This window comes from Haemorhous mexicanus, chromosome 17 (assembly GCF_027477595.1).
Source record: "Haemorhous mexicanus isolate bHaeMex1 chromosome 17, bHaeMex1.pri, whole genome shotgun sequence".
NCBI classification, from domain to species: domain Eukaryota; kingdom Metazoa; phylum Chordata; class Aves; order Passeriformes; family Fringillidae; genus Haemorhous; species Haemorhous mexicanus.
Window position 1 is genome coordinate 11,191,212 of NC_082357.1, and position 204,159 is coordinate 11,395,370.

The window sequence follows — 204,159 nt, forward strand, 5'->3', positions numbered from 1 at the left end:
CCCCCGAGGGGGTCCCCCACCTTCAGGACATCCCGTACCGTCGGGTGTCCCCGGCACGCAGGGGTGCCTCTCCTGGTTTAACTCCTGCCCGCGGAGGGGATGCTGTCGCCGGTGGGACCGAGGGTCTTCACCTGTGCCCAGTGGCGGCTGGCAGCAACCCCTGCTCTCACTGGCCAGGGCCTTACCCCTTAAGCACCTTGGCAGGTTCGTGAGGAGCACGTTTGAGATGCCCTTCTAACACCAGCAGCTTTTGGGGGTACTTGTGAAGGTCTCATCAGTAGCCCCACACACTCCGAAACACTTCCCCTTCCTGCTGTCCTTGCACACCACCTCCTTCCACGCCTGTGTCTTGGCAGGACTGTCCTCCAATGTCTTCCCACGTTTTTCACACCTCCATGGTGTCAAGGGAGTATTAGGGGGGAAAACACCCCTGTGCCACCATGGCTGTCCATCTCATGCCATCCATGGGGCAAGACTCCTTGTTCTGCCAGTCAAAGACTAAAGTGTCACTCAGGGGCAGGATGTGGGCAGCTTTTGGCCAAGGAAGGGCTCAGAGCTGTGTCTCCTTAACTAACCCCTGCTGAAACCTTCTTCTCACATATGGGTCACCTGTGGTGCTGCAATGTTTGTGGTTCACAAGTCTCTGCTTACAAAAACAATCTTGGTTTTGCAAAGCAAGTCCCTATTTAAATCATCCAGCTCTGTTTCCTCCAACAAAGCAGAGCCCTCCTGCAAGCTCAGCCCATGCCACTCATGCTGCCCATGAGATTCAGGGTGTGCATGAGCAGGAGGAGGCTGCCAGTAGCTCCTGGAAGACTTCCACAACCAAACCCCCATGTTGATCCTGCAAACAGGAGGATGTGAGCAGGTTCCTGAGAACACTTTGTGGGAGAAAATAGCCCCTTAAATACAGACAGAGTCATGGCCTGGTAGATTTACAATGCTCCCTTTGCCTGGAATACATTTTTCTAAATGACCTTTGCATTTGTGCTGCCAGACAGGTGACTGCATCCAGGTTTATTTCTATTTTAAACTGATGCTGGACTGTTCCTTGCTGACTCGACCCAGTGTCACACATCGTGCTGGGCTTGCTGGATTTACACACACAGCTGGATAATGTCTGGAAACTCACTCCCATCCTAACCAAAGGCATAATCCTCCTCCCAGACTTTTTGTGGGGAAACTGAGCTGCTGCATCCAGACCCTCACCTTCTTCAGCCTCTGAGTCTCTAACACTTACCTGGAGCACTGAGTTCTAACAGCCTCATAGTGAAACCAGCTCAGCAGAATACCTTAACCCTCCACACCTGTGCTGTGTTCAAGCTTGACAGTGTAAATGCAACAGGATCAGAGCTTTACCTAAGCCCCAGTCAGGCCAGGTTTTCATGTGCACTTTGGCTTTTTCTGAAGAAGCATTTGCTGAATGTTTCATGCAATAGCCAGGATGCTGCACATCATCATGGACTTACTGTGGGCCAGGGCTGGGACTGGGGGGGAGGGTTGGTTTGAAAGTCTCTGTTTAGTTTTCCATTAAGACTTATTGATTCTCTTAATTTTTTTGTTCCCCTGGTTGCTAGGCAATTCCTGTCTCTCCTCCGTGTGCTGGAAGCCAGGGCTGCAGACAGAAATTTATATCTTGTAATAAAATCAAATAAAACAGAGCCTGTTGTCAATGATGAGAGGGGAGAGTTTCATAAAGGACAGGCAGAGCAGGGGAGCAGGGCCAGCAAGGGTCGATCAGCAGCATCCTCAGCATTTAAATCTCATCACAATTACTCCAGACTCCACATGGAGGAACAAACAGCCCATGTGGGTGGAGGGAATGTGGAGAAAAGTTGGAACTAAATGAGCCAGAAATTAAGATAAAGTTTTGTTGAATGGAGATCAAAGCCTCGAACCGACCTCGCATGTACAAAAGTGCCTCTGTAAATTTACCCCTGGTTTATCCAAGGTTGAGAGGTTGGGTGTTCCCCCAGATTGGTTGGCACAGTGTTGATCCCAGGCAGGCACTGAGGTTCTCCTGATGGACACTGATTCCTGAGGAGTGATTCCTGGATAGAGCAGGGACTGCCTCTGAGTTTATATCTCACATGGGGTAAAGAGCAAAGGTTGCCCCTGCAGGGCTGGTGGAGGCTGATGGGCATCTCTGCTCAGACCTGTCCATGTCAGACTCTTCCCTCCTCTGAGCTTTGCCCCACACTCTTCCTGTGGGTAGCACCTCTCAGGGAATGCCTAAATGAACTTGCTCCTTATTGTAAAAGCAGGGTAACTTTGACAATGGGGAGAAATGATGCATTTGACTCTATTGATATTAGAAGGCTAATTAATTATTATACAATAGTACTCTATATTATATTACATTTAAATTGAAATTGTACAAGTACTCAATTTAACTGTACAGAATTTTGTGACTGTCTGCTGACAGTCCTGACACACACAGATGGATTTAATTGGTTTAATGAATCAAAACACACTAGAATTTAATTACTAATTTTTTTTAGGTAAATAATATATACAATGTATTCTACTTGTTCTAAAACACAGGAGCAGTAAATGAGGTAAGAATGGTTTTTTCTTTCTCTGTGGTTCAGAGAATGTGAATCTCAGAAATATTTTTGGGAAGTTGTGCTTTGCTTTACTCTTCACAGAGAAATGTGGCCACAGCTCCTATTTCTTGCAAAATCTCTGACCAAACCCTCTGGAGAAGGGTTGTTGCTGTCAATACATCTCCCTCATTCAGATGCTTCCTGTCTCTCCACTGCTAAGTGACTTGGAGGTCTGGCAGAAATTCATATCCATATGTATGTAAGTACTTACATATTTATGTGTAAGATGTGTTTGTTTGTAAACACGCACACTTTTAACTCAGTCTTTTCTAAGTCACAAGGTTGTTGCCTTAGAAACGGACATTATTAATGCCATCTCCCGAGGTGCTAAGCACAGTGGCAGCAAGGGCAGCCTCTGGAAATGCCAGATACTGAGGTCAGGCCAAAGAACACCCAGAAATTCCTAGAAACCTTTCCATCATCTCTGTGGCGACGCCCTGAAAATGCACAGACGTAACTACACCTTCTCCTTGCCCTTCCACATCAGCTCCTTTCACCCCGAGGCTGCCTTTTGTTAGCGAGGAGCTGTTTACTCTGGGGGTTAGTTAATTTCCCAGCCCCAGCCCTGAAATGGATAAATCAATGTCACAACCATGCCAGTGAAAGGGTGTTAAACACAAGCCTTGCTGTGACCCAGGAGCACATTCCCAGCACAGCGTGGGGAAGCATTACAGATTCCTGCGTGAACAGCAAACCTGAACAGAAATATCAATAATTCATGCCACAGCAACTGCATTCAAGCAAAACTCTGGAGGAGCAGATACCAGGCAGGATTCCATAGGCTTCCTCAGCAGCACAGGGAGGCAGCTCTGGCAGCTGGAGGTCTGTGTGAGCGAGCTGCAGCGCTGGCACCCGCACCTACGGTAAACGAGCACCAGCTCATTTCCGTTCCAGTACTGGTTTCCTGTTCAAAAGAAAAAGGAAAGAGGAAGAAACCAATCCTAGAGGTTTTTCTTTAAAAAAAAAAAGAGTTTTCTGGGTTATCCAGTTAAATCAGGAGTGGGTATGGCTGGGAGGGAGGAATATGAGAGAGCAGAAAGCTCAGAGCAGGGCAGTTTAAAAACTCTTGAACCAAAAATCCAATACTGACGCCAACCTTCTCTTATTTGAGCAAATTGCTGTATGGAGCCTGTGAGATTTTTGTGTGTGTGTGTGTGGGGAACAGGGAAAAGCACACTCACAGCATCTGTGTGGTTAGGATGTGTGGATTGAGATGAAGAGGATAATGCAGGAGAAAATGATGTGAGAAAAAGAGCTGTGATGTCCTGTGTCTGCAGAGCTGCTCTGCACCTGCAGCAGCCCTCAAAGAAGACAAAGTGTTGTGACACTCTAAAAGTGTCTCACTGCAGTGATCTGCAGATCAGGGTTTCCTTCCATTTGCATAGTAGTTAATTCTATTGAAGCCCAATGTCACCAGTGTGAAAAAAGGGGAATCCTTTGCTCCCAAGACTGAACAGTCACACAGTTACCAGCATGCAAACCAGACCACAGAAATCCTTTGTAGGGAAGCAGATCTGGGGAGAATGAGGACAAGGGGGGAGGTTCAGACCAAAATCTCTTTTTTCAGATTTCTGCAACACCCCAGAGCTGATCACTGCTCTCTCACAGCCATGCTGCCACAAAACTTCTCCAACCACCAGCCTGTCATGTGCTCAGGACACCCTTTCAGTTTCTTTTCTGCCTGCCTCTGGCCAGCAATGGGCTGGTTTGGGGGTCACTATGTGGCTGCAGGGGCTGCTTAGTTGCTCAGACAGCATGGCTGGGAGCCAGAATACATCTGGGGAGGGGGGGGTAATTGATGGCTTGAAGATGTTGGATATTTGTATGTCTGCTCCACAGCACCTGGGGAAATCTCAGTGTAAGAGAAACAGCTCTGCAACAGTCCTGTTGTTGCACCAAACCCATTTCCTATGATGTAAAATATGGCATGGAGGGGGCAGCTGAGGGAATTGGCTCCATGGCAGCTGCAGTGAACCAGCTGGAGATATGCTGATTTCTGCTGCCCAATGACAGGCTCTTTTCTGGGCACAGAGGAGATGAAATTAATCCAAGGAAGTCAAGAGTTCACCTACGTCTGTGGCAGAGCACTGCTTTTAGCATTACTCCTGATTTACCCTCATTGAGAGACTGAGGCCTGTGGAATCTCTGTCTGGGGAAAGCCAACCTGTGAGTGATGACACTCATACATCAGGGGCTCAGCTCCTCCAAAAAAAGTCAAAGTGATTATTCAGAGTGGGACGTCATCAGTTCAGGCTGAGTCAGAGGCACAGCAGGACAGGCTCGCTGTGCAAACAGCAGGGCAGCACTCATTGTGCAGATTGCTTTTGCAATCTCTTCCTGGCTCAAATGGCTCATCCTTCCAGGAACAGCTTGGAGACATCCAAGCAGAGACTGAGCTGTGTGATGTCACCTTCCAGGGTGGATGCTGAAGTGACCCACCCACCTGCTGCCAGCTCTGGGCGCTGGAACCAGGGGCTGCTCCAGCCAGGACACAGAGCAGAGAGGGTGATGGTGCACAGGCAGGACCACAGGACAGGGGGCAAGCCCAGCACTTCACTTCTGGTCTGAAGTCTCTGCAGCAGAGCCTGAGTTCCTCAGAAGAAAAAAGAAAACCCATTTTAAAAGGCCATAGAAGAAGTGAGAAAGATGCAGTTATTTGCCCCAATGGTCAGTCTTGTGTCACAGGCTGCTGATCCAGCTCAGGCAGCTGAGAGCACATCCCCTTCTGTAGCACTGCTCAGCTGTGATTTGAATAAAGCAGTAGATGGAAACAAAACTGTGGTTTTTCTCTAGAAAGAGATTAAAAATGATGGCCTAAGAGAGCTGCCAAACAGCTGGAGATGGTAATTTAGCCTCCCCTCAATTAACTTTGTCCACAGAAAGTTGAGGGCCATGTCCTACCCTTCCTCTGGCTGCTGATGGGATTGTTTAGATGTCACTGTATGCCTCCTAAAAGCTCCCACAACGTCGAGATACAGAGCATGCTGCTCACTTATCTGTTTATTTCAGTGTGCTTTGCCAAAGAAAAATCAGCAAAGAATTAATTAACAGCAATTATTTCTAGCAACAACAGAGCAGCCCTGTTCCAGAAGCCATGAAAACAACATCATGAGACCCCTGTGGCCTAAAAGCCTTTCTAAACAGGTGCAAAAATAAACAGTTTTATAGCAGGGTATAAAAAGAGCCCAAGCCAGGCTGGGGAATGGCAGGAGAGCAGCCATTCAATGGCTGAGTTGGAGCAGTCACACAGGTGACTTTTGTGAAGGAGCTTTAATAAACAAACCAGAGCAGAAGCACCAACCTGAGTGAAAGAACCAGCAGGACCAGGTTATAGCTGCCACAGAGGGTTTACTACACCCATCACCCAGTGTTATTAGTGCTGCTGAAGTGATTTACTGTCCCAGGCAGTCCAGCCGATTAGAGCTGTGATCTAAAGCACAGCCAGCTCCAGTTTCAGTGATAAACATCACCCCCCTGCCTATTACTTGCTAAAATAAGCTGAAATAAAGCCATCAATCCAGACATCTCTGTGCTCAAATGAGTCCTTCTAGCTGGCACCACCACACCTGCAAGTCTCCTGCCATGCCTGCTAAAAGGATGGAGGTAGATGTTCCAGAGACGTTCTCATTTTTCACCTACCTGGTTCTTTTTCAGCAGGCAGTGAACTCAGCATCTCTGTTCGACCAGAACTTGCACCTCCTGTCAGCACAGCCCTGCAGTGACCCAGTTCCTGTAACATCTCTGTGCTGCCCATGCACAGCCTGAGCATCTCTCCTCACACAAGGGGAGAGATGTTCCCCTCCATGCTGCATCCTGGTTGTTGCAGTGGACAGTCTCTCTTTTCCACCAGACTCTGCAGCACAGTTTGGGGTTGGGGGAAACAAAACTAAACCCCACACCCAGCCACCTGCACCACGGCCAGGGATGTCTGTGCACACAGACTCATCACTCCTGACCCGTGGCACTGCCCCTGCCCCACACAGATCCTGCTCTGGGATTAGACATGGGCACAGTACACCTCCACCTCTGGATCAGACAGAAATTGGAAAGCACAGAGAAGATCTGTGCTGCCTTAGCAACCACTCTGAGCATGCACATGGACATGGGAGATATGCCAAACAGGCACAGCCCAGAGCCTGTGCTCTGTAAGGGCTGGGTGAGGACAAGGCTAAACACAACCTGCTTAATCCAGGGGCTGAACTCAGCACAACTTAACTCCCACCCCCACACTAAAGAGCAAAAGCCAAGGGAGGCAACTTCAGCCCCCAGCAAGGAGCCAGCCTCATTACACCCCTGGGACTTCCTGCTTGGTCCTTGCTCATGGGACCATGAAGACTCATTTATCAGTGGGTGTTTGTTCCTGCCTGGTCCAGCATCCTGAGTTACCAGCAATTTTCTCAGCATTGATCTCATCTGCAGATTCTCTGCAATCCTGAGTAGCAGAGGGAATATTTTTCCCCATCTGGGTCTGCCTGCCCAAAACCTGACTTCCTCAGTGTGGTGAAATGCCTTTCCATCCAGCCAGCCCTGCTACCTGGGGCTGTCAGTGCAGCCCAGAGGAGAAGAGCCCTGGCTAGATTGGCAGCAGATGGCTGCAGCACACAGCATCACATCAAACCCTCAGGGCCATCCTGGCGTCCCAGATTCAGTAGTGCCATCATTCTCCTGCCTTGCCCACTAAGGAGAGATGCTTCCAAACTCAGCTGAAAAGCAGAGCCTGGTTTAATAACAGAGAAATGTAAATTGAGAGACACGACGGGGCCTGACTCCCTCGCAGAGCACTCCCTCCCAGGCTGCTGCCCTCCCACGGGCTCCCCTTGCTCAGCAGCTCTGCAAGCAGGATCAGAACTGGGTGTGTGAGCAGGTTCTTGCTGAGCAGGGCTTGCTAGCAGCAACAAAACTAGAAATCCTCCAGAAATCAGAGCTGTCATCTCCCCTAAGGTTACTGAAATAGGCAAAGGACTCAGCTGCCCAAAGGGGCTGCAAAAGCACCCCCACCACCTGCTTTTTAAACCCATTAAGGTGATGGGAAAAGCCTGGGTCATTCTGTCTCCTTGCTTTCTTCACCCCCCTGCTCTTTCTTTGCCAGGCTGCCTTCCACCACTTCTATCCAATTTTACCATAATTCACAAGGGCCTGGACAGAAAAGCATCCACAATACAAGGTGGTTTCTGGTGTTGCTCATTGCAGGACACGTGGCCAGATGGACCCAACACCCCTCCCACAGCAGTGGGAACCTACCTCACCCTGTGTGGGAAGGGCTGCTTGTGCAGGCATCCCACTGCAGGTGGGGAAATGTGGGACACCAGGGGCTGGATTGAGCCCAGCAGATCTGATCAGCTGAACTGTTTTACCTCACAAGAACCGTGGCCTTTGTTGGGCTCTCTGGTGAGTGCCAGCCTGTCATTCAGCCAAGCCCAGCAGGAGTCAGCAAGCATAAGATTGATGCACCTGCTAATGCAAATCCCAAAATCTCCTGGATAATGGGAGAGAGCACAAGCATCAGAACCTCTAGGGAGAGCCATAAAAACCTGTCCCTGTATCATCATCATCATCAGTTCCAGGGAACAAAAAATGGATCAAGGTCTATCAAGTCCCCTGCACACACTCATTGGACTTCTAGGTGACTTTCTATGAAGCTCCTATTTTGAGCAGTGATCAATTATGCATTTCAAGCCATATGGCACCTTCATTCCAGAAGGAAGGCATTTTGTCTTGAAATCTGTAAGCTAGAAAATCTGCTGCATCCTGACAAAAATGCAACATTGCCAGTTACTCACAGAAGCAGATTATTAAGAAAAAGAAAAAACAGGATAAATTTAATCAGATGTCCAGTTTTCATTGAAATGCCCTTGAAAAGGAAATATACCCTTGTATGTGCACTTCCAGTCTTTTTTAAAATTCATCTGAGTCAGAGCTTTGGTTTTTGTGGGAAACTTGATATAATATACAACATTCCCAATTTAGCAGAAGGATCTCTTCCAGCATGGATCTCCTCCAGGCACAAAAGCACTGAAGTCCTCTGGATAGATATGCTACCAGACATGACAGCAGTCCTGCACACTAGCAGAAGTATCATTCCCGTCCCAGGAATTATGGATGAGAAATGTAGAAAAATACTGCTCTCCAGTGGAGCCAGAACATCCAAGGCACTTCTCAGAGCAGCAACAAGTGATGCTCCAGACATTTTTTATATGGCAGCAGGCTGTTCCTTCTCCATAGCCTCCTACAACCCAGGTTTCATTCCAGAGGATCAGTAAAATGGTGTTGCCTCTCAATTCTCTGCTTGGAGTGAGACAACAACGAGGTGAAATTCAAGACGTGTTTTAACTCCTGGTCCCTCACCTGGTTCAGCCAGAACCAAAGGCAACATTAAGTAAAAGCTGTTTTGATTGCTGCTCCAAGGCCAAATAATCACCAGCAACAATGTGTTGTCCCAAGGAAACCAAGCTGGTGAGCACTGACCACAAGGGTAACACCCAGCCACAAGGAGCTCCTTGGGCTTGAAGCCAGCAGGACCGACTGGGAGAATGCTCCGGGGAGGGACCAAGCGTGAAGGTCAGCAGCCACACCCAGTGCTCTGACTGCTCACAGCCCCAAACATTCACCCCTCAGGTGCTGACAGCTGTGACCCTCCTGCTATGCCAGGTATGTCCTTGCAGGTGGCAGATGCAGCAACAATCCCTCCTCAGCACTGAGGCACAGCCTCACTGTGCTCCCACAAAGGACTTTGGACCGTGGCCCATTTCCAGAGCAAGCACAGGAGGCTCTCTTTGTGTAGGCTTTTCAGTGAAAGCACACCCAGGGCTCTGGCAATGTTTATTAAACCCTTTCTTCCTGGTTCTGCAGGTCACTGTGGTTGTTTGGAGAGATACACCTAGAGCTCAAGGTTTCCCAGGAAGACGTAAGGATGGTTAACTTGCAGCAATGTTCTCTCTGCAAATAACTGCTGGGATCAAGGTTAAACTCTTTGTGCTTGAGTGGATTTTAATCTGAGCAAAGAATGTGTGGGCAAAGCTCTGCTGATGCAGAGCCCTCCAGGGACTCCCTGGGACGGATCCCAAATAGCTGGGTGCCTCATTAGGGTGTGAATGAGGCTTTGCTGCAGAAAAGCTACAGAAAAGACAATTGCACCTCCCTGGCTTATTGATTTCTGTTGCGATGGTAACAGCTCACATGGATCTTCACTCCAACACAGTCACCACTTCCTCCCTCGGGCTATCCCTTGCACACCTGTGCAATTACACCCAGGCTGGCAAGCTGTACATCAATCCCAGCTGATTCCCAATGCTTTGCCTGTCTCCAGGTCGCAGATCTGTCAGCAGGTGGAGCTTCACGGCAGCGCTGGCACGGGCAGCACCTGGCAGGCTCCTCACAGGAAGACTGATGCACTCCCACAGCACAGCAGCTCATCAGCTCCAAACAGCTCCACCTAGAAATCAGTGCCGCTGACAAACTGCCTCCCCGGAGCACACACACCTCAGCCCAGCGTTTACAGAACACAGATTTTACAGAGTTCAGATTTTTCCCAGGGTGGTGACAGGCTCCTGGAGAGGTTCCTCCTTGGTCTGGGCACAAGAAAGTTGGCTATGAACCTACTGCTTTCATTTGGCTTACAGTCCACTGTCAGTTTAAAGGAGTACAAACCTGGATACCACCAGCAATACTATAATGAAGAGGTTTCAAGTGGAAAGATTTAATTAATGCTTTGTATGTTGGCAGGAATCAACTGAAGAACTTTCTGGGAACACTCCCAGAGGACTCCAGTGCTGCAGGGACTTGTCCCCTTCAGCAGGTTGGGAAAACTGTTTGACCCCAGGTCTGGCACTAATAGCTTTTTTTCCCACCACTTCTCAGCTGCATCAGATCTCAAATTCTGATGTCCCCCAGCAGCTCTGAGCTTCCCTTAAAGCTCCACTGAACATATCCTTTTCTGCAACCAATGCTTACTGCCAGGACAGATTCCCATTCCCTGAATTTTCAGCTATCCACTCCCAGCTCTCCTTGTCCTGGCATGAGGGGACAGCAGCTGACTCACTGCTGGGAAGCAGGGTGAGACGTGCCCATGGATCTGGACAGGATGAGATGAGATCTTCGGGCTGGTGAAAGGTGCAAACCTCTCACCCCCACAGTCTTGTGAGGGTGGCAATCACTCAGCACATCAAAAACTTTGTAACAACCCAGAGGACAGGGAAGGCATCAACGTCTCAGGGCAAGACAGATGGAACTGGTGAAGGAACTGCTGGGCCAAAACAGCAGTGCAGAGTAACAGCCAAAAAAAAATGAAATTACCACTGCTTAACAGCCCAGATTACTCCCCCAACACTGGTGGCTTCTTTCAGACCTACCAGGAATTCACTCCACCTTATAATATTCAGGGAGCACAGAAGCATGAAATTTGATTTCTTTCTTCTGAAGATGCTGGAGATTATTTTAATTCTAACTTGGTATCACTACAAGAAAGCTCTTATTCAGTGGTTTAATATAATGTCTTCTAGTATCTGTTGCAGCAATACAATCTCTGCTTTCTTTCCTATAAATGTACTAATCTCACCAAAAGATATAATTTAAACAGTAGAATGAAGTGGGATAAAATATGCAGCAGCAGGCAAATGTCCTTTTCAAACAGGAACCTGCTCTGAGCTATGTGCACTCTGTTCCATCAGATTAGACAGAGCAACAATTCAAATCTCAGCCCCAGTGATCAGTATGGAGAGCAGAAAATGTTCTTTCACCCTTCCCTGGAATTTGGTATGAGCAGATGCACAGTGGAGAGAGGCAGAAGCAAAAGCAGCCAGCAGGGGAGGTGAGATCTATCAGACAGGGGACACCAGGTAAAGGGGGAAGCATTAGGGAACTGCCTTGGCAGAGAGAGCCAGATACACAGAGAAATGATTCACTGGGTTAAAAACAAAAACAAAAGCAGCAGGGATAACAGGGCAGAACAGAGAGAGGGAAACACATCCAGAAGATTTACAAATTTATTGCCTGCTTGAAACACATTTCTAGGGGCCAGCAGGCCAAATTATTTCTGCTTGAACTCAACATTAATTAAGAAAGACTTCAACTGCATTAGAACATGCAAGAGAAATACCACTGCTCCCAGTTAAATGATGAAAAAATTAGCTGAACACTGCTGGCATGGTAAATAAAAGCAGAATCACTCCCTGACTGGTGTCTGGAACTAGAAACACTCTCCCAACAATGATGGAAGATGAAATGACTGAAAAAAACACTGCCTCAAGTACCCCCACAGGACCCCAATGTGTTCCATAGCAGGGTGAGACCACCCCAGGGATGGAGACTAATGCCAGTATTTAATAAAAATCAGTTTTAAAGTACAACAGCTTTATTTCCATCTGGCAAGTAGCTACTGTGAGCATATCAGTACTGCCCACAGAAGATTAATCAGTAGCTGAAGACCTACACAATAAAGGATTGTTTGGTTTGGGTTTTTGTCCCCTTAAAATAAGACTTCACTGTTCTTACAGAGACAGGGAGAACACTTTGGGCTGTAACTGTTTTGCCTCTAGAGAAATTAAAATAAAGAAGTTAAGAAATACTTGAGCAAAGCAGACAAAGGCAGTACTTTTGTTCATTGAAAGAAAAATTCTTATTTTAGGACAATTAAACTTTGGAAAAAAAGGTTCTTTCAGGAAACACTTCCTATTGCAATATGAACAAAATGTACAATATGTACTACATTCAGAGTCATGCTTTCCCTTCATGAGGAGCAAAGTTGTCTGTCTTCATCACGACTTCTCAGGTTTTTCTCCTGATTTCTCATTTATCAGGTCTTTAAATCCCAATTTTTCCAGTGGTTCATTAGCCATCAGTTGCCTAAGTAAAAAAGAAGAAAACAACAAAAAACACTTTAGAGAACACAGCCTATAACCAAGAAAACAGCAGCATTTTCTATTTCATTACTATTATTTACCCTAAACAGATCCAAGACATCTATACAGAGTGTCTGCTGTTTGACAAGACCTCAGAAAATGCAGTTTAAGGAAAGCAACACTCAGCAATTATTTTTCCCCCTTTACAGTGGTTTTCCAATAAAATGTGTTGTTTCCCTGTTTTAGGAACTGAGTAAGAGTTTCCAAGAAAAAGACCTGACTCCTGGTTATTTTTAATTAACACATTGCATAAAAGCTTCCTAAAATTCTACCAATGCCATTTACACTTTCAAATGAATCTGGTTTAGAACAGCCTTTGTGGTGCCACTAGACTTTGCTGTAGTGATTTTCACACAAGTTTTTGATCTGCAATGTACTTTCCCTAGCTACAAGGAAATTTGTGCATTTTTTCAAAGCTCCCTGACTCACCCTTGTACAGGAAGCATTGTAAAGCACTGCAGGAATGGAAACATCCCTGGAAAACCCATCACCAACACTTTCCTCACTTGAACTGACATACAGAAACTTTTAACTTGTCTGCTTCAAACATATTTCTAAGGGGCTAACAGGCCCAATTATTTCCACTTGAACTCAGCATTAATTAAGACTCAATTGCATTAATGTATGCAAGAAAACATACCAGTGGCTCTGAAAATTCATTGTTAAGTTACACACAACCCTTGCAAGCATTTTGAACACAGTCAGCTCTACTGAGAAGGCCATGCAGAAAGTGAGCAAAGCATGGGCTGCAAGTTAAAAGTTTAACTTGTAACCACAGCTGAAAACAAAAAAAAAGTTTCACACTGGCCACTGTGCAGGGTGGAAGCTGCCTCCAACCTGAATTGGGGTGTTGGCTCAGCAAGGAAGTAAATGCCTCCTCTGCTGATATCAGTGATTTGTTGACAGACAAAGAAGCAGTCAGACATGCCACTTTACAAAACAGAGCTGCCACTGACCTTCTTTTACTAGCACAAGGGCATGGCTGTGAAGATTTTGAAGGATTATGTTGAATGAACTTATCTGATCATTCTGTTTCTATTCATAAACAGCTACAAAACCAAAGGGATTTAGCTAACCAAATTACAACAGATCTTGGCTAGACAGCTTGTTTGATGGCTGGAGTTTTGCACCTTGGCTAAAAGAACTCTGTAAAATAGGCTTGATTATCTCAATAGTAATAATTGTAGTTTTGTAATAATAACTGTAATTTGTAGTTTTTGTAATAATTGTAATTGGAGAAGGTGATGTGACCTTCTCCAGATGAGCACGCAGGAGTTACTGTGGTGTTAAAGGCAGGCTCATTGCCCAGGAGGCACTGATGAGTCCCCTGAGCTGTGCCCACAAACTCTGCTCACCTGAAGGGGGTTCTGCCTAGGGCTGGTAGAAAGGCAAAGATGTGAGCTGGGAGCAATGTTTTACCTCAGTGCTGCGTGGGATCCTCACCTGTGAGCCTGTGGCTGCAGGCTGTGTACTGTATACTTCAGTGTGTGCAAAAAATTATGAGTAAGAGAGTGTCTTAATCTTAAAATAATCTTGGTTGCTCGCCGTTATCCCTCTGCACGGCCTGGACAACACGGAAACCACAAGGCAGGTAACCTGCAGATGCCACACGGAGCATCTGTGCCCTTCAGGGATAAAACATCCTGCCTGACAGCGGGCTGCCTTCCCCTCCCGGCCCCGCCGAGCGCTCCCCGCTGTCCCCGCAGCCGTGCCGGGCCACTCGCCTGTCCATGCGGCACTCCAGGTAGGCCATGGCGCTCTGCCGGCACGCCGCGCTCTCGTAGCCGCTCTGCCGGAGACACTCCATGAAGCGCTCCTTGAAGGCGCTGCACTCCCCTGTAACACACAGCGAGGGCCGCGCTACCGCCGCGCCCGGGGCCGGCCCGGGGCCCGCGGGGCGCGGGGGCGCGGGGCAGGCCCGGCGCTAGGCCGCGCTACCGCACCGAAGTGATCCAGCGGGAACGCGCCCTTGTCCGGCGGCCGCGGCGTGAAGCTCTTGCTGCTGAAGTTCATGGCGGTGGACATGTGGCTGCCGGGGGTGGGGAGGCGGCGGGCCCGGTCCCTGCGGTCACTCTGCGGTCACTCCCGGTCAGCCCCGCTCCCTCCGCTCTCTCTGCTCGTTCCCGCCGCCGGGGGGAGCCGCGCGCCGAGTGCATCGAGCGGGACCACGTGACCGCCGCCGCCCGGAGCGGGCGGGGCCGCGCCGCCATGGAAACGGCGTGGGCGTTGCTATGGCAACCGGAGCGCTGCGCGCGTCGCCATGGAGACGGCGCCGGCCGCCATATTGGGCCGGGCCCGGAGCGGGAGGGCAGCTCCCGTCCTTGCGGCCCGGGCTCCCACAGCCTCTGCGAAATGAACCGATTGCCACGGAACCCCGCGCTCATTCCCCTCTGAACGCTCCCAGTGCAACTCCGCTCTGAACGCAACCCAGTTCTGGGTTGTCCTGTGCAGGGTTTTGGGGTCCCTGTGGGTCCCTCCCGGGCCAGGATGCTCTGGGATTCCGTGAGTCTGTCATTCGTTCCTGTGAATGAATGGCTGCTGTGATGGTCGGGGGCTGCCGGTCTGTGGAGGGGCCCGGAAAAGCCGTCTGTCCTTGGCATTTGTGCATTGGGAAATGGAGGAGGAAAGAGCCAAACTTGGAGTCTGCTGTCTGCAATAAAGGATCCAGCCTTGTCCAATCTTTCCCTTTTCTGTGCAAGGCTGAGGCCAGGCTCCTCCTTCCCTTCTGCCCGAAGAATAAATTCCTCACCTGTCACTGCCGAGCTCTGGGTCCTGAGCTAAAAGCCCATTTTCTGGACCCAGCTGAGGCTGGTGTGTGATCCCAGAGCCCTGGGGACGACTCTGGCAGGAAGGCAGGATGAACTTCCATAAAAACCCAGCAGGGTTTTGGATGGGCTGTCCCCATTCTACTCAACCATCAGCCGCCCGAGCTGGCCACCCTGTGGTTCCTCATCTCTCATCAATCCTCGTGTTTTAGGCTGTGCACAAAGCCTAGGGACGGCACTGAGTTATTTTGTACCTCCCAGCATGTGGGTTCCCATCGTGTGGCATAAATGGTGGGGGACACAAGTGAAACCAAGGGGGTGCTGGCAGAAGCTGGAGAAATGGTGAACTTACAGATCCTCAAGATGTTCAGCAAAGAAAAACACCCCTTTTGCCTGCAGGTTTACAAACTCTGCAGATTCACAATCTCCTTCTGAAAGGAGGATGAGAAATAGCTTTAATTTAACTCACCAAGTGTTAACCGTGGATTACACTGACACTTTTTCTTCTTTGCCCATAGCTGCAATTGGTTTAAGACAGTATTTTATCTTTCTTAAGTTGATTTTCTTTTAATTAAATGACCGAGCTAAGCAGGAAGAATTCAAAGCTGGGGAAAAAAAAGAAATGAAATAGCTTCAATTTTTAAGGACAGCCATTATGGAAATATTAACTGCAGCTCCATTTAAAGTGTCTTTTGTTTATGCTTTGATTGCTTTCTTATTACGGTATTGAAATTGTAAATGGAAAATTACACCATGTTCTATTACATAAGCAACTGTTTTGCACAGCTTGAAATATAAGGTTTTATTATTAGGTTTTCAGGGCTATGAACAATAGATGGGTTTTATTATACAGTAAATAGCACTTTTCCACTTGACTTCGTTATAACACTTAATGGTAAAAGGGAGATACTCCTCTTTCATAAATAAATGCAGCAAACTGTCTCCCAGATTTCAGACAACTGAGCAGCAGGGAAGTAAGTTTGGTTTATCTGAACACATTTAACTGACGTGTCAAGGCACCTGATTTTAGCAAACTGCCCAAATCACATTCCTTCCTTTCTGTCACAGTGGCCAACTTGCTGATTTCACAAGCAATGAAGGAAGAAGTCAAAGGAAAAAGATGTGCAGAGACCCCACAGTGGAATTATTCCCAGGCAGACAGCACCAACCCTTTCCAGCTCTGTTTAACACCTTTACCAAGGATCTGGGTGATGGGATGGGGGGCACCCTTAGTAAGGCTGTGGATGACACCCAGCTGGATATCAGTGTGGATATTAGGAAAATTCACTTCCCCAAGCATTGCCACAGGCTGCCCAGGGCAGGGGTGGAGCCCCCATCCCTGGAGGTATTTAAAAGCCATGTAGATGTGGCACTTGGGGACATGATTTCCGTGGCAGCACTGGGGGAACAGTTGGCCTCAATGATCTTAAAGGTCTTTTCCAACCTAAATCATTCTAAGATTCTCTGAAAAGGTTACATCAACTTGGTATATTTTATTATATCTTTTTTTTTTTTCCCTATTCGTTAACTCAGGGTTTTTCTTTGGAGTCTTAAATGTTGTAGTTACTCAAATTCAGGTCAGGTATAGTAGCAGGTGTTTGGTTATGATTACTTAATGTTTTTATTGCAAATGCCAGTTGTATCTTCTAGAATTTCCTTTAAAGGTACAGGTTCTCATACAATATGTGTGCTTCAGCAACTCAGGATAAATTTTTCCCAAGGAGATCAAATAAAACCCCCATTAGATAATCCTTGTGAAGGAAAAAAACCTCATTTGTGGATTAAACCAACCAGTTCCAAAAGGACTCAACAAAAACAGAGCCACAAAGAGCAGTGCCACAAACAGAATTAAATGCTTTTCACATATTATCTTTCAAAGGAGCAAGAGACTGACTGCATCAGGGAAATCTGAAATAGCTGCTTCAGCAAAAGGGTGCCCATTGTATAAGAGAGTTTAAATAACTCCTGGTGTTTCACAGTATCTCTAGCATGGAGTCCTGAGCCCTTGCAAAAAATTAAAATCCTCTAACTAGATTTCCCAAACCAGGGAAAGTCTTGGCTCTTCCCCTTTCAAGTTACTCAGCTTGATAGACTAAAAAAGAAATAAAAATCCTTTGCTTGAATTAGTCCTTTTCATCATTAATTATGGACTGAAGTAACATTTAAAACTGTTCTTTTCCAATGTTGTTAGGTAGTGCTGAAAATGTACTCCACTAGTGGTGTTTATCCATCAGCTGGACAAACATCTCCTCAGAAGGAGTTATTACACACTCACCATTACTTTGTGGAAGCACCAAATTGAGTAATACTTCAGAGAAGAACCTTTATTCATTTTATGGGCGGGGAAAAGTCCATGACTTCCATTATTTTCTCTCTCTCACCACGCTGCCTCTTCTAAGAGCCTGCAGACTCAAATTATCAGGTACTTAATTGGAAAATAATTTATTGACAAGCCATGAAAGGCTCGGAGTAAAGCACTAGGGGATTTCGTAGCTTGACTTGGGATAGCTGTAGGAAATTAATGAGCTGAACAAGACCAAGCACATTCAGATGCTGGAATTTGTGCCCTTGAGACTGCTGTTCCCAGCCCAGGCAGAGAACACACCTCAGAGAAACATCCTTCCAGGATCACTCATTGCTGCGCCTCACCTCCGCGAGCCGAGCACGCCGCCAGCCCTTACATAAGGCCTCTTGCTCCATCACTGCCACGGGCTGTTGTAAACCATTTTTCTCCCTTTTAATTCAGGTTCCTAGACAAGCAAAAATGCAGAATATTGCCAGAACAGTCTGGGGAATGGGGATTTCTGTTGTGGATGATAAATGAAATATTATTGTTTTGCACTTACAGGGAAATCGTAGTTTCATGCCAATAAGGTCAGGGCCTTAATATGCAATGTGCTCCATGAAGATATACAGAGTGATAACTCATTTTCTGTTATTACTGAGCCAAAGCCTCATCAGTTTAGAGAGGAACGTTGGAGAAATAGCAACGCTGCACTGAGAGCTGAAACAAACCTTCCTCTTAAATTGCTCCTTGCAATTCTGGTCCATCTTAATCCACATCTCCACCTGCACCAAGAGAGGGGCCCAAAAGGAAGATGCTGGGACCCTCCTTCTGTAGATACCAACTAATCACCCTTCATGATATGCCTCAAATTTCTCTTGGATTAACACAATTTCTGCAATATGTTGTTGAGAGAGACAGAACAAAAATCCTTGGAGCTGTGTTGAGACATTTGATTTATCAGCTGTATTTTGAAAATTATCTCTTCATAACCCAACCTACTCAATACTCACCTCCCAGGTCAGGCTGCCTCAACTTGTTGGTGTAAATGTAGATCTGGAAGATCATGGTTCTAGCTACAAATCTAGAGATTTTACTGCAAATATTTTTGTAGATATGCATGTTAAAAAGTACATTACCAGCACCAAAGCCAAGGAGCTCTCATGTGTTTTCTCACTGAGTGAGACTCATGAAGGAATGGCATCTATTCAGTCCAAGAAGGAGGCTTTTAAAAGCAACAAAGTTCCCAGGAATGGTAAATGCTAAACACAAGTGGGAAATACTCTCACCTTAGGCTCTACACAGGGACAATGCACTAATTGCATGCACAGACTTTTTTTTCTTCTCCCAATGACCAGACTCATCACATAAAATCTTTCAACTCAGAACATGGAAAAAAACAAAACAAAACAAAAACAAACAACCCAGGAATCTCTTAAAAAAAAATTGCCATTAAATAAAGATTTTGAAAAATATTTTTTCAGGAGTCTTTCTTCCCAGAGTATATTTGCAACCCACACTGATTTGGCAGATGAATGAAAAGAAATTAAGGAATCATTTGTATAGAAATGAGTGAAGTGAACAGTTAAGGTACTGATCACTACCCTGTAGTGATCCTGTAGAAATACAGATTTGCAGGGTGGGAAAGGAGTGGGTGTAATCCAATAAAACAATGCAATAATGATGAAAAATTGAAAGAGGTCAGAGTCGGAAAGCTTTTGATTTCTTTTTGCACTGGCATTTGTCAAGGCAAGCAAAATCCATTAGTGAGGAGCAGCCTGAGTTTTAACACATCTGGCTCTTTAAAAATGTTAATGTTTGATAGGGTGTGCTCAGGCTTGATATGTCCCTGATAACAATGCATGGGCTGATAGGCATCTCCAGGGGCTGTAAAGCAGTGGCAGAGCCTTGCAAGGCACACAAGCACTTGGTGCTCACTCTCCTGGTTTATGATGTTATCAGCAGTCATTGACTGAATTATGGCCTTATAACAACCCTTTCCCTGCATTATCCTGCAGTTACTGTAGCTCTGTTAACCTGTGTGCCATAAGGAGGTGATGTGACCTTCTCCAGATGAGCACACAGGAGTTACTGTGGTGTTAAGGGCAGGCTCATTGCTCAGGAGGCACTGATGAGTCCCCTGAGCTGTGCCCACAAACTCTGCTCACCTGAAGGGGGTTCTGCCTTGGGCTGGTAGAAAGGCAAAGATGTGAGCTGGGAGCAATGTTTTACCTCAGTGCTGTGTGGGATCCTCACCTGTGAGCCTGTGGCTGCAGGCTGTGTCCAGGATTGCACCCTGGAAGCTGAGGGATGTGAGGAAGGAGTGGGGGTGAGGGCATCACATTGGCTCTATTTTAAAACTGCAAAGATTCCCTCCCTCTGGAGAGCTCATCCCTCACTTCTCACAGGGCTTCAGTCCAGCAGGCTGCAAGTCCATGGGCTCACTGCTTGAGAAAGGGTCTCACCCCATGTATTGTCACCACAGACTGAAGGCCTAGGGAAGGTGATTTTTCTTGTTCTGGCAGCAGCCAGCTCTACTCCAACAGAGCTCTATGTAAACAGCAACAGATTTCCTCCTTTGGTACCCAACTGGCCCCATGCAGGCTTTTTTCCTCCCTCTTAGTGCATATTATAAATTCTCAGGAGTCCCAGTAGTCACACCATTAGCTCAGAGAAGAATCTGGCAGAACAGGATATTCTTGGAAATGTCTGGGAGAGGAGGGTGCAGGCCAAGACCTCTCAGCTGTGCAGCAAATCTTGAGATGGATGTGACCATCCATTGCCCTCCTTTCTTTGCCCACCCTGCCTGCACAGGAAAGTTCCCCCTTGTGAAAAACTCCACTCCTCATAACAAGCCTTGGAGAGCAGGCAGCTTTTTCATGTCAATCTAGTTAGAGTTTATTGATTCCCCTTGCCTTTGGCTAATGTACTTTTATTATTATTAATAAATAATCATCATTTTCCCATCAGTGTAGCCTGCACCCGGGAGCCTTGGAGAATTCTAGCAAAAGAATTATTAAACTAAAGATTTCTAAAGGGTTGAACAGCAGCACAGCCCAGTAATCTGCCAGAATCTGCAACTGGGGAGTAAAATATTCCCACTGGAGAATATGGGATAGAGCATCAAATCAGCCCCTTCCCCCAGAGCCACCATTTCTACAAGTGGCTTCCTGTTCTTGGTCACTTCTGCTTTGTTGCCATCCCCCGAGGATGCAGAGGGTGGGGGTGGCTCTTGGAGCTGTCACCTGGGCACGTGGGCTCTTGCTTGGGCTTGGGACATGACTCAGTACCTGCAGGGCCAGAACTGCTGCCATGTGCTCCTCCTGCCTGGCACCTCCATCCTCTGCCTGGCCAGCTGCAGTCTGATCCTGGCTCCTCCCAGCTTACAAGGATTCAGGATCTCTTTCCCAATCTAGGCAGGATTGCCTGCAGGGGACAGTTTCTCCTAGAGGATGGCATGCAGCTGTTCATAAACAGAGAGATTCATCACCAATTGCTGAGGCAGGCTTGGCCATCCAGGCACACAGTTCTCTGGGCACTAAACTGCCAAATAGTGACTGCCATGGTGGCAGGGGCATTTTGGGATTGCTGGTAGGGGATTTTTGGGACAAAGACAATAACAATGCTAGCAATACAAAACACTGATTTGCTCAAGGAGGTGGCTTTACTGGGGTGACAGGAAAGCAAAAAGAATCAAAGCTGTCACCTGTAAATAGATCTGCTCCTGTCATCAATCCTGAATTTATACATCTTCATCCCAGCTTGTCCATGGTCAGTCTTGTTCTCCCCATGGGCTGGCTTGCCAGGTGCACCCTGGGCTGTGCACTGTTGTGGTCTTTCCCTCCTGTGTCCTCCATTGCATCACCAGGGGTCCAGCTGAGTCCTGTGGCCTGGCACAGTGACAGCAGTCCAGCATGTCTCCTGTCCTTGAGTTCTGACCCTGAAATCACATAGAGAACAACATGTCCATAACACAGATATTCACTGGAAAACAAACAGCTCGTCCCAGTGTTGTAGGTGAAATAAGAGCTCCAGATTATGATAATCCATGGTTCAGAATAAAAGAGGGTGTTTCATCTGGCAGGAAAATGGAGTACATCTGATCTGAGGGATGTAAACAAGTCTGCAGAGCCCTTTTCTCTGTGTAAAGCCACTTCCCCAGAAGGTGTGTTCAGGCAATGACAGAAGGGCTATAAAGGGACCCCAAGATGCTCATACCCTCAGCTGCCTTTGGACATGGCTGTGCAGAGCTTCCTGCAGTACCTGGGCTCCAGCTCGCTGCTCTGTTTGGTAGCAGGGCTCTTTGCTCTCCTTTACTTTCTCTCCAGCTCCAAGAAGTCAGTTTGCAATTTGCCCCCTGGGCCACGACCTCTTCCTGTGATCGGGAACCTGAACGTGGTGGACCTGAAAAAGCCGTTCCAGTCGCTGACAGAGGTAGGGGCTGAGCGAGCAGGCAGGGGGCAAACGTGCAATTCCTGCAATGAGAAATGCAGCTGGGGAAATAGAGATGTGGCTGTGCTTGCTTTGTGTGGAGGGCAGCAATGAGATATGTGGCACACAGGCAGAACAACTTTACCTTCAGAGGTGCACACGCACACACACACACACACACACACTTGGATTTATGTATGTGAATATAAACCACAAACTCCTTTCTCTATACACACTCAAGTGTAGACCTCTCACCCCTCACAATCTACTCCAAACTGTTGGTGTTTCAAGCCCTTCAAAGGCTAAAGGTAAAAGACTTGAGTTGGGCCAGGCTGCTGCCATTAAGAGATGTCTCACTGCCACCAGACCTCTAGGAAGGATGGGTGGATGGAAGGGATGAAGCAAGAAAAGGTATCATCCCCACAGCAGAGGGAAAGGGGATGTCCTATGAATACTTTTTTCCAAAATGAACTATATCTCTGCAATGCAAAGCCTAACTCAGCCTCCCCAGCCCTCCCCATGCACACACTGCCCAGGATGGTTGAGGACTTGATGCATGGATTTTATATGTCTAGCTGAACAAATTCCTTTTTATTACACAGCTCCATGGATACTTATGTTTCTAAAAGAGAGAGAGGGAAAAAAAAAACAACTTAAATATTAAAAAGCCAGGGGCAATGTTTGTTTGAGAAAGTGTCTGCTGTGTTCCTGCAGGGACCTGGGGATAATTCAGTGGGAATTCAGATTTCATCTGGTTGCTGGAGAGACAGCTGAGGTGCTGTGAGGGACCTGTCACAAGCCCTGTGTGTGTGCTGCTTACTGGACACTCTGGGGGGGGGAAGCTGGTCCCCAGAGAACTCCTTCAGCCACTTGAACATCTGCAGTGGGAGGGCAGTGCAGACACTGCAATCCTCCTGTTAGCTGTGGAAGAAAGGGAATCCTGTGTTGCCAAAGCACAGAATTCCTACAGCAGGCACACAGTGCTCACCTGCCCTGATTTATAGGGCAGAGGATTGTTTAGAGATCCATTCTGATGGGCTTCTGGTTCTGAGCTCCTGGGAATGTTTGAGGATGTCAGTATGAAACTATTTATGAACTATTTTTGGCAGTACTGGGGGATTTTATGATACAAACATCACGTGACAGCACCAGACTAATTTCCCATAATCTACCAAGAAGCTTTATTTGGGCTTTCAGGCCTGCCACATCCAATACTTGTGCTGCTGAGTAAAACCAGAGGGGTTGCCAAGAAGCACTAATGCAAGGAGATGGCCAAAGGAAGGCTCAGAGGCAGCTGTGATTCCCTGCCCCTGGCTCTGCCACTCGCTCTGTGAGCTGCCAGGGATGGAAGAACCAGTGCTAATGTTATCTCCCAAGCCGTCAAACCACTGCTTGATGAAAACAAATTCAATTTGTCTGGTGTAATAACAGGAGCTGCTTCTAATCTGAAATTCAATTTGTGGAATCTATCTAATGCATAGAAAATGGTAATCCAGGCACATCAGAAACAAGAAGACATTTGGAGGGGATGGCTTGCAGTGTGTTCAAATGAAGCCTAAAATACCAAGTGAATGATTAGCTTGTCAAAGCCACCTTTCAGGGTAACAGATGATTCATTTTTAATTTGCTATAAATGCCTAACACTCCTGTGACATTATCTACCAGAATATGCTTCCTAGTCAGATTCAAGTTTCTGGTGGCCAGCAAGTAATTCCATAATGATTGCAACACTACCCACCTTGCCATAATTAGAGACAAGTGCTGTCCTGAAAGAAAGAGTTATTGTCTGGCTTTGTTTTTGCAGTGTTTGTGGCTTCAGCCTCAAAGGTGTGTGCACGCCTGCTTGCCTCAGGTCACCAGCACTACAATAAACAGGCCTGCCTGCTACAGCATTCTTTAGCCAGCCTCACAAGGTGGTATTGCTGGCTTGCTACTGCAGAACTCCACAGGAATGCAGTGGCACTTTATTGACTCCCCTGATAGGAGCAGTGATAGCAGACACCTTGTTGAGCAAACAGGGTGCAAGCAGAGATGCTGGCAATTGATAGCTGCTGCTCACTACTTGAATTACAGCAGCACCTGGAGACATCAGGCAGGGCCGGGAGGCTCCTTTTGGTCTAGAAACCACCTAGAGTGGCCAGAACTAGTGTTTGAGTCCAGATCTGGCTTTGAAAGAACATGTTTATTCACCTTGACAGCTCTCCAAGATATATGGCAACGTCTTCACGGTGCATTTTGGACCCAGGAAGGTCGTGGTACTGGCTGGATATGAAACCATCAAGGATGCCCTTTTAAATCATGCTGAGGAGTTTGGAGAGAGGGCAGAAATACCCATATTTAGGAAAATGACACAAGGAAATGGTAACTGACCTTCTGCTTGGATAAGTTTTGTCTCTGTTCATTACATCCTCACAGCAGAGAGTACTGTCCTCTTACAGATCACTTTTTGTGATCTTAGGAGGCACCAGTGTGTAAGAAAGTTTATGAACCACAGGTGCCATTAGGATGTTACACCTTTATTTTAGGCATAGCATTCAGCCATGGAGAGCTATGGAGAACTATGAGAAGATTTACCTTGTCCACACTGAGAGACTTTGGAATGGGAAAGAGAACTCTTGAGATCCGAATCCTGGAGGAAGTAAATTCCCTTATCAAATATTTTGAATCCTATCATGGTGAGTGTCAAGTCTTTCATCCAGAGACAGAGAACAGGTCTAGCAGAACAATAAAGATTAATGAAAGTTTAACTCTGAGCAAATGGTGTCTCTTGGTTAAAGTTCAGCATAAAGTGCAGTAGGCTGTTGAGCCAAGGCCTTAAAACACTGAAACAAAATTCCCTGCTATGAATTCTGGGTGGGGAATGAGTTTTCTTTGGGAGCTCAGGACTACATTTCCATAGGAAACCAGACTGAAATGAGCATAGTCATTTTGTCATTTGTTTTCATTGCTTGAAATACAGGGAAACCATTTGATACAAAAATGATACTCAACAATGCTGTATCCAATGTCATCTGCTCTATATTGTTTGGAGAGAGGTTTGAATATGATGATCCAGTATTTCTAACTTTGCTGAAGCTGATAAATCAAAATACTAAGCTGTTGGGCTCCCCTATGGTGCAGGTAAGAGCTTAATTTTATGGGTTTTGGGGAATATCCAGTTTCAGCATTTGTTCTTCTGGCCTCCCACATGTTTCTTTTTGAGAATAAGAACATTATCAGCCAGTCAGCCTGTACAGAACACATCTGTTGTTCTGTATCTACAATGCACAGATTCACAGACTCCTGCACTTACTCTGTCAAACTTATTAGTAAAAGAAAAAAAAATCCAAAGTCTTCACAAAAGGAGTAACTTTACCCTCTTTGAAGAGCAGAAACACAGTCCCAAACCTGCCTCCTTGAATTGCAGAAGGAATATTCAATTTCTGCAGGAATCCAGAGCTCCTTAGACTGTAGAAGGGGGGGAATTACAGCCTCAAATGTCAGGGCATAGGACAAGGGACCAGCAGTGTGATTTGAGATACCAGTATGTGTTCAAAAATGCCAATTAACAGTAAAACCTGTCTTGCAGTTATATAACTTCTACCCATCCCTTGGATTTCTGTCTGGAGCTTCCAAGACTGTGCTACAAAATATCCTTGAATTGAATGCTTTTCTCCAGAAGCTCTTCCAGGAACACAAAGAGGAGCTTAATGAAAATGACTTAACAGGCTTTGTCGATGCCTTTCTGGTGAAGCAAAAACAGGTACTCTAGAGCTGAGTCCCAGTGCCTTTCTGCTCCCTTCCCTTAGCTCTGACTTAGCTAGCCCTTAGGACTGGCCATCTGTCAGGGACTGGCAGTGAGTGGAAACAGAAGTGCAGTGAGCAGAATATATCAAAGCTCACACACTGAGCTGTGCTGGATTCACTCATGGCCCCACTGGAACGGCTGGTTAAAGGGATTTAGTTGTCAAGACATCCCACGGGGGGGAAATAAGTTCCCACTCAGCACACATAAGGAGGAGATCATCCCAAACCTTCCTGCAAGAATGGTACTGTGATAAACTGTGTTGCAGTAAATAAATTCCAATTCATTGGAATTTTTCTAATATCTAGACTTGGGGATTACACATATGCTTGGGGCCAGACAAATTCCACACAGCATAGGCCCTAATGCTAAAAGACTAACTATTCAGTTTTCCAGCACATATGAAGTCACAGAAGGCTAAAATGCAGATAAAAATGGTGGCAACACAGTCACATATGGGAATCACTTGCTGTATTACCCCCATGTTTTGAAGGAGTCAAAGAAACCACACACTGCATTCAGCAATGGAAACCTGATGTTTTCAACCCTGGACCTCTTTGCTGCTGGGACTGAGACTACATCCACAACTGTGCGCTGGGGGCTGCTGCTGATGATGAAATACCCAGAAATTCAGAGTAAGGAGGACACATCTCTTGTACAATTTATTGTTGTATGCTTAAGGCTTTGGCTGTGGAAGGGAGTGGAACTCATTCAGTGTTGCCTAGAGTAATTATTCTCAGTGCTCTGAGAGAGATGGCAAGCGTTGACTTTACAAAGGAATTTTATTCAGCTGGATTGCAATAAACCAGCCCAGCCAAGTGGGAGAGGCTGAGGGGCAGCCTACAGACACAGTAAAGCTCCCTCCTGGTAATTCACCTGCAGGATATAGGCTTACGTCACCAAAGGTCCCCTCAGGAGCTGATTCTGATCTGGTTTCTGTTGGAGGTTATGGCGTAACAAAGGTGTGTAATGAGAGTCAGGCATGAGATTGGACTGTAGTGACTCCATTCAAGCTGCCTTAGCCCAACAACAAACCTAAAAGAACCCCACCATGCCCTGACTTACCCGCTTCTGCCCTTCCCAGATATTTACAGTTTTCCCTTTTCTTCATCTCTGCCTCACTGGTAGCCATTTCAGCTGCAAGATGAGATTGTTATCAGCTTCTTAATCCTTTCCTCCCTCCAAGGAAAGATTCAGGAAGAAATGAACCATGTCATTGAACCAGGAGAGCTGCCTAAATTGGAGGACAGGAAAAAAATGCCCTACACAGAAGCAGTAATACACGAAATACAAAGGTTTGCCAATATTGTCCCCATGGGCGTATCCCGATCGACTCCCAGCGATGTCAATTTCCGAGGCTACGTGATTCCCAAGGTGAGCTCTGAGGATGGCAGCTTGTGCTGCACAGATTCCTCACACCTTTCTTTAAAGCAGATGAAGAAACACATAAATAACTAAAGACATGGTGATGCATGGTTTAATCTGTGCTGTGACCCTTTGTCTTAGATCCAGGATAATTACTGTAAACATACAATGGATTGTGGTCTGGTACAGTTGTTTCAATCATGATTAACCAGAGATTTAATTAAATCACACTGGTTTGAATCTTTTATGTCAAATGTGGGACCTCTACCTTTGTTGAAAGATCTGACTCTGTAAGAAAGGAATGTTTTGTGGTCCAAAAAAATAAAACAGCAGTTACTGAAGACAGACAGAGCCATGATGGGACAGAGAAACATTCACCAGTTCTACCTGTCATGTCTTATTTGCCTCTTCACATTAGGAAAAAAACACAGTCTGGCTTAAGTAAGGGAGTGCTCTCCTCTTCCATGAGTTTCTTTGATCCCTTTCAGGGTACTGAGATTATTCCACTGCTGACCTCTGCTCTGAATGATGAGTCACACTGGAAAACCCCGCATCAGTTCAACCCTTCCCATTTCCTTGATGCCAATGGGAACTTCATTAGGAGAGAAGCATTTATTCCATTCTCCATAGGTAAGAGGGGTGTGGGTGCAAGGCTAATGGCAGTTCCCCCTGATTTCAGGAAAGTATGAAAGTCAGGGACACAGAACAGAGGGTAAAGGATTTCTGGTAATTTCTCCTATCCACCAATGCTGTAGGTAACCACCTCTTCTTTGGGAGAGATGGAAGACATGGATTTACTCACAGCCACTGAACAATTTCATATATCTACAGACTTCTGTGTAGTTTGAGACCAAATCAGTAGCACATCTATTATACAGAGAGAAGGAAGGGAAAATGTCCTACCTCAGCAGCCTGCTCTTCCAGACTGTACCTCCTGTTTAGAAGGTCTCAGACATCAACACCAACAGTTACAGTGCTGACCATGAACTTCTCCCCTGGCTGTTTTCAGGGCGAAGGGCTTGCCTTGGTGAAGGACTGGCCAGAATGGAGCTGTTCCTCTTCTTTTCAGGCTTGCTCCGCAAATTTGTTTTCCAGCCTCCTCCAGGAGTGGAGAAGTCAGACCTGGATCTCACGGCTGATGTTGGATTTACCTTGACTCCCATGCCTCACCTGGTTTGTGCTGTGCCTTGTGAATGATCAAAAACACAGCATTAGAGTAGTGAACACTTCGAGCTTTAAAGCAAATCTAGCTACAGTGGGGAAAAGCTGTCCCTGAGCTTTAGGGGGAGGAAGACACCAGGCACTGTTATTTTATTTTCTCTCATTCGTGACATCCTCTCCAACAGCTCCTGCAATGTCTAATTTGTGTAATGCAAACCCTTCAGACAGCTCTGAGTTCTGCTCTCAGAAACTGTGGTTCATTCCTGGAACAGCACATCAGAGATGCTGTTTTCAGGACAGTTTGAAAGAGTGAAATGCCTTCAGACCTCCTCTGTAGATGAAACCCATCAGAGCTCTGCCCTGGCAGCCTCTATGGGGAATTCTCAGCCCAAAGTCCAAGCCCTATAGCAGAGCTGATTATAAGTGGCCCAGCTGGAGACAAGAGACACTCAAAGGATCTGGAAATCTCCACAGGATGGTAGTTCAGCTGAGCCTCAGACTGAGCTTCCATTGTGCCATACAACCTGCCTTATCTTTATTACAGAGTCCCAGACACAAGGGTGTGACACGGGCTGATGCCAAGACCCAGGCACGGGACAGTTATCAGAAAACATCTAAGTGCTTTGGGAAATGGGTTCTTTCCACCTCACACCAGGCACTTCATGCTGAACAGCCCATTTATGATGGGGCCAATTGAGCAGCTTTCTGCTTCTGCAGAAATGCCTAAGAAAGGCATTTCTACCACTCCCTCACCTCTCCTGGCTTCATGCTGGCTCTGGCACTTGTCCAATCCCTTATTGGGCCATCTCAGATCCCTAAGCTGGCAGAAAACGAGCAGCCATGGCAAGGGAAGAGTTTCTGAATCAGCGTGGCTGAAGCGATATCAGCCTGCGGCAGTGTGAGGGCAGCGGAGCTGGGGCTGGGCAGGGACTGCCACGCTCCAGCAGAGAGCTGGGAGAGGCTCAGCCCCTGCTCCCTGCTCCACCTGCACCTCAGGGGCTGTACTTGCTCTGTAGATCTTCTCTACCCTGCACAGAGAGAAAGGATCCTTCAGGGGATGAATCAGCTGCCATAAGGTTGTCATTTCTCACTCTCTGCACTGGCTGCAGGGTGAACTATCAACCACAGACTTTCCAAATTTACTAGGTGTGTTGTGATGAATAGGGACAGTATTGTCCATTCAACTGAAAATGGGGCATAAAACTAAAGTTACTGTTGTCTAAAGCTGAGCTGTGTGCAAATGGAAGGAAAGACAGGAGAAAGAATATGAAGGGATGACAAAGTACGGCAGCCTCTGGCCAAGACACTGACTCTCCTCACTAGCTCTAGTTCACACAACTAAAGGCAGCACTCTCACAGTGATTCTGCACCTTCTACTTGTGCTGGTCTTGCACTTGGTCAAGCACAGGCCGAGCTCCAGCTCCTGGGCTCAGCTCAGGGAGTGCTCTGTGACAAGGAAGCCTCTGCTGCTGCGCTTGCGTGCATTTGTTGTGCTGTTGCTCTATTTGCAGTCTAGCTACTGAAAGCCTGACCTTATCACCTACTTAATCATTAAATATTTTGTTCTGTTGCTGTTGATCTATCTGGTGTGACAGTATGCAGTTGATTTCAGGTCAAACTGATAAAGCTGGGCTGCACCACCTTCAATACCCCCACACGAGAGAGGTGAGCACAAAGATCCGTGGGCAGCCTGCAGCCAGGACATGTTCAGCAGCACAAAGTGACAATACTGACAGCCACAAACACCTCAAAGGAAATAGCTGGATTTCTAACTCCAGAAAATCCCAACTGCTGTGTGAGGCAGGACGTGGTTCTGCAAGGCTCTCTGATGTGGCCCCTTTCAGTGGTTCCTGTGTCCTTGCCCTTGCTTACAAGGAATCCCTCTCAGTAAAAGCCAGCAGGAATTATCCGAGGCTGCAGTCTGGGGTGCACTGCTGGCCAAGAATGGGACTGGCAGGGGAGGTGCAGAGATTTTGGGGCATTCAAGTTAAAGGATGCAGGGCTGGTGTTTTAGTGGCCCAGGCTGGCTGGCTGGCAGTGGTGTGGTTGCCTTTAGGTGGCCAATACCCAGCCTTCCACGTCCTCACCAGTACTACCAGTCTGAAGCGGTGGCAGAATGCCACAAGTGCACAAGGGATGGAGGACAACTGCACCACGAGCACCTTGAGGGGCCTGGCTGCCCCAGGAATGCACCCAGAGCAGTGTCAGTGCCTGGCAGGTGTTTTGTGCTCGGCTCTGTGTGCTCAGGCAGGGCAGCACGTAGCAGCTCGGCTCTGGAGTGAAACACAAAACACGTACCAGACACATCAGTGAGACAGGAATTTCTTGTCATCGCAAGACTTTTACTTACCTTTGTCATTTTAATGCATTGCACTCAGAGCCTGGCTTGGAAAAAAACCACAATACACTCCCCCTGGCTTTTCAGAGATAATTTAAGTCTCTTTCTAAAAGGCCTTTTTATGAGTTCACAGGCTCCCAGGGCAAGGTGAAATACCAGGAGAGCAGCAGCAACACGTAACTTTTGCCCTGCAGGGTGCTGCTGGTCCAAGAAAACCCTGCAGGAACAAACACTTTGCCCAGGCACAGAGCATGTGCCATTGCAAGTCCTCATGGCAGTGCCCACGTTCTGCATCCTGTGCCAGCCATGTTCCTTCCTGCCTGCCTTTACAGCCCCTCTGCCTCTTAGCTCATGGAGTAGGCAGGGCTGAGTCATCTAGGCATGCTCTGGGGGAAACCATCGCCTCCAGCCCATTTCTTGGAAACTAATAAAAAAATAAATCTCAGAAATGTTGCGACACACTTGCTACTCCTGCTTCTGGGTGGCTGTTGTGCTGCAACATCTCCTCACCACACAGGCAGCTCTGGTGAGTGCCCAGCAGCTGCTGGCTCTGCGACCCAGCTGACCATGCCCCACTCTGGATCAGATCCACCTCCTTCCTTGCCTTCTTTGCATTTACAAGGCCAAGGACCCATATTTGCTGAATAATGGCCTTATATGATCTAACCTTTGGACAAATGTACCTTTAGCCTTGTGCTTCCTCATCATGTAAGACAGCCCTTTCTTCCCTGAATGATCGTATTCCTTTGGCTGGTTATGCCAAACTTCCTCCTGAAAACCACTATTCAACCAGGTAACCTCAACTATTTTCTAAGCAATGTTTAAGCCTTGATAAGGGATGCCAGCTTCAGGTGTTTAGTATATTTGACTTAAAAATCATTCAATTTTCCTGTCTTGTTTCCCTTCTGGAGCCTGCCAGGTCAGCTGGTTTCATTAACCTCGTTAACTTCTTCCCTCTATCCCTTAGAAGCTGCTCTCACAAAATGAAGTCCTCACAGAAGTTTCAAATTTAATTTTGTCTTTCCATTGCACTCATGAATCCACTCATGATCACTTGATCCAAGCTAATTTTCTGTGGCTAGCTATTACATGTCTTCTACCTCAGACACAAAGTCTGAAATCACATCCCTCCCGGGCAGTTCAGTGCTGACTTTATGAAGAAGTTTATGGGCTACAACCCCCCAGGGATGGTTGGGCTTTACCATTATTAACAACCTTTGATCTCCACTTGACATCAAGAAAGCCAAAGTCTCCTGTAAAACTGCTGATATTTTTCTCTAGTAACATGGAGATCTCAAATCCTACCTAAGCCTGAATCTGGAGGTTCTAATAGGATTCCAAGAGCCTTTTTATTTCCCTGTGTCAGCAGAGTGCTTGGAGGGTCATAGTACTGCTAATGAAGGACCTTGAGGTCTCAGGGAGGAGGAGGTTATAGAGGAATGCCAAGCACCTTTTCCCATGTATATGTTCTTGCACACACATGCATGGGTTTGTAATTTGAAACTCTCTTTACTTCTGGACAGGCTTTGCAAACTGCTTAGACCACATTCTCTGAGGTGTTTAAAGAGGGTGGAGTATGCAGTATTTATTTAGGTACTCTACAAACCTTAATAAGAATTGAGTGCTTGTAGCAATTGCAGAGAGCAAACAGAGAGCCAGCTGGCAGAAACTGAACAGTGCCACTGCATTTTTATTGCTTCTAACCCCAAAAACCAGATTATTACTAAAAAAAAAAATGTCTTTTTTAATTTCATTTCTCTCTGATCCTGCATTAGTTTGTCTGCTGTGTGCAGCAGTATTATTAGCTGTAGCCTATTTTTCAACTGGCTATAAAAATTCAGCTTTTAAATTACCTCCTGGTCCAACTCCTCTTCCGATCATTGGTAACCTGCACTTGGTGGATCTTAGAAGGCAAGATAAATCACTAATGAAGGTAGGACAAAAAAAACCCTAACCCAGACCCTCATAGATTTTAAAGTTGCCTGGGATGTATCAGTGAGAACTTTTTGTCTTTTTTAATTCAAACTAAATTGTAAAGGTGTGAAAATTGCTTTATGATATCTTTCTGGGCTTCTTCTAGTCAATGTCTGTGTTGATGCAATGTAATTTAGGAGCAATCAACCATTAAAAAAAGACCTCTGGGTAATATGGGATTTCTTCATGTAATTGTGGTGATGTACATGAAGTCTATAATGCTTGTGGGATTTGAAGTATTAATTTGACAGCTTGGACACCCAGAAATCTTTTAAAGCATTAGGATATAACTAACATAAATTAAATTGCTTCCCTCCCCTATGCCCCAGAGATCTGGCAAGAGGAATTCTACAATGCAGTGACCCTGGATTTGGAGAGGGCCAAATCCAGACTCTCCACTGCAAAATCCCTTCCCCTCTTGATGAGTGGGATATGCATTGAAGTCTAGATGGCAGTGCAAGGGAGAGATGGGAAAGCTGTGCTAAGGAACAGAGTGAATAACCTGTGAGCTCTTCCAATAACCTGTAATTAACAAAACTTACCCCACTGTGTGCAGGATGAGGCTGCTCCTGGGACTGCCGGGCATTCCCACCTGGCTTTTGGGGCTGGCTCCCTTGGGGCTGGCTCCCTGGGGATGGCTCCCTTGGGGATGGCTCCCTGGGGATGGCTCCCTTGGGGATGGCTCCCTTGGGGCTGGCTCCCTGGGGATGGCTCCCTGGGGATGGCTCCCTCGGGGCTGGTTCCCTCGGGGATGGCTCCCTCGGGGATGGCTCCCTCGGGGATGGCTCCCTCGGGGATGGCTCCCTCGGGGATGGCTCCCTCGGGGATGGTTCTCTCAGGGATGGCTCCCTGGGGATGGTTCCCCTGGGGATGGCTCTTGCAGGGATGGCTCTCTCAGGGATGGCTCCCCTGGGGATGGTTCTCGCAGGGGTGGCTCCCTCGGCTTCTTTGGGGCTGACCCATGCTGGGGTCACAGAGAGAGTGAGCAAACAGGCAGAGGGTTCACAGCCAGGTGTCCACGGCTCCTGTGACACCCGTGCTCAGCAAACACGGGCTGTGCTGCCATGGGGCGAGGCCCCAGCACCTGGAGCTGTTATGGGCAATGTCAGGGTTGGGGTCAGTTTACCCAGCAGGGCTGGGCAGACGCTGCTGCAGCCTCTGAACAGCGCTTTGGAATTACCTCCACGTGCTTTTGTCCCTTGCTAGGCTGTGCTTGGTATTGCCAATGTTTGCCTTGGCTTTGGGATTTCTCCAGAGGGGTTATCCCTCCATCTCACCCCACGGAGAGCAAAAAATGGTGTTTGCACAAAGCAGCTGGCACCAACTGGGGTTTGTTGGGTGGGCAATGAAGGGTGCCCCCTTTGTCCTGTGAAAAGAGACACTGCTCCTCTCGTAGCAGGATGCAGGAGTGCTTTAGTACATCAGGAGCATCAGACCAAAGCTTTCCTCTGTGACAGCATCATTATTTGCACTGAACTATCTTCTCTTTCTCCTGTTTGCCAACTTTAGCTGCCATTTGAGGTCCAGTCTTTAGATGGTTTTTTCTTTTTGCTTTCCGTTTATTTTCTCCTTAACAGCAAAACCAGATTAATGAAGCACTGATGGGGCTGGGGGCTCCTTCATGGCAAGAAGCCTGAACTCCATACAGATACCAGCGAGGCATCTGTACAAAATGCCTCATGTTTGACCACGATGAGCTCTGGCTCCCAGGTGCCCTTCTGCAGGTAGTGGCTCTGCAGCCATTCCCTGCAGGATGCCAGGATGAAAAATGTCCTTTCAGCCAGCACAAGGTGCTGTTTCATGCACTCTCCCTCCCTTCCTGACCATCACAGCTCGCCTCTTTTTTTCAGCTTGCAGAAAAATACGGCCCCATCTTCACCCTGCACTTTGGGTTCCAGAAAGTTGTGGTCCTGACCGGGTACGAAGTTGTGCGAGAGGCGCTTGTGAACTACACAGAGGAGTTTGTAGACAGACCATCCATCCCAATATTTGACCAAATTCAGAACAGAAACGGTACTAGAGCAATGAGTGGGGGGATGGGAGGGACAACGCTGCCGCTTAGTGCCTGTGATGATGATGATGATGATGATGATGATGATGATGATGATGAGGCACAGCCCAACTGTGCATCCCTGGAGCCCAACTTTTAAACATCCCCTTGGGCCCTTCTGCAGCCAAGTGACAGCAAACATTTGGCTTACCTTGCACACAATGGCTCCTGGCTTTCCATCATTTCTGCTGATGCACTTGCAGCCCATCCATATCCAAAGAGTTGAGGGGTGGGAGGAGTGGGATTTTTGAAGGCACTGTGGAAACTCTGGGGTTAATCTCTGTGCAATGTTGGTGTGAGCAGCTCTCTGTCACCACTGGTTTATGAAGCCTCCTCACATTTCCAGGAGACTTTGGACTACCTGGCTTGGCTGCTGGGAGCTGTCGGGGTTTTCTCTTTCTCCCACTGCCTTTGTCATGTCAGTTCCCACACCTTTGCCTCCCCACAAAATTCCTCAGGTTGACCAGCCTGAAACAGCTTCAGAAGCAAGAGGCTGAGGCTGGAAATTCAGCCCTACAAACAATCCCATAGTTTTTCCACCCCTGACTATTTCAGAGGACTTTTTGCTTTGTCCGTCCTCTGCTTCATGTAAGGCTTTAGCTGGGAGAACAAAAGGCAGCTTTATATGTTGGTCACAGGCTGAAGTTTGGATTAGAATTAGAAATTAAATTACCCAGCCATAATATCAATAGATGAATTTATCACTACAGAAATAAAAGGAATCGATGAGGAAAAAGGTATTTTTTAGAGCTAATTTACATATAAAACATCCCTGTGGGAGAATATCAGCATTGCATCAAAAGTCCTTTCACATTTACCTTCTCAGCCCAAGTCTGAGGAACTTAGAGGTGACCCAAAGATGGAAGCTCTCAGGAGCTGTTAAGCAACAATGGTCACAAATTTTCCCATGAAACATTTTTTCTTCAGAAAATGCCAATTTGTTGACTGTGAAGATGCTCTCAGAAAAGGAATGATCCAGATTAAATTGCATAAATTAAAGAAAAACTAAAAATTAAAGATTAGAAATTTGCTCTGACATTTTTAGAGCAATTTTGCTATCCAAATTCAAATTACACTGCTTTAAATCAGAAAAGCAAACGTATTTAAAAGCCTCACAGCCATGATGAAGATGTGAAATAATGGCATCCAGCTTTTCAACTGACCACAGTCTGAGATAGTTTTTGGATTATTGGCCCAGCTTTTTCTTTACAGCACTCTGAGAGGATGAAATACCCATCCCTCCTTGGAGGTGCTAGAGATCATCGTGGCATGAGCTCAGAAACCTCCACAAAAATGTCAGTATTTTCATCTCTGCTGAAAATACAGCACTGCTGGGAATCTCCATAAAACACTTTAGCATTTAGGAGACTGAATTATCCCATCCCACACAGATAAATTACCTTTATGACTAGAATAGGATGAAGGGAGAAGCTGCAGACACACAAGGTGCTTGAGGCCCTAGACTTGCAACCAGCAGGGTCACAAATGTCCTGTGACAAACTCAAACCAACATCTCCCCCCAGCTCTACAGCCAACCCATACTGGTCTGAAAGCCACACCTGCCCATCTGCCACTCAGGAGAGGACTGGGGTAACTGGGCTGGGAGGGAGCTTGCTTTTCCCAAGCTACAGCTCAGTGAGGATGGAGCTGAGAGGATACAGGGATGAGGTACACAGCAAGGGGAGACTTTTAGTCCCTAAATCCATGTGAAAACAGGCAGCAGAAACACCTGGGGAGCTCCCTGCTCACCCAGTGCCCTGTTTGGTTTGGTGTGGGGGCTCCTCTGTGCCTGAGCCCAGCACATTTCTCACGGGCTGCCCAGGTCTGTTCTTCTCCATCGGGGAGCTGTGGAGGACAACGCGCAGGTTCACCGTGTCCAGCATGCGCAACCTCGGCATGGGCAAACAAATGATAGAAGGCAGAATCTTCGAGGAGCTCCACTTCCTCATCGAGATGATCAAATCCTTCAAAGGTGAGCTGGGGACCATCCTGGGGCTCTCCAGCCTCGTGTGTGTCACAGCTGCTCCACGTCTCACAGCTTTCCCACCCTGCTCCCGCTGCAGGGGAACCTTTCAGCCTGCCCTCCTTCAACTGCGCTCCCATCAACGTCACCTTCATCATGCTCTTTGGGGACAGGTTTGACTACAAGGACCCAACATTCCTCACTCTCTTAAGACTCATAGATGAAATTATGATTCTTCTGGGATCCCCAAATTTAAATGTAAGTAAACTGTCCCACAGATAATTTTTTTACGTGAGCCACACCAACCACAGGGTTTACTTAAGCAGTTTTCAGATGTTCAGAACCAGTCATTACACCTAAAACATGACAGTTCTCCATGTGCCACTTGGATCACCAAAATCTGCTGCCAGATTCCCCTTACCTACTTTCCTTTGGACCCATCCTGTACATCTGTGTGGAGCTAAAATGAGATCTGAACTATGGTTACTTTAGCTTATGAAAATCTGCATGGGAAGTCCCTGGGATGCTGAGATATTGTGACTAAAGACAAAACTCAACTGATTCATTGGCTCTTAGGAAAAAGCTGTTTCAACATGTGCCAAGGGGATTCTGTGTGATTCTGTGTGGTATTTCTGCAGGCCTAATGCTTCTCTTTTTAAATTTCTCATTAGTATTTCAATTTCTACCCGTTCCTTGGATTTCTTTTCAAAACCCACAAGATTATGCTCAAGAAAATCGAAGATGTGCGTGCCATTTTAAGGCAATACATGAAGGCCAGCAGGGAGGATATCAATGAGAACAGTGTGAGGAGCTACATCGATGCACTGATATTCAAGCAACAAGAGGTATTGGACTGCTTAGCTCTGTTGGCTGTTTGCAATGTCTCCTTTGGATTTTCTAGCTAAAAGAGTTGCTGAGTTTTGATTTCAGTCATGTTGTGTAAATCTATTGAAATCCATGCTGTTACTCCAGTGGTACTTAAATCAGATGCGAGACTCTTACCATCGGTATATTTTTCTATCAAAATAAAGACACAAAAGCTACTCTCAGTCCACTCCTGAAATAGTAGCACTAATAATGTGAGATCAACTACTCGCTCCTAGTAGAAAATGCATGAATTCACATGAAAGCTGACTCTGCCTTTCTTTTTATGAAAACAAATCAATTAATCATTGATACTGTTGCTCCATCAAGATGAATGATCCCCTTAAAGAACTGGAATGATAAATCATCAGTACAAGTTCTAACCCTGCCCTGCATCTTACTTAGCAGAGGCTCAGCAGTTTCACACATCTGTTGGTTTCATTCAACACAAAATATTTGGGCTCTGAGATTTTTCTTCTTTCCAGCTGGATCCAGGCTGACCTTAGGCATTAATTATTCTACTCAGCTATTTGGAGGAGGAGTTATCACCGTTCTAAAGCCCAGACACAAATGTCCTGAAAGGTGATTTTGAGCATTGTTGGGAATTCAAACCTGGCCTTGGGCAGGAGGAGTCCCTCGGAGATAGGACTAGCTGAATCTGCTCCTGTTCAGGGCAGAGACCAGGCTCTTTCCAAACCTGCAAGGTTGAGTCTGTGAGCAGCAGCTGGCTCTGGATTTCAGCCTGCTTCCAGGGGAGATGGATGTTGAACCAAAACTCCCCTCCAAACCTTCCACCTGTGGTGCTCCATCTCTGGTGGGTAGTGTGCATTCAAGATCAGGTCTATTTTATCACCCAGTTCACAAACACAGGACCACAGTCAGCTGTGCTATAGGTTATGCAGCATTTCCTGTGCTTGCTGAATACTCAGACTGATGGTTTTATAACTTTTCTTACCTCTTGTGTTTTTCAAGGAGAAGAACAAGAAAGACAGCCTCTTCCATGATGACAACTTAATGGCATCCATATTGGACCTGGTCATGGCTGGAACAGAGACCATTGCCACCACGCTCCAGTGGTCCATCCTGCTCATGATGAAATACCCAGAGATTCAAAGTGAGCAGCTTTTACCTACCCCATCCATGGCAAGGCTGAAATGGGGAAGGAAGAGGCCTGGCCTCAGATCCACAGCAGCTCTTTTGCCTGAAGAGCTGACTACTAGCTCTCCTCTGTGATACACTGCTAATGTAACTAGGTGCTGATCAAAGTCACAATAAAATAGCCCTTTTGATTTGCTAGGAGAGAGGATGAGTGGAGATCAGAGTATGATGCTGCAGAAACAACCCACCCACATGCCTGAATTAAACACAGATCAGGGAAACCCACACTGCTGCTTTAAGAATCCTCTCTCTCTTCCAACTCTGGAAAAACATTATTTTTTTCCCCTAAACCAAATCCAAGGAGGGAGTTGGCTTCCTTGCTAGGACACATTCCTTTTATTTGTTCTTTCCAGAAAAGGTCCAGGAGGAGATTGGGAGAACAGTCAAAGCTGGGAGCTGGGCCACGTACGAGGACAGGAGGAAGATGCCCTACACCAACGCGGTGCTGCACGAGGTGCAGAGGTTCATCACCCTCCTGCCACACGTGCCCCGCTGCACTGCTGTTGACACCCACTTCAGGGGCTACTTCCTTCCCAAGGTAGGTATCTGCTGCCTCCCAGGAACACAAAACCCTCCCCAGATTCACCAGTGCCACTGGAGAATGGTTCCTTAGAGGGAATTACACAACAGAGTCCAAAACCATCCCCAGAAGGGTTTCTATACCAAGCCCAGGGTTGTCATAGGACTCAATCCAGTCCCTCTCATGCTCAGGACTTCCTCACTCCATGAGCAGCCCAGGTTTACCTCCTTGCTGCCATCTGCACAGTGAAGTATCTGCCAGAGAATTGCAGGATCTTACCTTCCACTTGAGGTTTTCACAGCACCCTGTGGGGTTTGGCTTCAGTCCTTGGCACTAATGGGAAAATGTCACTGATGTCTCTCTGCTGGATGATGGGATAAAACCCTCATGGTCTCCACCTACCCCAGGTGGAGCAAATCTAGGACACCAAAGTCTGTGTGAGAAAATGAAGCAAAATAGCACTTGGCAATCTTTTGTGCCTCTGTGTACTTTTCTTCCAGGGTATAATTGTAATCCCATCCCTTACCTCAGTGCTGCTGGATAAGACACAATGGGAGACACCACATCAGTTCAACCCCAACCACTTTCTCGATGCTGAAGGGAATTTTGTAAAGAAAGGAGCTTTCCTGCCTTTCTCCACAGGTAACTAAAGGGCTGACCTGCACAGAGCTGGGGCTGTGGCAGGGCCACTTCATTACAATACACACCAATGAGTCTTCATGTCTAAACACTGCCCTTAACTCAGTCAATAAGCAACCAGAAAACTGAATGGAATCAATTGTTCTGCATGTGGGCAAATGGCTGCTCTCAGAACACAGCTCTCCCACTGCTAAATATAGCACAAAGAAGGGTAGTAAAAAGAAGCACACTTTTATCCTAAAGTAGTATTTGTGGATAAATTAATGAGAAAAGTGAGTTTCAAACTATTCCACTTTGGAAGGAGGTGGCTTTCGTCTATCAGGCTGCTTTCCAAAAGAAAGGGTTAAAGATGCTGAGAGGTTTGGAAGAGCTAAGGAGAGGAGAGGGCACACCAAAAATGTGCATTAACCCTGCAAGATGGCTGTAGCCTGTGACAAAAGAGAACAGGCAGGATCCTTCAGCAACACAGGCCCCTCTACTCCAAAATGCTTTAGTGCATTTCAAGGTTTCCCTCCTGCTCCCATTGCAACATCTCAGATGCTAACCTGTCCATGGCAAACATTCCAGTTGGATTCTCCCATGAGGTGAACACTCTGCTTTCACCCGCAGGGCGACGGAACTGCATCGGGGAAAGCCTGGCCAAGATGGAGCTGTTTGTCTTCTTTGTAGGGCTCCTCCAAACATTCACTTTCCGACCCCAGCCAGGAGTTTCAGAGTCTGACTTGGACCTCACCGTCCCCCAAACGACTTTCACATTGAGGCCTCAGCCTCAGGCAACCTGTGCTGTCCTGCGGGAATAACCACGGCTTTGTCCCAGGGCTTTGGGGTCCAAGACCCCAACTTTGCTCTAACTCGCCATTCACCCACCCTGCCACACCTCATCCCCTTCCCACTGCCTCCATCCACCCCCTCCACTGCTCCATCCCCCCCAAGGGCTGCTCTTTGCTCCTGTGCCCTGGGGGAAATGCAAACACAAGCCATGGTGCTGGCCATCACATCCTGCCTCTCAAGATGTGCACGGAGCTGGTGAAGGGACCAAGCTGCTGCTCTGGTGGAGGGGATGCAGCCCATGAGCAGCAGGGGAACACCCTGGCTCCCAAGGTTCACCATGTCACAGAAATCTGCCTGAAATCCTGAGGAAGAACAACCCACAGTTTGCTGGAAGCCACAGAGAGACACCATGGGTCACAGGCTTGAGCCATCCACAGACACCCCCTGAACTTTTCCACAGCTCACAGCAAAATCCCTCCAGGATTTCACCCACCAGGCAGCCAAGCCAAACACCAAGAGTGAAAAATGTGCTGGGTCCATGAGATTTGAGGACTAAGTCATTTCTGCCTGGGAACAGTGTCCTGGAAGATGCCCCAGAGGCTGCAAACCTGTTCAGAGAAGCAAGTGCTGCAATCAAGCTCAACACTGCTCCCCAGTCGGAACAAAACAGGAGCTGCATTCCTAAGTTTGCAATTTGAATCATGAGGCCACATGAGCTTTGCACCAGCATCCGGTCATAAAGGGCTAATGAAACAAAAATAAACTACACCCACTGCTAGTTTTACACATCTCTGTCCTTCCTGACCTTGTTAAACAGCAGCAAAGAGCATCCCCTCTCTTCAGATATCCTGGTTAATGTTACCCTACACCAGCAGTCATTCTGTGTTGGGGATGGTCTGGCCTTTGGAACCAGCCATGCAATTCCCCTGCAAAAGCAGTCCCATTTCCCAGTGCTTGTTTTGCACACACACATGCACAGAGAATGGGGATCAGGGATTAAAGGAGAGCTGGTTTTGGTTGGCTTCCTTTCCTCTGCAGCTCAGCCTGGCTGTTGTCTCTATCTCACTCTTACATGCCATTGTATTCCACAACCTTATTCCAGCTGAGGCAATTTTCCCTCCATTTACCTGCTGTGACTTCCCACTCCTCCACATGCCTTTTCTTATCACGTGCTTTATCATATTGTTTGTTTCCCCTTCATGGGAACCCAATAAAGGTTTAATCCCATGTCCTCATTACATTTCCTATGCCTGGCACTTTGCAGCACACAGAAATGCAAACACCATGAAAGGTTGGTCCTGAGCCCAGAGTGACAACCGATAAAATGTTAAATGTATCCCATATGCTCATCCTAGTAAACATCAGCTCAACAGCAGACCCTCCACACCTGCAGGGTGGTTTCACCAGGGCAAATTCCTCAGCTGTGGGCTGTGAGTCAGCCCTGGGGACAGCCTCAGTTCTTCACTTCAGTGCCTCTTGCTTGCAGAGGCTCAATTAAAGGCTGCCTCCACAGCCTCCCTGCTGCTGGTGCTGGCCCTCTGCTCAGTGCTTTGGATGGGAAGGCAAGGAGAGACAGGTAAAGCAACTGGGGAGCAAACCACATATCATCTCTGTGCAGGAAGTCTTGGTCTTGCTGAAATAAAATAACACTTTTGCCTTTGGCTTCAGAAAGGCCAGGACTGTTCCTGTTTTAACCCCTCCAAACTAACATGAACTGAAAAGATAGATAAAGCAGCAGTGGAGTGCTCTAAGAAACAACACTGAGCTGGGCTCAGCTCTGCACAAATTCACTGGTGGAACCCCAGACCTGCCCCCTTGCCATGGGCTCTGGGGTTCTTGGCTTTGAAGCAGAGAGACGGATCCCTCACTTCACAGCACAGCAGAGCTGCAAACATCCAAGGAAAACAGGTTCCTTGGATTCCTTTGAAAAATGCTTCCCACTTGTGCCTGTGTCAGCAGATGGATAGGAGCAATCCCTCCCCAGCACACTGAATTACACAGCTGAATATATCTCCACAAAATAAAGTGCCTGTCTCCCGTTTATTTGCTCAGCCAAGCGATGGCAGAACATTGATTATGACTCAGCTATCTATTTATCTAGCAGAAAACATTGGCTCTCAGAGCTGGAAATACCATTTCCACATTCCTCAGTGGCCCTGAGGGTCTCCCCTGTATCTGCAAAACATGTTTGTGCCTTGCAGCTCTCACCTGGGTTGAAGGCAAACACCTTGGGGCAGGACAGGTGCCTTGATGTCAGATCTGAACAACACCAACTCACTTTGTGGCTCACGGCACTGGCAGCTGTCCCATGGCCCAGCCTGCCACCCCCAGGGCTGTGTGATGCTGGCACCAGGGGCTCCTGCCCTGAGAGGGGCATGGATCAGGGGCAGGGATTGCAGCAACTCCACCTGCCCCCTTCTGCGCTGGCCAGAGCAATGAGCATTGCACACAATCCGATTTCTACTTGATTTTTGCCACGAGATGGCACCACGATCCCTCTGAGCCACAGCCAGCCCGGCCCTGTGGTCCTTACTGGGCTAGAACGCCCTGCCAGCACAAACCCGGGCTGGGGAAGGAGTCAGGACTAAGTCTGTAGGGTTTATGCCCCCCTCAGTCCAACTGCACTCACCTGCTGCAAGGCTGGGTGCAAAGACACCCATTTCCCATTAACCTGGCAGAATCAGGTGTGTGCAGGGAATGGCTGGGGCTAAATTCATCTGGCATCTCCATTTTCCCTGTTTTATCTGGCAGCACAGGGGTGAGCAGGGGGACCCCTGCCCTTCCCCACAGCACTGCCATGCTCTGCTGCAGCACATGTGGATGTTGCAAGCTCGTGGCCTGCCCACTCAGCATTCCTCCCTTTGGGCTGTGTCTGGCAGCCAACTTCTTCCTCTGAAGAGCCAATTCCTGGGCTTGCACCTGCCAGTAAGGCCCTTCATTAGTGCAGATACCCAGTTCACTGGAATCCCTGACTAATCTGTGACCTGGCCCTAACCCAGCAGGGTGGGGGAAGCCCAGAGGTGCCATGGAGGGTTCCAAAACCACATGGATACAGCACATGAGGACATGGCTTAGTGGTGCTGGGTTGATGGTTAGACTTCATTATCTTGAAGGTCTCTTCCAACCTAAACAATCCTGGAATTAAGCTACAGCAGTTGTTGGCTGCTCCCCAGTGATGGAGCAGAGGACAGACATGGGCCAGGCTCTGCTGCCCAGCTGCTCTCCACTTGCCCCCAGCAGGGCAGAGGCAATGTCCTGGTGGCCCAGAGGCAGCACTGCTCTGCAGGGAGGGAAGGGAACAAGGAGCAGACTCCAGGTTATGAGCAGAGCTGTGGGAAAAGGGAAGTGTGCCCAACCCTGAAGTCACACTGGCACTGGACTGGACTCAGAGATGAGGGAGCAGGGAACTGGCTCTTCCCCTCCAAAAGCCCTGTGCTTGAGGCTTGCTCACTCCTGGTGCTTTTTGCCCTGGTGAGCTGCACCCCTTCACCTGGAAGGTAACAAGTGCCCTGGGGGTGCAGCAGCCTCAAAGGGGGTGTCAGCTGAGGTGCACCAGGAGCTCATGGCAGGAGAAGGATGGATCTCCACACCTCATGGATCACTGCATTGGGAAATGCCATCTCAAAGGCAGGGAAGCAGCCAGGGCCAAGAACTCAGTCTCTGTGTCACCCTTTTCTGCAGGGCAAAGGAAAGGCACAGTGGTAAAACACCTGTGAATCCCAGCTCCTGCTGAATGTTGGTTGGAATACCCCAGGACAGGAGGAGTGCAGCCCCTGGGGCAGAGAACAACCCCTCAGATGCTTTGGTCTGGAATGGCAGCATTCAGTGCTGAGATGGAGGTGGACAGCACCCAGATTTTGGATGCTCTAGCACACATGAGAGCCTATGAAGCTTTTAGAGGTGAGCATCACTTACAAACAAAGTCACTGAAGGATAGTTCAGCACACTGTGCAAGCAAAGCAAAACCTTACTTTGAGTCTGGGGGTCCTTCAGCAGCAGCAGCAGCAGCAGGAGGCCCCACTGCAATGCTGTGGATGCTGTTTGAGTGCCAGCCATGAGCAGGGTGAGTGCAGGAGCATCATGATCTGCAGAAAGAAAACATGTACTGCTTTTATTAGGGATATATGAAGAAAAAAAGCACTTCTAGCATAAAAAGAAAGAACTAGGACAGGAAACCCAGGTTCCAGTGGGATGCAGGAGAGTGACAAGTTGCATCATATTGACATTTCAGTACAGAATTTCTTCAGTTTTCAGAAGAAATACTTGCACACTTGAGATTTTGCTGCCCCAAAATGAACCAAATGCACAAATTCATCCATTTTTCAACAGCACATGGCATTTATCTGCTGTAGGCAGTGGTTGTGTCACCAGCTCAGGACTTCCAACCACTACCTGTAGATCCTGAGAATGCAGACATTGATGAGAGGTGCAGAACAATACCTAAGTGGAGGAGCTGGAATTTGTCTGTGTGTGTGTGCCAGGCTCTTCTAGGAGGCACAGGAGAGCAATGAAGACTCAGGACACCCCTGACCCATCAGCTCCACTGTCCTGCCTCCTGCTGCTGGTGGGAAACACTTTCCCCAGTCACTGCCCGGCCCAAGAATGCGGATGCAAACACTTGGAGGAAAAGGGCAAACACAGGCTGGTCCAGACTCCCACACAAGTGTTCCTGTTGTGAAATCCACCACGTGGGAGCTGGTGAGGGGTTTGCACAAATGCCATAGGAATTTCCCATCTCTGTAACTCTGCTCCCTCTTGCCAAGCCCGTAGGGAGGGATGTGCCTGCCTGGGGAGAGCAGGCAGTGAGTGATAGAAGTGATATTGCCTCTCTCCACTCTCCAGCAAGGAATGGACTGTAGCTGACAGCTGATGACAAAACTTGTCTTGCTTTTCCTTCAGTATGAAATATTGAAGGTACTAAAGTAGGAGGATGATTACCCAAAATTTAAATATTTCCATACAAACTGTCACAGAGCGTGTTCATTAGACAATAATCTCATCAGCATCTCTGAATAAAGCATCAGGAATCACCATATGGTTAAAATACCTCTTGTTTGAATACCAAAGCATCAGTGTAGCTCATCAGGTTGTTCTCATTAATACTCCCTTTCCTTTCCTCGAGGCATTTATGTTCACACCCACCTCTTCTACCTTTTTCAGTATCATCTTGGCAGGTTTGAGGAGAAATCCAAGGAATGGGTAGAAATTAAACAACTAAAAGGAAAATAGGAAAAAAAAAATCATAAAAAATTAAACTCACCCATTACCTTGTAATACTCCAGTGTCTCAACGGAGGAATCATTTAGGTGAGCAGCCACATGATGTGGTTGGAGTCCCTTTTTTGGTAACAAAAAAATTTTAATGTATCAAAGGGCCTCCTATTAGTTAAAATCCTCTACAGAAATGAATGGGGCCAATCAGACTTGTCTAGATAGAGCCTATAAACATGAATTAAAAAATACAATTACAAGAAAGTAATAGTAAACTCATGAAAGAATGAAATTACATTTTTAAAGAGGTAATAAAGCAAAAAGATAAAGCATTTCACAAAGAAAACTCCAAATGTTTAGTAAGCTAAACACTTCTGTTTTGAATTTAGATCATTGATTTTATCTTTCACATGAATTATAAATCAATTACACTCAGCATTGTTAAATTTCACAGCACAATAAGCAGCTGCATTTTATGTGCAGGGAAGTTACATCATTTCTCAATGTTATGGATAAACTGGCTGCAGAATAAGATTCACAAATCTTACTCACAAATCTCTTGCTCTTGCTAACTGGCTAGAATTTTTGCTGGTTTCTGCTAAACCTAAACCTAGAAACCCTCAAATACATGTGCAATTTTCCCTAAGACAAGAGGTTAATTCTGGACATTCACACAGCATTCAGCAGAAAATGACTGGAATGAGCTTTTCTTTCTACATCCACAAATCAAGTCAGTTTTTCAGTAGTTTTATCACCTGTCTGTTTTTAAAGAAAGGGACTCTGGATATGAAAAGACCTGATTCCTCCTCTCTTCCACCTTAGCCTTGCTTGGACTGAAAATCCTAGGAAATAGAGCATGCTGGTACTTTGTGGTTTATTCTGGCAAAAAATACTGACAAAATTAAAGAAACAAACAAACAAATTTCCCCCCGAAATCCCACACATGCAGAATCTTTCTGGGCAGGAGGCATTACTTCAGGCAGTTGTGTGCTGCTCACACCAAAGCTCTGGGTTTGGCTTGTTTATGGCTGTGGCCCTGCAGCCTGACACAGTGAGAAGCTCAATGCATGGGATTTGTCTCAGGCTGACTTGTTTTTCCTTAGAAAAATGACCCAGCTGTTCCAGAGAGAGCAGATGACACTGCTCCATCCCTGTTGTGAACAGGACAAGGGATTTCACTGAACAACTTGTGATTTAGAGGATAAACTTCAGGGGGGCAGGAGGGGTGGCAGGGAGGCACCTCTGCTGACAGCTGGGGAACTCCCTCCCCCAGCTGGCTGAACCTGCAGCCAAAAAAATGCTCAGTCAGGAGGGCACGGAGGGTTTGGGTAGAGTGCAGAAACCTCCCTCCCCAGGAGGGCTGAGCACAGCCAGGATCTTTACCCAGTCACTGGGAAGGAGCAGAGACCCTTCCTCACACTGGGCCTCCCTCTTAGCAACAAGATGAACCCCCTGACACACATGTTGTATGCATTATATACATATTAGGTCATCAAATCTTTCTCATTCAGCCTTGGATGATTCCCTTCATTGTTTTCCAGTGTCTGGGCTCGGGCAATGTGTTCGTTTTTAACATGAGATTCAGAAACATGACAAAAATCTGTTTACAGAACTAATTGTTTGAGGTACAAACAGCCTGTGCTACTGCACTCCTGCCAGTTCTTGCAGCCTTTATCATGAGTCATCATGATCCATGCTCTGTCTGAACTCCCAGTAACTGCACAGGGGATTGCGTAAGGACCTCAGCCTTTGTGTTGTCAAAAATAATTTTCTTCCCTCTACACTGCAAAAAAACCCCAAAAACCTCACCTTGAAATGTGACCCAAGAGCCACTAAAAGCAAAAAACTGACAAGAGAAACAAGAAGACACCCAGACATATTTACCTTATGAAAAAGAAGTCCCCCAAGCCCTACAAGAGTAGCCCTGACAATAAGGACAGAGCTCAAGGTTCATCTCAAGCCTCTCACAGACCCTTGCAATTGTAACAACACATCAGAGAAGCAGCACAGCCAACACACCCTTCTCTGTTCTACCTGTCCCATGTCCATGCTGGATGTGACAGAACATGGAGACAGCTGCTCTGTGTGCCCTTCCTGCCAGCCAGCACCACCTCTGGAAACCCCAAAAGGACAGGGAACACCAGGCTGTGCCTCTCTGCAGCCTAGAGGGGAGAAAAATCAGAGCATGGAGGTCACCAGGGGGACTGACAAGTCCTGCTGGGTGGGTAAGAATGGCCTTCTGGCAGCACCTGGCAGTGGAACACACAGCACTTTAGGAAAATTACCCTGATCTCACAATGCCCCCTAAACAGGAAAAAAGCATTTTGACTTCTTTTTGTTTGAGTCCTTTCAGATCCCAAGGAAAGGGAATGCTGTGCTCTGAGATGGTATCAGCCTTTAGGGTGCTTTGGGATTGTTCCAAGGAGCAGGAAGGGTCACACCTGCACTGACACAGCACCCCACTCAAAGCTGTTCTCTCTCCCCATCTCAGGAGGGACCTGGGCTGACTGGAAAGGACATGAACTCAGCTTGCTGCAGCCCTCTGCACCACCCAGGAACACCCCAAACCCACGTGTGTCACAAACAACAGCATCTGTGGTGAGAGCAGGAGCCTGGGAGTCTGGACATGCACATCCACGTCCCTGCCTGGACAAGGACTTGCCTGTGTGGCTTTGAGGAGACAGGGCTGTGGCCCCAGTCAGCCCCAGGCTGGTGTGAATGAGCCCTTGTGCCTGGAGCCCCACTCTGGGGCTGCCTCAGCTCCTACCCTTCCCCATCAGCTTTTCTGGGAGAAATGCAGGGAAGAGGTAAAGCAGGGCACACTGCAGCAATGGCATTGTCACACAACGTGGGAATTACCAAAAGCAAGGGGCAGAGAGATGTCACTCTGACACTAAAAATGTGTTTATGATTCCCAAAGAGACTGGAGAAGGAAGCAGTGAGACCACCTCTGCCAGCCCTCAGGAGGACAGGTTACTCATTACCTGCTGGGTGAAGCAAATGAAAGAGGCAAAGGTGGGCAAAGATAACAGCTTCTTACATGGCCTACAAAAGTATTGTCACCTCAGAGACACAGGTTAAAAATTAAAATGAAAATTAATGTTTATCAAGGAGTAAATGATCTCTCAAAAAGAAATCAAAACTTCCCCTGTCAGGGCAGGGTCATGTCACAAGTCACAAGAGAAATCACAGAAAGGGAAGCCCAGAAGAAAAGACAGAGAGCTCTGGGACTGAACCACCCCCAGGGTTGCAGCTGGGAAAGAAAGTTATTCCTTGGGCTGTGTAGAATTATTTGGAGGCTGAGCCCATCCAATCAAATGCTCTTGGACAAAGAGGATCAGAGAGCAGAAACTGAGGTCTCCCTCCCTTTACCTTGGAGCCATCCAAGAGCCTGAGACTGGCAGTTCTTCCACAGGAAACCCAAAATCAGGAGCAGGCAGAGCCTCCCACCTGCACAGCCCCGTGCGCTGCCCCCCAAACTGGCCAAGAGGACGAGGCAGGTCCAGCTGGGGTTTGACAGGTTACATCCTAGGAAGTGGCCTTTCCCTCCCCACTGCTGTCCCTCTAAGCAAGCCCAGGGGTGCTGGGGCTGTGCCCTGGGACACTGCTGGGAGCCTGGGGGCTGCTGGACAGGTCACTGGGAAGGAGCCACAGCTCCAGCGTGGGTGGCCTCTGCAGCACTCTCTGCTCATGGCCACAGCTTGCAGGCGGCCACAGGAAAAAACTGAGCCCTCCTTCATTTATTTTTCTTGCTAGCTGTGTTTTAGATGTTCCCCTGAAGGGCCCTTTGAAGCAGCACAAGCTGCCCTGGACCCTTCTCCTCAGCTAATTAACACGTGCCGACAGCCGGGACCGCCTGGCGCAGCTGAGCACGGACAGCCCTGACCAAGCTCTGGCCCAAATCCACCCCCCAAACCCAGCCTCCAACTCCTTTGAGCCTTCCACATCCAAAATGCTGCTGACCCTGAACCCAGCAGGCTCCTTTAAGCCATTAATCCGTGTGCAAGCTTTGCCTTCCAGGCTGGAGCTGCCTATTGTGAACTCAGGTCTCAGAACGGAGCTTGGGGGAGCCAGTTCCTACTGGGTTTGGGAGGTTTTGGGTTTTCTGTCCACAGCTGCAGGTCAGGCACTTGTCAAAGGAAAGTTAAAGTGTTTAAATGGTGTTAAGTATGATACCAGCTTCTACAGCCCTATGTAGATTGCCTTTGAAAAGCCCCATCCTCTTTCTCACTGCATGGGGTCTGTGACACATTTCAGCAGCAGCACTGCACCCTTCACTTGAATGTGAAGTGCACTCCAGCTAAAGAAGTGCCATTATCCCTGGCTTAGAGAAGAAAAATCCAAATGGAAAAGAGAAAAGATTGGTTCAAAGGCCACATGAGACAGTGACAGAAACATGATCAGAACCAGTCACCACTAACAGGTGCATCAAAAGGGGCAACACAATAAATGTGCCCCCAGCAGATAATGAAGTATCAAAATCTATCAAAATTCAGGTATTTTATCACCCATGAAGCACTTGAAACATGACTTGCAGTTATAAAATCCAGCCTGTAGTTTTTTACCTGTGGTCTCAGCAGTGGTAATACTGAGAAATGAGCTCATCTCCACCTAAGAGCTGCTTTAAACAAACCCTGACTGCCCTGGAAGCGTTTCAGGGATCTCCAAATTGTGAGGTTCAGAAATGCTAATGGATCATGCACACCATCACCAGCCAAAGGGGCACAGTGCTCTTTTGGAGGCTATGGATTAATATTTAATCCAATCACTAATTTTAAGTTAAAATGTATCAGTATTATCTGCCCTGGTTAACAGCATGGGCAGGCATCAGCCTGCAGGGAGTGAAGGAGGCACTTGCCCATTTCAAAGCAGGAGCACAGCACCAGGCAGCTGCATTTCCCTCTTGACTGACTCTTCAGGAACCAGACACAAAACCCTCAGAGGTTTGCTCCATAAACCATTAACCAGTAAAAGTCTAATTAGGTCAGAGACATATGGCCTGAACCAGTAAAAAATTCAGCATTGGTGAATACAGTGTTATTAACCTCACAAAATGTGGATGTATTTCAGAGGCTCCTGGGCTAAACATTGAAAACTGCATCACATTCAGTCTTCAGCAGTGAGACTTTTCTCTCCTAAGCCAGCAGAAATGGCAGAAGGCAACAGTTTTGCTTATGAAAACTGCTTTTTTCTTGCTACGATTTCAACAGTGAGCATAAGGATGACACAGAAGATCTTTTCTAAAGAGGCTTTTCCCAGACACTAAAATATTCAAGGTTGAGCCCTCCTGTACAGGTGAGCTGAACCCTTACTCCAGGCCTGTGAGCCTCAAGGAGACACTCCCACCTCCCCACCATGTCCCCACTCTCTGGGCAGATGAGCAACCCTTGGTCCCACAACTCCTCAGATCCAGGAGCTTTCTAACTCCAGAGAGAGGGGATGTCCTCAGCTTGCCATCTTGATTTATGTTTCATCTCATCTTACTTATTTTGGGTTCCTGTGGAGTGCAAAGGGATTCAGAGGCTCCTGAGCTCTGGGATGAGATGCCTCAGGGAAGATGCATCAACTCCAGCAAGGCCAACTCTCATCCCTTTGGCTTCAGCTGAGTTTCCCAATGTTTATTTTAAGCTTGCCAGTAACAACAGCAGGAATTCAGGACTTGATGCAGCAGGGTCAGTACCTAATAGGCTCCAAAAACACTCACTTTCCCTTTCAGGTGTCCCAGTGATGATGTGCCCCCATTCCCTCTGGATTCCCAGTTCCTCTGGACACAGCAGGGAACCCAAGCTGCTGTCACTGTGGGATCTGAACGAGTGCAGCCACATCTCAAACCCTGCTCACACAAAGACATGCACATGAGGGAGACAGGCAGAATTTAGCCCTAATTTGCATGTTCTGTCCCTGTAATAAGCTCTGGGAAGTATCTTTAAAAGGAGACTCTTTCTAATTGCTTCTTTTAAAAGCCTTTAACGTGGACTCTTTGGCATGACTCAGGGGTGCATTTCTAAATCCAGTTTCTCCCATGAAGTTTACTCTGGCTGTTTGGTTGGGTTGCATCCATATGCTATTTTTATTTTTTTTGATCACCAAGCCTGTTTACAGCATGGAGGAACAAATATAGGAACAGAAATAAAAGCTGGGCCAAGCCCAAAGGAATGAGCCCAGTAATGGCACTGCCAGCATCTCTGTTGTGAAGAGCAGGAGGCCCTGCAGCTGTGCCATTCCTCAGTGAGACCCCCTTCACTCTTCCCTTCTGGTTGTGCATTTCAAACCTCAGTTGTGTTTGATTTACCCATCATCTGCAGACTTAATAGCAAACAGTTAAAATGCCTGCAGGTCCTTCTGCTGCCAGCTTTGGATCTGTGGTGCATCACAAGAGAGAATAGTTTCTAGAATACAAAGGCTGAGGGACTGGCTGTCACAACAGTATCACTTTTGGCTTCCTTAAATACAGTAATCAAAGTATTTTGAACAGCAGCCTACAGCTACTGAATACTTTCCTGCCTCAGAATAGACACAAGTCTCCTCCCACCTTCTGCCATGAGCTCTTTGGTCACTCTGAGGTTTTGGTGGTCCAGTCCAGTTCCCTTTGCAGCATCCAGTGAGCTCAGCCCAGACAGCTCCTGGTTCTTTGATCCAAATGCTACCAGGTTATTCTGTGAAACAGAGCCAAAAGGACACAAAATGTTCACAGGAAAGGTTTGAAAAAGGAAAGATTGTCTATGTTTGCATTTACATTTTTAATATAGTGTTGTCTAGAGGCCAGATTTGGGGAATGGAAACCAGGAGCCTGGTTTCTATTTTCAGCACAGCCACTGATTGCTCTGTGTTCCTGGCAAATCTTTTAATCTCTTTTCCTCTGTTTTACCCATCTGTAATAAAGGGATGATCAGACCTCCCCAGCTCTGCCTGGTGTGGCAGCATCTTCTGATGAAACACTGCAAGGACAAAACATTAATAATCATTCCATATAGAAGAGCCAAGAGGTCACAGGTATTTAAGTATAGTTTAGCTATTCAGTGCCCCTTTATGCATGCAGCAAGCCTTGATGTTAATAGAAGTTATATATTAAAATGGAATGGCAAAGTAGGCCCTTCAGGGCACAAAAATAACCATATCCAGAGCACCACTAAATAAATACCATATAAAGATGAAAATCAGTTCAAATACTGAACAAATTGAAAGGCAAGGAGACATTTAAGAGGAAAAACAAAGTCATGCAGCACTGCTCCCAGCTGACCTCTAACTGCCCTCAGCACAAAAACAGGCATGAAAAGGAGGGTCAGACAGCAAGAGGGTCCCATAAGTGGTCCCATAAGTGGTTCAGTGTTCCCAGTCCCCCATTTCTTTACCTCTCTGCAACCTTCCCGAGGAGATCTCAAGGAGATGAGTAAAGGACTGAGCTCCTTAAATGCTCATGTTTAATTGATTCTGTAGATTATCCCATCAGTCCATGCCTGCATCCTCCACATCTCTCCTTTCCTCCCACAGAACTACCCTGGGGCTCCTGGCACGCTGCCATCCTGCACTGCCAGGCACCAAACCCCCTCCCTGTGCTGCTCCACAAAGCCACTGCCTTTTGGATCCCTGCAAAGGGGTCACAGCTTTGGCCACCCAGGACCTGCCAGATCTTCTCAGCTGCCTGCCTGCTTAATGCCAGCTGCTGCACCTCTGGCCAGATGTTTCACATTCCCTGTCCCCATCACTTGTGTGAACATGAACAACCTCTGACACCATTCTCAGACCAGGGATGAGCCATTCCTATCTTGAGCAACCTCTGCTCATTTCATTCACGTGAGCAGCTGCACTGGCAGATTTTGGGGAGGGTTTGAGGGATCTTGGTGATGAGCAAAGATTTCTCCAGTGCAGCACTGCAGCCAGAGCAGGGTGTGTCCTTAAAACCTCCAGCATCCTCTTGTCTACTCCTTCAGTCCAGGTAATGAAATAATTTCAAACCAATCAGTGTTGCACAAAGCTGTTCAGCAGGCAAGCTGCTTACTCCTTGCCCAGCCTCTTGGCTCATCTGGAAATAATGTGCATATGCTTGTGGGGCAGAGACCAGCCTTTATTTGGAGAGATGCTTTAGGATCAGGACAGTCACTGCCAGCTCATCACATTTACTATTCAGGATTATTGGACCACAAGCGACCTTTCAGGTTCTTAAGACTTGGATTATCAAGGGCTTTATACACTAAGCCTAATGACTTGAATTACAGCCTTAGCATCCTGACAATCAGAAAGGGACTACAAGCATTTTACTTTCTTCTATCCACAAAACAGCTTGGGCCAGATTTTGAACCCATTTCAAGGTTATGTCAAGCTGGTGCCCATCAGAATGATCCAGCTGAGTTGCAAAAAAGGCAGGATGACCTAGGTAAAGGTCATGTCTGAGAGAAATGGCAGGATTTTCTAGATAAGCCAGCTGAGACATCTGTCTGTTTTCCTCTGAGACAATTATTTTATCATTTCCACATATTAAAAAATGACTCTGAAAAGCTGCAGCACGTTTTAATCCATGGGGCTCTGGCATCAGTGTGTGGTATTTTGACATTTTCAAATCTCAGTGACAAAAAGTTTTATGGGATCGATAATTACCCTCCTGTAACTGGCTGAACTGGAAATACCTCTCAGTCCTACCAAAAAAAAAAAAAAAAAAAAAAAAAAAAAAAAAAAAATTACAAGCATCAGCAACTTCTGTGGCACGTGTGCTGTTGTTGCCAGTTTCAGTCAGCACACAGTTTTACATTAGAGTGGAATTGGTTTTCTGTCTAAACATGAGTTTTAGACAGTTTCTGTCTAAAACATGAGTTTTCTGTTCCCCATTACCTGCACTCAGGTGCCCTTTTCCAGGACCAGTGAGGAGCCCACCCAGCACTCTCTGGAGTGCTCCTCTGGACAATCCAAACCACCAGTGCCTTCACTGTAGAGAGAGTCAAAAGTTTAATTTGACCATTAAAGCACCTTTATGCAGGAGACAGGACCCACAGCAATGATGCAAATAAAGATCGATTGATCCACTCTGCTGGCTACAATCCCATTCCATTAGCAAGGAGGGGGACAATGTCACAAGCAGAGCAGAAAAGTGAGGACATGCTGTCTGCAGAAAGACAGCATTGGTCACATTCCCCTCAATCTCTTGGAGCAGTAACCACCTGCAGTGTGGGGAACAGCACAAACCCAGGCTCACCTGTCACCCTTTCAGCTTCTGCTGGGACCCCTCAAAACAAAAGCCAAACAAAAATGAACTGAGATGCTCTGTCTGCTCTGTGTTAGCAGGGTGATTCAACAACAGTCACTGTTTTCTCATTAAACAATGTCAAAGATGTACTCCTGAGCTCTCTGCGGTCACTTTTTTCCCCTCCCTTTGTCCAAAGACAGCTGCAATAATAAAAAAAGGATTTAGAAAACAACGGGGGAACCCCTGGTTTTTTTTTAGTGAGCCAATGAATATTTTCTAGGACTGAACCAATCTCTGGAAATAATTGTCAAGTTCGCTACAGTTTTCCTTCCACATGTCTGGGCTCTGTAGCTGGCAGACCTGGCTGTTCAAAAGAGGAGTAACACAATAAGGTGCAGAGAGCTGTTTCATGCCATATTGCTGCACAGGTGGTGATTTCTGTATGAGTTTTATCAGACCTAGAATCCAGACAGCAATACCTGGCCTATTTTTACTTATGCATTTCCTAACTTTGATGAGCAGTCTTTCTCCACATCTTCTTTGCTAATTCAGCCAGCTGAACTTTTTCATCTATCAGTTAAATTAAGTTGTAATCTACTCAGGAGCTTGCACAGGAAGGCAAGAAAGATGCTGGTGCAATATTCATAATGCAACCATCTGCCCACTGCAGAATGTCCATCTCTGAGATTAAACTCCATGTTAAAAGCACTGGAAATTCAAATTATATAAAGTGTTTTCTTCTTTTTGATCATAAAAATATCTGGCAGTGGTATGGGTTCTGAGGTGTGTGCCCTCTACAAGGAATTAATCATTTCTAAGAGCATCACCTCCCTGCCACTGTTCCTTCACCACGTTCACCCTTCCCACCGCTGAGGGGCTCATGACCAGCCCTGTAATTTGGCCAGTGAGTGTTTGTTTCCATGAAGGGACAGCCTAGAGAGTGACCCTCCATGATCCTGCCTGGAACCTGCACCCAGGAGCCAGAGGAGGCACACACAGGCTGGGTGCTGGAAAGCACCAACACGTGTCACTGCCCAAACAAGAGGCAGAGCCTCCCAGCCTTACCAGGGCACTGACAACCTTCTGTTTGAAGGCTCCTTTTCACTCATCTCAGGCACTTCTACAAGTGCTTAAATAACTTCTACCACCTCTCTCAATTTTCACAAGACACTCAGTCTGGGACAAGGTTCAGACTGGCCTCGTCTCTTCCAAACAAAAGCACATCCAGGTGCAAGGTCTGCATTTGTTTGGTGGGACATGTCCCCAGGGAGCAGCTGGGGGGATAGAAATCCAGAGCCATCCTGAAGAATGTGGGGGAAATTTTAAGGATAGTTCCATTCTTGTAACTACAATATCAAGATCTTTCAATCCTCAAAGCTCCCTGCTATCCTAGCTGAAGTGCCAAGCACCTGAAGGCACATTTTCACACAAAGACAGAAAGTGGAAGCACAGTTGGGTGTACTGAGGTGGTGTGGGTACAGCTGGGGATCTAAAAGGGAAGTGTGAGGACCATCTGCTGACAAATGCTCCTGGTCACAGCAGGCACTGAAAGCTGCCAAGAATCTTTGGTAAGGGTTACAAGCAACAGCTGTACTGACCTGAGGGATCACAGCCAAGGAGAGGATGGTGCAGGCAGAGTTAGCAGTCAAACTGGAAATCAGAGTTCCCTTTGACAATCCTGCAAGCTGCCATTGGAACAGGAAATTGTGGCTTGGACACAGGCTGCAGGTTCATCACAGACAGACTCTCCTGGGATGCAAAGGGAAACCTGAGCATTACCACCACTCCAGGTTCATTCTTTAACTGAAACCAAAGCAGGCACTTCCTCCGTGGGGCTGGGAGTGACCTGCAGGCAGGTGAGGTCGATGGCACTGCTGGGGTGAGTTTGAAGACCATCCACAGTAACTTCCACAGCTGTTCCATTATCCATTTCCTGCAAGAACCCAGAAGTGGTTCATGGACTGCAGCCCTCCAGAGGCTGCTCTGGCCACACAAATCCTCTGTATTTATATTGTAGTAATACCATCATCACAAAACAGGACCCAAAGTTTTTCCTGGCACTGAAGGAAGGGCCACCAGTGCAGTAACTGGGCTGAGGCTGCTGCTGAGCACGCTTAGACACTGGAATTTCACCCAGATTTTGCCTGTCTAATGCCAGCAGCTTGTACACAGTGTCCTGCTTGCAATCAGCCCTGGTATTTTCAGCTGGCCTGGCCCTAAGCACTAACCACAAGACTTCAGAGAAGCTCCATATTTATTCTTTCCGGCATATCACAGCACCCCATTAAACAGGGACAAAAGATTTTCTTATGTAATAGGGATGCTATTTGTTATTTTTAACCTTATGGCAGCCAGGGTTTGTGCCAGGTGGCATTCTGCCTTAACCAGGGAACTTCAGGAGGTTACATTCCTCGCTGTCATCCCTGCCCTCTGGCACAGCTGATGCCCATACATGGTTTCCTGGCTGCCTGTCCTTGTGCCTATCTGTGAGCATTTATTTGTGACAGCTCACGGAAATACCAGTCCTGTTTAACAAGGTAAATCAGGATGCTGATCACTCCTTTCCAGGATCCTGCAAGACCTTCTGCTTCTAATAAAGGGTCCTGTCCATGTGAAATCCATGAAGTCTGTTTACACGTATCTACGCTACCAGAGAAACACCATCACTGTAGCTCAAGTTTTCAATTTCTCAAGATAGCTTTAAAACAGTTTGTTTAGTCCAATTAAGCCCATGGAAAGCAGACAAATAAAATGGTGGCAACTGCCAGCAGCTCAGGAGTGAGAGCAGGAAGCAAGGAGGGCACTAAGCCATGGGCTGAGCATCCCAAGCAGCTGGGACCCCACAGCCTCCCGGCGCTGCACGGGCTCACGTCACTGCTCGCCTGGCAAATTCCATCAGCAGCATCCCCGGGCCAGATTTGGGCAATTTCATGGAGCTTAAGCAAGCCTGGCTGGTACAAAAGATGCTGCCAAAGCCTGTTGTACCTCCAGACCAACACAGGGAAATACAGTGCCAAACATCCTTTGGGTCCAAAGAAGCTCAACAGCAAATGATGATTTTCACAGTGCCATGGCCGGTCTGGCTGTTTGTAAGCAAGTAAGAGTGACAGATTCTGTGTCCCATGGCTCACAATTTTATAAAATACACATGGGACCTTGAGAAGAATAGATGTAAGTTGTCACAGATGTGATATTTCAATTAGCAGAAAATATTCATTAAAAAATCTGAATAACTAAAGCTAATTGGGAATATAACTCCACCTTCCTATGAACAGAAGGGTATCTGGCAATTTTAACTATGTGCTCACATAATTTGGAGGTTTTTGCTTGTTTGCCTCTAACACAATCCCCCTTCATTCAGTCTCCAGGCTGGAGGCACAGAGAGGTAGAATTTTAATTCTTCTGGCCATTTATATACATGTGGCATTTCTTGACCTTTAAGGATTTGATTTTGAAACCTATTTAACTTTTTGACGTAGGTGTTTTTGTGGGTTTTGTTGGGGAATGCAAAAAATTTTCTGCATGTGAGGAAAAAAAAATCAGTAAGAGCAACTGTATGAGTGTTCTTCTGTTTGTACCCAGAGGGCCCTCCCTCTATGTCTGCAACACCAGTTTCTTAGTAGCACAAGCTTCTTATTCAGCTTTGTTTTGACAAAGAAAGATAAACCCCTGTTTTGCTTTGCCCTTCCCCCACCATTTACTAATTAGTTTTATTTAGTTTGCTATTCCATTCTCCTTGAAGGGGAAAAAACCCCTTATTTTAAAATAATAATTATTTTAAACCGCTTTAAGTTGTTGACTGTGTAGATTCTTATGAAGAATTTAAAATAGAACATAATTATAAATCACTGTGAAAATGAGCTCGTCCTACACAGGCAAGGACTTTTAATTGTGTCCTTGTATGACTGGAATCACTGTAAACAACTAATATTCCTATTTGCAGGGACAGAAATAACAAGCTCATTCAGCTGTACAGAAAGGAAGACATAAAAGGAAACCAAAGGTTAAACCAGAATAAGCCACTGGAAAGTTTTATGTCAACAAAACTGGATTTAAATTAAGTAACATCAATTCGGTATTTTGACTGTAAATGAATCAGAACATTAAAACATGTTTTAAAGGGAACATTTGTGATGAAACATCTATGACTAGTTCCTACACCAAAGGAATAGGAAAGTTCCTACTTATTTCTGTGCAGGATCAAAGCCCAACTGCAAAGTTATTTCTCTGGCTTTTGGACTGCTTTGTAGACTTACCTTTTAAAAATGAGAAGAGCAGCAGAGCTGCAAGGAAAACACTGAATAAATAACTTACCAGTTGCACACAAAGGAAAACACAGCCCTGATGACATAATTAAGAAGTTCCATCCTACCACATATGCATGAAGGAGTAAAATTTAAATTACACAGACAATTTCCATTCTTATGTTTTCTAATTTCTGAGTGCTTGATTTTGCAATTTAAATCTCTTTTACGATTGCTGTTTGTTACACTGATTGGCAGAAATGGGTGTAGATTTTAATGTTTTTTACTTTTTCCTGACTCAATGGCAAAATTCAGAAAAACCCACAAAACAAAACCAAAACCCCCAAGCTCAAACCCAAGACGTGCATTTCTAAGCTACTTGAAATAATGGGAGATGAGTCAATAATCACCTTGCTTTAAAATGAAGAGAAACACAGCAGAGCAATTTTCCAGTGACAGGAAATAGGGAAACAAACTACAGATTCAACAAGTCCAAGATGCCCTTTTCAAATACAAACACAATTCATTTACACAGTAATTTTACAATGGTGATAACAAATTAAAATTGTGGGCAGACAGTGGAGAACCAAATAGATACACAACCCATAGCCAGGATCAGCCAAATGAAAGGGAAATTCTTCCACTGTCAAATTTTGAGCAATTAGTACTTCCATTAGAGGCACAGTTCCAGCTTTAAGCAATTCTAAGTAATTAGTGTTCCTTTATTTTGCCTGCAAGTCCTGACTTCAGCATTCTCTTAGGACATGCATTCTGCTAGCCAGAGCCACACAATGCAGATTAACTCGACTAGAAGGCAATTAGTGTAGGCAGATGAAGATAAAATTTGTCATTCTGTACACACTGCTACTTCTAGCCTGGGATGCCATTTTTATTAACACAGCAGACTGATTCAAACAGAGGCAAAGACACAAATTTGTCCTATCTGTGCCCATGTGATTGCCTAAGATACAAGCAACGCTGAGATTTGAAAACTGTACATGACCAAGTGACAAAAAGGGAATAAAGTGCCAGATGACATCTTCCCACACAGCTCCAGCCAGCTACAGGAATTCAGTAACTGACTGCACACTTAATAATTTAAGATAAATAATTTAAAATGCACGATAGAGGAGATTCTTCTAGACTTACTCATCACATAATGTAAATCCAGGGATGAAAATGCCAGGCTGAGCAGGAAGCAGAGGCTGGTGTGGTGGACAGCACATGGACAAGGCAAGATTTGCTTGCCAGAGCCACTACAGCAGAGGCAGTTTGTGGGATAAGCTCTCTGGGTCCTCACAATCTTGTCATTTAAACAGGTCTAGCAATACAGATCTCCCAAAAATCTGTGTTCTTGCATTTCCTGGCTGTTATGAAGATGACTTGTTTGCCAAAACAAATGGCTGAAGATTCTTGAAGAAAAGGTGCAAAGTAAAAAATGAAATGCAATTAAAGTGTCCTTTTCTATTTGCACTAGTATTAGACAACTCTTAGAATATTTCATATTGAGCTCTGATATGCCAAGCAGCAGTTTTACAAATCTTTTACCCAATTTCAAGACCCCTCTGACCATTGGACAGCACCTACAGCAAAAGGCACATAGCAGGTGCACCATGCTTTGCTTTGCCAAACACAACCACAGCAACAATTACCTTCAACTGCAGCTTCTGAATTTTCTATAACTGCAAGAAGCAGAGCCCCAGGACCATGACCTTCCCCCAGCAATCAGTGGGACTGGAGGGAAAGCTGGAACTGCAGCTGAGGAAGAGGAGAGCAGAGCAGGATCTACTCCCAGGGGTCTGGGAGTAGGTGAGAGGCTCCAACTGTGAGAGCCTTTGTGCTGGTGAGAGGCTCCAACATTTTTTTTGCAAATAGTACTGTTCACATGGCCTCCAGATTGACAGGCCTTGTGTGTTTTTAATATTAATTGATATAAAATGAAACATGACATTCTTGATCCACAAAGTTTCTCTTCTTACGGATTTGTCAGCATTTACACAAGGTCAGAACTCAAGTCCAAGAAAGGCAAATCTTGCCAAATATGTCAAAATCATAAAATGCTCCCATATTTTTGCCCAGATCTTACCTTCACCATCTTTTTAACAATTCTTTTCCAAAGTGCAGTTGCAATGTGCTCATGCTTTTAAGCTAGGAGGTATATTGAGTGCACAGTGAGGATTCACATTTTTGTGTGACAGAGAAATCAAAAGTGGCAATGTTCAAATGTCTTGAGGGAGAACAAAAATTCTTCTATGACACCTAACATGTAATGATAAACTCACAAAAAGATACTTTTAAAACTTCATTCCTGAGAAATTCCTATTTTCTCTCATGGAAAGAAACAAATATCAGCTTCTGCTTGGAGTGACAGCAGCTTTTCCCAGCTGCATATTCTCACATGTAAAATATAGGACCCAATGATCTTTATGAGTTCACTAAATGTCAGGATCACTTCTTTTTATTACAGATCCTTTTCAGCAGGTTCCTCACTGGAACCTCAGTGCTATACATCTCAGAAAGGCTTTGGCTCTGTCTCCTCTGCAGCCCTCATCCTGCTGTGCCCAGAGGCACCATCAGCAGCTCAATGAGGAACCCGGACACTGCTGCTCAATTCTGCCCATTCTTGTGCCAAACTCCAGCCCAGTTATTCTTTTAGAGGAGGGCATGCTGGTTTCTAGTCTTTTTTGGCTGAAAACATCCTCCTCAGTAAGTCAGAAAGCACAAGTTATTTGCTATTACTAATACATTTCATTCTTTCAAAGATTTGTACTAAGCCATGACGATGAAGGCTGTCAAATCCTCTCAAATGCTTCTTATTGGAAAATCAGGCCTGCATATCCATAGATCCTCTCCTCCTTCACCCACCCAAATTAAAGCTGTAATTCCCAAAGACAGCCACTCTTCTACACCACCACACATTTCATATAGTTGTTATTAATAAAGTATGAACAATGTTTGCAGAAACATTAAAGAATCAGGTCAAGAACTCTGAATAGCAGTGTTATTAAATAACTCAATCATCCAACTTTGAGTAATTAATGTCCTTGGTTTTCACTTGAAAGCCTCACTTTCAGCATGCTCATAAGAGACAAATGTCCCATGCCAAAAGGAATGAACATGAATTAACTCTTTTGGATGCCAGTTGCAAGAGGAAGAGGAAGATGCAATATTGGCAGGCTGGATACAGCACAGCACTTCTGATTGTAGGCTAATTTTAGCTACAATGGGATGATTTCACCACATATTGTCAAGGATTTGATCTGTTCCCATCTGTGCATTATCTGAGTATCTAAACAATTGCCCTAATGCATTTGAAAACTTTAAAGTACAAAAACAAAACCAACAAAGCTGATAGTATCTCCAGATCACCGTGTGAAGTACTAATAAGCAATTCTGCTATACAACCTGTGTTCAACAGACTGAAAATGATTTTTCCCAAATCCAAGTGACATCCTTCTGAAGCTGAAAGTGAGAGATTACAGCTGGCTGAGCATGCATTCTACTGTACACTCATTTTAAAAGCTGCCGTTGCAAAAGACCCTCCAGGCTTTATGTTGGTTCCTCTGCTCTTCTTATTAAGAGCTGCAATGTTCCTCAAATTTAACAGTAATTAGAGGGGGAGATGGAGAAAAACTAATGAGAGGGAGAGAGGTTTATTCTTCTAAAGAGGTGCAATAAGATTAATAGCAAGGCTATGGGCTATATATGTTATTTTTATTTCATCTCCTCAAAACACGATAAATATTCTCAATCAGAAAAAAATTACGAGTATAAAATTTAGTATTATCTTTACAAATCCTTTACAGCCTCAGTGTGTGACATCCTCTCCTGCCCTCCACCACACAACAATTATGACACAGAAATACTCTCAGGACAGCAGTTGTAGAACTTGTCTGATGCGCTCGCACTTCCCCAGCAGGTTTGGGTCTTCTCCATCAGAACCATCAAATTCCTTCATAAAAGCTTCAGCTTTCTGCACAGTTTTGTCTCGTGCATTGCCCTGAAGCCCTTGCAGATAATCCAGTAAAATGGTGAAATACTTGTCTGGAACCTTGGAAGAAAAAACAAAAGGAAGGAAAGACAGGTTTATTATCTCCCCTCTCAATATGTAATCACAATCACGTCACAGCATCACCTGAAAGACAATTAGGAGAATGACACGGGCTTTGGTGCTTGCCAAGGTCCAGCTTCAAGTGGAAATCCAAGTGGAAATGTTTCCTGCCAAGGTTCAAGCTGCCAGGAGGGATGGATGGACCCTGGTGAGAGGACTGTCATGTGCTCAGATGGGCAAAGCATCTGAGAGGAAATGCTCAGCAGATGTGGAAACGCTGATCAGCAAATGCAAACACTGCCTGACAGGGAGCCCCAGGCTCTGAGGGTTGGTGGAAGAAAAAAACAAAACTCATTAGCCAAACCCTCCTTTTGGAAACACACATGTAAATCTTTCTAAATTCAGTGAGAATTGCATGCATATGTCTGAGGGAAGAATTTTGGTGGAATTCCCCTCACCCTTACCCAAAAAAATTGTTTGCTAGGATGAGATACCACCCACCATTGCACACTTGGACAGAATGCTTATACAAAAGACTAGAATTTAATTTGAAAAACAAACTCAAATTCAGACATATGGAAATAATTTTTAAATCATGCTGACTAAAACTGATAGGCTCTACCAACATGTCTAACATTAAAAGCACTTTAGTCATCTACAGTTCCATTATTTACATTTCACTCCCTTTCTAATTAACTAGTCAGAGATTAAGTTTTAGCTTATCTGGTACAACATACAATTTAAATGATCATTATATTAATCTTGACAATAATTTAGCAAGGACTTTGGAATGATTTATTCAGTACTTCATACTGAAGTACTTTCAAAAGGAATATGTGAACAGACCTACGCTGATCTTAACTTCATGTTGTGTATCTGTGGAGCAGGTTTCAGCCAATAACAGGATATTTTTTGCTGTGAATCATGAGATGTTAAAATGATCTCACCCTGCAAATATGTTTCTCCATGTTTAACTTTACACATATAACTTGACACGAGTTAAGTCAAACACATACGTAAGTATTTAAAGGATTCAAGAGTAATTAATCGAGGGCGGTTTCGATTCTGCAAAGTATCAACATTTCAGAGAAGACAGAGCTTCAACAGACACTTAATTTACAACTTATTTCTCCATGGACATTTGGCAGCTGAACTTTGATCACTAAGACTTCTATCACTCCAAAAGAAGAGGAAGAAAGAATATTCCAACACTGCCTTCATCAATCAGGGGTATTACAAAGTAATAAATCAAAACTTAAGTCTGCGTTCAGCCTCGTAACTTGTACACTATGGAAAACCTTCTAATTCTTCACACAAACACTCTTGCATTAAAGAAACAACGCAGTTACTAAAGAAATATTAATTTTTCAATGACTAACACTGAAATGGATGATATATGAAGCGCTGCTATACTATACAAATCAAACACAATGAAAAATTTCTATATTTTTGAAAGTTTTCACTCACAGTAAGCTGGCAGTAGTAACAGACGAAGTCATTTAGACACAAAGTGACAGTGTTCCTTTAATGTAGATATTCAGTACTGAGCTTTTAAAGTCAGCAACATTTCCACATTTCAAACCTTGGCCAAATTATCTCTGTAATTTACAACTCTTGTTCTCAGAGCTCATGGCATAGACATACCTGTGGAAGTACAGCTATTATTATATCATTTATGTGCATTGCTTGAGGGGGCAATTGAAAGTCTGCTCTAAATTTAGAAATCCTAAGTGTGCAGACTTAACATGAGGCTGCCTGAAGCCTAGAAAACATTTAGCATTTGGCCCTAAGGGTGTCCTAGTGTTCAAAAAGTCTGATTTTTTTCCCTTAACATAACACAGCTCTGAGGTTTATTTCATCAGCAGCTCACAACACAGCACCCCGTGGGCAAGGTAAGATCATATTTCCTCCTGACTTACACAGACAGCAGAGCCATAGCAAGGACTGGAACACACAAAGAAAGCTAATGAAATCCAAATTTTAATTCTTCAAATACAGTAGTACAAAAGCAGTAATTTCAGGGGTCTTGCTGAGGTTTTCCAAGGAGGAACACAATCCTTCTTCCAAGGTCAGTTCAAGGCTGGTTTGAAATTGGAGATGAAGATCTCCCAGCATGGCTCTGGAAGTCAAAGCCAGGCTTATGGGATTTTGTTATTATTCTTTTGTTAAACTGTTTTGACCTTTTTCTTGTTTCTTTTTCTCTCTCACACACCAATCTTGCCTCTGTCCTAACTTCCTAATATACACTGGAACTGATTAACATGGAAATAATCCCAAGTGAAATAATTCCTGTCTTTGGGAAAAGGAGGGAAACACTAGGAAAGAGTAGCAGGAAAAGAACAGTTCTCACATTTAATTTATCCTCTGCAACTCTGTATTTTCAGACTTGGAGACCTGCAGACACCCATGTATTTTTCAAAGCAAACACAGACACGAGCAGAGAGAAGCTCAGCTCATTGCTGCCAGGCTGCCTTTTGGGTCACCTTCCAAAGAAGCTTCAGCCACCCCACCACGCCCTGAAGTCCAGAAGCTGAAGACTGATCTAGCAACTTCCTAAAAATGCTGTGCCAGATGATAAAGACCAACAAATAAGCTAGTGTTTATTTTATCCTGGGTGCTGGAGAAGTATGCACACCATAGGTACATAGGCCTGGCTTGGAAGCTGTCAGCCAGCCACCAGATGGATTTTAAAGGAGCTTAAAACACCATTTATCTAGCAAATTTTGAAACCTCAACTTATTTCTTACAGAAAGAGGCATATCAGTACAGGAAACTCAATTCAGGCCTTTGCATGGCTCTTCAGTAGGCATCCAAGTGACACCATGAGATCAAAGATGTGGCTTAGGAAGGAAAGAAACTTCTGTCTCCTTTTGTACTTTAGTCATGCTGGGATTACCAACAGATTTCATTCTGTAATGGACAGGAAGTTGAATTTGGGTATAAAAAAATATTCAAAAGAAGCTGGGTGTGCCCTCCCTATGGTCCTGATGAAGAAAGAGACTTCATCATATGCTTAATTATAAGCACTTGAGCAGTTCTACTAACTTCACTGAATCTGGATGCAGATGTTAATCATTCTCTGAAGCTCATATTCAATGCTCCTCTGCTTATTAAACTACAAAATATGTGAATTCAGATAAATCAGAGCACTTCCATCAGAATTGTAAGAAAAGGGAAGTTTTGTTTCAGTGTTGAGAAATAAGGAGTTAAACGGTGTTTTGATACATAAACCAAATGCTACTTACAGTTCATTGTGTCCCAGCATATTTCAACACAAAACCAAAGTAAACAGGTAAAGAAAATAAAAACATCTTTCTGCCTGCCAAACAATTCCTAGGTAGCTTTGAAGAGCATACACTGATTTTGAAAGGTTGATAAAGGCTTTAAAGAGAGACATTTAAAAAACAGAAGACAGAGCAAACAACACAGAACCCAAAATCAAATTTGTATTCCGCAATCTTTTTAAAGTATTTTCACAGTGTGAACTTTTTTGCCTTCATGAAACTCTGCTGTTAATTATCTGGCTGCCTAAAAAGGTAACACCCAATGTCAGGTGATTGGCTTTGGAGCTGCTGACTAATTTGGGTCAGGACAATTGGTATGAGTAAATGTTCAAGTGCACACAAAAAAATCAGCAAAACTTAACTGAATGTCAACAAAATGAACCAATAAGTGAGGCACTGTGCAAATGGGCAGAGGTTTGTTCTATTGCACAACAAAATGAATGACCTGACACCCTCATTCGATACCACAATGGTCAGATACTTATTGGAAATTCAATTAATGTTGCTTTTTAAGTTATGAAATGAACAGATTTCAGTATGGATTCAAGCCTGGCTTCTGGTTATACTTTATGCTTTTCACAATCAACATCAGGTTTCACTTATATTTAAATGAGAGAGCTATTTTAACATCTTGGCAATATGGTTGTACATCTTCCATGGAGCCCAGAGATATCTGAAACAATATGAGAACTGTGGTTTGCAGTATTGGGTTCCACACTAGGAAATGCAAACTAAGCATATGACTCAAATTCTCAGCAAACTCCAGATTTAAATAAATCATGAATCTGCTTCTTTATGCTATACATCAAGTCCATCTCTCTTGCTATACATCAGGTATAAAAATCTATGCACAGGACAATGATCACCAACAAAATAAAAAGATCAATGACAAGCAATTAAAATGCTTCATCATCTTGGTTAAAAACAAAGTAATTTTTAAGTTATTAAAAATTATGAGACAAGTGCTTGGCTAGTACTAGGAAGTTTTGGTTAATAAAGAATAGCTATAGCTAATGTTTAAGACTGTAACATATTTGTTCTGAAAAAAAGCAGCATGAATACAAACCTTCTCTTTATCATACATGTGCAGGAGAAGCCACGTCTGCCTGGTCTTCTGAAACTTCCATTCTTCTGGGTTTTTAGACCAGCTGTAGAAAATTAGGGGAAAAAAATTGCTTAAATGGAATACTGTGATATCAAAACATTCTTTATTTAGAAAATATTCCCTACAAGGCTTCCAAGTGACTTTGTATGCACGACACGGAATGTCATGGCACTGTGGGACACAGATACTGGCACACATTTTGTACAGGGCCACCTGGCTTTTCTGCAAAAAAGTATAAGATATAGTATAGCCAAGCAGGTTAGAAATTTTCTTTAGAAAGCACTGATTCCTTGAAGTTAAATATCCCATCCCACTCCTCAGCTTTGGCCAGTCCTTTATGACAGGTCATTGCCCTCATTTGACCCAGACAACCAAGCACCCCAAATCCTTACCCTTGCTGCAGGGCTGAGAATTTGGGGAGGGGCAGGGGACAAGAATCAATCTTGGGTTTCAGAAAGTTGCTGTTTCATAATTAACTGAAATTTATATGAAATTAAGCAGCCTCTGAAGGACTGGAAGGAGAGACTTGTGCTACAATGGTCACCTCAGCAATGGCTGCAGCCCATCCCAGATGGCTGCTCTAAACAGACAAAATTCATCCTGCAGGAGCAAACATTTTAAGGCTTGGGCTTGTCTAAATGCATGACTTAAATATTTATATTTATAGGCTAAAAAAATGGGGTTTTTATGTCTCTCTCTCTCTCATGAAGAATACTGAATACTGTTAAAAGTGAGAGGCTGAACAAATGACTAACATCTGGGTTAAAATAGAACATTCATGTGCATCTTGAACATGTTTTTAAAGCTGGTATATTTTGGTTTAGATAAAGGCATTTATTTCTATTAAAAATGAGCAAACCAGTAAATCTATCTATAAAATGAAGACTACTTTTTAAAATAATGTGCTTGAAAATTAGTATTGTGGCATGTACAAAATCTGACAGTAAAGTATCATTTGGAAAAAAAGAAAAGAAATTTAATGAGAAAACCCAGAAACTTTCACATTTATTTGATTTTCTCTAAAGAAAAGTAGGCCTCCAGAGGGTAGCATGCAAGATGCCATTAATGTTCCAGCTTGTTTTACACAGCAATAGAGAGCACAGAAATCAGTTGAAAAGCCAGCTGGGTATGAGAATTAGTATTGTTTAAACACTGTCAAGTCTAATAAAGCAAGAGAGTCCTCATCTTTGCTGAATGCTGCACCAGCAAATACATTGTTCAGTCAATTCAATGAAAGAGAAAAAAAATGAGACCACAAATTTGTATAGAAAGGTTTCATGGAAGCCTCTGAAGAAAACCTAAAGAAAGAAACTATTGTCTTGATGTTCAAATTCAGAATAAAGGAAAAGAATCACAGCTCATTAGGGTTATCATCAGCTAAATATATTAAAACAGCTTATAACCAAAATATAAGGTAAAAATCAGACAACAGTAAATCAGGAAGGACAGACAAAACCAATAACCACAATATATTATTCTTTACGTGCTCGAGCTAAATTCTACAGATGAGCTGATTTAGAGGCTTCTTTTGGAATAATAATTTAGTAGCCAAATAAGTAGGCAGAAGTTTGCAAAACAGATATTGTACAAAAGCAGAAGGCCAAAAAGCCAACAGATACAAGTTATAGAATTAAATAAAAAACTGTTATTATGGTGAAACCATCCCTTCTCCCATCACCCCCAGCCTAGAACCCAAAGTCCTTGTAAATCAAAAACTCAGAGCCCTTGGTGTCTTTGCAGCAAGGTGCCCAGCTGGACAACAAATGACACCACATGAAGTGGTGGTGAGGAGACAACAGAGAATGAAGTAGAAATGGCTTTTCTTGTGGGTGCAGTTTGTGGGGCCAACAGCAACCTGCTCATCTGTACCCACTGATTCTGTTAGCCAGGCAAACACAGCAGCTCCTAACAGAGAACTGGGACTTCTGCAGGAAGGCTTTCCAAACAAACAAAATAAAGCAATGACAGTGCTTTTTTAGCTTGTTCTTTTTTGAGGCTCATCCTCAAGAAGAAGAAGGTAAGTTTAGAACTCTTTTCTAGGTAAATAAAGCCTGGAAACAGTTCACATTACAGTCTTTGCAAGGTGACAAGAATAAGCTGAGTGACAGATCTGTGACTGCATCCCAGGAAAACAGTTCCTCTGCTAATGAAAACCTTCAACATATGTTTGTATTTCTCTAAACTATTCTATGTATTTCAACATTTGTGATGATACCCATTGGTTGGGCACACCACAGAGTACTCTGAATCTTCTACTCTGCTAATTTTATGTTTCTATCACAGTATCACCTGAGTACTGTTGGCATTGAAACTTAAACAATACAGCCTGATTTCACTTAATCTCCTATAAAACTATAGGATGTTAAAATATCTTTATTACCTAGTTTATAAACAACTGAGACCAACAATTGAGTGCACTATAAGGTTAATTGCTCTTATTAACCTATTACCAAAACCATATGCTCTCTTCTACAAGTGAAGGAGAGTTGTTGTACTCCTGCATCCAAGACTCCATATGGACTTTAACTCCTGTGAATACTCTTGCAGGAACAAACAAAAGTTTAGGCTTCTCTTCCTGAAAGTTTCTGCTCTATATACACCACAGTAATTCATATAAACAACAAATACTTTAACATAATCAACTGCAGAAAGTACATTTGTGTCCATTATAGCCCCAGAGCCTCACAAGCCATTTCTTTTGTTGTGTGATCTGTCCTATTAGAATTAAACACTACATTATTACAACTAGAAAAAAATGTGTTTTCCTTGATAGCTATGGGTGTACTCCCATTTTCAGAAAATACTCCCAAGTTTTTAACCATTCATGGTTGAATCAACAATGCCTGTTTCTTCCCCTTCAGGAAAATGGTCCTACTCTTGACCCGAATTCCTGATAATGGGTGCACAATCTCTACTGCAGATAACATGACAGCTGTTCCCCCAACAGTTATTAAAATAAAACTTCTCCACTGATTGCTATGATTATGGCAGCTTTTTCCTACTCCTGTGACAGCACTAAAATCTATGGAAAAAATCACTCCATGACGAAGTGAGAGGAGTGCCTCCTGGTATCAGGATGACATCATTAGAACATTTTTAGAAATGCTCAACTTCTAAAGTAGAAAACTCCAACCCTTACAACATAAGAGAGATTTCATTTTGCTGTTTACATGCAGATAAGCTTCCTTGACATACTACAGCAGGAAAAAAGGCTTTTCCTTCGAGTGATCAAATATACAGAGCAAAACCAACCACATTACAGTTAAACCCCCTCTTTTTATAGACAATTGCAACCTCTTTCATAGTTTGAATATATTTGGTAGCTTCTGGAATGATCTGTGTCAGGATCTAGTACAAACTATGGAATTGGTTGAAAAATACACATGTGTAAAACATGTATTTTTCCAGTGTGCCTCGGGCTAATTTTCAATATATTGTACAAACACTAATTGCCTTCTTTACACAGCTAATGTTTGAAAAAACACATTGGTTGACTTTAGTTAAAGAGAACTTAAATGTTTGTGCAAATGATCCCCCTAAATGGCTTTGAAATTGAATAGACAGAGGAAATGAATCAAATAAATCAAGCAGCTTAGGAAATTTTACATTTGGGCTTTTGTTTCGTAGCAGGAGAGTCTCATGTAGAAAAGCTGCCCAAGATTCTCACTGGTCTATCTCATAAATGATTTTTAGTGTGTCTACAGTCGTCTCCCATAAATCTACTCCCAAAACATGGGAATCAGGCAGTGGAAGGAGGCAAACAGAAGGCGACTGGAGCGTGCAGGGCAGAGCTCTCGCTGGGGTGTCCCGGGAGAAGGAGATGGGGAAGGGAAAGCAGGCAAATTGGTTCCAGAAACACAGTATGAGAAAAACATTATTGTTACAAATTGGATTCAGGAAGTCAACACAATGCATCTGCTGAGACTACTGGCCAGGACAAAACTCTACAGAGCTGTCACAACCAGCAAATAATCACTGAGTGCAGAAAAGCTCAGGGCTGAGAATCAACCATTTTACTGATTCCACTTGAAAAAATTATTGAGTGGGAGACAAGTCTCCAGAAACCAGAAAGACAGACAGGGATGTGACTGCTGACATCTTCCAGAGCACACAAGAGCACTGCTGTGTGCCAGATACAAGGACACCTCACCTACATCCACTGCTCCTGATGAGTGCCCCTGGCAGTGCAGCCCACCCTGGATACACCTTTCAGCCTCAGTATCTATCCCAGAAAAAGCAGATTGCCACCAAATTTGGATTTCTCCAGCATACACCCCAGGTTTAGCAGCAAGGAACTAACTTGAAAGTTTTCTCCAGCCCTGAGGAGCAGCTCAGAGCACAGGGTCCTGCAGCTCTTCTGTGATTTATCCCATGTCTGACATTCCCAAGCTTCCCTCAAAGGAGGGACAGAGTCACAGGTCTGGCCCATTGCACCAACGTCAGGGCTCCCCTGAAAAGATCCATGGAAAACATTAAAAGCATCTACAACACTACACAGAAATGGTCACATTCTTCCTCTGGGTACTTTTCTGTTTTGATACCCAGTTATTCACCACTCTGCAACCTGTCCTTAAGGATCACCCGTGTCCTTCCACCCCAAGGGAGGCTGAACAGGAGTTAAGGCACATGATTAAGACTTGCAGGAATCAAGTGAGACCCTTTATTCCCCAAACTCTCTGCAAACAGCATCATTCCTGAGCTCACCACCCTACCCATAAAATGTGGATAACAGGTGTTTCCTCAATAAAGAACAACCACTCAAAAAAAATTCCCCTTAAAGATATTTAAAGCCTTGCTGAAACCCTTGGCACTCAAGGGATGGGCTGGAATATTTCACAGTGCAATGCATACAACTGCAGCCTCTTTAAAACCCCATGCACTGGGGTTTAAGACAACTCACTGCCCTTATAAGGCCCGAATTTGGAAACTTTGAATGCTGTTATCAGGGCAGTCCAGAGGTGAGCCCAGTGCACATATGGCCAACAGGTGAGCAGGGAATGCTGCACCTCAAAGAGGCTCCCTGGAACCCCTGGAAGCAGCATAGAGGGGGCAAAAATTTGGCATAAGCTCACTCTTGTGGGAGAAGAGCCATTTTATGGATGGAGGTTTTATATGGATATATAAAAAATATATGGATGTGGAGGGAAGTTTAACATATGCCCTTATAGAGCATATAGTGAAGTAGGAATAATAATTTTTTCTCCAGTTACAACACGTCCAATTATTTAAAGGGAAATGTAAAAGCGTTTATTTTTATTGGGGGTATTCAGAGTTTCTTCTATTTCTCTCAGGGGTATTTCAAATGGATTTACTTTTACAAAGATGTTTTTTGAATGTCTGCTGTCCCACACAAAACTGCATGCCCAGAAAGCTGCCTCGTGGTGAACTTCATTGCTCAATCCAATGTAAGAAGAAATCTCAGTTCAAGAGTGTGTGATGCTGATTGTCCTCATTTGGAAAGAACAGCCAAAATTAAATTTAAATTCTTGATAGATTTTCTGAGACTGGACTGGAACGGCTGTAGTTAAAATCCTGGAAGCACAGACCTGTGGTAAGACCCAATATCAGGCATAAGAGACAACCACAGCCTTTAACTGTGTTTGTCTCACGTTATGGATGAATCTGTTTATGTCCCAACTCCAATCCCTGGAGAAAGTTAATATATTTATGCTGATATTCTCAAATCCAGTTTGGAATCTAACTAAATTATGACTCAGATAAAGGTTTTTCTTATTTTCCTGGAAGAAAGAAAAGACACTAATAGAGCTCATTTGCCAAAAGAAAACTTTCTAAAATTGTCAACAGATTTTAGAATCAGTGCCACATTTTTGGTTGAAAATCCTGGCACCATTTTTCAATCTGTGGTTTAAAAACATTTTTTAATATATTCTTCCATCTGGTTTAGACACAGTATAAGGACTATAGACTTGTGAAAAGGCAAGGGGAGGAAGCTTTTTTAAATTTAGGTATCACACATGCAGGAAAAAATAAATGTGCTTTCAAGTGTCCCATTTTTGTCCTGTCCAGTATTAGGACAGATTGCATCTGATTATATCTGTGCAGCAAACAGGTCACAGGATTTTCTTAGAAAGTATTTATAAAGTGAAAGGAAGGGGCCTTTGTGCCATATAAAGCCAAGTTTGATTAGATCTACATAAAATATTTATCACAGCTTATCTTTTATTGCATGTACTTTTATCACTTGCCATCATTTGTAAGGTTTTATATTATGTTTGCATCCTGCAGCTTCAGCCACGCTAGAAATCCTCTTCCTCCCCCACCACAGGCTCTGTTCAAACGCAACATGAGACGTTCCCTTGAAGAGCTTCAAGTATAAACAGATGAGACAGATGATTGGTGAGAAGAAAAGTTGACCCAGAAAATTGTAACAATGCCTCAAAACCATGCAGCAGGTCGTGAGGAGAGCTCCTGTCTCTTACATCTGGTACAATATACCTGGGGAGCCTCCCTGTGATTCAACTTCTCACAGGCACCAACCCATCTGCAAATGCCAACAGCATTCAACCTTTGCAATTTCTTTAAAAATTATTTTCCTGATCTAGTTATTTAGTTGCTGGTATCCACATTAGCCTACCTGCAGCAAAACTGCATTTTGATTGGAAAAAAAATATATATAGCAGTAATAACATGCTGAGAACTTGCTGTTGTTTTCAGTAATAACAAAAAGGTCAGGCTTGAAAGCCCACAGCTACTATTACTGTATTTCTAAGCTAAATGTGCTTTTTATTTTACATACATTCATAAAAAGAACACAAACAGGAGTTGAATTATCACAGAAGAAGAATAAAAAATAGAATTTGAGCCCTTCACAGCCAATCTGTTCTGCTCCTGCAAGGAATATACAATCAAGTGCTATCCCAAAGTCCCATCTCCTCTCCAGATGTCCATCTTTTCTTGCACTTAATTCTGGTCACACTGATTCCTGCACCAGAAATAAGGGAAAGGGAAAATGAAAACAACTGTTATGGCTCCCTCCCATGAAGAACATCCTGGGGGGTACGAGGAGATAAAGAGGGCCCCACACTCTGTATGAAAATCATGTAAGGAGCCAGCTGCACGTAAAATCCTTTCCAAAAGTTGGCACAAGTCCACTTATATAAATGCTTTCTGAAGATCAGATGAGCGATATGCTACCAGACCCAGAAAAAACAAATATGGTCAATTCTCTTCTTCCTTACACCAAAAAATGTCTAATTGTGGTACAGAACACTCCTGCAAAGGCACAGATTCAAGCTGAGGAGCTCATTTTCACTGCTTTTTAAATTTTAAATCAGCTTCTAAAACTTTAAATGTCCAAACAACAAAACAAAACAAAAAAAGTACACCATCACAAAAAAATCCCCACCAAAACCCACAACAACAAAACCCACAAAAAATCACCCAAACTTTTGTGTATTATTATTAAAACACAAGAAATGTATGAAAGTGTCATGGTTCTCCATATAGCAATGATAAAAATAATGCTGGAAGAGAAAAAACTTGATGTGAAACTTTATCTGTGAAGGCTTTTAAGGAGGGATGAAGAAATGGCCACTTGGAAGAGGATTTGGATTCTGAAGTTGGCTGATTGGTTTTGCTCTGAACCAGCCAGGACACCCAAGAACCAATTTAGTGCTCATTACACTGAGCTCAAGGTTTGTGTTCCCCAGTTCTGCACAAGCTGTTTCAGGAAGCCCTGAGGCTGCAAAGTGATGCTGGCACCCTGGGAAGGTGCCTAATCCAGCTGGGCCACTGAGCAGCAGCACTGCTGAAAATGGGCTGCCCTTCTGTACCCAGATGTCTTCAATTTGTCAGGTTGGGTGTTTCTGTGTGGTTTTCCTCTTTGCAAAAGCCTAAGGGATTTCTGCAGTTCCAAAGTCCAGAGCAGCATTTCACTGTAACAAGGAAAAGCAATGCTCTGGTTCTGTTAAGGAGATGCCAAATGCTGCCCTGCACCACATCCCAGAACCAGGCACATCTTTCCTTTCTGCCTCAGCATCCAGCAGATCTAGTCCCAGCTACAGGGAGCCCAGCTGGCCTCTCCTCCCCACAAGATTCAAATCCTCTTCCTGCACCTTTCCCAGTGGGGTTTCCCCAGGTTTTTGAGGAACAGGAGCTGCTTAGAGGGTGGACCATGGTCTAAGAGAACCTGAGGGGTGAAACCCAGCTCAGCAGTCTGGAGGATGGCCAGGCAGGATGGGTGCCAGCAGCATCTGAGAACAGATACCACCAGTGCCCTCTCCTTGCCTGACAAACTGGGCAAAGAGCTGGCCTCAAATCAATCCCATCCCTTGTGGTATCCAGGGACTCCCTCATGCACCCTCCAGGAAAGGGCAAATTCCCTCCTCAGATGGAAGTTGAACCTTGAGCCTGTGCTGCAGGACTGGCCCTGTAACTCTTCTACAGAGCTGGCTTGTTCTGATGGCAATGTCCTGTAGGTATAGAACTGTCAAACTTTCAAATTTTGGATTGTCTAATTCCTACTGAGCCCCTTTACTGAAGTGAGTTCTGCTAGGATAGTATTGAAGAACTGCTACTTATTAATTTGGATACCAGCCCTTGATGCGCTGTTGCAGCAATTTCATTTGCAGGATTTTTTTTTAATTCTAAATGAAATCCAAGTATTTTTATTGCTGGCTAGTTAGGCAAAGTTCATTTTTGCTACAGAAAAATGCAGCCCTCTTCAAATAACCCATCCTACAAGTGGCTCTTACAGTGCATCTGAGAAGTACCACATTTGGAGTTATTCTGGACCAACAAGAATATATATAGAAACCTTAAAAAATATCCCAAAACAAAAAGACACGTCAGCCATCCTTGTCATTTTTGACATGTCAGCCTGGACATCCCACAGCTGCATTCATCAGAAGTATGGCAGAGGTGGATGGAGTGCTGCAGGCCCCATGGCATCTGAATCTCCCAGGCTGTAACCTTACAGAATGAGGTTACTTACTCTTCTTTTTGCAGAAGAGCTCTACAAAGGGACAATATCAATATCCAGATCAACCTAGAAGAGTTCAGCAGTTCACAGCCCAATCACATTTTTTTGATTTAGCTGAGATATTCAGCTATCTCTCACTGCATAATAAAATCTGCTGTCACACCAAGGTGTTTAGGGCAGTGTAAGATTCCCACCTTCTAACACCCTGCACTACTAAGATTTCAAGTCATGTATGCTTAAAGAAATTGATCTGCCAATTACTGCTTCCTGCAGATGGCTCTCATTCCAATTCAATTTCATTCATATAAAAGTAATTACTGATACCTTTTTAGGCATCATCTGATTAATAAATGTGTGAAGGAGGAGACAAGTTTTATTAAGGAACTAGTTTTATTATTTCAAAAACACTTCTTGTTATTCTAACTCTGGTTAGGAAGCCTTGACAGCTCCCTGGAGCTAATTGATTAATAATCATTGCCAACTGCATTTTAAATTTTAATTCTGGCTTTGGCTGACTAGTCTAAATGATTCCCTAGAGCTACGAAACTCTTCACCACTACTATGAGTATTTGGGCACTGGATGAATAGTCTGAATGTGTTTGAGGAAGTGAGTAGCGGTGTTAATTCTCCCAGATCTGAATTTTATGACACAGAGAAAACATAAAAACTCCCTTTTGTGCTTCTGCCATGTCAAGAAGCTAGTCTGAATGGAGGAAGATGGGTGAGCACAAAATGCCTTTTCTCAAAGCCAGAAGGAGGGTTAAAGATGGGATGCCTGGGCTTGGAGCCAGGAGTGAGGCAGGGAGTTTGGAGAGCCAGGGGAGAGCAGACTCCAGAAGCTGGGAGAAAAAGCTGTGCCTCACACTCCTTCAATGCAACCTCCCTGCAAATGAAACATTCCCAAAATAAAGTAAATAACCCCTGCCATCTGCTTTGAGTTAAAAAATATCAAGAGGTAGTTTGCTGTAATACTTGTATGTGAAATGGATTATTTTAATTATTCTGGTTTTATTTGACCTGAACACTGCCAAATTCTCTCCAAAGACGAATGGAAAAGATCAAAGTGCTTGTGTGAGGTTTTGAGCACTTCAGTGAGGAGTGATGATGTCTCCTTACTGTCAGGATAAAGTCCTGAAGCAGATTGGTCTGTTATTAAAGACTTCTGAATCTCCCTTATATATCTCACAAGGTTTCAGAAACTAATACCAGATGAAATAATATATTAAAGCTGCTTAATTATTCAATTAGATGCAATCTCTTTTGTACAATACTATGGAAAGATGAAAGCTGCATGTCAGTGATAAATATCTAATGGCTACATTTAATAAACTGCTAAGAAAATTCATTTATACTAAATTTTATTTTACTGGAAATCAGTTATTAAAAAAGGAGACATTATTTTTTGCCTAACCAGGTTTGGAAATCAAGATGCTATTTTACAAGAAAGAGAATCAGACAAAGAACCTTAACTATTTTTATCCAAGTATTCATGGATTTAATACATGTAATCTAGTTTTCCCCATCTAAGGAAGCACTTTACAGTCCAGCAGTTAAGTACTGCTAATACAACTTATAATTGTGACAACATATATATGAAAAATTGCAGAAGTTTTAACCATCCTATTGATAAAGTTATCAGTAAATAAAAGCAAAGATGAGATGCCACTGCAGAACAAAATCCATGCAACCTTCACTTTCAAAAGAAGGAACTGAGAAAAACCCTGCAGGTCTGTTGGGAGCAGACATTGGTACAGGGCCAAAGAAAACAGAGCCTGTGCTCAGATGAGAAGAAAGTTAAGTCTTCTTTCCCTCATCTCACTTCTCTGAAAGGAGACCTTTGGACAGTACAGGGACTTTGGTGAGTCACCAACTTCATCACTGTTTAATTTATCACCTGAAAAATGGGGTAACATAACACTTTCTCAAAAGCTGTCATAATGAGAGTGAATAAATCAGTGTCAAAATACTTCTCATTTATTTATCAAAACACAGTTGTGATATGCTATCAGGAAAGCTATGATGGAAAAGCAAATTATCATTACTATGGTGGGGAGAAGATACAGACAGAATGTTTAAAAAAACATATAAAAATCTCTTTAAAGATAGGGCTGAGCAGTCAGGTATTTTTCAGTTGATGCAGTAAATGACAGATGTCAGATGAAAGGATTTGTGAATTCATGTTAATGATGTTATTAAATACACTATTTCCATATGAGAATGTTTGAACAAAATGCCCAAGTAAATATTTTGACAGCTTTGTTTCACACTGAAAAAATTGTAGAAGTGCAAAGAGACAGAAGGTTCCAAAGTAAATCACTCTGCAGCTTTTACTGAAATATGCTTTGAGAGGTGTACTTGTGACCTTCCATAAAATTAATTCAAATATTTAGAAATACAAATAATCTGAGCCATAAAGAGCCATAAAGCAGGATTAGAATTCCCAATTCCATTTTTCTTCTTTTGTTAAATTTAGTGACCATTTATGGTTATGGAAATTAGTAAAGAAATCTCTTTCTTCTGTATAAACTAAAGAGGACAATGAGCAGATTCTGAAAGATGGAAGAGCTACTGACTCCTACTGAGGAAAATTTACCATGGACCTGAGCTTTCCTTTCCTTCTCCACCCAAGCCATATATTAGTGCTTATCAAAGGGGTAAGAAAGCTACTCCAAACCCATTCCCTAAAAGAAATACTTTATCCAGGATAATATTAACAGCTAAGCCATAAAAGGTTTGGTTCAGGGAAGGTTGTGTTAGTCCAGCTGCTCTTCCAAAGCTCAGCTGAATGAGTTGCATCATAAGCATTTAGTAATTTGGCTGGAAAATCATGCAATCATTGATGTTTCTAAAACTTCCTTCTGAATGAGTTGAAAATACCAGAGAAATACTTGCAACATCTCAGAACTTCCAGGTAAAACTAAGGATAAAAGTCTTAGAACCTGACATTTCAGAACCTCCCAAACACCTATTTTGTCTCTAGAAACCAGAGCTGCTTATCCAACAAGCTGGGTATGGCAAAATATAAGTCTGAAAATATTTATAAGTACCTAGGATCTTCATAATTCACTCCACAACTGTGGAGAGGACTTGCTAGAGATTATTAGAATGAAATTATTTTACACAGGAATTCTGGCCATCTGGAGCATTTCCAGGATAGTATTCCAGATACCCAGAATATATTGCTAAGGTCTGTTTTCTTCCCAGAAATTCTTGGTAAAAATAGCTAAGATTGGCTCTGAGCCACTTAAAAGGGGTTTGTTGTTGTTCTTTCTTTTGGTTGCTGTTTTTAGACTCTTCAGTAAATGATATTATTTGTCAGCATTACCTTGAACTGACAAGTTTATCTTCAGCAGCAGCTGAAGAAGCCTTGGTGCCCATTCTGGCTTAGAAGTGTTGTCACTTATAAATCAGCAACATGCAGTCAGTGCCTCTCATCTGCAGAGAGCCACAGCTTCCTAGTTCAGGCTCATCTGAGTGTTAACCTGGTTATTCAGTTTCCAGAGAAAAGTATTCCTGCACAAGCACTGTCTTCTGTTCAGTGCCAGTGCAGGCATCTCTTCACCATCTGCATTGCAAAACTGGATTTGAATGGAAGACCTTTCTTTTGGTGAGCACTCTTCACACAGAGTCTGGCTCACTCACTCTGGAGAGCTGTATTATTTATAAGTGGAAAAAGACCAGAGAGATAGATATGGAACAGTAATCTGCATGATCTCACTAAATTAAGAGTAAAATGTTCATGTGCTTCTTGCAAAGCAGTGAAATTGTTGTATTAGAACCATAAAAAGCAGCTAACCCAGCAAGAAGTTAATAACAGTTTAAAAGCAATTTCTGCACAATCTGACATCCTGTGGATGTCATGTGGGGGTTAGAAAAACACTGGCAAGTCTCCAACACATATCTACATATCACTTGCCATCAAGATACAGAAAAGTGAATCCAGAAGTCAAAGACTCTATCACAGGGAATGAAAATCATCGACTCAGGCTGCCACCAGACATCTTGATTAAACAGGCAGAAGCTGAGTAGTGCTGTTACTGAGAGTGTAATGTGACAGTCACAGAATCCTAAATGCACAGTTTGAATAACCAGAGGATAATGAGAACACTGATACCTGGAAATGGGTATCATAAAGCCAACTCTGAAACAGGAGTGTATCTGACTGGCTGCAGCAAGGCTGAAGAAGGATGAGAAACCCTGAAAAATGTGTTACAGCTACAGCGATATATTCTAAATGCCAGCACTGTCATTTACACAAAACTCAGTAATAGTTTGAAGGGAGAAAAAAAATATCTTTTATTGTTCAGAAAATTCAATGTAAATTCTCTACATTCTATGGCTCAAAGATGAATCCAATGCTGTTGCCCACAAAGCCAGCATGTGAGAGTGAGCAGGGAGGAATCACAGACCCCCAGTCCCTTCTGCTGGAAGGCAGCTCCAGTAAAACCACATTTGCTTGCAGGTGTCACATTCCAGAAGGATCACAGGCACAGGAGTTCAAAGAAGAGCAACAGAGCACATCAGGGACTGGAAGGAGCAGTAGGAGAGGAAGGATCATGGATGTGCTGCTTCACTGGAGGGGCAGTGAGACAGAGAAACCCACTCAGCCACCAGCAGGATGTAAACCAGGATGGGAGAAAATATTTATGAACCGTGGGGCAACACTATGATTTAAAAAAACTTGCTTAATAACAGGTCTAAGACAGCAGAACAATTTTTCTGCTTCAAATACCTTACCAGCAAGCTTTGTCTTCTGCAGAAGACATTGTGCTTGAGCATGATAACAGGATAGCTCTAAGCAGCACAAAATCTGTGGAGTGAATACACCCCCTCCACCTACCCCCACCAGAATAACTGCTGGCATACCCACACCCTAAAAATAGGAAAGGTGTGGGCATTGCAACAGAGAGCTTTGTAGAGCTTGTGAGTAATGTCAGGGCTGCTAGGGAACTGCAAACAAACTGAGGTGGCTTCATCAGATGAAGTTACACAAGGGAGTGCAGGATAATGACAAGGTAACTCACTCTGAGCAAGCTGAGACTCCTGTGCCACCAACAGAGACAGTGGCTGCCTTTAAAATGAGGAAGATCTCATTTTCTTAACATCAAATGGAAAACTTACAGCTTTAGAGACATGCTGCTTTAGGTCAAAGAGGAATCCCACTTAGAGGCAGGTCAGGCCCTGGTAAAAATAAGAAGTCAAGCAATATAGAAACTTGGAGAAGTGCTAAAACAAATTCACTGATCTCTAGAGTATTAGGAAAAGTTCAAGTATTTGAAATCAGATAGCAGCAAGTGCCTGCCCAAGTTCATATAAAACAGAACAACCCCAAATGCAAATTTATCCTGTATCTGACTCTGGATTCATGAGGCTTCTTACAGAACTAATGAATATGACAAAATGACTAAAAGCATGTAGGAATAGATTAATTACATCCATAGTTAATGCTTGCCCCAGAACCTTTAAAAAATAACCCTGGGATTATTAAAGCAAAACTATTCCCCTTCACTATGCCCCTAATCTTTGAGGAATTGCTGCTCTTTCAAGACACCTTAAAGCCCCAATTGTTGAAGGGAATTCAGGAATACTGCTGTGTCTAATTACAACACTTGCTCTTAAGTTCACACACTATTTTTGTTACCAGCTAATTGAGATTCATTACTTGAGCAGTTCTCCAATATTTTATGAAATTCAAGATAACTGATGAGCTTAGATAAATGCTGCACCTTGCAATCAGGAAGGAAACTCAATCTCAGTTTTGGAGAGCAGGAGAAGGAGAAATGCCATTAAATGCTAAAGTTAGTTGCTATCCAACCCAAGGAGTCAGTCTCTGAGAGGAAAAAAAAAAAAAAAAACTGTGTATGTTTAGATTTCTAGTTTATCAGTTATTCTTCATATCTAAAAGCTTAAGCTGTTGCTGGTGAAACATCAACATCAGTGCCAAGTTTGAAATTAATACCGATATAGGCCAGCACCAAAGAAAATTATTTAAATTCAGAATCAAGTAGCAAAAGCCACCACTGACCCTGGCTAAAACAGCAACCTGTGAGAAATAAAACAACTTTGAAACACTATGAATCAACAAAGGAAACTAAACGTGACACAAGCCCACTCGAGGTGCTTTAAAATTAGAAAATTGTTTTCAACATTAATGAACAAGGTTGTGTTTGTGCAGGAGCTCCTCCAATGGAGTCACCCGCCCCAGGAGGGGTTGGATGAATGGGTCTGTGATTTCCTGAATGGCCACCATCATCTGAGCTGTTTGGCCACAAATCTCAGATGTTGCTGCCCACTTCACAGCCCAGCACCAGCCTCTCCTGGTTCCTTCAAAAATCAGAAACTTCAGAGTGAACACTACTCCACCTCCTGATTCCCTTCTCCAGATAGCCTCTACTCCAGAAGGAGTAAAAACTTGATATGCTTTCTATATGTCATTTCTATTTCTACATCTATATAATATATGACATGCATTAAAAAATAGCAAACTATAAAAAAAAAAATGCTTCTAGCAAAAGCCCTCAAATTCCTGTATTCTTTGAAAGGAAGAACAACATTTCAGCTTTAAAATCTCCCAGGCTTGGCACTGTTTGTAATAAAGTTTGACTGAGGACCAGATCTGTTTCCACTGTGCAAACCCAGCAGATAAACAACTGCCCTGGGTTGTCCAGGGCTGTCAGCAGTGCTGCCACCACACTCAGCAAAAACCACCTTGGGATCTGCAGAGTCAGATGATTTCCTCACGCCATGGGAAATTCTGCCTGTCTCTCACTTTTCTGTTTCTGTAATATGCCCTTGGTTTGTACTATTCTAGAAGCATCTTTTTACTTTAAAGAAAACTCTGACATCCTTTGAATCTTGCCTGAATTTTAATTAGGCAATGAGAAAAATAAGATCTATATAAAGAAAAGTGACATATACTAATAGTATGGCATAAATAATTTCAAAAATAATTGTACTTCAGCACCTTATTTTTCAAATTTTAGTACATGATAAATAGTATTGCAAGGCTTAGGTAATTCACAGCACACATCCAGATAATATTATCTGTTATTTCTACTTCAGATTATATGAATCTTGTAATTTCACATTCCTTTAGTGAGGTCTTTTCAGATCTCTCTCTATTCCTTTGATGGGTGATGGAGAAATCCATATGTGCAGATCCATAAGGCAATGAACTTTCCAAGCCAAACACAAGAACAGCAGCTTCTAGGAGAGGGTGGCTTGCCAAGACAAACAAGTTCTGCCAACATTTTAGCACCACAGAAGGTCAGTTAGGTTATAATTAAACCTAATTACCATTCTCTAGAATTGCAACATCTTTTCACTTGAAGTCGCCTAATGCTCAGAAAGGATGAATTTTTATTCTAGATTTTGCCAGAATCAGACAATGGAGTATTCCCTTTAAATCTGAATCATCACTTACCATCATAAAGGAACAAGGCCTGTCATCATTAAAAGGAAGAGATCTGAGTACTTTATTTAGCCACTAATACTTCATCACTCCTGCTTTCCCCTACTCCTCTGAAGTAATTCCCCATTCCTCTGAAGTAATTGGTTTTTTTTTTCCTTCTGTTCAGTACCACTCTGGGGTTTTTCCATTATTTCACTCCCCCCCCCCCCCCCTCAGAGTTTTATAACCTTTCTGCTTCAGCTCCTTACTTTTAATCCTCTCTCTATCTTCAGATCTTCCTGTGTGCTCCCTGGGCAAGCTGGGGATCTGACAGCAGTAACTTCTCTCTGCCAACTGCTGCCTTGGAAGAGAACTGTGCTGGGAACCACCTGAACTGAACTCATCTCACCAAGGAAAAGATGAGATAAAAATTGGTAAAGCACAGACTTTTTTTCTCTCCCTCTTTCTTTTTCACACAGGCCAAGAGAAAGTGAGAGGGGGGGAAAAAATAGGAGTCATTTGGCTGCTTTTCCTCCATCAGGAGTGTAAACCTGGTCATACTCAGCCTGGTTTCATTCATATGAGCAAGGAGCTGATCTGGGCTATCAAAGTCACCCAGCTCACAGGGGAGACCCTTCAGCCCCTCAGGTGCAATAGCTGGGGGCAGCAGTTTGAGCTGGAATCAGCTGCTGTTGCATGTGGCCATGTCATCTGCATGGTGAAAAAAGCCTCTCCCAGCTAGGATGGCCTTCCAATAAAATGATAATTTGATCCCTCTGGAGACTGGAAAGCATCAAGGACCATTTGTTTTTAGAATCAAATAACAAAGCTGGAAAACTGGAAGACCTGCTCAGCCTGTGGCACGCTGTGCCAGCAGTGGGGACCCCAGCAGAGGGGGCACAGGTTGGCAAGGGGAGCCAGGGCCTTGGTGCAGCCCTTGGAATCCTGTTGCAGGGCTGCTCTACAAGCAGCAGGAAGAGCAGGATGCAGCGAGCAGCCCTGCCCTGCACACTGTGTGCCTGACTGCTGCCATCAATGCTCTCTTCATTAACTCCCCTGGACTGACAGCACGAGGCACAGCTTTGTACAGCTGGGCTCTCCTGCTGCAAACAGTCCCTCAATAAATAAAAATGACAGTTCCAGTCATCATATGGTACACTGAGTTCCACCTGTCCTACAGGAGATGCCGTCAGGCAGTTCAGATGCCACTTCACTTACTCACACTTCTGTCATGGAAGGCTTTTATTGTGGGTGGGGCAAAACACAAATCCACAGCACTCTTTTGTTTACTTCCAATTATATTCATTTCTTGTGTCTATAAGATTTACTTATCCTCCCACAGATTATTCATTCCTGTAGCCCTTCAAAAGCATGTAGACTGAAATCCTTCACCCACTCAATATGCTGGGAGCTTGCAATGGGTTTCCAGAGCCTGGATTTTTGTCTCCCTTCCCCAGCTAGTCTATTACTTCTTGGATTCATTTAAATCCAGTTATTTCTTTTGCAGTCTTACTGGGTTGAAAAAAAGGTCTGAGGTGTAAGAGGACTAAGCTGTTTTTCTGTAACTAAAAATGGTTCAAGATGGTCCAGGCACATTTGGGGCTAGAATGGTGACTATGGCTATGTTTGCCTGGCAGTTCAGCATCTTATGACTACTCCTGTTAAGTCTACAAAATTCAAATTGTCTGTTGCTGAAATAATCCCTCACAACCTATTGCTGCACATACAACCCATAGACTCTGTGTGACAAGACCAAATGACAGAGCTGGTTTTCTATTTCAGAGTAATTTGGTACAGGTTAAGTGAAACTCCAGAATCAAATTTGTTCAAATATTAGTTCAAATATAATTTCATATTCTCCCATGTAACAAGGCAAAAATCCACACAGATAACAGTGGAATAACAAGCTTTATGTTCCTTTACTTTCCAAACCTGAATACATTATCTGGAGATCCACCATTTACCAGAGCACACATACCAGAGAGCAGGCTGAGGTTCAAAGCTAACTGTCAATCCATTTGCAGTTCAAAACAGTGGTGAACTGCTCCAGCTGTTTTCCAGATCAAAAATATTATTGTCATTTTGCTATCTCTGCATGCTGAGGGTTATGTAACAAAAATGCACATGTCCCTCTGCCTGGAATGCAATTAATTTCCTCCCTCCCCACTGCGAGTGGTAAGTAACAATTCAGACAGTCTGGATGCTTCAGTTTTGAGCACAGGCAGGGATGCAACCCTGGATTAATTCCACGTGGTAACCCACTATTTGTAACATGCCAGTCTTCTGGAGGTCTTACAGCCAGGGTATATTTTGCAGTTTGGAAAAAAATAAACATTATCTTCCTGTTTGTACATGACCTCTTTACTGTCTGTGGGGTACCCTGAGCACTTTGCTTCGCTGCAGTTCTTTAGTTTAAGCACAGACTTTGCTTTATGCTGGAATTTTAAGTCTTCTAGTAAGTGTGCTAACTGGGTGAGGGAATTGCTAACAATCTGAAATCAGCCACTATACTTGCTATACACTTTGGTATGCAAAAATCAGTCATTGTACACTATTAACTTCAAAATAGTGGCATAATCCCATCTTAATCTACAAATATCCAAACATGCTGCAGGTGGTTGAATTCAGACTCTGTAATGCTTAAGCACTCCATGGAATTTGCTTATATAAAGAGAGCAACTGGAAGTCCTTTGCCTAGAACAGCACACAAGAAAGAAAACTCATTTTCTCAACTCAATCTTTTTTGGAATGTGCCTCTCATCTCTGTAAATGCAGCTAAGCCCATGATATTTATATAACAACCATAAGATCTTCAGGACAGGAGCTGCCTTTCTATAAAATGTTTGCACCATACTTAACTTCTCTCTGCTGTTGCTGTAACAGAAACACAATGGGGTCATCAACTGTCCTCCAGGGTGTCAACTGAGTTGAAACATTAACTTAGTACTTAACTGCAGCAATTTCCTTTAATGTGTTATTGCTTGGTACAGCTTGCTCTGGGTTACTGGTTTACAGCTCACTTCTGTAGGCAGCACCTGCAGAGGTTTTACTGTTCTTACCTGGTTAAATAAGCCAGAGCCCGCTCACATCCCGATGGCTTTTTGGGCTCCACCTTTTTTATGGGGATTCCAGCTTCCCTCATCAGCTGCTTCTCCTTCTTCTTGCGCTCTTTTTTTAATTTTCTTTCCAGTTTCCTCTTTTCCTCTGGAGTAAGTTCTTCCTCTTCCTCTGCAATAAGCTCTTCCTCTTCTTTTGTAGCCTGAAATATTTAACATTTAAATGAAGTGTTTTATCTTTCTATAGGAAAGTGAACAAAGCATGCATAAATGTAATTAAAGGGCACAGGTAATATTTAAAACCAGAAGGTTCTGGTTGCATATTTTTACTGTTCACTGTACTTCCATCACCTCTCTGCTATGCCCAACCCCCAGAACTGCAAATGCTGCACTCAGGGAGATCTGCCAAACTGCCCTCTATAGATGCTGATACTGCTCTGAGAACTACAGGAACCTTCCACCTATGTATTAAACACCATTTCTAACACTTCCTGTGCTGTTTGCTCTCCCACACTCAATCCTGAGGAGGGCATGTGATCAGCAGAGGCTGTTTCACAGTGGATGGAGGGTTTGGATGTTTTTTCAGCACACAAACATTTCAGTGGGAGCAGTAAGGTTTCCTGAAGCTCCTCAGTTTGTGTTTCCTGTGTAACCACACACTTCCCTGGATTGAGGAAACCTCTGTCTGCCATGCAGAGGCGTCACCTCAATTATGCCAAGGGCAAAGATGTGACAACTCCCTCCTTCATCCAAGACCTCCTGAAGATCCTTTAGCAATCTTGAGGAAACATATGCACAATCTCCAATAAATATACACAGATACATAGCTCACAAAGGTTGACATTTCTTTAGGTTTGCAGACAGAACAGTAAATTATTCACATCTAAAACCATATTACCATAAATATGTGCATCAGTATATCCCAAATGAAAATAAATATTTCACATACAGATGAAGAGCTGTAAATAGTTTATCTGACTATAAACACTGTTTATCCTGGAAAATCCAGTGTGAGATTATGTTGTGTAGAAATAAAATGCTGTTCCATAGCAAGATGAGATTCATTCCAGGCATTCCCAGATATCTAAGGGAGGTACTCGCCAGGTGTGGTCCTCTGCTAGAGCCTGGGACACCCATGGAGGCCAACTGGGTGAGAAAGAAATGCTTTTCCTTCTCTCCCTGCTGCCCCCTCACCTGCCCAAGGAATCAGTAACTGGAACCTGAATGCATGAGAAAATCAACTGCTTTATGGCAAGATTGGTTAAAACCACTTTGTAAGTTCACAAATCCTCGGTGTTACATTAATTTGTGTCAGTCAAGGGCTTTGAAACACAAATCCAGACACAGAGCTAAATAATGTTATTCTTGCTGACATTCAACCAAAGAATGTAAAACAAGGCAATACCTGAACACAGTCTTATTTGCCAAAGACACCTGTTGGGGTTTAAACATTCGTTCAGTGTCAATTCACCTATCATCTAGGCTCTGACTCATCTTTTCAACTTGGTGTTTTCATAGACCAGAGAAAGATTAAGAAAGCAGAAATCAGAACTAATGGAAGTAGAACACAAAAGTGGAGTTGCTTTTTCTTGTTTAAAATACTTTTAAAGTACTTTTATGGAAAGGCCAGCATTCATTGCAAACACATGCAAAAAAGCAACATATGTTGCATTAGTATAGAAGACATTTTATAGTTCATGCTGAGAACAAAATAATATTTAGGGCGAAGGTAGAACTGAATTGTTACACAGGAAACAACGTTTTCATTTGAAAAGCCACCCTGGTACTTACTAAAATAACAATCCAGCCACACAAAGCCCTAGAAAACACTGAGGGTGGTCATTTATAAAGTGTTTGTAAAAGATTACTACAGCAGCTGTCCAACAGACGACACACTACAGTTAATCTTCTTTTAAAAATAATGTAATGAATTTGTTTACTTTTCTGTGAGCCATGAAGCTTTCAAATAAAGTGACTGTGGCACATCATTAGAGCCAGTCTGATAAAGAAGCCTCTGCTTCTTCATACTTACAGTAAATGCATATCTTGGTAACTCCCCTTCCCCCCCTCCCCACATTCCTCGCATTATCAAAAAGCTTTTTATCCTTCTCCCTGACGGCTCCATTAAAAGCAAAACAAGTTGCTCCCTCTCTTTAGGTACCAACGTAAATACCAAGCCCTAACAACGTTTGTTTCCAGCATGGATGGGCCGTGGGCTGTCTGACACAAGAGCATTGTTCTCCTGCAGGGCTGTCCTGGCAGGAAAGGGTTGGGATTTACAGCTGGAGGCACCTTCTGCTGCCCCACAACATCATCCAGGGAAAACTGGATCAATCAGCTTTTGCCTGGGACTACCAACACAGGTACTGACAGAGTCCTCACAACAGCTCAAACAACTTGTCCAGTTCCAAATATACTTTTATCCATCCATGTCAACTTGGTTAATTTAATGGGATGTGCCACAGTCTGCCCTAGACTGGTTTTTAATTTGAAAATTAAAATACCTACGTTTGGTGGTGTAGTCCCTGCTGAAGCTGAGGGTGATCTTATCAGTGAGGGTGATTTAATAGCAATTAATAAAAAAAAAAAACCTTCTCCCAAACCTGGGGACTTGAAAGAAAACAAAACCAAACCTTCCACTGGAATCTAAATCCTAGCTATATTTATTATTTATTAATCTATTGATGCACCTCTCCTTTCCTTAAATCAACAGCCTGGGATTTTGTTTTTCCCAAACCATTAGTGTGACTGTTCATCTGGAAGATGTTTGTGACCCATTCTGATTAAGAGTTTTAGTGTTATGTCATTATTTAAACTAAAAAAACCCAACCAACAGGACTTCATTGTTTTGAGGTCATAAATATTCCAGGTTGTCTCCTTCTATATTTATAAAGTGACATCACAATTTGTAGTGCTACAATTTAGCCTTAACTACAACATTGTAAAGTCCCTATTTGAGCATGTGAGACACTTGTTTATTGACATGATAAATTTAAACCACATGCACACAGAAAAACAGCACTTGCTTATTTGCAAAGCCTGCTGAGAGCTACCACACCACCTTGGGTTGTGGGCTCATTAGATCTCAACCTAAACAAGGTCAGGCCAGGTCAGCACACTTGAATGAAGGACATTCAGAGGAGAGCCAGTGTTTTCTTGTGATTAAGGAGGTGGGAGTCTTCCACTTGTAAACTTTCCAGAAGGCCTGAAAAGGTGCTAAAAGGGATATTGCCACTGGATGCCATTTTTTGAGTGAAAGGCAGGCCCCCAAATCTTTCACACTTATGCTCATAAAAGCCCATGTCAGCTTTGCACAGGCACAGAGATATGAGCAAGCAAATTCCCCAAGTTTGTATCACACCATGTCCATCTGCTGGCAAAGTGCTGTGGGTGCCAATACACTGTCTTTCATCAATGCCAGTCTCCAGCTTTCTAAACTGGGTGTAAATATAGCAATATGCTCTAAATAGTCCAAGACATCTGACTCAAAATAGCTGCAGGCTTCAGCTGTACCACTTTTAGATACCAGTTAAAGTTTTCCATCATTCTTTGTAATCTGGAAATATTGCACAAATTTGAAACATTTTATAAATGATCCTTAGAAGTGAGCTTACAATCATGAATGGAGAGCCAGCTCACACAGACAGGAAGTGTTTAATACTATAAAGCAGCCCTGCTAAGCAATACAGAACAGAGAAATACAACTGGAACTGCAAGAGAAAGCAGCAAAAAGATGTACAGGTTCTCTTGAAGATACCTGACCCCTTTTTTTTTTCCTGCAATGAAAATGAGAGCGGCAGAACCAAACAGGTGTTGTTTTTGAGGGCAGTTTTTGTATCTGCATAAAAGCTTCTACTCCCAGGGGACTATGAACTGCAATAGCTGAGCAAGCAGCACCAAGGAGGGAATAACAGCACTAATAACAGCAAACTAATTGTGTTGTGCTTCCACAGAGCACTAAGTGCATTTTTAAATTTGCTTCCAGTCCTTGATGGCCTCACACTTAAGTAGAACTGGAGAGATCTCCTAAAGATTTCTATTCCTCCTCCTCACTCCTTCAAAATTCCTACATTTGCACCCCTGGCTGTCCATAGCCAGCACAGAATAATGTTGGCAGAGTCAGAAACTCTGAGGAATTGCCACAGTGAAAAGAATACTCATCTATGACATTCTGCCTTTGGGATTCGTCTCTGTAGGTCTGAACTTCCTGCCTGATCAGGATTTTGGCTTTGCTGCCAAACCTACAGAAGGAACCACAAACCAAGCCACAACACCAAATTCACTATTTATTAGAACCAGTGAATCCAGCTCGTCCAAAACCAATATCCTTTTATCCTTTTCTCAAAGTGCAGCACAAGAAGTCTGTACAACAGCAAAGCAAGCGACAGCAGAAATTCAAAGAATTAAATAACAGTGACAGACATATAAAAAAGGGTGTCAAATTTATGAACTCTGGAGAGCTCAATATGGAGAGGGAATGGATTATATGGCTTATTTCATAGTAGGAGCATTGTATCACCTTGTTTGTTCATGAAGCTCATATTATTTCATAACTTCTAACATAGAGAAATGTCAAAAGGGGCTTTGTTCACTGACCAAGAGCTACTGACACGTCATGTAATGGCTTCTGCTTAGGAGCAGCCTTTTGCCCCCCAGATGCCCCGTGGATGATATCAGCATGCAAAACGTCCTGTTTCTGCCTCACACAATGCACATGAACCCAGATAAATAACTGGCCATCTGCCAGCCTAAAAACAAAAAGCAGAATCTATAAACACAGATCAAAACCCACAGAGAAGAAAGGCTGGCAGACCCTTAGACAAAAGGTTCAAAAAAGAAAGATTGACAAATTATTTACAATCCAAGGCTGGTCAAAGAGTTGGGCTACAACTACAGCTAGAGAATTTGCGTAAAAGAGTTCAAGGCCATTCTGAATTTAAATAATTATTTTCTACCATTTAGCATTCCATGAAAAGAAGAAGTATGACCAGAGAGGGCATTTGAAATTTCATTATCATGCAGAAAGCAAATTTTAAATGAAAAGCAACATGTAGAAGTACTCTTTATACAGCATCTGTAGTGCTTACAGAGGAAGACCTTTTACAAATTATATGCTGCTCAAAGAAAAATACAACATTTTTTGTAAAAGCCAGGTGTTTGTAGAATCTCAACTCCTCACAACAAAAACACTGGCAGTAATTTATATTAAGTTGATTAGGAAAGCTTTCAGTAGATTCAACCCAGGCAAAGAAGCCTCAAACAAGTTCTGCAGGAGACGAGATTGAAGTAAGAATAGTCTTTTTATCTTTCTGTTCCAGGAAAGGATTCTTTTTGTGGTCATGTAAATGTTGGGATTTTGTTTGTTTTTATTTTTTTCAAAAGCCTCCATGTGTATGCAGATACAGTATCTCAGGAACACAAGTGATCAGGTAGCACCCCAAATTTGCAGCTGTAATTTAGAATAGATGCACCTTGATGAGCTTGAAACCTGGTTTAATTTACAACTGTGTGATCTTTGCATGTCTCAGATTTACAGCCAACTGTGAAGAGCACATAAAGTGTTATCATTAGCAACTGCTGAATAAGAAGAAATTGAACAATTTACTAAATTACATGAAAGCATTTACAGGCACACAGAATACACAACTTAAAGAATGCAGCTCGTTGAATTCCACTTTATAGACTGTTACTCCTATAAAGTACATACTCCTGCGCTCTGGCAGATTAAGTTCTCAGGCATAAATTAGGATCGTATTGTATTTCTCATTTTTCTCAACCAGTATCACAGCCCTGAGTACAACAGAAATACTTGAGACACCACCACAACTGCAGACTCGGGGAATGCAGTTTTGCTTCATTTACAACTACAGTGCGGCCAGGAATTCTCACATATTTGCTGAAGGATTTTGCTTACTCCCCTAGTCTTAATTAAACCGTGTTAAACAATCAGGAGAACATGGAACTGGGAAAAAAAAAAAAAAAAAAGGACACCCCCCCCCCCCCTCGGAAATCATTTGTATCCACATCCCTGTGGCTCACACACAGCCCTTTTAACCCCTCCCCAGAAACGCAGAGGAATTTTAATAGAAGGAGCACGAGACTGTCGCAGCACTCGGCGCTTTCAGTGCCACCAAAGTCGCCCCCTTTAGTGGTGCTGACAATTTCTTCTGAGGCTTAAAAAGGCTTAGGGCTGTGAGAGGAGGTAGAAGCAGAGCAGAGGCTGTTTTGAAATCCTTGCTGGAGAATTAGAAAAAAAATAAATAAACCAACCCCAAACCACGAGCTCGATCTCCTCCAATGAAAGAGGTACCACAGGGTGTAGGCAGGTTGCCAGGCGAGCTCGGCAGCGTGACCGCACTGCATTGAGTTTCTTTAATGAAAGCCAGGAAAGAACACATTACACAGTGTTTCTTCTGAGAGCCAGCGAGCCTCCAGTGATTGAAATCAATAAAAACAGTCGGCAAGGGGCCCAGTGGGGGAAGAGAGAAATCTCCACTACAGCATTCAGTTTGCTTTCCACTTTCTCCCTCCCCCTCTAAAGTTAAACTCCGAAGATCACCATGACAAGCTACTTCGCTTCCAGCGCTGGGAAGACGCTGGTGGGGATTTAAAGGAAGCGAGCGCTTTCCTTCGCCTCCCTGCCTTCGCTCTCCCCCCAGCGCGAAGGAAATGAAAGGCTTGTTTGGAATTTGAATCCCGCCTGGAAAAACTTCATTGGACAAGTGCATCGTTCTGCATTTCAGGAAAGGGATGGATTTTACGGTCAGAGAATGCTAAAAGGTGAGAGCGGGAAGAAAAGCAGGAATCTGATCCTGCCGCAGCCCACGAACAGGGTAGGATGTCCAAGCCGGCGGAGGGGACCTCTGGAGCTGCGGGTCGAACTGCGAGCAAGTGCCTGAGATCACCCACATCCTGAGGCACCTGGAGCGCTGGGAACACGTGACGGACACACCAACCCAGGTAAGCAGAACCCGCTTTTGACAATTCCCTGTCCCGCGTCCGAGAGCCCAGAGACCCTTCTGCTCCAGCCTGCAGAGTCTGCCCCGCGTCCGCCCTCGTTAACCTCGGGCGACTTAACGCTAAGCTTGTCCCGTCTGAGAACCGTGTCAGGCCACTAATCCTCACTGAACTATAAACCGTGCACAAAAGCCCTTTGTTTACCCGTTTTGTGTTGAATTTGTGAGCTGACAAGGTAGGACAGGGCCCTTGCGTAAGTGCAGCCCCCCCAGGAGCTGCTGCTCCACGCGGGCCCGCTCGGAGCAAGGGGAACACGGCTGACACCGCACGCTGGAGCTGCCTGTGACCTGAGAGAGCGCCAGTAATGGATTTCTAATATGGTCCATATTTATCTATTTTATTTATGTATTTTAATCACCATAGCAGCCACATACAGAACATACTTGCACCGAGTTCCATGTGCTGATCTGCACCGCGACTCGCAGCAGCGTGCAAGCACGGGGGGCTAGGCTGATTGTTTTGTCAAAAAGAACTTGGCAATTAGTTGTTAACACAGCCAAGGGGGGTTTCTGGCACGTTGTTTAGGAACGACCGACACAGGTTTATGCACCACATGCGTATTTGCCTTCACCCTAATGCAAACAGGCTTTATCCCCAATAAAAATGGGGAAGGCACAGATAACAGCTGTAGATTACAACATTCTTCTCAAGTTTTTGGCCAACTTCAGATGATTTACATAGACCTCAGTGAGACACAGAGTGAAATCAAAGCCTGCCTTCTGCAAGGCAAGCAAAAATAATGATAGCTCCATCTCTTCTCCAGCAGAGGCAGGAATTCACTGGGACAGATAATAAATAGGTGCCTGTGGAGCAAGAGCAACAGTGCTTGTCCCCCTCACGCTGGTCATCGTGAGATGTTGACAGCAACACACATGCTCACTGCTGGAGAGGGACTGGATGCCTCCACTCCCACTTAAATGTTTCAGAACCTCTTTATCCACACCCTTAGGGCACCAAATCTGAAAGCAGAGAGAAGAGACTTCCCAGCATCTCCAGCTCAGTACCAGCAGACAGAATGCATGAATTTATACAGCAAGTGCAGATGTGCATCTGCAGGTGCAGTGTTGCTCTTTCCTTGGAAAACACACACTTTTAAAGGGTCATTTTGTTATTTGCATGTCACACAGAAATGGATGACTCACCCACTTAAAGAATGACCCAGAGAACACCCCCATGACCAAAAGTAAACTCCATAAGTTGAAGCATGAACTGTTCTAATAAAGCTACAAAAATAGCTGAGGCAGTATTTAAATAGTAAGAAGTTTCTAGACCAATTTATTAACCCAGTTTTGAACTTTTCACACAAAAGGATTGCAAAATTATAGCTGAAGGTGTAATTAAAGAACAATCATTTACCAAAAAAAAGCAACGTTATGATTCATAAAAGAATAGGATCCTACATGAAGTTCTGGGCATACCCACAGACCCACAATTCATTTTGCAGAGTCAGTTCTCTGTTTTGCCTCCCCTGCAGAGATCCTTTGCAGAAATGACAGCACCTTCATAGCTCAGGAATCACAGCAATCATTCCCACACCAATCAACAAGTCTGCTTTGCACTGCTCTTGGAGCTAAATTTATCCTTATGCAGAGGAACTCATTAAAGTCTTTATTTAACATTTCAGACAAGGAAAGCTTAGGTGGGACTTACACAACACATACTGCTTGTACTGACATTCTCAAGCTCAAGTGATATTCCTCCCCATTACTCCCTCAGCAAAAATAGAATGATTACCTTTAAGTGTGGGATTTTTTTGTTCATAGTGATGCATTTTTCAGAAGCCAAGTGGCAGGAGTGACCACTGTTAATGGAATATCTTCTTTTCAAACACACAACATAGAAAGAAATGTATTTTCTCTATCAGAAGTTTTGATCAAATACAGATATTCTAGCAGTCATACCAGGGTTTTTGAGGCATGGCAGTGTTATTAAAGCTGATTCTGTGCACAGTGACCTATCCTTCAGGGTCTTCCTCTGGAAGAATCCCATGTTGCTTTGCTGAGTTGGGTACAAAAGAAAAGAACTATTGGGAACCAATTTCTGTGTTTCTATGGAGGTCCATATCACTGGGAGTACTTTGTCCTCAACAATGAAACACATCTTCATCATAATCCAGAGTTCCTAATAGCTCATGCCAGTTGTCCTTACAGCAATGCTTGTATGTAAAAGAGCTGTTTGAAAACAGTCCAAAAGGTTTTGAAAAAGTCAGAAAACTAGATGGAAGTATTTTAAAAGTGGAAGGACTGACACTTAGTTTTAATATCCCCCATTTAAGTCTTTATGAAGGAAAAGATCTGGGATTATAAAAAACAAGTTGAATGGCCATTTTAAAAATGCTGAAATTCAGCATTAAAGGTGCAAACACAAGAGACTGTTGAACACCTGGATAGCCTGTGTTCAGTGAAACAGTATTCATGCCTGAACTGGGGGGAAAAGAGAATTGCCATCCCTTGCAAATGAACATGATCTGACACTTCTTGGATATGGTAAAACTCCAAGGTGTCTCCTTTCCTATTTATACCAGTGGTTCATGTTCACAGTGCTGGATTCACTCAGCTGAGTATGTTTAGTTTGCTCAGTCTCAAATTGACAGCTTCTCTGTAATGTACCCATTCTGACTTAAAAATGGAACATAATTAACATACAGCAGGAGAAGGTACATTTTTGCCATTTATGGGAAAGATTAGTGAAGCTGAAGATTAAATATTAAGTAGAAAATAAATGGGTTTTGGTCCATAGGAAAAGTGGTTTTCCCTACAATTCAAACGGAAATCCTTGTATTTGACTTAGGAAGACATTTTTTTGTTAAAACGAGGTCAACAAAACCCATAAAAAACTTCCATACCTCCTTACCAACAAGTTGTCACTGTCTTCAGCTGCAGAGTTAACAGGAAGTATAGCTACAGGGAATGAATGTCCTGGGACATATACACTACTCTCAAACCCTCCATATTCTCCCAGACCTAGCAGAACTTTTCTTCTTGAATTTCTTAATAAAAACCAGCACCAGTTTTAGTCAGTTGTACCAAGATCTTCTTCAAAACCTAGCTAAATATTCCAGAATGTGTTTCAGCCATACCTGCATTTATATACACTCAGCTACACAGGCACACGTAGGCGGGAACATTCAACTTTCAATTTGTGAGAACAAGACCCAAGAGAAGAAACTCAGGAAAATGGAGTGGGCAGGATTCATTTCTGTAGCAGAATGTGATCATTTCATGATTCAGTCACCCTAAAATAGACACCCACAGCAGCACTTGGAACACGAGCAGCCTCTCAACTGTCCTGCACCTTCATCCTGAGCATAAGGGTATCAACAACCTCAGCACAGGTCTTGCCTCTTGGTTTGCTTTAAAGTCAGCTAAATGGTTTGGGAGACAGAGAACTGGATCCTCAGTTTGGCTGAGAAAAGAGAGACACCTTTAAACAAAATAAGGAAGAAATGTGATGGGCATTACTGATTTTTGCATTTGACTTCCTGCCTAGTGATAACCAGAGACGGATGATTGAGATTGTGACACGTAATTGTGTGAAATGATCCTTTTTCTAAATATATATCATTTCCACTAAGAGACCTTTGAACACCTGCATGCAGAATTTGAAAATGTTTAAAGAAACAAGTACTATAAAACTGTATCTCAGGCACAGTTCAGTTGCCACTGAACATTCTGTTTTAAGAAGTTCTTTCTCAAGGAGGAATGTTTTTAAGAGCTGGCATGAATTACACAATCAAACTTTCCTTCAGGTCTGCGTGCTGCTCTTCAAATCCCCATGAGCAAGTGCAAGTGGTACTTAACATGACTGGTAGGGAGAAAGAATTTGAATTTTTTTGTGAGTTTAAAATGGTCCCCTGAAAGTTCCTTAAGAAAATTCCATCCATAATTTTGAAAGTCTTTGAAAATAAAGTGCAACCCATTCCAAAATCCTATTTATTTAGCAATGCTCTACATGCTTTCTGTTCTTGTGAGCTCTCTGGTAACTATACATCTGTGATAACAACTTTTAAGCTCTCCAAATTTATCACACAGCTGAAAATACTGAAATGACATCTGGTTTTTATAGCATCAGGTGTGCCTTCATTATGCGTTTGTGAGGCAGAGCAGAAAATTGAAAAACAATTATGATTTAAGAAGCTAAATTAAAACCTGTTGACTGTTTAGTAAAAATGCTCCATAAAACCTGATGGTATTCCAGCAGACCACACTGAAAAGCATCATTGTAAAGCAGCACAAAACAAGGGGTTGGTAACGTTTGCTTATTTTGGAATTAAGGCATCTAGAAAAGTATCCTAAAATAAAATTGTATTAATTTGCATTTCAATAATAAGTAGCTTAAGTATATTTATAAAATAAGTACTAGAATTTACACAGACAGAATTTACAACTCATGATAGTTTTAAAGCCAGGCTTTACCTGCTGAGTTTATATTTTACATCTTTGATAAACCAAGTATAAATACAACAGGAAGCGACAGCTGCCCACGTAATTTTAAAGTTAAATACAAAACAGAGTGGAAAACTACAGATGAAATAAGATGTGAAATACAAGAAAGCCTGGACACTGCAATGGGAGGATTAAATTTATCACGTACCTGTTCTGTTATCATGTAATTTTGCAGGGATCAAAAGAAAGTTTTAAGATAGGAACAACAAGGAACTTCTTCATGGCAGCACAGGACTGGAGGTGGTCATTAGAGAACGCAGATGGTCAAAGGTAAATGTTTGAGTTGTTGCTGAACCAAGAGTCAACATTTCCATAGTGCATAGGGATAATGGCTACAGTGGGATTAGACTGCAGAGCTTTGGAAGTGAAGTAGTTTGTGCCTGGCGGAAAAAAGGAGAGCAAAGGAAGAGAGAGAGTAACTGCAAATGGAGGGTCCATCTCAAGGGAAATGCTGGTCTTCAAAACAAAATTTAAAAAAATTAAGTAGTCTGGAAAAAAGCCAAGATGTCATAATTCATTGTTGAATGGCAACAGAAAAGCTTTGTATTTCTTTTTATAATTGCAAATAAAATATACTTTGAAACAGAAAAATTGAACTAAAATCAAAATGAAAATATTCTGCCTTAATGAGAAACATTCCATTATTGTGAATGTGAAATGAGCAAGCAGATATGATACTTCTCTATTGAAGACTGAAGTAAAAGTCAATATGTTTCCTTAAACATGTTAAGTAAAACTGCAGTCTCCAAAGGAGAAAAAAAAATCAAGTTTCACAAAGAAATTTCCTTATCTTTTCTTTTTTTAAACTATCTTTAAAAAATAATACTTTCCCTTGCAATACTGGGAGCTAAAATTGTGCTGGAAGGTCATAAGGTGGAAAATGGAGATAAGATCTCCTGCCAGGGATGCAGGAAGCATGGTTACTGAAATGTGAAGTCAAGGACAACAGGGATCTCTGGAAAAGTTAGGGAAGCCAGGAAAATCAGAACCTGTTTTTCTATTAAGATAGCAAAGACAAAACACTGTACTTCCTGCACAGATTCTTCCAGATTCACTGAGTGAACTCTTCAGTTATTTAAGGCTTTCCTAAAATCTGTCATTGAACCTTAAAAACTTTTGACTCCAAAAATTCCAAAGCAGTTTTGAAGCACTGGCTTATCTTCCACTGTACATGACCAACCAAGCATCCAGGAACAATAATTGGTGAAAATTCATTATAGATTCCAACTTTCAAGCTACAGAAAGTTGTCACAGCCACATTTATATAATTTAAGTCCTTGATGACTTAAGTCTGCCATACCTTATGAATGATAGGAGTAGAAAATCTGAAATAAATACACGAAATGCATGAAACAGGGTCAGCAGCACGGCCAGGAGAGATTGAGGTTGTACAGAATGATGATAGACCTGGGCCCTACAGCTTCCACATGATGGAAAACTGAGCTTAGCCACCAAAGGAATTCTGCAGGACAGAAACAGTGAGCAAAGCTCCAAGTAGTAGGTAATAAAAGTTTGCATAACAGTTTTCAACTAGCTTGTAGTTATTTTAGGGCACCTGAGAGTTTAGAAAGGTACCACACCGTGGTTTAACTATTGTAATTAACATAATTAACAGTTCTGGTCTATGCTTTCTAATGTTTAGGTGCATGATTCAATTCTAGCTGCAGTCAGGGTTTCTAAATTTCAAGTGTTTTTAAGCATCAGCAGAACATTCTATTACTGCATTGCTGGGCTAGGTTTGGCCAAGGGTGAGATGTTGTGGTTAGCAGTATCTGATCTGAGATGCAATTTCATAATTACTTCAAGGATTCCTGCTGCTCTAAAGAAGGCAGTGGGAATTATTTGAACAACCAGAAAAAGAACAACAGTGATATATACTTAGAATTCAAACAGCACCCAAAATGGAGAGAAATGCATAAACTCTGCATACTGCATACAGGAGGCCCTCACTGGCAAAATATATAGAATGTTCTTAAGTTGACAGTTTTATAACTCTAAATGGTTTCGCAAATGAAATCCAAACAAAAGAGCAGAGATGTACTCTAAATCACTCAGCAATTGCTAGTTAGAAAAACCAGCAACCACTAACTCTTGCAAACAAAAACAGTTGCCTTAGGAAAGCTTAATGAATGGGAAAGATGTCAGAGTTTTTGTTGTTGTTCTTCTTTCAGCTTTATTTTTCTGTATTCCTGAATCTGTACACATAATGATTCAGTTCACCCTGACAAATATTGTATAACCAACTATCAATCACAGCAACTTTTTATATGTTGAGAGCAGTCAGATACCAAGTGATAAAGCGAGTTCAGGCAGAGGGCATATGTTAAGCAGCTGTGAGTCCTTTACTCTGTCTGTAACCTAAAAGCTTAATGTCATTACACAGAGCTCTGATTTCTTCCTTGCCTGCCTTACACTAGGATACCCACATTATATGGAATAGAGATTATTGACTTAATGGAAGAGATACAGCCACACAGTGACTGCAGTGGAACAAACAATGTGCTTATAAATTAGATGGAGCATATTCTGCTTACAGTGAAAGATTACACAACCAAGTGCTGCTGTTTAGGCTCTAAAGAAAGCTTTACACTTATGAATATAAATCTCAGGTAATAGTTTCAGGAACAATTTAAACCTGCATAAGTCAGTATTGCTGCTGAAAGACACACTCCCCACCTCCCACCTCTTCCTTGGCACAAATGTTTGCAGAGTTTTGCAAACCCATTTGGGTGAAAATTACCTCTCTGTCCCCTCACAGAGGTTACTTTATTACCAAATCAGTTTGTTAATTTGATTCACTGTGAACATTCCTGCCAGCGAAAGGAGGAGGTGACAGAAAGGTGGAAGCAAGTGGAGGTGCAGCTTGTGGGATCCCATTTTTTCACCCTCTGGCTGAAGACACCATTCCTTAAAATAAATGTGAAAGTGTAAAATACGTAATGTTGCTAAGTGTATCTTACCTTTTACATACTGGGGTGATGAACTGCAGCTTGTCAACTCTCAAATTACCTCAGATCATTTGGTATTTGTTTCTCTTTAGTAGCATCATGCATTGCTGTTCTGGGCTTTCAGTTATTTCCCTCTAATTTAAAAATTACAGTAGAGGTCTAGTAAAGGCAGAAAGCATCATTTTTGCTTCCAAGGGCCTGAACTCAGGTGTTTCATATTATTAAAAAAAAAATGTTTGATTTCTTGCAGACTCAAGCAAGTAAATTAAAAAAATTACAACAGACAACCAGTATAGCAATTAATAAATGTCTTACAGTGTACAGGACTCACATTTCCACAATGCTGAGAGTATTTGTGTAAAAGGGAAGTTCCTCCCTGTTCTTAATCCTCTCAGGTGAGCTGCTGCTTCAGTTCATTTCTCCTCTGGCTGCTGGAGCTGTGACTCCCTGACCTGCAGTGTTTCAGTGTCCAGCAGAGATGCTGGTTACCTGCCCATCAGAGACTCTGAGGCACAGCCAGGGAACAAACAGGCAGCTCCCACTGGAGCTGTCAAGGTTTTCCAGCCATTTCAAGGTACAACTCCAGTGAGAAGATGCTGGTTTGCTTCCTGCAGTGTCAAATGAGCAGGAAAATCCCCTTCACTCGATGCCTACACACCAGTGCTCAATAAACACATCAGAACCAAGTTTTATGTGGCAAAAATTCATGGGTTTCCTTGCTCATTCTGGAGTGGGTAATGGTAGCAGTCAATTATTGAACTGCTCCAGCAGTTTAACAGATGATGACTGAGTCCAAAATGAAATTTCACTTGTATCATTTAGCTAATTAAACAAATAAATGCTGTCATCTAATAATAACTCATACCCATAACTTCATTAAGTTACCTAATACAATAAAGAAAACAGGTTATCTTCATATACTGTACAAATGAAAACATATTGCAAGATGTGGTCAAGGCATCTCAAGAACAGCAGGTGTTGCCATCCCCTGTCCTTCTCTTTGCTTTTTCTTTTGGACTTGCATCACAACATTCAGTTCAGCAGTGACTCAAAGCAAGGGGCCTGTTAGGAATTAAGCTCTAGCAACCTTTAAAAAAGCCTCACAGTTCTGTAAACAGAACATCCAATAATCACCCAAGTCTGTAAGCTCACAGTGGGCACACTGTGATAGGAGACACTACCAGCAGAACAGAACAGAGCAGTTGTAAGAATCAACTGAGATTTTGAAATCTTACCGCCAAAATGTTAATTTTTTTCTTCGCTATCAGTAACATGCAAAAATATCTTTGACATGCCTATGTGTCTCAGAGCCCACTCTTGTTATTAGCTAATTAGTAGAAAATCTTACCCTAACAGTGTGAAAAAGGAGTTCACAGCTTCTACTTCCAGAGCAGAAAGAAGAATGGTATCTAATACCAGTGATTCAAACACTGCCAGGATCTTAAAGCAGAGCCATTGAGTCAGAAGTTAATTGACATGTTAATTGAAAATTTCCACCTGGGAACTGTGTTTATTTAGTGTCAGGACAGACAGTTCTGCTTTCTGAACCCACACACATAGAAACATCTTTATCTCAAATTCAAACTAATGTTTATCCCAAATTCAAACTAATATTCAACTATCAAGTTATGTTTCTGCCAAATAGACATATATACATACATATATGTACTTCAGCCAATCAATGTATCTACAGAAGAAGTAAGGACTTAAATCTGACACACTGGTGTGACTTTCTCTCAAGTAAAAGCATAAAATAAAAAGAGTGTGAACTTTCACAGTTTAGTTGTTTCATGAAGAACTTAAAAAAAAAAAAAACATGTGTCTGACTTATTTTCATGGAAAGGGTCTTTTATTTTGACCACAGTTAGTAGGGTCATCAGTGCAAAAGTAATGACACAGAATTGTTCAGGTACAAGATGTCTAATCCTTCAAACATTTGGTTAATTTGTTTTCTAAACCTAAAGCAATATTTGATCAGTTGAACAAATACTTGAAATGCATTTGGCTAGTTATCTATTTAGAAAGAGAACAAATTTATTTAAAAGGGTTTCTTTTACCCTTTGGTCACCATAGAACAAAAGTTAGATTGAGCTCACAGCATTTTAGGAATTTTTAAGGGGTTTTTTTTAATCTGGTCTCAGATTAGACCTCCTCAGATATTATTGCTGTCAGGACACCAGTGATAATGGGAAATGTTTTAGGAATAGGAGTGCTTTAACAGGAAAAGACATACATGCTGTAAGAACTGATATGGCAAAACACTCTTCCTTTAAAACTTAAGTAAGCAGAGCTGGTTGAGGATGTCATTTAGGTAAAAGGAACACACATTTGACAGAAGGAGCACACATATGAAAATCTATACAAAAGTTCTGACTAGCTACAAAAGACACAGTCTAAAGAAGTGAAAAGTACAGCCATATCAAGGTTTGTTTTCAGTTTAAAACTGGCACATGATCAAAAGACTTGAGACACAGTTGTTGCTTGAAAATGGATAATTAGCCTGAAACACCTCCTAAACTGTTCAGCCAATAAATTTACTAGAAATAAAAGGAGAAAAATATCTAATACAGCTTCTCTTACAAGCAACTGTCAAGAGTTTTTTAGGCATTTTTATCTATTCAGAGAGTAGATCTACTGCCAAACTGCCTGTATATCTTTCCTTTTTAAATAAAAAACTACTTTAGATCCACATTGGGAAGTGTCAGAAACATAACCCATATAACAGAGCATACAGTCCTCTAAAGGCTTCTGAAATCCTTCATCCCTAGTGAAAGCCTTCTATCTTTCATTACTTTCCTTTTAGCTTCTTAGATTAAGGTTTGTATTTGGATTTCAGTCAAATTAGGCTTAATGTTCTTGGTACTGTCACAATTTCAAATATTTATAATTTTCCTTTTTCTGGCCCAAAACTTTTAGAATGTCTGTCTTCCTTGCAATGTTACAGGGCTGCAGTAGGACACCAACTGCAGGTTCTCTGAAATTCTTCTGAAGTTACACTGAGGGAGATGCCATTTGTGAATTCTGCTTTAGCATATGTTCAGTATATAAAGTTATTTAAGTGCTGTACAATAAATAACACAGCAACATAAGCTTTCAACACATTTTGAAGTAAAGTCATAAAAACAGTCTTGTTTTGGCCAAAGTGCAAAAATTTATTCGCAACAAATGTTGCAAATAGGAAGCCACAAAATCCACTACAAAGACAGACAATTCCATAGCATTTTTGTGGCTCTTTCTCCACAATGATAATCAGAATTTTAAAAACTAGGCCATATAATACCTGACCTGCTGGGTTATCTGTCTTTTGTAGCCATGTCCCCATGGCACATGCTGAGCTGTAGAGGACAGCCAGCAGCATGAGGGATGAGCACTTCTGGGCCTTCATTAACACAGAACCCAGGGTACAAAGGGCTCCACAGCAAGTGGAGAGGAAAATGGATTTATGGTATCAGTACAGGCAATACATTTTAAAGAGCTGGAGTCACTCCACAGTAATTAAGAACTTCTTGGGATAATCATTCACAGAGTTTATCTGGCTTGTGGTGACTCCCAGGCAGGGATCTTGCAGAAGTGAATAATTAGAACCTATTACAATAAGATTAGGATGTCTTTGCCTGAACAAGCATTGGATATAGCATCATCCTTCAGGAAGAATGATGGGTGAAGGTGTTAGCTGCACTCCTACCAGTTCTTCTGGAAACTCTTAGGTGGAGACACGTCTGACAAAGCTGCAAAATTCTTTCAGTGCTCATGGGGACACTCTGGGTTACACACGTGTGTTCACTGGCTTCTGCAGCTGGTTGGTTATTTAAGGACCACTGAGCAGGGCAGGTACCACTTTGGGTGGGAAGATCTCCAGGGTTAGTGACAGGAACACTGCTCCTGGCACATGATGAGCACTTTGCTTGCCTGTGTCTGTCACTACAAGCAGTACTTGTTAGTTTTGGAGCACTGGGTGTCACCAACTCCTGGTTTGATGCCAGAATTTTCTATGATGCCTGGATCATTTGAGGAGCTTCTAGTGTAAGGTGCCAGCCTAGCCAGTGATCTAGGCTTTGCATTTTGGTCTACTGAAGAAAGTGACCTTCAGTCACATTCCCTTCTCCTCAGCTTTTGAGTGAGGTGAATTGAGGAGGGGGAAGAACTAAATATACATGGAAAGCTCATAATGCTAATTCAGTTTTGAATGCTCATAGAGCTCACATGGCTGACACGAAATCCCTCACAATTGTGAGTCATTAAGAACTGCAGCTCAACAAATAAGAAGTGTTTGTAGGCAAAACCACAACTGAATCCTCCCTTGCAGCAAAACTGTCTGGTAAGGTCTGGACTTCCATATTTTCTCATGTTATTTTCTGAAGGCATCTCAGTTCAAATGGTTTCCTGATCAAAGATAACATATGGCACCAGAAAGAAATGAGTCTCTCCAGAGCTGCCGACTCACTGCACCTTCAGCACTGAATCACAACAGAACCTTTAAACTGGAATGTTTCTGAAATGCTGAGTCTAATGCAGATACCAACACTAAACTTACTGTGCTGTTCCCAAAACCTGCAAGAAATCAAACAAAAGAATTCATAAGCTCTACAAAGAAGATCTGTGAAGGGTATTTTACCCTGGGAACAGTATTATCAAATTCAGTTCCAGTCTGGAAGTTCAGAAAAGAAAGAAAACATTAGCATTTTTCTACTTTAAGAAACAAGAGGGAAACAAAAATCTTTGTCTGCAACTCTCTTTCTCAGCATCAGGTTCATTATACCAAGTAATCACAAGCCTGTTTATTTCTGGTTACTGAAAGACTTGTGGGCTAACACAGGGGGAGAAAATCACTAAAGAAGTCAGATTTCATCCATACTGTTCTTACAATGTGGATGACACAATGTAATAATTTGAATTTCTTCATTTGGAATGGTTTCTCTCATATAGTTTGTTATTTCTGCTCTGATTCACCCCCATATAAAACCCCCCAAATTATAGAAATACATTAATATTTCAGCCTTTTTGGATTTGCTGTATTTTTTGTTACTTTATCAGGCCTTAAATCCTAGGAATGCCTTTCTCTGCCTGAAAGAAGAAAATACCCTCTTATGTACCCATGCAAAAAGAACATTTAGCATTCAGTCCTTTTAGCTGCAAAATCAAATGCCCCCAATGGAACACAAAAAGAAATCAACATCAGACATACATTTCAAACACATTATACAAGTGATTAAAGAAAAAAGGGAAGAAATCTAAAATAAACCTACTTGCATAACAGCCTGTGCACAACCCCTTGAGATTTTAGAGTGGGATAAATCTGTTTCAGACTGTACCACTAATGTGACATTTTAATGGTGTGAGAATGATAAACAAAACTTCTTAGAGATAGATAATAAATGATAGAAGTCTGCTATACAATTCAAAGGCCTAAATAAACAAATCTGCATTGATCTTTTTCTGCCAAGAGTGGACATCTCACCAAACCTGGTGATGGATGCAAGAGAGTCGAAAATGTTGTCACTTTTTCAGGACAATGAAGCAAAACCACAGAAACCAGCAGGAGAAGCAGCCAAGTTTAGCCACCACATTTGGCTACATATATTTATATCCTATAAAAACACAGGCAGCATCTAAACAAGGATACAATTGTCATTCCCTTTGTAAGAAAATGATTAGTTGTACCATGCTAATAACATGCTCTGAAGCAGCGAGGAATCAGAATCAATTTTCATGAAGTAATACCAGAATGTGATTCCACACTTCAGCAATAATATTTTCTACTGTAAATGTGCAACTAAGATGTGTGCAGCCAAAGGATGGTCAATACAGATCCAGGGAACTATGCAGCATCTGGTCCAGGCCAGTTAGCAGTGAGGGCAGGGGAGGAGGACACAGGAGGACAAGTTTTGAGCTACGATGGCTTATGCTGATAAGGGAACTGGCTGGAAGTACTCCTTGGATGAGCTCATTTCATACTGTGAGCACGATGCTATCACAGAAGTGCTTAAAATGAAAGCCAGCACAGAGATTCCCGTTATTTTGCTTGACTCAGAAAAAAAGAAAAATCATTTACACTGAAAGCTTTGTCTTAATTCTTATCATGAAGTGTGAGTTACACAATATGTCATCACAGGAATTGCATGTCCCAAGAAAAAACTCTTGATTTCATTTAATTTAAAATGAGACAGAACTGGGTCAATTTGATATACCATCATGACTGCTTTGTTTATCAACAAAGACCATGTACTATTGCCCATAACTCAGTTTTAAGAGTATATTATCTAGCAGTTTTATAATCAAGATTGTTTTCACTACTGGAAATTATATAAGCTTGGACAAGGATAACATTCAACATTATCAACTGGAAGGCACCAGAGTTATGATTTCTAGGCACAAGTCGTAATTGGATTGGAAGGCAAAGTTCAAGAAAACAGTAATACTCTTGTGTATTAACAGAAGGCCTGTTCTGCTCTGTAGTGCTCTACCCAAGGCCATTTCCTTCCTTAATATTAAAATTCTAATCAGCCTTCATTTCATCTGCAAAAATTTATGACCTAGTCCATTTTCTGTGTATAGATTTAGAAACAAACAGACCTGGAATATGAGACCCAGCATGTTATAAATCCTCAATTCAACTATAAAAATCAGTACAAGCACAGGGGGAGAATGTTTAAAACACACTGAGTTCCCCACTGTGCCACACAGTGAATTATTGCTATGAACCCTGCCAATGTCTTAGTCTCTAAATACAGCTGTATTAATTCCAGATTTGATATTAAGATCCTAGATATCAAACCCCGAGGAAACCAGACCCACTGTAGAAGATATGAAAATGGAGAACTATAACCACAAGAAGAAATTCCTCACAAATTTCCCTTCAGCAGTGCTTTCCAAATGACAGGGCACTCACTGCAAGCAATGTGCCTGTTTAATCTGAGTGGCTTGTAAGAGCTGCCAGAAAACCTGAGCATGTTCTCCTAAGCATTGCTGCCATTTAAGTTGGTGCCTTTGGCAGGATCTGTGTTTGAGGATTTCCAGAATACTAGAAAGTAAGCTGCTGCTTCTAAACAGAGAAAATAGTTAGCTCATTCAAACCCTTAGCTGTTGGATTTTTTTTTTTTTTTTTTGCTCCCAAGGAGACACCTCTGACTTGAGTATCATATCTCAAAATTAAGCCAACAGCAAAGACAAGGAAAAGGAAGTCTGGGAAATGGAACAAAAGAATGTTTACTCTGCAAGGTAAATCAGGGAAATGGCTAGAAGGGCAGAATTACAAATCTAAATGCTTGAGTCTCCAAACAAAACATTAAAACATCAAGCTCATTCTTCAAAGAACAGCAACAAACCCCAGAGATCACAAGTGTAAGGGTACGTGTTGTCTTCATGCCTCGACATAGCTCCAGAGTAGGTATTTATGTCAAAACAAATGGGTGGGCCACTGAGAACTCTGATGTGGCAAATCAACCACACCACTTCCTCCTTGTTGCAAAATCCCATTCTTCTTTTCTGTCTCAACAACATGTTCAGCCCATCTCCAGCTTCTCCCTGCTCGAGCACTACACCACTCACAATCCTCTCTCTGGTGGAAGGTGCACACCTTCCAGTCAGTAACCTCTGCTACTGACAGCAGGCTGGAAGGCAGCTCTGTGTCTCAGCAGCAGGTTAGCTGAGAGATAACCCCGTGCCATCAGGCAGGTACCAGCACTAGAGGCAGTGCAGGCATCCCAGTGACTGGAGGTGGTCACATTCACACAGCTGCTGGCAGGAAAGTGCCCACGTTCAACTCACCAAGAGAGCCACGGGCAAACACATCCCCTCCTGGGAGCTGGCTGGTCACACATAGTGCCATTGAGCTGTCAGCAGGTCACAGAAAGTGTTCTTTAGCCATCAGCTCTGCAGCTCTGACAGGTATATGTGTGAAATGTCAGCTGTGTGTGTGAATGTAAATAAAGTCAGGTCAGCCTGCAAGGCTGGGACATTGCACAGTCTAATATGGGATGGGTGCATAAATAATTTTCAGTGACCATGTCAAAAAAAAAGAAGGGATGGTGAAGTGCAAGAAACTGCTCCTGCTGGTCATGGAACCACTGCTAAGGAATTCAGCCAAGTCCCCAGACCACAGCACTGCCTCCAGACACCAACCCCAGCTCCCGGAATGGCTCCACTGCCTTACACTAAAGTCAGAACCAGTTTGTTGCAATACCCTGGGAGGGAGAGGAAACAGGAGGAGGAAAAGAAACCTCTCTCAGTCCACGCAGGTTGGCAGGAATTGGAATTGCCCGAAATCCATCAAGTAAAATTGCATGCTAATTGTAAGGTAATTCTCAGTATTTGAATACAACTTCCTCTGCACTTTTCCACTCCACAAGACACACCTGACAATTAGAAGCAGCTCTGCGGGTGCCCTCACACTGATCCACCTGCACGTTACCAACACACAGGTGTTATTTGTCAAACTTAGCATCCTGCAGATGCTGTTCCAGCAGGTGCTGCTGGGGCCACTTCTATTTCAGACTGCACAAGCAGTTCACTGACTGGCCAACAGCTCTAAACTAGATTTGGGAAAGCATCCCAGCTCTCAAACTTTGTTTAGTCTCTCTGAGCATCTAGGAATAATTAAATAAGAAAATTTACAAAGTATCACTACAAACAAGCAGTTGTAGAAGTGGAAGTAAAGAGCATAATTAGATTATGACATTTATAAACTTACTCATAAAAAAAGAATTCTAAAAATTAGAGCCTGTAAATGAATCTTCATTTATGTAATAAGTAATAAGAAAAATCTCATAGGACATATTCACACTGTATGTGTGAACCTAGAACTGAAAAGTTTAGTCTCATATTAAAATGGACTAAATTAAGATTTCTCTAACACACTAAGTTACAAAGAAAGACACTAAACTCTGACATTAATATTTACTGTTGTGGAGAGCAGACATACAGTAGTGAAGGCAGCATCTGCAACTTGGAAACCAGCTGAGTGGCTTCAAACCTGGCACTTGGGCAAATCTCTGTGTACTGTAACCTAACAAAAAATATTAATTGAGAAACATATAAAGTTAGGCTTGTCAGCTTTAATATTTTTTAGTGATTTGAATGGGGCTAGAGAAAAAGATAAGTATCTTTACAAATCCAGTTGGCATTACTTCAAGTGCAAAAGTTTCTAAGCTGCACAAAAACAGGAGCCCTGTAAAATCAAATTTTGGATGCAAAGCCAACCCAGTACTGCTCATCATCTTGTACTCTGAATCCTGTCAGCAGCAACAGTTTTTGGTGAGCTCACTGTACTTCCCTGAAATACTGTACAACATACAATAATTTTTGTAAGAATTTGGGTTCTTTTTTTTTTTTATCAGAGCTACATTCATCTCAGGGACAATCCCTAATTACTGTATTTAAAACAAGTTTTGATATGTAAGTCTACACTAATGAAATATTTTCATTGGCACTGGTAAGTTAAAGATTACTGGAGCTTTCTTTGCAGCTTTTATGGAGTTTTTTAATCAAGCTGGTCAGTATTCCCTATTTACCAGTGCAGATCAGCTTAATTCATTTAGCAGCTAAAACTTGGAGTGAACAACGAGTATTTTCAAAACAAATACATCAAGTTAAATTAAGCAGGGGCAGTTGTGGTTCATCTGAATCATATGGCTCCAGATTTCAAATCTAAGCTAAGGAAATAGAGGTTATGACATCCTGCAGCTGCGACAAGTCGTGTTCATAAAGCAACATTAAATCAAGACCACTTGGCCAGTTCAGGCAGTTGCTTGTGTGGAAGTGAAAGATCCCGTGGGAGCATTAAAAAAAAGAAAGGTTCTGGTGTCCCAGCCAAACCCCCCTTCCTTCACTTAATGCTACCAGGGACTAAGTTTCTTCAGAGCAAATGACTGTGGAAGGTTGTTGCCAAATAATTGCTACTGATTTATTTACATCCAATAACAGGGAACAGGAATCAAACACTTGGCAGAATACACAGGCAAGTAAATTACAAATGGTCCTCTCATGCTACTCAAATGCCAAGTGCCTGAGGCTGCCCTTGAGTACTCTGGTTTTCAGAAAGATCCTCTGGGTGATTTGATTCACCATAAGGCCACCAATGCCCACATCAGCACAGGGACACATCACTGGTAGGGAGAAGCAGCTGGAGCTTCCTCGAGGCAGTGGTGTGGGTGCTGCAAGTCAGGGGCACAGCACTACACAGATAATCAAGTTTTCATTCAGCAGGGAGTCTCAGGAAGGAAGAAAGGATTGGGTCTGGAAATGTTATTTTCCAGTCTCCCGTTTTGTAGCATTCATCCCTGGAAGTAAGGCCAGGTGTGATGGAGCTCTGAGCAACCTGGTCTGGTGTGTCCACAGCAGTGGGGCTGAAGTGAATGATCTTTAAGGTCTCTTAAAACCCAGGCAGCTCTGGGAGTTTATGATTTTAAGATCTATTTATTGATACAATAAGTGCTGATAAAATATCTGAGAGTTGGCATTTTCAATCAGAGCGGATGGAAAGTCTTTTCCAAAATTTTGTGAGCAAGTACTGATGGCTAAAACATTCACTGCTCCCCTGAGCACCAGGGAAAAAAAGTGCCTGTAGCTTTTCCCTTTTTTCTACTCTTTTTTTCCCCTTTATTTTTTCTAAGCAGAGAGGAAGCATGAAACAGTAGTACTGATTGGGACCTTCATGACACTATCTGGATGCCAGTGTCATGTTGTGTAAACATGTGGATCCATTAGACAATTGTTGGAAGCAGTGAATTCCAAATTTGATCTAGTGATAGGACTCCTGCTGTTTGGAAAAAAAATGGGGTTGCGAAACCACACAAGGAAAATGCTTCAGGCTTCTTAAGGGAAAAAAAAGCAGCAAAGGACAGCCTGAACAAGGATGTCCTGGATGGCCTGCAGATCCTGACACACAGAAAAAAAACACCTGAGCTCTTGGCTTTATAACTTTGTAAAACTTTGTCCAGCCTGAAAGGATAAAAACATTTGCATAGAGAAAAATTCACATCCACGTGCAGAATACGAAATATTTTCTTTGCTAAAGGACAGTCTGCACCAGTGATTTGTATCTCCTTGCACATTTCTTGTGCAAGCTCCTGCTGGAACTACAGCTGGAGCTCTCCAGAATTCCCAGCGATGCTGGCTGGGGAAGGGAGTGGTACTTAACTGCCTTCCTTTGGTTTGTGCTGGCAAAGCAGCACTTCTTGCTTTGTAGTACTTAATGGCCTAAAACACACGTTGAAATTAACTCCCTCATTAGCTACATGCTACTCCTTATCACTTTCATTTCTCTTAATTATAGCACTGCAAAATTTAATGTTCTGATTCAGAATTCTGCATAATTAATACAATACATGAATTATATTTCTTAGAATATAAAACACAGGCCTCATGAATAAAAGTATAATTACACATGACCTTTGAAATCATACTCCATTATTTAAGTTATCTAGAAATAACTGTGCTCATTCTGCTCGTGCAACAATTTCATTTCAAACTGATTAACCAGCATTTTATTCCACTCAAGTTGACTACATTAAAACAAAAACCAGTTGAGTTCAGCTCCCAGCAAAACTGCAAACCCACTTTAAGGCTGTCCCTACAGAACTTGTTATTCATGTCCAGAGACTTATAGATGTGAAGAGCCCTGTGTACAGCTCGGCATTTCCATTATGATTCATGTTGTGATTTAATCAATCCTGAAACATTATTTACTACTTAAAAGAAATTGTTCTTCAACAGCAAGGATCAGAAAGCAAAAGAATCAGTGCAGGAGGGCTACTGAGTAAGGAAGGGGGACAGCAGTGAGTCAGTCACACGTTATCCTTGGGAAGCTGCAGCAGCTCAGCAGTAGCAAAGCTGCTCTTTGGAGGCTGCTGGGTGACCACAGAACCTTTCTCCAAGCCAGCCCTAAGAGCTCCATGGGCACACAGCACTGGTCCTTGCAATGCAGATCTCAGCACTGCCATTGCTATGCATATAAAGGAACTTGTGCAACTGTGCCAGCTGAATTCAGCAATTCCCATGTCTAATTCTAGTGATTCCCATACCCACATGGAGATGAGGCCACAGGACACAACAAAAGCACTGGAGGACTGCATTACTCAGGGGGAGCCATCTCCTGCAGCCTGTCCTTACACAGCTGGAGCTCCCAGAGCTCCAGATGTGTCCCAGCTGTGTCCAGGTGGGACTTCAGCAGTGACAGGCACCAGGAGAAGCTCTCCACAATCAGTTTCTGCTCTAAAGCACAGGACAGCTGTCCCACTACTTCCCTGAATGTGACTTAAATTTGCATGGCAGTATGAACAGAACAGCTGCTCCTTCTTTGCATGGGTTTGTGGCTGACTTATTTTTGTTCTTGAGAAGTGAGGCCAGGCAGAGACTGTGATGAGCCAGCCACTACTGCAGGGTGTTACAGCCACCAGAGTTGGTGTTGGGCATTTCCACCTGTGTGGCACATCACAAATAATGTTAGCCATGGAAATCCCTTTCTCTTAGGATCAAGACCACATAAAAATAGTAACAGTTTGTCCTTCTCTTTACTATTCTCCATCAAATTATGAAACTAAAATTGCAAGCAAAATACTGGTTGCACTGTTTGTTTTTCTTGGGCCCTTAAATGCCAACCACAAGATGTCAAACAGAGGGCAGAGAGAGGCCAAGGAGAGCAGGGGAGCTGGGGAGCCCTGACTGGAAAATGTGGTAGTAACAACCATAACTGGTGCTAATAGAAGACAAAAAGTCATTTGATCAGAATGAGATCAAATCTTTTACAGACCAGCACTGCAGCTCTCAATAAAACTTTAATACAAAAAAGAATGAAGTGGCACAGACAACTATCTTAAAACATTTTTCCAAGATTAAGTATTCTACTTACCTCAAAATTCGGTCATAATTAAGTACCCTTGAACAAGTTAATCTTTCTTTCTGGGGAGAACTCATCTACTCTTATTAAAGTTTGCCTTTCTCTACAAATATTTCTGTTCAATCATTAATCTCAGCTCAAAACTCTTTAATTGCTTACATATGCCCGTTTATATTCTTTTTTCCTACTGCAATACATATGGAAATTAGTGCTTTACTTATTTTTTCTTCTCCTTTAGATAAGTTGCATCTTGTCTAAAGATACACTGAAATAGTGGTTATAATTTTTGAGCAGACAGATGTATTGTAATTCTCTGTATAATTCTCTCTACTTCCCCATAGCTTGCAAAGGAGCAAACACATACTCAGTGAAGTCAATTAATGTGACACTGTGTGCCAAACCCACCACTTTTAGCAGTTACAAACCAAAGTGACATTTATCATGGTTTCACATTACAGAACAAATATTTCATACCAGGACTGTTACATGTCAGTTTTAACCCACCAAGCATGACTTTTTTAATGAGGAGAAGGAAGTTATGGTTCTATTTTTAGATCAATCTACAACTTTTATTTAGAATCTTCAATTCACCTCTCAAGTGTAAATAAAACCATCAGCCCCACTGTGAGGCATTACAGCATCAAACACCATGAACAATTATGTTCCAGATTTTCTAATCTCTGGATGAAAACACTGGGTATTGTAAATGCTACACAGAGATGGTATAGGGAGGTGCAAGACAAACAGATGGAAGTGATCTATATTTACCTGATTTGATTAAATTTTGTTTTCATTTCTTTCAGTCACCTAGAAGTAACTGTTTCACCTTTTCTTTTTTTTTTTTCTCCTTTTCTCCTCCCAGTGGCTCCATCTCAGACACTGACATTCTCCTGGGCTGCACCTCGTGTAAGTAGAGCTGTAGCAATACAGTGTGATTATTACTGTGCATGCTTGTTTCATCAATGTAAAGCTGTGACAATATTTACCACAACTGGGATTTATAGACCTGATATTTACTTCTGTAAAAAGGTACTGGATTAGCAAGTCCTGACTGAAGACATAGCTAAGATAAATGGTATTAACACTCAGATTGTCCTTCTCAAAGATCACAAAGCTGCCACCTAAACAGTCTCATAAAGTTACATTCAATTTACTACATCTAAGTTTGTGAAATCTGGACTGTGTGGAAGTGTCCCATCATCTTTGATGCACTCCAGGGCTCTTTGGCAGGCAGGGAAACCTCTGGAGAAACAGAGTGGAGGCACATCAGAAGGTTTGATTTGCATTACCAAGGCATGTGAAGCAGGAATGGAGGCTGCAGTGCCTTCCTTGGAGAGCATCCTGACACTTCAACTTGCCTTGGAAGCCCACAGCCCATGGGAATGAGGTCATTAACAAGGGCTGAGCAGGGAGAGGGGGAAAGGCAAAGGCAAAGCCAAGCCCCTGTTGGCTCAGCAGGGAAGATTCACCTTTAGGAAAGACTTCTAATCTAAACTCAATCTGTTTAGATTTAAAGGACAGACAGAAAACTTCATCATGTCTTCTTCAAGAGGCCAGTTAATTCCGTTCATGTGAGCACTTATGGTGCAAACACCAATACTGTGGGGGGGTATTTGCACACAACAAAAGAACATTCTTGGGTAAAAGAGTGGCACCTGCTCAGCCTGGACAGGAACATGGGACTTGTACAGCCCAGTTTAATGAGCAAAGGATGAGAAGCCAGGAATTATTTAATGTTAATTCCAGCTCTGCCAGTACCAGCTGCTGTTATGTTACTCTCAGCAGGTCACCTCATCTTTTTCATATTCTCCTATGTACAAGAAACATTCTGGTGCCCAGTGTCCAACTCCCAATTTAGCATTCTAGTTAAATGCACTGCCTCCCTTTACTTTGATAAAGTACAGTCAGCATCAATAGTAATACTTCTTAAAAATATCTTTTTAACTATTGTGAAACAGGAGCTGATTGTTTATGGAGTACTTATTTTTTATGTCAGTTTACCATAGGGCCTCTTCAGCCACAGGCTTACAGCTGGAGGCCCCAAGGCATTTTTTGGGAGTGGAAACTTTTTGAGTTCAGCTCTTAACAAATTTCCAGCCTGCAGTATGTTTTTCATTAGTCTACATGGTGTTATAATAAATGATGCACTTCCTCTTTCATTTTATGATTTTTTTTTCTTTAAACATGCAACAATTTTTCTGTGTCTGTTTTTTATTATTTTCAATATACTCAACCAGACAACTCTTAGAGACTGTGAATAAAACCAGAAAGGATATATTGAATAAGATATCAGCTGCAGAAAGACAAGCTTTTAAGTTTAAATTCTTCACTGAAGGCCAGTCATAAACCCATTACATGCATGCAGTTCTATGGGCAACCACTACTTTAGAAGCTATTGCTGAAAAAAAAAATCTGTTACCCTAAAACCTAGAGTTGGGGTAGGAGAGGCTCCTCCAACCTACTCACCTGCAAGATACTCAGCTACAAAAGTTTGATCCCACTGGCAATTCTCCACTACAGATCCCACTGTAGGTGTTTGTTTGCCTGCTTTAAATGTATTTTTTATGTAGTTGATACACACACATTTTTAAGACAGCCTTCCTTCTATATTTTTCCCTCTCTCAGTAATTTTTAATAAGAATGCATTTCCGGGGGCTCACAGCACCAGGAAATCCAGGCTTTGCCAACAAGAAGAGATTCCAGTCCAACATCATCATGTCTGGCAAACTGTGTTTCATTTACAAATCTTTGATTTCTAAATGAATGGCAGTTCAAAGTACACATGAAACACAGATACTTTCTGCTTATGTACATAGAGATTGTTAGAGATTAAACCACTTTTAATTAAAGACTTAAGCAGGTGTCAGTTCATGGTACTCTCTGAATTTGGTTTAAGAAGATGTATGTTCCAAAGTTACCCAGCAGCACATTAAACACAAGCAGAATCAAAGAGACTTTCCTAAACAAAGCCAAGAAAAGCTACTTTGTAAGAGGGTTTGAAGTTTGCTGCTACTGATCTGTCATTTATGGAAAGTCACATACTTACTTGGGAAGCATTTTAGAACACTTAAAAAATAAACAAACCCCCAGCAAACAGCCCCCTGAGACAGAGAGAGCCCCAGGCCACACAAGATGTGTTCATTTCAGTGGGGTTTTGCTGTGCCTCTGTTTATGAATCTAACTACCCAAGTTAATTTGCAGTATCAAGGCCTAAACCAGATAATTTAAGAGCATTCTGGACTCAAATAACAAGAGTTTAAACATGGAAATGGAACTACTTCCAAGTAGTTTTTCTTTATGACATGCTTCAGAGTGAGAGCAATATGAGTGGCACCCTGTTTCTCCATTACTCAAAAGATTAATTTCTTTTTTTAAAAGAAAATCCAAAGATTAATTTAAAGCCATCTGATGAAAATACCTTAATATTTACCTTCATATTTTGTTGTAATATATAGTGAATTCAAGCGATTTCAAAAGTTATCCTGGATGCTTCTCATTTCAGGATGTTAAATATTGGCTCTCAGAAATTTCCATTACACATTGTCTGACAATATTTGCTGCTCTGGAGTACATGAACTGACTTTTAATTCTTACAGAGGTAATGATAATAAAGTTTGTAGAAGTTGGGCACAGTTGACATTTTAGAATTTCGTATTTATTGCAAGTCCCTCCTTTCCAGGTCTCTAAAGTAAGTGTAAAAAATGGTTAGAAGTGCCAAAAGCATAAATTCTCTCAATCCTTTCATCAGTTATAGCTATTCTCAGGCTGGTCTCCTAATCACCCTTTAAAAATGAGGGCACCAGGACATCTTGGCAGCAGTGTTACAGCTGACACCTGAGGACAGTAAAGGAGCACACCTGGAATCCTGGGATTTCATAACTAGTAAATCACAAGCTGAAGTCCCAAACCCAAGAGCAGGCCATTACAGAGCTGTGGGAGCAAACAGCGAGGGAGGCAGAGCCAGGATCCACCAGCTGACAGTCTGGGGGATGCAGAACAAGCAGGGCACAAAGACCAGAACAAAGGCTGCTGACCAGCCAGGGCTGTCATCTGCAGCAGTGAAATACCAGCCTAAATCCCAAACGCTGCTTTAGGGCAGCCACAGCACAGCTGCAAAGGCAGAGTTTAAAGGTGGCACAGGATGGTTAACATGAAAGCACAAATTTTGGAGCTTCAACTAATCCCAAAGGGAAGACTGAGCACTTTTGTATAAACCAGTTACCTTCCCCTACTCCTTTACTTTATTACAATATTGCTTAGAGAGAAATCTGAAAAATAAAAAATGGTAGAAAACAAGATTTGTTTGACTGCTTCAGCAATAAGGTACAAATCTGGAGTAACCATGAAGGCTCAGATTACAAAATATCCACCAGTGCAACCAAGAGTTACACATGGCTCCTGAATTTTATCAAGCTAACTGCAGACAGTGTAAGGAATCTTCCACGGCCAGGAAGGAAAAATGCTTAATTCAGGTGAGATTCTTTTGAGCAGCTATGGCAGGCACAGGTTACAAAGTGGGGCTTTGTATGGCTGCTCCACCTCCAGCTTTATTTGCTGGGAGCTGGTTATGTAACTAACACAAAAGAAAATAACCATTTCTGGGTTGTTTTCCTTTGCAAGCCCTGGAGGAACTGAGAGAATTCAAAAGCAGCTTCCCTTCTGTTGCTCTTTTGGGTGTTTCTCTTTGAAGTGGCACCCTGAGTGGCTGCTCATTCACCAGTTTTGTAGGTAGCCTTTAAAGAAATACTTTCCACCCTTCAAGCTTAAGTACAGAAACATACAATTAATTAAACCAAGTTAGTAGTGTTATTATTTCAGCCTTTTATTTCTACTTGGTGTCAGACTCTTAAGACGAAAGGAGTCTTTGTAGTAGGATTTCAGACACTCTGGGGAAAATTGTGAACTTTAAGACTGATCTGATCTGGTTCGTGCAACACACAAACAATCTAAGGAAACCATTTAGCTACTGCTCAAAGGAAAATTCATTCTAAAATCCAGAAACAGAGTCAAACTTTGCAGTGTTACTGTGCTGTATTTAACTGACGATTTAACCCTTTGTTTTGATGTGCTGTTTTTTAATCACTTTTTCCCCATCAAAAGAAGACTCAGTATAAAATATGGAATTTATGCAAAGTAGATTTCCTGGCTAGGAAATCTTTGGTAACAGATAAATGAACCACTAACTTGCCAAATGCTCTAATGCAACAAAAACAGCATCTATTGCTGCTTCTAATTGTAGTGGCCAAACACCACATTACTGGTTTCCAAATATTTTCCTGGTGTGAAATGTTTGTAAACCAATCTCTTTCACCAGTGCCAGACTCCAGGAACATTCTTCAGGATGGTTTTAGTCCCTAAATTAAAAAAAAAAAAAAAAATTCCCATATTATGAAGAATTACTATGCAGAAAAGATCTCAGTGAATCCGTCTTACCATAATGGCTCACTCTCATTTCCACACACTGTGTGTGTTGTTTATTTTCATTCTTTGAGCATGGGATTTTATAGCCATAATTATCTCATTTTCTCATAGTACAAACAGTCCAATTTTCATTCATTAAGGTCAACATTTTCATTGTATTCTTCCTCTGTTTTTTTCTTCCCTTTAAAATTTGCTATGAACAATAAATACAATAGATTTATGCCATCAAAATATCTCTTGGGGTAGAGATTTATTCATAAATTGTTTTTTCACATGAGCATAGATCAAAAGTGGCAACAGTAAAATGAACAGCTAGAGGAAATGATGTTTTAACTCCTCAATCTTCAAAGACTTTTGTGCAACAATTTTCTCCAAAATCTGGAAGGCTTCAAGAAGTAATGTGCAGTCAAGCAGATTTTAGAAGCTGGTAGCACTTCATGGTCAGCTGACTGTGAAATCCTACTCACTACCACAGTCTGGAGCTTGCAAATTTGGTGCTTTAAAACTTTTTTAAAGGGTTGAAGGGTGGAGAGACTGCAGCCAAGAATTTATTAAGGAGGACAGTAATACCCTGGACTTTTTCCTTTGCTTGTGCTTTCTCCTGCTTCTCCTGTGCTGCAAAGTGAGCAGCAGTGGCTTCAGCCTGCCCTGTAAGCTTCACAAAACACACCCAGAGGGTTAAAGCCCTTCCTCCCTCCCCACCACCTGAGGTCTGCAAAGGAAAGAGCTGCTGCAAGCCTGGTAACAGGAAAAGGTCAGGATCTGTGTATTATATCCTGTATGTTTGGATTAGCCCACAATAGCTAAATAAACTGATCTGATGGCTAATGACATTTTCAAACAGTAGCTAATAAAATCAGCCAAAGTATGCAGAGACAAAAGATGCACACAGACACACCAAAGAACATCTCTAATACATCCACACAAGCAGTGACCTAATGGAATTGCAGCAGTTTGGCCACACCAATCAGGGTCAGATATAAAAGAACTCAAGTTAAAAAACCTGCTGACTAGAAAAGACAGATACTCCTGCCTTGCCCATTATTACCACTCCTACTGATATGCAACTATCAGGTTTTTGGCACAGAACCAAGTTTTTGAAACAGAATCATGGTCTTTTCTAAATAAAGTAAAAGGCATACTACTGACATGAACCACAAGCTTGGAATACTTTAGGAGAGCTTCTATGAATTAGCAGGGTTAGCAGGTCTGAGGGATTTTCACTAAAAATCACATGAGGATCCTGGGTCACATCAGCAGGGGAAGGAGCTGTGAAGGAGGAGGTTCCCACTCCTGTAATGATGGAGCTGGCACAAGGAGGGTACCCCTGAGCTGCCTCAGCTGCTCAGTGCACTGCAGTGCCCCTCGGAATGAGCTCCTCTCTTGTCCCACTGGACACCAAAAGGTGCCACTCACTTTCTGGTGGCCCTCAGCAGAAAAGAGACTGTGCCAGGGTTCTGACACATCCAGCTTCTACAGCCAGTTTCACCAGAGCTCATCTGGAACAGCCCTCAGGGAGAGCTGGGTGAATTCCTCAAACCAGAGATGCTGGTTCTGAGGAATGAATGTATGATTAATGGGGTTGCTGCACTGGTGCAGTTGTGGTCGCCTTTTTAAAGCTTTCCATCAAAGTTCTTGAAACCTGAAATACTGTAGCAGATGAAAAATGAAAGGGACTCAAAGCTGTACCCATATAAAAGGCAATGCTAAAGCAACTAATCTAAAATGTGCAAATAAGTCTTGCTTACCTCAGCTGATTTGCACATTCACTTTCATTTTTTATGTAATTACCAAAGCATTTTCAGACTTGTTATGACCAAATATGAACTTGCTGAATATTCACACTAAGATGAAACAGAAATAAACAGTCTTGAATGAATCCCATTAATACTACACCTTGCTTTACACTTGAAACAGTAATACTGAAAATAAGAAGGAATGTTAGTGGGGATTGGCTTCATTCTGTGCAATGAACCAGGAGATCCTTGCTCAGAGTCTCTCTATCATGAACCACCAACTGCTTGCATTCCTTTGAAGGTACCAGCTTAAGATAAAAGTATACTGAGGAATATCTGTGATAATTCTTTAGATGAATAACCACTTTTTATAGACACTGTGCACATGGGTATGAAGGGCTGAAACACACACACTAATTCACTAATATTATAGTGATGCTTCAATGAAACCACTTCAGCTCATAAAAATAATGCTCTGGCAACCACAGTCCTGAAGAACTACTTTCACTTTAACCTTGTGATTTGTTTAATCCACCTGAATCATTGACTCTGCCTAAGTTACTGCACAGAGCACTCCTGGAAGGTGAACTTTGAAAAGTCATTATAATGTCAAACAAAATTGAACAGAACTTTGTTTTAGTCTTATTTAGCTTCTGTAAGTAAAAACTACTACTAGAATTGTCTATCAGCTGTAGCAGCATGTTAGGGACATCAGCACCTTAAACATATAATGACTTAAACATCTGAATCACTACAGATTATTCTGTAAACAAAAACCTGCACTGTTCATATCCCATCTTCACATGACCAAAGTTACCTGTAATTATAAACTTCAGGGATGTGCATTAACTTCATAGAACCATCAGCCATGAGAGACATAATTGGGGTAAGATGGACAGGGAACTGCCATATTTAATTCAGTGTATGAATCAAGCCAAAAGCACTGAACAATACACTGCATCTGAAAATTAATCTTGTGAGGAGACCTCCAAGGCTTCTGTGATCCCTGCTGCTTAGTGTGACCAAAAAATACTGCATTATGTTCTCTCTGTGTGTTTCATGCTTACACCAGACACCTGTCCAGCTGAACCTCTACCATATGCAGAGCAAAATTATCTGGCTTGTGCTTAAAGGTGTTTTAGGTCTGGGCTAATTTTCCTGGCAGGTCACAGAAGAGGCTCCACCTTCACTGAGTTTTGTGCTTGCTGACTTTGCAGCGAGGCAGACTTAAAAAATAAGTCACTAAAGTAAACCTCAACATTTCCTTCAGTCCCCTTGCAGCTGTGTGGCCAGGACCAAGTCTCAGCACAAAACTCCATCCATAGATCTGTCCATGGATTCTTCATTCATTTTAGGGTTAATCTCCTTTATGGCTGATAAGTAGACATGCATCTTAAACTTCACTGTCTGGGGAGGCCAGAAAACACAAGAAATATCTAGAAAAGTTCTCTAAGTATGGATAATGTTGAAATGTGCTTTATGCTCAAAGCACAGCAATTTCCTCTGCCCCACAATTTCCCCAAGTAACTCCAGGTGATCAACTACCACTTGTTACTACAAGCTGTAGTTACACAGCATCATTATGTCAGGGATTCTGTATCTCTACACTCAGACAAACCTTGTAGAAAGTCTGCTGGACAAACCCAGCCAGGAAAATGGAAAAAGTATTTGGTTGTGGGCATGGCAGCCTGAAAGAAGTGATGGACTGGCAGGGCCTATGAGAGCAAGCAGTTGTCTCTATAAAACCAGGAGAGCAGCAGACTCGAAGGAGCCACATTATTACCTCCTGCTCTCCCTGGAGACCAAAGGAGTGCTATTCCATCTCCCAATCTCTGCATTTTTGTCCTGCAAAAAGCTGATAGGCTAAAGTTTATGAGGGCTGAATTTCAAAAGGAAAGCACACTTCCCCTTCAATTCCATGCACTGGTATTATCAAATATAAATCAACAACACAGCTTGGGTTTTCTTCTCTGTGTTTCAAAATACAAACCACACATAATGGCTTAACCAAATGAGTGATAAGTATGAAATATTACAAGCATAAAAAAAGGAAAAGTCACAATCCTGGGCTGCCCCACACTGTCTCCTCAAAGAAATATTACTTCAGAGATTAAAGAAGTGCTTGTTTATTTAACAATTTGACCAATCTCTAACAATGGAAAATCTAATGGAAAATACTTACAAGGGACCTACAAGCAGAGCTGCTGTGTGATAGACATTGTAAATAGGGACTTGGGGGGGTTTAACTTTAATATAAACAATAGAAGCTTAGCCAAAGGGAACAAAAAATAACTGAACTAAGCAAATACTTAGATCATAAATACCAACACTCAGAAAGTTCTCAGGTGTTAACCTTAGAGCCTATCTTGGAGTCCTATGAAGTTTTAGCTTCTAAGAAGCTGCAAAATTAAAAATAAGCAACTAATGGTATAGAAGAACAAAACACATTTATATTACATATACTAAAGAAGATTCACATGCTAACATGAAAGACAAGTTCTTCATTCATTTTATGGGTCAACTCTTTTATGGTTAGTAAGTAAAATCATGTATTCAACTTTATTACTTTGGGGAGGAAGGAAAACACATAAATTCTTTCTTCATCACAGTTTAAAAAGGCAAATTATTTAAGGACTATTTGTATTCAAGCTAAATAGATGGAATCATGATGTTACAGGCTTTTTATTCAAATGCAAAGAATTTACATTTACCTACCACCTCATTAAAGTCAGATGATAGAGCAGCACCATTTTCCTTACATGACTCTTTTTCCCCCCAATTAAAATGTTTCTTCTGAACGCATAAAAGAATTCTGAGGTTCACAGTATTTTTTAAAGCTCACATTGGCTCTTTTTCAGGTCTAATGTTGGTTACTGTCTAAATCTCCAGAGGCCAAGTGGATGTTGCAGGGTTTTGGTAAACAGCATTGTGTTTCTGAGGTGGGGGGGATATGACTCCTGGCACACACAGCTGCGATGAGCAGCGCTGAAGAAAATCACATCACACTAACATAATATTTTTGTCAGCTTGGCTCATTCTGGCCATGACTCTGTTAACGTGCAGAGTAGCTGCTCTGATGGCCAAATTCTTTTCCTGTACCAAAGCTCTCTGGGTTTGATGCAGCCGCTGTTTGTCTCCTGTTACGTAACAACACCAAAGGCTGAACTGTTCCCCGAACCGCAGCGTGTCCTTTCCCTCTGTCCTTTCCAAAACCCTTTCACAACCAGGGGCAGGGTACACAGCACTGTGCCTAGGGCAGGATCAGGCCCTGGTTTTGCCAGAGCTCCAATGAGAGCGTGTGGCTGCAGCTTAGGGGATTATGAGCACGTATGTGCAGGGCAGTCACATGTGCCCACAGCGTCCAGTGCCACGCCGAGGGCACTGCGGCCACAGCAGCTCCCAGGGTTTACTCTGCCCCAGAAATGAGACACTGCACTCTCTGCTGAGCTCGCTCACTCCAGCCAGAAGGGTCTGGCTTGATGGGCAAAATGTTTCTGCCAGCCATCAAGGGACAGCAAGGCAGTGCCTCCCAGGTGAGATTTTAAGCAGTTCTCCTTTTAGATTGCTTTCGGTTTTTAAGAGCCTAGAAGGAATTTACATAAATGCATCTAAGCCTTGCATCAGGAGAAATGAATAGTGCCGTCATTAGAAAACAATGTTTGGGGTTTAGATAACAGTTCTTTAGGGAAAACATCACTGTTTGAATTTGTCACACTCCCACTTTTATCTGGTTGGCCAAAACAAAGTTATAGTTGCTTTTCTTGTGCATATCAATTTTCATGCACATTAGGCTAGATTTCTCACTGTTTCTTTAGGCAATAACTATGTGCTTTAATTTTTTTTATTTATTGCTCTGAATATACAAGATCTTTATGTTTCTGTATATTAAATCTAGAAGTATTAGAGAAGTATAGGAGAGGAATTGACCAAAAGTTAATCCAATTAGTCTTTCAGAGAGGGAAAAAAAGTGAAAGTGTGATCCTTATGAATCTTTTATTCATAGGATAGTAATGAACATGCAGCAAACCATACTGTGAAATATTACTGCAAAGCAGATAGACACAGCGATAACTAATTAACTAATTAATCACAATTAAGTTGCATTTTCATTTATATTATAAGAGAAGGTAAGCCAAAGGCAAACTTCAAAGCACCAAAAATTTCCTAACTGCTTCCAGCAGAAGCTTTGAATAAGCAGAATGACTGCTGTCCTTTTAGCCTCCATAAGCATTTTTAATTACACTAATCACTGTGATTTTTGCAAATCTGTTTTCTACTGTATGTAGCAGAACACCTACTTTCCCTTAGGGTTCTGTCAGCTGAACTTAACTTTGTTCTGACAGAAATGCTAAAGCAGCATAAAAGGCAGCACCCTATTTGTCATGCCAGCATCACATCTGGCACGGGTTTGATTGGCTCCATCATTTAAGTCTGAGCAGAATTCCACGGATTTCTACACAAGTCAGACTGATTCTGAAGTGATGAAACAAAGTTAATCAAATGTCTGGTCAAAGTGATTCATGTAAACATCAATGTTTGTGATTAGCACATCAGACTGATTAGTCTGAACTCCTGCATGGATCTGAACATCAGATAAGAGGTTATCAGAATATTCTGCATATTTTCCGCAACAGCCACAACAAGTAGAGCTCATTTAGGTGAAGACAGACCAGCAGGCTCCAGTGGCCTCCCTCCAAACTGTTCTCAGCACCCAGTGCCTGTGTGGGCTCTGTCAAAACAACCATTTATCAATCATTAGTAAGAAACTGGCTCTCTGACAAACTAATTACTCCTCAGGCTTCCACCCATTAGCACAGGAGGAAGCAGATTATACATTTATTTTTGTGGTGGGCTGACCTCAGCTGAGCACCAGGTACCCAGCAGAGCCACTCTCTCACTCCCTTCCACGGCTGGACAGAGAAATAGAACTCAAGGCTTATGGGCTGAGAGAAGGAGAGGGAGAGATCACTCACCCATTACCATCCTGAACAAAACAGACTCAACTTAATTAATTCATTAACCATCAAATTAGAGTAGGGTAATGAGAAATAAAACTGAACACCTTCCCAAAAGCTTGCCATGCAAACCCAGTGTACCAGGGCTTCTGCAGTAACAAAGGTGCTACAGAAGTTGTTTTTGCTTCCTGAAACAGGCAAGACTTACTAAAACCAGCATGTTATCTATAAAGGACAGTGAAGAAATCTCTACAAAAAGTCTGTCCAAATTTTTAGAGAGTTAATTGCTGTATGGCATGTGAATGGATACACTGCAGTTAGTAAGCACTAGTACTTATTTCCATGTCATTAACGTGGCTGTAGTTCCAGGAATTTGTACAAATCCTAACCATGGCTTTCCAAAATACCATGCAATGGATGCAGTGTGGGCAGCAGGTGGCTACTGGTAGCAGACTCCAGGTGTGACTTCACAGATGTTTTTGTAATGGGAGGCTCTAGATTTAAAGAGTCCAGTTTTACAGAGGTCTCAGACTCCTTTACACCTTTACACATTTCCTCCCACAAAATTACTTTGGGTTTGTTTTTTTTCCCCTTGGAAAAATTTGTCCAGCCTCATGCTGCCCTGGAAAAACAATACCCATTAAGAGTACCTAAGGAAGCATCCCCACCCACAGGTGTGGAAGGATGGCCAAGGACTCAAATTAAATCATCAAATACTTAAACCTGTCAAACTCTTTGTCAGCATCCCAGAACAGAACGTGCTTAAGGGTTATTTTGAAGTTTGATATATACACACAGCTGCAGTGGGGAGTCTCAGAAGAAATTGAGTTTATTGGGAGAATATTTTGATGACTAAGGGATAAAAGCTCCCTGTCTCTGATAAAGTGGAGTGGGGAGTGGCACAAGGCAAGCAATAGATGGACAAATCAGAACTCATGTCAGAAATATGCCTCAAGCCCCTGGTAAATGAAAATTCTTATTCTAAATCTTGCCATCTAATAATAACCAACCTTAGATCAGCATTAATATTATACTAGACCCCCTGGAATGTAAATTTATAGTGTTTTATTCACACATTATAAATGGAATAAGATGTAATCAGTAATTATGCAAGTTCATCCAGAAGGCAGCTAGAAAATGCTATTTCCTTCACCAAGCAGTGAAAATTAAAAGCCACAGGAGTGTCAGGAACAAGATGTCTCAGACTTGCCAGCAATTAACAGAAAGATATGTTTATCTCCAGCGGATGTGACAAATTTTGAATCATTTCAGCCTTAGTACAACTCTGAGGGCTGATTTTTCCCTTCAAACTCAAACTAGTTTTATAATTCTTCTATATGCTATCTGATAAAGAACTGTGTCAATATTTCTGCTTTTACTGGAAACCCGGTCCCTGTGGTCAGGGTCTGTTTCACAAGAGTTTCCTCCCCAGCCAACGTGATGGTCTGGTTGATTAAGTCACTGAGTCAGCTTTCACCAGTGTTTCTAATAGGAAACAGCATTATATTATAGTTTCCAGGAAAAGTACCATCTGTGCCTCCTGCCAGTCTCTGCAACTGGCACCAAAAGATCTCTGGGGAATGTTTCTGTACTGCCAAATTTCAGCAGAGTTCCCTGCCACAAGCCCTGAGCATGGGTGAAGCTGACAAACAGCGGGGGAAGATAAGAGCTGCTGTTTCCACCCTGCCAGCTCACCGGGCCAACTCATTTACACAGTAATTCCAGCACAGTCCGTGCACCTTTGACACTCTCTTCCTGGAATAAATTCAGTCAGCAAAGCCCAGAATTGCCATAATTTGAATTAATTTTGATTGGCGAGAATCTGCCTTCTTTACTGGAATGATGCTGATTTACATGAACCAGAAGTACAAACATTCCTTACCTGGAACCTGGGCAATTCTAAAATGCTGGGAATGCAGAGATCCAGGCACCTGCTGTCTTTATCTTGTAAGGTGCAAATGACCTGTTTGCACTTATTAAAGACATTACCTAAACAAAGAATTTTATCATAAAACTGTCTTTTAGATTATCTCAAATATTAAAAAGGACTCAGCAGAAGTTTCTATGATATGATGTCTTTGCATAAAAAACAGGAACAAGTAAGTTTCATTAATTTTTTTCCCCCAAACCAGTCTTAACTGACCTGTTGCTCCACAGTTTAAGTGGCTGTAGGTACTGGAGGCAAAACTCCTTATATTTAAACATCAATGATTGACTGCAAGTTATGAAAATTTTTTTAAAGAAATCACCCAGAGTCTTTTAAGTTCCTGAAGTCAGAATAAATGAATGAAATAGTTTGATTAAAAACAGTGGGATAAAGTGTCTGCTAAGTCAGCTGATCTGAACATCAAATATCACAACAGTAAAGATGCCTTCTGAAGGTGTCTGTACCCCTGGTAAAATCCACTGAGTTGTAGTACTTCATAGGAAAAGAATCTGCAACTTACATTCAGTTTTAAACTGAAGGAAATTATTTGCTTGTGTGCTCTCCCAGAAACTGAAAATATCTCTCTTTTTAAATTAATTCTTTTAGTTTCTGTGGCTCACCAGCTACAAGCAGCCTGAAAACTCTCACAAAGGTTAAATTTTTTTTAGAAGTTTGTTTTCAGCGAAGCAGTTAGAAGAATTAATACATATACATAACTTTCAGTCATCTTGACACTGAATGCTATTTAAGGTTGCTGCTACTTAGTTTTAAAGTGGGATAGCTACATCAAAATCAGCTTCCAAGTGCTGTGAAAACATGGAGCAGAACTGCAGCAGGGCTAACTGCTGTTCAGCACTCTGAATGGCGCCATCTACTCTGCTGATGCTTAAAAGCTGTCACTTCTTGTATTCCAACTGGTCAACTTTATAAAGTCCAGAACTGGAAGCACCTTACGTAAGCTGATTTTCTAATACTGCTTCCATTCTAATTATTCCTGTTATTTAATACGCCAAAAGTTCCTGGAAGTGAATAGGAATACTAGGAAAATTACTCAGGTTTTGTTTTGCATATAACTTAATCTTTTTTAAAAGCATTATCTAGTAGGTATTAGAGCATCTCCACATTGTATCTCATGTCAGGATCCCTGGCAGCTGAGGCCTGTAGATAGATGAATACAGGTAATCACTGTGCAAATTCCTTCTGCCTGATGGAATCCTCACCTCTAGAACTGAAAAAAAGTAAGGTATTTCATTTTTTGCAGTGATGAAATCTTGAAGTATTAAAACTGCACTGTTCACCCCATAGTGAATTCTTTCTTGCTGCACAGAAACATTAAAAAAGAAACAATATGTCATGTTTTCCATATAGAAGCTGTTACAGAATTCAGTGATAAAGCTAAGTCAGGAAGGGGTGGAGCAGCACCATCAGTGCCACACTCATCCATGCTGGGACAGGGAGAACTTAACAAAACAAGGCTGAGTTTATGGAGTTAACCCGTGCAGAGCCCCGGGTGCAGCTGATCCCCAGCAGCTGCCAGGAGGGCACAGCCACTACAACCCAGCTGCCACAGAGGCTGCACTGCAAAGAAATGAACAGCACAAAAAGGCAGGATTTATCTGGAGTGGCAGATGTGCCTGGCAGATAGCATCTGTATCTGAACAAGGGACTCTTTCCACATAAATCTTTAGGGGCTGCAGTGCTGGGCTATCTCCTCTCCACAGAACTTCTACCCCATGGTAGGTGGTTTTTACTACCTTCCAGAGCACCACCACACTGCCACTCTCCAACAGATCTAAAGGGCTCAAACACACCATTTAACAGTTTTGATTATGGTTTCCAGAGTAGCTGATCTTGTTTATCTTCCTTTATTGGAGTAAATTATCTGTTCTCATAAGCTTTAAGCTGCTTAGAAATTGAGAAGGAGAAAGAGAAACTAAAGCAAATACAATTATTCATTTCTGATGGATACACACGATGTTCTGAGCAACCTTCTATGAACTCTAAAAACAGAAGTTCTGCAGTTCTAACCTATAAGAGAATATGCACATCCTAAAAAAAAGTTCCATACCCTAAAATCCAGTTTTCTTCCTTCTTCCAAACAAAAGGCCCATCTGAATTCATTTCTTGATGCTTAGTGACCCGTGGCAGCAATTTGCAGACTTACTTTTGACATGGCCTTATATGAACTCAGATTCCCAAAGAGCTGAACAATCTAAACAGAAACCAAATGTGCAGTAATATAATTATTGTTAATAATTATATTACATTAATAATTTAACATATTATTTATACATTTAATAATAACAATGATAAGTAACAACAACAAAAGGTCAAAACAGGAGGGAAAAAGCATCTTTTTAGCAAGTTGCCAGGAGGCCAGGGCAGTAAGCAGATTATCATGGCACAAGTGGGATCTGAATCACCAGGTAGCTGCTATGCAAATGATTTACCACGAAGATGGTGCTTACAGAATGAGAGGATAAACAAATGAGACAGGGGTTGCCAACATCTGTGGAACAATAACAAAGGTCACCCACCCACAGGAAGGAACTCTGAAGACAACATATATTCAGAATTTCTGGAAAAGCAGAGTTCTTGAGAATGTAATCTTTATTGCTGATTTAAAATACCAAAGAACAGCTTGAGATATCCCACAGAAAAGTCACAAAGTAGAAGTGAAAGTGTGTCATGCTTGGAAGCCCTGTCATCATTTGGATGGGATGCTGTGTGTGTCATATGAGCAAATAATGATGGGAGGTGCAGTGTTAATTGTAAGGGAGTCATCAGGGAGAGATAAAGAGGAAAACATTGGCCAAGCAGAAAGGAAACTCAAGGGGTATTTTAAGAAATCAGGAAATGTACATAAGAATTTATACATGGAGAGAAGAAATGTTAAAGGAAAAAACATTGGTCCAAGGGAAGGCAATTACCTGGAGCTGGAAATGGGTTCACAGCACCCAAATTGTGCAGAATCAAGAAGGAGGAGGCAAGAGTTGGGTTATGTAAGTGAAAAATCTTGGGTTTATTTTAATTGTTAATTATTAATTATTGCTATGCTGCTATTAAAGCAAGCTATATAACAAAGGAAAAAGGCTTAGAAAACCAAAACCTGAGCCTAATGAAAGGTAAAATCAGCAGGACCAGAATGTTGGGTGACTACTCTTCCATGAGCTGACTAGCCATGAGTGGCAAACCCCTTGTTCCCTCTCTTTCAACTGACCTACTCTTGCTTTTTGATTTATACTTTTCAAAATATCCAACATAGGCTTATTACATCCAATGCTATTTTGTATCAATTATCCCTGTTGTTTGATCATGCCTTCTTTCACTGAATTAACCACATTATAAATGGAACCAGTATCAATTATGAACTTCCCCTGCCAAACTGGTCAGTGGTTGCACCACAAAGACATAAATGACAGGGTTGGAAGGGGCCTGTTTTTCAGCCCAGCCCCCAGTATCAAGCAGGATTTTCTTCTCCACTCATGTTAAAAGCATTTTATCTGAGCTGTATCATTACATTATAAACAGCAGCAACTGCATGAGAAAAGTATATTCCTACTTGCTTGCACTGCTGCATTTTCCCCTCTCACATCTAACCTGAGCTATTTAGTTTTACTTTTCTGTATAACCAGCCTAGAAGTCATTTGCTAATCCCTATGGTATGTATATAAGCTAGTAAGCCTAAAGAAATGTCATGTTACCCAGACTGAGAGGGAACAGCAATGTGACACTTCATTCTCCAGCACTTGAGAATTCAGTGTGCTCTCCTTGATGTACAACTAATTGTAGGTTTCTAATTTCCCAAAAAAATTTGTCATCCATTATTTCAAGTTTTAAGAATTAATCCATAAGTAATATTCAGCATGTCCCTTTCAAAAAGCACCTTTCAAACCCTGATGAGGAGCTGACAATCTACTAAGTCATGGTTTATATATACATACAGCACTTCTGGCCATGATTTTTATTTCTCAGTCTAGATCTGAAGCAAATCTGTGGTGCCCAGCAAAGCTCTGTGTCGGGCGCAGCCTTCCCCTAGACAGCACCAGGTTTCAGTCTGTAGGATTTGAGATCCTGTGGGAACTCAAGAGGACGTGACAAAGGCACAATTGTTTGGCATGTTCAGAGATTTACTTGTTGGCAACAGCTTTATTAGCTATGTACTTTACTAGCTATTAGTTTATAATGATACCACAGCTTGTGAAAACACACTGAGAGGTCAGGAAAACCAGGTACGAGCTATGTCACACATAGATGATAACAGAGCAAGTAGAGAAACCATGTGTTGCATAAACATAAAAAATCTGCAGGGAAAAGAGACAGTGCTGCAGCTGGATGAAGGGTTGGTTTTTTAAGTCAAATAAAAGAATCCAAGCGTAGAATGGTCACGCTTCAAACTCTTACCCAACCTGCTCTGCAACTTAGTGCTGCATTATGAATGGAAATGTCTGAAAAAGCCTGACTGTAGCTATGGACTCTGTAATACAACTGAGCAGAACTTCATTTTTTTCTCATTATTTAAAGTTCATTTTATGGCTCTTCCCTAAAATAATCTTTGCCACCAAGTGCTGTCAGCTTCTTGTGCTGTGTTGCAATAAGTTTTTTCTTAAGTACTTCATGGATATTGTTATCTAAATAAAACCACCTTCAGCTTTAATGGAGTGTAAGGAAATTGGCTTTTAGCCAAGTATGAGCACTCTAAAAGTGCTTCTACATGAATACCTTCCCTACTTTGCTGTTTCCCTGGTGAACTTAGGATGATTAAAGTTCTGAAGCACCAAAAATGTGATGCCACAGTTTTTAACATGAATTTATCCACAGCACACACACAATTCTCTCTGTGGGCTATCTATCAAACAGGAATGGGGGAAATTTCTGCTTTTGGGAGCTGCAGTGGTTTTACAGTATTTGTAATGATCATTTAAATACAAACTGTGGTCAGACAGAATAACTCAAGACAAGCAGGATGACCATTTTTAGACTTCACAGAACACTCAGAGTTGGAAGGGACCCACAAAGATCTAGTCCAAATAAATGGCCCTTATGGAGATCAAATCCACAACATTGATTGGTGTTAGCATCATGCTCTAAACAACTGAGCTAATCTCAGGTTTAGGGTTTTTCCGGTATTTATTTCATATAAACCTGCTTATTTTTCCAATAAGGGATGCTACATTGGTGTTTATTTGCTATGGAATAAAGCTTCAGAATTTCTAAATATAAGACAAATTACTTTGGAAAAGGCAGCTCTCTGTTTTGGTTGGTGATATCAGTTGGAAACATACTTCAAAGGTAGTCCCTTTTCATTAGTCTGAGGAGTTTCCAAATAAACAACAGAACAACCACAGGAAAAAATTCATTATGGGATAAATTATCAATCTGCAGTTCAAAAGCTCTTTCAAGTGATCCATTTTAAAGCTGTGTTAAATATAAGCATTCACATCCATTAACTGCAAGTGACATGCAAATATCATTGAAATTAAACAACTTTTTTAAAGAGGAAGCAGAATGGAACTCATAACACCATCACAAAATGAGGGTTATGTTGTAGCACCTTTTCACAACACCAAAACAATCTCCAAATTCAAAGTAAATGCTCAGAAACTTTACTTCCTACCTGGTTTTAAAAGCTGCCTTATGTTTGCCAGCACCACGAGCACCTGTGCACTTTGTAGTACGGGAATTTTTAAATACTGATTGTTCAGGATATATGGCCTATAAAAATGAAACCTCAAAGCTACATAGTCTCACCCTGAGTTAAAAATAAAACCCACGCTCTTGAGTGAAGGCTGTTGACTGCACTTGCAGGGAATGGCACGGGCTCTGCAGCAGCCCTGCAGAACCCCAGCACCGATGACAAAACCATAACAAACCTGCACGCCCATGGATTTTAAGCAGTAAATCCGAAACCCAGGGACTACAAAGCGAGCTGGATCCAACAGCTCCGAGCACAACCTCTCACTTCTTGAAACTGGCTGTAAACAGGGGAAGGGAGGGGCCAGGCGCCTGCCAAGCCAAGCAGAAACTTGTGAGTAACTTAGAGAGGCAAAACAAGTGCAGCGCTAGCAGCGGCACCCAGCGCGGTGCCGGGCGCTCGCCGGGCCAGCAGCATGATCCCCGCCAGAGCCACGCCGGGGCCTGGCGGCCGGCTCGGTGCCTCGGGAGGGCGGCTGGGGACAGCGGCACACGGGAATTAAAGGTGAGAGGCTGCGGAGCGCGGCGGGCGGGACGCGCGGTGCCGCTGCCCCGGCGGGCGGGCGGGGATCCAGCGCGATCCGGGGTGAGAACGGAGGATCCGGGCAGAGCTGGGGCCGCCGGAGCCGGGGCACTGTAATCAAGAGGCTGCTGCAGCCTGCACTTATGCAGCAGAGGCGACCTGGGGCTGCAGGGCTGGCGGTGAGCGCGGCCCGAGCGAGCGGCGCTCCGCAGGCTCCCCGCGGTGCTGCACGGGCACTCCGAGCGAGCGGCCCCGGCACGGCAGAGCCGCCCTGGGAATGACAAAAGGCACGGGAATGTGAGCGGGGCCTGCGCTGCTCTGCACAGCGAACAGGTTCAGTGCCTTCGCTGCGAAGTCAGCATTCAGCACCGGGGATTTGGGCTTCAGCCGCAGAAATACCTCACCTGGGAACTTGAAAGTCATCAAGAAGATTTTCCGAATAAGTATTTTAGTTTTGGGGTTTATTTTTGCTAATTTCAGAGGTAAATATTGTCATTTTCCTAAGATTACTGTTGAACAGAATGAATCGCCTGCCATTTCTATCATGAAACAGAATTGCCGTGTTTAACCGCACTTGGGGGACGTAAAGAAAGAATAAGGGTAATGACTAAAACCATTTGTGAAACCAGACATCACCCTGCTCTGTAAAATACAAAGCCTGGTAGCAAAGACTGTTGATCTTCTGAGACAATATACAGGCAAGTTATTCAGAGGCTGATGTAATTCAGTCTGGAGTAATCAAAGCTACATGCTTAAGGATAAACCTACATAATGGAATTACATGATTGTACCCATGCCTGTGCTTAGTCACCTTTGCACTCACCAGAATGCATATATTTGCAATATCTAGTTCCAGTCTGCTGCTTGGCTTGAATCGAGTCATAACAGTTCAATGAGATGTAGTTTTGGTTCCCTTCAACTGCGAAAAAAACAGCTTTTCTTTTTCTTTCTTAAAATCTTAAACCAACAGATGCTTCCTGAAAACAAACGGGGTTGTTATCGGTGCTCAGAAATAGAATGAGGATAGAAAGACAACAAAGATATGATATGGTCCACTCAACACAACAGTATAGCTGAAGAACTGATGTGAGAAAATGAACCAAAAAAAGTCAAGTTTTCCCACAAAGGTGAAAACAACCTTTGAAAACAATAGAACTTCTGGTGCTGCCACAGAAGCCACTTCTCTGAGGAAATCCAACATGGGACAGTGGAATAAAAATTTGTTTGTCCAGCTAAAATTACTGTATTTTTAGCCTGATTTTTGGCTCAGCTTGTGTTATTTAGAAGAAAAATGCACACAAAACAACTGCACTGGGAAAATAACACATGGAAGTTGACACAATTTTGGGACAAGTTTTAGTACAATGGCTGAAGAGTCAGAGGATTAGCACCGGGGAGATGCAGTCACGTACCCGTGTGCTCACAGACCCCACACAGTATAATTTAGCCATCTGGTTCATGGAGTATAGCATGTTGTCTAGTAGCATTCATTTTCATTGCACAATGTTTATTGTGGATTGATTAAATCTTGCTCTCCCTCTGGAAAGAATCCAGGTACGTGTACTTACACTTTGCTATGGGTGCTGACAGAGGAGCACACAAAACCACGGGAGTATGTGACAGGCAGAGTACGTGACATGGGGAATCACCTGCTGCACCAGCTCTGCACTGCCCCTGAAATGGGCTGCCATCAATAACAACCACGATGTTAAGGCTGTGCCTGTTTTGAGTTGTAGTTCAGAGATTATTCCTCGTTCCTGCATTTTGGAAAGGACTTTACACGACTGCTTTGAAATTCACTTGGTTTCAGTTAAAATGCTATCTCTACTGACGATAAAGCAAAGATGGCTGGGCCACAACTGCTGATAGTAGCATACTCTTTAAAGAATTCGAGCTATTTTGAGAGGAAATGATAGCTGATTCTTGCCTTTTGGAAAGTCAGGCTGCCCTGATATTAGGTTCCCTGGACTACAGAGGTCCATTGTTTTTTTGAAACAAAATGGTTATAAGGTTGGAAGTCTGAATACAAACTGACCTATTTAAAAAAAAAAACCAAAAAAACCACCACAAAACCAACCCCCCCTTACACCTCATTTCCCAGTATCCTCTAGTCTTGGTCAGTTTTATCAGTGATCCAATACACATCCACCATACTGCCTTGGATGTGCCTCCTAAGGAGCTTTTTTTTAAGGTAAAGCTTATTTAAGATGTTAAGAGATCTCTATTTCTCATCATACTGTGAAGAGCTATGCTTCAGTTTATATCCTTCCACTCTTTAGTAGTTACCCCTATGTATTTTTAGCTACATAAAGGGTACTGTTTGACAATTTTCAAAAAATTGCATTAGTATTCATATATACATCAGTAGTTATTGCTAGTTTACAATTTACTTCTGTTGAGTGTCCCGTATCAGCTAATTTGCCACTAGTTTCATTTAAATCAAAACTGCAGAACATGTATTAGTCTAATGAAATTCTGAATAACAGTTTACTTTCTTCTAGACTAACAACATCAGTTATGTCATGCGTATAATCTTGAAGTTCAAAATGTTTTCTTCACAGTACTTTGCATTTCATTTCTGATGTAATATTTTAACAACACTTTCATTATTTCTCTCCCTACAGAAAAGCTGGTAACCAGCAAAGAAGACACAAAAGCTAAAATCACTATGTGGAGCTGTGAAGCCTTAATCAACAGTACTGAGAACAGTGAGGACCACCATCTCTGCCATGACTTTGACCTTGTGCTTTCCATCTTTTCCCTTCTCTACCTCATTATATGTTTTCCAATTGGCCTTTGTTACAATGGCCTGCTGGTCCTAGTTAACCTCTACAACAAAGCTACTATGACTATGCCAGATGTTTACTTTGTCAACATCGCCATTGCCGGCCTCATCATCAACACTCTGGCACCAATGTACCTGCTGGGTCTTGCCAATACAAAATGGGCCATCTGGAATTCCAACAATGAAGTTTATATTACCTTCCTTATTTTATTCAACGTCTCATCGTTAGTTACCATGTACTCTACCACACTGCTCAGTCTGGACTACTACATCGAGCGAGCCCTGCCCAGGACTTACATGTCCAGTGTGTACAACACCAAACATGTCTGCGGGTTCATATGGGGTGGAGCCATGCTCACAAGCTTTTCATCTCTCCTGTTCTATGTCTGCAACCACGTGTCCACCAAAATAATCGAGTGTTCCAAGATGCAGAACCAGGAGGCAGCAGATGCCATCATGGTGTTCATCGGGTACGTCGTTCCCGCCATCGCCGTTCTCTACGCGCTGACGCTGATCCTGCGGATCCGCAAGGAGGCCACGCCACTGGATCAGGACACTGGGCGCTTGGATCCCTCAGTGCACAGGCTGCTGATTGCCACAGTCTGCACGCAGTTCACCCTCTGGACACCCTATTATGTTATTCTCTTGGTAAGCACGTTTACTAACCTACGAGGAAGAATTCCAGATGTAAATTCCATTCAAATATTACACTTTGCCACGATTCTGTCAAAATTCCTGGCTTTCTCCAGCAGCTTTGTCATGCCTCTGCTCTACAGATACATAAACAAAAACTTTCCCAACAAATTACGACGTTTGCTTAAAAAGATACACTGTGGGAACCAGGGGTGTTCTCACGAGCGCACAGTGGTACAGCAGGTCATGACATAGGTGTGACACAACCGCTGGCGCTCTGAGATGGCAGCACTGGCTGCTCAGTGCTGGGACTGTGACGCTGCTGTGTTGGCACTCAGAGACATGGGAGAGTCCCAACCAAGAGGCTGGAAGGAGCTTCCGTTGCAGTTGAATGCAAGAGTCTTAATTTTCCAGTAGTTGTTTGCTGAAGTGGTGTGAGGCTCTGTGTGCTGCATTACCTGTGACATCAGATACCTTCAGTGCACTGAACTGCTGACAGAGGATAAACTCTGTTTTCATGGCTCTGATCTTCCTCTCTGAAGAAATCACTAAGCAGTTTATTGAAGTCTTGACTGAAGACACAGCACCTTGTATCTTGTATAGAAAAAGGTATTACCTTGTTTTCTGTACAAAGAAGTGATAGTGCTATCCTTGATGAAGTAAATAGCATTTTTCAATGAAGATTATATAGTTGATCTTTACTGAAGATCATATTACCCAATTATACATGTCCAAATAGTAAATGTTAATTATAAATTAAATTATTTAATTTCTTTCTCCATCACTGATTCCCCCTCTAAAAGAAGCCTAATTTACTTTTTTCAGAAATTATTTTCTCACACAAACTAACCTGTTTTAACATTTATGGTAAAGTGATTTTACTTTTAGCTACAACAAATAACAAAAATGTGTTTTAATTTTCCAGTGCTTTGTTTGTATCCTAAAACATTTCAGGAATTCAGAAATATTTATTAACTAATTCTGACGGAACTCAGAGATGTTTGTTCCACATACTAAAATGAAGGACACAGTGGTTTACAAAGTTAAATCAGAATTTAACTAGCAAGGATTGTCTGGCTAAGTGTTATGGTCCACATATGTTCATGTAACAAGAGTAATTATCTTAAAAAATAAATATGTTTATGATTAACATTTTGTATTTCCAAGGGATATGTTTGCAACAAATAAATTAAACTCTCTTTAATCTAGGACATCACTGGAGGTTTGGAAACAATATAAAATTCCTCAATATAGGAATCCCAGTCAGCATCAGCTCTTTGCTGACCTCTCAAAAAAGCCTTCCATTGGGATTCTTGGATACACAGTAAAGAATTTCACTGATTATATGAAATACATGAGAAACACAGACATGCTGCAGGAAGCACATACACAGTTACAACAAGCTACAAAGCACTGACCCAAAAACTACCTGTTCTTGTGCTGCTGTTGCATTAATGACAGGAGGGGACAGGAGGGGGGTGCAAGTGGAGCTGATGTTCTCCCACTGGTGTGGGGCCCCAAGACATTTTTGTCACTTGATTCATGCTACAGCATCATTTTATTGCTTAATCAGTCACTTCACAACTCAGATTCCACATGACATCATTAAAAAAATGTGACTTTTCAAGCTTCTGGTATAGAAAAAAACATGGAGCAAGATCAGAACTGAACCTTCCCATTGCTTAGAGCACAATCTGATCTGATAACTGGTCCCAGTCTGTCAGCAGAGACACATACTGAAGTTCTATGTGAAAAGAACTTTCTGAGAAACAGATCTTTTAGATTTTTTCCCATCAAGCAATTTCTTCCCTTAGTCATCTTTGCTTATCTTCTTTATATACAACCATCTCTAAGTTATCAACATCCTGGTGGAAGATTTTCCATTAACCTTTTTTTTTTTAAGAGCTTTTCATGTTTTATTGAATATTTTTAACCCTTAAAGCCTACAGAGTAAATAATCTATTTCTGTGGTGTTTTCAGTTTTAGCCTGTTGATGAAAACCATGTTAAGGACTTAAGCTGTTCCTTATTGCTGTGTCCAACTCACTCATTTAGTGCCTCTCTGCTGACACACATGATACTGGCTGCTTTCTTGGTTTTGTCCACCTTGAGAGATTTTCTATGAATTTCTGCACATCTTGAGCACTCAAGCTCACTTTCACACAGAAGTGCTTAAGACCAAAATCTTTCCTTACAGCTGTCAAGCAAACAGACTCCTTCTTCCCATCTGAGGAAAATTAGGTTTCTTAATGCACCACATGAAATCTCTCACGTAAAATCTGTTAAAGAAATTCTGTGCCATTATGCAGGAGGAGTTCCAGCAGGGAGGAACTGGCTTATCTGGTGTGAATAGAGGCTTTCAGAACTGGGACACTGCCAGAACAGTGCAGCTGAGCAGGCAACTTTAAGTGCAATTTCAACTTCCATGTTGCTTCCTTACTTCCATTTCCTCCTTCTCTTAAGACATCTTATTTTCTGGCTCTAAAAGAACTGTTGCCTATATTTCTGTTCCTTTCTCTCAGTGTTAAATTCTCAGTTTCAGATCATAGCTCTTGTGTCATTTCTCTTTATCGTTTTTCACTTCTCTGCACAATTTATTTAACTTTCATTTCTCTCCCATCCCTGCTTGTCTTGCACACCTGGTACCATTCAATGCTCATGTTTACTTCATCACACTGACTCCTTTATGATGATCCAAATCTTACTCAGTGATTCAACATTACAAATTTACGTAGTAAAATGGAAGCTGCTATTTAAGAGATGTATAAAGACAGATTTTTATGGAACTTACCCGTGGGGCATCCAATCTGATTTTTTCCTAATCTGTTTTACTGCAACAGAGCTATGGATGTTTGTCTGTATCCTTGATAAACACTAAATGTAATAGCAATCATAGATACAAAAACTTGGATAATTTAATGAACAAGACTGCTATCCACTCAACTTCTTAGAAAAGTTAATTTGATTTATTAGTTGCCTCAAAGAAACTGTGCTGTGGATCTGCCTTGCTGCTGTTCTCCTGAGGGAATTCTGAACTTAATTGCAGCACCCTCACCTTTATCTCTTAAAAATCAGCATCTCAAAAAGAGAGATCTTTGCAGTATTTATATAAAGAACAGTAGAGGAGCAAGTGCAGTAAAATACTTAAGGAAATACAAGGTATCATAAATTAGGAAGAACTTTTATGGACAAACGTTTAATACACAAAGTTCTCGAGAATGGGGCCTTTCCATTTCAAATACCTGAAGGTTGCTGGTGACTGTAAATAGGGGCTTATCTATTACACATTTAAATAGATATGAATAAAAATACTGTATATGTGCAAGATAAAAATCAGCCTACTGATGTAAAAAGAATCTGCAAAGAGTTTATTAAATTATTTCTAAAAGTGTGTCATTTAAATGTAAACCTCTGAACAGGAAGGTGTACTGTATTCTTCTGTATGTATATAATGTGTACTAGAAAGTAAGCACTAGTTAAGTGCCATTATTAACAGTGTTATTTTCTCACAAAATTAAACCTAATATTTGAATTGATTTATGGCTTACAGCCCTCTTGCTGAACCGCTAATTAAGTCAAATCAATGAACTAAAAAAATGTCATGCTCTGCTTCTATCTGAGTTTTTAACACAGCTAGCTCAAGAAGGTCCTTGTTGACCAACTTAGTAAAGGTCCTAGTTTCAAAAGTTTACATTTCAGAATCAAATTTTGTTGGTCTCTGAAGATTTAATTTCAGTTAATGAAAGAAGGTGATCAGACACTATAAAATTTCTGGTTCTATTACAATAAAGAGATGTGGACTCTAATATCATGTCCAAATACTATAGAAAAGGACTTTATGGAAAGCTTCATACAGGAAGTATTGACTCATAATACATTCTCAATAAAAAGTGTTCAAGTGTACATGGTCAATAAAATGTGTGATTTTTTATTTGCTTTCTTGATAAAAACCTGTTGTAGACAAAGCTAAACCTATGTGGCTTCACCGAATCAAAACATAACAAATTGCACGACTTGGATGTCAAATTTCCAGGCCTTAATTTGACATTATTAAAATCTCATTTTTTCATCAGCATGAAGTTGGCTGGGAATGAAAGCTGAAAGGCACATACCCCACTTGACTTTTTTCAGAATAAAGAATCCTGCAGTTAATGAGGCAGAGTAACAGTGCACCTGGAGATCAATGCAAACATTGGCCACATCCTGACAACTTCCTTTCCTTTGTGCTGCCACAATCAGCTTCCTGCAGAAATTCTCTTGCTTCTCAGAACAACGTGGTAAAATAACCCACACCTCTGGCATCCCAAAGAAAACACAGCTTTTAAGAATCTAAGATACCTTGTAACACATTCATTGCAGTAACCACTGCACATAGCCAAAAGATTACTCCCCATGGATCAGTTCATTTACCCTATATATATATGAAAATATTTTCTTGGCTATGCTTTCAAAATTATTCACTTGTTCCCTTTTGGTGTTCTGTGAAGTGTAGGAAGACAGCAGTAACAGCAAACTCTATTTAAAATTATTATTGGTAAACTCTTTTAAAAAACCCTCAGTCCAAGGCACTTCTAAGTTTTAAGTCTCAGTCAGATATAAATGAAAAGGGCAACTGTCAGAGTGGAAGTTGCAATATTCCACCATTTGATCACAGCCTAGTGTCTGACAGGATGCCCTTACTTCCACACAGTGCTTCCAAGGGCGTTCTCTTTAAGAGGAGAGCCAGCATCTCTAAACAAGTACAGAGCAGTGATTTCTGACCCTTCATTTCACAGAGCTTTTGGACACAACCAACAAAAAGGCTGTTTCTCAGCTGGATGGTAAAACCCCTCATATACAACACAGACTGAAGGATCCTCAGTGAGAACAGAGTTAGTAAATAAGCAGCGAGTTCAGAAGCTCACAGGTTTTTGAAGAGTGAAAAACTACATAAATGCAAATAAAAAGGGCTGATCAGGTACAACAAAGTCAAGATATTTACACCAGTACAAACCAGGCTGACATGGCACCTGAATCTGCCATTATCTGTCAATACAGAGACGTCACAGAAGTTGACCACATTTTGGAGCACTCACAAATACTCACTCAACTACTATATAATAGGAGAATATTTTCTCGAGGTTGTGAAGAAAATACAACACTGTTACCACAAACCTCAGAAGGAAGTTTAATTACATCAGCACCTTTTTTTTTCCCTTATTTAAAACTAAGATTCAATTAAATTGTTTTTGTGCTGTGGGTATGTGCATCAGTAATGCCCCATTTATCACTGCTTAATAAAAATGAAAGCAGCCCAGTGTCTGGGCTGGAGACCTCGTGAGCTTCACTGCAGCAGCACAGGAGTGGTGAGACCCAAGAAAAGCAGAACCTGTCCCAGTGCCACTCTCAGTTCCACAGTTTGCTTAGGACTCAGAGAGGAATTGATTCTTGCCTAAATTTCTGCAGCTGTGAAGTGCTCAATGCACTGATGAATCCTAAACATCTGCTCCTAAATTAATTTCTGTAGTCTCTTAATAAGCAAAAACTTGTGTATTTCTTGAGTATCTTGTGCAATACTTTTTCCAAGTGAAAGCAATCTAGTGGTACAGACTGCCATGGCAACAAATCTGAAGTGTGAAATGTTTCCTCTGTTGAATTCCTTAAGTTTTCCATTATATATCAAAACACTTTGACATATGCTGACTACATTCTTTTTCCATCAGGAGAGCAGAGGATCTATTATCTCCTTTGTCATCCCACTTTCTTCCCACCAAATCCTTCCCTCACCTTGAAATTCCATGTGATTGCCTTATATTCCTTCTTTCTAAAGAACTGGCACTTTTAATTACATCTGCAAGAATTGTCAAAAACATTCACATTCTGCAGCAAGCAGATTTTCCATATTATTACAAATCATGGCAGTAAAAGATTTTAAAATACAGGATTCACATCAGAGTATTTACAAATTAAGTATAAAAGCATACTCTAAAAAACCCTTTCTATCAAAAGTTCTTTAAAGCAAGGTTTATAACCAGAAGTGAATCCTTTTTATCCAGTTTAAAAAGTACTTGCACGCTTTTTCTGCTTTTCTTAAATACATTCATTATCCCAGAGGTGCTGCCACTGCCACTGATGGGCTCAGCTTGGCCAGTGGCAGGTCCACCTTGGGTCTGCTGGAATTGAATCTGTTGGACTTGGAGAAGTTTCTGGCATCTTCTCCCAGAAGCCACCCCAGTAGCCCCTCCCTGCAGCTGCTATCCAAACCTTGCCATGCAAACCCAGTACAATTACTGAGCACAAACTGAAATGAAAAGGCTAATTTTAGCCCCCCCCCCTCCACATTTGCAAATTTAAGCTAAAATTGATCTTGAAATTGGTAGGATTTCTGCACTATTTCTTATCTCCAAAACCTTTAAAAGGTCATTTTGAAATGAATTCTGGAATTGGTTTATCAAAGCTGTTTTAGAAACTCCATCTGGTGGTCACTGGCAGAATGTTCCTGCAGTAGTTCCCAAAAGCAGTAAGATCAGTAAAATTAGTTAGATTTAAATTAATATTTATGGGGGAAAAAAAAAATCAGTCCCAGTTTCTGGTTAAACACAGATTTGTACAGCTGGTCCTGCCTGCAGGCAGTGAGGATATTGCTACAAGTATTTAGAGGAAACAAAATTAACCTCAACTTGGACAACCAGCTGCTGGTGTGATAGAGAGGCAGGTAAGAGATAATTCTGTTGCAAGAAACAAATCTCAACAATGGTTGATTTTGGTTTTGAACCTGACAGAAGGATATTTAACCAGGTTACTAGGTCTGACTATTTGCAAAGAAGTAATATTTCTTAAAAAGCACGTGTTCCTTGTATTGCTTCATGAAACATCTGTTACTAGTCATTGTGGTTGACAAGATGCTCAAAGACCAAAGGAAGTGCCATTCCCATTCAGCTCCAGAGCATTGTAATTCTTTCTAATTAAGTATGGTTTCACTAGTTCACAACGAAATAGATTTCTAAATTAATTAACAGAGAAGTCTGATATTTTTCAGGTCCAGCCTATGTGCTATTAAATAACCATTTCAGCACCTGCAGTGCTATGCAGAGACCAGCTCTCTTATTGAAACTTGCTATTAGGAAAAGCTTTTTCCCACCCTTTAGTAGAATATTATTTTGAAATACAGGCAATTTTTGAGCTCTTGTAGCTAAGTTACAAAGATGATTTACCTGTATTGAGGAATTTGAGATTGATAGAAACATTACTGTATAGCAATAATAATAAAACTCTGTTTATAAAACAACTTACATTACAAACAATGCTCAAATAAGCCAATAATAAAATCACTAATAGTGAACCACAGGCAAGGCACCCTGAGATGTGAAGGCAGCAATCATAGTAAGCACGGCTGTTCTAGGAAAAAAGGAAGAAATGTTTATTTACAACTAGCTTCTGAGGTGCAGATAATCATTAATAACCAGTGCTTATGGATAAACATCAGCAGCCTGGGCTTCTTAACCCCATCCAAGCACAGAGAGTATGAACATCAAATTTTACAAATTCACATGGCTCCCTGTACCTTATAAATAAGCATAAGCACATGAATTCCATTTTAAAAACCATACTTAGAAAATCCCTTCTTAAACCAACATGCATGGAATATAATACAACAAAGCCATGTGAGGGTTTTTTCTTCTAAAATGAACCCATAAACAAAATTCCTTTAACTTTCCTCCAACTAGCAATTCTTGGTTCTCTGGACAACTTCCCTCATGTTTAGGGGTTTGGTGGATTTGGGTTTTTTGGAGGAGGGGTGTCCTTTTTAATGTCAAAGGCTTAATGTTCTACAATGTTTTAATCAAGGACACAAATTTGCTTGCTGTCAAGTAAGGCTAAACATATATAAAACTAACAACAAGGCCTTTCACAAGAACAGTTTTACAGTGTGACTGGTAACTGTGCATCAATGAGGCAAAAGCCTTAGAACAGATATTCCTCTCCAAAATTAGGGGAATTTTGAGGTATTGCATTAATGTAAGTGATTTGAATGTCTTAAAATGCCACAAAGAAAAGCTTCCAATATTTAAGCTCAGACAAACAGAGTCAAAGCAATCTTTGACTAACACAGTGGCTTATATCCCACACTCAAGACATTTTTTTCTTACACGACAATGAGGAAAAATTAAGGTGGAAATACATGACAGTAGATGAAAAACATCTTTGAAACAAAATTGCCATGTATTGCCTGATTCAAAATTCCAGTAACAAAGCAACTGCTTTTCATCATAATACACTGGGGTATAGGCAATAACAGTCATTTAATATTCCAAAACAATCCTATCTTTCTACAAAGGGATGGTTTTCTTAATAACATTACATCCAAAAGGCAAGAAAAGATACATTAACCAAGAGAAGATGACAACAGTGTGGTCTGACAATAAACTTTGGGCTCCTCATGCAGGATTAGCTCCCAAACAATCAGTACCCCAGAGAATCCAGTCCAGTCCTTGGACTAACTGCAGGCTGCTGCAGCCTCTGCTCTCCAGGATGGATCTGTGATCACCCTGGGGCTGTCTGATGCAGCACCAAGCAAACACGAGCTCTAATGCTCAACTGAGCGTCACAGCTCTTTGCTGAACAGCTGATCAGGATTGTTCAGAAGGAAGATGAGCAAGATAGGATCACCATCTCCACAATACTTCACTGGATGGATCTGCCTGAAGCCAGAGAATAAAAAGACTGAAATCTCCATGGCTGCAGCATCTCACAAGCCAGAAGCATTGAACAGTGTTTGTCAGACAGGATGGAGAAGTTTCTCTCATCTGGCACACATGGGTATGAGAGAAAGAGCCTTCACTTCAAATTAAGCCTACTGTCAGGGATGTGTGCTCTGTTAACACATCAGTAATATGGGTCAATTAAGAGAAATTATTGGTGTTAGAAAAAAAAAAGTAATTCACATCTGCTTTCTTTATAGCAACATCTGTCACTCAGTACTGGAGATATTTATTTTGCCATATGAACAGTTGTGTTCAAAAATAAACCCAAGTTTTGCCCACCACAGCCCACACTGTAGGTAGTTAGTGGCTGTACATGTTATCAGCCAATCCCTAAATATTGCCACAGCATCTCACAAATATTTCACTCCTGTAACTTCACCTTTCCTGCCTCCATCCTATCCAGAACATCATTATCACACATCAACTTTTTCCACTGACAGCAAGTAAATTAATACACGCTAAGAAATTTCACCAAAAAATCACGAATCCATAAATCACTAATAAAAATAATTATGACATTATGCATCATCCCAAACACAATCACTTAACCATTTTCTGGAGCTTTGGGAAACCTTTACACAACTGAGCACTAGTCTGCTTGCCACTATTCTCATATGACTTGTACCCTGTGACCATTTAAGCACATTAAACAAACTGGTTTATTGTTTTTTCTAAGGAAAGATGCAGCTGGTCACACAACAGCAATATTTTGCCTTTCTTTTACTAACACATTAACTGTGACAATAACAGCACAGTAAGCTGCTGCTAAAACTCCACCTGAGAACTCTTAACATACCTCAAAAATTATTTTGTTTTTGTAGATGAGGCAGAATTGCAGCTATCAAGATGGGAATCAGCAAAGTCTAAACAGAATAAAGAATATAGTTGGGAAACTTTTATTTTCTAACTTCTATTTCTCCTCTGACTTTTAACTTATTCCATCACCTTGGAAATTCCTCAGTAGCCAAGTTTCTCCACCTGTAAAATGTGATGCTTTCTGATGTGTGAGTCTCTCAAGCTGTGTACAATTCTGAAATTGTGTTGTGCTATGTGCACCTGATTCCAAGTAGGAAACATCATCTTGCTCCCTAAATACCACTGAATGTTCAATACAGGCTTCAGACAAAGTATGAACTCATGTCTGTAAAGGTGAATGCATTTTAGAGATGGGAGCTTGCTCTCTGATTACTTTTCCAAGATGGGAGGTATAAGAAAGAGCTTCTGTCTTTTTCCTTTTCTGGTTCCATTTATACAATTTTGTCATTAGTGGATAAGTTCCCTTGGAGCTCTGCTTATCCAGTCCATGCATTGTCAGAGCTGAGGTTACTGAGTAACAGGAAATGTGGCCTCAGCTCTGCTGTGTCAGGGCTTATCTCTGCATGGGGGTTACTCCTTGCTCACCTACTGCTCATTAACTCAGAGTCACTGAAACCTTTGTCAAGAGTGGTTTGAATATTCCTCACATTCGTGCAGGCATTGATCAGCCTCTCTTTTACTAATAAACCCCAAGGGCACAGCCAGATATCCTTGTGTACACCCACCCAAGGCAAATTCAAAAAGATACAAATCCCCAGCAGTTTGCTCCTGGCCCTCAGCCAAGAAATAATTTTAGTTCCCCCCCCATCCTGCCCTCAGCAGAGCCCAGGGTTATCAATAATGGGCCTATTCAAAGCACTTCAGTGGAAAGTACAGCAACAAAACCATGTTGCAACTGGTCAGCATTGCCTCGAGTGCACAAGTGATCCATTCTGGAAGCTAAAAAGTTAAATTGATGAGCAAAACCTTCCTGAAATTTTTCTGCAATTTCAAAAGCAATCTTTTCACTATGCCTACGTAGTTTGCTGTGCTCTCTGCACAGCCCTCAGTCCTAGAAAGAAGAAGGTGACACTTGAAATTTGCATCTTTACTGAAAAACCAACAGAAAAATAAAAAGAATCACCTGATTTGCATGTAATGACAATGCGTATTTTTTCTTTACCATTCTTAATTATAAGAATTTATTGCCAACAGAATGAGCCTGGATTAGGGTACAGCCCACAGGGAAATGTTACATACAAAACACCTGCACTGCACTGCCACTTTGCCCAAGGTTTTCTGTAACAGTTTGCAGGAACTACTGTAAACAAAAGGGAAACAATAAACAACCTACCCAGTCCAACAAACTGCTACATAAGATCATCAAAGCAAAGGCTCTGTGTGAATTACAGTATTCTGAATAAAGCTCATTGGAAATCACATTTCACAGAGCCCCTGAACCACTGAAGAACTGCTCGAGAGAACAGTTACCTCACAAACAATGTGAACCTTCAACCTGAAAACTGAAATGTTTCTGAGCTACTGCTGGAACCCAAGACCCTCCATCCAGTCTACCTCTAATCTTGAGGAAGTATTTGGAGCAGTCGTGCTAACCTTCAGCTCAAAATGTAGACCAAGTGCTAAAAATATCTTCTCCAGGTAATGCACAACTCTGATTTTGAAATTCAGACTCAAACAAATTTGTCTCGTTTCACTTGTTTGAAGCGCTTTGCAGTTTCCATGTGTTTTTCACTGAGCCTTGTTAAAGTGCAACAAGTGGGAAGCCAAGAAAAGACAGTGCTGATACACTGGTCACAAACTACCCTCTCAACCACAAAAGCCACTGCAGGTTACTGAAATATTACAACAGAAATGCCCTTCCCCATGAGCAGGTATAGGAAAACATGAAGCTACTGATACATCCCAGACAGACGGGCTGCACTAAAAAAAAAAAACGTGAGCCAACACTTTCTTGCTTATTTATATCTGAGGTTTTAAGAACACTATTCAACAAAGTCACTGACTGATGCTGAGCCAGACCCAAAACATCCTTCATACTCCAAGTCTTGTCTTTTAACACCTCATGGTCATTGCAGAGCATCTGGAAAAATAATTTATTGTATGTACACAGTAACATGAGTATTCCAAGAGCCAGAGCCTTTGGAAAAATAGAAATACACCTATTTTAAGCAGGGATCTTAATGGTTTGACATGCCCTGCTTTGTGAGGAGCTTTTGTTGTATTAAGCAAAGGGTGTGGTGTGGTATTTATTCCACAGGCTTTTCCTTTTCTAGACCTCTAGCACTTCACACAGCACACTGGGAAAAAATGCAATTGCAAAGGCTGGCCAGTGAGCGTAGGATTACTTCATGAACAGGAAAAAAAAATCCACTGGATGGCCTCACATACTTAGAAATGGCAGGCAAAACACTACTTTTCTGTTCTAAAATATCTCATTGCAGAGGAGAATCTGAACTTTAAAGTCACATGATGATGAAACCATAGGTTTGCTAAACTTGCAACGTGTATGGTTTGAATGACTTCAGCCAAGTTCCTGTTTCCCCTGCAGAACTGCACAGTTTTTAGGCAGCAAGCGCCTGGATTCTTCACCGTGATGTACAGCAGCTGAAGAAGTTACTGTAATATATACACTCTGCTTTCTACAGAAATAGAAAGGGCTATAAGCTCCAAACAATAATTGTATTTCATCTGCCATTTCTCAGTGAAAGGCTCAGCCTGTTGTTTCTGTGGAACAATTTCTTGAAAAGGTAAGTGCTTTAAGTGCTTTATATTACTTTGAATATGCAATGTTTTATTCAAGAGGCTCAAACAGTGAAGCTAAGGTTGTTAGTTTTAAATTAAAAGTTGTTAGTTTTCCCTTTTTTAGCAACATTTGAACTACACAAAGCAAAATACTGTATCTGGGAGAGGTCCTAGAAAAGCAGAAATGTATAATGAAGCTGAAATTTGTGATAAAACTGGGCATTAAGTAGAGAAAATGTGAAGACTGTTTTCCAGTACGTACTTCACTCCTGTTGAACCAATGGAAGGTGGATGATGAATTACTGGTTAGTGGTGTGGACAAATGACTTCAACCATTGCCTCAAACCAGTCTTTTAAAGGATGGACATTGTCAAATGATCCTAACCCCGCTACAGGCAGTGTATAGGACAGGAAACAGTTCAGGGATTATGTTTAAGTCACTGTTAGTTCCTTTATATTCTAGAAAAGTAAAACCAAAAGCTTTCGGTTTCTCAGGAACTGCTCCTTTTCCACAAGTTAAGCATAGGATTTCTTAAGTCTTTACGACTTCAAATACTTGCCCAAGAGTAGGAACTGAGCTCTTACAAGAAAGATGAATATAGTATTTCATATTTTAGTCTCATATACTGCAAGCTGCCCCCCGTCTTTTAACTTGGCAGACAGAGTGTGAACAGAAAGGACATCTTCTCTCCCCAGATCACGTGTTAGCTGAAGTCACTGCAGGACATCCCTACCAACAGCAGAGCTTCACGAGCAATGTTATGTATATTGCTTTCTGACTGGAGGAAAGAATATTTTCCTTCTAAAGGCTGGTGACAGAGTGCAGAAAGACTGCCCTACCAAACCTTTTATAGAGGAAGAGTTCTGGCTGCCAGGGAGAAACTCCCCTGGTTTAGGAGCTCTTCCTTCTAGACTTTAAATAAACACAAGTCTCCTTGAAACCTCCCGTTTTGCAAAAGTTAAACATTAAAGTGGGGATGGGGAATCCAAACCCAATGGAATCTTAAGGACTAGGTCCCCTCAGCACTGAAAGTCCTTTCACAACTTGCTATTTTTAAACTGTTTTTTGAACACTGTGCTCACTGTGTTGGAAGTGAAGGGGAATGTATTCACTATGCTTCAGAAAGCGAAAATCAAACATATTTGCTTTAACTGCTGAATTATAGGGAGGAAACAGGGATAGAAAGAGGAAAAAAAAAAATCCAAGAAAAAAGGGAGGCCACATGAAGTTAAGGAGGGATTTGTGATGTGACTGATAGCAAATTAAAGTAAAAGAAACCTGAAATAAAGGGACAGGAGCATGACAACACAAAGATAAACCAAGCAGCATATTGCAAATTTCCCTCAGTAATGAATCATAAAACAAACAGAAATAGACCTGGCTTCTGCCATAGCTACCATGACTAAATGGAGATAAAAAAGTCAGTTTATGTCATAGTATGCTGTAAGAGAAAAAAGAAAAATTTGGGTCTTGAGGTGTTTGCACTGTAAGCTGACAGATTCCAGTAAAAGAGTTGAGGACTTGGCTGCTGTTGTCACCCCCTCCACCCACACCACAGCAGAACATAAACATTACGTGCATTTGGAAAAAAAAAAAAAGAATGTCCCTGCAGTAAATCCAAGAACCATACAAGAACTGAGGGAATACGAGATCTTCTCACAGGAGAGGAAAATGACATAATGAATTCCCTATATTTTTTTATGACGGAAACTCTAAGTATTTTGAAAAAAAAAAAAATGTGGCCAGCTGTATGAATATTCTGAAATAAAACATCATGTGAGAAATAAGCCACCCTCTGCTGCTCCCATGGAACATATATTTTTATTTTAAATTAAATTAGTACTACCAGTAGTCTGAAAAAAATTACAAACATTAATACTACTACAGCAGAAGCAGGGAGCTCCTTCATTCCACTGTTATTTCATTCTAAGCATGAACTTGATGCTCTGGGAATGCTTTAAAGGTGGAAAGATAATTTCTAAGAGCTGCTTTACATGATAGATGAGCACCTTACAGTCACAGGAATCTCTAAAGCTACTCAATGATGTAAAAAAAAAAAAAACAAAAACAAACAAACAAAAACCCAAAAAACCAAACAAAAACCCCAGAGAGGTTGTGCCATCTGGGACTATTCCCAATCCATCCGTTGCAGAGGCTGCAGGGGAGTCAGGCTGTTCTGGTGGGGCCCAGTTTATAACCCCAGCTTGAAAACCCTAATGCAGCCACTTCATGGGGTGGTGAACAATTCATCTTGAAAAGTGCTATGTACCCTCAAATTTCATTGACTTCATTATGAAGAGACAAAATATTAAAAAAAAAAAAATCAGATTGTCAGGAAGTCAGAAATGTTCAGGTGGAGGTGACCTTTTTAGAGAGAATGCAGGTATGGTTCAGCTTGTAGGAAGAACTGGCCATGTCTGCTTGTCCCCCTGCACAGGAGCCTTTCCTACCACAACCTGAGCTCCAATCTACCATTTGCTCTTTTTAATAGTGAGACACCAGAACCAAATATGAAAAGAGTCCCTGACATCATCATTGTGATTCTTTCAAGCTTCTAGGAATAATTTAAGGGGGAAAGTTAATAACTACAGCATTGACTTTAATCTTATTTGCAAAACTAAAAATATTTCAGGATTGGCTACAAACTGCTAGGAGATATTTCTTCTTCTGTAATAAATATTTTATTGAATTCAAAAAAAGATTTATGATCAAGCTGACTAGCCACAGCAAAGCTGCAAACAGAATTCTGGTAAAATTTTCTTTGTGTGGGAATCCCAAGGTGATTGCCTTTAAAACAGCACAGCTAAAAATTTTTCTTTAGCTCAGTATTCTGATACTTACACTGATTATAATAATAAATATTTAGTTGCAGTGTTATTTCCCCAAAGTGAGCATGTTAATTCTAGGCTAAAGAGATTCCTTTTGTTCAGTTTAAATTCTTCCTCAGATGAGGTAATTTAAAAGACATACACTTAGGTGAATATAACAATATTTAGATGGAGAGGAAGCATCAGTGTTAATAATTTAACAATATTGTTATGTCTGTGGTTGCAACTGAAACTGTTTCAGGCATCCGTCCTGACACCACATGAGAGCAAAACACAGCCTTAGCCTCTGCTTAACACAGCTGGGCTGTCAGTAACACACCCCAATGTGCAAGCAGGTGGGTACAGGAAGAGAAACCAAGATGCTGCACTTGCTTGCACAGTAAGCTGCAGTTACTGGAATATGCTGCGTTAAGCCTTACTTTGTTTTAAATGCCCAAAGAGTATTTAAATAAAATTAAAAATACATTGCCATTGTCATATTGAACCCAGCATCAGTACCAAGGCCAGGTCCTGAGCACATTTATTCAAGTTTTGGTATCCTTTTCCCCCCTGTAATTTGACGTTAAGGCCATGTGATTTCCTGTGAAACCCCAATGGCCTTTGTTTCCTTTGCAGTGATGTTACCAGAAAAGCTGAATGTTGCTAAATTATTCTGAGGTTTTCTGCAAAGACAGTGAGCACAGTTAGTTGGCCCATAGAAGTTGTTGAGAAGATAATGGAGATGTTCACAGTACCAGAACTGAATTCTTCCATTCAGCCCTGCAAAAGGCCTGATGGAATTTGCAGGTAACACTGGAGGCTCTGGTGGAACAGCTCTAAATGTAAATATTTCCTGACCTTGAATCTACAGTGTGGGATGATAACAGAATTTCTCAGATGCTCAAGTGGCCACAATCCTTCACCAGATTAAGCTTCAAATCTCTCTCCTAACAAAAAATCAAAATTTGACTTACATTTTCCTTCATCCTTGAGACTCCCCCCAAGCATTTAAGAAGAAATGAATTGCAAAAGTTAAAATTTCATACATAAGAATTTCCCATATCTAATAAACTATTTTTAAGCTTCAAAATTATATTGACTCTTAACTTGCTCCAGAGACTTCTGCCTGTTTTTCCCATCAGTTCTTTCCTACATGGTGCACCCCAGTTCAGAGGCTGGCACAGAGTCTGACCAGCCAACCTCGCCTCCTGCAAGACCACCTGTAACACAAAACATCTTCCCTGGGTGCATCAGTCCTTCCTGTAGTGGAATCTCTCAGAAAATAACCTTTTCTACAAAGGAAGAAACTCTGTCTTTAAAAAGGGACAAAGAACACTGCTGAATCAAAACATAACTCCACGCTTTTCTATAAATGAAATTATAATTATATAAGATTACATACACATTTAATCAAAGCCACTTTGATAAGTCAACTTTTCTAATTAAAACCAGTATTAGAATTCCAATTTTGAGGAGAGATTAGAAACATCAGAAATGTGAAGTAGTGTCAGAGGTAACAACCATAAATTAACTGTCAAACAGTATTAAGACACTGATTTATCTATAATGAGCACTGCTTAGAAACATTAATGCATCTCTATGAATTTTTACCAATTTAACATTACTTTCATTTTAAGAGTTAATATCACTAGAATCCCCTTATGGAAAAGGCATTATGTACAACTAAGTATGCAGTTTCTTGCCACTGTGAGTTATAGAAACTTCTGTAGGGAGAACTCCATGGTCCTCTCTTTGCCTGCTTGTTCAGACCAGCTTTAGGTAAAACAGAACACAGTAAAAACACCAAAGTCTAATACAAAATTGGAATATTTGTGAATAAAAAAAGATTTTTTTTCCCCAGAAAACACTCCACACAGTAAAAATGCCTATTTGTTTAACTTTCTCCAGTGCTGAGGAACATCTTTAATCAGATGTTCCAAATTAATTAGGAATATGGGTTCATTATCTCATGTTTAAATATATTTAATCTTTGCAACTAAAAAAGGTATGTTATTTTCTGTATCAATCAGTACAAGGTGCACAGAAATTTCCTCTTAGAAGTTGAGCTAATTATGCTTTTAGGTGGTCTAGAAAATGCATATTTCTAAATCCATTACAGTTTTCCACAAGTACGTATTATGTTTTCATAAAAGCTTTTTGGCTTAAAAGAAAAGGAGCCTCCAAGCATTTATACAGTAACAAAATCATTGTATCAACATATCACAGAGTCATTACAGCTAACAGCCTAACCATATTACTCTCAAAATTCCCTATTTCCAGGAATTTCTAATGCAGCTGTAATAAATGGTCCTTGCTAAAACTTTATCAACAGGTTTATAATGCACCAGTAATCGTTTTCTCAAAGTTGAGCATGCAGAAAAGCATTATTATGTTTTTGCTGTTTTATGCAACGGCTACATCTAAGAAATGACAGTGTTATTAATGTATAAAGATGTTTTGGTATAAAAGCAGTTTGTTCATAACAGTTCTTAAACATTCTCATTAATTTTATACAGGCTCCTCAGCACAGACTGCAGCTATGAAAGGCTTTTTTTCAGAACAGAAAGGAAGCAAAACTAAAACAAAGAAAGGAATGTGGCTCATGCCTCATATTGTGATTATCTTTGCATTTTCCTCAGTATGTGGTGTGAGACTGCAGCTGGGTTCAAATGATACAAAATTCCCACCCTTGTGACAGGACAGTGGAGCTTTTTGTGGCTGGAGCTGCTGCCCACACACTGGATTGCCCTGCAAACCGCCCTGGCCTTTTTTGGCGAGATGGGGAGGAAAAGCAGCTCCACCTAAACAGAGCCAGCTCCTTCCTCACCCTCTGAACAGCCAGGATTCCATGTATTCCACAGGCAACATGAGTGTGCTGGATCCTGGCTGTCCACAAAGCTGAGCTGCATCAAGTGAGGCAAAGCAAGGAGTGGTAAGAGCAGAAACCACATCAAAAATAAAAAAGGCAGATTTGTCTGGTTAAAAATAATTTCAAGCTAACTTGGGTAATAACACAGGAGTGTAAAATCCACCAAGAAATTACAGCATTTATTCTGAACAAATGGTTGATACGCCTGACTGCACATAATATATTCAATGCAAAAATAGGCATTAAAACTGTAATTTAAAACTTGTTTCACCTTCCTTTTCCAGTTCAGTTTCAAACACTGTTGAACAGAAAATAAGCACAGTGTGGAAAGCAGGATGACTTCTCACAACATGACGTGGATCAGCTACCCAAGCAAGAGCCAGCCTTTCAATTCCACAGAAGAAATTGAAGCTGTCATAACTTCTCAAAACATCATATCCAGAGTTATGCACTGTTACATTGCCCTTTTTGTACCCACTGGATTAATAGCTGGCATATGTATTTTGATCATTTTCATAAAGAATCATTTGCAGAATAAAAGAGCAAGCTTGGACTTACTTCTTCTGCACTTCACCATCAGCAATATCATAATGATATTTTTCTCCTTTACTGTCATTACTAGACCTGACTATTTAACAGCAACCCACCTTACCTGTAGCGTACTGTCATTTTTTTTCAACTTTGGTTATTTCAGTTCTCAGTATGTTTTCATTTTGACAATTCTCACACTATTACTGGAGAGATTTCCACCATGGACTGATCTCTGCAAAGCCACCCAAAGACCCATCTTGTGTGTTGGGCTTGTACTCACATGCACCTTCTGTTTGTCCCTGACAGAGGCAGTGCTGGTTGGCACTGATAATTACCACCTGGAAGTACAGTGCCAGTTGGATCCATTATTTGCATGGCCTGAATATGAGATTGTTAAATTCATCTTTGGGTTTGGAATCCCATCATTGCTCCAGATCCTCTGGTTTATTGTTCTGTGTGCTAAAGAAGCACCTGCAGGAGCTCCATCCTTGCAGCAGCACATCCGCGCTTACCCTGCCGTGTACACCATCAGCGCGACAATGTTCATCTGCCGCCTGTTTTATAACGTCATGATTCTCTTCAGGACAGCACTGAAACTGCAGAGGAGCATTGGAACGACAAAGAACGAGCTTGTGATGAACATTGCAGAAATAGTGCTGTTCTGTGAGAGCTGTGCTAGTTTGGTAGTTTTACTTTTTTTTCATAAACCATGCAAGGATGAAGTACTTAGAGTCATACATATGTGCCGAAGGAAAACCCGTGCCAACAATCACCTTGAAATACCAGAAGCAGCCCCAGCCCATCAAAGGGAGTCTCAGTAATTCTTGCTCTTCTAAACAACTGTCAATCCACTTTGCTTTTTAGCTTGTGGGTTTTTGTTTGGTTTTTTACTTCTTCAAAAAAAGGGCAGTTGTTCCTTCTTTAGAACCCAAACTTGGCCTATCTTACAGCTAGCAGTACTGGAAGAAAAAAGATGGTCAGTTCTGGGACTTACAGTGGAACCTGTAAGAAAACTTCCAGGGTCTGGGGCTATAGGGTTTTTTCATATATACATGTATATTTAAATAATCTATTTTTCTGCAAGCCATTGCTTCTAAGTGAGGTAGAAAGATGAGTACTGTTGCCATAGAACTGTGCTTCTGCAGTAATATCAATGCCCTAGCAGAGCTGCAAACAAAAATGTGGCAGGAAGCAACTTTGAACAAAGGTCAAAATCTGTAGAGTCAGAGCATTTTCTCAGGTGCGCTTCTTCCTTTGACTTCTTACCCTTCAAACTACATATTTCTATAACACTGGTATGTAACTGGTATATATAATTCTAGTGGCAGCAGCAGTGAAGTTTTTGTCTGAATTCCTGTGCCAAAAAAAAAGAAAGAAATCAAATTAACGGAAACACGGGTCTATAAAGGAAAGCTTTGGGTCCTTTGTGAGGCACTGAACTGGAAAGATCAATAGGATGGCTAATTAAAACTTTGTGCAAGAATGAAAGCTTTTTGTTAATGTACTCTCAGCTTCTACTTTGCATTTAGACTTACAGCAATGACTGATTTAAGCCATTCCTGATGAGTTCATTCAGAAGTACAAAGTCATTGGAAGAGCCACATTTTCAGTAATACACTAACTGAAAAACAGAGGAAAGCCAGCTCAGAACTGTAAAACTGAGGTATATTTTTAAGAAGGCAAACAAAACCCAAGCCCCAGTTCCCAAGTGGAATCAAGGCTCTGCTAAAGACAAGCATTGTACATTTAGATGAGAGTTGATGGGTAAATGGTGCAAAAAGATGAAAAAATCTGAATTAGAATACAACGGTTGGGGTGCAGGAGTTTGGATGAAGCCCTGCAGGATCAGTAGCTGATGCAGGCTGAGATGTAGGTGCAAAGCTGTAGATGCTTGCTTTCAGCACACTATTACTGCCACCAAATCTGGCCAGGAGCCACCTTAGGCATTTGGCTTCGGCTTCACCTTCTCTTACAGAAGCGGAGAGAACGGAAACAGGAAAAGCACAGAATTGTACTAAAACTTGGATAATGACGTAGACTCAGATGGCAAAGTTACAAAAACACAGCACTGTGATGAGAAAGCAACTTGAAGAGTTCTGAGAAAAGCTATTTTGATGCTTAAATCTGTGCCTTTGTATGAAACCCAGGTGCTAATGGAACTGAGAAGGGTTTTTTTGCAGTTATATCCTTTGAAAGATCTTCCTGATGAGGTCTTCCAGATTTATGTGGGGAGCTGGTGTAAATCATCATGGGCTGCCTAAGAGAGAACAGCAGGAACTGATTGATCAAGATGAACATCTTCCACAAGCCAACAGCCAAGTGCAGAATTGGAAGAACAACAATCATGCAGAATATAGATCAAGTACCTAGAGATATGGATCTAGTCTTGGACATCCAAATCCTGACAGGTATGGACCATGACTGCATCACATGCAAACAAAGGGCAATCTGTAATCCCACCATGACTGTAAGGATCAACATTTCCACAAGATGTAAAAATCAGCTGGTAAGATGTCTGCATTACATTGTGTCAGCCTGTTCCCCTGTTCAATTTTGTTCTGCTGCCAGCATGAACAGATGGATAATTAAAGGACTCTACATATAAACAGATCATTATAGAACGTGGTCAGAAAGGAAGTAGGCAGATAAGACTCATCTCTTTGAACACAAGAGCCAATTTCATACTTGTGAAAGGAATTCTCAGATGGCATCAGAGGTTTTGTTTTACACCTGAGAAGAGGGAGATTAAACAACAAAGACCAAAGATCAGCCTTGCAGTAAAAAGTCTGAAGAGATGAGTTGAAGGAACTGTACATCACTGAAAAAGCTGACAGACTGAGTGAAAGAATATGTCAGAAGATGCAAGCTGTTTATCCTAGCTCAGAAAGGCAGAGTTTCAGCTGCACGGATGAGGAGGATATTTTGTAGTGTGGGAATTATGTGCAAATGATTCTACTTTACTTACAGCTTCCATACATTTTATATTTAAGGATAAAAGAATAAATATTGTGTTGTTTCTGAGTTACTTTGAAAGGTGCCTAAAAGAAAATTGAGTCAGTAAAAGCTGGCTGGGACCTGGAAAGTGATGTGAGTGAATGCCAGTAACACACCTGTGAAGAGGCATGGGGTTGAGCAGGGCACACTGGTGCTTCATGATGCTCTCAGCAGGGTACACAGCTAGAGCAGAGCCATACCCAAGTGTCACAGACAAAAAAACCTGTAGGGACCTACTGTCAGATGTAGGATGTGAGAGTGAGCACACCTTGGCAGAATGAACAACTCTGTGTGAGTCTGTGAGCACTCCTGGGGAAAGCTCCTGGCAGCCATCTGTGAGATGTGAGTATGTGTACTCTGATCTCTTCCCTGTCCACGTGGAAAAAACCTGAGTATTTTCTGGATGGCTGGTTATATTGCCATGAAGAAATCTCTCTGTACAGTGAAAAGACTTTGCAACTGAATATGAGAAAACCAAGGTAAACATGAGGGAAGAGGTTGAAAAATGCAAAACTGTAAGTCAAATAGTTATGAGTATAAATTTTAGCAATAGAGAAATGTTTTCATAGACTTATTCTTGAAAAAGTCAGAGCTTACAATAAAGTTTAGGGCAATGAACATGTGGTCCTAGAGAAAATCTACTTGCATCCAGCTAGAATATGAAAGCAAACACCCCTACGTGCAACAGGGAAGGAACACAAGCAGTTTCCCAAAATCCTTCTAATACAGTCTGATATGAGGGAAAAGAGCAGTTTTAGCTAAGATTTAAAGTAATATTTTTAAAATAATTAATAATCCAAAGAATATTTTTAAGAGCAAAATAAAATCTCCATGCTCTGAGATTTTTTTTCTCTTATGCAAGCAGCAGCTCAGTTGAACCCTCACTTCTCCCAGGCTTCACCCAGTTGTGAACAGTATGTTCCAGAAAAAATACAGCATATATTTTTATAGGCAGGCTGTCAAAATTAACTGAAGGGATATACTGGAAAGTTCAAAGGGGAATATTTTACTACTGCCTTGGTAATATTTGTATCTTTCCACGACTTTGGTCTTCATTTGAAAAAACCATTTTATTCAGCAGAAGAGAAATGATCAGGCTGCTGAAATTAAAGCTTGAATTTCTGAGTTGGTAACACGTTTTAGAAAAGAACTCAGGACTCATCATTACTGAACCAGCTGGCTCAAACTTGATCTGATCCCATTGCAAACAACATTTGAGCTAGAGACTAGATGTGCACACTTGAATCACAACTCAAGCTGCTACATCCCTACATGTATTTCTAAGTCTGCCCTTAGTTACATTCTATTCTAATATTAAACTTACAGACACTGAAAGGACTTGAGTATTATTTATCTTGATTTTGAGGTAGCTGCAGAAGATTTGGGGCATGGTGAAAACTCAAGCAATTCAGCCAAAGTAAGTACTCTCCATAATGTGTCCACCATATATGTTGCACGACAGACAAGTTCACTAATGGATAGAATGAAAGAATGCATTTCACTTCCATGGTAAAAGCATCCAGCAAAGGAATGCCACACTCAGCCACTAAATTAAAAATCACTGATGTTTTGCAAAAAAAAATTTTAAAGAGCCTTTGAATAGAGCCTGAAGTCCTATGATGGGGCTTTGAGCACTCTGGTTTAGTGGAAGGCGTCTCTGCTCATGGCAGAGGGCTTGGATCTAGATGATCTTTAAGATCCTTTCCAAACTAAACCATTCTAGGATAATGTGATCTTTCACTAGACAACATTTTGTGGCCCCATTTAGTGAAATTTTTAGATTATCCCTTAAGAGTTTTGTAATATATGCTTTAAGAAAAATAAAAAAGGTTTTACCAGAATAGTTTGAATGGGTTTGAATGGGTGTAGTCCCTCCAAAAGGAAAAGGCTGAACTTTAAAAAATTATTTTTAGTAAGAAAAATGCATTCTCAGAATTACTGGCAACTGGAAAGCCTAAATACACAAAATATACTCCACCCAAAGTTTTCTGAAGGCACAAAACACAATTAATTCCAGCTCAAACTAAGTTTGATTATTTGCAAGAAAGATTATTTGCTACTGAGGCTGGACAGGATAAAGTATGAGGGTGCTCTAGAGCAGGGTAATGGATGCTGATTTCATTCAGTGGTTGAAAAAGGTGAGAGAGGATCTGGACATCAGTCTACCTGGAAAACCTCATGAACAGTACCAGAGCGCCTGTATTTCCTCTAGAGATAGTTTCAGAAGAGATTCTTACACAAATCTTATTTCTTTTGCAAATGGTTATATTACAGTTCAAGCATGCCAATACAATTTTAATTTATGCTTCCTTCCCCTTCCATGAAAAACAGAGCCTTACTTTTTTTCAGCTTTCTATACCCTTGCCCTGATCTAATTTCTCCAGGACTCAACAGCTCCATACCCAATACACTTCCACACTTCTGACAGAATCCAAGAGTCTCTTCCATCTTAGAGGGTTTACCCAGCTGGAGAGACTGCCACAGAGTGCTGGCACAAGAGCTGGGATGCATCAGACCTCTCAACACTGCTCTCTCCCATACTCACACCTCCCACTTCCTCCTCAGCTGCCACCTTTAGCAGCACTGTAACAGGCACATATGTTGAAGTCTGCTAAGTTACACAGAATATCTTCTAATACACCCCAGATTCAGCCTCTTGGTGCACTGAAGTACATCACAACTGCACCACTGCTTCTGAAAGGCTGTCTGGTGTTAAGACATGTTTACTGAGATATTTACAGAGCTTTACACATTGACTGCTACCTAAAAACAAACCAGGAAAATTCCAAATGCTGGATTACTGAGGTCTGACATTATACAAATTCTACTGCACCAGTTGCTTTCACAGATTTTCTCAGCAACACTCACAGGAAGGTAAGAGAGCTGGAGCTTTAAGACTCAACACTGTCACAACTGTGACCATGGATCATTAAGGCAATCACTGTGAAGTCCTGTGGAATACTGACAGGGAAAGAGCACAAGTACAATGTTCAGCAGCTGCTATACTTTGAAGTATTTTATGGAATATGGAAATTACAAACAGTGAGATTAAGATAGATTAATCAGTAACAATAATTTGACTGCATAAACAAGGGCCTGAAAATGCTGAGATCTGTTTTAGGAAACAGGATTCAGACAATTTGCACGATCATCTCACAAAATATTTAGAGAAATACAGGACCCATTAATTACAATATAGTAACATACAAAATTACTATAATACTAAATATAACCTCTTATGCTTCACAGTTCTTCACAGCACAGAAAACAGCTACTTCATGGGTCGTTTGAAAGAGAATTTTCTCACAACTCTGGAAGCATGGCAAAGTGACATAATTCTTACCAAACAAGAAAATTATCATTCAGAATTATACAACTTAATAGTAAATCAGTTGATATTCAAAGATAGACAAGCAAAGACAGACAGACCAGCTGATTATCAAATCCAGGCCCCCATAATAACAAACAACTGACATCCAGAAGCAAATGTTACACATGAAGAAAAGTAAAAAATCCTTCAGGCCCTTGCAAGATCAGTGGAAGCTCTCAAGGACAGAACTAAGTAAAACCACATGATCAACAAACAACAATAAAGACTCTTTTTAATCCTGTTCTTTTATGACAGCAAAAAATTAAGACCTTCAAAGCTGGTATCACAAGATTTTTCTAACATTTACAATAATCTAGTCCTACAATGCAATCATATTTGTACACGTCTCAAAGCAAAAGGCTTTAGGCTCTGTCCTCATCACCCTGTATTAAAACACCCCGTTCCACACACAGTGGAAATCTTCTGTTCAAGAAATTTGACCAGCACCAATCTGCACAAACATTCTTTTGATCTAAATAATAACTGATTCCAAAACTATTTACCAAGAGCCATCATGCAAGAACATCTTTAAAAACTTTTTAAATAGCACTGCCAAAATCCTCTATTCCCAGGCACGGTGTGTTGCAGAAAAAACAGCAAATAATGTATTTGCCTCAAAGAAGGCAAAGGCCTTCTGCTCCCAAAGCCACTCACTTAAAGAACCTCTGCTTCACTTTCCTACACAGAGGTTCTTTGTAATCTAAAGATATTTGACCACTGTAATTGGTGTCATACATCCGTTATAATGACATGTTAATTGCTTACTCCACACTTCTGAAACTGTCACACTGTCTTCCTGAAGTCCTAAATGCTGAGATCCCATTCATCTCATTCCAGCAGCAGCAGAATGCTGCAGCAAAGCCAGTCAGGGCACTGAACGTTCAGGTGTCAGATCAACATAACCACAGAAAGCAACTGTCACAAGTAAAATACTGCTCTTTTATGAGGAAGATTTGACTTTCTTCCCATTCTAAGAATTCTGGCCACCAGTAGGTGGTGTTACTTGAAACGTCAAGTAGGTTTTTTTACCCCCCGCGGATGAAATGCAAAACTCCACCTGCAGCACTGGTGTTTCATGCAAAACTGAGGCTCCTCATTCTCTGTAGGGTAAGCTTATTTCCTCCATGTGATTTTGAGCTGAGAAATTCTAAGAAGTAAGAGAATGACAACATACACCTGAAAATTTAAATACAAACAGGCAAAATGGGATCGACTTGAAGGTAGGAAAACTGAAATTTATCTTCTCCGTTTAGAAAAGGACCATTCTCAGATGCTTGATGTCTTCAATCCAATATTTCCCTTTAGATTGCCCAGAGGCTTTTAAAAAATAGCACAAATAACAGTAATAATTGCTTTATATTTATGTAAAATATGCTTCATTGCAATCTGCAAATAAATCTCTTCATTATTGCTCAGCTGAGCTCTAGATTTCAACGGACTATAAAACTCTAAAAAACACCAGAGGCAGAAAGGAGGGTGCAATGAACAAGAGGCAAAATAAAACTGACAAATACAAGAGAAAGATGTTTGAGTAGTTCTAGTAAAAAAGGAAACCAGCAGAAACAGGGTTAATTCTAGCCTTATAAGGCTGTTCAGCAGCACTTCAACTGCACACAAATTAGAACAACCCTGGGAATCTATAAAGCTTGTTTTATTGCCAAGGACATGCAGCAAGATCTGCATTTTCCTCTTGTAAACTCTCCTTTATTTAATAAGTTTTAAAGTAGAATAGGACTTTTATATGATTTTTGTTTTTACTGCTGAATCATCAACAGGTGGCACCCACTGCAGCTCTGCACACCTAAAAGCAAGTTTTTACCGAGAGGACAGTGGAAGTTGGCACATCCATTACGTGTGCACCCAGCAAGGAGCAGCCTGCTGCTGTCTGCAGGAAAACCAGCTCGGGAGAAATGGAATTAAGGTAAAATAAAGTGTTTCACAGTACATAGCTACCTGTAATGCTTTTAATTGCTTGGCTTTTGGCAGCCTTTCAGATGCAATTAAAATCTGACCACCTACGGACCTTTTAAAATCAATTGCTCAGGCTGTTACTTATCTTTTATTGTATTTAAATCTATTTTACTGCCTTATTCACAAATAAAAGGCTGTTACATAAAGACAACAGTTTATGTCTGACTTCACAGCTGCTTGAAACAAACATTGAACCTTCTAATGAGCATAATTTCATATGGATATTTTAGCACGAAGACTTGCACTATTAAAATCATTCAAAACACAGCAACAGATACTGGGAACTTCTACCTGTTTCATTATGAAATCAAAGCTCTGGAACCTGTATCTTTATTTAAGTATCTGTAGCTGTTTCTGATTACTTGAATACATTGAAGGAAACTCAGAGCTGTATTTCTGACTAAAACTATTCTAACCCTCCTACACCACTAGTAATCTGCTTTTTCCTCCCCCAGACTGCACACAGGTAGGATTTAAGTTATTAAAATGTGGAAATATGAATGAATTTTACTGACAAACAATTTTATAAATGTGTTTTCCTGTAAATAAAAATCCGTGGTTTGATAGTAAGATGCAGATTAAAGCAATGTAAAATATTTTAAATTTAGCACAAAATAGCCTGGTTTACAATTTTCTTGCTGTTTTATTTGTTTGGGGTGTTTTTTGTTTGGCTCTTTCTTTTTTAAAATAAACTTCTAGCAATGCTTCAACTGCATAACATTCAACATTTAGAAGTAAACAAATCTGATAACTGGTTATTTTCCATTTCTACCCGGAAGTCAGTGAAACTTAATAAATAACAGAAAACAAATTGAGTATAATAATGTTGGTGTAAATCAATATGCTGCTTGTATTACCTCCATTTCTAAAATGTGCCTTTCCCTCCCACTGAAAGCAGCAGGAACCAACTGCTTTTCATCTCTGTTGCCTTCTCAGCCACAGACTCTGCTATTTATTACCCTTACAAGCTGACAAAATAAATACGTCTGTATATATATTTAAAAATACAGTTTTCCTATATTAGGTTAAAGTCACTCCTTTGATTTCTCTGTATTTCTTAATTTTTTAATACTGAACCCCTGATGGGCACACACAATTTTAACAGACTTGCCCTCATGATGGTATTTTGATCTAGAACAAATTCAAACTCTTTTAAGTGAACCTTTGCATTTATATCAGAACATGATGTTTCCCACAACCTCGGCTGTGATTCAAGTTAGCAGAAGCTAATGGCACACGGAACAGTGCTGGAATATGAGATTAATCGTTTTCCATTTGCAAATTGCAGGTCCAAGGATGTTCATTGATTATTAAAAGAAAACAAATGGAGCTAAAATTCCACTGCCTTCCAACTTGCATGAAGGAACACTGCTGCTGAAAAGCTTTTATTAAAGAGACCCAAGTACCACCATGGTAAAAAGATTCCTACATGATCTTAAGGCATACAGGAACTGCAAATTCTCTTATTTAAGATCTATATAGTATCCTATAAAACAAATTAAGACATTCACTATCTGTAGTATTACATTTCAGTCAGTTTTAAGTCTAATTAATCTGACTTTTAAAGCATTTTAATTTCCTATACAAAAGTCTGTCTCTTTTTCAATTCCAACCAAAAATGTGTACTAGGAATTCAGTTGAAACCAACCAAAAATCTGATTTTTTTGGTATTGCCACCAGACTGTGAGTACTAGTATCTTTTCTGCAGATATTTTAACCATGGAAACTTATTCTGCCTCAGTATCACCTGTTATATGTAACAGCACAACTTTTAACCTGAATGGATCCCATTTGTGTAACGAAAGCATATCCTCTAGATTAGCTGATAAATCAGAACACCAACAATATGTTATTGGCCTTTTCTTATCATGTCTTTACACAATATTCCTTTTTCCCATTGGTTTTGTGGGAAACATTCTGATACTGGTTGTCAACATCAGCTTTCGGGAAAAAATGACAATCCCAGACCTTTACTTCATAAACCTGGCAGTGGCCGATCTCATTCTAGTGGCTGATTCTCTCATTGAGGTGTTTAATCTTGACGAGAAATATTACGATATCACCATCATCTGTACCTTTATGTCTTTGTTCCTTCAGATCAACATGTATAGCAGCATTTTCTTTCTGACATGGATGAGTTTTGACAGATACCTAGCCCTGGCCAAAGTAATGAGGTCCAACCTCTTTCGCACTATGCAGCACGCTAGACTGAGCTGTGGGCTCATATGGATGGCATCCATTTCGGCAGCTCTAGTCCCATTTACAGCCGTGCACTTACAACACACCGGAGAGGTCTATTTCTGTTTTGCAGATGTAAAAGAAATCCAGTGGCTAGAGATAACCCTGGGGTTTATTATCCCCTTTGTGATCATCGGTCTTTGTTACTCATTAATTGTTCGAGTCCTTATAAAAGCACACAAGCACAGGAGTCTCCGGCTGCGGCGACAGAAGGCTCTGCGCATGATTTTTGTTGTTGTCCTGGTTTTCTTTATCTGCTGGCTCCCTGAAAACGTCTTCATTAGTGTCCAACTCCTCCAGAGGAAAAGCGAGCCCGTCTCTTCAAACAGCCCATCCTTCAGGCATGATTATCCTTTAACAGGACATATTGTGAACCTTGCAGCTTTTTCTAATAGCTGCTTAAACCCCTTAATTTACAGCTTTCTGGGGGAAACCTTCAGAGACAAACTGCGACTGTACATTGAACAGAAAACAAAAATGTCAACACTGCATCGCTTCTGTCAGGCTGCCTTAACGTCTGTCATTCCTGACAGTAATGAGCAATCAGAAGTCTGATTTAGTGTCATTGTGTAGAACATTTGACTGTGAAGTTGTGCAAATAGTGAACAAAATGCTTGGTACTAACAGAAAAAAAATGCATTTGTGTGTGTGTATATATATTGTATCGCTCTATTGAGTATTGAAGGTTTATATTCAAAATGTTTTTATGACAAGACTTTAATGTAGAAGAATATGTTTTAGTCAGATTTATATTTAATTATGAACAGGATTATTAAAAGCTGAGCACCGAAGAAGCTTTATTTTGTATTATACATATATAAATGACAATATAAGAGAAAATTTTATCAACTTAGGAAGACTCTAGATGTAATCTGATTATCAGAGATACTTTGCTGGTGTATATAAGGTACTTCCACTGAAATAATGAAGCTGCTGTAACAGTGAGCAAAAATCATTACAACATATTGATGTGGATATGCAGAAAACATTGATTTTTTTTTTCACCCTAACATGTTAAGATGAATGACTTTGCTTACAAGAACTACATGGTACTATCGTCACTGTATTCTAGCATGTCTTCCATGATTAAGTTTTTGATCTTAATATAATTAAGCACAGTGATGAGTTTTTGTCTCCTAAATGTAATCTACTGTTTACATCAGTACTTGATCAAAATCAAAATCATCTGTAATGCTTCTCTCAAAGAACTTCACAGAAGCAAAATGTAGTACTTCATTCGGTCTTTAAGGATTGACCCTGATGATCTCTCTCAGAACAAACATAATTGGCCTTTTTGTCAAAAATGCCAGTGCACCAACATCATGTATATTCACACCTGCCTTCAGATTTGAGTGCACATTGCACAAAATCTCTTCACATTCCAGAACAAAATGCTGTGATTTTTAAGGAAGCGTCACTTTCTGCAAACGCTCTTGTAGATATTGTGTAGATATCGCTTATGAAAGTGACAGAAACCTCCAGTTTTAGGAAGGAAGACCATATTTAATGGAGAGTGTGATTACTGATCATCAGATCTGAACTTCATGCACACCCATCCCACCTCCAGAAACCCCCAGCCTTTCAAGACTGTAAGATGCATTTTAGATTCTTTGATCATTTGAAGATTAATTATACTAAGCAAACAAATGATAGCACCACTTACTGGAAAACAATAGTGTTTCTTTTCTTCTAGCAAATAATTGGGTTGTAAATCTGACTGATGTTTAGCACAGGGTCCTCCTGGACTTGTTCAGAGGAAGCTATAAAGTTCTTGGAGATTAGTGAGCAAGATCATTAAAATATCACTTGCTGCATCTCTCAAGTGAACCAACTCTTTTCACTTCTGTGCTTATTGACTGAAGCACCAGAACTCAGCAGAATAAGATGTTCTGTCCTATTTTCAAATGTCATATATTAATTAATTAGCACAATAACAGATTTTAAAGGATTTTTAAATGTAGACCTTTAAAACAATGAGTAAAGCTACTAAAGCAATAAAGAAAACAGTGAAAATGATGATTCCACTCATATTTCTCATGAAATATCTTGAGCTTCTTAGTGGAAGTTCTGGTCACAAAAGACTTGACCTATAAACAGAAAGGCCACAAGATGATGATGGCTGAATTTGAAATAGATAGCTGGATATTCCTGCAGCTCCAACAGGAACAGCACTGTGGAGTCTGAGGCAACTGCAGATTATTTGCAAGTGATTGCTAATCACAGTCGAACGAAAAATATGTTTAGCTCCATCCTCTCTGCAGAACACCAAGCAGATCTCCTCTCAAGAAAGACGCAAGCACAGTACAAGTTGCTAACAAACACTCAGTAAGTTATCTCCCACCATTGTGCTGCATCACACACAGCCCTTTTTCCTCAGTACTTTTAACCACAATTACTCAGGTCCTATGGACTGCCAATAGACATCAATCACACCATTAAAGATGGCTATTTCAGACAACACCCAGCTGAAGGAAGGGATAATTGTTTCGGCAGTGCAATTCTGAGAAGACAGACACATCTTGAACTTAACAGATTTATTAGGTTTGTGCAATCCTGACACTTGCCATGAATAAAGAACTTATTTGGGGTTGCAGGAATACACTTTCCAATTGCAGTTGTTGGTTAATTTGGTTTTCAGGAATAAGATCCTTTCCTCTCCTGCCTCCATTCAATACAGGGATCACATTTTTGATCAAGTCTACGGTAGAAGCCTTTCTGCTACCTCTGCAGAACACACATCAAGAAAGTCTTTGTGCAGAAGCTTATAATAATAAACAAACAGCAACAACAACAGCCTGCTCATGCATCCTCCAAAGTAGTTGGTTTCTATTAAGTAATATACAGTGAAATCTAGGAAAGACCAGACTACTACAGCATTAAGAAAACAGTATTTACTCAACCTGAAACAACCTATTGCATGTTTAAAACCAAATTACAAACCTAAAATACCTGATGAGTTCCCTACTGCTGATATTTTGGGGCAGGCTTATGAACTGTGCCTGAAATTACTAAATTTAAACTTCATACTTTAAATGCAAGCACTCTCCCAGCTGAAAAAACTGCACACTTATTCCCAAAGCTTTTTTTTTTTTTAAACAGTAACTCTGTACAAAGTAATATTTACAGAAATGTCATACAACTTCCACATGTTTATGTACACAACATGCTTTCTGCAAGCCAGCATCTTGCAATAACTTGCTACTATGGCTTATCCATGGACCAAAAGGATCTCAGGTTGATGTGTCATTTTTTTTTAATTTCAAAGAACATAAATTAATCACCAGTAAATAAAACCTTTTCTGGAGCGTAGAGGAAAAAGGGAATAGGAGCAAGAATTGTTATACAACTCCTTCCCTTTTTTTACCTCTGGTCTCTCACAAATTGTTTCATTGCTGAGTTGAAGGACAAGATTCCATATGCCTTTCTAAAACACTGGACTGATGACAACAATGAGATTTAAAAACCTCTTTATCACAGTTGCTTACAATCTTTGCTGTAATAGTCTATATAAAGTTTCCAGACATGAAAAGTCTAGTATTAGGAAAAGCTCACAGAAAAGAGGAGAGAAGGACTAATCAAAAAATCCCTGGAACCAACTGCTTTTGAAAACAATACTTTAGCACAAGACTGCCTTGAATGCACAGGGTGTAACTGAGTATCTAGAAACAAAATAAATGCAAAGAGCACAAACTAGCACCAATCTGGACCTGATGCAACTGAAAGCTTCCCTTAGCTGTGTAAAAAGATATGAGAAAAAGAATTATGTGAAACCTCTTTAACATGTTAAGGAGATGCTGTAACTTTGCATTCTTTTGACAGTTTTGGGAGATACACTAAATACCAAGTGTGCAGACACAACATCCACCTCTCAAAAATGCAAAGTCTGTCAGTCTAAAGATAAAGCTTGATTCATTTATGAAGAGCATTACAGCATGGGAGGGCATGTGACAGAGGATCTGAATCAGTGAGTCAGGCGATCCCAGATTCTCTGCAAGGCTTTGACATAATATGGGCAAGATGCAACAAAAGTCACCTCTCCCTTCAAAAACTCGAAAAAAAAAAATCGAGCACAAAGTTTTACAAGAAAATGCCTGTAAAATTTCAGACTAGGTATCTGTGTTTCAAACAAAATTCACTGCCTGTACAGTGCAGGCTCTAATCTTTTTTCCAGCCATCAAGTTGTGTTAGAGTATAACTGAATTTTTTCCCGTGTAAGGATTTTGCTGTATTCTCACAGCTGTTTATTAAGACTGCAAAAGGGAAAAGGTTGTCTGGACAATTTTAAATGGTTAGGATTGTCACATAAAAAAATGTGTTAAAGAGTGGTTTACCGTAAGTAAAAGCATGTCAAGTTCAACCCTGATTATCATTAATTCCATTGGAACTTGTTTCTGCATAACTAAAAACAAGCGAGTGTATGAAGAAATAGGTTTGAATTTTAATAGCTACTTATGAAGGTGAAGCAATGAATTAATTTGATTTTGATTGAAAACAATGAAGATAAGGCTTGATTTGAATTTAAGGGCCAGTATCTATCCTTCCCTTTCACCTTAAGTCTTACCTTACCCATTCAGACAATCAGACAGACATTTAAAGTTTTCACCACAGAGGAGCACAGGGCCAAATTGTTTATTTGTTCTTTTTTTATGGTAAAACAGGAACAACATGTGATGGAGAACAAGTCATTTTTTAAAAATGCACACAGAACACTTTTCCCCTATACCCTTAAGTTCTGCTGACAGGGAGGTTGTGGTACATGCCCTGTGCTGTGTTTCAGAGACACCAGATATGAAAATCTGAACACCCTCCAGTCATATTTATAATTTAGGTGTCCTTTCTTCAACAGTATTGTCCAAACTATTTATTCCATACTGACTTTTATTACAATAAACTTTTAACCCTTGGGTTTGGGCTTCCTTTTGGACTTCCATCACACAGCAGCATGACACAGGCAGGAGCTAAGAATAAACAGCTGCATATTGAGCCACCCAAGGTGCCACCACAGGAGCAATGCCCTCTGCAGACTGTGCAAGATCAGCTCTTCTTTCAACTCCCCTTCTTACATGCTACTTCATTTCTTTTACACAAGTCCACTGAATGCCACTACAAAATATAAAGATGATTGTCTAAGTCTCACACAGCCACCTGCATGTTTAGGATGGCTTTTGAAACTGTTCAACCCCCCATGATGAAAACGATTTTCAAGTTTCCAACCTGTTTTCTCACATTGTTCAAACAGTCTGCTACAGGTATATACAGACATGTCAAAGTTCTAAATTAAACTACTGAACCGCTCATTAGCAAAAAGTAAAATCCTATCTTTTCAAAATAAATATTTAATGCAGCAGGGTGAGCCTTTCCAAAGCAGCAGCTTTGCTTACAAGTCCCAGTTCACTTGGCCTGCAAGCAAAATCACTGAAGAGGTTTAAGACCTTTTCAAATTGCATTCAGTGTGTTTTCTGGGAGGACTTAAAAAATACTGTGGGGAGAAAAAAAGACATAGTAGAGAAACAGGAAAATTATTAGGATATTGTTAAATTATCCTTAGAATGGGAGTTAAGGCGATTTTTACAGAAAGAGCTCAGTGGCAGAATTGCCTAATAGTGCTGGAGATAGATTTGTTTTCTGCCTCAGCAGCAGAAATATTTCCTTTCCCAGGCATTCCCTCAATAGAAACAGTAATATAATGGCAAATAAGATTTTCTTCCTTTTATTCTCTCTCCATTCAGAACTACAAAAGAGAAATAGCCTGTACCTGACTACAGCAACCTTTTAACTCTTGTGCTGCAGAGCAAAGTGCACACAGCAAAGTGAGAAGCAAACCAAGGAAACAGCTCACTTAAACAATTGATAGTATTCCAAATATCCACCTGACAACTGAGTATCAAGGTGGGAAGAAGATACAGACAGTGAGTGATGTGTGGGGGAACTTAATTTATAAACTTGCTTGGCTTCCAAAGTCAGAATTACTTCTGATATTACAAGCTCATTCTCTAGTAGAGTGAGAAATGTGACATGCTATTTTCTTATGCTAATTAAAGCTGCCTGATGATGGGTGACACTGTTGGGGTGTTGTGGGATCAGAAACCCAGCCTTGCTGGGCTGCTGGAACTGCCACAGAACCCAAACATCCATCGAGCATCCTCAGCCCAAAACAAGGGGTCCTTGAGGACCCATGGAAAACTGCCCCGACCCTGCTGATCTGTGCTCTTCTTGACTCTCACCGAGTGAGACTTCCTGGATCTTGGCCAGAGATTTTATTCCAAAATCTATCAGATCAGGACAGCTGGCTACTCCTATTCTAACTCAAACTAGATCATAACTTAATCTAGACAAATGTAAAGAAGACAACCATAGTTTGAGCAAAGGATGGTAAATTTTACAATTTAAAAAAACCCTACTTCACAAGTTTATTAAAAGATGTCTTTGAAGTACAAGCATGAAAGCCACAGAACATGGGACTTCTGTAATAAAATGGGAAAAGCTTTCTATTCCAAAGGTAATTTGAAAAAATAATTAGCCAGTCAGGTGCATGAAGGCTCCTAAGTTCACAAAAAGCCCATGACCAATTTCAATGACCTCTGCATTAAAGTTCAGTACAACAGTTTTGTAGCCAATTCATTATTTCACACGTGGCTAAGAATGAAAAAGTCCCCTTTAGGATTCAGTCCATAGTGTAAAGGTAGGATGGAATGACAGTTACTAAAAGCATGTATTTTCCACAGATACTTTAGATTTTCTCTTCTCTTTACATAACCACTCTGCTCCTTTTTAAGCAATGCAGCTCTAAGCCCTCAGTACATTCTCTGAACAGCTTTGACATCTTTCAAGCTCTGAGATGGTAGGAAGAGCTGTCTGCCCATATGCATATGCTATTTGCAATAGCCTGGTTTACAGATGCAAATTATTAAGGTAATGCTGAGAAATTTAATAAAACACTGGTTGATGATCTTCTGTTTGATGTCCTACAGAACTCCTGTGGGATTCAATTAGAAATAGGTAAATGCATTCAAAGACAGAGTCTGGTTTCCCTGTCAAATACCTTCATGCTTGTACTCTCGATATTTCAGGCAGATTCTAAAAGTCAAAAGATTAATTTTCTGTTCTAATTACTTGTTGGATGTAACAGACAAGCATTTTCCAAGTATTTATTAATCTGTGTGGCTTTGATCTAATACCCAAGAGCCATTTTATCTATGCTGTAATTTATTAACATACATAAATATACACTGATCTTCCATGTGGTTCACAATATTGCATCTAAACACAGAAGGCATTTTGAATGAGAAAACTTCTCATTTCTCATTCATACTACAAAGGAGCCATCACCCCCCTTTTACCTGCACCAAAACATTGGGTTTTTTTCAATTTTTGAATCTATTTTATCAACACACAAAAAGCGGTATTTTATAAAAATCATTATCCAGACTCCCACATTGTTTAAACAAGCAGCAGCATTTAATGAAGAACAGGACTGCATTTTAGAATAAGCATAATTTAAATCTCCAAATCCATGCCATTTAAGGTTTTTTGAGCCAATTAACATTAACAAAACAGTAGTAAGAGCAATAAAGACGAAGTAACAAACCAACAAGAATCAGGCCTGCATTAATACATTTTGCCATACACACTTCCAAGTTTCAAGCCCTGTCAAGAATAATTGCCTTTGAATGCCCATTTCTCTGTTCTTTATCCTGTATCAGAATGCAGCAAACATCCTGTCAAGCTTACAAGTTAATTTCTTGCCAAGTGAATGCATTTTGCAAATTCAGAGATGTTAACAGGACTTCTTTTTAACTAAAGTTACATGTATTTTGAGGCTTTGTGCCAAGTTTTCTATATTCAACAATTTGGGCCTTTTCCAGCAATTTTCACTGATGATGCCTCTCTCTATGAGGAGTTAGAAGTCATCAATACAGAACCAGAATAAAATTATCACTGAAAAAGGGCAGAAACTTGACTATGTCAGCCAGCTCCACTGGACTGTAGCTGGCTGACATAGTCAAGCAGATCTTGCCTTTGCTCCTTCAACAACTGAACACTCAACAAATTCAACCCACAAGTGGGAATCCTGTCCTGAATTTCAATTTTGTTAAGGTTTAATTTGCAGTTAAGGCAGGAAAGCAAGGATTTATACTGGAAATCTAACAAGAGCCATCAAAGAAGGGCTCACCAGCAAGCAAAGAATGAGGGCTGAGAGGAAACAGCAAGTACGTGCTCCAAGCAGAGAAGGAAGAATTTCCCCTCTTAACAGCAAAGAAGGGACAGTTCTGTTTCACCACCAAACTCCCCATCAATTTAAAACCCTGGCTTTATTAATAAAAGTAGGGAATTAACTTTGAATGGATACAGATTAAGGCAAATACCCAGAATTAGCATGAAACTCTTGTTGGCTAATATGTAATGAAGAATGCACAATTCCTTTAAACACAAGTAAGAAACACACCACATATTGTTTATACCAAACACAGTTGGGGACGTGAGCCTTTTGCCTGGGAAAACCATCTTCAAAGTAGCAACTGTTTTCCCAGCTGTGAATACTCTTTCCTGGGAAATCTATTCGTACCATTACAAAAATAATTTTCAAAGGAATGTAAAATTATTCAGCCTAATCTATGCATATCCATATTTCAGACACGATTCTGTACCTTCTTAGAAATGTTTGTTTACAGAAGGCCTGCTATTCTCTATAAACACTACATGGGTGTCACAATTAAATTTACCCTCTTTTTTAGATAAATAAATATATGGTTAATTTAATAAAATAATTTGAAGCAACTCTATCAATATTCTGATGAAGAAGTGTTAGCAGGAAACAAATGTTTCAGTCCCATAACCAGCTGCCCTCAAAGTTTGTTGTTTTGTGGTTAGTTGTTTTTTTTAAATTTTCCTAATTTGAGAAATATTGCATAGATAAGAAAGCAGATAAACCAAGCAAGATGTCACACAGTAAGCCGTAACTGCCACATGGATTTAGAGCTTTGTAATTATTTCCAATAACTATCAGAAGACCACCATACAGAGAGGCACTGAGAGCCAATGGGCCAGCAAACTTGTCTCTTTGTTCAAGTAAAAAAATCCCAAACAAAAAACCCAAAAATAAACATGCAGCTGAAAGGTAGCCCAAAGCAAAGAGAAATAGGCCCAATATTTTAATTATAGACTGACAAAACCCAGCACAATAACATCCATCCTCACATTTAACTTGGCCATTTTGAAAAACAGTTCCCATTCCCCCTTTATCTCTGGGAACCTGCTTTCTGCTGATGTATCTTTCCATCAAGGCACAGGGAGAGATGGAGGGATGGGGGAAGATGAAAGCTTATGTCATCTTCTCTTCATAACATGGACAAAACTCTATTTGCATTTTAAAGATACTTTAAAATTGGTCCAAAAAAACCAGTATGAGACAAGAGTCTTATTTTAGGATGTTATGCTAAATAAAATTAACTTTTCAGAATTTATTTCATTTTTTATTTTAATATTTAAGATTTAATTTTAATATTTAAGATTTTTACCTATTCCTTGAACAAAAATCAATAACCTCAGATAACACTAATGCTTACAACAGAGGATTAAGCAAGTACAGCAAAACCAAACAAGTGCAGGAAGAGTGGACAGTGGAATTGCAATGCAAACAGTTTCCAAAATATACTTTTAATGTGTATAAAATACAGTTAATATTGGCAGCCTGGTAATCAGAAGAAAATCCTGCAACATCACACTAAGTTGTTAACTTCACGGCATTTTTTTTTAGGATGGGAAAATATAAACCAAGTTATTTTGATGGCTACAAGATAAGCTTCCCATTAATTAAAAAAATAAATTAATGGAACAATAACGGATTACTGAGTTTGTTTGCAAATCATCCACAACTCATTATTTCAAGAACAGGCTTTGGGATGAATTAGTGGGTTGTCAAACAAATAAATACACTGTCTGATGATAGCTTTACAGTATCTGCTGGATCAGTTTGCACCAATATCTGGTTTGCATTCATTAAACATTCAAATTACTACCCCAGTAACCTGATTACAAGCAGCATTAGAGATCATATCAAAGTAGCAGTCCCAGTTATTCCACTGAGCTCATGCCCAAAATGTTTATCTCCACAGCTTAAACATAATTTTACAGGGTTTTCCAACCAAACAGTGATGTTAAATAATCTTTTTTAATTTTTTTGTGGTTTGCCTTGCAGCTTAAGAATTCTATTTGCTCCTTATGATAACCTCCAAAAAGCCAAAGAGAAAAACCCTTTCTTTACAAATTTTGTTTTTTTTCCATTTAGTAAACAGATCTTACTGTTTGGGCACCTGCACACTTTGATGAAAGAAACACTATGAGCTACTTGTTTATTTGCCATTGTTTGTAGTATCTGTATGGAATCTCAGAAATTAAATTCCTTTCCCACTGATCCTGCCTTTATCTGTGGAAAATGTTGATTCCTCCTCCTCCAACCACTTGCAATGCTGGAGATAACAAGGAAGTACAAGGAAACACCCACTGGCTGTATGAGCAGTACCTAAAGTACCCTTCAACCATGAACAAGGGGATTTGATTTATAAAGATTGATCTTCCCTTAGTCATTGTCATTTTCCTTGAAGTTACAACATTCACTAGACTAAATTGGGAAGGAACAGGAAATTAATATTGTTTTCTGTGGATTATGAATTTTGAATCTTGCCTAATAGATGTTCTGTTCTGAAAGAATTTCCTACTGTTCTGCAGAGAGCCAGCAGCTCTGCAAGCAGCACTGCAGCAAGGAGGGCTGCCCGTAAATGACAAGATCCTTTGACACAGTGAGGTCGTTCTGGGCAGAACTCAAACAGCCCAGGGAAACAAAGCAGCCGCATGTTGTTCCCTACCTACAGAGCTGCAACTGGCAGCACTGCTGCTCCTGAAAGCTTTGTGCCATTGAGGCAGCTGAAAGTCTGAAGAAATCCACAATCAGAAGCAGAACAGGGGTAATTGCAAAGAAACACTTCAAAGGGCTCTGTTGTTTCAGGATGACACATTAACAATATTGCAATTTCTTTTTTTCAGGAACTGAAACAAAACTAACTTGTCAGAAAAGATCCATCAGGCAGTTGGTACCTAAGAAGCCAATAGTCAGCTTCAAACCACCAGCCTAGATGGCACATTTTAAATCTCTTTTCTTCACACCCATGTTACAGTTTGAAAGGAAAAACTTAAACACTCTTATTGTTCAACATATAAGTATGTTAGCAAACTATAAAAGTCATTATAAAAAATGTAAAACGCTTGTCTAGTGATTTAAAAAAATCTGTTTAATATGTGTGATTGTTTCAAGTAGGTAAATAGAACACTAACATTAGAAGAATCAGTCAGAAAAACATGAAAGGCTAAATCAAGTTTTTAAACTTATTTAAAGTCTAAAACTCAGCTCCACTAGAGATGTCTTACTTACAGCTGTGTGGTTCTAAGATCACTCACGAAAACATTTATATTGGTCTTGAATTGCTTATTGCTATTTAGTGTAAACAGAAGAAATTGAGTAGATGAAAATCAATAAAACATCAAGATTACTCTGAAAGGTCAAGCTGTTCCAAGAAAAAATGCCTTAGTCTAAGGCTGGTAAGAATTTTTGAAATAAATTTCTTGAAAGAATGATCAGTGTACACTAAATCCAGTCACTGAAAACACACTTCAATTTGCCTCCAGCTCTGTAACAAAATCAATTAGACATTTGTATTTTCCACTTTGGAGATTAAATTTGCTGTACTAAAATTGAAACAAAAAAAAAAAAAAAAAAAAAAAAAAAAGTAAAGCACAGGAACATGACTTAATGAACCAGTGAAACTTCTGTCCCACCAGAAACTCTGACTTCTTTCTACCACACATGAGACTCCTTAGGAAAAACTGGAGCCTACCCATCCTTACTTTCAGAATGCCAGGAAGAATTTCCTTTAATTCAGTTACTGCATTAAAAACCAATCACAGCTCATCAGAATCCAGGCACCATGAGTCAGGAATTCCTGTAGATCTAGCAAAATTGCAGCTTATTTTAAAGTAAGAGAAATCAAATTAAAGGAAGTAAAGATGCAGAATAAACCTCCTCAGCACTCTAACATTTGTTCCAAATTTCTTACTTGGAACCATTCAGTGACTGAGCACAGCCCCAGAGCTCCTCCTGATCTTCCTGTTCCCACAGAGCAGTTTCACCTAGTTCTCTGTTACACTTTCCATGATAACAAGATTTGATGACCAAAAGCACTTTAAAGCATAAATGCCAGTGTGCCTTAACCAAGCATTTCACACAAAGCTGGGAGTACTTACACTGAGTAACAGCCAAACTGCCAAGCAATTAACTTTTTTAACCACTTCTGAAGTAAAACTGTTTAAGATCTGCCTCACATTTTTCATTCTCAACAGTTATTTCAAAAATAAAATAAAAAAAGAAGTGGTCTGTTAACTTCAACTTTCCTCTGTCAACAGTTACAGTTTATAAAGCTGATGCCAAGAAGTGACTTGTCATGGACCTTTTATGGCATTCTCTAAAACTCACTATGTACATGTTCAAGCCACCCACTGGCACCAACTTTTATGATTCCAAGAACTGTTGTGCTTAGTGGTGCTCCCCAACAGCATTAGGATTCTTCTTTCCTTTGCTCTTTGCTTTTTCTTTCACAGTCCTACAGTCTGCACAGCCCTCAAAACTCATCTGGGTGTTCTAAGAACTGAACACTGGACACCAGATGGTCCAAAAAGGCCTCACTAGCCAGGAGCTTGAAGACCACCTCGACTGCTTGACAGTTTTACATGAAATTATAGATGGTCACAGGCAATAAAATTTTCATTTTGACATTTCAATTTCACACTGTTTTGTCCTGGAAAATTATTTTCACCCAATTATAGCACAGCAAATTCACAGTCTGTAATATAAAGGAAAAGAGAAACATTCTCTCTTGTGAACCTATAAAGACAAAATTTCCTATTTTTGCTTTGACAAAGATGCAGTCTTTTCTTACTTAGGAGCATTTCTGCTGAGTTCAAAACTGTACAGACTCTGAATAGCTTCTGCCAATAGGTTGGCTTTTTTATATTAAGCTACCCAAACTCTAAATGCAATACTTAGAGACACTTATGAATGTTCTTCAGATATGTCCTTGCCAATGAGATTAAATGAAGTCTAATAACAAAATAAGAACTAATTTTTAGTTATATGAGCTCCATTGAGCTACACCTGTCATGATAAAGGAAGCAACAAGAAGCTTTCACATATATTTTATGCTAGGCAAGGAAACATAAGAGAATTAAGACCATGGCTTCTTGAGGTGATCCTCAAGAATTCCTGAGGGGAAAAACCTGATTTCCCCCTCTACTTCTTGAATTGCTTTACAGTTCTTTGAGCCTCATTCCACAACAACCACTAAGAATATCAGAACTGAATTGTCCTTGAATTATGCATAATTTCTACCACAAAACAAAAACAAAACAAAAGCCTTCCAACTCCAAGTACCTATTTAAGTAAAATACTGAGATTGCTAATTTTATTCTCATAAAATAATTCATAAAACGTTCAGGAATACAAAGAGACTGCTGACACCTTCTGGCCACTTGGCATTCTGTCCAAAATCCAGGAGAACTTCCAAGAAAACATCTTTCATGTTTTCCCAGGCACTCAGGATCACATGAAGACTGAAGCTGCACCAAGATTGCCATATGACAGCTCCTCACTTGCTTCACCTTTCACCCAAATCCATTCTTTGTTTTTCACAGAAACAGCCAAAACAAACAGAGATCACCTCTCTGCCTGCTATTATTGCACCCAGGCCTTATTTATCATTTCCTTTTAGCTTTCACTCTAAGTACACTGCATTCAAGTAATCACTGCAACTGAATCTAACTCACGTTCAGAACAGAATCTACAGCAACAACAAATCCATTTTGTATTGAATTAAACAGCCAAACCTCCAGTTTTTGCTTCTTCTTCTTCGGTTTAGTTTCCAATTCCAGCTCATCCTTTTGGGCCACCTGTTGCTTCAGCTTTTTTCTTTTTTCTGCCTTCTTTTCTTTTTTTTCCGCAATCATTTTTGGCATTCTAAAATGCTGTACTGTAACAGAACCCACCAAACTGCAGTTAGAACCTTGTTTTAATATTAAGTATCAGTCTCATATACAGACAGTTATACCATAACTACACTGGCATGGTAATTATTTGTGGCTACCTAACTAAGAAATATATGTCTGCACTGAAATTTTATTCATTTTGGAGAATTTTTGTGTATTCCTTTAGGAATACATTGTACTTCAGGTACTGTAAAACTCGAATTCCAATCCCCTGTAGGAATCTCCACACCTTTTGTCCTTTGAGGCCCTGTTTTGGAAAATGCCTCAGTGATACTCGTGGTAGGAATTCCCCATAACTTAGGCTGTGCTTTCTGCAAGTTAGAACACACCAGAGTGAACTGTTTGATCAATTGCCTACCTCAGATAACACCCCATCATCTCAAAATACATTCTCATGACTGTTACCCATCTCATTAATATGCCTATGTGTGCACTCACAAACAAAATGCAGGGCTATTTGATTACTAAATAGTTTTAAAATACTAGTTATGGTTAAACTGCAAGTTTTTTCTCTTTTCCTATAGGTTAACGGGGTAAAACTATGCTTGAAGAATTGTCTCAATAGCTTTATTTTTAATTTTAGACTGAAATAAGGACGAACATGAACATGCAATTGGTTCTGAAAGCAGGTCTAGCTGTAACTCCGTGCTGTTTCTTTGCCAGAACGCCTGATTTAAGTGGCTTTCCCCAGTTGTCCCAACACTGTCACTTTCAGCGTCAGTTTCAGCATCAGTTTCACTACACAGGCAAATGCTGCCTCATTCACAAACATTTACCTTGAAATATACACCGAAATATAAAACAGCCCACAAACCCACGTCGGAGAGTTCCCAATAGAACAGAAGCTGCCAAAGGAGGGGTTCGGCACTGCCGGGATAGCGGAGCCAGGCCTGGCACGTGTGAGACACAGCCATGCCCTGCCCGGGAGGGCACCCAGCCCACAGCCAGCCCTGCACAGGGCCCCGGCTCCGCTCCCCAGCCTGGATTCGCTTCCCAACACAAATCCCCCCCTCATATCCCAACGCAAACCCCCCCTCACATCCCAACACACGCCGCAGCCCCCTCAGCCACCGCCGTGCATGCGGCGTGGCCAGGCTGGGCCGAGCCTCCCTGCCCCTCCCACAGCTCCGTGCGAGCAGGGGGACCCCCGAAGGAGCCGCCGCCGCCACCACCACCCCGGGGGGACCCAGGGCTGCGACCCCGCCCGCCCCACACGCACCTCCCGCAGCAGCCGCCCCAGCACATTCAACTGAACCGCACGCTTGGCGCCATCGCCCGCCCCCTGCCTTTCATTGGCTACGCGGGGAGAATGGCGGCATCTGGTTGGCTGCCGATCTGTCAATCATCTCGGTGGCCAATAGGAAGCAGCGCTCGGAGTTAAAGTGCCCATCAGGAACACGTGTGCCGCGGAACGCTCTGCCGGATCCTGGCGGTGCGGGTGACGTCACTTTCCCGCGCCGAGCTCCGCCTGGCTCCGCCCATTGACCTGGGAGATTCCCGAAATCGGGACCGTGCCGGGCCTGGCCGGGATCCGCCCGCATCCTGACAGGGACACACCCGCACCCGGCTGGGACCCCCTAGGGCCCGGCAGGGATCCACCCGCATCCTGACAGGGACACACCCGCACCCGGCTGGGACCCCCTAGGGCCCGGCAGGGATCCACCCGCATCCTGACAGGGATCCCCGGAGCCTGGCCGGGATCCAAACGCATCCTGGCAGCCCCCTCCCCACACTGCAGGACAGCCGGTGGGAGCCAGCCCGGCCCTCCCCGGTGCTGCCGGTGACAGCAGGCTGGCCTGGGGTCCGCTGCGGACACACAGGGGTGGCTCTCTGGAGAACGGCTCCGAGCCCCCAGATCCTAAAGGTTCCAGATCCTAACAGATCCTGAAGTGTGAGACAGCAGTACCCGTGTCCCGATGGGGTCTCGTGGAATGCGTGGGAAGAGGCCAAGGGTGTGCTTTGACAGATGGAGAAAACACCTCCGAGGACAATTTCCAGGAAGCAAATTGGTTTCCATGTTTTCGTTTTCTATAAATACCCCATGCAAAACTTTTCCAAGTCCTCGTGGTAATTTAAAGGCCAGGATTTTTACCACATATACACACATCGATGACACTTTTTTTTCCAGGACAGCCTGAGACAGGGATGTTGTTTCCCTTTGCTTGGAGCCCAGCAGCAGCTGAGATGTTGGATGGGGAGCAGATGCTGCTGGCAAACACTGCGAAGGGACAACCTCTGCTTTCCTCGTCCCCACACCGAGGTGCCCTCCTGCCCCCAGCCATCCCTGCTGGGCTGGGAGAGCCTCTCTCCCCGGGCCGTGTCCTCACACCACGGTCAGAACCTGGAATTCCCTTCCCAAAGCACCACTAGGGTGCATGGCATCGTTGGGGAATGGGTGCCTGGTTAGAAATTATACACCAAAAATACAAAATATACCAATGTGCCAGGGTTGAGTTAGGGTGTTGGTACACGGGATAATCAGAGGGTGGTAGTACCTAAAACTAAAGCTGTAATTTGAGCTTTTGTGCCAATATTAGACCTCCTAAAATAGATTTTGTTATTGCATATCCTATTCTGACATCCTGTGGTTAAACACAGTATTACAAATACTGTCATATCACAATCTTGGCTGCAGGATTGCAAAAAAATAGATTTATGTGGAGTGATCAGTGTAATTCATATCTATTTTACGTGTTCATTTTGGACAACTAGCTCTGATCTTCTCCAAAAACTCCTCCAGGATGAGAAATCACACTGGGTCAAAGATTAATGTGGGATAGCACAGATACTTGTTCTGTGCTGGACAGAAATGACATCTGTCCTTTCTTAGGAAAGGCCAGAGACTCAAGGTGTTGATTGTTTACATGCTGTCCCTATAAAGGACCAAAAATCCACATTTCCTCCTCAGGCAGCATTCCCACCCCAAGGATTAAACTGTTCAAAAAGAGACACAACAATCTTTGCACACCTGCAGCACCCCCAAGGATGTACAAAGCACATGCACCAACTGCACTCCCATCTCTTACAATATCAGCAAAGGTGGTTTTTCCCAGGTCAGGGAACTCAGCACTGCTCTGCACAGTGCTTCTCACACCTCAGCAGCACTGCAGGGCATTGAAGGGGCTACAATTTCCCTCCAGGTAGTCCTGAGCCAACACTGCAGCCCAGGAGCCCCAGCATGCAGAGGAATGGCTCCAATGACACATGAAATTGAGGTCTTGACCGCCTGACACCATCAGAAAGCCCTGGCATTTTTCTCACAATTAGCTGGATGAGAGGTCTACTTAGATCCCATCTGGGGAATTAGCATTGTTCATTAACAGCACATTTCCATTTCATCAACCTATAATATTTCAGGCCTCAAGCTAAGCAGCTGGATACTCATGCAGTTTTAAAGAGCCAAGAGAGCTGATCAGGATAATAGATGGAGCATTATCTGCCATGACTTCACTTGTTTAAGCTTTTCAGGAAGACAGCAAGAGCAGCCTCCCTAAACAATGCTGTATTTTAGCCTTATTCTCATTACACCAGACACAGTTAATGCTACTTTCTCTGGCTTCCTTTTCTCCCTGAAACCACAAAATATATTCTTGCAAATCTAGATTTCTGTCTAAGGGAAATGATGAAGAATTACACTGCATGTGCCTCTGTGAGCACCAGCCTTCAGACAGGACCCGAAAAAGGACCTGTAAAAAAGATGGTTTGGCTTTATAAATAAAGGCCTTCCAATGACATCCAGAAACCAAGATGAAGCTTCCCATGGATGTTTGTCATGCAGAGCCAGAACACTACCAAAAGGACTGAGACATATGACAGTGGCTTGTATTTCACATTTTATGGGAGATTCCTAGTTCAGGCTTGGCATCACCTAAGCAAATCTATCTGTATTTTTTACCAACTGTAACCTTCTACCTACCACCATCATCTCACATCCTACATAAAATATTTTTCATAATATTGAAGTTCTTATTTAAAATATAGGAACAAATTTCAATGGCTTTGAAAGGGTAACAGTTTATTGAATGCATACATAATTATGATACAAAAATAAGTGAATTGCATAGAAATTTAAAGAGAGAAAATATTGACTTAATTTTAAAAGTTTGATCCAGATGTGAAGAGCCTCTACTATCTGCACCTGTAAGACATAAGAATGCACTGTAAGGGTTGCACAACTGGAACTTTCAGTCACATGAGCTACAACATGCCAGGGAAGGGCTTGGGCCATTTATTTTAATTCAGGTGCTTGCTGTGCTTTCCTCACTCTGATGACACACCATTTTCCCAGAACTTGGCCAAACCTCTCACTGAGCAGGTGGGAGACCAGCCTGCAGATACAATTTGATGTCCTCATGCTTGTGTCTATGAGGCCACTTCAGTCACTCCATTACAGAGGAGCAGGGATTTACCTGTGCTGTCAGAGCCCCCACTGCCCTCCCAACACCATTTACGGGTCAGCCACCAGCTCTAGAGCAGTCAGAGGTGTGACAGTGGCACTGCCACACCGTGTGGACACCAGACTGGTTGTAGTTTGTCTTTTCTCCTGATACCTGTTGTGCTGACAATTCCCATTAGATGGCACTCCAATTGCTCCCGGGGACTTGAAGGTGGGATGAGATGCTCTCATCAGAGCTGCATATCTACAAACAAACACAATCAGGCTCAGCAACTATGCACTCTGTATTTTCACTCTTCCATCCAGTTTAATCAGCTGCATTTGTCACACAAATTTCACAGTCCTACTGCACAGAACAGTCGAGGTATGTCTGCCTGCAAAAAATAGATTTTTTTTTCATTAACATAAAGTTCAAACTTAGTTTGTCAGGGTGTTGATTATTCTTGGTAACTTCAAGATGCTGGACAGAGCTTTAGGATTCCAGTATGTGGTCCTAGACCCCAAAGGGTGTTTGAGTTGGCCAGTGCCTATTCTCAGTTAGGAGAGACTGACACACGTAAGCTTGAAAATCCAGGAAAACATTTGACAAGCTTTTTCTCTTGGCTCAGAAATTAAGGCTGACACGTCAGAAATTCAGCCTGAGACACAAGAGGAAATCATGGCTATTTTATGGACATGACCAGTAGTTTCCAGAATTGCCTGTCTGTCCAAGCTCCCCACCAAGCCTTGATACCAGCCCTGACACCTCATCTTGAGCTGAAGTATCCCAAGTCCAGCTCACCCTGCCTTGGAGATGGGCTGGCTGCTCCCTCTGCAGTCATGATCCAGAGGATGCCGGTGTTTTATGCAGAAGCTGCCACCACACTGCTCACAAACCACCTTCATCATCTCTTTCCTTTTGCAGCCTGGCTTTGTGCATTTGTTTGTGAAGATCTGAGTAAGAGAGGACAGGGAGTTGGCAATGTTTGCTTTCTGTGAGCCATGACCAAGCTGAAGGCACAGGAAGGCAGCTTAGACTTCAGCAGCAGTTTTCTTACCTTCTGTTTTTGCTGTGCTGGGTTGTATTTGCAGTCCTTATCTATGTGGGCTCCAACCACAATATCTGGGATTTCTCCCTTCTGCACTGGGATAGGTGTGTTACAGAGGGGACACACTGGCACCTGCACATTCTAAGAACACACAGCACAGATCAGCATCACAGAATTAAAGAAGTGTTTAGATTGAAATAGACCTTTAAGATAATCAAGTCCAACCATTACAAGTCCAACACCATTTCTATGTCCTTCCCCTTCTCTAACTCATAGAGAGTAGAAATATATTCCTATATATTTTCTAAATGTTTCATGTTCCCATTTGCCAATGCTTTTAAAGATACACTTCACAACAGTAACTGCAAATCCCCATCCAAAAACCACACAGAAATGCTTTGCCAAACCAATCGTAGCAATGTATTTGCTAAGTTGACTTTAAATATCCTTTTGGCTTTTCTGGAATTACAGCCTTTGAATACTTCAAAGCCCAAGTACAGGCCAGAGATCAAAGTTTGGACCCACTTTTTCTATTTATTTCTTCTGTAGTTTCCTGTTTGTTTTCTTCACCTTACAGGACTTGGACCCTAGAAGATTTTAGACCACAATACATTACTTGAAATATAAAGCACTGCTCTCTGGGAAGATACACTGTAAGTGAAAAAAACTAGAACCTAGCAGTTCTGACCTCTGAAATGTCATCTTTTTATATATTTGAAATCCAGGTGTATCATTAACTTGCATCTTGAGGTTCTCCCATCCACTTTTATTGAAAGCACAAGTGAAGTTTCAGAGCAGCCCTAATAAATGACTTAGCAATTCTGCAGGGTGAATTATGACTCACATCATACAGAACTCACTTTCTTGTAGGCAGAGCTGCACTTGTGGTCATCGTATCGGATGTGATCTTTACAGAACACTTCCCCACAAGCGTCACATTTCAGAGGAAGGAAATCTGGGAGAGGAATAAAAAAGAAAACATTTTATGGAACAAAGCTAACAACTCTAAGTGGTTGTAGACAAATAAATTCTAAAAGCAAATAAATTCTAAAGCAGATTTGTCGAGCCACAATCCAATTATCTCTATAGAGATTAGATTGTTCTTCACATATATTAAAAGAGCAAGAGTGGTAAGTTTTCCTTTTTTTACCTGCAGCATAAGACAAGCCATAAGCAGCTCAGGAGTTCCTCGAATGCAGAAGCCTTAGTGAGCAACTAGTCAAGAGCTAAGAGCTGAAGTACAAACGCAAAGCCCAGTTTCAAAAAGTACGCTATTCTTGAAAAGCCATTCCTTAACAATTTAACACGTACAGGAACAACAGCTATCACTCTTTCCCTAGCCCTGCTGAGGGGGTACCACAGCAGCAGCACTGGTATCTGGCACTACTCCCAGCAGCCCGGACAGCCTCGGGGACAGCACCGGCCCCCAGCACACGCGGTCCCCTCCGTGTCGGGTCCGCCGGGCGGGCGCTGCTCGGGGCTCGCTCCGAGCCCGCACTTACCCAGCTGTTTGCAGGAGCGCTCGGAGCAGTGCTCGCCCAGCCACGGCAGCTCCATGGCACACGGGGACCCTGGCTCGCCACGGGGACGGTGACAAAGAGCCAGGCTCCGGGACGGGCGCGACAGCCGCGGCTTTATCCGCTCGGGGCGCTGAGTCAGCGCAGCCACGTGCTGAGTCACGCTCCCGCCGCGCCCCGCCCCGTGACGTCACGGCCGCCACAGCCAATGGCGTGCCCCGCCGCCCGCCGCGCGTGCGCGGGCAGCGGCCAATGGGAGGCCGGGGGGCGGCTGATTCACGGTTGTGGGCGGGGCCTGGGAATGGGCGTGGGAATGGGAATAGTGGGGGCGGGAATGGGGAAGGGAATAAGAATTAGAATTAGAATAAGAATAAGAATAAGAATAAGAATAAGAATAAGAATAAGAATAAGAATAAGAATAAGAATAAGAATAAGAATAAGAATAAGAATAAGAATAAGAATAAGAATAAGAATAAGAATAAGAATAAGAATGGAGATAGACACTGGGGTGAGAAAAGACTTGGGGCAACAGGACAAGGGCAAGGAGATGAGTTCAGGGTGGAGGTGGCAGGGGTTGGTAATGGAGAACAGAAACTTCCCCAGCTGGTCTCTGTTTTAAATGCTTGTCTCACTTTGACAAGGCACCTTGAGATCAAGGTGTATTTTAGAAACATGGATCTTTGGAGGTGTGTGACAATGCTGGGTTCATACAGAACAGGGGAGGGCTGGTGATGTCATGACATTTGCTACAGTATTGAGAAATTACAAAGTGTTGTTCTGCCCCTGCTCTCCCTGGAAAACACCTGACTGTGCTGTGGTGGATGACTCAGACACAGAGTGGAGTCATGAGGTCAAAGGAGAGCTCTGGGATTGCATGTGCTGCTGGCTGCCTGCACAGGCCACTTTGTGCTGTTGAACTCCAGGAGTGGCATGTGCCACTGCTCCACCTTCCACGTCACCCACCAACGTGGCACTCATGTGACTCCTGCTGTGGGTGCCAGCTTACAGCACTTCCCAACAGCACAGTCCTGCTGGATTAAACTATACCATGTCATCAGCCAGACGCTCTGCCCATTCTTCAATTAATTTTCTCTCCCAAACTCATAACATTACCAAATGTCCTCATGTAAACCCTTACTCCACAGAACAGCTGAGCTGACAGAGCATTGCATTCTGTCACAGGTTTGTGAAGGGTAAACTCTGATTTCACATCCTCCACTGTGGTGTTGGCTGCCTGGGGTCTTCTGGGACAGCTGTGCCACATCCATGCTGGGAGCACCCAAAACCTGCCCTGGGGCAGCCTGGGCAGGGGACAGCCAGAGTATGGCACTCTCCCCCATTTTTTCTGTTCTTCTGACTTGGTTGGTTCTGGCAATTTGGGACAGGTGAATTTTAAAATGGAAAAGGGAAACAGCAGAAAATATCCAACTACAAATAGTAAGAGAAAGTAAAGTTATCCAAGGTACTTCAAGAGCTTGGCTCTATTATGCATCAGCTTCCTTGTACAACTCAAAATCTTCAGAGGTGCAAAAAACCCACATGTCCTGCTGAGCTTGAAGGCTGATTTTTTTTTTTCCCCCCTTACGAAGCACCTACCCAGTGCTTGAGAGGAGTGGGATCCCTGTGATCTCCCCAGGAAGGCTTGCCAAAAAGCAGTGGGGTGAGCTAAGCAGAGAGGAAGAGGTTGGTGTCTTCCCTGGCTGGCTGAGAGCACCCTGCAGGCTGGAGAGCTGCTGCCAAAGGGATCGTGTTTTATGGTGAAGAAGGGAGGAGTTTTCTGGTGGATAACAACAGAAATGGCTCTGCACAGATTAGATGCTCTTAACGAAGACTGTAAATCCCAAGTCTGGAAACCCACATAGTACAGGCAGGCATCTTAATAGAAACGAGGATTAGAAATTAGCTGAGGTCTTTAGTGATATTTTTAGAAGGTTGCTCCTGACAGGTTAGGCTGCTGAGAACCAGAGGGAAGTGCCGAACCCTGTATTACTTGGGGAAGGATCACACAGTGCAGTGTGTGATTAGAGGCTGGCTAGCTTAGTGACAAAGGGGATAGGTGGGTTAGGGCTGATTCGGGAGGAATTAGCAAGGGAAATTGCTTGAGAAGCAGAATTTGATTAGGGGCAGCCAACATGGATTTGTGAAAAGAAAGCTATGTGTAACTAACTTGCTGGAGTCTGGGGGAGGCACTGTTCCCTGGCAGCCTGTGGAATGTTGGTTTTATATAACTGATCCACAAAGGGCCCCTTTGCCACCAGAATGGTGAAACTGGGTGGGATGGATGGTGATCTTCTCCCTCCCTTGCATGTGCGTGGACTCTCTGCCTCCTCTTTCCCCATCCATCCCTTCTACATCCTTTCTAGTTTTTATGGGAGGAGGGCTATTGCTTTTCCCCATGTCCCATGCTCTTCTCTTTGTCATTCCCTTTCTCTCCCTGCAGTCCATGGGATTGCCTCTTGTCAGGGTATTAAACATCACTGTCCACCCCACCACACCAGCCTGGTCTGCCTTAGGACCTGCACTGCATCCTAAAGGGGGGGATAAAACCCTCAGAAGAGGACATTCATGGCACAGCAGGGGAACAGCTGTCCAACATCACTGCCAGCTACAGGCACAGCATAGATGGGGAGCCAGGGATGTGCTTCCCTCCTGTCTCTCAGGGAGGGTCTGTCCCCTTTCCTGCACCTGGGTTATGACAGCACAGCACAGAGATGCCCGTGGCCAGGACAGCCAGGTCCATCCACCTCCTCTCTCCCTTGTGTGCCCCAAACTCCTCCCAACACCATCCAGAAGATACAGATGAGTCCCCTGTCCCTGGTGTCCCCCAGGCCACCTCATTGCCTGCAGTCCTCCTGCTTGTTGCTCCAGCTGCAGAGCCACTGCTGTGGCATTAACATTGGGGTGACTCCAGCTCTCATTTGCCTTTTCCAGGTCTCTGAACTCCAATCTCAATGTCCTGCTTTTCAGCTCATAATTTCGTACCAGGCTCTTAAAACTGGATTTTATTTTTATTGCAGTGACCCTGTGATGCTGCCTGATCCCTCTGTGGAGGAGACATGACATCTCCATTACACAGCTCAGATAAGTGTCTTAAAGAGACCACACACAAAGGAACTAATGGTACCTATTTTTATTAGGTTTATTACAGGAGGGGAAGGAAAGCAGTCCCATCTCCCCACAGGATACTCTGTTAACAGCAGCAGACAGAGAGGAGAGATCTGTGGAGGTGGATCAGTTTTCCAAGAATATTAGCTACTGCTGCTCTAAAATTAGAGTCTAGGGAGAGCAGACAGGTTGACATAATTGAAAGGGCTGTCTTATGGGATGACATAGTTAAACAAGTCCATGATCAGCTTTAGAGTGACAGCTCAGTGACTTCTTCTAATCCTCAAAGGAGCACTGAGTTGCAAGGCTGTGATTTAACAAGTCCTGGATCTTATCTTGTGATGATGTCAATATTATTAGAACCTGCTCCTAAAGAGGTGCCTCCAAAATCACTGCACATGAACCCACTGCCATTGCAGGCACGACTCTGCTGCAGCTTCACCCTGCAGAGCCCGTGGTTGACACAAACACTCCCCTGCTGCCCTTCTTACATACCTGATTGTGTCCCTGTGGGCTGGGCTATAGGGGAAGGTCCAGAAACAGGATTAAGAACCTCATTTCAGGATGGAGCTGAAAAATGTCCTTCAGCCGCCCATTTTATTCAACGTAATTTAATAGCAAACACAAACTAACAAAGTTAGAGGTGAAATATAATAGCAGGAACCCCATAAAAAGTAACCCAATCTGTAAGATAAATAGACAACACTTTAGCCTGGGGAGATAGCAAATAAAAGAAATATGAGCAGAGCCATTCTCAATTCATAACTAACTTTAAAGAGAAATAATGAAGATGAGTTCTCCAACTTTTAATGCCCTAAGATTCTTCTCCACACAAAAAAAACCAAACAAAAAAAATAAAAAACCCCAACAAACCAAAAAAGCACTTTTAATGTTTTCCTTACACATTGTATGTCCCCAGCCAAATGTCCTGGGTCATTCCCACACAGGGGGGCATCCATCACAAAGGGAAATGATGTGGAGAAACCCTACTGCAATTCCTGATGGAACAGGAGACACCAGGGATGGAGCTCTTCATGCTCTTGGTTGCCTTTGGTGGCCACCTGCCACTGCCTTGTTTCAGGTGCACAACTCAGAGCATCCACTGCCTTCATGGTGGCATTAGTCTGATGTTTATTATTTTAAGGGGTTTTAGCCATTTTTTTTTTGTCAGTGCCTACTTTAACTTCAAAGGCTGGGATTTTCCAAGCTGCCTACTGCATTTAGGCACCTAAATCCCATTGAGTTTCAAGTGTGTATCAGCCCTTAGGCTCCTTGGAAAATCCTTGCTAAGTGCCTGAGGGCTCATTGGCAGCCCCCGATTTATACAGACACCACTGTACCAGCAGGAGCTCACTTCTTCAGTAGAACAGTCTCCTTTTGAAAACCTCCTCCTAAATTATGAAATAAACTAGGAAGGACCACCTCTGAGGTTAATTTTTGTGATAGATGCCTGTAAAGAATGTTGTATCATTTTCTTGGGTTGTATGAAACAAACCCTTGGCTTTGTCAGCTGAACTTTAGAGACAAAATGCTCCTGGTTCCAGCTCTTGGCCCTCTGGGGAAAATCTCATATTTGCTGTTTTAGGGGTAAACCCCACCATGTCTACCACTGACTCTGACACCCACCATGTCTCCAACCCTCTTTTAGAGCACTCAGGAAGGATCTGTACAGGAGGAACAAAAAATCAGCAGAATTAATCCATTTGCTGTTAATTAATCATTTTGGGAATGCCCCAACCCAAAAGTACAGAGCACAGAGAGCAGTCAAGCTGGCAGTGGGATGGGTACAGAGGCTACCCCTGAACAGGCTATCTCAAAGGGTGGGAATCATTGCAATAGCCTTTCTAAGAGCAGAGGGAAGATAAATCCCTCATCAGGTGATTTCTGGTCACTGATCAAACTCTAATGTCTTACGTAGCAGAAAAAGGTTTGGGATCTCCATGGCAGATTTCCTGGAATAACAATTGTCTTTTTGTTGAGTCCATACTGCAAACAGCATGACAGAACCCAGTCCAGCACTACTGAGCCCCAAATTTCCTAGGCACTACCATGCTGGCATCAATTAGCAAGGGAAGTTAGACCCCAAATATACTCCTTATTAATTTCATTTGTTCTAAATTAAAGAGTCTCACTAAAAACCAAGACTCTATTCCTTAAGAATTTAATCTGGTGATTATTTAGCAACAGAGACATACCTCAGTATTGTATTTAATATTCTTATTTTTATCTAGATAAATGAATCCATCTTTCTTCCTCTTTTGTAGCACTAAGAACAAAACCTGAACTCTCGTAAGTGGGGTTTGTTTTATGCTGTCAGCACAGGAGGGGACCAAACCCATTTTTGGTACAGATGAGTGGGTCATCTGCAGGTCAGCAGGAGAGGATGGGCAGGGGTTTCCTGGCAGAGCTTGGGAGCCAAAAGGAAAAGGTCAGACCCAGGGGGAATAACAGGACAGGGAAGAAGGAACCCTTAGGTGATGAATCCCACAGTGGGCAGACAGCCCTTAAGAAATCATCTGCAGAAGTGATGACTCTGATTTGGGTCATACCCACTCTGCAGATGGCACTGGGACTAGGGGATAGCAGAAGAATTTTGGCTGTTCTGCTTGTTTTCCCCCACCCATCCATCCTTGGAGGCACCAGCAGCCCTGGAGGTGGTGGAGCACCCGCAGGGTGATGCTCCCGTTGGGAAGATGTCCATCCCGCAAGGACAGGGACGTGTGACACTCGGAGCCGCGTGCCACGAGGTGGCACCATGTCCCTGCGAACCCGCCCGGCGGGGTCACCTCTGCGGCCACGCAGCTGCTGCGGACCCCGCTCACCTGGCAGGCTGAAATCCTCCCACTGAGGTTTTGGGGGTTAAAATAACTGGGCAGCGCTCTTTTTGTAAGGCCCAGCTGAGGAAGGAGGTGGTACCCTGTACCACCCATGGAGCGAGGGTGAGACCACTCACCTGTGAGAGCCCCCCGCATCTCCTGAGGAATTTGGTCACCTGACAGTGCCGGCACAAGGTTTGCACAGTGGTGGTGCCATCTCCCACTGCCTACTGCTCTCCTCAGGGGGGTCCTGGGCTACTGTCCCTGCTGGCACAGTCGTTTGTGGTGTGTCTGACCTGGTGGTGTGCCCTGGCTGTGCCCCCACCCCCCAGGGACCTGCAGGCAGGAGAGCTCATTTCTCACACAGAGCTTGGTCATCAAACCATAGAATTCTTTAGGCTGGCCGAGACCTTTAAGCTCATCAGGTCCAATCATAACCCATGGCTGTAAGTCAGTGAAAAAGGGAAAGCTCTACACCAGTATCTCTTCCTTGAAATATCAAGAATTTATTATTATTGTGACATGATAGGAGGGATTCAGGTGAGCCTATATCCCTGAGGAACTTTAAACTCCATACCTTGACATATTCAGATTACCTCCACCTTAGAAGCACCAGTGCAGCCCAAAACCAAGGAGTTGCCCAGCATCTGGTTTGTGCCTTGATTAGTCTTCTGAGCTCCCAAATGCTGAGTTTCCTCAGTCTAACCCAGTTCTTGGGGTCTTTCAGCAAAGACCTGCAGCTTAATGCCCTGTTCTTCTCAGGGGGTTGACCCCCAGGACCTGTCTATCCCCACCACACTGCCCTGAGCTCTGCTGACACAAACCTAATGCTGGCATTTGTGCCACTGACTGCTCAGGTGCTCCATGGAAAATAAAGTGACTGCTGCACCCAAGTCTACTTTAGTGAAGGAAATGCAAGTGCAAGCCATAGGGATATATTAAATGAAAGTTCCCCAATGGATGAGGGGTTTTGCATGTGCTGAGGAAGCTCCAACAGCTCCTTCTGCTCTTGCTTTAGAGCATGGAACAACCATCCAAAAACCTTGTGCTTCTTTCAGAAGAGCAAGCAGAAGGAGCAGCTCAAAGGGAGCTCTCCTGCCTGGGTTTGCTGTCCCTGGCAGTGTGCTCAGAACAGTAATAGAGTGCCTGGAAATACCTACATTATTCCTGACACAATGCTTTCTAGCTGAACAATACATTGCCAATTCAATTTATTCAAACAAGTTCCTTGGGAAGACAGCAAAGCAAATCCAGGTGGCAATTACAGAATTCAGACTCTGCCCTGAACTCAGGGAAACAAAGGAGCAAGATATGAGAGAAAGAGCAAGTTCTGCTGGAAATCCCACAACAGCAGAATCCTGAGAGCTTTTAATCACGTGCTTGCTGGTATTCAGCTGAAAAACCCCTGTGTCATTGGGCAAGGAGACAGAGCAGCATTGCAATTGCTCTGCTGTAGCACTTAGCACTTTGGAATATCTTTGCTATGAAAATTAAACTCTGGTTTGTTTCCTTTTGAAAACACAGCAGCACTTGGGCTCCACAGCCCGTTGCAGTGACATGGAACTGAAGAATAAGTGCATCCAGGAGCTCCCAGTGCTGCCAGTCCTGCTGTGCTGCACTGTCAGGCAGGGTGGAGGCTGCCTAGGAGCTCAGAGGAACTGTTAAAGCAGCTCAGAGCTTGGTTAAACAGCTTCAGCCCTGTGCTGAGCCTCATCACATCCCAGTCCCCCTTTCCCAAAACATCAGCAGGGACACGAGCCCACAGCCCAAGAATTGTCCCTGTGTCCAGGATGCAGCTCCACGAACAGCCTCCTGGTTGGCTGGAGGGAGAGAAAAACCTGCCAGGAGCCTCCACTGTGGCTCTGGGTGTGCTGGAAGGAAACTTCTCCTGCAGACACACAGCTGTGGAAAATTTTCTCTTACCAGACCCTGCAAACCACACAAGCCCAGCTCCCCAGACCCCGTTCACAATCAGGGGCTGAGCCCCTGGGATCATGCTTCATCTCCCATCCTGCTCCATCCCTCACAGCCAGCTCCTGGGCAGCTGTAGCCACTCTCCCAGGAAAGCAGTTACACCCGGGATGAATTTGGCCCCAGATGTAGAATTAGGTTAAGCCAAAAGGTGGCAGCATCTTATTCAGTATCGATTTTGCATGAATATTTCTTCTATTAGCCATTTTTCTTTCTAATCAGAGAATGTAAGTTTGTAAATTACAGAGGTGGGGAGTAAATGTATTGCAACCTCTGGCAAATTGATATTTTTGCAGCAGCAGTAAACTTTTTCTGATGACAGATAATTGAAGGGAGCAAGCATCAAATAAAATTCATAAAGATTTGGACCTACTGGAACAAGACAAATGATATTTAATGTTCAGAGTTATAAAGTAATTACCCCGGGCTCCAATATAATAAATAAAGACACAGTAAATGGAGTTTAGCTGACCAGGTGCTTTGGAGGTAGCACTGTGCAGAGCCCTGTGGCAGCAGTGGGGATGGAGAGGTGACAACTCCCTCAGCACAGGGGAGTGCCTCATGTTGGTGTCTCCCCCAGAAATGCCCTTTCTCAGGGGAAGAAGGAAGGAGCTGCCTCCCATGGCTGCATCCCCAACCCCAGATGCTGGGTGCACAGGGAGCCACCATCACCCACAGCCTGTCTGCATTTCCAAAGGCAGAGGAGCCTTTGGATACCCAGGTTCATCCACACCTCTCAGGAGAAGCCTGGTGCAGGTTCTCCAGCAAACCCACAGCCTCCTGTTCTCCCACTCCAGCCAGCAGACAGCAGGGTCTCTTCCCTCAGCATCCAAGAGAGCAGCTGGCAGCTAAAAAAGAGGAGGGTGACCTTCTCCCTGAGGTGGTCACTGCCCTTTACCCAGGGGAAACTGAGGCTGGCATGATGGGCATCCCAGCCAGGGCTTGATGTCCTTCCCATTAGCAGCAGCACACCTTGGAGGGACATCACAGAGAAATTGCAATATGCAAAGCCAGAAGATACTGGTCCTTACCCAGCTGCAGCTCCATTTCCACCAGCTGGGAAAGGCCAGGAGGTCCTTCTCTTAGAGTGAGGAACCACCTTGTCTTCCCTTTTATAGCCCTGCCTCAATCAGCCCTGTGATGTCCCCTTCACCTGGCAGGGAATCTTCATTGCATGTAGCACCTTGCTGTGCTAGGCACATCCAGACCTCTCACACAACAAACAAAAAGAAGGTGGCAGAACCATATCCTCCTTTTTTTTTTCAAAGCAGGATGTCAGTACAAGCCTCCCTGGTGAAATAAGTGCATCACTAAAACGTTTTTAATGCAGGCAGCATCAGTGGCTGCTTGGCAGCACATGCCAGGTGCCCCGATGGTCAGGAAGAAAACATGCTCAAGCACACACCGAGCTGGGAGGTCCCAACCCTGCCCTTCCTCAGGGCTCCTCAAACATCATCTCCGAGCAGCTGCTGGGAAACCATAAGCCAACACCAGGCCTTGTTTCTGCTCCACCACCAGCTCTCCACTGCTAATGTGCCTCTGCCCCTTTGAAGAAGTTGCTTAGAAATTCAGCAGCAATTATGCAAGCTTTAGTATTAAAAAATGCACGTGGATCTGAAAGCAAATATGAAGCTGCTGCTGCTGCTGTAACGCTAGCTTTAAGCTGTCTACAGTCCCTAGAAATTCTCAGTGGGATGTTTGAGAAGGATGTATATGTGTTGACAACATTAAATGATCCATGGCTCAAGGACAGAATTGAAACCATACATCTACTTCATACAGGCACTGATCACTGGGAGAGTGTTTTTCTTAAACTACCCACGGCAGGCCAGGCACCCTGTCCTCCCCAGGAATGCAGGGGTGGCTCGGGGAACAAGAGGGTTCCTTCCACACCCCGGTGTGGAACACAGCTCCAGTGAAAAGGGAGAGACACATGGACGCCATCAGCAGGAGAAATGTTATTGTGGCTGCACCATCTTGGAGGGAAATTGAGCATGTCACCTCGGTGCATCACCCTCTTCTCATCACCTCCCGGAGAGGCAGCGCCGCTCGCACGCAGCCGCGCAACATCTGGCGGGAGGGCGAGGAGGGGCAGGATGCTGCCAGCCTCACTGGGGTGAAGATTTGCCTGCTCTGCACTACGAGCCCCAGAGCACAGACAGGGATGCCCCTGTGCCCCCCTGGCACTGCAGCAAGAGGAGAGCCCCCAGCAGCGAGTGCTGAAAGCTCTCCAAAGCTGTAGCCTTTTCTAGGCATGAAATTCTCAAGGACAAGGAAAAACTGGCAGACAACAGGGAGGATTAGGTGGTTCCCCAAGGAGCACGAGAAACGCTGCAAGATTGTGTTGTTGCCCATTTCAGTGGGGTGATTAGGCAGTATTTGATGCTGGGAGGATGATTTCTATTAGGCAATTTTGTGAGCCTTAGCCCAGCTATTAACAGTAGATGATGGGAAGTCGTGTTTGCCTGAATGCAACAAAACCAGACTCCTCCAGGCTGCAGTGCCCAAAATCCAGGCCTGCTCTGGCCAGCACCCTGCCCCAGTGAAGCACTCTCCTTGCTCTCCCTCCTAAAGCTGGCTGCTGGTGCTTTCTGGTTCTTGCTGCTTGGGGAAAACCTCCCTCCCTGGCTCTCCTGCCACTCCAACCCCATCTCCCTGGTTCCTGACTCAGGTACTGGTTTCCATCATTTCAACTATTACCAAACTAAAGGGTATTTCTTTGCTCCCTCGTTTATGCAGAATGTTTATTTAATAGGCTGGCCAGCTTCAATTAGGTCTGTGATTACTCACAGATGACAGCTCCAGCATAACAATGTTTACTCTCAAACTCCATCTCCAAGTATAACCTGTGATATATTTAAGGAGAAGGTATAAAACCATTAATGTTGAAATAGCTTTACCTATGGGAGTGAAGTTTCTCTAACAGCTGGCAACTGGGTGAAAATGTCCTGGGGTTATCAGCCCCCTTCACCCAGATGTGTGGTTACCCTACTGAAAACCTCATGTGGCTGTTGTCCAGATGTCTTTGCCTTGTTGCTGGCATGTGGAACTCCTTGCTACAGGATTTTTATTGTCTAAAATAAAGTTTAATAGCTTTAAGTTCATTTTCATTTGTTCATGAAGCATCAGGGCTGCTGGCTGGAAGTGAAATGCAGCATCTTTGGATCAGGTGTGCCCCTAAGACACTTGGGGTGCATTGGCAGGAAGGTGTGTCACAAAAGGAATATCCAAAGCTGGTGTCTCAACGTGGTTTTGCTTCTCAGGAAATGCCAATGAGAGTTCCTGGTCTCCATGGCTCTGGAAATTGCATTTTTAGAGCCCAGAGTCTGTTTTTGTAAAAGGCCCAGCCTGTCTGTCCCTACAAGTTTGGTACCCAGACCTTTGGCTGGGTGAGAGTTACAGTGCTCAGGAGTGGGGAGAGGGGGCTCTGGGGTGTCCCAGAGGCAGAGGATGGGTGTCCCCCATCCCACCACCCACTGTCCATCAAGGAGAGTCCTGCCTCTCTTGTAGTATCCTATAGCAGGAACAGCTTCCATACATCCCCGTGGGTTAATCAGCTGCTTGGAGACTAATTAGTGCCAAATGCTCTTATCAAGAAGACACAGCTGGGTGCAAATCCAGGCACAGGAATGGCTGGGATGTCCACACCCTGCCCAGGACACAGGCTGGTCCTTCCCTGAGCCCTCCAGACCAACAGTGATGACCCCAGTCTGGCCATCACCCTGGAGAGGGAATTGGCAGCAGAGGTTTAGGAGGGATAGGAAATTTCCTGGCTTTAATTCACTGAACTCTTTTGTTTCAAGCACATTTAATATCTTAGAAATTACGAGTCACAGGGAGCTGGGTGAGCCGAAGGAGAAGGCGTGATCTGTGAGGCCAATTAAGAGGCCGATGGCACATCGTGAAACGGGAGCCCCTCGGGGGAGGCCAAGGTTACATAAATAAGTGTGTGAAGGAGCTGCACTGAATCTGCAGACACTCAGCCACTAGTGATGCCCCTTTGAATCTGGGAAAATTAAATATAAATAATAAATGTTTAACCACACAGCAAATAAATACAATGAGGCACCTTTAAAAATTATACTAATAAACAGCGAGATGTTGTCCTTCTGCCCAGGGTGGCTGAGCATCTTCTGCATTTTGGAGACAAAGAGCACAAAAGAGGGGGGTGTGTCAGAGGGGGCCTGCTCAACTGGGTTGTCTTCACCCCCAATCTGCCATCCCTGGGTGGAACCCCAGGACAGGAATAAAACCCCCAGCAAAACTGGAAATAAAATAGTGCCAAGCTCAGAATGTCAAGGCCTCCAGACCACAAGCAGCTCACCTCTGCCTGTGTGATCCTAATAGGCTTTTTCTGGGCACCTGGGAGCAGGATTAGGGCTTGGTTCTCAGAGGAGAAGCCCAGAGGCTCCTCGTGGTGTTACAAATATTCACCGTGAGCTGCGAGGTCCCCAGAATTGTTCTGTGTCAGCACTCACTTTACAATAAGAGCTCTGCTTCTTGGCTTCCCTGTTTTTACTGCTTTCTTGGAAGAAGGGGAAAAATGAAATGGAGATATAAAAAATAAAGGGGTCATTTATAGTTAAGCACATTAGGATGGGAGTGAGAGAATAAAGCAGTGAGAATGGCTCAGCCAAAGGCCTACAGGGACTTGTTCTCTGGTACTGGCACAGTCTTTACTAGGTCGCTTGAACCTTTTGCACTCTGCTGCAGAGCTCAGACCTGGGCTATATATCAGCAGCCTTGCCATGGTGTGCAGTGGAAAAGCCTGTAACTGTCCTCAAAGCCACTCGTGCCTGGAGTTACAGTTCATGGGTGACTTTTATGGGTGGCCAAAGCAACCAGCCCAAACCTGGGGGTGCTGGGGATTGCTGCAGAGGATGTGGGTTAAGTGTGGATCAATTCCCTTTCCTGTGATGTAATTTCATTTCTCCCCAAATTCTGCAGGGAAGAAGCAGAGCGAAAGACCTTCATTTCTGTGATTATACATTCCTGGGCAGTTAATTATAGCCTTTGTCTGCTTAAACACTTGCACAATAAACCCACAGAGAGCTGCCATCCCACTGTACTTCGTTACCAATTTCTTTTCTTCCCAGCCCCTGAGATTCAGTTTCCCATTTAGTAGAGGTCACTGGAGCCAGACTCTCCATGGGGCTCCCCTGGCTGTCACCAGGGAGCTTGTGCCAGAGCAAAACTTGTCCCTCAAGTCAGATTGGTGCAGTGGAGGCTGGCACTGGTATTTGGGTTTCTTTAGACCCTGGGCTCTGATCACATCTGGTTTTGATGAGCCCCCGTGTCTGTACTGAGCCCCCACATCTCAGCAATCTCTATTTGCTTCAGATTTCCACTCAGGAGTGACTGTTCCTGCTCATGGCACAATCCAGGTCCTGGATATGCCACCCCATCTAGGAGGCACCTGATTCCAGTGACAAATGTAGCACCCAGAGCTCAGTGCTGCTTTTGACACACGAGCACAGACATAAATATTCTCCAGCCTTTACATCCTTTCTCCATTTTAACTCATGGCTTCATTAGACTAATTTGTTTCCAGGTTGGAGGATGAATAATGAGCCTCAGCCTGTGGATGCATAATTAAATTTTGATAGTGAATGTTTTTATCTAACCTTGTTTTCATTATTATCCTCAGTACTTGAATTACAAGTTAGAGATTTAGGGCTGCAGGTTTGCCTTCACATGAAGCCTGTACACCTCTGTGAGGTGTGACAGTGGTCTGCCACCTCCCAGGACAATGTCCAGCGGCGACACCGTGGGTGTCATTTCACTCAGGTCTAATCAAGGGAAGGAGAAACAGTTAATGACAAACTGGTTTTTCCCTTACCACAGTCAGTACCACACACAGTCCCTGGTCCATGTGGGGTCTGTACACTGCTCCACAGCTGGGTGGCACACCTCAATGGCAAGGGTCACCTCCAGCAACCTGGTGGGACATCTTGGTGAGACCCACAGTCCTGCTGTGTTTCCTAACCTGTCCAAACTCCATCTGTTTTTTGGGTATGTAGTTAGCTTTGTTTCCACAGTTACATGTCTGCAGATTCCCCTGACTGTCCCTGTCCCCCTGTGCCTTGCAAGTTCCTCCTCAGCATTACTTGGCCTTTAAGGCCCCTGTGCCCTGGGTCTCTGCTCACTGATGATTTTCTCCCCATTGTTCTTTTCAGCACTGCAATTTCCATCCGGCTTTTCCACTGATCTTTGTGGCCTCTCCCTGCTCCTACCATTGTCAAGAGGGTTTTCCATAACTCCCTGACTGCTGGGATGGTACCTTAAGGATGCCCTCTGGGCTAAGGTAGGGAACAGAGAGCATCTCGAAGCCTCTGCTCCTGCTCCGGATGGGAGCCCGAGCAGGTACTTAGTACAAATGTTAATGGCATCATTGTTTATATTGTAGAATTGGAAAGGGTCTCCTGGGTCATCTGGGGCATTGCCCTTCAGTAACTCAGTCCCTATTCAAGCTATCCCAAGGGTTTTTGTAGTCGATTCATGAATCCTTTTAGGAATTCGGCCCAACGACCTCCGTCAGCAAACTATTCTTTTGGCTAATTGACTTCACTTTCTGCATGCCCTGTTTTAATACTGCCTTTAAAGTTTGAGGCTTTTTCTTCCTCTCTCAGTGTCCTCCACTGCTCAATTTCAGCAGCTCTTTTTTCCTATTCCTACATCTTTATCTGCATTACAGCTGATTCCACAGCACTTGCTGGTGAAGCCCCCGTGCTGATGGAGCCCTCACACCAGCAGAGCCCCTTTGCTGCAGGGCTGAGCCCCTCCGTGCATGGTGAGGTGGTCTCCACCAGGAGATGCTGGACACAGACTAGACAAGCTGACAAGGGTGGGAGAGGACAGAAAGGTCACCTTTACCCATATAAACCTCCAGCAGCAGAGCTGGGAACAGCACTGGGGGCAAGCTGCCTCTCAGCTCCCATCATGCTGGCTCTAGGGGAGCAGCTGTTTGAAGGGTCCTCATTTTCCTTGTTGTCTTCAATAGCTCATATCAAAATAACAGCAGAGAGTGAAGGAAAATTGAGAAAGAGAAGGAGAATTAAACAGACAAACTTTTCTTGGGTGTTATTATTCTACTTTAATCCACTGCTCTGTGTCATGTCATCACTGTGTTATTTGCAACAGAGCCAATTTTGAGCATGTTGTTGGGAGATTTTTGGGAGACAAGGCTGAGGGAAAGACAAAGGACTGCTACCAACACACATCTCCCAGCTGAAGAGGTCACTTGCCATCACTCACTCTCACTGCCCAGGGTCCCTTTCCCTGCAGACCTGCCTGCTGGACTGAGGGGTTGGTCCCTACTCAGCTCCATCAGAATGAGCTGAAGTTAAACACAAAGCTTTTGCTAATCTGACTTGATCCTTTCAGTGTGGGTCAGGGAGCATCCCCAGCAGCACACACAGGGGTGTAACCTTCCACAGGGACAGCACAGGGCAATGACACTTCTACTGGCACTGGCCCCTCAGTACCATTTCCTCTCCATCTTCTCTAGTTTTGCTGCAAGTGAATTCTCATCTTCCTGTGATGCATGGCTTTTATGCAGCTGTGAGTTTAGCAGAGGGTTTGCCCTGGGAATGGCTTTGCATGTGCAACTTTCCTGAAGGAAAAGACACAGAAGGAGGGAACCTGGAGCAGGGAACCTGAGCTGACTGGGCACACTGGAGCTTGAATGACCTACATGAATCCTTGGCATCAGCCAGGCAGTGTTTCTTTTAAATAAATTATGCAATAGTGCAAACTTCAGAACTTTTTTTTTTTTTTTCCAGGAAAACTACATTTTAGAGAAAAAATAACTGTAAATCCAAGATGGTCAGATTTGATGAAGTCAGCAAAGCTGTAGCCAGGATGAAGATCATACTCTCCAATCAGTCTCCAATTCATCATCAAAGCCAGTTGGTAAATATTTGCTTCTTCTAGTGATCAGCTGAAAGGTTCCTTTATTCCCACAATACTATTATCTTTGCAAATTACTTTCATCACAGTGAAAAACAAAAAACCTAAATCCTGACTGTTTTTAATTGAAAACAAAGGTGAAAAAAAGGGAAATGCTTTCATCATAATCAAAGTGTGGGCTGTAGTTTAAATAAGTGCTTTCTGATTTTCTTCCAAATAGACTGATACTTTAAAAACTCTGCTAAGAGAGTGTTTTTGCATAACTATGTCTGTCCTTTGCTTGGCAAATTGATCAAAC

The 204,159-nt window shown here is 42.4% G+C and overlaps 8 protein-coding genes across 15 annotated transcripts; 5 read left to right on the plus strand and 3 right to left on the minus strand.

Moving 5' to 3' along the window:
* Positions 1 to 11,933: 11,933 nt before the first annotated feature.
* LOC132335312 (cytochrome c oxidase assembly protein COX19) lies at positions 11,934 to 14,665 on the minus strand. Its single transcript, XM_059861729.1, has 3 exons — positions 14,446 to 14,665; positions 14,227 to 14,338; positions 11,934 to 12,446 (listed from the first exon to the last, which is right to left on the minus strand). Exons 1-3 carry the CDS (start codon positions 14,525 to 14,527, stop codon positions 12,359 to 12,361), a joined length of 282 nt encoding a protein of 93 aa, XP_059717712.1. The 5' UTR covers positions 14,528 to 14,665; the 3' UTR covers positions 11,934 to 12,358.
* Positions 14,666 to 21,787: 7,122 nt separating this feature from the next.
* Positions 21,788 to 29,861, plus strand: LOC132335401 (cytochrome P450 2K1-like). The gene is made up of 9 exons (XM_059861929.1): positions 21,788 to 21,985; positions 24,181 to 24,343; positions 24,508 to 24,657; positions 24,942 to 25,102; positions 25,551 to 25,724; positions 26,260 to 26,401; positions 26,953 to 27,140; positions 27,620 to 27,761; positions 28,141 to 29,861. Exons 1-9 carry the CDS (start codon positions 21,788 to 21,790, stop codon positions 28,326 to 28,328), a joined length of 1,506 nt encoding a protein of 501 aa, XP_059717912.1. The 3' UTR covers positions 28,329 to 29,861.
* A 2,272-nt stretch (positions 29,862 to 32,133) lies between these two features.
* LOC132335370 (cytochrome P450 2W1) lies at positions 32,134 to 41,804 on the plus strand. Its single transcript, XM_059861855.1, has 9 exons — positions 32,134 to 32,563; positions 34,455 to 34,617; positions 36,477 to 36,626; positions 36,718 to 36,875; positions 37,289 to 37,462; positions 38,454 to 38,595; positions 38,993 to 39,177; positions 39,660 to 39,801; positions 40,408 to 41,804. The coding sequence occupies exons 1-9, from the start codon at positions 32,366 to 32,368 to the stop codon at positions 40,596 to 40,598; spliced, it is 1,503 nt and encodes a 500-aa protein (XP_059717838.1). The 5' UTR covers positions 32,134 to 32,365; the 3' UTR covers positions 40,599 to 41,804.
* Positions 41,805 to 62,896: 21,092 nt separating this feature from the next.
* C17H7orf50 (chromosome 17 C7orf50 homolog) lies at positions 62,897 to 182,494 on the minus strand. Of its 4 annotated transcripts, XM_059862170.1 has the most exons (5): positions 182,340 to 182,494; positions 180,962 to 181,104; positions 87,032 to 87,231; positions 67,603 to 67,684; positions 62,897 to 63,252 (listed from the first exon to the last, which is right to left on the minus strand). In XM_059862170.1, the coding sequence occupies exons 2-5, from the start codon at positions 181,088 to 181,090 to the stop codon at positions 63,070 to 63,072; spliced, it is 594 nt and encodes a 197-aa protein (XP_059718153.1). In that variant the 5' UTR covers positions 181,091 to 181,104; positions 182,340 to 182,494; the 3' UTR covers positions 62,897 to 63,069. The 4 variants fall into 4 exon arrangements, with proteins under 4 accessions (XP_059718153.1, XP_059718155.1, XP_059718156.1 ...); XM_059862172.1 differs by lacking the exons at positions 180,962 to 181,104; positions 182,340 to 182,494 and adding an exon at positions 134,186 to 134,292; XM_059862173.1 differs by lacking the exons at positions 180,962 to 181,104; positions 182,340 to 182,494 and adding an exon at positions 93,934 to 94,057.
* GPR146 (G protein-coupled receptor 146) lies at positions 93,782 to 139,097 on the plus strand. Of its 3 annotated transcripts, XM_059862169.1 has the most exons (3): positions 93,782 to 93,988; positions 115,136 to 115,179; positions 137,154 to 139,097. In XM_059862169.1, the coding sequence occupies exon 3, from the start codon at positions 137,198 to 137,200 to the stop codon at positions 138,200 to 138,202; it is 1,005 nt and encodes a 334-aa protein (XP_059718152.1). In that variant the 5' UTR covers positions 93,782 to 93,988; positions 115,136 to 115,179; positions 137,154 to 137,197; the 3' UTR covers positions 138,203 to 139,097. The 3 variants fall into 3 exon arrangements, with proteins under 3 accessions (XP_059718152.1, XP_059718150.1, XP_059718151.1); XM_059862167.1 differs by lacking the exons at positions 93,782 to 93,988; positions 115,136 to 115,179 and adding an exon at positions 124,805 to 124,963; XM_059862168.1 differs by lacking the exons at positions 93,782 to 93,988; positions 115,136 to 115,179 and adding an exon at positions 134,341 to 134,511.
* On the plus strand, positions 149,914 to 159,489 carry LOC132335348 (uncharacterized). The gene is made up of 2 exons (XM_059861812.1): positions 149,914 to 150,253; positions 156,210 to 159,489. The coding sequence occupies exon 2, from the start codon at positions 156,261 to 156,263 to the stop codon at positions 157,275 to 157,277; it is 1,017 nt and encodes a 338-aa protein (XP_059717795.1). The 5' UTR covers positions 149,914 to 150,253; positions 156,210 to 156,260; the 3' UTR covers positions 157,278 to 159,489.
* Positions 163,894 to 169,032, plus strand: GPER1 (G protein-coupled estrogen receptor 1). Its single transcript, XM_059861983.1, has 3 exons — positions 163,894 to 164,040; positions 164,596 to 164,741; positions 166,080 to 169,032. The coding sequence occupies exon 3, from the start codon at positions 166,511 to 166,513 to the stop codon at positions 167,582 to 167,584; it is 1,074 nt and encodes a 357-aa protein (XP_059717966.1). The 5' UTR covers positions 163,894 to 164,040; positions 164,596 to 164,741; positions 166,080 to 166,510; the 3' UTR covers positions 167,585 to 169,032.
* Positions 182,495 to 185,114: 2,620 nt separating the features above from the next.
* Positions 185,115 to 188,225, minus strand: ZFAND2A (zinc finger AN1-type containing 2A). 3 transcript variants are annotated; one of them, XM_059861937.1, is made up of 6 exons: positions 188,047 to 188,217; positions 187,405 to 187,499; positions 186,554 to 186,685; positions 186,298 to 186,449; positions 185,671 to 185,760; positions 185,115 to 185,258 (listed from the first exon to the last, which is right to left on the minus strand). In XM_059861937.1, the coding sequence occupies exons 1-6, from the start codon at positions 188,099 to 188,101 to the stop codon at positions 185,249 to 185,251; spliced, it is 534 nt and encodes a 177-aa protein (XP_059717920.1). In that variant the 5' UTR covers positions 188,102 to 188,217; the 3' UTR covers positions 185,115 to 185,248. The 3 variants fall into 3 exon arrangements, with proteins under 3 accessions (XP_059717920.1, XP_059717921.1, XP_059717922.1); XM_059861938.1 differs by lacking the exon at positions 185,115 to 185,258 and having other exon boundaries at positions 185,751 to 185,890; positions 188,047 to 188,225; XM_059861939.1 differs by lacking the exons at positions 185,115 to 185,258; positions 185,671 to 185,760 and having other exon boundaries at positions 186,294 to 186,449; positions 188,047 to 188,223.
* Positions 188,226 to 204,159: the final 15,934 nt, after the last annotated feature.

Excerpts from the sequence above, each read along its gene's own strand:
- LOC132335312 (XM_059861729.1), bottom strand. The coding sequence starts at position 14,527 with ATGTCCACCGCCATGAACTTCAGCAGCAAGAGCTTCACGCCGCGGCCG. Across the intron at positions 14,339-14,445 it reads GTTCCCGCTGGATCACTTCG|GGGAGTGCAGCGCCTTCAAG; the intron begins GTGCGGTAGCGC and ends TGTGTGTTACAG. Across the intron at positions 12,447-14,226 it reads CTGGAGTGCCGCATGGACAG|GCAACTGATGGCTAATGAAC; the intron begins GCGAGTGGCCCG and ends TTTTTTACTTAG.
- LOC132335401 (XM_059861929.1), top strand. The coding sequence starts at position 21,788 with ATGGCTGTGCAGAGCTTCCTGCAGTACCTGGGCTCCAGCTCGCTGCTC. Across the intron at positions 26,402-26,952 it reads GAAATACCCAGAAATTCAGA|GAAAGATTCAGGAAGAAATG; the intron begins GTAAGGAGGACA and ends CCTCCCTCCAAG. Across the intron at positions 27,141-27,619 it reads GAGGCTACGTGATTCCCAAG|GGTACTGAGATTATTCCACT; the intron begins GTGAGCTCTGAG and ends GATCCCTTTCAG.
- LOC132335370 (XM_059861855.1), top strand. The coding sequence starts at position 32,366 with ATGTCTTTTTTAATTTCATTTCTCTCTGATCCTGCATTAGTTTGTCTG. Across the intron at positions 34,618-36,476 it reads CCAAATTCAGAACAGAAACG|GTCTGTTCTTCTCCATCGGG; the intron begins GTACTAGAGCAA and ends CGGGCTGCCCAG. Across the intron at positions 39,802-40,407 it reads TTTCCTGCCTTTCTCCACAG|GGCGACGGAACTGCATCGGG; the intron begins GTAACTAAAGGG and ends TTTCACCCGCAG.
- GPR146 (XM_059862169.1), top strand. The coding sequence starts at position 137,198 with ATGTGGAGCTGTGAAGCCTTAATCAACAGTACTGAGAACAGTGAGGAC.
- LOC132335348 (XM_059861812.1), top strand. The coding sequence starts at position 156,261 with ATGACTTCTCACAACATGACGTGGATCAGCTACCCAAGCAAGAGCCAG.
- GPER1 (XM_059861983.1), top strand. The coding sequence starts at position 166,511 with ATGGAAACTTATTCTGCCTCAGTATCACCTGTTATATGTAACAGCACA.
- C17H7orf50 (XM_059862170.1), bottom strand. The coding sequence starts at position 181,090 with ATGCCAAAAATGATTGCGGAAAAAAAAGAAAAGAAGGCAGAAAAAAGA. Across the intron at positions 67,685-87,031 it reads GCTCTGGCTTATTTAACCAG|CTGGTCTAAAAACCCAGAAG; the intron begins GTAAGAACAGTA and ends AATTTTCTACAG. Across the intron at positions 63,253-67,602 it reads ACATGTATGATAAAGAGAAG|GTTCCAGACAAGTATTTCAC; the intron begins GTTTGTATTCAT and ends TTTTCTTCCAAG.
- ZFAND2A (XM_059861937.1), bottom strand. The coding sequence starts at position 188,101 with ATGGAGCTGCCGTGGCTGGGCGAGCACTGCTCCGAGCGCTCCTGCAAA. Across the intron at positions 187,500-188,046 it reads GCGCTCCTGCAAACAGCTGG|ATTTCCTTCCTCTGAAATGT; the intron begins GTAAGTGCGGGC and ends TTCCTCTCCCAG. Across the intron at positions 186,450-186,553 it reads CAGCACAGCAAAAACAGAAG|ATCTTCACAAACAAATGCAC; the intron begins GTAAGAAAACTG and ends TCTCTTACTCAG.